At 44.3% G+C, this 288,358-nt stretch overlaps 3 protein-coding genes and 1 long non-coding RNA gene across 4 annotated transcripts; 2 read left to right on the top strand and 2 right to left on the bottom strand.

Annotated features, from left to right (window-relative positions):
• The first annotated feature begins 15,412 nt into the window (after window positions 1–15,412).
• On the top strand, window positions 15,413–18,535 carry LOC145358392 (uncharacterized). Its single transcript, XR_013889469.1, has 3 exons — window positions 15,413–15,511; window positions 17,353–17,500; window positions 18,433–18,535. It is a non-coding gene; the product is annotated as an uncharacterized LOC145358392 (long non-coding RNA).
• Window positions 18,536–27,895: 9,360 nt separating this feature from the next.
• Window positions 27,896–72,260, bottom strand: LOC145358416 (kelch-like protein 20). Its single transcript, XM_080212468.1, has 11 exons — window positions 72,028–72,260; window positions 65,228–65,799; window positions 61,135–61,293; window positions 57,739–57,833; window positions 44,714–44,829; window positions 41,182–41,365; window positions 37,142–37,285; window positions 34,422–34,555; window positions 32,967–33,175; window positions 31,016–31,122; window positions 27,896–29,346 (listed from the first exon to the last, which is right to left on the bottom strand). The coding sequence occupies exons 2-11, from the start codon at window positions 65,789–65,791 to the stop codon at window positions 29,262–29,264; spliced, it is 1,797 nt and encodes a 598-aa protein (XP_080068594.1). The 5' UTR covers window positions 65,792–65,799; window positions 72,028–72,260; the 3' UTR covers window positions 27,896–29,261.
• A 63,067-nt stretch (window positions 72,261–135,327) lies between these two features.
• On the bottom strand, window positions 135,328–164,514 carry psmd5 (proteasome 26S subunit, non-ATPase 5). The gene is made up of 10 exons (XM_080212298.1): window positions 164,311–164,514; window positions 160,485–160,629; window positions 157,824–157,937; window positions 155,531–155,659; window positions 150,371–150,480; window positions 148,834–148,976; window positions 147,248–147,439; window positions 143,490–143,599; window positions 138,644–138,784; window positions 135,328–136,032 (listed from the first exon to the last, which is right to left on the bottom strand). Exons 1-10 carry the CDS (start codon window positions 164,481–164,483, stop codon window positions 135,778–135,780), a joined length of 1,512 nt encoding a protein of 503 aa, XP_080068424.1. The 5' UTR covers window positions 164,484–164,514; the 3' UTR covers window positions 135,328–135,777.
• A 693-nt stretch (window positions 164,515–165,207) lies between these two features.
• ccdc180 (coiled-coil domain containing 180) lies at window positions 165,208–287,463 on the top strand. The gene is made up of 40 exons (XM_080211780.1): window positions 165,208–165,294; window positions 171,663–171,787; window positions 176,514–176,704; window positions 181,728–181,816; window positions 184,977–185,086; window positions 196,661–196,789; window positions 204,610–204,720; window positions 208,799–208,894; window positions 210,169–210,332; window positions 212,048–212,158; window positions 216,023–216,102; window positions 219,000–219,088; window positions 221,187–221,309; window positions 225,721–225,894; window positions 228,432–228,547; window positions 230,657–230,783; window positions 233,594–233,636; window positions 234,540–234,640; window positions 235,855–235,903; window positions 237,500–237,654; window positions 239,232–239,431; window positions 240,515–240,690; window positions 241,661–241,841; window positions 244,138–244,284; window positions 247,275–247,419; window positions 250,175–250,291; window positions 252,442–252,540; window positions 256,972–257,058; window positions 257,945–258,111; window positions 261,124–261,191; window positions 263,763–263,850; window positions 267,523–267,597; window positions 268,411–268,477; window positions 272,450–272,594; window positions 275,650–275,810; window positions 276,581–276,718; window positions 279,415–279,526; window positions 281,541–281,631; window positions 284,202–284,370; window positions 287,278–287,463. Exons 2-40 carry the CDS (start codon window positions 171,728–171,730, stop codon window positions 287,461–287,463), a joined length of 4,737 nt encoding a protein of 1,578 aa, XP_080067906.1. The 5' UTR covers window positions 165,208–165,294; window positions 171,663–171,727.
• Window positions 287,464–288,358: the final 895 nt, after the last annotated feature.

Genomic DNA, 288,358 nt, shown 5'->3' with positions numbered 1-288,358 from the left:
TGGCAGGTCTGTCGTATGAGGAGAGACTACGCCGGTTAGGATTATATTCACTGGAGTTCAGATGATTGAGGAACTTATAAAATTCTAACAGGGTTAGACAGGGTAGATTCAGAAAGAATGTTCCCAATGGTGAGGGAGGCCAGAACTAGGGGTCAGAGTTTGAGGATAAGGGGTAAACCTTTTAGAACTGAGGTGAGGAGAAATTTCTTCACCCAGAGGGTGGTGAGTGTGTGGAATTCAGGATGGAGCTGAGGCCAAAACATTGTGTGATTTTGAGAAGAAATTAGATATAGCTCTAGGGGCTAAAGGGATTGAGGGATATGGGGGGGGAAGGGAGGGGATCAGGATATTGAGTTTGATGATCAGCCTTGAACAAAATGAATGGCGGGGCAGGCTCGGAGAGCCAAATGGCCTACTTCTGCTTCTAGTTTCTATTTTTATAAGACATAGGAGCAGAATTAGGCCACTCGGCCCATCAAGTCTGCTCTGCCATTCAATCATGGCTGCTATTTTTCTCAGCCCCATTCTCCTGCCTTTTCCCCATAACCCCCGATCCCCTCATTAAACAAGAACCTATCTATCTCTGTCTTAAAGACACTCAGTGACCTGCCCTCCACAGCCTTCTGTGGCAAAGAGTTCCACAGCTTCACCACTCTCTGGCTGACGTGTGGATTCTATCCTGATTGACTTGTTGTTAATCATTGTGACATGAAATGCGGAACTTTATGAGAAGGTTTTATTTTAAAATGTTCTCATTCCTTTAGTGAAGTAGAATGTTCTGAGAAGAGGGGAGAAGAGCAAATCCCTGATGAAACGCCTCAGTTCGGAGAAAAGCCCATGGGATCTGGTTGGCATGGGGAGAGATCCCCGATTTGGAAACGGTCGGTTTTAGCACCTCCCAAAATATTTCACAGAAGAAGGAGGAGGCTGCTGTTTGAGACACAGAACCAAAGGAGACACTGCCGTGGGAGCAGGGGGAACAGGATGCTCTCGGGAGCTCAGCGTCTGTTCAAAAGAGAGGGATCAGAACATGTGGTGGGTCTGGAAAATTTAAGGAACAGGGTGTTGCTGCGGTGTGCCCAGCTGGCGATACTCGCATTTGGGAACATAACAACCAGGAGCAGGAGTTGGCCGTCTGACCCCTCGGGGCTGTACCGCCATTCAATAAGATCATGGCTGATCCTTTTGTGGACTCGGTTCCATTTACCCACACGCTCACCGTAACCCTTAACCCCTTAAGGAAAACGCCAGTGGAGTGGAATGATTGTTGTAGGACCCTGGAAATTATGATCTGGCACGGTGGGGAGAAGTGAACCTCTGCCAGGGAGTGACTACGGAGCTTTTCTTATAATGTTACATATCTGCCGGAAACATGGTGCACTGTGAAAGGGTTTTGTATGGTTGATTTTGATGGGTTAGTTAGTTAGTTAATGAGAGAGTTCCTTTCCTTTACTTTGATGTATTAGTTACCTGTCAGTGACTGTTTGATCTACGTTGATCTTAGATAGTTTGTTACAGTAAAATTGAAATCTTGTCCTTTGGTTGTGTTGTTCATTGGGAAATTCATAAAAAAAGAACATGTTTTTGCTCCTGGGCAGTACGATGGCACAGTGGTTAGCACTGCTGTCTCACAGCACCAGGGACCAGCGTTCGATTCCCAGCTTGGATATCTGTCTGTGTGGAGTCTGCATATTCTCCCCATGTCTGTGTATGTTTCCTCTGGGTGCTCTGGTTTCCTCCCATGGTCGAATAGTGTGCTGGTTAAGTCCATTGGCCATGCTAAATTCTCCCTCAGTGTAACTGATTAGGCACAACGGAGTGAAGTGATGAGGAGATTTTCACAGTAACTTCATTGTAGTGTCAACTGCAGGGTTCGATTCCCAGCTTGGGTCATTGGCTGTGAGGAGTCTGCACATTCTCCCCATGTCTGCATGGGTTTCCTTCAGGTGCTCCGGTTTCCTCCTAAACTCCAAAAATGTGCAGGTTAGGTACATTGGCCATGCTAAATTGCCCCGAGTGTCCTGGAATGCATAGGTTAGCCAGATTCACAGAGTGAATATGAGAGGTTAAGGGGATAGGGCCTAGATGGGATTGTTGTTGGTGCAAACCCGATGGGCCGAATGGCCTCCTTCTGCACTGTAGGGATTCTGATATGATTTCTAATGTAAGCCCTACTTGTGACACGAATAAATAAATAAACTTTAACGAAGGGGATTGTGAAAATTGGCATTCTGATCAGAATATCGCTGATCAGGGTGGCATTGTGTACTGATATCCTGATGGGAGTGGTCGTTAATCAAAATGACAGTGTGTATCGCTGTCCTGATTGGAGTGGTGTCTACTCTGAGAGACATTGTGTACAGATAACCCGACTAGAGTTACAGTAAAAGAGATTGCAACATCCAATCTCAACAGGGAGTTTTCGTATCAGTCAACCAGTCCAAATATTGATTGCTATCTCATTGTGATCCATACTGAGTTTGACCAAGCGTACGCACTTCCACATGGTAGGACACCACTTCATCACAAGCTGAAGTCATTACTTGCACTCATTATCAAGTCTGCTTAGAGCACTGACTAACTGCACAGTGTATCTCGCAAAGAGCCATCAACAAAAGACAATCCGTTTTAAGCTGAGATTTCACTTGCAGGGTGGATATCTCGGGCGTTGGTTGACAGTGACGACTCTGATACAATTTTCTCCTGCAGCAGGGAGTCTCAGCTCATTTGCTGTGATGAATAACTAGTTACATTAGGGGCAGGCCATTCAGCCCCTTGGGCCTGCTCCCCCTGTTCAATGAGATCATGGTTAATCTGATTGTAATTTCAATCAACATGTAGTTTCCTGCTTTCTGTTTCTGTCCCTTTATGAACAAAGGAGTCACATTTTCTATCTTTCAATCTTATGCAACCACCCTAGGGAATTTCAGAAAATGAAAACTAATGCATCACCCGTCTTGTTAGTTCTTTCTTTCAAGACAGGGAACCGAGTGTATGGTGTCGAAATTTGCTGATGACACCAAGATTGGTGGAACGGCAAATTGTGCGGAGGGTGTGGAGAGTCTACAGAAGGATCTAGATAGGCTGGGCGAATGGGCCAGGAACTGGCAAATGGAATTTAATGTTGGTAAGTGCGAGGTGGTCCACTTTGGTAGGAATAATGGTAGGAAGGACTATTACTTACATGGCGAAAAACTGCAGCAGGCGACGGTGCAGAGGGACCTCGGGGTCCTTGTGCATGAGTCGCAAAAACCCAGCCTGCAGGTGCAGCAGGTGGTCAGGAAGGCGAATGGGATGCTGGCCTTCATAGCGAGGGGGATTGAATATAAAAGTAGGGAGGTCTTGCTGCAGCTGTATAGGGCATTGGTGAGGCCGCAGCTGGAGTACTGTGTGCAGTTTTGGGCGCCGTACTTACGCAAGGATATTTTGGCCTTGGAGGGAGTGCAGAGGAGGTTTACTAGGCTGATGCCGGAGTTGAGGGGGTTGAGCTATGAGGAGAGGCTGAATAAACTAGGCTTGTACTCGTTAGAGTTTAGAAGAATGAGGGGAGATCTCATTGAGACGTATAAGATGATGAATGGGATGGATAGGATAGAGGTGGAGAGACTCTTCCCGCTCAGAAAGGACAGTAGGACTAGGGGGCACAGCCTCAAGATAAAGGGGGGGCAGTTTAGAATGGAGTTGAGGAGGAACTTCTTCACTCAAAGGGTGGTGAATCTCTGGAATTCTCTGCCCGTTGAAAAGGTGGGGGCTGCCTCGCTAAATATTTTTAAGATGTGGGTTGATGGGTTTTTGATAAGAGAGGGGATTAAGGGTTATGGGGAGAGGGCGGGAATGTGGAACTGAGCCACGACAGATCAGCCATGATCTTACTGAATGGCGGGGCAGTCTCGAGGGGCCAGATGGCCTACTCCTGCTCCTATTTCTTATGTTCTTATGTTATGTTCTAAGATCTTAGGGTGGAGTCCATCCGAGCCCGAGGATTTGTCAGCTTCCAACCCAATAATTTGTTCAGCATCACTTACTTCCCTGGTGATATTCCCAAGTTCCTCCCTCCCTTCCATTTCCTGTGTTCCAGCTATTTCTGGGATGTTACTTGTATCCTCTATAGTGAAGACTGATGCAAGTCCATCATAGCCCTGCTTTCCATCAATGCCACAGACACACTTTCTACAGGACCAATGCTCGCTTTATAAACTCTATTCTTCTTTAAGTATCTATAGAGAGTCTTGCCATCCATCTTTATATTACGACTACCTTTCTCTCATACTCTAGTTTTTCCCTCCCGATCAATCTTTCTATCATTCTTTGATGTTCTTCTCACTTTTTCCAATCTCCTGACTTGTCATTCATCTTTGTCCAAATAAATGCTGTTTCCTTCAGTTAGATACTTTTGTTAACTTTATTAGTGAACCATGGATGATGGGCTCTCCTCTTGCAAAATTATCTTTCACACTGGAATGAATCTATTCTGTGCATTTTGAGATATTCCTTTCAATGTTTGCGACTAAACCTCTGCTTGATCGATCCCTAAGCACATTTTCCAGTTCACTTCACCTAAATCCCCTTTTATGCCCTCATAATCGCTCTTATTTAAGTTTAAGATACTAGTCTTAAACCCACTCTTCTCTCCCTCAAACTAAATGTAAAATTCAATAATATAATGATCACTGCTACCCAGTTGCGCCTTCATTATGAAGTTACTAATTAATCCTATATCATTGCACAAAACCTGGTCTAGTAAAGCCTGCCCTTTGGCTAGCTTCAGAACACATTGTTCTGAGAAACTATCCCTAAAACATTCTATGATCTCCTCATCTACGCAACCATTGCCCACCTGATTTTTCCAATCTATATGTAGTTTAAAATCCCCCATCCCCAGAATTATTGCAGTACCTTTCTGACAAGCTCCCATTATCTCCTCTTTTATACTCTGCCCTACAATACTATTTCACAATGACTTCCTACCTTTACCATTTCATATCTCAACTCAAACTGCCTCTTCACCCTGGTTTCCTGAATTTAGGTCATCCCTCTCTAATGTGCTAATATCATCACTAATTAACAGTCATCACTCCGCCTTTTCTCAACTAAAGTCACATATCCTTTACTATTCAGGTCTTAATCTATGTCAATCCTGCAGCTACATATCTGTATGGCTATCAGATACTATCTATTCATTTCTATTTTTTATCTGTTTTGTTTTGAATGCTACATATGCTTATAGTTTTAACGTTGTCATTTCGTTATTTTTGTAGCTTCTAGCCTTACCTGCTGATTTATTCTCAGATTTGTACTCTTTCCCTTCCTGCCATGGTCTGTTTATCATTTCCCACACTAGTACCTTTCTCTTTTGCCTTGTCTCTATTCTTTAGTGTACCACACCTCCCAGATTTAGTCCCTTCCACTCACTCTTCAGTTTAAATCTCTCTACCTCTCTGGTTATGCAGCTCACATGGTTCACATGTAGACTAAAACTACAGATCCCATTTTCCCAGCACTGATGCCAGTGCCCACTAACCAGAATGCACTTTTCCCACATTCATTTATCTAATCTTATTTATCCTGTTCTAATTTGCACACGGATCAGGTAATAATCTAGATATTAGCACCTTTGAAGTTCTGCTTCTTAATTTGGTGCCCAGCTCCTCATACCAATTTATACAGAACCTTCTTCCTCATCATACCTATGTCATTGGTACCTACATGGATAAAGAACAAAGAAGAGTACAGCACAGGAAGAGGCCCTTCGGCCCTCCAAGCCTGCACCGATCATGATGCCTGCCTAAACTAAAGCCATATGCAGTTAGAGAGTCCGTATCTTTTCATTCCCATCCTATTCACGTAGTCATCTAGTTGTCCCTTAAATGCCACTATTGTATCTGCTCCCACCACCTCCCCGGGCAGTGTTCATCACCCTCTGTGTAAAACTTGCCTCGCACATCTCCTCTACATTCTTCCCCACGCACCTTCAACCTCTGTCCCCTAGTACTTGACTTTTCTACCCTAGGAAAGAGCGTCTGACTATCCACTCTGTCCATGCCACTCATAATATTGTTAATCTCTATCAGGTCACCCCCTCAATCTCTGACATTCCAGTGAGAACAGAGTTTATCCAATCTCATACCCTCCGGACCAGGGAGCATCCTGGTAAATTTCTTCTGTACCCCCTCCAAAGCATCCACATCCTTCTGGTAGTGTGGCGACCAGAATTGGACACAGTGTTCCAAATGAGGCTAACTAAGGTTCTGTACAGCTGCAGCATGACCTGCCAATTTCAATGCCCCAACCGATGAGGATAAGCATGCCACATGCCTTCTCCACCTGTGTTGCCACTTTCAATGATCGGTGGACGTGTACGCCCAGATCCCTCTCCCTCTCAATACTACATCCACTGGATCCTCCCCCTCCCACTGCAAGTTTCTCTCCAGCTCTGAGCAGATAGCCCAAACCCTGGCACTGGACTCTCGTGCTTTGCTACAGGAAACAGTGTCGATACTCTCATACTACCACTACATTCTTATGTGCTCCTTCCATTGAATAGCTTCCTGTACCACAGAGCCATAGTCAGTCAGCTCATCCACCCTACAGCTGTCTCACCCAAACAAGCTGAAAGAACCTCAAACCTGTTGGACAATTGCAGAGGCCGGCATTCCTGCCCTCTGGATCCCTTGAACTACCTCACTCACACTCTCCTGCCCCTGACAAAATCAGGAGACTCTACCCTAACAGGCATGACTGCCTCCTGGTACTAAGTACCCAGGTAACTTCCCCCCCTGCCCCCCACAACCCCCCACCGATGTGTGGCAGTGTCTGCAGCTCAGCCTCCTGGTCGATGACTCTGAGCCAAAGTTCCTCGAGCCACAAACACAAACGTTTACAATGTGCCCCGGAATAAACCCTTTCCGGTTAATTCCACAGTTGAGATATTCCTTTCAATGTTTGCGACTGAACCTCTGCTTGATCGATCCCTAAGCACATTTTCCAGTTCACTTCACCTAAATCCCCTTTTATGCCCTCATAATCACTCTTATTTAAGTTTAAGATACTAGTCTTAAACCCACTCTTCTCTCCCTCAAACTAAATGTAAAATTCAATAATATAATGATCACTGCTACCCAGTTGCGCCTTCATTATGAAGTTACTAATTAATCCTATATCATTGCACAAAACCTGGTCTAGTAAAGTGAAAATCAAGTGGATTTCTTTCTGGGTGCAACTCAAAAATGTTCCGATGACATTCAGCGCAACAGGACACAGACTCGAGTAAAATCTCCCCTGAGATCTGACAGGAGGTACACAGACAGACAGTCGGACAACACCAGCAATAATGACAATCGATGCCAAGTCAAAGAAAGAGACATAGGGACAGGTGACTGACTGGCTGAGGGGTGGCTTTCATAGAACGGGAGAGGGATGTGGAGAGTTTTAGGGAGTGGATTGCTGAGATTGGGCAGCTGAAGCCATGGTCACCAAGGGTGAACTGAAGCAAGTGGGCGACAAACAAGAGGGCAGATTTGGAGAAATGCAGAGTTCTCGGGAGAATTGTACAGCCGCAAGGTGCCAGGAGCCAACCAGCAAGCACAGGAGCGATTATGGAGATGGCGGTATTGGACTGGGGTGGGCACTGTAAGAAGTCTCACAACACCAGGTTAAAGTCCAACAGGTTTATTTGGAATCACGAGCTTTCGGAGCGTTGCTCCTTCATCAGGTGAGTGGAGATTTGGGTTCACAAACACGGCATAGATAGACACAGACACAACTGCAAGATAATGTGTGAAACGCGAGTCTTTTCAGGTAATCAAGTCTTTTCAGGTACAGGACAATGCAAGTGGAGAGAGGGATAATCACAGGTTGAAGAGGTGTGAATTGTCTCAAGCCAGCATCATTAGTAGGATTTTGTGTAAAGTTGATTTATTAGTGTCACAAGTAGGCTTACATTAACACTGCAATGAAGTTACTGTGAAAATCCCCTAGTTCCACACTCGGGTGCCTGTTCAGGTACACTGAGGGTGAATGTAGCACGGCTAATCAACCTAACCAGCGCACCTTTCAGACTGTGGGAGGAGACCGGAGCATCCGAGTTACTGTCTGTGTGAAATTTGCAGTTCAGAGTTGACATGTTCTCCCCATGTCTGCGTGGGTTTCCTCTGGGTGCTCTGGTTTCCTCCCACAGTTCAAAGATGTGCAGATTAGGTTGATTGGCTGTGCTAAATTGACCCTAGTGTCGGGGGATTAGCTAGAGTAAATGCGTGGGGTTATGGGAATAAGGCCTGGGTGAGATTGTGGTTAGTACAGACTCAATGGGCCAAATGGCCTCCTTCTGTACTGTCAGAATTCTATGAAATTCACGCAGACATGGGGAGAATGCGCAAACTCCACACAGACGGTGACCTAAGCCAGGAATCGAACCCGGGTCCCTGGCACTATGGGGCAGCAGTGCTAACCACTGGGCCACTGTGCCACCCCGTGTAAGCCCAAGCCAAATGGTGGGGGTTACAGACAGTGTGACATGAGTGCAAGATCCCAGTTGAGGCCGTCCTCATGCATGCGGAACTTGGCTACGAGTTTCTGCTCGGCGATTCTGCGTTGTCGTGTGTCTTGAAGGCCTCCTTGGAGAACGCTTACCCATTAACAAACATAATGATAGTCAATCACACGCGAGGGTCGAAGGTCAAAGGTCAACAGTGTGTTTACCCCGGAGTATTAGGCACTGTTTGACCTTCCCCGTGTGGAGAGAAGGTTTGGGTTTTACAGACCCTTAACATCCTGCAGGATCTGGTGTTCTTTATGGGAGAGTTGAGATCATGAGAAAGTATGCAATACAATCCTTTTATGGGATTAATGTCAAATGAAAACAACATTTTGTTTACTTGTTCATCTTGTCCATGAAGCTGTTCTGTAACCAATTCTGAGCCTTTGTTATTTTATCTATAGGCTTCTTTAACCATAGTAAAAGCATTGTAACCATAAATCATTCCCATGTGTCCATTATTCCATAGTTATACACCCTTCAAATCTTCCAGTTAGATTTGTACCGCACTCCCAGCACTCAGTTACTCAATGTACAGTTCACCCTCGAGTGGGTAAGGCAGCTGCCTCTCTGTGGACTGGGAGTTCATTGGTCTGATTGGGGTTTGATTTCCTGTTGAGACAAATTCCAAAACTCGCACTGACATTTTCCTCTACAGCACGGACTACTTTCACAGACTCACTCTGACACACACATTTGCATACTCTGATACACATGCACGCACATACAAGGCTTGGAAACTCTGACACACACACGCACATGTGCACACTCCTATGCACAACACACAAACATCCTCTGACACAAATATACACATGCACACTCAGACATACGCACACTCATCCTCTGACACACATACACTTTCAAATACGCACACACAAACACACACATGCACACTCCGATGCACGCACACTCTGACACACAGTTAGACACACATGCACACAGACACATGCACACACATCTTTTGACACTCACACACTCAGATACACACTCACATACACACACACACACTCAGATACACGCGCGCACACACACACTCAGATACACACACACACACACTCAGATACACACACACACTCAAATACACACACACTCAGATACACACACACACACACTCAGATACACACACACACTCAAATACACACACACTCAGATACACACACACACACACTCAGATACACACACACACACACTCAGATACACACACACACTCAAATACACACACACTCAGATACACGCGCACACACACACACTCAGATACACGCATGCACACACACACTCAGATACACACACACACACACACACACACTCAGATACACACACACACACACTCAGATACACACACACACACACACACTCAAATACACACACACTCTGACGCACATTTAGACACAATACATGCTCTGACAAACACAGGTTCTATTGCAGGAGGCTGGTGCCACCTGGTGGAATTGTGAGGAACTTCCTCAATCAGGAATTGAATCACCATTGCTGCAGACCCCTCCCCGAGGCAGCTCTGCCAAGTGTGGCAGCGCTCTTCAAACTTCATCAGCTTGGACACATTCGCAGGATGGAAAGATTGGGGCAGCACGGTGGCACAGTGATTAGCGTTGTTGCCTCACAGCACCAGGGACCCAGATTCGATTCTTGGCTCGGGTCACTGTCTGTGCAGAATCTGCACGTTCTCCCCGTGTCTGTGTGGGTTTCCTCCGGGTGCTCCGGTTTCCTCCCACAGTCCAAAGATGTGCAGATTCGGTGGATTGGCCATGCTAAATGTTTGGGGTTACAGGGATAGGGCCTGGGTAAGATACTCTGCCAGAGGGTCAGTGCAAACTTGATGGGCTGAATGGCCTCCTTCTGCATAGTAGGGATTCGATGATTCTAAGTCCAAAATAGCTCCAATCCGAGGGCAGTGTTTTCTCTTCCACACATGACTGCGCTACTGGAGATTAATAAATTTTATATGAAACAAGAGATCTAATCAGTTTCTCACAGAATCTGTTTAGTTTCATAGAATAGAATTCCAGGACAGTTCTGGTTCTTGGAATCATAGAATCCTACACTGAAGAAGGAGGCCATTCAGCCCATCAAGTTTGCACTGACTCTCTGGCAGAGTATCTTACCCAGGCCCTATCCCTGTAACTCCAAACATTTAGCATGGCCAATCTACCTAACCTGCACATCTCTGGACTGTGGGAGGAAACCCACGCAGACATGAGGAGAACATGCCGATTCTGCACAGACCCAAGCCAAGAATCGAATCTGGGTCCCTGATGCTGTGAGGCAACAATGCTAAGCACTGTGCCACCGTGAGTCTGCATTGACAGCAGTCCCATTCAATCCCTATCCCATAACTCTATGTATTAACTCTCCTAACCCCCTGACACTAGGGTCAACTTAGCATGGCCAATGCACCTAACCCGCACATCTCCGGGCTGTGGGAGGAAAGCGGGGCACCTGGAGGAAACCCATGCAGACACGGGGAGAATGTGCAAACTCCGCACAGACAGTGACCCAAGGTTGTGAATTGAACCCGGGTCCCTGGTGCTGTGAGGCATCAGTGCTAACCCACTGTGCCATCCATTCATTCCACACAAAGCAATCCTCTGATCGGTTAAAACATTCACTGTCCTTGACTTCAGAATCCTCCAAAACATTTTGAATTTTCAGAAGTGTGAAGTGGATATTCCTGATGTATGTTATGCCTACATCAAGCTTTGAACTGATCCAAGAATAAATACAAGTTGTTGCTCTCGATAGCTTCCAATCTGGGTGGGTCTCTACAATAGCAAAGCTGCAATAGAAAGGGATTGTTTGCAGGTGGGGTGGCTCTGTAATGATCAATTTACTAAGCCGGAACTGATGAGGCTGGTTAATGGCTTTTTTTTTGAGTTGGAAATAACAAGGAGGCTCTTCAACCTGTCCAGGTGAAGAGAATCAGAGATTGGAGGTAATCCTGGGAGTGGGTTTGTCCTTGTGTTGTTAAAACTCAAAGGATATGCTGGCTGAATCTCTCTATTTTTGACAAAGAGGAACAGTGATAGGAGTTTGGATGATGGTGCGCCCGAGGACCAGAAGCTGCAACGTCCTTTCTAACCGGGTTGAATATGAGACAATCACTCCTCGGACTGCCAAGGGAATCTTCTCAGCCCAGGCCCTGGGTTTTGAGGATTCTGAGGAGCAATCTACAGACAATGCTGAGGATTCTGCCTATAGTTGGTACGTGAGTTGAGCTGTTACTCTGTTTGTTGGATTATTATCTCTTTTAAGTTGTAATGTGAGTTACTTTTTACGAGAAATTTATGACTTTGTTGTTATGGGTGTAGAAGTATCAGCTTCATTTCTGAAATAGTAGCTATATTTTAAACGTTGCAGGAGGCTGATGTAATATAATAAATTTCAGATGATTAACAGCTAGAAGCAACTCTCCCCTCCTCAAGCCTTATCCCTTTCTTTGCCTTCTCTGTTTGTTTTGAGGGTTGGCAGTGAGTTGTATGCTATTAAAGTTAAAAATTCAAATGTGATGTATTACAAGATCACAAAGGAGTCTCCAGAAGGGTGTTTTTGAGTTGGTGAAGAGTTTTGTGGTTATGGCACAATGTTTAGCACTGATGTCTCATAGCATGAGGGGTCTGGGTTCAATTCCCAGCTTGGGTCACTGTCTGTGCGGAGTCTGCACGTTCTCCCTGTGTCTGTGTGGTTTTCCTCTGGCTTCCTCCCACAGTCTGAAAGAGGTGCTGGTTTTAGTGCATTGGCTGTGCTAGATTCTCTCTGTGTACCCAAACAGATGCCGGAGTGTGCTGACTAGGGGATTTTTTTTTTCACAGTAACTTTGTTAATGTAAGCCTGCTTGTGATACTAAAACTTATCTTGGAAATAGTGTGGTGATGTGATTTATCTTTCTATTGCAAACATGGAACCTAGGTACAGCAGTGGTGTTATCCAAATGCCTTGTGTTTAAAAGTTATTATCTGTACTGGCTAATCTATCTAACCATGTGGGCCAAACCTGGAAAATAACTTCTTGTGGTTAGCTGTGTGTGTGTGTGTGTGTCTGCTAAAGTGCAGCAAGCATTTCAGTGGATATTAGATACAAATAATTATCTAGCTTTAATTAGAATGATACTTAGCAGTATCTGTGGAGAGGACAATTGATAAGTTTAGATAGTTGACATCTTTTACCAAAGGTAGGGGAGCCCAAAAGTAGAAGGTGTAGGTTTAAGGGGAGAGAGACAAAAGGGTCCAGAGGGGCATTTTTACCTCAGAGGATAGTAAATGTCTGGAACAAGCTGCCAGAGGCAGGTGCAACTTTTGTCTATTAAAAAAATGTTAGATAGTTACATGGGTATAAAGGAATGTGGGCAATTGGGTTTAGCTTAATGGTTTAAAAATTTGGCCAAAGGGTCTATTTCCATACTGTAAACCTCTCTAAAGTCAATGACTTTGGAACTTGCTTCTCTTCAAGTTGCTTCAGCATTTCAAGTAACCTGTTTGTTCTAGTGCAAGGTTTATTTGCATTAGGTTCAGTTCACACCAGCATGTTACACTTCGTTTGCCTGGCGTAAAACAACTCTTTAAAACTTCAAACTACTTCTGGGTGAAAGCTACCTCTTAGCTTCTTGTTTGGACTCTGTGGGGGTGTTTTATCAACCTACGTGGTGAGGGAGGTCCAATTTCAATGTTTAGTTCATTTAGCATGTTGATTCCTGTCTTGTTAAACCTGTGGTATGCTTTAAACAATACACTGGCCTTGTATTCCTCTTGCAAAATATTTCTTGGCATAAATTGTTATAGTAGAAACTATCTGCTCATGAATTTTTCTCATGGTGTTAATGCTGAAATGTAGCAACCTTTGTATGCACATTTGAGATTGGCTTGTCTATAGTACAAGTATATTTTGTGGGGGGCCCAAACGTGCTGTGAAAAGGGGGGTGGTGGGACTGGTTGAAGGCTTTCCATCTGTGTCTTAAAACCGAGGTCAGTGTAAGGTGGTGACACTTGCCAATTCTGCCTTTTAGAAACCTCAGTGCATGTTTTCTTCCTCTTGGGGGTTTTCAATGTCTCTGTCTATCTGCACACTTTCTTCCCATAATTCATCTGCTGGAATGTAGGCTATTGGCTGAAAACTGTAATCTGATAAAAGGACACCAGACTCGGGGCGTTACCTGTGGAAATTCTTCCCTGGCTCCTGGTTTGGATAATCTCAAATAGGGGATCCCATTAATCACCTTTAGCAATTGGGATCTAGTGAAGGTATATGGCTGTGGTTGCAATGGCCTAGTGATAACATCAATCCAGAAACTCAGCTAATGTTCTGGGGACCTGGGTTCAAATCCTGTCACGGCAGATGATGGCATTTGAATTCAATTTTTAAAAATATCTGGAATTTAAGAATGGTTTTATGGTCATCAGTACATTCTCAATTCAGGGAAAAACCCATCTGGTTCACTAATCTTCTTTAGAGAAGGAAATCTGCTGTCCTTACCTGTCTGGCCTACATGTGACTTCAGAGCCACAGCAATGTGGTTCACTCTCAACTGCCCTCGGGTAACTAGGGATGGGCAATAAATGCCAGCCAGTGAAACCCATGTTCCACAAATGCCTTAAAAAAAAAGGCGTCTATATCTTATACCTTTTTTTGGGATAAAGGCTAATCTAACCTCACCCTTGAACCAACTGTTTTAAGTGCTTGGGGGCAACTCTTAGGAAGCTTTATCAAGTTAACCAACATATCCAACTTTGTAATACAGTCATAAACCAATTGGAAAGCAAAGTGATTCATTACCCAGTTGACTGTCAGCCTGTCCTTCACTTCATTTCGATATTATTATCCGGTAAAGAAACATTCACATTTTTCTTCAGGATTGCATTGAGCTTTATTTGACCTTCAATTGTGGGAGACTCCAGGCCAATCCTGGAGGGTTGGCAACTATTTCCATTTTGGGTGAAGTGTGGTGATGACACCGGATCTGAAGAAACAGAGTATTTCTTCTTTCATTCATGGGATATGGGCATCGTAGGCTGGCCAGCATTTACTGCCCATCCTTAATTGTCCTTGAACTGAGTGGCTCATTAGATAATTTGAGAGTCAACCACATTGCTGTGGCTCTGGAGTCACCTGTAGGCCAGACCAGGTAAGGATGTCAGATTTCCTTCCCTAAAGGGCACTAGTGAACCAGATGGGATTTCCTGACAATGGTTTCATGGCCATTAGTAGATTCATGATTCCAGATTTTTTTCTAACTGAATTTCTGCCGTGGGCAGGATTCGAACCTGGGGCTTCAGAACTTTAGCCGAGTTCCTGGATTAATAGCCCAGCGATAACACCACTAGGCCGTCACATCTCCCCTCTGGTGTCACATCAATGCTAATGTATTGGTGCCCAAATTGTGGGGAGTGTTTCCTAGCTAAAAGGAAGCGTAGTGAAAACATTACATGCTGCCAATCCTTCCTTCGCCTTCCCTACCCTGATTGTCCACCTTCAAGTCTCACCCTCTTGTGCTGTGTTCCTAATCCTCCCCTCTGACTCTGCTCTGCCTAAAGGCCTCTGCTCCATCCCCTTGTGTCCCATCTCCATGAATTTCAAACCGGCTGCCTCTCATTCCTGCCCACTTCCCAGGAAAGGTATTAAAAATATTTTCTTCATCCTGTCTTGTGCTTGCAATTCCAGAATACTTCTAAAGCTTTTGGTTCCAGTGTTTTATTTATTTTTGGTGCTTGCTTTTGTAGTTTGTATGATTCCATTGTCTGATTTGAGTTGCTGAGATTCCAGCAACTCCTTCAGAGTTGCTTTGTTTCAAAAAGCTTCTCTGTTCACTCGGCCCAGCAGTGATTCTGGGGAGGAGGACGAGGAGGAGCGGGGACAATACGAGGACACGCTTGATCACTTTCAGAAGCAAATGTTAAAGGAGCATCAAGAAGCATTGGCCAGAACTGAAGCCCATGTTGAAAAGATAAATGTGATCAAAGAGCGAGATAGGAGGTAAAAATGTCAATCTATTATTGTATGTGTCTTCCCCAATTTCTATTATAAATGGGGATTGTCCTTTTCAGTTGCTTGAAGATTATATTTCTTGGTGTTTGCAATACCTTGAAGATTATGCCGTTTGTACGTGTGCTGCACATTTTCTGGGTGTCACGCCTCCTAGGTTTTAGGATTTTGGGATAGTACAATGGTTAGCACAGCTGCCTTACAGCGCCAGGGACCCAGGTTCGATTCTGTCCTTGGGTGACTGTGGCGTTTGCACATTCTCCTCGTGTCTGCGTGGGTTTCCTCTGGGTGCTCTGGTTTCCTCCATAATCCAAACGTGCAGTTTGCACGGATTGGCCATGCTAAATTGCCCTTTGGTGTCCCAAGATGTACATGGTGGGTTTAGTGGATAAGTGTCAGTGCAGACTTAATGGGCCAAACAGCCTCCATCTGTGTACAGGGATTTTAAGGATACTTGTAGCTGTACATGTATCTCATTAGGATAATCACAGAATTTTGAAATCCCATGGACAAAATTCTTATTAAATATTTTATCCAAAACTACATCCTGATCTTTCTGACCTGTCAATGACCATCACTGACAAGGTTCAGGTTTTCTACATGTTGCACTCTTGAGCTGCTTCAGTTCGCAAAGAAATATTGCAGATGTTTCAAAATGGCACTTGGTGGTCTGCATTCACTGTGTACATCCAGTAAAGAGACAAATCACTTCAAAGGCATTTGTGCACAAGACCCACCTTGATGCACTCCTCTGAACTAGTAATGTATGGCCATTTAATCAGTATGCCAAATGACATGCTGGTTAGATGCATTGGCCATTCTAAATTCTCCCTCAGTGTATCCAAACAGGCACCTAGGATGAAAGGTATAGAAAGTGGACTTTTAACCTCCCTTTTATTTGTCTCTTTTTCACCCCCCCCCCCCCCCCCCCCACTCCCTCCTGCCCACATCTTCATCTGTTTACCCTCTGATTTCAGCTTCCCTGCCATTTGGCCACTCACACCTTCTATTCTTTGGGCTGCCATTAGCAGCCTTTCTCCTGGTTTTTGTGGCTATGACTCGCCTTTCATTCCCTCACCCTGCAGTATAAATATCTCCCACTTTCCATGTCTTTTAGCTTTGACAAAGGTCATCTAGACTAGGAACGTCAGCTCTTATCTCTCCTTCCAGATGCTGCCAGACTTGCTGAGATTTTCAGCATTTTCCCTTTTTTGATTTTGGATTCCAGAATCAGCAGTAATTTACTTTCCCTTCAGGATAAGGGGTGGGCCATTTAAGAATTGAGATGAGGATTTTTTTTCAGTCAGAGCTGGTGAATCTAAGGAGCTCCCAACCATAAGAGTTGCGGAAGCTTGATCGTGGAGCATCGTTTTAGAACACAGGAGATCATAAAGTCCAGGGATATAGTGACATAGAGGCAAAGAGCAGAGCAAGTTTGATGGGCTGAGTTTCCACCCTCTGGCTGAACAACCAAGACAGGCAGCCCACCACCCCAAACAACTTCCTGTTCCACAAATGTGGGACAAGAAATTGGATTGGGGAGTAAGTTTGTCATGAAATTTAGATTCTAATTGATGCCGGGGGAAAGAAGTTAACCAGGAAAATCTCAGCAGGTCTGACAGTATCTGTGGAGAGAGAATAGAGCCAATATTTTGAGTCTGGATGAGCTTTCAGAGTCAGATCTGTTGGCTCCACTTTCTCCCCACAGATGCTGTCAGACCTGCTGAGATTTTCCAGTATCCACAGTATTTTGTGTTTAACCAGCTAATCAGCAACGTCTGCCTTGGGATCTCCGCTTTAGTGAAAATGGTCACTTTGTTTAAATCTGGCAGGAAACGGATTAAGAGCAGCTGCGACCAGCTTCGGGACCTGCTGCCAAAGTTTGAAGGGCGAAGGAACGACATGGCTTCAGTGTTGGAGATGACGGTGAAGTACCTGGAACTCGTTCAAACCCTTATCCCACCTCAGGAGCGGTCCAGAGTGAGTGGAGCTTTCAGTAATTTTTACACTCCACTTTGTTTGAGAGTTTTCTCTCTTTTTGGGAGATTTCCAAACAAGATTTGTCTTTAACTGACTAGAATTAAATTATGTTCCTGGGATGTGGGCATTGCTAGCTAGGCCAGCATCTATTGTCCATCCCTAAACTGCCCTTGAGGTGGTAGTGTGGTGTGGGTACATCCACAGTGCTGTTAGGGAAGTAGTTCAAGAACTTTGACACAGTGAAGGAATGGCAATTGTGGTTCCCAAGTCAGGATGGTGAGTGGCCTGGAGGACACCTTGCAGGTGGTGTTCCTATGCCTCTACTACCCTGTGGAGGTCACGGGCCTGTTGTGATGCCACATTTGCTGTCCTACTGCAGTCATGTACTGACTCCAATCCAGCAGCCGCACCAAGAGCGGTAAGAAATGGACTTGAAACTCCAACGTGTTTATTTCTCGTGGGAATCAGAATGTGTCTCTGAACTTGTTAATGTACATAGAGGCTGTGCCTTTTAAGAAATGTAGTTAATGCATTTTTAGTTTTTGGTTTTTCTCTTGGGGTTTCAGCAGGATTTTTGGGTTGACAGCTTCTCTTGAGCACATGACTAAGCTTGCAGGGAAAAGCAGGCAGCTCCTGTGCAGTCCAAGTACAAGCACGCAAGCCTGTGTGTCATTAACTATTTTGAAGAGGTGCTCAAGTCTATAAGAGGAATGTTGCTTGAATTGGAATGAGGGGATAGGTTAGCAGTGACCTTTTCATAAGTATTTCAATTCATTATAGTTCAACTGTATTGTTAAAGCTGCTTTAGTGTTAACAGTCACACCTGGTGTGAAACACCTTATCCTCATGTTTCCAAAATAGGGTATCAAACAGTTTTTCTAACAAAATCTAATACAAAGTGACTATCTTGTCCTGCAATTGTTTTTATTCAGGCTTTATCGGTTCCTGAGGGACTATATAAAAAGTGGCAGAAACCCACCTCCAAGACTTCTCCTGGACAGGAAGGTGACAAGAGAACCAAAGCAAGAAGAAAAACATACTCGTAAGTTTGCTGACAAACGATGTTCAGTTTTTACTGGGAAAGCCAATTCTTGGGTACTAGGTAGCCTACACTCTAACACTGGATAGTCTAATTTTGGGGGTGTGTGTGTGTGTATGGGAGTCCTGTAAATTAGTTACAACCACAACCCTGAGTATCTGAGCTATGGGCAGCAAATATTCTCTCCAGGACACGGATGTTTAATAAATGAGGCAAAGCACTGGAAGTGGTACAATTAATTTAACTGTTTAGTTATCATTGGAAAAATCCCAGCTGGTAAGAAATTGGAAGCTTCCATTATCCAGTGCATGTATCATTTATTTCACAATCTTTCCACTTGTTTTGGCAAGTCACAGCACTCTGCCATGAAGCATGCTCTACGTGGGTAGAAATTTGGATACCTTATTCCTTCCTGCCACTTAATAATCATTTTGCTTGTGTGGGACTGTAGCTTGGCATCACTGTGCCCAAGGGCTACACATTATTGATCTTATTCCAGTATTCCTAGAAGGATTGCTGCGCCAATGTTGGAACCTGGCTTCAGATGTTCACTACCATTCCCCAGGAGTGGAGGAACAGGGGGGGGATAGGAAGGCCCAAACAAACCTGAAGCTTCATTTAAGACAATTTAGAGATCGGAATCTTGGTCAATCACGTTTTCAGTGTCCTAAAATGTTTTATCCTTCTTCATTCAACAGCAAAAATGGACCAACGAAAACTCATGGTATAAGTCAAACTGCAAAGGTGAAAAAGCAGGCCATGGCTGGAAGTGCTAACATCACCCAACAATCAGCACAACAGAGCATCCCCTTCGTGTCTGGTTAGCTCTCGATTTTGTTAATAAGTGGTCCGTTCTAACTCTCTTGCTGTCTCCGTCTCCCTCTCCCTCACTGGGTATTGAGAAGCCCCAAACATTGTTCCTAGCACCAAACCAAATTGAACCTAGTATCTGATTAGGGAGCAATACCAGTTCTTTATAGCCAGCCACCACCTGGAGGCTGTCAGCCGATCTGTATTCTGAGTAGAAAGTATATTTTTTGGGTTTGTTCAGTAGTTTGAATAGACGAGGGGACAGCACTGATACAAGTTTCAAAAATTGGTTTTATTTTTAATTGAACAAATGTTTAAAATTAGTAACGTGACAGAAGCCAAAAGAAAAGCTAACCTGGAGACTGGATTTTACTGTCCCCCCCACCCTTTATATTGAGCTTGAAACAAACTAAACACACACACTAAAATCCAAACTATATTTCAACCATTTTCTTGTTATTGGAACCATTTTGCAGTTGGTCTCCATCTTGGGAAAAACTTGTTTGCCTACATTGTGTATCCTTCAGGAATGCAGTCAATTTTCACCTAATCTTTAGCTTTCTGATTTCAACATGTAGTCACATTAGCAGGGTTAGTTACATAGGCAGAAATATCTTAAAATGAAGTTTTTTTTGCATAGACAGAAGCAAATAGGGTCAAGCATACGTAGGCACTCAATATCTACACTGCAATTGCCCCCCAGTTTATTTAAAAGTTAACTAGGTTAGCCATTCCCAGGCTTAGACTAATCTCTGGAGACACAGGTTCAAATCCAACCATTGCAGCAGCTGGGGGATTTGTGTTAATATCAGCTCATCATTGAAAATCCATCTGGTTCAGTAATGTATTCTAGGAAAGGAAATCTTCCGTGCTGGATGTGACACCAGATCCACAGCAATGTGGCTGACTCCTGACTATTCTCCGAACCCAGCAAGCCACTCCAGTTGTGTTGAGCCCTACCCTGCACGTGGACCAGCAGTGGTTCAAAGGGACTTAGTGCCACTGTCTTGAACAGTTAGGAGTGGACAATAAATGTTGGCCCTTCCAGTAATGCTTTGTTTTAGAAGGATGACGAGGGATCTTATAGAAATGTATAAGATAATGAAGGGGATGGATAAGGTAGAGAGATTCTTCCTGCTTAGAAAGGATAGCAGGACTAGAGGGCACAGCCTCAAGTTAAGGGTGGGGGGGGGAACAGTTTAGATCAGAGTTGAGGAGGAACTTCTTCACTCAAAGGGTGGTGAATCTCTGGAATTCTCTGCCCATTGAAGTGGTGGAGGCTACCTCGCTAAATATATTTAAGTCACGGGTAGATAGGTTTTTGATAGTCAGGGGAATTAAGGGTTATGGGGGGAAAGTGGAACTGATCCTCTTCAGATCAGCCATGATCTTATTGAATGGTGGGGCAGGCTAGATGGCCTACTCCTGCTCCTATTTCTGTTCTTTAGGTGCCCAGATCACCATGGGTGCCCCCAAGCTAGCACTATAGTTGAGAAAGCCCACCAATGCCTCTACTTTCCCAGACCTCATGAAATTTGGCATGTCAGCTATGATTCTAACTTTTACAGATGCACCATAGAAAGCATTCTTTCTGGTTGTATCACAGCTTGATATGGCTCCTGCTCTGTCCAAGACTGCAAGCAACTACAAAAGGTCATGAATGTAGCCCAATCCATCACACAAACCAGTCTCCTATTCATTGACTCTGTCTACACTTCCTGCTGCCTCAGCAAAGCAGCCAGCATAATTAAGGACCCAACGCATTCTGTTATTGTCTCTTCCACCTTCTTCCTTCGGAAAAAAGATACAAAAGTCTGAGGCCATGTACCAACTGACTCGGACAGCTTCTTCCCTGCTGCCATCAGACTTTTGAATGGACCTACCTTGCTTTAAGTTGATCTTTTTCAACACCCTAGCTATGACTGTGACACTATGTTCTGTGCCTTCTCCTTCCCTTCTCTGAAGGGTATATTTTGTCTGTATAGTGTGCAAGAAACAATACTTTTCACTGTTAATACATGTGGCAATAAATCAAATCATCTCACGAATGCTTTCAATAAATGGAGTGCAAAACTCTTAAAAGAAGGCATGAAGAAAAAGTCTGATTATAGAAAAAAGATTCTTTTCACCAACACTTACAGATTCTAGTTTTCACCCCCAAGAGCAAAATAAAAGCTTTAAGCATTGATTTAATTATCACAATTATATTGTGAAATTGTTGGAAGCCAATAAATTGAATTGTAATAGTAATTTCCTGCCTGTTGTAACGTGACTGGGATATTTTTAAATACTTTTATAGAACAAGCTTGTTTCTCTTTGTATAATTTCTTTTGTAGAACAGCTAGCTGTGATGCCTGTCACTGGCTCCCCTGAGCAGAGCTCACCACATCCAACCAGCCATCCATTGACCAATTTGTTTCCAGCTCACCCCAGTGCAGACCAACACCAAGAAAATCTTCTGATGAGCTCTGAAATTTTTGCTCCAGTTCAACTGGATGGGTTTGTGTCTCAATCTCCACTTTTGAGGGGGCATGAGGGCAAGTATTGGATTTTCAAGGTTTAATTCCTGTTGTGCACAGTTTTCCAGGGGGAAGAGCAACTCAGTCTGATAATCTCAGCATCCAAGAACAATGGAATGTCATGCAAGGTAAGGTTGTGTTTATGCAGTATAATAACTTCTCTTTAATTGTCAATTTTTTATTTCTGAATTCATGCACAGGTTTGCTTATTTGGGGGGGGGGGGGGGAGGGTTTACCTGCAGCCTCTGGTGTGACTGGGGTTAACTTGATGACTTCACCTACTGCTCTCGTGTGTCATGCTGGTCAAATATCTTCAGTTCAGCTGCGTGGATAAGGAAATAGGATCCCCTCAGTGAAGAAAGAGGCCATTTGGCCCATTTGAGGCTGTACTGACAATATTCCTCTTGTGGGACATTCCATGGCAAGAGGTCACAGCCCTAGGATAAGGGGTCACAAATTTAAAACAGTTGAGGAGAAACTGCTTCTCTCACAAGATTGTGAACTGTGGAATTCGCTATCACAGTGTGGTGGATATTGCGACAGTGAATAAATTTGAGGAGTTAAACAGCTTTTTAATTTGGTAATGGGTTGAAGGGTTATGGGAATGAGAAGCATATCAGCCATGATTGAACGGTGGAGCTGACTTGATGGGCTGAATGGCTTTATTCTACTCTGATATCTTGTGAACAATCTCATCTTGGGCCTTATTCCTGTAACACCACATACTTGCCCTGCTGGTTCCCCAGCACTAGGGGGCAATTTAGCAAGGCCAATCCACCTAACCTGCACATCTTTTGGGCAGGGAAACCCACGCAGATATGGGGGAATCATAAAGTCTCTTCATGGACAGTGATCCAAGGCTGGAATTGAACCCAGGTCCCTGACGCTGTGAAGCAGCAGTGCTAACCACTGTGCCACCCACAATTTGCAGCACTGGCCATGTGACGACAAGGATGCTTTGCCTGAGATGAAGATTGAGGGTTATCTGTTTGAGTAGTGGATTGGATTTTGTCTTCCTGTGGTTGGGACCTGTTGATCCAGAGCTATTGAGCAATGAATTTGGCATTTGTGTATTTTTTTTTTTAGATGCATCCAAGATGTGAACCACTTGAGGCTGACAAGCGGGTTATTCAAGGTTGTGTGTGAATTTTGAACTTGATTACTTAGCCGAAGTGACTTAATTTATTATTGTCACATGTATTAGCATACAGTGAAAAGTATTTTCTTGTGCAGTACACAGACAAAGCATACTCTTCTTAGAGAAGGAACGGAGAGAGTGCAGAATGTAGTGTTAGTCATAGCTAGGGTATAGAGAAAGATCAAGTTAACGGAGGTAGGTACAATTAAAAATCTGACAGCAGCAGGGAAGAAGCTCACTTTATTGGGAACTGCCTGCTTACAGGGCACACTGGTATAATGTAACAGGGCCATATTCTTTCCCTGTTGTTGCTGGGTCAAAATTCTGGAACTCTCCCTAGCAACACTAGATGTACCTGCCCAAATATGTGCCAGTTAGGTTGGCTCTTTAGTGTCAGGGAGATCAGCGTAAGTATGTGGGGTTACAGGAATAGGGTCTGGGTGGGATTGTTCATTTTAAATATAGGAGCAGAATTAGGCCACTCGGCCCATCGAGTCTACACTGCCATTTAATTATGGCTGATATGCTCTCATCCCCACTTTTCTGCCTTCTCTGCATTAATCCCTCGACCTGTTATCAATTAACAAACTCCACACAGTCAAGGCCAAAATCAAACACAGGTCCTTGGTGCTGAAAGACAGCGGTGCTAATTATTATGCCATTCTGAGGTGAGTTCATACCTGGCACAAAAGAAAATGGTGGTTGGAAGGTCAGTCATCTCTGCTTTAGGAGTTCTTAGGGGAGTGTCCTAGGCCCAACCATCTTCAGCTGCTTCATCAATGACTTTCCTTCCAACATAAAAGGTCAGAAGTGGGGATGTTTGCTGATGGATGTTTAACACCATTCACAACACCTCCAATACTGAAGTGGCCCCATGTCCAAATGCAGCAAGACCTGGACAATATCCAGGATTGGGTTGATAGTAAGTAATGTTCGCATCAGACCTAGCATCTTCTGATTTTGTTTCAGATTCCAGTATCTCTCTCTTTTTAATTCTGTGTACTAATGGCTATACAATAACTTAAGCATTTTGTATTCTATTTTGGTGGGGGGGAAAAAACACAACTCCAATCTCTTTGCTTTGATCTTGGTTTACTTTTTTTGTAACTATAGGACAAATATCACTTGTATCAAAAATTACCAATAACTCATACATCTGATCCCTTTGCACGAATAGCCCTAGTTCTTGTCTTTCCCAAATTTATTCACTCCCATTATTGTCTCCCTTTTTGAATGTCCTTTTCCTGTCTAGAATGGAATCCTCTTTGGCTTGTGTTATCCATATCAAAATACATAGAATGCCATCTTTTCATTCTTTGTCCACCCATCTTGGCTTGACTTTTGGAAATTCAATGCAATTTTTCCTCCTGTTTTTAGCAGCTTTTGACTATTGCACCTCTTGTATATTCAAATCCAGATCTCTGATCATGCAACACCATTGACATGCCTCTAGTTCATGAATCACTGTCCTTTTTGCCATCTTACTGTCTATGTTGCTACCTTCCCTTGGCCCTGGGTAATGTAAAGATCATGCCAATTTGAAATCTGTGTGCTGCAATTGTTGCCAGTATGAGCTGCTGGTATCAATGTCACAAGGTGCAGCTTTGGATGGCAGTGGAGGGTGCTGCTCTTCTGGCTTTTCTAGCTGGTTTTATTTTCACCCTTAGGAATTGGCTGTTAGGGATTCTATGGATAAGCCATCACCATGGTGCAGAAGGCCATTCAGCCCATCAAGTCTGCACCAATATGTCAAAGCATCTTATCCAGGCCCTATCCCAGTAACACTATGCATTTACCAAGGCCAACTCCACCGCTGCTGCACCCCCCCTGCCAAATTGGACACTAAGTGGCAATTTAGTATGGCCAATCCCCGTAACCTGCATATTTTGTGTGGAAGGAAATCAGAGCATCTAGAGAGATGTTTGTTCATACAGGCACAGGGACAATGTACAAACCCCAGTGATTGGAATTGAATCTGGGTTCCTGGCACTGAGACAGCAGTGCTAACCACTGTGCCACTCTGCTACTTTAAATTTGTCCTGCAGTTTGAGAGCTTAAATATCTTTAATTACTTTATTATTCGTGACACATCTGTCCTACCATACTCAATGTTGCAGCAGGTGTTAGCTCATGTAGTATTATTGAGGACGAACAGCTTGAAAGGTTTTGATTTGGCCATTGAACTGGAGTCTGAGCCACAGTCACTGACCCATCAGGGAGGGAGTTCTGTTTCAGGAGACGGTCACAACCTTGGGATAGAATCTTTTGGGTTGGAAAGTGGTCAGGGAAGGTGTGACTGCAATGGAGGCAGGTCGGGGGCTCAGCAGGGAGGAGTATTGGCCTCTGCAATTGCCCAACCAGGCTGAGGTTCTTTTGGCTTGTTTGAATGATTGGGGGCTGCAGGGTGGATGAGCTGACTGACTGGTACAGGAGCCATTCAAGTTGGGGAAGGATTTAAGGAGGTGGTGGTAGGGGAAATGTAGTAAGGAGCTTCTTTGTGGCAAGGAGTCTAGGTGGTTTGAGTTGTCTATTTGATACCAGGGTTTGGGACATCTGCTCCAGGTTGGAGAACTTGCAGTGGGAGGGGTGGATCCAGTTGTGGTCCATGTAGGTATCAATGACATTGAAAGAACAAGGAAAAGGGTTTTGTGTAGAGTTTGAGGAGCTAGGCAGTAAAACAGAACCTCCCCAGGTTTACTGAAGTAAAATCAGATGATTCATTTGTGGCTTCAAGAATTTATGCAAATTTGTGGCTTCAAGAATTTCTGGGTCTAACAGAACTACAATCCATGTCTCCTTTCTGGCTCCTGCTTGGCACCTCCATGGAGTCCAGTCTAATCACATGGCCTTCAAAGGATTGCCCCCTTTTCAAGGGGCCACATTATCAGTTATAATCCAGCATGCAAGTTAGCACGGGGTACACTTCCTGGCTCAAAGACTAGTGGAGAAGTAGGTTTTGGTTCATGAGGTACTGGAGAATGGTCTACATCTGAACCATGCTGAGACTGGTGTTCTTAAACTGTATAATTAGGGAAATACAAAGGACTTAAACTAAATGGGGAGGTGGAAGAGAAAGATGCTCTGCAGAGTGATAGCTAGGCTTGCAAAGCAAAAGAACATGGCAGCATTATAAGGCAGATTTTTAGATAATGATACCCAGAATGTACTAAAATAGAGGAAAAATGGCAATAAGCAAAATTCAATGCATGTAGTAATTCTCTTGATCTCAATGTGCTGTTAATTCATTTAATGGATATGATGGTGTAGCAATTAGAGATGTGCTTATAAGGGGATCCAAACCAGGAATTAAAAATTCAGGGCTCTGGAAAGATATACTGGCATTGGAGGTAACCCAAGGAAAGTTCACTAGATTGATCCTGGATGTGGATTTTCTTGAGGGTTTGAGTAAGTTGGGCCTATACTCATTGGAGTTTGAGAGGCAATCTTTGAGACAAAGGATTCTCAGGGTTTGATAGGGTAGATGCTGAGAGGTTTTCTCCCTTGTGGGAGAGTCTAGGACCAAAGGACATAATCTGAGTAAAGGGTTGCCCATTTAAGATGAGAAATATCTTGGTCAATGAATCTGTGGAATTCTCTCTTGAGGGCTGACATGAAGTATGTTCAAGGCATAGATATAAAGTTCTGTAATCAGTAAAGAGGGTTATAAAGTGGAGTTGAGGATTATACCAGATCTATAATAGAGTCTGTGCCAAACGGCCTGTTTCTGCTCCTATGTCTTATGAATTTCAAAACGGGTGTTTATATCTTGCACTTGTACATTATTTTACCAATTGTTGTTGGAGTTTAGTGTCTGGGAATGTTTGGCTTTTAACTATAACCATTGGCTATACCCAGGCCTGTCCCACTATCAGTAGTCTGGTTCTAGCAGTATTCTGCTCAAAGCCATGCCATTTTGTACCATTTACAGATGACAAAAGTTTGGGAATTTCAGCATCCACTCTGGCTGCCGAGGACTCAACAAACTCACATCTGGCTTTAGCTTCAAAAGTGAAGCCTGAATTGAAGAAATCAGTTCAAGCCTTGGACTTTGATGCATTAATGACTGAAAATGCACTGGGCAACTGGACAGAAGTGACATTGCATGAAACATCTTCTGAAGATGACACAGCTATGGTAGACTTAATCTTCCTAAGTTTATAATTGAAACCTTGGCCATTTTCTGTTCCCTACTTTATATTTGCACCCTCACTTGGGCGCTATTCTGGAATTTCTCCCAGTGATCTAGCCAACATTTAGCAATGATCTGAATTAGTGAAACTTTCTATAGCTGCACTAGCTGTTAATGACTACCTCATGTCATCTTGCTGAAATCCCAAATTTGTTCACCCTTGGGATTTTTTTTTTACATGGCTGCATGATGCTACTGAAACAATCCCATCATTTGGGATGGGTAAGAAATATCCTCATTGACTGATTTTTAACCTGGTCAATGAGCACCTGGCAGACCTCATCAATTTCAAACTTCCAGCAATGCTCATTCCAGAGAGAGAGACACCATTCACAGAAGCACCATCTAACCATGGTTCAAATAATGTCACTGTCTCAATAGATTGTGTTAACATATTAAATTCTGGAGCATGCAAGTTCTTGATCAGAGTTTGCTTGCAGGGAACCATGTTTTGTGACAGCTTTGTACAAAAATGTTGCTGTTCAGAATTCTAGCATTGAACTATCTGAAAATTGTCACTTGTGATACTGAAGTTGTTATACTTTTTGTCAGTCACTCTTGCTCTAGAGAGCAGCAAGAACTGTGCCTGTACAGAAGGGAATGAACATTTTATTGCAGTGCAAATCCATTTGATAGTTTAATATTGAACTTGGTGATCTTGGAGAGAATCACTTGAAACAAAGGCAGTATCTTCAGAAACTAAGCATTTTTGAAATTAACTTTATTTAAATATACTGTACAAGCTTTAAAAAAACAGCAAGAACTTTTTTACAATGACATTAATCAGGCAAGTCTGAGTCAGTACAGTAAGAACCCACTAATGCAACATGTACAGTGAACTTGATTGCAGAATCCTTCTAAGGTGAAGAACTAAGATTTATTCACAATAGAAGTTTCTAGCTTAGTTTTACCTTTAACATTGCCCTCCCAGCCACAGAATTGCAGGAAATAAGTACAATAACAGGCTGCTGACTCAGTTTCCAGTTAAGTGAAAATTAATCTTATCAACCAGGTTAGAAAAGGCAGCAATTCATATTTTTAACTAAGACATTTTCAATTGTCTTAGTGCTATGATGTAAATGCTGGGCTGCACAGCAATTAAAAGAAATCTACAGCTGTTATTGACTTCTCTCTTCAGTTATTACAATGATGCCAGAGCATCTAAGCTAAAAATGCATCCTAAACTGTCTGCAGCTCTATTGTATGTACATACAATCTTTGATTTTTAAACAAAATCACAATGGACTTGAGTCTATACAATACTTCAAATAAAAACATTTGAAAAGCATTTTACAAAGTAGTTTCAGTCAACCTTGACTGAATAAAGAACAAATCTGATCTGTCCTTTTTAAGTAAAATGTTTGCATATAATTGACATTATCTGATCTTGTAGGGGAAGGAACTCCTTTTAAAATCAGAACTTTGCAGAGCATTTAAAGGCAAATTTTGTAGATCCACCAACCATTTAATATTTCTCTCTCAGCAAATTTGCTAAGCACACTATGTATTCTATTTCTACTTGGCAGAAACAAGACCACTAAGCAGTATTCATTGGCTCTGGTTAGTATGTATTAAAAAAACACCATTCTCCTTGCTGTGGCTTTGACCCAAGTCAAATTACCCCATTATAATTAAGGTGGGGAGGATGAGAAGGCAATAGGAGTGAGACCATGCTCTCTTGCTTGAACTGATGAGGTTTTATGTTTCACCTCCAAGTTGAAAATGTGTGAAAAATTGCATAATGGTATTGGCACAGATTCAGTATAGCTGTAGCAGTGCCAGAATAAATTTACTTTAAATAAAACTCACCCATCTGGATTTATTTAATCAGCACTGGGTATTCATAAGGCAGCAAGGTTTTATTTCAATAGAATATTGTCCCAATTTTGCAAAAATGCAACTGCTGTAAATATTTGCAATTTAATGCATAAAAGTTGCTAGATACATAATGCACTTATTATAGGTGCGCTGTTCAGCACTCAGCAATTTGGTATAATTAAAGTAGCAATTCAATTGTCATTTAATTGGGTTAAATCATACAGGATAACTCTGCACCATTGAAGAATTCACCAAATGTGTGACTCACATTGTGTCATCTTCACCACACCAACACCACCTCCAAGACGCCTGTAATTCATGCTTCCAAAGAGCCTGTGGGAATAAATTGGTTTTAAGATTAAATCAGCCTTGTTCACTCTACAATATTTTTACAAGTCCAATGTAGTCACTTTCCATTTTCTACTCCTTTAAGCAAAAAGTGGATACTGAACAAATATCAGTAACATAACTTGCATGAAAAGTGGAACTCAGTAACAGTTTCATGTCTAATTTAGTAAAAATTTCAACAGCAATTAAGGGTAATTACTGGATTCTAGCATACAAAGCATTAGATGAATGCGGTTTTGTATCTCAGGAAGGGTTTTGTGATGTACAATGCAAGTCAAGATATACAATTTTTAAAAAAAGCTGAATTTGAAGTTTTGTTATCTTGGTGTTTTCAACTGGTCAGCCAACATGTAGAATCTAGACAATCTACTTAGTTTTAGCTGGTACATCACTCTGATCAGGATCACAAACCTCTGTTTGTTCTTGGTCCAGGGCACCAGAGAGAAGCACCTTTCCTGATCAAATCACACATGGGTATATAGTCCAATGCTGAAAACATCAGTAATGTTGACACCACCCCACTATTAATTACAAGGAAGGCTTACATTAATACTGCAATGAAGTTACTGTGAAATTCCCCTAGTCACCACACTCCAGCACCAGTTCAGCTCAATGTACCTAATAAGCAAGTCTTTCAGACTGGGAGGAAACCCATAGGGAAAACATGCAGACTCCATACAGACAGTGACCCAAGCCAGGAAACAAACCCAGGTTCCTTGGCACTGTGATGCAGCAGTGCTAATGCCTGTGCCACCCTGTCAGGCACAAACCCATCAATTTCACCAATACAAACTTAGTCATCCTTTCAAACTGTGGGAGTGATTTTGAAGACCAGTTTAGTTTCCGCATTGTCATCGTGCAAACACATTCATCTGTCGGATTACAGCAGGTTTGTAGACAGCATCCACTTACCACACCGGAATAGATTTACCACAAGAGGTGTTCACCAACCCTTTGGTTGGATCTCAATGCCATCGGTGTGAAAAACTAGAATGTGGGATTCTACCCTTGGCAAACATGCACTCATTCCCTGAGGAGCAAGATTGGTTACAGCTTAATTTACTTGATGACAATTGCAACTGGGTTAAAAATCTATACGGTCAAGTTCAACTGAAAGCCAAGATTGCAGAACTGACTGACAATCTCAAGGAGTATACATTGCTGGAGGCACCATCCTTTGGGTTGTAGAACTCCATGGCCTATGCTGCCAAAATAAAATAGTGTTGGTGTTCTAAAATGATCGTCTTCAGCTAGAGCACAAGATCCTTTGTGAAACACAGCAGCGAAAGGTGACTGAAGAGCTCTGGTAGATAACAATCTAAAGATCAATTAAAATCTTGATGCAAATGAACTAAAAGATTATGACAATGCAGAGCAGATGTTTTTACACGAGTTTGAAACTTTTGGGTATCTCAACATGTTGGGGCCGTAGCAAGGGAATTTCTTGGAAAGCATTCTTACAAACTGTACATTGCTCTAAGTGAACATAATACTATTATAAAATGTCAAAACGTGTACAGTTTTTCTTGTTCCACTCTGCAATTTTGCATCATGAAATTCCAATTTAGTTATCTCAGAGACTAGCACACGGAATGGAATCAATTACTTTGTTGTAAATTTAACCCGAGCTGGAAGCATTTTGAGATGTTTGTACCTCCAAGTATTTGCATCAGGATCAAACACTTCAACAGTTTTCAAGTAGGTTGTACCATCAAAACCTCCGACTGCCATCAAAAGTCCATTTACAACAGCCAGACCAACCTGGTTGTGGTGAAATAAACATGAATTACATTTACTTGCAAGGAACTATGGTATTTACATTAGGTTAAGGAATAAATGCTAATACAAGTACCAGCTAGTTCAACACACAATCCCTACAGCACAAGAGGCAGCCGTTCAGCCCACTGAGTCTGCACCAACTCTCCAAAAGAACATCTAAGCCAGTTCCCCCACCCCCATTCCATCCTATCCCTATAACCCCACACATTTAGCACGGTTAATCCACCTAACCTACACATCTTTGGATTGTGGGTGGAAACTGCAGTGCCCAAAGGAAACCCACGCAGACACAGGGGCAATGTACAAATTCCACACAGACAGTCACCCAAGGCTGGAATCAAACCCAGGTCCCCTGGCACTGTGAGACAGCAGTGCTAACCGCTGTGTCACCGTGCCATCCTGATCAGATAGTGTCAGATCATGCTACAAAGACACAGGGTTGTCCATTCAGTTGTTACCAACTTCCTTTGGGCCAGTGAGTGGCACTTAGAGTTTAAAAATTAGCAAGTCATGTTGCAGCTTTATAGAACCTTAGTTAGGCCACACTTGGAATATTGTGTTCAATTCTGATCGCCACACTACCAAAAGGATGTAGAGGCTTTGGAGTACAGAAAAGATTTATCAGGATATTGCTTGGTGTGAAGGGCATTAGCTGTGAGGACAGGATGGAGAAACTTGGTTTATTCTCACTGGAATGGCAGAGGTTGAGGGGCGACCTGATAGAAGTCTACAAGATTATGAGGGGCATGGGCAGAGTAGATAATCAGAAGCTTTTTCCCTGGGTGGAAGAGTCAGTTACCAGGGGTCATAGGTTTAAAGGAGATGTCTGAGGCAAGTTTTTTTTCCAAACACAGAAGGTGGGAGTGGGTGCCTGAAACTCACTGCCAGGGCAAGTAGTGGAAGTGGATACAATACTGATTTTTAAGGGGTATTTTGACAAATCAAAGAATAGGATGGGAATAGAGAGATATGGTCCCCAGAGGGTAGGGGTTTTAGTTCAGTCGGGTAGCATGGTCAGTGCAGGCTTGAAGGGCCGAAGAGTCTATTTCGGTGCTGTAGATGCACAGAAAAAATGTATTATTCAACCAGATACAGTACGTACGATGCTCCACATTATAAACCTTCACAGTCCCATCTGTTGATTGTTAGATTGAAAGTTAATAGCACTCAATGCACGTTATTTTCAACAGAAGATTTTACTTTGATGCCAAGAGGAAATGCCTTTATCAATTTGAAGGATCTGTGAAACATCAGGAATCCAAGTGATAAAGTTCAATATGCTACAGATCCAAAAGTTACAACACATGCACAGAAGTTCAATCAGCATTTGGAAGAGGAAACCTTCATTAAAACGGTCAGTTGTGTTGGAGTTATACCCCATCCTTCCCCAAAAATGTATAATTCAACTTGTTAGCATTCACGTGTGATCAGATTCCATCTTGTTCAGGTTAAAACTACAGTCCAGAGATTGTACTTTTAGAATCACAGAATCTCTACAGTGAAGAGGCCATTCGGTCCATCGAGCATGCACCAACCACAAGCCCACCCACAACCCCTCACATTTACCCTGCAAATCCCCTGACACCAGGGCCAATTTAGCATAGCCAATCAACCTAACCTGCATATCTTTGGACTGTGGGAGGAAACCCACCCAGGCACAGGGAGAATGTGCAAACTCCATATAGACAGTGACCCAAGACAGGATTTGAATCCAGATCCTTGCAGCTGTGAGACAGCAGTGTTAACCACTGTGCCGCCCCTGTATTTTCAGAATACATTATTAATAACACGCATACACAACACATCTAAGCTCAGTGTACACTTACACCACTCCGTCTAGAAGTCATAGCAACCACTGGAGACCACTGATTGGCTCTGAGGTTGTACCGCTCGGCACTGCTGAGCTCAGTTGTGTCATCTCGTCCTCCGACTGCATAGATCATATCCTGGAACACAGCGCAGCCAAGGTGCTTTCTCCTCGTCCCCATGGGTGAACAAGGAGACCAGCGATTCTCCTGAGGAATGAAGCGTTCAACTGAAAAGAACAAAATAATTCCATGAACCCAACCGGCTAAACCTTGTTTCAGTGTTTAAGCACAGCAGGTTACTGTGCACATTGTAATGCTGACATCTTCCAAGTGAGAAATTTGAAAAGCAAGGTTCTTTCCAGGAGAGATTCTAGGTTGTTAGCAGAGGAATCTTACTGCAATGCAAACAAAATCATCTTGCATTAATAAAACACTGGGAATACTCAGCAGCATAGGCAACATCTCTGGAGGAACAACAATTCAGGTCAACAACCCGTCACCACAACAGTTCTCATGAAAGATTCCACTGTCTCTCTCCACAGAGGCTGCTTAACCTACTGAATATTTCCAGCATCACCTGTTTTCATTTCAGATTCCCAGCAAATGCAGTATAAAATAATTTTGTGGTTCCCCTTCATTCTCATAAACATTGCTGTAGTTGCAATGTACAATGTTCTATGAATATGGAACGGGGAAGAAAATGGTCAGTTTATTTGCAACGATAGCTTCAACTTAATGTACATTAAAAAAATGACAATTACTGAGAGTCTTACTATCAAGTTGCCTTCAGGAGCATGCTCCAAACTAAACCAATCTTCCCACCGTGAGAACGGCTTGACAAGAGAATGAATTTGGAAAGCAATTACCCAAATACCGCTGGGTCCAAAACCTTGGCACAAAAGTTTATTTATTAGTGTCACAAGTGGGCTTACATTAACACTGTAACGAAGTTACTGTGAAAATCCTCTAGTCGCTACACTCTGGCACCTGTTTGGGCATACTGAGGGAGAATCTACCACGGCCAATGCACCCTAACCAGCATGTCTTTCAGACTGTGGGAGGAAACCAGAGCACCCGGAAGAAACCCACACAGACACGGAGAACATGCAAACTCCACACAGACAGTGATCCAAACCGAGAATCGAACCCAGGTCCCCAGCGCTGTGAGGCAGCAGTGCAAACCACTGTGCCGCCTACAATTTGACATTAATTACAATTAAATTGATAATTTCTTTTTAAGCGTGTATGGCACAGGGGTGATTAAAAAGCCACACAAACACAGCTGGTGACGTTTTAAGATTACAGACACAGGAAGATTTACACTCCATCTGATCTGAAAAGGCAACAATCATATTGAGAAAACGTTAATTGTCTAGCCCACACCATCGCGTATTATGACTAGGGAAAGGTTAAAATTAGGATCAGTCTGAAGCACAGCTGTTGTTGTAATTATTCTGGTTGCACATACATTACCTGTATTTAGCGGAGATGTTCCATCAGAGCCCCCAGTGGCATAGAGATGTCCACCAAGAACTGCCACAGCTACCCCAAGGCGCCGAGTGCTCATGGGGGCTACTCTCATCCACTTATTTTCCTTGGGATCAAACCTGGCAAAGTAATAAATGCGTTAAAGTTTGATTCTCTCTAATCCTCAAAACATATCACGTAAAGGGTTGATGGGAGGCAAGTTCCACATTATATACCATATACGCTCACATAAAAGTCAAACTCTTGGGATTAATTTTTCTTAGGCCAAGACAAAACCATGAGTCGACTTTTATTGCGGTAATGTTTGAGGCGTTAACGTGTGCTTGAATTGGGCCCAAATTAAATCAAAAAAGGTTACTGCAATGGAATAAATACCAACACTGCTAAAGAAATCAAATCAAATTATGAACAATATACCCTTTTTATTCACTCGTGGGACATGGGCATTGCTGACTGATCAGCATTTACTGCCCATCTCCAGTTGCCCTTGTTCAAGAGTCAACTGCGTGGCTGTGACTCTGGAGTCACACATCAGCCCAACCAGGTAAGGACGGCAGATTTCCTTCCCTGAATGACATTAGTGAACCAGATGGGGTTTTCCCCACTATCATCAATAGTCATCAGCAGATTCTTAATTGAATTCAAGTTCCATCATCTGCCATGACGGGATTCGAACCCCGGTCCCCAGAACATTAGCTGAGCTTCTGGATTAATAGTCTAGCGATAATACCACCAGGCCATTACCTTATTTTCAGATGAAATTGAATCATTAACATCTCCAGAATTTTGATTCTGAATTTTAATCCCTGTAAAACTAGTGCAGATTTTTAATTACGTGAAATATGAAAATTATAGGATTTTTTTAAGACCAAAAATCATGAGATCGATTTTTACAAGGTTGACTTTTAAATATGTACATATGGTAATCCCTCACTTTCTTTGTATTTTCAGTTTGATGTTCTCCCCCACATTAAACAGAATTTATTTTTCAAGTTTCTGACAACTTCCTGGTACCTTTTCCAAGTGTTTACTTTCACATACAAACCTGAACAGCAAGTATTGGCCATGTTGCTCATAGCCACGTACTCAGCGGTCACACACAAGTAATCAGCTATGGATTACTGGGTAATAAAGGATCAGAAGACAGACCCTATCTCTGATTTCCTTTTTCCTAGCTTGGGACTCAAGAGGCCAATTGTAACAATAATGCCACCCTGCTGAGATAAACTAGCCAAAGACAGGCCCAATTATTGAACTTGTTTGTACAGCTCAGCTATTAATAAGCCTGAACTTCTAGGTGTTGTTTTCAAAATAAATTAAATTATGTTCATGTTTGTTTGGTTTGAACAGCATACGCTTCTGTTCGGCTGCAACTAATGCATATTTTGCCTTCTGTGCAGAGGGCTTGGGTACAGGCTGGCAAGAGTCTCTTGAGGATTTCCAAGTTGCACAGAGGATTCTGCTGGAAATCAGTGGGACACAACTACTTGTTCAGTTAGGTTCACCGGATTAAACTCCGTGGGAAGAACCCAAGCACATACCGATAGTTTTTACCTCACCAGAGTTTATGAATGAAACAAGCTGCTGCTCTGTAGCATTGTCGATTTCGATGGCTCAGGTATTGGTTTACTAAAATATCACAAGAAGGGGGATCCATCATCAACGCATCACTTCAGACTTAAGCTCTAAGCAATAAAATAATCAAATGTACCTTCCTTCTGCCCTCTAACCACTAAGGAGAATAGATTAATGCTCAATTATTGACAAAAGGCAAGGTGCAGGTTTCAACCCTTACAAGGAGACCAGGAAGCCATGTGGTGAGCATCATAGCTCATCAAGTCCACAGGTCTCCTGATTGCACCATAACCCATTAAATAGCAGCTCCATTTGGAGATGCAGAGGTTCAACAGCCTATTTACACTATTACAGTAGGTATTGTATGAACATACATATTAGGAGTAGGACACAAGCCCCTTGAGCCTGCTCCGCCATTCAATAAGACCGTGGCTGATCTGATTGTGATCTCAACTCCACGTTCTGCTCCTCTGATGACCTTTGATTATCAAACATCCACCTAGCTCTGCCTTAAACATGTTCAAAGAGCCTACTTCCACTGTTGTTTGAGGAAAAAAAGAGTTCCAGAGACTCAGGACCCTCTGAAATAAATTCTCCTCATCTCTGTCCTAAATGGGTGATCCCTGGTGCTGGATTCTCCCATAAGAGGAAACATCCTTTCCACATCCAACCTGTCAAGAATCATCAGGATTTTATAGGTTTCAATCAAATAATTAAACATTGGATATATTTGTGTTCTCGTATCCCACCTTCAGGCAGCAAATCATAGTAGGATCTCATCAAGGCACAGTGTTCTCATCAACTGCCCAGCATAGTCTGAAATATCTGTGACCTTGCTAATGTCAGTGTCCCATGCTGTATGGCAGGCTTACTCTCATCAATTACTTAAGACACGAAAGGCTCTGGCCAATGCAGCTGTTGACTCTCTTTCCCTGTAAGCCAGAGCTCAGCCTGTGATCATTTCCCTTCAGTTAATTCCCTTCAACTGTGAACGGAGCACATGATACTCTTCCACTGCATGCTAGCATGGGGAAGAGAACTAAATAGACACAGATCTCACATGCCTCAAGAATAACCTCAACAAAATCATTTCTGTCAGAGACTAAAGTAATCCTTCATCACTTCCTTACCTTTCAACAATATTAAGGCAGGACACTCCATCTTGTCCTCCAACAGCATACAGGTACCCCCCCAGCACTGCTACCCCCACACTGGTTCTGCACGTGCTGGTTGGGGCTACATCACTACTCCACTGGTTTGTCTTCGGGTCATACCTTAGCAAAATAAATAATTTACAAGTTAAAAGTCAAGTGCACGTGAGAGAACCATTGTTCCGAAGGCATATATAACCAGGACAACAAGGCAGTTTCCCCTGAAACGTCAAACAGAAAATGCTGGAAAATCTCAGCAGGTCTGTGGGCATCTATGGAGAGAGGAAACAGGGCCAACATTTCTCTATGACTCTTCTCTTGATCTCACCTCAGGCTGTTGCATTGAAGTGTTGGTCACTAGAAAATGGAGCTTGTGGCAGCAACCAAAAACAATGGCCGGAATGTTATAGCCATTCACTGAAATTGGATTTCCCTATCCCACTGCTGTGAACAGAGATTTGGCTGGGTCCCAATTTTCCCGACCTCGAGAGCATGGCGCAAACGATTGCACCCAATGGTTCTGGCCTTCCCAATACTTGGTTGGAGGAAATTTCTATTCATCCAATCTGGTCGTCAGGCAACAGTGTGACCACTTGAGACAGTGGAGGAATTGAGCTGGTGGAAGTAAAGTTGGGCACGTCCAGTGCGTGTGTGTGATTTCCACAATGTGCACAAGATTTAAAAAAAGGGGAGGAGAGAAAAATAACTAAATTTGTAAACCGTAAACTCAAAACAGCATTCAGTTTCTTTTCTCTATCTGTGGTGAAATGACAATTGTTGGTATGACGAGAACAACTTCCAACATCAAGTCAAAACAGCCCAAGGGCCTAAGCGACTAGTTTAGAATCAAATCAGATCATGGTGCAGCAAGAATACATGTTTTCCCTCCAAGTATTGCGAATCCTTTCATTTACTTTAAATGGTCACACGCATACACAACTGAATGATAATTTCGGGTACATACAAGTCCGAAGACTGACAAATCTTAAAGACTATCATATCTTAATAGAAGAGAATTATCACAAAGTGAACTAAGGGAATAGGAGGTTTGGTAAAAATGGCGTTTTCATTCCTCCTCATCGGCCTGAAGAGCATCTAAGAAGTCTCACAACACCAGGCTAAAGACCGACTGGTTGATTTGGAATCACGAGCTTTCGGAGCACTGCTCCTTCCTCAGGAGACTGAAGGAGCAGTGCTCCGAAAGCTCGTGATTCCAAATCAACCTGTTGGTCTTTAACCTGGTGTTGTGAGACTTGTTACTGCGCTGACCCCAGTCCAATGCCGGTATCTCCACACCATGAAGAACATCTGGCAGCAAGTATATTTATTACCTGTCAGAAAGCATTGCCCCTGCATTAAAATTCACAAATACACCAAACTGGTTCTACATTCTTCTTCAGTTGCTATCAGGCTTTACAACAGCAACTTTTATTTGTCCGTAGGTTCCAATTAGCTAAATAGGAACTAGCAGTATAAACTAATTAGGGAGCCAAAATGCAGTGACCAGAGTTGAGAAAACACTACTGATCCAAGTAAACAGCAGTAAAAAGTAGGTTTTGTTTTAAAACAAGCTTTATATTCAGAATCAAATTTCCATTTTCAAAAACTGCATCAGAAACTAAAGCTGATTTTGAAATACAGGGGTTTACTTCTCAAATGACAAACTAAGCCTATCTGTCAAAGTGGGTGACAGCTAAAATAAACAGCTGAACAGTTGTACATAGTCTGCTATACATTTCAAACAGGCTTCTACTTTTATGAATAGATGTAATCTACCAGCCCTCTGCCAATTCACTCTCAGTACAAGTTACATTTTCCACAACCTATCACTGGTATCATAATTATACAACAGGTGTAATATTAGTCTAGGTGAGACACTGTGCTGCATTAAATCCAAAGATGCTGGAATTAACCCAAAGATGAATTGCGGTAGCACTCCTTTTCACACAATACCAGCAGGTCAAGAGCGTGTGGCTGCATAATTTACACCATTTTGAAACAGTTCCTGTTCTAACTGCAACTAAATTAACATTTTTAAATTAATTCATGGGACATGGCCGCCATTTATTGCCCATGTCTCACTTGTGTTATTATCTGGACAGCCCACTTCTGAAGGATAGTACTAAAGTCAATCTTTATTTGGTCTTACATATATTTACAGAGTTAAATATTATAAACATGTGCCTCCTAATCCAACCACATGGGAGTGTTTTTCCTTTACTAATGCTCAACTGTAACCCCAGTTAATACTCACCACCTGCAAACAGTCAAACACAAATTAATATACAATTAAAAACTGGCTTTTGATGCAAGACCATTTCTTGTCCTGCTTCAAGCTTTGCACTGTTTACAGCATGACTGCATGTTCAACCTTCTTTTGCCCGACACTCTTACATTTCAAAAAGTTGGGAACAGAAGTAGGCCAATCAGCCCCTCGAGATTGGATACTATTCAGTTAGACCACAGCTGGGTGTATAAACAAAATAAACTTACGTCTGATCAATTCTTTTGTAACATCAGATATGTCACCAGCTGCTAATACTTCATAGACTTACTTTCAGCGACTGGTGCACAAGGACACCCAGGTCCCACTGCATGCCCACCTCTCCCAATTTACAGCCATTCAGGTAGTAATCTGCCTTCTGTTTTTGTTTCCAAAGTACTAGACCAAATTAGCAAGAAGGTTGTAGGTTGAGAGCTGAATAAGCCCCTCAATACCCTTTTCACCTAGTACACTGATTTCAGAACCTGTCCTCCAGTCAGGTGGGATTCCATTCGCCAAATTCACCTAAACTGCAAAGCTGTTTCTTCCTATGTATCTGCTTCTGAACCTATAAAATACTGGACCATGTATATAAAACTGAAATGTATGGGAGATTCTTTGGATAGTTGCGATCAACTTATCTAAGTGTTAAAATGATAAGGGGTGTCCTTGTGCACCAGTCGCTGAAGGTAAGCATGCAGGTACAGCATGGGTGAAGAAGGCAAATGGTATGTTGGCCTTTATTGCGAAAGGTTGAGTACAGGAGTAGGGATGTGTTGTTATGACTATACAGGGCCTTGGTGAGGCTGTACCTAGAATATTGTGTGCAGTTCTGGTCTCTTTTTCTAAGGAAGGACGTTCTTGCTCTCGAGGGAGTGCAGCAAAGGTTTACCCGGGCTGATTCCAGGGATGGCGGGACTGATTTTTGAGGAGAGATTGACTATACGGTTTTTGTTTTTTGGGGGGGGGGGGGGGGGGGGAGTGGCGATCTCAGAGATTTATAAAATTCTAACAGGTCTAGACAGAGTGCGTGTTCTGATGGGTGGGTGTGTCCAGAAGAGGGGTCACAGTCTGAGGGTACAGGGTAGATCATTTAGGATGGAGACGAGGAGGCATTTCTTCACCCAAAGAGTGGCGAGCCTGTGGAATTCGTTACTACAGGAAGTAGTTGATGCCAAAACATTGAATGTGTTCAAAAGGCAGCTGGATATAGCAAATGGGATCAAAGATTATGGGGAGAAAGCAGGATTAGGCTATTGAGTTGGATGATCAGCCATGATTGTGATGAATGGCGGAGCAGGCTTGAAGAGCCGAATGGCCTTCTCCTACTCCTATCTTCTATGTAATGCCTTGGATCAAAAGAATTTCCACTCTTCTCATCCCCAAAAGGCATTTCATTATTAATATAGTAGCCCTTCCTTTTTTATATTATGTATTACTTATTCATCACTGGTGACTGCCAAATAGACTCCAGGTTACTCAAACCAAACTTTCTAGCACAGATCAGTCATGAGAAGAAACAGGAACTCTAGTTAATATTTCCTCTACATAGTCCAGACTACAGTAGCAAACTAACATCCCTGTTGTTGTCAGATTGAAATCAACTAACTGGTAGCACTAGAGTCCGAGCTAATAGGGGTCAGTCCCACAAAGAGGATGCTGCACTGCTCCATTGTTGTAACTCAAGAGACAATCACCAATCTTTTGATCCTTCCACAAACAAACACAGTTCATTTAGCAAAACTTTTGACTTTACCTTTCAACACTGTTCAGGTAGGAAGACCCATCATGACCTCCAACTGCATACAAAAGGTCATCAAGAACTGCTACACCAACACCACATCTTCGTTTGGACATTGATGCCATCATCCGCCATTCATGTGCCTGAGGGTCATAGCGCTCTACGCTAGAGATTGCATCGCCACTGCACCAACCACCAACTATAACAGGGGCAAAAATAAAAGTTAACAAGTATGATATTAAAAAAAAATCTATATTGAACAATGTCTCATCTGCCATGATCTAACTGAATGGTGGAACAAACTGAATCGCTGAAATCTGTTCCAATTTGTCACTCCACACATCTGTTTACACTAGAGTTGGCCTTGCTGGAAATGTACAGGAGAGGCAAACTATTACGCTAACCATGCAATTTCTTTCAACTCAATAAAGGGTCAGCACGGCATAACTTTTAGGGCTATGAGCCAAGTGCTGGTAGATGGGATTAGGTGGAAGTTCAGGCGTTCCTCACTTGTTGGTGCAGACGAGAAGGACCAAAGGGCCTCTTCTGCACTGTATTCCTTTTATTTGTTCATGCGACATGGGCGTTGCTGGCTGGCCAGCATTTATTGCCCATCCCTAAATGCCCTTGTTCAGAGGACAGTTGAGTCAACTTGTGGGCCGAAGGGCCTGTTTGTGCTGTAGTGTTCTAACCACATTGTTGTGGCTCTGGATTCATGTGTAGGCCAGACCGGATAAGAAGGGCAGATTTCCTTCCCTAAAGGACATTAGTGAACCAGATGGGTTTTTCCTAATAATTGATAATTGTTTCATGGTCATCAGTAGATCCTTAATTTCGTTATTTTTAATTGAATTCAAATTCCACCATCTGCTGTGGCAGGATTTGAACCTAGATCCTCAGAATATTAGCTAAGTTTCTGGATTAATAGTGTAGTGCCACTAGGCCATTGCCTTCCCTATGAGTTAAAATCCTATTAGTTAATTAACCGACCAGATACGGCTACATCAATACAGGAAACTCTAGTACTCGGAATAACAAGTCATAAATGAAATGATTTATAGTATCAAGTTGCCATTTTAATTTTCTCCATTACGCTATTTGTGACACAGATATTTATATGCATTATGACAACAGTTAAAGGACCACACACACAAGAGCAATTATATGAAATCTAGATCATGGTTCACAAAGATACTTTAGATTGCAAATTTAGGGCCATTATCACTGAGAAATCTGTTAGAGTTCACCTTCACTTCTGTGTAAAACCGGCAACTTTTGGTATCTGCACACAGGCAATTAAATGCAGAAATCCTGAAGTTGTGATCAATGATTCACTGCTTCTCCAGAAGTGCAATCAGTACAGAACGTGCGATTTGATATGAATTCCAACTTACCCATTTTGTTGATATAAAAACAATTTTAAAAGCTTTGCTGGAGATGCAACTAAGTTTTTAAGCAGTGTATGAAATCATTATCAGAGTTTAATAACTTCTGTGACCCAGAAAAACTCATTTTACAAGTCTGGAGTGTCACTGCATACTAATTTAATTGAAAAAAGTGTGGAGTTTATTCAAGTTTGTTTATTAGTATCACAGATAGGCTTACATTAACACTGCAACGAAGTTACTGTGAAAATCCCTTAGTCGCCACACTCCAGCGTCTGTTTGGGTACACTGAGGGAGAACGTAGCATGGCCACTGCACCTAACCAGCACATCTTTGGACTGTGGGAAGAAACCCATGCAGACACCAAGAAGACACACAAACTCTGCACAGACAGTCATCCAAGCCAAGCATCGAACCTGGGACCCTGGCTTTGCAAGGCAGCAGTGCTAACCACTGTGCCACCCTACTGGAGTTAAGTTTGATATTGGGCAGCATGGTGGCATAGTGGCACTGCTGCCTCACAGCTCTAGGGACCTGGGTTCGATCCCTGGCTTAGGTCATTGTCTGTGTGCAGTCTGCATGTTCGCCCCATGTCTGCGTGGGTTTCCTCCAGTCTCCTCCCACAGTTGAAAGATGTGCAGGCTGGGTTGATTGGCCACGTTAACTTGCATCCTGGGATGTGTACATTAGAGGGATTCGCAGCGTAAATAATTGGGTTTCGGGGATAGTACCTAGGTGGGATTGTTGTCAGTGCAGGCTCGATGGGCCAAATGGCCTCCTTCTGCACTGACTGATCCTATATGCATATCCCAATATTTATTCTGCTGTCTGTAAAATGATTTGAAAAAGTATGTGTTAATCAATGCTTTTACTTCCTGGTTTGCTAGTGGGGTGCCCCAGGGGTCGGTGCTGGGGCCTCAGCTATTTACCATTTATATAGATGATCTGGAGGAGGGAACCGAGTGCAGGGTGTCGAAATTTGCTGATGACACCAAGATTGGGGGAAAGGCAAATTGTGCGGAGGGTGTGGAGAGTCTGCAGAAGGATCTAGATAGGCTGGGCGAATGGGCCAGGAAATGGCAAATGGAATTTAACGTTGGCAAGTGTGAGGTGGTCCACTTTGGTAGGAAGAATGGTAGGAAGGACTATTACTTACGTGGCGAAAAACTGCAGCAGGCAACGGTGCAGAGGGACCTCGGGGTCCTTGTGCATGAGTCGCAAAAACCCAGCTTGCAGGTGCAGCAGGTGGTCAGGAAGGCGAATGGGATGCTGGCCTTCATAGCGAGGGGGATTGAATATAAAAGTAGGGAGGTCTTGCTGCAGCTGTATAGGGCATTGGTGAGGCCGCAGCTGGAGTACTGTGTGCAGTTTTGGGCACCACACCTGCGCAAGGATATTTTGGCCCTGGAGGGAGTGCAGAGGAGGTTTACTAGGCTGATACCGGAGTTGAGGGGATTGAGCTATGAGGAGAGGCTGAATAAACTAGGCTTGTACTCATTAGAGTTTAGAAGAATGAGGGGAGATCTCATTGAGACGTATAAGATGATGAATGGGATGGATAGGATAGAGGTGGAGAGACTCTTCCCGCTCAAAAAAGACAGTAGGACTAGGGGGCACAGCCTCAAGATAAAGGGGAGGCGGTTTAGAACGGAGTTGAGGAGGAACTTCTTCACTCAAAGGGTGGTGAATCTCTGGAATTCTCTGCCCGTTGAAGTGGTGGAGGCTGCCTCGCTAAATATTTTTAAGAAGCGGGTTGATGGGTTCTTGATAAGAGAGGGGATTAAGGGTTATGGGGAGAGGGCGGGAAAGTGGAACTGAGCCACAACAGATCAGCCATGATCTTATTGAATGGCGGGGCAGGCTCGAAGGGCTAGATGGCCTACTCCTGCTCCTATTTCTTATGTTCTTATGTGCCTGTGATAATTCTGCAATCTAATTGGCTGCTCAGCCTGCTTGATGACTTCACTCCTCCTGAATGCTAAAGATTCCTTGTGGCTGGTGTCAGAATGAGACTGATGTCATGGAGCTCAGTAATTCATTACAGGTAGCTTTCTTTGAGGTCAGCAGCATGTACTGTCCTTTCACCGCTGACTGCAAAACTCAGGCTGTCAAATCTTCAGCAACAGGTTAGGGATTCAGAAGAAATCATTGCACTGACTCACCTGCGAAAAGCACCTCCCCACATCGGATAGGTTTGCGAGGACGTGTACGGGGACCTTGCATTAGAGGTCTCTCCTGTGGCAAAAGGAGATAATTCTTTGCCTCATCCAGGAGATCTCTGAAAAACATTGGGGAGGAAGAAAAAAGTCATTAAAAGGTTATAACTGAAAACACAAACACAGGATTAATGATTGCAGAGCAGGTCATAGAATTTCCACAGTGCATTTGGCCCATCGAGTCTGCAGCAACCACAATCCCACGCAAGCTCTATCCCCATGCATTTACCCTAGCTAGTCCCCCTTACATTAAGGGGCAATTTAACATGGCCAATTCACCTAACCCACACATCTTTGGACCGTGGGAGGAAACCGGAGCACCCGGAGAAAACCCACACAGACTCGGGGAGAATGTGCAAACTCCAAGCAGACAGTGACCCAAGCCCAGAATCAAACCTGGGGTCCCTGGTGCTGTGAGGCAGCAGTGCTAACCACTGTGCCACCAGGTCCAAATACGCCATGTGCAAGCTGCATCTGTATTTCGAATAGCTGTTTGGCCATGTGAAGTATCACAGTGAAGTTACCTCTTCATTTAATCCCAGGGAACAAACACTAACTGGCACACCACTAACATAGGGCATAGGTTTAAGGTGCAAGAGGCAAGGTTTAAATGAGATGTACAAGGCAAGTTTTTTTTTACAGAGGGTGATGGGTGTCTGGACCTCACTACCAGGGGAGGTAGTGGAAGCAGATACATTAGTGAGTTTTAATGGGGGGTCTGGACAAATACATGAACAGAATGGGAATACAGGGGATACGGTCCCTGGAAGGGTGGGGGGTTTTAGTTCAGTCGGGCAGCATGGGTCTGTACAGGGTTGGAGGGCCGAACTGGAGTGCTGTAATTTTCTTTGTTCTTATAAACCATGCAAGAAAATGTGCAATACCTGGAATGCAGGCAATAAACTACATGACTAAAGGTATTTGGTGAAGTAGAGTGAAGTTCCAGTTTTGTGAAAATTACATCTGAATTCTCAACCATCTTTGGGAGTGAAACAGGTAATCCAACTGATTCAGAGCAATGCTGGCCATTACCGAACAGATGGGAGTGACCTGACAGAATTGTTTTGTATTTGAGATCCTCTGCATTTCTACCAAATCCCTTCATATCAGAAGCATTAGAATCCCTGTAGTTAGCAAATAACAATTAAAATACAGATGTATATGGGTGGACTGCAAGGATCCATTCGAGAAGTCTTCAGCCTGCAATTTCTTTATGGGGAGGCAATGGCTTTGTGGTATTATCACTAGACTATTAATCCAGAAACTCAGCTAATGTTCTGGGGATCCGGGTTCGAATCCCACCACAACAGATTGTGGAATATGAATTCAATAAAAAAAGTCTGGAATTAAGAATCTACTGATGACCATGAAACCATTGTCGATTGTCAGGAAAAGCCATCTGTTTCACGAATGTCTTTTAGGGAAGGATATCTGCCATCTTTACCTGGTCTGGCCTACATGTGACTCCAGAACTGCAGCAATGTGATTGACTCTCAACTACCCTCCAAGGACAACTGGGGATACACACTAAATGCTGGCCAGCCAGCAATGCCCACGTCCCACAAATGAATTTTAAAAAGCCGAGCTTATTTCCTGGCAAACAGAAGTAAAAGCAAAATTTTGGGACTGAGGTAAAGAAAAATTACTTCCCTCAAAGGGTTGTGAATCTTGCAATTCTCTACCCCAGAGGATTGTGGACGCTTCATAACTGGATGTACCTCAAGTCACAGAGACACAGAGATTTATAATACGGAAACAGGCCCTTCGGCCCAACTTGTCGTCTCTTTTTTAAAAAACCCTAAACTAATCCCAATTGCCTGCATTTGGCCCATATCCCTCTTTACTCATCGTACCCATGTACCTGCCTAAATGCTTTTTAAAAGACAGAATTGTACCTGCCTCTATTACTACCTCTGGCAGCTTGTTCCAGAATCTCCCCACCCTCTGTGAAAAAATTGCCCCTCCGGACACTTCTGTGTATCTCCCCACTCATCTTAAATCTATGCTTTCTAATTTTAAACTTCCCTGCCTTTGGGAAAAGATATTGACTATCTAGCTGATCTATGCCCCTCATTATTTTACAGACCCTTGATAAGGTCACCCCTCAGCCTTCTAAGTCCCAGTCTCTCCTCAACTCAAACAATCAAGACCTGGTGGCAACCTAGTAAATCTTTTCTGCACTCTTTCTAGTTTAATAACATCCTTTCTATAATAGGGTGGCCAGAACTGTACACAGTATTGCAAGTGTGGCCTTAACAATGTCTTGTACAACTTCAACAAGATGTCCCTACTCCTCTATTCAATGTTCTGACCGATGAAACTAAGCATGCTGAATGCCCTCTTCATCACTCTGTCCACCTGTGACTCCACTTTCAAGGAGCTTTGAACATGTACCCCTAGATCTCTTTGTTCTGTAACTCTCCCCAGTGCCCTATCATTAACTGATTAAGTCCTGCTCTGGTTCAATCTACCAAAATGCATCACTTCACATTTATCTAAATTAAACTCCATCTGCCATTCATCAGCCCACTGGCGCAACTGATCAAGATCAAGCTGGGGTCAACAAATTTTTAATGTCTCTGGGAATCAAAGGTGGGGAGCAGGCAGCATAATGGAGTTGAAGCCACGATGACACTGAATAGGGGAGCAGGCTCAACGGGCCATATCATAGAATAGAATCCTTACAATACTGAAGGAGGTTATTCAGGCTCATCAAGTCTGTATCAAGTATACGATAGAGTATCTTACTCAAGCCTACCACAACCCCATAACCCCACCCCACACATTTAGCCTGCTAATCCCTCCAATGTACAAACCTTGGCACACAAAAGGGGCAATTTATCATGGCCAATCCACCTAACATGCATATCTTTGGAGTGAGAGGGGAAACCAGAGCACCCAGAGGAAACCCACACAGACACGGGGAGAACGTACAAACTTCACACAGACAGCCAACCAAGACTGGAAACAAACCCAGGTCCCTGGCGCTGTGAGGCAGCAATGCTAATCACGATCTACACTCATTCCTTTTTCTTGTGTATTGCAGATACTGGAAATACTCAGCAGGCTGGGCAAACGAGTATGGAGAGAGAAGCAGAGTTAACGCTTCAGGTCAAGGAACTTCAGAACTGAAGGAAGATAGAAATGGCATTGGTTTAATGCAAGTGAAAAGGGGAGGTTGGAAGCGGGGGATGGGATTAAATGACAAACGATTTCATAGCAAACCAGGCAGAGGGAGTAGTAACGGCTGCAGTAAAGAAAAAGATATGTCCAGAGTCTGTGAGTGACAGAACAACAAACAGGTATGTCTGAAAACAAAATCAAGATCAAGACCAGCAGATGTAAAAAATAAACCAATAAAAATAAATGGGAGACAGAGCTCAGGGTTTGAGCCAGGCACCAACTAAATAACAGCATTTTCAAAAGAAGTGCCAAAACTAAAACTGGACGATCTTCCACAATACAGATTATAATAATGTTACATTTATATTGAGAACCTTTGGCACGGAGCTGGTTCTCTGAAGCAGTCATTAGCTGGAATTCTCTGGCCGTTCACATTCTACCGCCACTGCCAGTGAGAAAGGAGAACTTGGCATTCAGGTCAAATCTCCACTTACTGCGGCGGGATCGGTGAATCCTAGCCGTGGGTGAGGGCAGAGAATTCGGCCCGTTATTTTGTAACCGAGCACCAATAATGTGGCCAAAAGAAGGGGAAGTGCGCCTTTAAATCAAGGGTAGCACAACTGTTGTCTTAAATAACGAAAGAGAAAACTGTGGGGAAATGGTTTAGGATACAAGCAATATTTATTCATGGAACTGAACAAGACTACATCAAAACTGACAGCTTCACACTTTTTTAAGGAAGGCTTATTTTCCCCCCATGGTGAGTTACAGTTAAATGGTGGCTCCTCACAAAAGAAAATTGAGCAGCATCAGGATTCAAACACAAAAATCAATAAAATATATGCAAACATACCAATGCTGAGATATGGTTTATTTAAAAGGCAAAAATGAACGTTTTGCAGATGCTAGACAATACTTGTTCTAAGCAAACTTTAAAGAACTCGCTATACTAAACACTTCAAGCATATAATACAGCTGAGGAAAAGTATTTTCACCCATCTCACAACACCACAATCGCAACTAATTTGAAAAAAAACACAATGTGGTTGACTATCCAAAATTACAGAAGTACGAGTTTCCCCAAACGTCATGCACAAATATTTTGTCCTTTGGCTACCTTTCAGTGACATCCGCATTCACCTGCCTGCCCCACTGCTGAGGAGTAAGCCTGGGCAGCCAAGGCTCTAAAATAAAGTTAAATTCCAATGCCCGTTATCATCAAACAGAATTTGTAAGAATAATCAAAAACTATTTGTACAATAGCGCTTAAATTAAGTGCGTCTAGAGTAAGCAATGCTTTTTGTCGAGAAAGTGTTTAGTTAAAGGAATAATTTAAGAAACAAATCGTAAATAATGGGGAGTTTTAGATACTCACAGACTTGCACAATTCTTTTCGCTAACTAAAGCCATGTCTTTCATCATAAAAGAGCCATTGTGCATTAAGTTTTTTTCCCCCCCAATCAAAACTGAATAGTATATTTACTCTAATTAGTTTGTCAGTGATGAAATGCTGGTGCTCCACACAACCTTCTTATATAGTTGACTGAACAGAGCGAATGGAATATTTATGCCTTGCCTATAAAAATTACGACATGGATACAGTGACCATGAAAACTGCACCAAAGGTCACATGCCTAAAAAAACGCTGCAGGTAATTAATACCACATGGTTTTGAAACTATATTTGAAGCCAAGAAAAAGGCATTTACAAATTAAGATTTGGAAAACAGGGCAGTATAAAAAAGTGGTCTCTAGCCGGTGTGCCGAACCCATGTCAATTACATTAAATGCTGCCCGGTGATCTCAATTTGAAAGATTACTTACACGCACAATTGTACATGCCCTCCGGCAATCAAATCTTTTATCAGGGGTATCCACACAACATAATTTGAAGTAGCAAAGTCTCAGTGCCAACAACAAGGAGTACAGCGATTCGGAGGAACTTTTGTTCCTCCTCAACAATTGAGGAGAAACTTTTTCACCCAAAAGGGTTGTGAATCTGTGGAATTCCCTGCTTAGTGAAGCAGTTGAGGCTACCACTTTGAATGTTTTTAAGACAAGCTTTGATAAATTTTTGAACAGTAAAGGAATTAAGGATTATGGTGAGCGGGTGGGTAAGTGGAGCTGAGTCCACAAAAAGACCAGCCATGATCTTACTGAATGGCAGAGCAGGCTCGAGAGGCCAGATCATCTATTCCTAGTTCTTATGTTCTTAGTAATTCAATGAAGGAGCTCACATTATTGCTCCTGTTCTTAGTAACAAGAATGTAGGGACAGGAGGGGAAATATCTTAAATTGCTAGAGGAGTCTCTGTACCATTGCCCAGGGGGAAAAATAAACATCAGGTTTAAAAGTATTTGGCTTGTTTAAAAAAAAAGTACAGTTGAGGGATCATAGAAGAGACAGTAGGGAAGTGAGAAGTTCTAAACATACAGAGAGTTTAACCCATGTAACATCATCGATTCCTTTTAACCACCAGCACTGGAAAAATACCACAGTAAATGCACTATCCCCTGATGAAAAAGTTACCTAGAGAGGAATTACTCATTTTGTCCAGCTACACAAAACAAAAACGATAAAAAGATAACAAGTTGTATCTTCAAATGCAAAATCTTAACTCTAAAGGTCTGGAACAATGAACTTCTTGTACGTGCGTACTTGATATTATTGACAAATGCAAACGTGAATACATTAAGCAGAGGTGATGACAGTAAATACTCTTGACATGGAGTACAAAAGCCAAGACGACAACTGAAAAGCTTCCTGGAGGATCACAGTAGCCTAATTTTTTCTTCAAGCAAATTTCTTGGGCGTCTGTTCTCAAGAGCACTGAGCCATTGGTAAACACATGAATAAAATAAATATGGAATGGAACATTTAGAACACCAGGCTGGGCTTAATTCTATCTCTGACCACAGACTTCTACTAATCAGTACAGGACTGCGTGGATCATGTATCTCAAGCATGTCTATAAAAGCAAATAGAAACCCAATGTCAAAGCAGTCATAAAAAAATGGAAACTGCAGTAGTAAACAGATTTTTAAACACATGAATATAATTAAACCAAACCATTATTATTATTTTTTTCAAACAAATGCATCAGTTATTCAGTGCTGACAGTGATTCCAAATTAGACATCACATTTGACTCAGAATCACTGCATGATAAGTAATTAATGCATTACTATAAATATTTAAAGACTTGTGCGCAACGTGCTAGTGTGCACATAACTGTCTCTGTATAGAGGGGAAGAATAGGAATGTTTACATTGGCAGGTTACTTCCCCCTTCCTACAAGCTTAAGTTGGAGATTTAAAAGTACTTGGCAAGAGGTAAATGTTATTAAATGCACTGCTTCAGACAACTGACGTTTCATGAAGGGAAAACCTTAGATCATCAGTGCATTGACTTCCTCGAGAACGTCAGTCAGAAATTCCATGTACTTAAAAGCAAAAATGAAAAATCCTTTCAAATCCTCGATGCAGAAATCCTATGCTGCTTGGCGATTTTCCACCAATGGCGTACAGCACAGGGTTTTGAGTGAAACATCAGTATTCAACGATAAATACCAAACACATTACTAGACTACAGAACATCCAGAGTCATATTTCAGCTGAGCAGTTACTTTTCTCATACGCAAACATGGTGTTGAGTGCAGGTATGGCAATGTGCACTCGAGCTGATGATAGCTCTATTACATACAGCCTCTGTAAGGCATGAACTTTGATTTCGCTTTTCACTAATAGTATTCTGGCCAAATTAGAATTTAAAAAGTCAAGAAAAAAGTATAAAATTTATATCTTTGAGGTGTGAACAGTGCATAATTGTACCTGTTTAGCAGTTTTCAAATTCCTGCCACATTATTTTTGTACATTATTTTTAAGATGCTCAGAAAGTTTATACTCAGTGTGCAGCACACTGCAAAAATGACAGGCACGAAAACTGTAATGTCCTGCACCTTCCTTAGAGTGACAATCATCTAAGCCTTACCTTCGCTGGAATGCCTGTCACGCTTAACCTCCTCACTCAGGCTGGGTGAGACTTGTAAGTTCACCCCCAGCTCCAGCTGTGAGATGTAAAAGGAGCGCAAAGAAGGACATGTGCCGCTTTACAGCACTGGTTTAAAAGGAGGGGGTTCAGGCATCGTGGGGTCACGGGGGTGGGGGTGTGGCGGGGGGGGGGGGGGGGGGGGAGCGGGGCAGAGAAGAGGAGGTTTGTCCCATCTGGGCTTTGGGCTGGGTCTTTAAAATACTTCCTCTGAAGTTAGAAGTGCTTTTTTTACCCTTCCAACACATTCAAAGTAACTATTAGTGTGAAACTCATAAAACCATCCCAAGTTAGCGATTTAAAATCACTTTGTCAGATGGTTCCTAACCCCACACAATTGCTCAGGAGAGGTCAGCCCTTCTGGACAATAGCTGGGTAAACCCTTATGTGGGAACTTCTGAGAGGGGGATATCCCAGCACATCTTTGGGGTACTTCCCAAATGCAATGCTGAGGAGCCAGGATATTGTGCCCATTAAATCAGTTCAGAAACACCTATTGAAATAATGATTTTCTACAAGTCTCTAGAGTTGGTTGACGACGATCATTGGAAATACAAGACCATACAAGACTGGTATAGAACTATTTGAAGAAAAAGTTAATAAAATAGGTTAAATTCAAGGTCGAGCTTACAAAAAATGTTGAAACTCAACAATGGCTCTGTTGTAATATTGTGTTTAAAAGTACTAAGGAAAGTTATCATACTAAGCCGATAAATAACTGCAAAATCAGGACTATTGAGTTTAAAGTTTATTTATTAGTGCCACAAGTAGGCTTACATTAACACTGCAATGAAGTTACTGTGAAAATCCCCTAGTCACCACACTCCGGCACCCGTTCGGGTACACGGAGGGAGAATTTGGCACGGCCAATGCACCTAGCCAGCACATCTTTCAAACTGTGGGAGGAAACCGGAGTACCTGGAAGCAACCTTCGCAGATATGAGGAAAACGTGCAAACTCTATACAGACAGTGACCCATGCCGGGAATCAAATCCAGGTCCCTGGTGCTGAGAGGCAGCGGTGCTAACCACTGTGCCACTGGGCGGCATGGTGTTTAGCACTGCTGCTTCAATGCCAGGGACCCAGGTTCAATTCTAGCCTTGGGTCACTGTCTGTGTAGAGTTTGCATGTTCTCCCCGTGTCTGTGTGGATTTACTCCAGGTGCTCCAGTTTGCATCCTCAGTCCAAAGGTGTGCAGGTTAGATTGATTGGCCATGCTAAATTAACCCTAACTTCAGGGGGAATAGCAGGATTAATATGTGGGGTTATGGGAATAGGATCTGGATGGAATGTGGTTGGTACTGACTCAATGGGCTGAATGGCCTCCTTCTGTACTGTAGGGATTCTATGAAAAGCTGCAAGAGTGCATATTAAGCAATGCCTAAGTAAACACAATTGTAGGCAGGTGAAAATCAAGTCATGGCACATCTTTAAATTGTTACCTAGATACAGGTAATAATTATGGGTTGTTGGAGGTCACTGATAAATTCATCTTTGGAATTATAAGACTAGTTCCCTTGAATGGGATTTTCACAACTTTGTCAGTTTCTGCTGCAATCCATGATGGGAGAAGCCAAAATAGATTGATCCTGCTCTCGAACCATCGTCACATTTCAGCAATTGATCAAATTACAGTGACAGGGCTATCATTTTATTTTCTTACAACTGACTGAACAGCAAGAGTTTGTCTGCTGATAATTTGTGAATTATTCACTTGTAGTACAGAACTTGGGGGAAGGGGGCAAAAAGGAGACATGCTGTCAAAGCTTTTTGTTTCACACTCATCAGGACAGATTTGCAAGAATGCCAAATGTCAAAGGAAACATCAATTTATACTGCACAAGAAGAGACTGATTTCCTTAACAGGCTTCAACACGCGCTCAAATTCATCTTTGAAATGGAGCAGGAAGCTGAACTCCCAAAAGGGTTCTCTACGACTGTCTACTACCTTCATTGGTCAATATACGCACTGTGATTCCTACAATTCCACACATTACCAGACTGGCCTTATTGACAACCTTGACAATAGGGCCCTGAGCCATGTGCTTACAGTATAAGCTTACTGCCAAAAAAAAGATGCGTTATAAAAAGGGGCAGCATGGTAGCTTAGTGGTTAGCACTACTGCCTCACAGCACCAGGGACCCCGGTTTGATTTCCAGCTCGGGTCACTGTGTGTGGAGTTTGCACATTCTCCACGTGTCTGTGTGGGTTTCCTCCCACTGTCCAAAGATGCACAGGGCAGGTTAATTGGCCGTGCTAACTTGCCACTTATAGTCTCAGGGAGATTAGCAGGGTAAATACATGGGACAACAGGGCTGGGTGGGGTTGTGGTCAGTATACTTGAACTGCTATGGCCTCCTTCTGCACTGTAGTGATCCTATTCTATTCAAAAGGAATCCTGCAAATCTATAAAATAATGAGGCGCATAGATCAGCCAGATAGTCAACACCTTTTTCCAAAGGTAAGGGAGACTAAAACTAGGTTTAAGGTGAGAGGGGAAATACACAAAAGGGTCTAGAGGACAATTTGTTTTCCACTTAGAGGGTGGTGAGTGAGCGTCTGGAACGAGCTGCCAGAGGTAGTAGTAGAGGCGGGTACAATTTTGTCTTATTAAAAAGCATTTGAATAGTTACATGGGTAGGATGAGTGTACAGGGATATGGGCTAAACGCGGGCAATTGAGACTAGCTTAGTGGTTAAAAAATGGGTGGCATGGACAAGTTGGGCTGAAGTGCTTGTTTCCATGCTGTAAATCTCAATGACCGTATGATGAGGGTTACTCTGATCAGTTCATTGCATAGCTCTGACTCACAAAACCAAGGTTTCTGCTTTCAGTCCTGAAAAGGGGCCACTCCACCTCACATTGTCCTGGAAGAGCAAGGTGTCTCAAAAATTTGAGCAACAGGTGAAGCCAGCCATTTCAGCCTGTTGCTGTGCAGTTGTGTCATGAGCGGTATTTGTCAGCACGGTAGCATACTAGTTAGCACTGCTGCTTCACAGTTCCAGGGACCTGAATTCAATTCCTGGCTCAGGACACTGTATGTATGGAGTTTGCACATTCTCCTCATGTCTGCGTGGGTTTCCTCCGGATACTCTGGTTCCCCCCACAGTTCAAAGATGTGCGGGTTAGGTTGATTGGCCATGCTAAAAAATTGCCCCTTAATGTCCTGAGGTGCGTGGGTTAGAGGGATTAGTGGGTAAAATATATAGGGATATGGGGGTAGGGCCTGGATGGGATTGTGTCCAGTGCAGACTCGATGGGCCGAAGGATCTCTTTCTGCATTGTAGGGTTCTATGAGGATGCTGCCACCTAGCCAAAAACACATTCTGTCTACCACACAAATGAATAAAGTAGTAAATGAATTCCAGTGCCGGTGCAATGTCAGGTATGTATATCTCAACAACTGGGGGATTGTATCAAACAGCACATCCTTTAGGCTGTTCGCAACAGGCAAAGTACTGACTGTACCTAACCAGCCAGTTTCAAAACTCAGAACGGAGTGTCCAATGCTAGATGCGGTTCCACAATTGGACAACACCTACTGAACAATCCTGACTATGCTAAAAAAATTATGCTAGAAATTAACTTATCAGGCAGGCTCACATCGTGGCTTGCTTATAAACATGTCTATTTTTCAGCAATAATTTCTGAATTCATAAAATCCTTACAGTGCAGGAAGCCATTTGTCCCATTGAATCTGCACTGATTCTCTGACAAGAGTGTCTATCCATACCCTCTCCCCAACCGTAACCCCATAATCCCACACATTCACCATGGCTAACCTACACATATTGGGGCATCAAGGGGAAATTTAGCATGGCTCCACCACCTAATCTGCACATCTTTGGACTTTGGGAGGAAACCCATGCCGACACAGAGAGATGTGCAAACTCCACACAGACAGTTGCCCGAGGCTGGAACTGAACCCAGATCCCTGGCACTGTGAGGCAGCAGTGCCACCATGCCGCACTATTGTTTTATTACTGTGTGGCTGAAATGTCACAGCTTTGCAAATAGAACTGTTACTCTGTATATTTTCTTTCCCTTTTAGGTGTCTTCATTCAGGTATTAAACTGCCCTAACACAAACCTACAAAAGAGAACCACTTCCCCCTAGAAACACTATGGTTAAAGCTACCAGAGAATTGGAGAAAACGTCAGACCAGCTGGTGTCAACCAAAAGAAACCAGGGGTTTAATTTGCTATGCCAAACCACTCTATAGGGAATGAAACAAAAATAAGTGCTGAAAGATCATCTAATTGACACAAATGTGGCAAGAGGCTTATCACATAACAGGTTCAAAAATACTTTATTGCGAACTGCAAGGTGATGTTGGTGCTAAAATGAGTAAGAGGAGCTTAGCAATAAACACTATGATCCTATCGATGCCAGACTTATCCCTCCTCATGTGGACAGCCAGATTATGCAGAATATTAACCCCTGACATTCTGGAAACGATTCCATAGTACCAAAATTTGCCATCAACATAGCACTGCTATCTCACAGGGCCAGGGGCCTGGGTTCGATTCCCAGCTTGGATCACTGTCTGTACAGAGTCTGCATGGCCTTCCTGTTGTCTGCGTGGGTATCCTCTGAATAGAACTTAAGAAAATTAACATGACAGAAGCGAAAAGCAAAAGCAAACTTGGGGACTGGCTGCTAGGCCAGTCCCTTAACAGGATGTTGAAACTGAAAGTGTACACTAAAATCCATAATATATCTCAACCCTTATCTTGTTATTGTAAGTGCTCTTCGCAGGCTCTCTCTAGAAAAACAAGCCTTACAGCTGCTGATATGAAAAATGTTTTGCCTGCATTGTGTACTCTTTGGGAATGCAGTCAATTTTTAGCTAACCCAGCATGCCATAAGACAAAGGAGCAGAATTAGGCCACTCGGCCCATCAAGTCTGCTCTGCCATTCAATCATGGCTGATATTTTTCTCATCCTCATAACCCCTAATCCTCTTATTGATCAAGAGCCTATCTATCTCTGTCTTAAAGACACTCAATGACCTAGTCTCCACAGCCTTCTGCGGCAATGACTCCTGAGTTTTAAAAAGTAATCAAGTTAGCAATGTTAGTTAACCCCTACAGTCTAGCATTTAAATGTAATTGCATAGGCAGAAATATCTTAAAATGAAGTTTTTGTGTAGATGGAAGTCTTTACATAGATTGAAGCAAACAGGGCTAAGCATACACAGGATCTCAGTGATCAATCAGGTGCAGTGTAAATGGTAGATTCTAACCAGCAAGATAGAGAATTCCTTCATCAACTATTTGTTCCACTCAAAAATAGAAGATGGAAATTGAAACAGAAAAGACTATTATTGTAAAGTTTTACCTCGAACATTCAAATCAGGACACATGATGCGCAAGTCATCAAATTCAAAGCGTACTGAATATTAAGATCAGCTCCTTATACAATTAAGTTTGATCCCTGGTCTTTGCACTGTCAGTAATTCTCAACTGGAATGGCTGAAGGAGCTGCTTTGCTTTCAGCATGTGGGAAAGGGTAAAGAGAATAATTGGCAGGGACTATTATCCTGATGCTAATTGCATCTGCTGCAAGTGCCTGTGGACATCAGACGAGGACAAAATCAGGTTCCACGCTACCCATGGTTGGAGAGGCTACTGGTATCCGCTTTGGAAGATTCCAAAGGACTGTACCTCAAAACAAATGCCCAACTCTTCAGCAGAGAAGGGAAGGACTGTAAAACAAAACATGTTTGTAAGATGCTCTTGCGTACAGCACTGCCCCACAGTCCATTCCATGATGGACATATGCATATTATAAGCACGCTACCTGCACATTTCATCACTTTTGATCAAAGAATCAGTTCCAACTGTGCCAACCAGGAATTTAGGGCTCAACAATGGCAACCGGACATGTTGCAAGACCTGGGGAAAAATCATCAAAAAGAAGTGTAATGAGAAAGCATAAATGGCTTGTAGATTGGTTACAAGTATAAACTAGAAGACTCCAAAACGCAGTTCTGAAGGAGTTACTCTTAGCACAGTCACTTTGCTGCATTCAAATTGAAAGGTTTTCTGTGTTGATGAATGGAGAATTGCTTCATTTTCCTTCTACTCCCTCTAAATTGTTCCAGCTTAAATCAGAGTGTAAAAACGTGCTCCAAGAACAGGTTTTGCCCCAACCTTCAAACAGCATCCTCTCCATTTCCCCACAGTCATTTTATTTTTATAACCATACTCAAGAGGTCAATTAGCTACACAATTCTGAACAATGAAAAGCTTTGTGGCGTGGACTTTGCCCTGTCAGGTTATCAAGCATTTGGATTTCAGTATTTCAGGCAGATGGATAGCTGTAAACATCCATCAAAAAAAGAGTTTCAGGCCACGTGGCACAAACAATGCTGCCATAGAAACTGCTAGGGGTCACTTACTGACCTGTAATAATTACAGATTGAGAAACTGAACTGTCAACAGAGCTCTGAACTCAAATAGAATTTGTTCATCTGTTGAAAAATAACATTTCTTTAGGGGATAAATAATAAACTTTTATGGAATAAACTGAGCTCTCAATCTCTTGTATTCAGTGCCATTCGTGCCAACTCATAATATCCCTAATCTTTTTGACACATCTCAAATTGTTTTGGTCAGAAGTAATTAAGTAGCCAGGGGGCTCAGACAACCAGTCTTTCCAATCATTTATTATTGATTAGCCTTTGACACTAAATGTGGTCACTATATGAACAGTGACTGTAAGCACAAGTTAAGTTTTGGTTACTTTAAAATTTGATTAAAAATATTGGTTTAATATGTGACAATTATAGTTTCCACTGTTTATGATCTTTAATCCAAGACTTTGATAGGTACTTGCAACTATCTGACAGATGAATTTATCCAGTTAGATGCTCCACTATGTTTTTACCGGTAACCCAAAGTTCCAGCTGCTAGTTGCAGGATGATTTTCAGTTCTAAACATTTTTTCGGATTTTTTTTTAAATGCTCGTCAAGGTTAAGTGGGCCTTAGTTTGAAAAAAATAATTCAGACCACGTTCCCATGTTGGACACCCATTGTGAATGGTAACCACTTCCATTCAATGGGAGGATGTATGATAAAGCATCTATTATCGTAGAGCATGACATCTACTTCCCATCACTGGCTGGGCCAACATTTAATCCCCAACTGTGGCTTGCCAGGCCATTTCAGAGGGCATGCCTGTCGATTGGGAGTCACACATAGGCCAGATCAGCTGACAAATTTACTGGAGTTCTATGAGGATGTGTCTAGGGCAGTGGATAGAGGAGAGCCGGTGGATGTGGTCTTTCTGGATTTTCAGAAGGCATTTGACAAGGTACCTCACAAGAGGTTATTGCAGAAGGTCAGGGGACATGGAGTTGGGGGTAGGGTGTTAGCGTGGATAGAGGATTGGTTGTCAAATAGGAGGCAGAGAGTGGGGTCAATGGGTGCTATTCGGATTGGCGGTTGGTGACTAGTGGGGTGCCCCAGGGGTCGGTGCTGGGGCCTCAGCTATTTACCATTTATATAGATGATCTGGAGGAGGGAACCGAGTGCAGGGTGTCGAAATTTGCTGATGACACCAAGATTGGGGGAAAGGCAAATTGTGCGGAGGGTGTGGAGAGTCTGCAGAAGGATCTAGATAGGCTGGGCGAATGGGCCAGGAAATGGCAAATGGAATTTAATGTTGGCAAGTGTGAGGTGGTCCACTTTGGTAGGAAGAATGGTAGGAAGGACTATTACTTACGTGGCGAAAAACTGCAGCAGGCGACGGTGCAGAGGGACCTCGGGGTCCTTGTGCATGAGTCGCAAAAACCCAGCTTGCAGGTGCAGCAGGTGGTCAGGAAGGCGAATAGGATGCTGGCCTTCATAGCGAGGGGGATTGAATATAAAAGTAGGGAGGTCTTGCTGCAGCTGTATAGGGCATTGGTGAGGCCGCAGCTGGAGTACTGTGTGCAGTTTTGGGCGCCGCACCTGCGCAAGGATATTTTGGCCCTGGAGGGAGTGCAGAGGAGGTTTACTAGGCTGATACCGGAGTTGAGGGGGTTGAGCTATGAGGAGAGGCTGAATAAACTAGGCTTGTACTCGCTAGAGTTTAGAAGAATGAGGGGAGATCTCATTGAGACGTATAAGATGATGAATGGGATGGATAGGATAGAGGTGGAGAGACTCTTCCCGCTCAAAAAAGACAGTAGGACTAGGGGGCACAGCCTCAAGATAAAGGGGAGGCGGTTTAGAACGGAGTTGAGGAGGAACTTCTTCACTCAAAGGGTGGTGAATCTCTGGAATTCTCTGCCCGTTGAAGTGGTGTAGGCTGCCTCGCTAAATATTTTTAAGAAGCGGGTTGATGGGTTTTTGATAAGAGAGGGGATTAAGGGTTGTGGGGAGAGGGCGGGAAAGTGGAACTGAGCCACAACAGATCAGCCATGATCTTATTGAATGGCGGGGCAGGCTCGAAGGGCTAGATGGCCTACTCCTGCTCCTATTTCTTATGTTCTTATGTCAGATTTCCTTCCCTAAACAAAACTCAGACAGATTTTTATGACAATGGGCAATGGTTCCATGGTCCTTTTGATTCCAGATATTTATTGAATTCAAATTTCACCATCTGCAGTGGTGGAATTCGAACCTGAGCATTATTATGATGGGTTACTAGTCCAATGACAATACCACTATGCCACTGCCTCCCCCATTTGAGCACAAGGATGTTGAGAGGTAGACTAAGGCAACTTTTTTTTATTATTTGTTCATGGGATGTGGGCATTGCTGGATGGGCCAACATTTACTGTCCATCCCTGAGGGCATTTAAGAGTCAACCACATTGCTGTAGCTCTGGAATCACATGAAGGCCAGACCAGGTAAAGATGGCAGATTTCCTTCCCTGAAGGGAGATTAGTGAACCAGATGGATCTTTAATTACAATTGACAATGGTTTTGTGGTCATCTTTTAATTCCAGATTTTTTTTATTGAATTAAAATTTGCCATGGTGGGATTCGAACCCAGGTCCCCAGAACATTACCTTGGATCTCTGGATTATTAGTCCAGTGACAATACTGCTACACCATTGCCTCCCCAGTTTCAACTGGTCCTGAAAATCAAGTAAGCATTCGTCCCTTTAATCAGAGCTCGATTCAAACTCGCATCTCAGAGGTGAAAGGACAGCAAGTGAATCCACTTTTCGATTTAGTCCCTGACTTTCACCATTCTCTGGTTACCTGTGCAAGTTGTCCCCTCCTCTCTGGAATGTTGTACTTGACCCACGATACGACAGCACTATACACCTGCTCCTCACTTCGTACATTCAACTCATCGCTGGAAATGATATCAATCATTTGGTTTGCTGGCAGCAGCATGAACTCCTCACTCTCCATCACCTAGGCAGAAGGATTGAGAAATCCAATTTCACTCTGAAGTTCAACAATCAAAAACAGCATCTCCCACAGCAGTCAAACTTCAACAAGAAATATGGCAACAGATCCATTATGCCAGTGCAATAGGATATCCTTGGAGTTGAGTACCACAGCTGCCCTTGTATACTCACATATAACTGCTTATAGAGACAGTGATTAACTTGGACCGCTCACTGTTTATGATCTTTAATCCAAGGCTTTGATAGATATTTGCAACTATCTGACAGATGAATTTATCCAGTTAGATGCTTCACTACATTTATTTACCAGGACTACAACTGGTGTCAATAACACAGGGATCTATTCGTGATTTCATAGCCTCTCTTATAGGCAGGAGAGTGGCCTGCTTCAAAGCAAGAGCTGCACTTCACTAGTGTACTGCCTGTGGGAAAGTTCTCTAAGTCGGCACACCCTGAAATTAATCACAGGCTAACTTTTTATTGAAAGTAATTTGCCAGCCATTGACAAATCCTTAGTTCCTCATCTTGGTGAGATGCCAGGTACAGCTCAGCAATTAATCCACATAAAAGTATTTACTTTTCTTAAAAGCTCACAACCAAGAAACAGAAGAAATTAGGCCATTTGGCCCCTCGTATCTGATACACCATTCAATATGAACATGGCTGATAGTCTATCTCATTGCCATAATCCCACACTCTCCCCATTCCCCCCTTGATGCCTTTAGATCCTAGGGTGGGAATTTTCCCATCTTGCCCACCACAGGAATCGTAGCAGGCGGGACACGAACCATGTAAGGATCCATTGATCTTGGGCAGGATTTTCGGGTCTTGGGCCAGTGCAGCTGGAAAATCCCAAGCTAGAAATCTATTACCTTCTTAAATACATTCAGTGCTTCCACAGCCTTCTTGTGGTAGAATATTCCACAGGTTCACCGCCTTCCGAAAGAAGAGGTCTCCCCTCATCTCAGCCCTAAATGGCCTATCCCATATCCTGAAACTGTGAACCCCCCCTTGGTCCAAACTGTCCAGCCAGATTTTTATTCATTCATGGGACATGGGCTTTGTTGGTTGGCCAGCATTTATTGCCCATCTCTAGCTGCCCTTGCTGTGGGTCTGGAGTCACACATGAGCCAGGTAAGGACAACAGATTTCCTTCCCCAAAGGACACTAGTGAACCAGATGGATTTTTAACGACAATGGTTTCATGATCATCAGTAGATTCTTAATTCCAGATATTTTTTATTGAATTCAAATTCCACCATCTGCTGTGGCAGGATTCAAACCTGGGTCCCCAGAACCAAACCTGGGTCCCCTGAGTTTCTGGATTAATAGCCTAATGCTAATACCCCTAGGCCATTGGAGCTCTAGGTCTCAAAGGAAACAACATCCCTGCATCCAGTCTGTCTAGCCCTGTCAGAATTTTAAACATTGAGGAGATTCCTTCTCATTCTTTGGAACTCCAGTAAATACAGGCCCAGGTGCCCCAAGCTCTCCTCATATGACAGTCCTGCCTTTGCAAGAATCAGTCTGGTAAACCTTCAGCTGTGGTTTGCTCATGTTTTTATGAAAACAACCGAGTCTGCACTGTCAAAGTTTGTCATGTGATGGATGCATGTCACGCAACACAACTACCGTCATGGCAATCGTCACAGAAGTCAGAAGAGACAAGAATAGTACCTGTGCAATGCACAATATATTACTCTGCGACTAAGGGACTTTGCCAAACCCGACAAGGTCCAATTGTTCTGACTTCCTGAAGTCAATTACAGGACGAAAGTTTGCTTTTTGGACCAAAGTCCAAGAAGATAGTACATTAAACTGCTGAAGTGACAAATTTGGGTGGCTGTATGACAGGCAAAGCGTGATGAACATGGATTGCAGATAAAGTTATAATTACTGACACTCTTAGAAAGTATAAATCTCTTGCTGCGTTTGACAAAGAAGTAATTAGGTGCTGCTAACTCATCTATGTTTCAATATAATTTTAATCATTTGAAAAATGTATAAATACACCATATACTGTAGCATGTGCTGCAGAATATACAGTGGCATCAAGCTCACTTCCTAACTTTGTGTTAGGTTAGCCAATTTCAGGCAACACAATGCTATAGCTGACATCAACATGTTCATGACAGGAAGGAGGAAAGATCAATGTCCATCATTCCTAATCTCTGGATAAATCTGTCCTCCCAAGCTGCAGCTCATAAAACAGCCTTTAATGGACTTTCAAATATCTAGAAACTTTAAAAAATATCAATGGCAGAAGAGTACTGGGGGCGATTCTCCCATCCCGATGTGCTAATTTGTTGTGTATCGAAGCCAATTCATGGGATTCACCCATGTGTTCCCGACGTGTGCGCATCGCCCAGAGCCAGATATCCGACACAGTCGGGACTGCACTGGAAACCAGTGGGACCAGCAGTTAATTAATTTAAATCTTATTTTAAATATTAATTAAATATCGCTATTGGGCCCAGGACTGAAGTCTCTGGGCCCGATAGCATCTCTAACCCGTCAGTACAATTTCACTCCGGTGAGGTTCAGACTAACTCCCCACTTTATGGGGAACTAGCAGGAGACACCACTGGAGGACGGGGGAAAAACAATTGGAACCCCCCCAGGAATGGGGGGGTGGAGGGGTGGGGTGAGGAAGAGGAGGTCGAACAACATTGGGGTGGGGCATCCTGGGCAAGGGCACCTTTGGCAGTGCCAGTCTGTGTCCCTGGCACTGCCCAAGGAACAAAATGCCCATGACCAGGGGTACCTTGGCACTGCCCACAGGGCATGGGGCAGTGCCAAGGGGGCAGGGTATCCCATTGCCACTGGGATCATTCGGGGCTGGAGGGAGGCCAGCAATTGGGGCGAGAAGCACTGGCCAGCAAACTGCAGGCTGACAGATCAGAGCTACTGCGCATGCGCAGAAGCTCAGAACAGACAGGCTCTGGTGTGAATAGGCCCCACCCCTCGAGCTTTTAATGATAATCATGATGGTGACCTCTGCATTGCACAGAATATGGGATATTTGAGTCTGAACTCCCCCTGAAAAACAGTTGAAAAAAATGTGTGTATACCTGCCGTCTACATTCTCAGGACCATGCAGAAGGTGAAGGAAATTAGAGGAGAAATAATTATTTCCAGTTTTCTATAAAAAAGTATTAACTGATGAGTCACACAAAAGTGGCAGAGATGTGGCTTTCGCTATGGTTTACCCTCTGCAATCAGCTGAAAGTATAAAATACAACAGCAAGAGACAGAGATGTCTTAATATTTCTGTTGTTTTGAAAACAATCAGTTCAGTAACAAACCTCAGAATTATAGAATCCCTACAGTGCAGAAGGAGGCCATTCGGCCCATCGAGTATGCACTGACCACAATTCCGCCCACACCCTATCCCCACAACCCCGTGCATTTACTCGAGTTAGTCCCCTGAACACTAAGGGGCAATTTAGCATGGCCAATCCGCCTAACCCGCACAATTTTGGACTCTGGGAGGAAACCAGAGCACCCAGAGGAAACCGACACAGACATGGGGAGAATGTGGAAACTCCACACAGACAGTGACCCATGCCGGGAATCAAACCTGGGTCCCTGATGCTATGAGGCAGCAGCTCTAACCACTGTGCCACCCCTCTAAAGGAAAAAGGAAACTGTTAATTATACTCTGCAATTTGGAATTTCACAAGTGTTGCTATTAACTCTTCAATTTGGCTACATTTATATACAAGATCCTATATCACGATGAGTAATGCACGAGAACAAAACAAGAACATAGTACTATCATCAGGAGGCTGCAGGACAGAGAAAGGATGGGACATTTGTTTCAAATGTTCAAATTCCTCTAAAACTGTAAGCTCAGCCATTGAGTTTTATAAATTACAAATTTGAGTTTTCAAAAAGCCTATGATCCAGAATCAAAACAGAAAAGCATAATTTCTCACCTCTTGGAAGTTGTGTTGTGTGAATTTATCTGCTACCCGTAGCAACTCCCGGCAAGCATGGGTGTCGGCAAATGCCCGAATTCCCAAACAATTGGAAGGGTCAAGCTGTCGTTTTAAAAATTCACAGCAGGTTTCTTGGATCTCGATCAGCTGCAACAAGCAAGCAGCCGGCAGCAGAGTCTGGACATTGTTCTCCTCCACAATAATCTGGGACGTGTAGGCAAACTCAATGAGCAACTCCATGGCATGCTCGTCAATGTCCCTAATCAGAACTTCTGTCTGTCTACTCTCAGCAAGTTCACTGGTGAACATTGCATGGAAATACGGACTGCAGGCTGCAAGCACCACTCGATGGGCATAGATTTTCTTCAGCCCAACAACAAGCACAACGTCGCACAGACCCTGGTTTCTCCTCAGCTGGTTGATGGCATCCAGAGTAAGTCGGGGGTGTTTGTCCGAAACATAATGCATGCGTGCAGGTTGAGGCAGGCCTTCAGGAAGCCGGTTTGGATCGCCAGCTGTACATCGGCTGGTCACATCCATCCCCGTCACAACTGGAGACATGAAAATATCTGAAGAGGATGAAAATAATGCATCAATATGAGCATTGTGCTGTACAACACTCATTAACTTCTGTCCATTGACAGCTCTGTATAGCACACAACCACCTGGCTTTAATCAGGAGGGCAAGCATTTTGTCTGAATACCTATCCCTAAGACAGAGAGTTAAGAGAATGACCTGTTATCCCAGGACAGTTCTGGTTCTTAGAATGATAGAATTCCTACAGTGCGGAAGGAGGCCATTTGGCCCATTGAGCCTGCACTGACAACCATCCCATCCAGGCTTTATCCCCATAACCCCAAGTATTTATCCCACTAATCCCCAATCTAAGGGGCAATTTATCATGACCAATCCACCTAATTTGCACATCTTTGGATTGTGGGAGAAAATCGCAGCTCCTGGAGGAAACCCACACAGACACAGGGAGAATGTGCAAACTCCACACAGACAGTGACCCAAGGCCGGAATTGAACCTGGGTCCTGGGCGCTGTGAAGCAGCAGTGTTAGCCACAGTGTCACCATGCCACCCTGATAACCAGAATTATCCAAAAGCAGAACTTAATTCCTAGTAAGAGATGAAATGTGAAAGCTAAATACGTGTGTGAGCGCTAAACACAGAAGCAGATTAAACCATTTTCCTTATTTTAAAAAGTTTAATGAAATATTATGGTATTATGGGTAATGTATTAGCATGGATAGAGGATTGGTTAACTAACAGAAAACAAAGAGTGAAGGTAAATGGGTGTTTTTCTGGTTGGCAATCAGTGACTAGCGGTGTGCCTCAGGGATCAGTATTGGGGCCGCCATTGTTTACGATTTACATAAATGATTTGGAGTTGGGGACCAAGCATAGTGTGTCAAAATTTGCAGATGACACCAAGATGAGTGCAGAGCAAAGTGTGCAGAGGATGCTGAAAGTCTGCAAAGGGATATAGATAGTCTAAGTGAGTCTGGCAGATAGAGTACAATGTTGGTAAATGTGAGGTCATCCATTATGGCAGGAACAACAGCAAAATGGACTATTATTTAAATGGTTAAAAAGTTGCAGCATGCTGTTGTGCAGAGGGACCTGGGTGTTCTTGTGTAAGAATCACAAGGAGTTGGTTTGCAGGTGCAGCAGGTAATTAAGAAGGCAAATAGAATTTTGTCCTTCATTGCCAGAGGTTTGGAGTTTAAAAACAGGGAGGTTATGTTGCAGCTGTATCAGGTGCTGGTGAGGCTACACCTGGAGTACTGTGTACAGTTTTGGTCTCCTTACTTGAGAAAGGATATAATGGCACTGGAGGGGGTGCAGAGAAGATTCACTAGGTTGATTCCAGAGTTGAGAGGGTTGGCTTATGAGGAGACTGAGTAGATTGGGCCTAAACTCATTGGAATTCAGAAGAATGAGGAGAAACCAAGGGAATCAATAAGATAGAAGCAGGGAAGTTGTTTCCACTGGCAGGTGAAACTAGAACTAGGGAGCGTGGCCTCAAAATAAGGGGAAACAGATTTAGGACTGAGTTGAAGAGGAAGGTCTTCACACAAAGGGTCGCAAATCTGTGGAATTCCCTGCCCAGTAAAGCAGTTGAGGCTACCTCATTGAATGTTTCTAAGGCTAGGTCAGATAAATTTTTGAACAATAAAGGGATTAAGGATTATGGTGAGTGGGTGGGTAAGTGGTGCTGAGTCCACAAAAAGATCAGCAATGATATTGAATGGCAGAGCAGGCTCAAGGGGCCAGATGGCCTACTCTTGAGTGGGAGTTCCAAGCATGTGCATTCCAAACACGTTCACATTCCAACTATTATATTGTAAATTGAGTTTGTTTCTATATATGCCCTGTTGGTGAACAGAACTCCCACTCACTTAATGAAGGAGCAGTGTTTCGAAAGCTTGTGGCTTGTGCTACCAAATAAACCTGTTGGACTTTAACTCGGTATTGTGAGATTTCTTAATGTGCTTACTCCAGTCCAATGCCAGCATTCCACAACATATTTTGAAGGATCACATACAAACAAATCTGTGTTCAGCTAAAGTGGCATAGATTTAGCAAAATGTTTTCTAATATCTAGTCCCACATGATTACTGACCAAGCTCGACAGAACATCCAAAGATGCAACCCTTTGTGTGAAGACGTTCCTCTTCAACTCAGTCCTAAATCTGTTTCCCCTTACTTTGAGGCCACGCTCCCTAGTTCTAGTTTCACCTGCCAGTGGAAACAACTTCCCTGCTTCTATCTTATTGATTCCCTTGGTTTCCCCTCATTCTTCTGAATTCCAATGAGTTTAGGCCCAATCTACTCAGTCTCCTCGTAAGCCAACCCTCTCAACTCCGGAATCAACCTAGTGAATCTTCTCTGCACCCCCTCCAGTGCCATTATATCCTTTCTCAAGTAAGGAGACCAAAACTGTACACAGTACTCCAGGTGTAGCCTCACCAGCACCTTATACAGCTGCAACATAACCTCCCTGTTTTTAAACTCCATCCCTCTAGCAATGAAGGACAAAATTTTATTTACCTTCTTAATTACCTGCTGCACCTGCAAACCAACTCTTTGTGATTCTTAGACAGATTGGCCATGTTAAATTGCTCCTTAGTGTCCCAAGATGTGTAAGTTAGGGGAGATTAGTCATTGTAAATACGTGGGGTTACAGGGATAGGGTGGGGGAGAGGCCTGGATGGGATGTTCTGTTGGAGTGTCAGTACAGATTCAATGGGCCAAATGACTTCCTTCCGCATTCTATGGTTCTAGGAATGCCAGATTGCTCATTTTTATTAGTTCGTTATAAAGGAGATTTCGTGGGCAAAGCGCCTCACCAAGGCGGAAAGAATCAAGTTTCGCTTGACCTGAAGCTGTCGACATTCACTTGCTGATCCCACTCTGATTGTTCTTTACATTTAAAGTTTATTTATTAGTCACAAGTAAGGCTTACATTAACACTGCAGTGAAGTTACTGTGAAAGTCTCCTAGTTGCCACACTCTGGAGCCTGTTCGGGTCATTGCACCCTAACCAGTTCAGTCCAAAAGACGCGAGAGGTAACGAAAGCACCTGGAGGAAGCCCACACAAACACGGGGAGAACGTGCAGACTCCATACAGACAGTGACCCATGCCGAGAATCAAACCTGGGTCCCTGGTGCTGTGAGGCTGTAGAGCAAACCACTGTGCCATCCCATATAAGCTCAAGCAGCGTTGGCAGGCTATTTAAACACACTGGACACAAAACATAATCAGTTGCTCACACTATTCCCGTCAATGGTCAAAGAACAGCGGAACCCAGGGAATCTATTATCAATAGTATCAACGTTTCTATTTTACAATCCTGCTCCTATATCACATTCACTTCCCCCTTTGGAGGGAACCAACCTGTTCCGATCCGAACAAGTGGCCAAATAAAGGCAACAACAGGGTGCTCAACTACCAGGATAGAGGCTCAATAGCTTTCACATCCCATCTGCAGTTTCTCAATGGCAATGCTGCGTTCAACAGGAAACTCCATTGATAACAGCAGGACTGTAAGATCCTGGGGTGGCATGGTCGTTAGCACTGCTGCCTCAACGCCAGGGACCCAGGTTTGATTCTGTGTGGAGTTTGCACTTTCTCCCCGTGTCTGCGTGTGTTTCCTCCGGGTGCTCCGGTTTCTTCCCACAGTCCAAAGGTATGTAAGTTACGTGGATTGGCCATGCTGAATTGTCCCTCAGTGTCCAATGATGTGCAGATTAAGTGCATAGGCCTAGGTAAATGTGTGGGGTTATGGGGTAGGCCTGGTTAAGTTGCTCTTTCAGAGAGTTGGTGCAGACTTGATGGGCCAAATGGACTCCTTCTGCACTGCAGGAATCCTATGTTAAGAGTTACATGATACATTTGTGTGCAAAACATGAAGGCACCAAAAGGTTTGGACACAAGCTCCATTAAACCAAATTATATTACTGCTTTTCAGAAGGCAATGTATTTTACTTTCCTTTCTGGAACTATACACATACCCAAGCGTGACTGCCATCACACTGGGGAGTAAGTAGGAGAGCAGAAACACTCACTGACACGGAGCAGCTTGTCTGGAAAGTTCCCTGTCTGAGGAGTAAGATAAAGAGAGAAAATGCTGCCAAAACTCAGCGGGTCAGACGGCATTTCTGCAGTGTGTGAAAAAAGGAGAGTTGACATTCCTGGTCAGTGCCCTTACAGCCATGTGTATAGGGAGAAGAGAATAGTTAATTTTATTTATTAGTGTTATGAGTAGGCTTGCATTAACACTGCAATGAAGTTTCTGTGAAAATCCCCTAGTCACCACATTCTGGCACCTGTTCGGGTACACTGAGGGAGAATTCAGCACGGCCAATGCACCTAACCAGTACGTCTTTCAGACTGAGGGGGGGGAATCCAGAGCACTAGGAGGAAACCCATGCAGACACAGGGAGAACATGCAAACTCCACACAGACAGTGACCCAAGCCAGAAATTGAATCTGGGTCCCTGGTGCTGTGAGGCAGCAGTGCTAACAACTATGCCAGCGTGAATAAAAGATGAGAGAAATTTTAAAAGCAAATTTCCACTTACACAGAAATCTGAGACAGAAGCAGAAAATGTTGGAAATCACACTTCCACACATCTCAAGACTGTTCATATAATCCAAGGAGGGAATTTTCCCATCCTGCCCGTCACAGAAATTATAGAGTGCGTGGGATCATAGAATCATCATAGAACCCTACAGTGCAGAAAGAGCCCATCGAGTCTGCATTGACCACAATCCAACCCAGGCCCTACCCCTACATCCCTACATATTTTACCCACGAATCCCTCTAACCTATGCATCTCAGGACATTAAGGGGTAATTTTAGCATGGCCAATCAACTTAATCTGCACATCTTTGGACTGTGGGAGGAAACTGGAGCATCCAGAGGAAACACACGCAGATACGAGGAGAATATGCAAACTCCACACAATCAATGACCTGAGCCAGGAATCGAACCCAGGTCCCTGGAGCTGTGAAGCAGCGGTACTAACCGCTGTGCTACTGTGCCGCCCACAGTGGACCATGCAAAGATCCACTGACCTCAGGCAGGATTTTCCAGTTTTGAGGCGAGTGTGGCCAGAAACCCCCATCCACAGAATTCTTACAGTGCAGAAGGAGGCCATTCAGCCCATTGAGTATGCAACAACTCTCTGACAGAGTATCTTACCCAGACCCAGTTCCCTGCCCTAATCCCATAACTCCACACATTTACTATGGCTAATGCACCTAATCAGCACGTCTTTTGGACTGTGGGAGGAAACCGGGGCACCGGAATGAAATTCTTGCAGACAAAGGCAGAACGTGCAGGCTCCATACAGATGGTAACCCAAACTGGGAATCGAACCCTGGCACTATGAGGGTGCAGTGCTAACCACTGTGAATAAAATCAGAGGGAGAGAGAAATTATGAAAGCAAATAACCAGAGATGCTGGAATCTGAAACAGAAGCAGAAAATGCTGGAAAATCACAGCAGGTTTGACAGCATCTGTGGACAGAGAAAGAGTTAACGCTGAGTCTTTGTTCAAGCTGGCCAGCTTTGACAAAGGGTCATCCCGACTCAAAACGTTAGTTCCCTCTTCACAGATGCTGTCAGGTCTGCTGCTTTGACTAAGATTATCATGGAATCACTACAGTACAGGAGAAGCCCTGTACTCAAAATTGACAAGCCTTTTCACAGTATGTTTTTAGTGTGGAAGCGAGAAATCGTTAACCCACATCCAGACTGAAAATAAAAATTGTTCAGAAGTTATTTATTACATCAGTACAGTGGCACAGCGGTTAGCACTGCTGCCTCACAGCACCAGGGACATGGGTTCAATTCCCAGCTTGGGTCACTGTCTGTGTGGAGTCTGCACGTTCTCCCCGTGTCTGTGTGGGTTTCCTCCAGATGCTCCAGTTTTCACCCAGAGACGTTCTGGTTAGGGTGCACTGGTTATGCTAAATTCTCCCTCAGTGTACCCAAACAGTCACCAGAGTGTGGCTTCTAGGGGAGTTTCTCAGTAATTTCATTGCACTGTTAATGTAAGCCAAATTGCGACACTAATAAACATAATTTAAAAAAAATCCTCAATAGAGGATTGAAAACAGGGGTCCATTCGGCCCACCGCGCCTGTTCTAGCCCTTTCATCGGAACTGATCAGCGCATTCTCCTCAACTCTTCCTCCCCTACAAGTATTTACTCCATTATTTTTCTCCACCTCAAACGATACAGATACAAGTTAGCCATCCTGAGGCCAATGGAACTCACCAGAAGGTGGCCTGAGGCCGGACACAGACCCTCCTCAACAGCTCAGCATCAGCACCCGGCCCCGAGGCAGCGGCCCGGGGACATCCCGCTCCTCCATCGCCGCCTCACAAAAAAAACCAAATCGCCTCACTAACTCCTCAGGCCCAAAGCCATGGGGATCTCTCGCTCACTGCCTGCGCTGTTCCTCCAGTCGGACAGTCCCATTACGGTCACTCCCGCTCCAGCTCCGGCCACTCCCGTCCACCCCTAAAGCCCGCCCCCCGACCGTCCCCATTGGCTGCAGTCCATCCCCCCCCCCACCGTACCGCCTCCTGATGGGACGTCCCTCTGCCAATCACCCCAACCAAGTCCCGCCCTATTGCCTCATTTTCATTGGCTTTACTCCGTCGACATGCTGCATTCTGATAGGACAGTTATCTGTCAATCATACTAAGTCCCACTCCTATCGCATCCCCATTGGCTGCAATTAGGCCCAGTGACGCGCTCTGACAGGATGCGCGTCTGCCAATCACCCCGACTGAATCCCGCCCTATTATCTCATTTTCATTGGCTCGACTCTGTGGGCATGCAACATCCTGATAGGACAATCAGTAGCCAATCACTCTAAGTCCCGCCTCCATCTCATCCCCATTGGCCGCAATAAATCAAAGAACCGTATTCTTATTGGATGCATTCCTGCCAATCATTCTGAATATGTCCCGCCTTCCAGCCTTATTCCCATTGGCTCTAATCCATCCCAGTACCGCTTCATCATCATAGAATCCCGACAGAGCCGGAAGAGGCCATTCAGCCCATCGAGCCAGCGCCAACCACAATCCCACCCGTTCCCTACCCCCATATCCCTACATATTTACCTGCTAACCCCTCTAACCTACACCTCTCACGACACTAAGGAGCAATTTAGCATGGCCAGCAACCAAACCCGCACATCTTTGGACTGTGGGAGGAAACCGGAGCACCTGGAGGGAACTCATGCAGACACAAGGAGAATGTCTAAACTCCACACAGACAGTGACCCAAGCCGGGATTCGAACCCAGGTCCCTGGAGCTGTGAAGCGGCGGTGCTGACCACTATGCCACCATGCTGTGATAGGATACTCCTCTGTCAATCCCAAAGTTGCGTTTTGATAAGATGTTGGCTCTGTCAATCATCCAGATCAGGCTCCACCTCCTCACCACAGCCCCTGGACAACAGAGCTAATCATTCCCACTGACAGCCCATTCCCCATTCTGACAGAGTCAGAGAATCTCTACAGTGTGGGAAGAGGCCATTCAGCCCATCGAGCCTGCAATGGCAACAATCCCACCCAGGCCCTACTCCCGTTACCGCCCCCCCGCCCCCCTCCCCCCCCCGCCGCTGGATTTACCCTAGCTAGTCCCCCGACACTCGGGGTAATTTACCATGGCCAACCCACCTAACCCACACATTTTCAGACAATGGGAGGAAACCACAGCGCCTGGAGAAAACCCACACAGACATGGGGAGAATGTGCAAACTCCACACAGATAGTGATCCGAGGCTGGACCCGGATCCCTGTCGCTATGAGACAGCAGTGCTAACCACTGTGCCACCTGTAAGAACTGTAGACAAATACTTCAGCTGAGTTCTAATTAATTAGTGTCTTGTATAAGTTCAGCATTACCTCCTTGCTTTTGTACTCTATAAGAACATAAGAAATAGGAGCAGGAGTAGGCCATCTAGCCCTTCGAGCCTGCCCCACCATTCAATAAGATCATGGCTGATCTGTCATGGCTCAGTTCCACTTTCCCGCCTTCTCCCCTTAACCCTTAATCCCCTTGCCTAACAAAAACCTATCTACTCTATGCCCCTATTAATAAAGCCCAGAATACTATATGCTTTATTAACTGCTCTCTCCACCTGCCCTGAAAATTTTAATGACCCATGCATGTCCACACCCAGGTCCCTCTGTTCCTGCACTCCTCTTTAAGAATTTTATCCATTATTTTGTATTGTCTCTCTGTCTTCTTCCTGCCAAAATGCATCAACTGACACTTCATCTGCCATCTATCTGCCCACTCCACCAACTTGTTTAAGTCCTGTCAAAGTTTTATACTATCCTCTTCTCAGTTTGAAATACTTCCAAGTTTTGTGCCATCCGCAAACTTTGAAACTGCCCCCTGCACACCAAGATCTAGATCATTAATACATATCAGGAAGAGCAAGTGTGGTGATTGTCCCTTTCAGAGTAAACAGCAGAGTAAGCGTCACGTAGCCTGGGTGATCAATCAGAAGTCTCACAACACCAGGTTAAAGTCCAACAGGTTTATTTGGTAGTAAACGCCACTAGCTTTCAGAACGCTGTTCCTTTGTCAGGTGAGTGGAGAGTTCTGATCACAAACAGGGCATATAAAGGCACACACAGTTTACAGAATACTGATTAGAATGCGAGTCTTTACAGGTAATCAGCTAATCAAGTCTTAAAAGTACAGACAATATGAGTGGAGATAGCATTGAGCATAGGTTACAGAGATGTGTATTGTCTCCAGGCAGGACAGTAAGTGAGATGTTGCAAGTTCAGGCAAGTCATGGGGGTTACAGATGGTGTGACATGAACCCAAAATCCCGGTTGAGGTCATCCTCATGGGTGTGGAACTTGGCTATCAGTTTCTGCTCAGTGACTCTGCACTGTCGTATGTCATGAAGGCCGCCTTGGAGAACGTTTACCCGAAGATCAGAGGCCGAATGTCTGTGACCGCTGAAGTGTTCGCCAACGCCAGCATCTCCACATCATGATCAATCAGGACTCAGAGTGGGGAATTATCCTAGGGGGAGAAGTCTCCCCTGGGCAGAGATATTTTAGAATTATGCATGCCAAACGACAACAATAATCTCTCCCTCAATGTCAGCAAAACGAAGGAGATGGTCATCAACTTCAGGAAGTGTAAAAGAGAACATTCCCCTGTCTACATCAATGGAGACGATGTAGAAATAATCAAGAGCTTCAGGTTTTTAGGTATTCAAATCATCAACAACCTGACCTGGTCCGTCCACACTGACGCTATAGTTAAGAAAGCCCACCAATGCCTCTGTTTTCTCAGGAGACTGAGGAAATTTGGCGTGCCAACTACAACTCTCACCAACCTTTACAGATGCACCATAGAAAGCATTCTTTCTGGTTTTATCATAGCTTGGTATGGCTCCTGCTCTGTCCAAGACCGCAAGAAACTACAAAAGGTCACGAATGAAGCCCAATCCATCACTCAAACCAGCCTCCCATCCATTGACACTATCTATACTTCCCACTGCCTTGGCAAAGCAGCCAACATAATCAAGGTCCCCACCCACTCTGGGCATACTCTCTTCCATCTTCTTCCATCAGGAAAAAGATACAAAAGTCTGAGATCAATGTACCAACTGACTCAAGAACAGTTTCTTCCCTGCTGCTACCATTAGACTTTTGAATGAGCCTACCATACATTACGTTGATCTTTCTCGATACCCTAGCTATGACTGTAACACTACATTCTGTATAAATAAATTTTATATAAATTTGATTTGATTGAATTTATTATTGTCACACGTATTGGGATACAGGAAAAGGTATTGTTTCTTGCACCTTGCACCCTATACGTACAAAGCATACCGTTCATAGAGAAAGAAAGGAGAGGGTGCAGAATATAGTGTTACAATCATAGAAAAATCAACTTAAGATAAGTGTAGGTCCACTCAAAAATTTGATGGCAGCAGGGAAAAAGCTGTTCTTGAGTCATTTGGAACAGGATCTCAACTTTTATATCTTTTTCCTAACAGAAGAAGGTAGAAGAAAGATTGTCCAGGGTTCGTTGGGTCCTTGATTATGCTGCCTGTTTTTCTGAGGCAGCAGGAAGTGCAGATGGAGTCAATGGGTGGGATACTGGTTTGCGTGATGGAATAGGCTACATTCATAGCCCTTTGCAGTTTCTTGCGATCTTGGTCAGAGCCGGAATCATACCAAGCTATGATACATCCAAAAAGAATGCTTTTTGTGGTGCATCTGTAAAAATTGATGAGAGTCATAGTGGACATGCCAAATTTCCCTAGCCTCCTGAGAAAGTTTAGGCATTGGTGGGCTTTCTTAACTATAGCATCAGCATGAAGGGTCCAGGAGAGGTTGTTAGTGATCTGGACACCTAAAAACTTGAAGCTCTTGACTATCCCCCTTTGATGTAGATAGTGACATGTGCTCCACTATGCTTCCTGAATTCAATGACTATCTCCTTCATTTTACTGACATTGAGGGACAGATTATTGTCATCGCACCTGTTTATCAGTTTCTCTATCTCTTTCCTGTACTCTGTCTCGTCATTGTTTGAGATCTGACCCACTACAGTGGTGTCATCCCACTGTAGTGGGTCAGACAGATCTGACCCACCACAGTGGTGTCATCAGCAGATTTGGCCACACAGTCATAAGTGTATAAGGAATATAGTAAGGGGCTGGAGGGCACAGCCTTGTGGGACACCGGTGGTGTGGATAATTGTGGAGAAGGTGTTGCTTACTGCTTGTGGTTTGTGGGTTAGGAAGCCGAGAATGGACTCAGAAGGCCATAATTTCAGTATCATCAAACCACACCATACAGGCTAAGCTATCTATTCGTATTTATTTATTAATGAAAAGTATACAGAAGAGAAATAACACAGTGAGATAATGAATTGGTGCTTTCCTGTAGATCTCTTTCATAAATCTTCAACATGAGATGCTGCACATTATTATGTGAGTTTGGTTCACTCACACAACCCTAATTCAAACCAGGACTATAATCAACAGAAGAACATTGTATTGTGTGGATAAGGAGCTTTTGGTGATGGTACAATCTATCATTGGGAATGAAAGGGACGATACATTGTTGAACAATTAGTCACATCAAACTGGGTCTTGAGTTTTTGCTGGGGACCCAATACTATAGAATTCAATACTCCTGCAGGGAAAGATCAATTTTTCAATTGCTGAGGCAGCAGGAAGTGCAGATGGAGTTAATGGGTGGGAGACTGGTTTGCTTGATGAAATGGGCCACATTCACGGCCCTTTGTAGACCTAAAGCTTTTTTCAGTTGTTAGTTTTATGTCAGCTTCATGTCAGAAAATATCTTTCATTTTATAAAATAATGAAACAGGAACTTTTGCAATACAATGAAAGAGGCGGCAGCATGGCACAGTGGTTGGCATTGCTGCCTCACAGCACCAGGGATCCGGCTTCAACTCTGGTTTCGGGTCAATGCCTGCGTAGAGTTTGCACGTTCCCCTCACGACTACATGGGCTTCCTCCCCCAGCCCAAAGATGTACGGGCTGGGTGGATTGGCCATGCCAAGTTGATCCTAGTATCAGGGGAATTAGCAGGATAAATATGTGAGGTTACGGGAATAGGGCCTGGGTGGGATTGTGGTTGGTGCAGGCTCAATGGGCTGAATGGCCTCCTTCTGCATTGTTGGGAATTCTATGATCTCCATTAAGGTTATTACTTTTATTCAAAATTAAACCAGTTCAAACAAAGACAGATGTTTCCTATTTCCCTCAGACACTGGAAATGAAGACTTAACAAGCGTTGAAGCTACGATTTATATTTAACACTCATTGATATATACCTTATATATTCTATAATGCTGTAAACATGGTCATTTCAAATCCAGTTGTGTACACATTATTTATTTTGCTTAGGGAGTCCTGAAGCACTATCGATTTCTGTCTAATTAACTTGTCTCTGTTGCGCTGCTATTTGATATTCAACGTTATCCACAGTCTCTTTGGTACTAAATAATTCACCTAGTGCAAGTTTACTTTCAGAAATACACAACCGGTGTAGGGAAGGGACAAGTCAGCGGATAAGTGTGCGTTGTAATTTATTTAACGTTACACAAATTCAGGCAAGCCAGCAAAACGGTAAAAAAGAGAAGTCTGCAAGGGGACAAATTCTAACGTGAGTGAAATGTTGTCCATTGGTGTTTACCTGCTTTGTGTTCACTTTCCCAGGTATTTGATCTATGAGAAGCGATTGGATTACTGTCTGTGAGCGTCTCCTCCTGACAAGGGAATTAAATTAATCAAACAGTGTCTTCCTCCATTTTGAAATTTCAGAGTGGAGTTTGTCACAGTCTGGGAGCAATAAGACCAGGTAACCTGTACATTGTTGAGGATTTATCCACCTAGAACCTGCTTCAGCTAACCATGCAGGTAAGCGTGTTACGACATTTTACCAACAAGTACAAAAAGTAGTAAGTAACTTCTAAGTTACACCGTGCTAATGAGACAGGTCAAAATGGGTCAGTTAACAAAAACATTACCTTGTCAGCTTTGCAACACTTAAACATAAACTGTTGAGTCTTACTAACTGAATACATTTTAAGTTTTGGTGTATTTATTAGTGTTGCAAGTAGACTTACATTGACATTGCAGTGAAGTTGCTGTGAAAATCCCCTAGTCGCCACACTCTGGTGCCTACTACGGTACACTGAAGGAGAACTGAGTGTGGCCGATCCACCTAACCAGCACATCTTTGGATTGTGGGAGGAAACCGGAGCATCCAGAGAAAACCCATGCAGACGCAGGGAGAACGTGCAAACTCCTCACAGCCATCCAAGCCAGGGAACGAAACTGGGTCCTTGGCACTGTGAGGCACCAGTGCTAACCACTGTGCCACCCTATTTTTGCATAATAAAGGTTCAGATCGTCTATTGGAGAATTTGAACCAGAGAGAGACTTACAGCATCATTAGGAAGTGCATTGCATCTGCCCCAGATTGCTGTTAGGGCCCAGCACCTCATGAATATATTGCTCACTGCAACAAGAAAAGTATATTCATGAAACTGGCTGAAAGCCTGACTATGTGATGATGGAAAATAATGAATTACTTAGTTTTCTCCTTCAATCCCCAAATATACAAAGGTTTTGAAACATGTTTTGAGAAGGTGGTGCCTACTCTTTCAAAAAGAAATTGTTAATTTTAGCAGAGGAAGTTTGGACTCTGCATGTGGCGCAACTCTCTACTTCTTGATATGTGTCTTCATTAGCATGTCGGGTTGTAGAATGGCACCACTTTTGGTAATGTTAATATATGTTGGGCAGCACGGTGGCATAGTGGTTAGCACTGCTGCCTCACTGCGCCAGGGACCCGGGTTCGATTCCCAGCTTGGGTCGCTGTCTGTGCGGAGTCTGCACCTGCCCCCCACCGTGTCTGCGTGGGTTTCCTCCGGGCGCTCTGGTTTCTTCCCACACTCCGAAAGACGTGCTGGTTAGGTGCAGTGGCCATGCTAAATTCTCCCTCAATGTACCCGAACAGGTGCCAAAGTTGCGGCGACTTGAGGATTTTCACAGTAACTTCATTGCAGCGTTAATGTGAGCCTACTTACAATGCTAATAAATTAAATTTAAACTTAATCAATGAACAGTTTGATGAAAGGACTGCGGTTGGCATTGAAAAATGGTATTTCCCAGTGTCACAATTATGCCTCGTGCAGGAACACATTTTGGGGTGAATTTTCCCATTCCACTTGCCACAGGAATCATCGTGGGCGAGAGGTGAACGATGGAAAGATTCATTGACCTTGGGCAGGATTTTTCCAGTTTGGGGGTCAGCATGGCTGGAAAATCCTGCCCTTTGAGGGCAAATGTTTGCCAAATAATTTTCCCCAGGAAGACTTTTTAGCCTTCCACTTTCTCTTAAATTATGAATTGAGAAGACTGATAAAGGGAGGTGGCCCATGGTGGCTGCCTCCGAGAGAGAGGGGAAGAGGGGTGGCAATGATGGGAAGCTCGAATAAAAAAGGGCATTAAATCTCCGGTGGCATTGAAATAGAATTGAAACGTTAAAACCACCAAGTCAGTTTTGCAGGATGACAAGAGGCCCTTCAGCCCACCATATTTTCTTTGAAGGGTTACCCGCGTTCCTGAGATGGTGAAATTAAAAGAGCAAAGGTGAGAGAAATCATGGGTAACATAGAAATGTAGAAATATAGAAACTAGGAGCAGGTGTAGGCCGTTTGGCCCTTCAAGCCAGTTCCGCCATACATTTTGATCATGGGTTATCATCAAAATCAACATTCCGCATTCTCCCCAAACTCCCTCAATCCCTTTAGCCCCCAATTTAAGTAAATTAGAACATTCTCCTTTCAAAGAGAAGAGTTTTGGCGGTTTGCAAAGCAATGTGGGTTATCGGCAGGGTCGATCCAGATATATTACCATAATATACATCCAGATATATTACCGTAAATACATGTGAAAAAGTCAAAATTTTCAGACCAATTTTTTCAGGCTGCGGTTCATGAGTCAACTTTTACATGAGTGATATTTTTGGGATGTTATTTATTTATTCATTCGTGGGACATGGGCATCGCTGGCTGGGCCAGCAATTATCGCCCATCCCTAGTTGCCTTTGAGAAGGTGGTGGTGAGCTGCCTTCTTGAATCGCTGCAGTCCTCGTGCTGTGGGTTGACCCACAATGCCGTTAGGGAGGGAATTCTGGGATTTTGACCCAGCGACTGCGAAGGAATGGCCGATATATTTGCAAGTCGGAATGGTGAGTGGGTTGGAGAGGAGCTTGCAGGTGGTGGTGTTCCCATGTATCTGCTGCCCTTGTCCTTCGAGACGGAAGTGGTCATGAGTTTGGTTGGTGATTACCATGTTGGTTAATTTGGGCACAAACGAGATCCAAGACAGACCATCGCGAATGGAATAAAGTAAAAAACACCAACACAAAATAATTAATTTTAATTATCACTCATAATCTGATCAATTTAATAACGTAAGTAAATAAAAACCATATTTAAACATACAAATGTTTTAAGCATTCATTTACTGGTACTCATTTTCATCAGTATTAATACATTTGCAATGAAACTGAATCATACATTGGGATTCTCCCATCTCATTCACCCTGCCCTCCCCCACTGCCATGAGAATGGAGAATTTAGCGCTCAGTCAAAACTGCAGCAGCATCGGAGAATCTCATCTGGGGTGAGGTCGGGGGTTTCTGATGTTTGCTTCTGAATTTTTTGGGCTTGCAATCCATGAAGTCTCTGATTTTTACATGAAGTATATAAAAAAAATCAGTTTTAGCTTTTTTAAATTCATTTGTGGGACAGGGGCATTGCTGGCTGGCCAGCATTTATTGCCCATCCCAAATTTGCCCTTGAACCGAGTGACTTGCTAGGCCATTTCAGAGGGCAGTTGAAAATCAGCCATGTTGCTGTGGCGCTAAAGTCACATGTAGGCCAGACCAGGTAAGGTTGGCAGATTTCCTTCCCTAACAGGCATTAGTGAACCAGATGGGCTTTTCCAACAATCGACAATGATTTCATAGTCATCAACAGATTCTTAATTCCAGGTATTTTTTATTGAATTCAAATGCCATCATCTGCCGTGGCAGGATTCGAACCCACGTCCCCAGACTATTAGCTAAATTTAAGCGATAATCCCACTAGTTCATCACTTCCCCTGTTAGGGAAGTGGTCATGATATTGGCTTGTACATGAGATTGACTTTTACATGGGGTGTGGGGTAGTTTGGGTTTCAAAAGGAGTTAAGACAAAGGGAAGTTAGATTTAATTGTTTCCATTTCCCAGGCATAACTTTAACAGGGATGGGCACTGAGGTCAGCAGAATAAACAGGCATCAGATTCTTTGTTGGTTAGGAATGTGATTGGGCGACGTGGTAGCAGCACTTGTTTAAACAACAGAATGGTCGATCGAATGTCTTTTCCCGTTTCCCCAATAAAACCTTTGTATTTTTCTTTGTCCAGCTGTTATTCTGCAGGCTCCGCACCAATCAGTGGTGCTTCCTCCTCTTCAATGTGATCCTCTTCCACGCCTTGCTCTTTGGGGCTGACATCGTGGAGGAATATCTGCTCCAGTCCTCTCCGACCACCTACGCAGACGCCCAGACGCTGGACGTCCGCGAGAGGGCCAGGAAACTGGACATGGGTCCGGTCAGAAGAAACACCTCCGAGTATTTTCGCATCAGCCCCGCAGAGGCCTGCTCTGGGGGCGGTGACCTCTTTCTCCTGGCCGTCATCTCCAGCCAGGCTGAGAACCTAACACGGCGGGAGCTTATCAGGAAGACCTGGGCTAACGTCAGCCAGGTGCAAGGTTATGGTCTGTTGACGCTATTTGCCATCGGGATCCCTCAGGCCCAGGCAACCCAAGAGGAGATCAACAGAGAGTACGAAAACCACAGGGACATCATTCAGGGCACCTTCCTGGACTCGGCCAACAACGTGGTCCTGAAGACCATCACGATCATGCGCTGGGCCGTGACGTTTTGCTCGAAAGTTTTATTCATTCTGAAATCCGATGAAGAGACCTTTGTCAATTACAGAAGCTTGATGGAGTACCTGCTTAGTCTGAAGAGGCACGCGGAAGATCTTTACATCGGGAGGGTCCACCACCAGGTTAGGCCCATCCGAGACCCACTGAGCAAACGCTACGTGCCAGTCAGTGTGTATTCGAGGAAGTACTACCCCGATTTCTGCAGCGCATCCGCCTACGTCATCTCGCAGGACGTTGCCCGCAAAGTTTTTGTCGTTTCCGCGACGATGGAGACCTCGCTGCCTGAGGACGTCTTTGTCGGGATCTGTGCCCAGAAAGCTGGCGTGGTGCCCATCCACAGCTCCAGGTTCTCCGGGGAGAAGCACATCCGGTTCAACAGCTGCTGCTACAAGTTCATCTTCAGTTCTTTCGGAATGACGAGGGATGAGCTGGACAAGGCCTGGGAAGAGATTAATGACGGCAGGCCCTGCACTATGTTAGAAATGTACTATGGACTGATCAAGTGCAAGGCATTAACCTACCTGGACAAGCTCACATCTCAGCAAGGCACAGAGTCTGAGGAGATTGTAATTCCATCAGAATAAAATGTCGAATAAAATGATAATCCTCACAAACTGTGATTCAAGGTACAGCATTCTCATCTCTGAGTCAGAAGGTTATGGGTTCAAGACCCACCCCAGAGGCTTAAGCACATAATCTAGGCTGGCACTCCCAGCGCAGTTCTTACAGAATCCCTACAGTGCAGAAGGAGGCCATTCATCCCATCAGTTCTGCACTGACCACTCAGGCCCTCTTCATGCAACCCCACATTTTTACCCTAGTTAGTTCCCCTGACACTAGGATCAATTTAGTATGGCCAATCAACCTAACCCGCACATTTTTGGACTGGGGGAGGAAACCAGAGCCCCCAGAGGAAACCCACTCAGACACGGGGTGGGGGAATGTGCACACACAGACTGAAGGAGTGCTGCACTGCCAGAGGTGTCACCTTTCAGATAAGCTGTCAAACCATCTCCACTCCATTTCAATTTATTTTATCTTATTTCATTTCTTTTTATCTTATTAATCCATGTTTATTTCTTTATCTACCTGTTATCTATTTTAAAACTTAATTTCTTCCATTGTTTCATTTGTCCACTTCTAAATCTCACTTTCCATCTTGTTTCACCCCCCGACCCCCAAGCCCACCTCACTCAGGTCAGCTGTCACACCTTTGACACTTTGTACCTTTGCTCTGCCATTTAAACAGTCTGATCTGCTAAGGGACGCTAATAGCACCATTCCCAGCCTTACACAACCAATAACATTCTCTTTCTCTTTTTGGCTATGACATCTTGGTCAATTGCATCACCACTCCCCACCGTACAGTATAAATCCCTTCTGATTTTCTTTGTCATCAGCTCTGACAAAGGGTCATCCGGATTCGAAATATTGGCTCTATTCCCTCTCAGACCTGCTGAGATTTTCCAGCATTTTCTGTTCTTGTTTCAGATTCCAGCAGCCGCAGTGTTTTGCTTTTATGTTAAGCCCCTGGTCCTCTCAGATGGAAGGAAAAAGTTTCATGACAATACTTCAAAAAAGAGAGAAGTCTCTCCTGATATCCTGGCCAGTGTTTATTCTTCAACCAACATCAGGAGAAATAGATTATCCACTCTTTATTGCGTTGCTGCTTATGGGATCTTCCTTTGCACAAGTTGGTTGCCACAGTTCATACTTTAGAAACATAGAAACTAGAAGCAGGAGTGGGCCATTTGGCCCTTCGAGCCAACTCTGCCATTCATTATGATCATGGCTGATCATCGAATTCAATAGCCTGATTCCCCCCCCATATCCCTCAATCCCTTTAGCCCCAAGAGCTATATCTAATTTCTTCTTAAAATCAGACAACATTTTGGCCTCAACTACTTTCTGTGATAGTGAATTCCACACATTCACCACCCTCTGGGTGAAGAAATTTCTTGTCATCTCAGTTTAAAAGGTTTACCCCCTTATCCTCAAGCTATGATCCCCAGTTCTGATCGAGAAGGGGATTAAGGGTTATGGGGAGAGGGCGGGTAAGTGGAACTGATCCACTTCAGATCAGTCATGATCTTATTGAATGGCGGGGCAGGCTCGAAGGGCTAGATGGCCTACTCCTGCTCCTATTTCTTATGTTCTTATGTTCATAGTTCTGGACTCCCCCATCATTGGGAACATTCTTTCTGAATCTGTCCTGTCTAAAGGTCTTAGAATGTTATAAGTTTCTATGAGATCACCTTTCACTCTTCTAAACTGCAGTGAACATAATCCGATTTAATCTCTTCTCATATGACACAACTGCCATACAAAACTGAACACAATGTTCCAGGTGTGGCCATACCAATGCCCTATACAGTTGCAGTAAAACATCCCTGTACTAAAATCCTCTCTCTGTCTAAAGGCCAACATACCATTCGCCTTCTTTACTGCCTGCTGTATCTGCACACTTACTTTCAGTGATTGATGAATGGAATCATCAAGGTCTCGCTGAGTATCCGCCTCTCTCAATTTATACCCATTCAAGTAATGACATGCTTGAAATTGAAAATGGTCAAACATGTGATTATGGTGCTTTTTCAAAGCTGTATTGTAGAATTCTCAATAGCTACATTTTTAGAACATGTTGTCACTAATAATAGAATCCCTACTGTGCTGAAGGAGGTCATTCAGCCCATTGAGTCTGTACCACCTACAATCCCACCCTTAACCCCACATATTCACACAGCGGCACGGTGGCACATCTACCTCACAGCCCTAGGGACCCAGTTCAATCCCCGGCTTGACTCGCTGTCTGTGTGGAGTCTGCACATTCTCCCCGTGTCTGTGTGGGTTTCCTCTGGGTGTTCCAGTTTCTTCCCACAGTCCAAAAGACGTGCTGGTTAGGTGAAATGGCCATGTTAAATTCTCCCTCAATGTACCCGAACAGTGTGGCAACTAGGGGACTTTCACTGTAACTTCATTGCAGTGTTAATGTAAGCCTACTTGTGACACTAATAAGTAAACTTTAAAAAAAACTAAGGCTCAATTTAGCATGGCTAATCATCTAACCCACATATCTTTCGGACTGTGGGAGGAGACTGGAGCACCCGGAGAAAACCCACGTGGACACGGGGGAACGTGCAAACTCCACAGAGACAGTGACCTGAGGCTGGAATTGAACTCGGTTCCCTGGCGCTGTGAGGCAGCAGTGCTAACCAGTTAAATAAATGGTCAATAAAAATAACATGAAGCTTTGTTATTGGTGACTAGCAGCATCATGTATGCAGTGGTGTTACAAAGTCCCTCTTATTTTTAATTTAAGGACTATCCATCACTGGTGCTTCTGTTTCACAAGAATGCAGAGAATAATGTAAAGGGACCATTTGCAATTGTTACGATTTACAAAAGCACGCAAAGATGCTGCGACAATGATTTCTCCGGACTGCACCCATATCCTCAGGCCTTTAGTTTAAACAACAGGTCAGGTGTTGCAACTCAAGAAGGGTGAAAAAAATTAACACCGTTCCCATCTCTGGTCACCGTGCCATGGATCTGCTCAAACGTATTTGTTTGTGTGTGTGGTTTTTGGAAAAGGGTGGAATCAGACACAGCTAGGCATTCTCCTTTCTCCCCCCAACCCCCATCTTCAACCCCTCCCCCCTCCAGCTCGCCTACCCCCAAGGTCAAGTTGCTCACTGATCCCCATCTTCTAAACTTGACCCACATGTGAAGAATGGTCATTTTAGCAAAATACCAGAGAGCTATCTGTGCCAGGGTGGCATGGTGGTTAGCACTGCTGCCTCACAGCACCAAGGACCTGGGTTTGATTCCTGGTTCGGGTCACTGTCTGCATGTTCTCCCCGTGTCTGCATGGGTTTCCTCCAGATGCTCCTGTTTCCTCCCACAGCCCGAAAGACATGCTGGTTAGGTGCATTGGCCATGCTAAATTCTCCCTCAGTGAACCCGAACAAGCACCAGAGTGTGATGACTAGGGGATTTCCACAATAACTTCATTGCAGTGTTAATGTAAGCTTACTTGTGACGCTAAACTTACAACTAAAGCCGTGCCTCATCAAATCTGGTAAAGAGACAGAGAGGAGAGAAAAAAATCATTATGAATGAAGGGGAAACACTTCCCTAAACAATGTTACAGTCACAGTATTTTGAGTGTTCTGGGATCCTGAAATGACTTTCTTGGTCTGAAAACAGACCACAAAACAGCCTTTATTTGTTTTTTGTTTGTTACGTTTTATTGTGTATAAGTACAACATTTTCATTTGCTTGGCATATCTTTGCCTTGGCTTGAAGTTTCTGGATGTGTTTTAAAATGTATTTATGTTTCCAGACAAATAACAGAGGCACGCGATGCAAGAACATTAGAGTGTGACAGCTGAAGATAAATTAATAAACGTGTTAACTGTGAACCCTGAATTTGAAATATAATAAAGCACGTTTGTGTTATTTTACCTAAACCGTCTTCATCAAAACATTCATTGAAACATTTCTCAGGTGTGGAGTAGTCGTCAAAAGGTGCCCCGGTACAGAGAGGGTACAGAGCCGTCCAGTCTCACCGAGTGGTGTAAGGGTACTCGGTCTAGTCAGTAACATCGGAACAAAAGAACAAAAAGAAAATAGACATTGGATGGAATAAAGTGTGACAAATCTGACCAAGCAGCATAAACGTGGGATTTATTAAATTGAAACTTTTCAGGATTCTTCCAAAAAATTCAAATTTCCTAATGTGCGGGAAAATGGGAGTAAATCCTGCTTTTTTTTGGTATGATTTCCAGAATGAATCTTCGATATTCTATGCCAAGCAGAGAGCCTCAGTGTGGTTCACACTGGAAATCCAAGGGCAGAGCCTATTCCCAGCCGAGAAGCCGGCAGCATACTGCTGAGTGAGCCACTGCGCATGCGCTGATCTTTCAGAGTGGAGATCGGCATATGTGTGGTGGTCCCCCATCGCTGCCCCTCTGACCTCCCCCCCCAACCAACTGCGTGTCTCCCAGTCCTCCCTGGGCCAGCTCCGGTGTTCCTACCCCCTCCACCAGTGGCCAGCCCCAATTTCCCCAACCCATTACCCTGACAGTCCTGAACCCCCCACCGGCAGCCCCGACCACCTCACCATGCTCCCCCATGGCCATCCCCAACACTCCCAAAAGCTCCAACTGCCCCCTTCCTCCCGGATGGTCAGTCCCAATCTCCTGATCCTCCGACACTCCTAATGCCTCCCAACAGCCTCCACCTCCCCCCCGCCAACCAAATCCTCCCCGACACCCCCCACCTGCCAGACCCTCCCTCCTCCCCTTATCCGGATGGCCAGCCCTGATCTCCCAATCCCCCTGACAGTCCCAATCCCCCTTGACGGTCCCACCACCCCCCGACAGTGTCGATGTTCCCAACCAGCCCCGGGCCCTCCCCCACCGGGATGGCCAGCCCCAATCACCTCCTCCCTATCTCCCTCACCGATCCTCTTGCAGAGTGGCATTGGGTCCCCACACCCACTGATTGCACCCCCCCCCCCCCAATTAGGCCCTCCCTTCTGGCCTCATCTCCTTGGCACTGCCCATGCACAATGGGCAGTGCCAAGGTTCTCCTTGGGCAGCACCAGTTTGTCCCTTGGGTAGTGCCAGGGTGCCAGCCTGGCACTACCAGGCTAGCACTGCCCAAGGTGCACTCCGCCCCTTACGTCTGACTTCCTGGGGGTTCCTCAATATCGTCTCTTCTCTCCAGCAGGGTCTGACCGCCTGTTCCCCGTTAAACCCTGCTGGAGTAACCCACTCCTGGCAGCGTGAAGTGCAAATAGCAATTTTCATCTTGAAATCAGTTCTGGATCAATTTTCGTGAAACTGCCTCCACTGATGCCTCCCAGCCCACTGTGCTACTCGAGCAGCGCAGTGGGCTGGGAGAATTGCTTCGTGTTTCTAAGCACACCCCAAGACCAGAAGATCCTACCCGAGGTCAACAGACCTTTGTATGGTACTGTCCCGCCTGCTACCATTCCCTTGGCAGGCGGAATAGGAAAGTTCTGCCCCATGTCTACAACACGCTGGTTAATATATTTGTGTACATTCCTAATTAGTATATACATCAAACAGCACATTTATCAATGGTTAGCACTGCTGCCTCACAGTGCTGGGTTTGATTCAGGCCTCGGTTGACTGCCTGTGTGGAGTTTGCATCTTCTCCTTGTGTTAGAATTTTATAAGTCTCTATGAGGTCCCTCCCTCATTCATCTGAACTCCAGTGAAAACAATCCTAACCTGGTCAATCTTTGTTCATACATCAGTCCCGTCGTTCCCAGAATCATCCTGGTAAACCTTCGCTGCATTCCCTCGAGAGCAAGAACATCCTTCCTCAGAAAAGGAGACCAAAACTGCACACAGTACTCCAGCCTCACCAAGACCCTGTATAATTGCAACAACACATCCCTGCTCCTGTACTCAAAACCTCTCGCAATGAAGGCCAACACGCCATTTGCCTTCTTTACCACCTGCTGCACCTGCAAGCTTACCTTCAGCGACTGGTGCTCAAGGACACCCAGGTCCTGCTGTACACTCTCCTCTCCCAATTTACAAACATTCAGGTACTAATCTGCCTTCTTGTTTTTGCTTCCAAAGTGAATAACCTCACATTTATCCAAATTATGCTGCATTTGCCATTGATTAGCCCACTCACCCAATCTGTCCAGATCATTCTGAAGGATCTCTGCATCCTTGTCATAGTTTACCCTCCAGTTCAACTTGGTATTATCTGCAAACTTTAAAATGTTACATTTTGTTCCTTCATTCAAATCATTAGTATATATTGTGAATAGCTGGGGTCCCAGCACCGATCCCTGTGGCACTCCACAAGTTACTGCCTGCCAATTGGAAAAGCACCCATTAATTCCTGCTCTTTGTTTCCTCTTTGCCAATCAGTTTTCTATCCGTCTCAATACACATTCCCTCATTGACTAACTCCCCCTTGTCAACTGTAATAGTTACATCTTCAAAGAATTATATGTAACACATAAGTATATGTTCATCTCAAAGTGTCTTTGTCCAATCTGAGGTCCATTGGGTTAGCAATGTCTCCCTTGGTCTGCTTTATAAATTGTACAGCTTTGATTCATTGTAGGATTTTAAGAATTCATCTATGGGGTGTGGGCAGTGCTAGCTAGGCCAGCATTTGTTAACCATCCCTAGTTATCCTTCAGTCAGTGGGGGTGAGCCGCACTCTTGAACTGCTGCAGTCTCTGAAGGTATACCCGTCGTGCTGTTAGGGAAGGAATTCTAGGATTTTGACTCAGTGATAGTGAAGGAACGCCGATATATTTCCAGGTCAGAATGGTGTATGACTTGGAGGTGAACCTCCAGCTGGTGGTGTTCCCAGGGATCTGCTGCTCTTTTTAAAACGTCTTTACTCAATTCTGAAAGTTACAAAGCCAACACTCAGAGGGGGTGGGCCGAGCCCGAACCCATAAACCAAAAACCAAAATCCAATTGATTCCAGTTCATGGTCCTCACAAGAGAGACAGGCAAGACTCGAGCTGACAAGAAAATCCATTGCACCCCATCCTGGGCTTGATCTGATGTGTGATCTTAGCCAAAAGGTGTTTGTCCTTCTTGATGGTAGTGGTTGTGGATTTGGAAAGTGCTGCCTAAGGAACCTAAAGTTTATTTATTAGTGTCGCAAGTGGGCTTATATTAACACTGCAATGAAGTTACTGCGAAAATCCCCTAGCCTCCACATTCTGCACCCCTGTTCGGGTACACTGAGGGAGAATTTAGCATGGCCAATGCACCTAACCCGCACGTCTTTCAGACTGTGGGAAGAAACCGGAGCACCCAGAGGAAACCCACGCAGACACAGGGAGGACATGCAAACTCCACACAGACAGTGGCCCAAGCCAGGAACCTGGGTCCCTGGCGCTGTAAGGCAGCAGTGCTAACCACTGTGCCACCATGCTGAACCTTGCTGAGTTCCTGCAGTTACTTATCATGCTCCAGCCAGCTCAGACGCTAATCATTGCTGCCCCGCCAGCTCCTATTGCTCGATGTTTGATTTGAATTGGTTTGCTTTATTATTGTCAAGTGTTTTAGTATACAGTGAAAAGTATTGTTTCTTGCATGCTATACAGACAAAGCCCACCGTTCATACAGTACCTCGGGGAGAAGGAAAGGAGAGATTGTAGTCGTAGCTAGGGTGTAGAGAAAGATCAGCTTAACATGAGGTCGGTTCATTCAATAATCTGATGGCAGCAGGGAAGGAGCTGTTCTTGAGTCAGGAATACCTCACTAAAGAGTAACCACAAGTCCATTGCAGCCTATGTTTCTCTGGTTAGCCCTTTGCTAGGATCTAAGTAACAACCTCAGACTCGAATGCTTCGTATCACTTAACAAGCTCTGTGTTCAGAGGGGGAGGTACCAATAAGGGAGGAGACTTGCTGCTGTCTCTCAGTACCAGCTCTGTACGGACCCTGCTGGACTCCTGCTTCGATCTGTTAGTATTGAGCTGGCTGAAATGGCACAGAGAATCAGCATGAAATATCGCAGGTATGACATTGGCAAAAACTAAAGGAACCGATACAGTTAGACCACGATATTACTTAAATGCATATATATGGAATTCAAATTTAAATTTCTACGGTGTAAGTGAGATGATTCTTTTATGCTGTTTTTATTGAGTTAGTCTCAAAATGGACATATCGAGTGTTAATTTTTAGCCTATCGCTTTCCAATGTACTAATGCTTCAATGATTCAGGACTATTTCTATGCAGGGACTAAGGTGGCACAGTGGTTAGCACTGCTGTCTCATAGCGCCAGGGACCCGAGCTCAATTCCTGGCTTGGGTTGCTGCCTGTGTGGAGTCTGTACATTCTCCCCAGGTCTGCATGGGTTTCCTCCGGGTGCTCCAGTTTCATCCCATAGTCCAAAGACGTGCTGGTTAGGTGCAATGGCCGTGCTAAATTCTCTCTCAGTGTACCCAAACAGGGTGGGAGTGTGGCGACTAGGGGATTTTCACAGTAACTTCATTGCAGTGCTACTGTAAGCCTACTTGTGACTAATAAATAAACTTTAGGGTGGCATAGCGGTTAGAATGCTGCCTCACAGGGACTTGGCTTCGATTCCCGGCTTGGGTCAACTGTCTGTGTGGAGTCTGCACGTTCTTCCCTGTGTCTGTGTGGGTTTCCTCTGGATGCTCTGGTTTCTTCCCACACTCCAAAGACATGCTGGTGAGATGGACTGGCTGTGCTAAATTCTCTCTCAGTGTACCCAAACAGGCGCCAGAGTGTGGCGACTAGGGGATTTTCACAGGAACTTCAATGCAGTGTTAATGTAAGCCGACTTGTGACATTAATAAATAAACTTTAAACTTAAAAAACAGTATCAGATTGTGGTAAGAATGTGATTAGTCTCTTGAAATGCTGGGAATTTATTTAACTGAATGGATTTTTTCAATGCGAGTTAAATATGCTTCGTTTAGGTTTGCTGGATATTTTATTCCCAATGGATTTGTTGCTGTGTAAGTGTTCTGTCTATTTAGATTGTGCAGTGAGGCTGATTTGCAATAGCATCCAGCCACCTTTCAGTTCCTCTCCCTAAGGATGTGTCTCTATCCTTCCAGTAGTTTTCACAGCTGCCCCTCTCCCTCCCGCACCCCGTCCAACCCCGAGCTCCCCAATCCCCTACCCATTCCCCCACTGTCCCCCCCACCCCTTATCCCCAGTCACAAACTTTCCCCCCTAACCCTGTGTCCATGCCAGTAATGACTTACCCTCTATTTTACCCTCCATCTTTTGGGGCTTTTGCTGGCAGCCTGATCAAGATTGGAAGCTCGCCACAGTGAGGGGTACAATCCTACATCCCACCCATCATGGCACCATGTGGTGCTCACCCACATTTCACACTTACACTCCACCCGAGCATATCCCTGCTTACAGATTCTTTGAGATGAACCTTTTCCTGGCAATTGACTTGTCTGTCTTATCCTGACTCTAGAATCGGTCTGTGCTGTCATAGAATCATAGAATCCTACAGAGCAGAAGGGGGCCATTTGGCCCATCGAGTCTGCATCGACCACAATCCCACCCAGGCCCTATCCCCATAACCCAGTGCATTTACACTAGCTCGTCCCCCTGACACTGAGGGGCAATTTAGCATGGCCAATCCATGTAACCTGCACATTTTTGGAGTATGGGAGGAAACCGGAGCACCTGGAGGAAACCCACGCAGACACGGAGAGAATGTGCAAACTTCACACCAAGCCGGGAATCGAACCCGGGTCCCTGCTGCGAGGCAAAGTGTCCAGAGGGGCAACTTTTTCACACAGAAGGTGGTGAGTGTCTGGAACAAGCTGCCAGAGGTAGTAGTGGAGGGGGGTACAATTTTGTCTTTTGAAAAGCATTTAGGCAGGTACATGGTTAAGATGGGTATGGAGGGATATGGGCCAAATGTGGGCAGTTGGGACTAGCTAAATGGTTAAAACCTGGGCAGCCTGTTTCCATGCTATTCTATGACTCTATGAAATCCATGTTTCCATCCAAGTCACACATCTGAACTTGGACATACATCATCATTCCTTCATCGTCACTGGGTCAGAATCCCTAACAAAGTACGTGACCACCAGGACTGCAGTGGCTCAGTAAGGCAGCTCACCACTTGTTGCTGCATACTGCTGTCCCTTGACACAAGGGTGACATATATTCAAGCTCGATGAGTTTCTGCCAAGAGTCTTCACGCGACTGAATAGGCCGATTTTTGGACACGTGGGGCAAGATGTCCCATGAGGTAGTGAGATCCGGAGTGCAGGATTCACTTCCTTTTCTCTCCTGCTCTGCTACCTCCCTGCCTTAGCACTGAGGTATTGGGACTCAGAGCGTGACGCAGTTTGATGGACAAGTGGTCGTCATTCTGAGCAATTGGCAGCAATCTCCTCCCTGTCACCGTTAAGGTCAATGCCTTTGCACTTCAAGGAGGGTATCAGAGAGACTTTAAAGCATTTTCTTTGTCCTCCTCTGGAACATTGACCATTTGAGAGTTGAGAAAACTTTATTGCGAGAGGACCCACCGTCACTTTCATAAAAGAATCTCAATTGGACTGAAGGAGACCTTTCAGCCCATCAAGCTTGCACTGACAACAATCTCACCCATGCCCTATGCTATAATCCCATAGGGATTTACCCTGCTAATCCCCTCAACACAAAGGGGCAATTTAGCATGGCCAATCCACCCAACATGCATATCTTCGGACTGTGAGAGGAAACAAGAGCACCCAGAGGGAACCCAGGCAGAAACGGGGAGAACATGCAGACTCCACGCAGACAGTGATCCAAGCTGGCAATCGAACCCAGGTTCCTGGTGCCATAAGGCCGCAGTGCTAACCACTGTGTCTCCGTGCCATCCACAAATTTCTCAAGGGAAAACAAGGACAGGCAATAAATTGTGATCCAACGAAGTCCATATCCCAAGAATGAATATTAAAATTGTACACATTATCACTGACTGGAAAGTGATCAGGAATTCCCAAGCCTGGATGATGAAGTAAAAACAGAAAACGCTGGAAAAACTCAGCAGGTCTGGCAGCATCTGTGGAGAGAGAAACATTTAGAGTTAGTACGGCTCATATTCGGAGCTGGATGACTATGACGCCATTTACAAAATTCCCTGTGGTCCCATGACTGAGGTGAGTTAATGGAGCACAGGCTAGGGGCGCATCTTTCCCTGCACGTTTTAATTGGGGTTTTGCTGGGGTTTGGAAAAGTCTTTAAAAAAAAATAAACCGCCAGCTACAATACGAGGTCCAGTCATTCATTACAACAGGGCCCTGCCGCATTTATTAACACAAATTTAATGTTACGAATGACAGCAGCGTGTCTTTGGGGAGCTCTCGCTTTGTTTGGCGGAGCATGTTTGCATTTATTATTCAAAGGGATAAATTAGTCCGTCTAAAAATACAATGGCATCTTCCTGGATTCCTGCCATTTGCTCGGAGTTTGGTGTTTCAGGTTTCCCTGACTTGTGAAGCAGCCAGAAGGGTAACACCTTCAGCTGTCAGCCAGGGTATCAGACTGCACAATTTCCAATTCCCATCAAACATGCATGGATGCACACTATTATACCAGCATTTCAATAGGTTATTCCATTATTTATTGTTAGTGCTGGCTAGTGTTTTATTTTTGATCAGACGAGGACCCGACGCTCCCCGATATCATGCCTAACAGCTTCCAAACCAAGCGACTGAGAAAGACATTTTAAATGGGAACTTGACTCCTCCTGTGCACCCTATGACAGGCAATGTGAAATCTTGCTTGCGTGGCCGTGAGTTTGCATTCAGGTTAAATTAAAGTTTATTTATTAGTGTCACAAGTAGGCATACTCTAACACCACAATGAAGTTACTGTGAAAATTCCCGAGTCGCCACACTCCAGCCCCTGTTCGGGTACACTGAGAGAGAATTTAGCACAGCCAATGCTCCTAACCAGCGCGTCTTTCGGAAACTGGAGCGCTCAGAGGAAACCCACGCAGACACGGGGAGAATGTGCAGATTCTGCACAGATAGTGACCCACGCTGGGAAATGAACCCAAGTCCCTGGCGCTGTGAGGCAGCAGTGCCAACCACTGTGCCAAACACCCCGATGAGCAAGTAAACACACTTGGCATTGAACTTCCAGCTTGAATTCTTTTCTGAGTCTTCAATCTTCCTGTCTCCTGTCTGTCCGATTGTCCTTATATCCATTCATTTGGCCGAGTCTGTATGATTCTTCGTCAGGGTTGAGGGGCAGTAGGTTTTGAGGGGATTTGAGGAAAAGTTTTTTTACCCAGAGAGTGGTGGGAGCCTGGAATGTGCTGCCTGGGAGGGTGGTAGACGCAGGAAATCTCACAACTGTTAAAAGGTTTGTGGACCAATACTTGAAAGGTCAAAACATTCAAGGCTCGGGGTCAACTGCTGGAAAGTGGGATTTGCAGACTCGATGGGCCAAATGGCCTCTTTTGCACTGCGTTTGGGCAGCACGATGACAGAGTGGTGAAATGTGAATTCAATAAAAAAATATGGAATTAAGAATGAACTGATGTCCATGAAACTATTGTCATAAAAATCCATCTGGTTCACTAATGTCCTTTAGGGAAGGAAATCTAGGGGCAGCACAGTGGTTAGCACTGCTGCTTCGCAGCTCCAGGGACCTGGGTTCGATTCCTGGCTCGGGTCACTGTCTGTATGGCGTGTGCACATTCTCCCTGTGTCTGCGTGGGTTTCTTCCAGTGCTCTGGTTTCCTCCCACAGTCCAAAGATGTGTGAGTTAGGTTGATTGGCCATGCTAAAATTGCCTCTTAGTGTCCTGAGCTGCTTAGGTTGGAGGGATTAGTGGGTAAAATATATGGGGGTAGGGCCTGGGTGGGATTGTGGTTGGTGCAGACTCGATGGGCTGAAGGGCCTCTTTCTGCACTGTAGGGATTCTGTGGCTAAATCTGCCACCCTTACCCTGTTTGGCCTACATGTGACTCCAGAGCCACAGCAATGTGGTTGAACCTTAACTGCCCTCCAAGGGGCAACAAAGGATGGGCAATAAACACTGGCCAACCAGCAACACCATATCCCAGGAGTGAATAATTTTATTAATTGATATATAATTAAGTAGAGATGTCGGTGTTGGACGGGGGTGGGCACTGTAAGAAGTTATGTCTGGTGTTGTGACGTTCATGAGCAGTGGGGTTGTGGACGCACTGTTTTCCAGTTTTCACTTGTTGAATATTTACTATATTTACTGTACTCTGCAGTCCACTGGAGTCATATTACAGCTTGCGAGACAAACACCTCGATTATTTTGCTGAACCGAATAAGGGAAAACAAACCCAAAGAAGAGATAAGGTGAGCATTATCCAGAGTGGAACTGACAGTAGATTCATGTGAAAAAGCATTGAGGATTGGAAATCTGAAATATGAACAGGATGCTTTCAAAATGCACAGCTGGTCAGTCAGCCTCTGAGAGAGGAAGGGAAGTTAACATTTCATGCGCTACTCTTCACTGCTCAAACAAGGTGCCCCAGCTGAAACCCTTTCACTAATCTTCCTCTTGTTGACCAGGGTGGCATGTAGGCAAGATGGTTAGTACTGCTGCCTCACAGCGCCAGGGACCTGGGTTCGATTCCCAGCTTGAGTCCTGTCTGTGTGAAATTTGCACATTCTCCCCGTGTCTGCATGGGTTTCCTAGGGACCTCCAGTTTCCTCCCACAGTCCAAAGACACGTGTGTTAGGTGGATTGGCCATGCTAAATAGCGCTTTAGTGTCAGGGGGATTAGGAGGGTAAATATATGGGGTTACAGGGATAGGACCTGGGTGGGAATGCTGTCAGTGTAGACTTGATGGGCCTTCTTCTGCACTGTAGATTCTATGACCTATGTGTTATAGATTTTGAGCATCTTCTGATTTTTTTTTATTCATTCCAAGGACATGGGTGTAGCTGGCTGGCCAGCATTTATTGCCCATCCCTAGTTGCCCTTGGGGAGCAGTTGATCAAGAGTAGTGAGCATTATGCATCTTTGGTGGATATGAGCGAGTCCCTGTCTTGTTGCTCGCTGTGAGGTGGAAGATTCCAGTAGCAGGGCCACATGGAAATATATGAGGTTGTGGGGATGGATGGGATCATTGTCGGTGCAGGCTCGATGGGCAGAATGGCCTCCTTCTGCACTGTTGGGATTCTGTGATTCAGTGGCGAGAGGGTTACATCTGAGAACAGTAACCTCTGAGAACTGATGCGTTTCCATGATGGGTGCAAAGGAAAGTCACTGGCCAACTCTTTAGTTCCAGCAGACGCAGTGGCTGGGGCTGAATGCCAAATTCTCAGTTCTCGCTGGCAGCAGCAGTGGGGGTCAGCGATATCAGAGAATTTTGGCCCAGTAAATGCTCAAAGCACCTCAGTTATAAATATATTATTGAATATAATGTGAACTTGTTCTTATTTATGGGCTCGATCAATTATATCAAACTACAATAAAGACTTTGACTATTTAAGCTTTATGATCTGTACATTGGGAATGAGCGCTTGGAATTAACTTGGAGCAAAATTTTAGCTTGTGACTTGTTTGGATATTCAGGGAGAAAGAGTGAAAAAGAAAGACAGATTTGCAGTCTCACGATTCCCCTCAGCTTCAATGTTAACTGAGAGCTACACACCAACCGGGCTTGAGAATAATGCAACCTTAGTCAGGGCGGGAGAACAAAAATGGCAGCGTGGTTCTCAATCCTCCAACGCCAGTGGTTGCCCCTTCCATGTGATTTAGGAAAGTAGACCAAATAATGGCCCCAGCTCATCGCTGTCAGGACGAAGGAGGTGGGAGGGTGGGGGTTGCGGGAGTGGGAGGGGTGGGGATGGAGTATTGGTCTGAGGTTAAGATATTTGAGACTCATCCGGATAGGCACATGAACAGGTGGGGTAGAGAGGGACACAAGTTGTTGGTCTAGATAGGACAACGTGATCAGCACAAGCTTGGTGGGCCGAAGGGCCTGTTCCTGTGCTGTACTGCTCTTTGTTCTTTAGTTATCAACTGTGGTTGGAGGTATTCCAGGTAATTTCATGAACTACCCCACCCCCCACGTTCCTGCTATTGGAGAGATGATGGCCTAGTGGTATTATTGCAAGACTATTCATCCAGAAACTCAGCTCATGTTCTGGGGACTGGGGAATATCTGGAATTAAGGACCTATGGATGACCATGAAACCATTGTCGATTGTCGGAAAAACCCATCTGGTTCATTAATGCCCTTTAGGGGAGGAAATCTGCCCTCTTTACCTGGTCTGACCGACTTGTGACTCCAGAGGCACAGCAATGGTGTTGACTTTCAAATGCCCACTGAACCAGTGGGATGGGCAATAAATGCTATCCAGCCAGTGATCAGGTGGGGTAGCGAGCCCATGTCCCACAAATGAAAGTCAAAACTTGACACATGTATCCTTGTGTTGCATTCTCACATCCATTGGGAAGCACGCTGACTTTGTGCTGGATGATTGGAAGGTTCTTGACTATGGCTGGAATTTTACCGGCACGCCCACCCTGATTCCAGGGTTGGGCGAGGCTCGGAGAACGGAATTCTCCATTGGCTTTGGGTGGGAACGTACAAACCTTGGGTGGAACTGCCGGTAAAATTCCACCCAATGAGTCAAACAAGTCTTTACTCCTGCTCCGAAAGATTTGTAGGTTGAAAAAGGTTTTGAAAGTAAATGAACGAGAAATGCCCTTTTCCGCCTGTTGCTCAGGAGAATTTCCAAGAAATGAATCTTGAGTTCCGAGGAGACTGAAGGAAAGTACTGGAGCATTGGGAACAGTAGGATCATGGGTGATAAACACTCTAGAATTGCACACTGGTCAAATCAGAGAATGCCATTTGATTAGGTCACTAATTATGGAGAACGGGGACAGGTATTCACGCACTTTAATTCCCTCCTCAAAACTCACCAAAGGAAAAATCTAGAAGTTTTCATAGCGTTAAAAAAAACCCCACCCAATAAAGACCCTGAGAATAACTGCTGTCTGATATATTAGTGAGGTTGTGTGGGCGTTGCGACTTCGATCTGCTGACATTTTCACCGAGTCTCTTGTGGTTCAGGCCTCAAAGGACGGTCAATGTTCCCTCAAAGGTGCATCTGTACGTCTGGAAGGTTATTGTCCTTTGACATGAATAGGCCAAGAAATAAAAAAAGGAGGCAACATTGGTGATGATTAACAGTTGTATGTTTTAGCTGGCTTCGGTCTGTCAGTACGTACACCCCGTACTGGCTGAGATTATCCATTAAAGTTCCGCCATCTTAACCTCGCCCCTTGCCTGAGGTATGGTGATCCTCAGATTAAATCATCACCAATCAGCTCTGCCCCTTCAAAGGGGTCACCTGGGGCTATGAGATTACCTTTCACTTGCCTAGAGACCATTTACTCTCAGTTTTTTCACCAACTCACCCGCGACAGAGCAGTAAGATGTCAGACGTCAATAGATTTATTTACATTTTAAGCCGGAAAGTCTAGCATTACCTCACATAATTCCAGGAGTCATAACTCATGATCCCTATCCTTAGCCAGCCTGTCAACAGCCTGCTCCTGGTGGGAATATGAGACCGGTTCGCCTCCGAGCTCTCACCTCGAATACGGACGGCGGAGGTGGATTTTTCTTATTAGAAGACTTAGATGTCTCGGACCTCTATCAGGTAACTTCTCCAATATATTCTTCATATCTTTAAGGTGTCTGTTACCCAGCAGGAGGTCTGGTGGCACAGCTAGTGGTAGCATCCAAACTTCTGGGTTCAGGACCTGATGGCCAAGGAAGCCCCGTGTCCAAGCAGGTTGATTACCAATCCGTAAATCCTTCCAACGTGCCTGTGGGCAGGGGATAAGAGCGGGAGAGTTTCCTGGTCAGCTACACTGCAGAAGTCAGCACAAAACCACCACAGTGCTCTGCCAAGCCCAGTCATGGACCAATCCAATGGAAGTCTGTGGTCGCCAATGCCCTTGTAGAACACAGAGCCTGAAGGAGGAGGAGGCCTCATTATCCAAAGGTGCCATTTAGCAGCAACTGAAACATCCAAACCCAGAAAGCTGCCAGGTTATGCCTATTACGGAGTAGACGGAGGTTGTAGCAAGTAGCACGCCAAAGACATGAGTCTTAGGACTTCTTACATAGAAACTAGAAGCAGGAGTAGGCCATTCAGCCCTTCGAGCCTGCTCTTGAGCCATTCATCTTGATCATGGCTGATCATCATAGAATCCCTACAATGCAGAAAGAGGCCATCCGGCCCATCGAATCTGCATCGACCACAATCCCACCGCACATATTTACCCTGCAAATTTCCTGACACTAAGGGGCAATTTAGCTTGGCCAATCAACCTAACCTACAGATCTTTGGAGTGTGGGAGGAAACTGGAGCACCCGGAGGAAACCCACTCAGGCATGGGGGCAACGTGCAGGCTCCACACAGACAGTGACCCGAGGCTGGAATCAAACCTGGGTCCCTGGCGCTGTGAGGCAGCAGTGTGAATCATTGCACCGAACTCAATATCCTGATCCCTCTTTCCTCCCACATCCCTTTAACCCTAAGCTATAGTTCTTTTAGGTTCAAAGAGAAAGTGGAATGTTAAGAACTTGTGTTTATATATCAGATATCTTCAGGTAGAGGAATAAAGAGAATGAATCCTGCATTGAACTGGTGCAGTGTGGCAACAGGCCATTAATCCCATTGGTCTATGTCAGTGTTTTATGCCCCCAGCTTGCTTCATCTAAACCTACCAACATATCCTTCTAGCCCTTTCTCCTCGAATGTTTACCTATTATCTGCTAAAGTAGAAGTGATCATGGAAGGTCAGATTAAAAAGCTGGGCATTAAGGATGTTTGAGAGGGTATGGAAGGACACAAGGAAGAGATTTGAGGTCCTGTAGGCAGGGTTGAGGCACTGAAAAGCTACAGCTCCACTGGACAAGGGGAGGGGGAGAGTCTGAGGACAAGAGTTATTTATTCCAAGCTGCTTCTCCTAGAATTTCCAGCTTTTTATTATATCTGTTCCTATTTTCCTCATGCTCAGCTCCCCCATCCAACTGCTCCCTTTATACCCTGGGGAGGTGATGGCCTAGTGGTATTACACTAGACCATTAATCCAGAAATTCAGTTAATGTTCTGGGTTCAAATCCCATCATGGCAGGTTTGTGAAATTTGAATTCAATTAAAAAATACCTGGAATTAAGGATCTACTGATGACCATGAAACCATTGGGTCGATTGTCAGAAAAACCCATCTGGTTCACTAATGCCCTTTAGGGAAGGAAATCTGCCGTCTTTACCTGGCCTGGTGTACGTGTGACTCCAGAGCCACAGCAACTGCCCTCCAAGGGTAACTAGGGATGGGCAATAAATGTTGGCCCAGCCAGCGACACCATGTACCACAAATGAAAAAAAATCCTCATATCTCCTCCCTCTATTATACCCTCTCATTCCCTGACTCTATTCATATCCTCTTATTCCCTTCTTTGTATACCCTCTTATTCACCTCTATTTATCCCCACTTCTCCTCCCTTCTATCTATATCGTCATATTCCTCCAATCTTTATACGCTCTTATTTCCCCTCTATTTATATGCTCTTATTCTCCCTCTGATTATTTCCTCTTATACCCTTCTATTTATGCCCTCTTATTCGCTTCTATATATACCCTCTTATTCCCCTCTATTTATACCCTCTTCTCCTCCCTTCTATCTGTATCGTCATATTCCTCCTATCTTTATACCCTCTTATTCCCCCTCTTTTTATACCCTCTTATGTTACACATGTTTAACCATTGCCATGTCTATGTAACAATGCCAATCTCACGCACAGTGCTGTTGTCATTGCAGCTGGAGAATGAGACGCTTCGCAAGTGGAAGTCATGTAGTGAACAGGACAGTGAAAGGTACCTCCCTGTCATTCAGAGCAAGAGGGTGTCTGTCCATCCACCGAAGAACCTCAGCCTCCGGCACCCTTCTGTACATCTTACTGGAATGACCCATAACTGCCCTTCATCCAGTCGCTTACACAGGACATTAGGATTTTCAAGCAAGGCACCTGATTTAAAAATGGAGAGGACGGGAAAGTTGTCTTCAATGGAACAAAACAACTTCCAAAACAAAAAGGTAGCAGCCATGAGAATCATGATGAAGTCTTTTGTATAAATAACTGTCCTTGGGGAGCTGACACTGTGGTCTGTGAGAAGTGGGAGGTGGATTTGACACCAGGGAGAGATCAGCCATGATCTGACTGAATGGCGGTGTAGGCTCGAAGGGCTGAATTTGTCTACTCTTGCTCTTAATTCCTATATTCCTTTATTCCTAAGTGACTAAAAACAACTTGTAGTTAAGCATCTTTAAAATATGGTGGCCCAGTGGTCAGCACTGCTGCCTCATAGTGCCAGGGACCCAGGTTCAACTCCTGGCTTCGGTCACTGTCTGCGTAGAGTCTGCATGTTCTCCCCATGTCTGCGTGGGTTTCCTTCCGCACTCTGAAAGGCGTGCTGGTTAGGTACACTGGCCATGCTAAATTCTCCCTCGGTGTACCCGAACAGGCGCCGGAGTGTGGCAACTAGGGGAATTTGACAATAACTTCATTGCAGTGTTAATGTAAGCTTACTCGTGACGCTAATAAATAAACTTTAAAAACTAAAATGACCCGAGGAGTTTCACAGAAGTGATTATCAGACAAAAGTTGACACTGAGCCTCTTAGTTAGACATTAGGACAGGCGAACAAACACTTGGTTGAAGAAATAGGTTTGAAGGAGAAAGGGTGGGTGGAAAACTTTAGGAGACAATTCCAGAACTTAGGACTTCAGCAGCTGAAGGTATAACCATCAATGATAGAGTGAATAAGTTTAGGGATAAAGAATTATTCATTTCTGCATCAAATTTTTAAAAGTTCATTAGTGTCACAAGTAGGTTTACATTAACACTGCAATGAAGTTACTGTGAAAATCCTCTAGTGCCACACTCCGGCGCCTGTTCAGGTACACTGAGGGAGAACTTAGCACGGCCAATGCATCTAACCAGCACGTCTATCAGAATGTGGGAGGAAACCCATGCAGACATGGGGAGAATGTGCAGACTCCGTACAGGCAACGACCCAAGCTGGGAATCAAACCCCGGTCTCTGGCGCTGTGAGACAGCAGTGCTAACCACTGTGCCACTGTGCTGCCGAATTCATGATTTTCTCGCTGTACGTCTTCAGTCAATGTGATTGAATAGCAGATACTTTTATAGATCCTAGAATCATCGAATCCCTACAGTGCAGAAGGAGGCCATATGGTCCATCAAGTCTGTACCAATCACAATCCCACCCAGGCTCTATCCCCGTAACCCCACACATTTACCCTGTAATCTCCTGACACCAAAGGGCAATTTAGCATGGCCAATCAACCTAACCCGCACGTCTTTGGGCTGTGGGAGGAAACCGGAGCACCCAGAGGAAACCGATGCAGACACGGGGAGAATGTGCAAATCCACACAGACAGTGACCTGAGGCCAGGAATCGAACCCAGTTCCCTGGTGTTGTGAGGCAGCAGTGCTAACCATTGTGCCACCGTCCCGTCCAAACTTTTTATCAAGTGTCAACATCTACAGAAAGATCTACAGAGAACTATCCATGAGAACGTCCGTAATGTTGTCCTCCTACAACTAGGTGACTTTTCCTCATTCTCAGAGCAGAATTAAGCTATAGTTGATGTCCAATGTTCTTATGTGACTTTTGGAAGGATATAGACTTTAGACTTTACTGTTCCTTTGCCATTTATTTAACCAACTGAACAAATAGAAGTATTGCACTGAAGTAATAATCCTATGTTTATAACACACAGCAACACAGTCAAAGATATACAGCAAATATCAGGGCTCCAAACTTCAGCTGATGAAATCATTTAATAAGGGACCTGGGTTTGATTCCTGGCTTGGGTCATTGTCTGTGAGGAGTTTGCACATTCTCCTAATGTCTGTGTGGGTTTCCTCAGTGTGCACCGGTTTCCTCCTGCAAATTAGATGGATTCACCATGCTAAATTGTCCCTTAGTTTTCCAAATGTGTAAGCTAGGGGGTTTAATGGGGTAAGTATGGGGTGTTACTTGGATAGAGCCTGGGTAACGATGCTCTGCTGGAGAGTTGGTGCATGCTTGATGGGCTAAATGGCCTCCTTCTGCACTGTAGCCATTCTATGAGCCAGTACTGTCTCCTGTGTCAATCTTTCCCTTTCATAAGAAAATAAGAACATAAGAACATAAGAAATAGGAGCAGGAGTAGGCCATCTAGCCCCTCGAGCCTGCCCCGCCATTCAATAAGATCATGGCTGATCTGTCGCTGCTCAGTTCCACTTTCCCGCTTTCTCCCCATAACCCTTAATCCCCTCTCTTATCAAAAACCCATCAACCCGTGTCTTAAAAATATTTAGCGAGGTAGCCTCCACCACTTCAACGGGCAGAGAATTCCAGAGATTCACCACCCTTTGAGTGAAGAAGTTCCTCCTCAACTCTGTTCTAAACCGCCCCCCTTTTATCTTGAGGCATTCCCTGAAGGTGTTGACTCTTGTTGTGGCATAATCCCATGGCAATTCTCAGCCCTCCTGTGTTTCTCCTAAGTAGTTATTCCCAGTACATGAGCCTGACTCAGGCATTGGGGCCAATTTTCCCGTTCCGCCCACCCCATGGATCGTAACGTACAAGGGGTGGACTATGGAAAGGTTCCGGCGAGCGCAGCTGGAAAATCCCACTGAATGCTGAAATTCACAATGCATCAGGACAGTAGCTTCAATATCCTTAGATTTTAATAAACTGGATAAAATACCACACAGGAAATAGCTTTAGTGTTTGGATTAAGTAGTCCAATACAGTGCTTTAACTATAAAAATGTATATGTCCATTCACTTGATGGAGAGATTGACTAGGTTAGAATTGTTTTCATTGGAGTTCAGATGAATGAAGGGGGGAGATCTCACTGAGACTTATAAAATTCTAACAAGACTAGACAGGGTAGATGCAGGATGTTCCCGATGGTGGGGGAATCCAGATGTAGAGATGCCGGCGTTGGACTGGGGTAAACACGATAAGAAGTCTCACAAGACCAGGTTAGAGCCCAACCAGTTTATTTGATAGTAAACCCACGAGCTTTCGGAAACGGTGTTCCTTCGTCAGGTGTTGTGAGACCTCTTATGGGGAATCCAGAACTGGGGTCACAGTCTGAGGATTTGGGGTAGACCATTTAGGACGGAGCTGAGGAGACATTTCTTCACCCAAAGAGTGTTGAGCCTGTGGAATTCATTAGCACAGGAAGTAGTTGATGCTAAAACATTGAATGTATTCAAGAGGCAGCTGGATATAGCACTTGGGGGCGAATGGGATCAAAGATTCTGGGGAAAAAGCAGAATTAGGCTATTGAGTTGGATGATCAGCCATGATCGTGGTGAATGGCAGAGCAAGCATGAAGGGCCAAATGGCCTCATCCCGCTCCTTTCTTCTATGTTTCTATATGAGAAAGAGGATGGACACTATCTGAATTCTCCCTTCCTTGGCCCAGAATGATGAGAACAGTTGTGAGATCTTTGCTAATGCCATGGTCTGATTGGCCCAGCTTGGCATTAGATAGTCCATTGATTCACTGAAAAACTGCTACTGAACTACTGTCATCCTGTTTAAATGTCAAAACCGAATAACTCTAAAGATGCTTTCTTTAGATACAGGTATCCTGTCCTCCACAAGATTGCCGGAAGTTTCTACGGTCAGCCAAGCATTCCAATGCCCATATCACAATGCTGTACCTTGGGAAGGGGTTGAAGATTCCTGCTCGGAATACCGAACCTCGAGATGAACTGAAGGTGTACCAGCAAATCTGCGGCGCAGAAACTATTTGTGTATACAAGGGGCATCTTACTCGGAGAGGTAGGGTTACAGGGGGTACGCTGTGTCTTCATCATTTTATACAGGGGAAATGCTGAGGGGATGTTTCACCCTGCTGAGAGAGTCTGGAACCAGAGGGTATCGTCTCAGATTAAAGGGGAAACCACTTTAAAACTGAGATGAGGAGGAAATTCTTCTCTCAGAAGGCTGTGAGTCTTTGGACCTCCTTGATGCAGAAAGCTGCAGGGCCAGAGTCTGTTGACGGGATTTTCCGGCCTTGTTTACCCCAAAACCGGAAAATCCCACCCGGATCTTTCCATGGTCTGCCCCTCGCCCGTTCCAATTCCCGTGGCGGATAGGATGGTAAAATTCATCCCCTTGTGTATATTTACAGCTGAGACAGATAGATTTTTGATCGGTAAGGGGAATCAAGGATTCTGGGGAAAGGGCAGGAAAGTGGGCACAAGGCATGATCCTATCAAAAATGTAGAAATGTAGAAACTAGCAGGCCATTCAGCCCTTCAAGCTGGCTCCGCCATTCATATCGATCATGACTGATCATCAAATGGAATAATCTGATGCCCTCTTCCCCCCAATATCCCTCGATCCCTTTAGCCCCAAGAGCTATATCTATTTTCTTCTTGAAATCGCACAATGTTTTGGCCTCAACTACTTTCTGTGGTGGCGACTTCCACACATTCACTGCCTTCTGGATGAAGAAATTTCTCTTGCCTCAGTTCTAAATGGCTTATCCCTTATCCACAAACAATAACCCCTGGTTCTGGACTCCCCACACCATTGGGAACATTCTTTTTGAATCTACTCTGTCTAACCCTGTTAGAACTGTTAGGTTTCCATGAGATTACCTCTCGCTCTTCTAAACTTCAGTGAATATGATCTTAACCGATTTAATCGCCTCATATGACAGACCTGGCATCCCAGAATCAGCCTTCGCTGTACTCCCTCTATAGCAAGGACACCCTTCCTCAGATAAGGAGACCATGTAAAACTATGTAAAACTGCACACAATACTCCAGGTGTGGTCTCACTAATGCCCTATACAATTGCAGCAAAACATCCCCATACTCAAATCCTCTTGCTATGAGGACCAACATACCATTTACCTTTACTGCCTGCTGTACCTGCACTCTTACATTCAATGACAGATGCTCGAGGACTCCAAGGTCTTGTCGAGCATCCACCTCTGTCAATTTATACCCATCCAAGTAATAATCTGCTTGCTTATTATTACTGGCAGAACAGACTCGAGAGACCGAGTGGCCTACTCCTGTTCCTATTTCTTATGGTCTTATGATCTGGCTGTAGTCAGAACCTTGTCTTAGTTTGGAAAGTTGAAGTCTATTAATTAGCAATTCTGTCAAAGTGGTTGTGTGTAAACCTTGGCAAGAAAGGTGGCATAGACACAGAAGGGCTACTTGGGAAGGATGTGGGGGGGCTGGATGCATTCAGTTGTATCCTCACCAACCAGCTACACAAATGCATTTGGTAGCAGATACCACTGAACCCCCCTCCCCCATTCCAACCCCCCACTCCCTCAAATTTGATTAAACAGAGTCAGTTGGAGTTACCAGCGATGGATTGACACATATCTGCTCTCCTGTGTCCCAGAACAATTCCAGTTTGCCTCAAGGCGCCATTTTGGATTTCCATTCAGTGCTACAATCTACGTCAATGGAATGGTGGCTGCCCGCATCAGCTGGTGCTGTGAACACAAGTACCCATCTGGCTTTCAACAGGGAAAGTTAAGCTGCTTCCGTGTCATCCATGTTAAAGGAGGAACCCCCTGTTACAGGTAGGACCGTCCAGACATTCGGCAGAGAGTGAGGCCATTCAACCCATTGCTCCTGGTTTGTTGAAGGATTTTAGCCCAACCCAAAGCCTTGCCAAGTTAGAACTTATTGCATCACATTGAAATATCACCATAGCCCTGGATGACTATAGGCTGCTCTCTCTCTCTCCCCTGTGACTGGTGGTGATTTAACCCGAGGGTCACCACACCTCAGGCAAGAGGCAAGGTTGAGGAGGCAGGGCCTCCATGTATAACCTTAGCTGGTACGGGAATTGAACCCATGCTGTTGGCATTTCTCTGCATCTTGAACCAAGTGTCTTGCCAATTGAGCTAATCAGCATCATATTACATAAGATATACAGACAGAAACAGGCCATTCAGCCCAGCCAGACTGTGCTGGCAGTTATATTCCAATCAAGCCTCCTACACTTTTTCCTCTTCTCATTCTAGTGGCATAATCTAATCTTCACTTCCCTCCTCTGTCATTTTCATATCTCGCAAGCCCCGTGCCCCCTTAATTTGACCTATACTGTTGACTTCAACCACATTTAGTCTAATTGGAGTGGCACAGTGGTTAGCGTTGCTGCCTCACAGCTCCAGGGACCCCAGTTCAATTCCAGCCTCAGATCACTGTCTGTGTGGAGTTTGCAAATTCTCCCCGTGTCTGCATGGGTTTCCTCCCACAGTCCAAAGATGTGCAGGTTAGGTTGATTGGCCATGCTAAATTGACCCTAGTCTTAGGGAGGCTATTGGAGTAAATATGTGGAGTTACGGGAATAGAGCCTGAGTGGGATAGTGGTCGGTACAGACTCAATGGGCTGAATGGCCTCCTTCTGCACTGTAGGGATTCTATGATTCTAATTTCCTTTTGAAAATTGTGATTATATCTGCTTCCAGCACCCTTTCAGACAGCGCATCCCAAATTGTTAGAATTCTACCGAGTTGTGTTATAATAGGGTGTTATAGTGGGGGCTACAGTGTTGCTGAAATTCCTGTTGTGGCTTCAAATACAAATTGAATCCTCACAGTTTTTCAAGGATTATTCACCCTTGCTCTTAACTGTACGACTAAAGCACGAATGTGGATTCTCTGATCTCCGCTCCCTTCAAGACAGGCTCCCTGCTGGCATTGAGAGATCGATGCATAAAAGCTACAAATCTGTCTTTGGTTTGATTTGATTTATTATTGTCACGTGTAATGGGGTAGAGTGAAAAGTATCGTTTCTTGCGCGCTATACCGACAAAGCACACTGTTCTTAGAGAAGGAAAGGAGAGAGTGCAGAAGGTAGTATTACAGTCATAGCTAGGGTGTAGAGAAAGATCAACTTAATATAAGTGAGGTCCATTCAAAAGTTCTGATGGCAGCAGGGAAGAAGCTGTTTTTCAGCTGTTGTGTGTCCTCAGACTTCTGTATCTTTTGCCCAACGGAAGAAGGTGGAAGAGAGTATGCCTGGGGTGTGTGGGGTCTTTAATTATGCTGGCTGTTTTTCTGAGGTAGCGGGAAGTGTAGACAGAGTCAATGGGTGGGAGGCTGGTTTGTGAGATGGACTGGGTTTCATTCACGACCTTTGTAGTTTCTTGCGGTCTTGGACAGAGCAGGAGTTGTACATTTGTCTTCATTTGGTCAACAAAAGATTGCAAAATGCTCCTTTTTCTCTCTCAGTACCTCTGGAGTCAGGATTCTCCTAAACAGAATGCATAGTGTCACCGTAACTTTTTTTAAGATCCTGTTTACATTTTTACTGGGCAAAGATCTCCCTAAAATGAATTTACATCATAGTTCCGTGTCACCATAGCGACGAAAGAAAATGTCACCTCTGTGTGTTAAGCAGGTGTTTGATGGCTCCTCACTGCCAACAGTACACGAGGAACCAAACGCCAGAGGAAACATGCCCTGGAATAAAAGGAGATTTAACCTTAGAAGATGATGGATCAGAAAATGGTAAGGTGCTCATTATTTCTTAACCTCACCATTGGCTGGGGTCAAACCAGGTTCAAATGGGAATGGTTGAGGTCCGTCATCTCCGCCCCAGGACATCTCTGCAGGAGTCCCTCAGGTTTAGTGTCTGAGGCCCAACCATCTTCAGCTGCTTCGTCAATGACCTTCCATCCATTATAAGGTAAAAAATGGGGATGTTCGTTGATGACTGCACAATGTTCAGCACCATTCATGACTCCTCAGATACTGAAACAGTCCATGTCCAAATGCAACAAAACCTGGACAATACCCAGGCTGTGACTGATAAATGGCAAGCAACATTCACGCCACACAAGTGCCAGCCAATGACCATCTCCAACAAGAGAGAAACATTCAACCACATGGGCAGTAAAGTTCAACTCAGGGCCAGGGGTGGGGGGTTCCGGAATCGCTATTTCAGGGAGAAGGATTGGGAGGGGTCACTTACCCTTACCCTCCCTTCATGTCGGGCACCAAGGGGTTGTGAAAGCTGGTATGCGGGCAGCGCTTTCCTCCTTCTTGGGTTCTTGTCCACATCGCAACTGCCGTGCCCCAGTGGGGGCTGGAGGGAGGGTGGGAGGGGCAGAGCGCTGCCATTCTCACACTCCATCAGGGATGAGACTAGTGGTTTCCCCCAGGGTTGGTGACATGAACAGACAGGGTAGAGGCTCTGTGGGTGAACAAACTACTGCCAAACGCTTAGTGACCTATCTGCAATAGTGCCTACATTCACCTATGCCCACTGAGTGCCTAAGGTTTCTTTGTCCTCCTCACCCTCCCACTGTGGCTAGGTGTCTCCCCAGGATGCACAGGTATTGAGGCAGCCTGCTGAGTTCTACGCCCTTTAGCCTGAGATGACTTGCCCTGCAGTCGTTGTGGAATAAGTGCTAATAGGGAGCTCCCCAGTGTTTGCAACAATTAAGTTGTTGGGGGGAAAGGGGCCACAGAGGGAATGCGCCACTGGAGTGGCGTGATACTCGAGGGAAATAGAGATCAATGCTAAGATTCACCCCGAAACACACCTTGTTTCTTGCCGGACCCGACACTCAGCCACTTTCTGGTAAGATTGTGCCTGATGAGCAATAAACACTTTGGGCGGAATTTTCCCATCCCACCCACCACGGGAATGGTCATGGGCAGGGGCACACCATGCAAAGGTTGACCTCGGGTGGGATTTTGTGGTCTTGGGACAAACGCGTCCGGAAAATCCCGCCCTTTGTTCGAAAGAAAATTGTCCACTTTTTCTCTGCAGGGGTCACACCAAGGTCGGGGCTGGCCATGTCAGAGTACAGTTCATTCAGGAGCGATGGAGAGCGTGAGCGAGGTGGCAAGATAACCGCGAGTGATGGAACTCCTAGACACTCTGATCCCGAAATGCTTAAATCAAAGCAAATTTCGGCCTGTTCAGGAAAGGACGGGAGCGACGAGAAGTCACTGTATCACGGGATGCAGCAGAAGATAAAACTGAACGGTGGGTGGATGTGGAGTGGAACTTCAAAGGTGAACAACATGATGCCAAGTCGAGGTTCTGATGGTGGTGATCGGATGGGTGAGGAGGAGAAGTCGGTGAGAAAAATGTTGAAGAAAAAGTTGCGTCCAAGATTCGAGAGGGTCGGTAGCGCTGAGGGCAGTAGCCAAACATCCACTGGGAATGAAGAAAATACTACAAGGGGAGTACTGGAAGCTCGGCATTGGAAGAGAGATTCTTCCCCAGCGGACAGGAGTAACTTTGATCAGGGAAGTGAGGACAGCGATGACTCTGGGAGAGGCAGGAGTGTGAGGAAGAAACAAAGAAAGAAGAGGATAAGGAGAAGGGCAGCAAGAAAGGATGCTGAGGGGAAGGATCGAAAGCTTGTTGTTCGTGTGATTGAAGATGTTGGAAAGGCCACACGGGAGAAAGAGCAAAGGCAGAAGAAAGCAAATGACCTGGAAGATGGAGATGTGGTCTCTGTAACACGGAACAAAGCAACGGGAGATGGTGAGTAATGCAAGTGTTACTTAATTTCACAGTAACTTCATTGCGGTGTTAATGAAAGCCAACTTGTGACACTAATAAATAAACTTTAAAAAACTTAAAAATTTATCAATTGTGCATGTGTCCACTGATATCAGAGTGAAGAGCCGTTGACTGGGTGATAGTGTACAGAAGGTGGTAGCTGGAGGTGATAATTGGAAACCCGTTTTGCTTCTCTCCCGATTTTTGTTCTCACCGAGGTCCATGTTTACAGCACTCAGGTTACACTTTATGATCACATTATTGCCGTCAATTATTTAACAGCTGATACCAGGCAAATATCATTGCATCTTAGAATCCCTATAGTGCAGAAAGAGGCCATTCAGCCCATCGAGCCTGCATCAACAACAATCCCACCCAGGCCCTATCTCCGTAACCCCATGTCTTTACCCTAGCTAGTCCCCCTGACTCTAAGACACAATTCAGCATGGCCAATTCCACTTAACCCACTGTCCCTCGTTCAAGATTACTGAGGGAATTCCTGGCATTCCAAACACCCCCTTAACTGAGAGGTGCCAATTAAATGTTGGGTGGCATGGTGGCAACTGGTTAACATTGCTGCCTCACAATGCCAGGGGCCTGAATTCAATTCCAGGCTTGGGTCACTGTCTATGCAGAGACTGTAGATTTTCCCCATGTCTGCATGGGTGTGCTCCAGTTTCCTCCCACAGTCTGAAAGACATGCTGGTTAGGTGCATTGGCCATGCTAAATTCTCCCTCAGTGTACCTGAACAGGCACTGGAGTGTGGCGATTAGGGGATTTGTAACTTTATTGCAGTGTTAATGTAAGCTGACTTGTGACACTCATAAATAAATTTATTTTTAAAACTTTAAACCCTGTGATAACTAAGGCTAGGTGTTCCACCTGGCAGTGCATTTGCCCAGTATTGCTGTCACTGGGAGAAAGCTTTATCATTTTCATTTAAATTCTGGAGATACAAGGAAAGAGGTACTATTTCTGCACCAGCCCCCACTGTACCGCTTACTCTAACTCACACTTGTGTCCGCTGTAAAAGCTCCAGCGTAATCATTACAAAGTTGGTGATTTTTGAATTATTTTTGGGAAACAAATTGTCGACATTATTGTCAGGTTGCCTGGGGAATGGAGCTGGAACTCTCGACAACCATCCCAACAGCATTGAAGGAGCAATCAGGATTGTAGAAGATGCAGAGAAGGTGTTCGGGAATGACATTCAGCTGCAGAATTCAACAATAAATAACAAAGAAACACCAAGCAAAGATAGAATTGATATTATGCAGCAAATATCAATGGACAAAGAGTCTGCAGACCAGAGACAGGAAGATGGTTCGAGTGGAGAACTCAAGAAAGAACGCAGGGAGGAGAACATTCAACACAGCGACAGTGAAAATGCAGAGAGACTGGGCGAAAAGATTAACCAGCAACCAGAAACCCAACTGGACAAAGACAAACAGCTCAGTAAAGACGGTGAGTAGGAATGTGATGGAGGTTTGACTGTTATTGTAAGGAATAAAATCTTTCAGCGCATAATGACACAGTGGTGAGCACTGCTGCCCTACAGCGCCAGGGACCTGGGTTCAATTCCAGCTTTGGGTCAATGTTTGTGTGGATTCTGCATGTTGTCCCCGTGTCTGCGTGGGTTTCCTCCCACAATCCAAAGATGTGTGGGTTAGGTGGATTGGCCATGCTAAATTGCCCCTTGCGCCAGGGGATTATATAACTGAGTTAAGAATGCTTGTGAGGAATCTAACTGGAATATTACTTTTTTGGACACGTGTCATCACTTTGCGCCTCCTCTCCACCTCTGGCCCCTGATTTAAATATCTTTTTGTATGTTGATAATGATATATTTATTTGTCTCTGAAGCAGAGCTGGCAGTGAGGGTCCGAGAGAGGCTGGTTTCAGCTCTTCAGGGTTCTGAGTGCGTCCGCTCAGAAGCCGAGCTCAGTGACAGCAGTGAGGCCAGCAAAAGCGAAGAGCGACAGGACAGTGAGGAAGAAACAAAGAACCCAACACACGGGCAAACAGGAATCGGTGAGGAAAATAACTCTTACAAGCTCGGAGGTTGTTTCACATTTGTACAACATTGGCTGGCTGGAGAAAACCAGTTGTTGACCCAACAAGCCTGCTCCACACACCATGTTGACTTGACTTGACTGGGCGGCATGGTGGCACAATGGCTAGCACTGCGGTCTCACAGTGCCAGGGACCCGGGTTCAATTCCAGCCTCGGGTGACCGTGTGGAATCTGCACATTCTCCCCATGTCTGCGTGGTTTTCCTCCGGATGCTCTGGTTTTCTCCCACACTCCAAAGATGTGAGGGTTAGGTGGATTGGCCATGCTAAATAGTGTCGGGGGACTAGCTAGGGTAAATACATGGGGATAGAGCCGGGTGGAATTGTGGTCGGTGCAGAATCGATGGGCCGAATGGCCTCCTTCTACTCTGTAGGGATTCTGTGATCCTATGAATGATAATTGATCAACTAATAGCCACTTCCTGTTCTGCTGGCAATTACAGGCCCTTGCCAATGGGGACTAGTTGGCATATTGAGGTTGCCTCCCAGACAGATCCAGGAATGGAAGCACCATCCTTTATGGGTGCGACATGATCCACGGATATTTCCCCTGGTGACAATGACCACCCTCACAGCTCCAACACTGGGGCTGGAGGGTTCATCTCCCCCACCCCAGTATCTGAAATACAATATCCTGAGCTGGTCTTCCAGGATATCGCATTCAGATTGGGCTAAGATTCTCACTAGCTGGTGTTTCTTAAACTCACCAAACGGATTTTGGCTTTGGGCATTAGGGGAGGCGATGGCCTAGTGATCCTATCGCTGGATTATTAATCCAGAAACTCAGCTAATGCTCTGGGGTTCCAGCAAGGCAGATGATGGAATTTGCATTCAGTTAAAAATATCTGGAATTAAGAATCTTCTGATGACCATGAAACCATTGTCGATCACTGGAAAAACCCATCTGGTTCACTAATGTCCTTCAGGGAAGGAAATCTGCCGTCCTTACCTGGTCTGGCCTACATGTGACTCCAGAGACACAGCAATGTGGTTGACTTTCAGCTGCCCTCTGAAATGGTCTAGCAAGCCACTCAGTTCAAGGGCAAATGGGATGGACAATAAATGCTGGCCCGCCAGCGAATAAATAATTTTGGCCCCTGATGGAGAGATTTGCTACCTGTTTAAAATTAATTGGCTCATAATTGGGGTTCTCGCAAGATTTTTAATTATATTTACCAATCCCCAACTTCCAGGCTGATTCCTCATTTTTTTTAATCCTGGGATTGAAAAGGTGTCACAGTAGAAAGTATAAACAATTGTCACAAAAAATCCATCGTGTTCATTAATGCTGTTTAGGGAAAGATTTCAGCCTTCCTTATCTGGTCTGGGCCCACATGTGTCTCCAAACCCACAGCAATATGGTTAATTCTTAACTGCCCCTCTGAAATGGCGTAGCAAACCATTCAGTTCAAGGGGTAATTAGGAATGAGCAACAAATGCAGTCCCAGCCAACGATGCCCACATCCCATCAACGAATTAAAAAATATGTTGCAACTTTCCTGTTGCTTGCCATTTTTACTCAGCATCTCGCTCACATGCTCACATGTCCATCCTTGGCCTGTTGCAATGTTCCAGTGAAGCCCAACGCAAACTGGAGGAACAACACCTCATTTTCCGATTAGACGTGTTACTGCCCTTGGACTCAACATTGAATTCAACAACTTTAGACTGTGACCTTTCTCCTCCATCTGAACCCCTTTCTTCATATCTCATACATTTTGGTCTCAATGCAAAATCACTCCTTCTCCCTCCCCTGGACATCTATCTCTTGTTCTCAAGTTAAGTTTATTTATTATTTATCAGTGTCACAGGTAGGCTTACATTAACACAGCAATGAAGCTACTATGAAATTTACTCTGGCACCTGTTTGGGTACACTGAGGGTGAATTTTGCATGGACAATGTACCTAATTAGCAGTCTTTCGGACTGTGGGAGGAAACTGAAGCACCCAGAAGAAACCCACGCAGACACGGGGAGAATGTGCAGACTCCACACAGACAGTGACCCAAGGCCAGGATTGAACCCGGGTCCCTGGCACTGTGAAGCAGCAGTGCTAACCGCTGTGCCACCGTGCTGCCCTCAAGCTGGCTACACTTTTGCTATCTCTTCCATCTCCGGTACAGTCTGTTACAGATTTTCTCTCCCCCTTAGTTCTGATGAAGAACCATTGGACTTGGAATTTTATCTCTGTTCTCTCTCCCCTCAGATGCGCCCAGACCTGCTGAGTTTTTCCATCATTTTCGATTTGTTATAAAAAAAGAATCACAGTTATCAAGCTATCCTGACAAGCCATGTTTAAAGCTCAGGTTTGATTGAATAAGTGGACACTTTTTTCTGTGTTATTATTGATTTCTGAGTGATAAGGTGAAAATAATTGGTCGGTTCCTGTGAGACTGACACCACCCATTTTCAAATTTCTTTTGGGTTTTCTGGTAACGATCCTGGGAAAGGCTGGACAGGAAGGAAGCTGGAAATGAAAAACGGATTTCCCCTCTGACTGGAGCTGAACAGTTCCTATTTATCGGTGGTACAGAACCGAGAGTCAGAGAGTCATAGAGCAAAACAGCACAGAAACAGGCCCTTCGGCCCGACCAGCCCATGCCACGCTCCCAGCTAGTCCCAATTGCCCACGTTTGGCCCAGATCCCTCTAATCCTTTCCCATCCATGTACTTATCCAACTGCTTTTTAAATGTTGCTATCGAACCTGCCTCAACCACTTTCTCTGGCAGTCAATTCCATACATGTGCCACCCTCTGCGTGAAGAAATTGTCTCTCAGGTGCCTTTTAAGTCTTTCCCCTCTCACTTTAACCCTGTCCCTTCTAGTTTTGGACCCCCCTTCCCTGCAAAAAATGAATCATAGAATCCTACAGTGAAGAAGGAGGCCATTTGGCCCATCAAGTCTACACTGACCACAATCCCACCCAGGCCCTAACCTCACAACCCCACGCAATTACCCTAACTAATGCCCCTAACACTAAGGGACAATTTAGTACGGCCAATCCACCTAACCTGCGCGTCTTTTGATTGTGGGAGGAAACCGGAGTACCCGGAGGAAACCCACGCAGATATGGGGAGAGTGTGCAAACTCCACACAGGCAGTCACCCGAGCCAGGAATCGAACCTGGGTCCCTGATGCTGTGAGGTAGCAGTGCTAACCACTGGGCCGCCCATGGTGAAAATGTCAGCATCAAACTGAATGTGTTAGGTTCTTTTTTCTCTAGACAAGAAAAGTGATTGGGTCTGTCTAATTGAGGTCTTTAAAATTATGGAAGGGTTTGTTCAGGAGAAAACAGGGATAATTTAGACAGGAAATCAGGTATGATCGTTGTTAATAAGTCCAGTAGGCAATTGAGGATTTACTTCTTCATCCAGAGATTGATGAGAATATGGAACCAGCTCCTTAAAGGAGTAATAGTGTTCGGCCCAAGGGCAATTGCTCTGTACATTTCCCCACGCCTCACTGTCGCACTTTTCCTCTTCAATCTTGCGGGAGCCTCCCATTTCCAATTTCAGTAAGGAATGAGCAATGTGATTGTGGGAAAGAATACATGAGCTGGTTTTCCATCACCTTTCTCCTGAGCACTTAAAGGAAATACAAGTCCTATTCCTGAAGCACCCTTTGTCCTCGATCCTCGAGGTTGTTCCCCCATCACCACCGGTTTCACCATGACTCGCATCCCTGAGCACGGGACCCTTACCTGGGCCTGCGGGGGGGGGAGTCTCACAAAAGGGTGGGGACAACCATCCCTGAGATCACATATGATCGTACTACCCTTCCACAATGGACAGTCGAGGATGGATCTAACTAAGGGGAAGCTGACTACTAGCTTGAGAGAGGAGGAAATAGAAAGATGTTTTGATAAGATCTGACGAAGAGCAACAGGATAAGGTTCATGTGGAGACTGGACCAGTTGGGTCCAATGATCTGTTTCTGTGCTGGACCTTCATTCTATACAGTTCTACTTGATATTATTGTTTCTCTTCCTGTACCTCGTGCCACACAAGGCAGAGTTTCATCTGCTCCCCATGGTGAGGTTTTACCTGGAACAGGTCACTCACTAGTCTGTCTCCAGTAGGCTTGCAGCTTGAAGGGTGTCAAGCATGGCTGACAAGGGGTCTCTCCCGCCAATCATTGGCGTGTTTGGAAGGATGTTTCAGGTCGATACTCGACCTGTTTGGCTGTGTTATAAATGCACCTTCCTTGACCATCAAATCCTGGAGTGGGTCTCGAACCTGGAGCTTCTGGCTCAGAGACTGGGAAGCTAACTCACTGCACCACAAGATATGTCCATTAGTTCTATTTGTAGAGCTCCTTTATATAGCTCCTTAATTAGCATCTCATAAAAAGAAATTAAATATATGTACTAATGATTCAATCCTTGAATAATTGATACACATCAAGAAACAAAATACCACTGAACTCGATTTCCATCCTCTCTGTCACCAGTGCACAATGCCAGACATATGTACCATCTACAAGGTCCATTATAGCTTACACCAACAAGCTCATACCCACACACTGCCTGGTTCTGTGTTCTCTCACTAAGAAAGACAAGTTCTCCACTGATGCCCAAAGTCTGTGAACAGTTCCCTAGTTGCAACACTGCGATGCCTATTCGGGTACACAGAGGGGGAATTTAGCATAGCCAATGCACCTAACCAGCACACTTTTCAGATACTTGGAGGAAACCCACGCAGACACGGGGAGAATGTGTAGACTCCGCACAGACAGTGACCCAAGCCAGGAATTGAACCCGGGTCCCTGGCGCTGTGAGGCAGCAGTGCAAACCGGGTCAACTAGTAATGAGCAGTAAATGCTGGTCTCACCAGCAAAACCCACATTCTGTGAATATATAAAATAAAAACTGTGGGATTAGAGAAAAACTGACCAAATATCAGTCAGACAAATGAATCCAATCAGAAAATATTGTTTAAATTCCACATTGAAAGCTGGAACCAAAGTAAGTTAGAAAATTTCTATCAATTTAGGGGAGATAGTGGTGTAGTGGTATTGTCACAGGACTGCTAATCCAGGGGACAAGAGTTCAAATCCCACCAAGTCAGCTGTGAAATTTCAATACAATGAATAAAAATCTGGATTGAAAAACTAGTCTCAGTAATGGTGATAAAAACAAAATACTGCGGATGCTGGAATCTGAAGCAGAAAATGCTGGAAAATACTCCCAGCAGGTTTGAAAAATTACTGCTAGCTGAAATCTTGGCCCAAGCTTAGTAATTACTTTTCTTTCATGTGAGATGAGATGAACATCGCTGGCAAGGTCAGCGTTTGTTGCCCGTCCCTAAGTTGTATCCCGCATCATTTCAGAGGGGCAGTTAGGAGTCGACCACATTGGTGTGGGTCTGGAGTCACATGTAAGACTCCACGGCAACTAGGGATGGACAATAAATGCTGGCCAGCCAGTGACACCATGTCCCATGAATGAATTAAAGAAACAGACTGGGTAAGGTCTGGGTCATCCATATTCTCTCTCCGTAGAAGCTGCCAGACTCGCAGAGATTTTCTGTTTCAGATTCCAGCATCCGCAGTATTTTGTTTTTATCGCCATTACTGAGACTAGTTTTTAATTCAAATTTTTATTCATTGTATTGAAATTTCACAACTGACTTGGTGGGATTTGAACTCTTCGTCCCCTGGATTATCAGTCCAGTGACAATACCACTACACCACTATCTCCCCTAAATTGATATAAATGTTCTACATTACTTTGGGTCCGGCTTTCAGTGAGGAATTTAAACTAATATTTTCTGATTGGATTCATTTGTCTGACTGATACTTGGTCAGTTTTTCTCTGATCACACAATTTTTATTTTATATATTCACAGGATGTAGGCTTTGCTGGCGAGACCAGCATTTACTGCCTATTCCTAGTTGATCCAATTAGCACTGCTGCCTCACAGCGCCAGGGACCTGGGTTCAATTCCTGGCTTGGGTCACTCTCTGTGCAGAGTCTGCATGTTCGCCTCATGTCTGCATGGGTTTCTTCTGGGTGCTCCGATTTCCCCCAAATATCCTGAAGCTATGATAGTTAGGTGCATTGGCTGTGCTAAATTCTCCCTCTGTGTACCCGAACAGGCGCTGCAGTGTGGTGACTAGGGGAATGTTCACAGTAACTTCATTGCAGTGTTAATGTAAGCCTACTGGTGACACTAATAGATAAACTAACATTAAAAACTTCAGAAGGTGGTGGTGAGCTGTCTTCTTGAACCGCAGCAGTTCCTGTGATGTAGGTACATCCACAGAGCTGTTAGGGAAGGAGTTCCTGGAATTTGACCCAGCGATGGTGAAGAAACGGTGATATATTTCCAAGACAGAGTGGTGTCTGTGGCTGTTTGCATCAGTGGAACAGCTTCATCATTGTCTTTAATCGAATGGGGGCGGGGGCTACGTGAATATTATAGGCAGGGGAGGGTGGGGACTTTATGAAGGAAATGGCCATTAGCCCCTAGGAAAATCTGCTTTGTAAATTCAGGTAGCCATATTCTTCCAAGAATTGGAATTGTGGTTAATCTCCCTTTTGAAGAATTGGTAATACCATCAACAGTGAACCTTTAAACGTACCAGGAACACTAATTCCTTATCATAACCATTGCAGATGAGGGAGTAACTGAGATTGGACAACTCTCACCCAATGGACTGATGAGAAACAAGGATTCAGTTTACACTGGACAACAGGACGATGGGGTAACAGCGAGCAATGGATCTACACGGTCAACTCAAACAGAGGCTTGTAATCCAACATATCCACAACCCGCACAGACTAGAGAGAGTCTATCACAAACTAACTCACAGGAACCGTGTGATGTTGTCACCTCAGCTTTTGCCAACCGTTTGAAAGGAGCCTGTGGGCCTTGTCACATTCCAGCCAACAGGTCTGCGATGACGGGGAATGAGGGAATCCGAGGGGAAGCTTTTCCCGCACAGGAAGTTAAAGGCCGCGGGGAAATTGATGAGTGCCACACTTTACAGGTGCCACTGCCAACATTGGCAAATCCCTCCGGTGCAATCACGCACGTGGGGAGTGAAGACAAACAGACACCACCCAGCGACAGGTCCAACCTCCAGCCACCCGACCATGTAACTCCCACTAAAGACCCAGCCAGGGAGCCCACACAAAGCAACATGGAAAGCAGGGATGGCCACACAGGTTCTACACCGGAAACATGTACAGTTGGCGTTAAAAACAGAGGCACGGAGCAGCTCCTGGCAAAACCAACACCGGAAAATGAGGAGGAGGATGAGACCACGTTAATCGTTAGCCCATGGGGTCAGCATGCAGCAGGCTTGCTGAGAAAACAAGTAACGTATATTTTTCCCCATAAACATGTCTTTTATTGTAGAGGTACACCCGTACATGTTTCTTCATTTGTTTATGGGATGTAGGCATTGCTGGTTGGACCAGCATTTTTTGCCCAATTCTGATGATAATTAAGAGGCAGCCACATTGCTGTGGGCTCTGGGGTCACACGTAGGCCAGACCAGGTAAGAACAGCAGATTTCCTTCCCTAAAGGGCATGAGTGAACCGGATGGACTTTTACAACATTTAACTCACATTGTAGAAATATTGGAACCCTACGGATTAGACCATTTGGCCCATTGAGTCTGCACCGACAGCAATCCCACCCAGACCCTATCCCTATAAACCCACATATTTACCCTGCTAATCCCCCAACACTAAGGGCCAATTTAGCACAGCCAGTCTGCCTAACCTTCACATCTTTGGACTGTGGGAGGAAACCGGAGGAAACCCACACAGACACAAGGAGAATGTGCAAATTCGGCACAGATAATCACCCGAGGCCAGAATCGAACATGGGTCCCTGGCGCTGTGAGGCAGCAGTGCCACCGTGCCACCCTTGAACATTCCTTTGAATACTAATGTAAAATTGAATTAAACCTCAACAGGGTGCCCTCAAATGTTCATAGAATCCTTACAGTACAAAAGGAGGCCGTTCGGCCCATCAAGTCTGTGCTGACCACATTCCACCCAGGCCCTATTCCCTTAACCCCTCACATTTACCCTGCTATACCTCCTGACACTAGGGTTAGGTTAGCATGGCCAATCAACCTAACCGGCACATCTTTGGACTGTGGGAGGAAATCCACGCAAACACGGGGAGAATGTGCAAACTCCACACAGACAATAACCCAAGGCTGGAAATGAACCTGGGTTCATGGCGCTGTGAGGCAGCAGTGCACTGTGGCACCGTGCTGCACCCAACATATTTGATATTAAATTATTAGCTCAATGCGTAATGTCATACATTCATCGAATGTTATGGGTTTAGATTTTGCTTGGTCAAATGTCATGAGATCAGATCCCCAGGATTAGGTCCTACCAGAGGTGGTATGTATCTTCTAGTTGTTTCAAAGCAGCATTTGAAGAAACCTGGGAGAGAGACTAAAGACAATCTCAATTACAGATGGTGTATCTGCTGAAAGGAATAAGGAATTTGGATCAAATCCAAATCTTTGCATATAAAAATAGTCATCATCCAGTCGCTTGGTAGTACAGCATTTGAATATTGCTGTAAAGAGAGACACGTTGACAAAGCTTTTCATCCTTGCACTCATCATTTCAAATGCAAAAATGTCACATTTCAAACTGGAAACTACCTATACTACGGGAAGCATGGTGGCACAGTGGTTAGCACTGCTGCCTCACAGTGCCAGAGACCCAGGTTCGATTCCTGACCTTGGGTCACTGTGTGTGTGGGTTTCCTCCAGGTGCTCCAATTTCCTCCCCCAGGTCCAAGACGTGCAGGTTAGACCGATTGGTCATGTTAAATTGCCCCTTGGTGTTCCGAGATGGGTAGCTTAGGGGAAATCAGTGGGGTAAATATGTAGGATATTTAAACTACTAATCCCCCTGAAACTAAGGTTCAATTTAGTATGGCCAATCAATGTAACCTGCACATCTTTGGACTATGGGAGGAAACCGGAGCACCCGGAGGAAACCCATGCAGACACGGGGACAATGTACAGATTTGCACAGACAGTGACCCGAGGCTGGAATCGAACCCGGGTCCCTGGCGCTGTGAGGCAGCAGTGCTAACCACTGCACCGCCCAATTTTTGTAGTAAGCAGTGAAGCCTGTCCAGCCCCATTTTCCTAACTTTCACCGAGGGTTTTTCCAGGAATTGACACAAGTTTAAATAAACCATCTTGTTGGTGACTAAGGAATCCATTTAATTAACGCCAATCTTTGTCCCTGCCTCTACCCCCAAAACCACTGGATGTAATTACTGGTGTAGATTGTGGAAGGGCTTGAATGACAAAGCATGCTGAAAGGGGGTGAGTTGGCTATTCTTTTTCCTACGTTCTCATCTGTACATGGGCTGCAACAAGCAACTAATTCATCCAAGAGACCACAGCTCCACAACTCTCCTATTGTACATGAACTCCACACAGTGACAGTTCCAGTTTGGAACCTCATCCCACCGGCAGCACAGAATCCACACACATCCCAATCAGTTGATGCCCAAGTTAATGGGCGATTTGCTGTGCGCAATTCCCAATCCCCCCCACCCCCCCTCTCCCTGCCCTATCCCATACACAAACTTTCATGGAAGTACTGAAACACACTACTGCAGCTGCTAGGAGTCAGAAATTAAAACAGAAAGTGCTTGAAATATTCAGATGAGGCAGTAAGAAACTACAGAGGGTTGTGAATGTAGCCCAGTCCATCACTTAAACCAGCCTCTCATCCATTGACTCTGTCTACACTTCCCGTTGCCTTGGCAAAGCAGCCAGCATAATTAAGGACCCCACACACCCCGGACATTCTCCCTTCCACTTTCTTCCATTGGGAAAAAGGTACAAAAGTCTGAGGTCACGCACCAACTGACTCAAGAACAGCTTCTTCCCTGTTGCCATCAGATTTTTGAATGAACCTACCTCGCACTAAGTTGATCTTTCTCTACACCCGATCTGTAAATGCAACACTATATTCTGCACCCTCTGCTTTCCTTCTCCTCATGCACTTTGTCTGTATACAACACAAGAAACAATATTCTTCACTATATCCCAATACATGCGACAGCAAACCAAATCAGAGAGAAACAGAGCTAACATTGAAGGGTTGTTGATTGGAAATGTTAACTCTGTCTCTCTATCTCTCGCCACAGATGCTCCATAGAAGAACCTTTTCAATCTGATCTGATATTTTATTTACAATTTTCTCATTAAAAGTTAATCTTCTCTTACAATTATTGGCATGGCCCTTCCAGCCCATTCTAACTTAACACAGCTACCCAAAGAGAAATGTCACAGAAAACCTTCATTAACCTGCAGTAACAGGAAGCCAAATGTACCAGAAGGTCACAAGTTTAAAAAAACACATCTGATGTCAAACATCCTACTGCTTAGCAGGGTGACAATCTTTGGCATGGGGCACATCTCAGTGTGATCCACAAGACATTTTGTTGACCGTTGCCTACGCGCAGAGTGGCCACATTCCGCTGATTTTCATCTGTGTAGTTTTCTTCCCTATCAGTGTGACTGAAATGATTTGCACGTAAAGCAAGGGCGAGTGAGATGTGTGCTGATTGCTCACAACATTGACTGCGAGGGGGCGCTCCCTCTGCGTCCAAAGTGTCAATATTTCTTTCATTTTTACCAATTTAAGTTGATGAGAGTTCTATTAATCTATAAATGAAAAGCATTTTCTATAACTCACTATAAAATATTCAACGTGCATTAAATGTATTTAATTTTATTCATGGGGTCATAGTGAGTGAACAAGCCCGATTTCAATCTTGCGGCCTAGAGATGGAGAAGGGCCATTCCTGCAGCCCACTCACTAGCCAAGATTGTCCATCACTGCTGTAGAACCACCTGGTAGGACTACTAGATTCCTGGAACTCCAGTTTGTAAACCAATGATCCAGAATTACAGCACAGGAGGCCATTCAGCCCTTCATATGTGTGCCAGCTCTTTGAAAGAGCTAGCCAATTAGGCCCACTCCCTGTTCTTCCCTCATAGTTGTGCATTTTATTTCCTTATGTACACGGTGGCACAGTGATTAGCACTGCTGATTCGCAGCACCAGGGATCTGAGTTCGATTACCAGCTTGGGACACTGTCTGTGTGGAGTCTGCACATTCTTCCCGTGTCTGCGTTGGTTTCCTCCAGTCTCCTCCCACAGTCCAAAGATGTATGGGTTAGTTGGATTGCCCGTGCTAATTTGCCCCTTAGTGTCAGGAGCAAACTACTGTGAAAATCCCCTAGTTCCACACTCTGGAGCCTGTTCAGGTACACCGAGGGAGACGTTAGCATGGCCAATGCGCCTAACCAGCACGTCTTTCGGAAAGCGGGAGGAAACCGGAGCACCCGGAGAAAACCCACGGCGAGAATGTGCAGAGTCTGTACAGTCACCCAAGTTGGGAATTGTCCCTGGATACCTGGCGCTGTGTGCCAACCACTGTGCCGCCCGTGACTTATCCTCACTGAGTATTTGTGAAGCTGGGAGAGGGATAGAATCGCATTCGGATTGGAAATTGAAGAGTGGGATTCAATCAGCCAGGTAAAAACTGGAATCCCCCTCTGCCACAGCGATGGGTTCATTGTTCAATTCTTTCCTTTCCCCTCGAAGGTTAGGGACACGGTCACCGTACTCCAGGCCTGTCAGTCAGTGGGGCAGCTGATCCTGAGGAACACTGGGCTGACTGATGACCTGCTGGAAACGCTCGTCAGCGCACTGATAAACAGCCAATCAGAGGTGGAAATGATCAATCTCAATTTAAATAACCTTGGGCCACACAGCGCTCAACTTCTGGTGCAGCTTCTCAAAGCCAAGCCTTCAGTCAAGTGTCTGTTGTAAGTATCGCCTTGGCAACACTGTGACATTTGATTTGTCTTATTCCTGAGCGTGGGGTGTATTGATTTTTGTAAGTTCTCACAGTAACTTCATTGCAGTGTTAATGCAGGCCTTACCTGTGAGTAATAAATAAACTTTAACTTTTTTTAGCTTTAAAAAGTTACAACTTTTTAATTCAGTCGCAATACAGAGAATCGGACGAGGAGAATTTCTCACTGGAAATGCAAACTCAGTGCTGCAGATACTGAAAATCTGAAATAAACCATAGACAGTGCAGATGTGATGGGCCAAATGGCCTCTTTTTACAGCGTAAGGTTCTAGGTCCCTGACTTTATACAAGTCTAACCTGATTCTTTATGTATATAAATTGTTCTGCCTTCTCAATCATATTAAATTCTTATTGATTAGATAAAATTGAAATGACAGGACAGGTTGGCAAAGCAGTTAATCAAATATATGGGATCCTGCACCTTTGAAAGCAGGAGGCAGAGTGCAGAAGCCAATTAGTTATGCTACCCCATAGTGTTGCCCTCATCTGGAATATTCTGTCTAATTTTGAACAACACACTTTAAGGAAGAACGCGATGCTTTGGAAGAGGAATGAAGAATGATTCAGAGGGTGAGGGATTACAATGGTCTGGAGGAACTGGGTTGTTCTCCTTGGATCAGTGAAGACAAAGACCCATTTTGAAGAAGGAGGTTGGCACTGCTGCATCACAGCGCCAGGGACCTGGGTCACTGTCCGAGTGGAGTTTATACTTTCTCCTCACGCCTGAGTGGGTTTCCTCTGAGTGCGCCGGCTTCCTCCCACAGTCCAAAGATCACAGAATCCCTACAGTGTAGGAGAGGCCATGTGGCCCATCGAGCTTGCACTGACAGCAATCCCACCCAAACCCTATCCCCCGTAACACTGCTAATCCCCCTGACACTAAGGGACAATTTAGTATGGCCAATCCACCTAACCTGCACATCTCTGGGCTGTGGGAGGAAACGGGAGTACCTGGAGAAAACCCACGCTGACACGGGGAGAACGTGCACACTCCGCCCAGACAGTAATCCGAAGCCGGAATTGAACCCGGGTCCCTGGCGCTGTGAGCAGTGCTAACCACTGTGCCACCCCAAGTGTGCAGGTTAGGTGGATTGGATATGCTAAATTGTCCCTTAGTGTCAGGGAGATTAGCAGTGTTATGGGGAATAGGGTCTGGGTGAAATTGTTGTTGGTGCAGGCTCGATGGGCCGAATGGCCTCCTTCTGCACTGTAGGGATTCTGTGATTCTCAGAACCGAATTGGACTTGAATGTTGCTGTCTCCACAGATGCTGCCAGATCTGCTGGGTTTTCCAGCACTTGCTGTTTTTCTTATTTAAGGCTGAGAGGAGGTTTGATAGACGTTTTAATATCTTGAAGAGTTTACCTGGAGTAAAGAGAGAGAAACAGCTTCTTACGGCTGAAGGGTCGTTGAACAGCAGACACAAATTTAAGGTGATTGGCAAAATGTTCCAGTGAAGATAAGGAGAAACCTTTTCATGCAAAAATGTTAATTAGCATTTGGAGAGCTCTGTCTGCTGCTACAGTAGTAAGATTCAATAGTAATATTCAAAAAGAAATTAAATAAATACTTGAGAGAGACTAATAAAAAACGTAAGGAAATAATGGGGGTGTGTACGATGGTTAGCACTGCCATCTCACAGCACCAGGGAACTGGGTCTTGAATGACTGTCTGTGTGGAGTTAGCACGTTCTCCCCGTGTCTGCGTACATTTCCTCTGGGTGCTCCGGTTTCCCCTCACTGTCCAAAAGATGCGTGGGTTAGATCGATTGGCTATGCTAAATTGCCCCTAGCATCGGAGGATTAGCAGCGTGAATGTGTAGGGTTACGGGAATAGGGTCTGGGTGGGATTGTGTTTGGTGCGGACTCAATGGGCTGAATGGCCTCCTTCTACACTAGGAATTCTAGGATTCCACGTAACTAACTGGATTGCTCTTCACTGTAGACTCAATGGGCCAAATGACTTGCTTTTGTATTGTACCATTCTATGATTATAACTGTAACAGCAAGATTTTTGTTTAGAAACAGTGCCCAGTTTCCTGGCAAGGAAACAGAATTTGGGTGCCGGAAGGAACAGTTGGCTCGGAACGTGCCACATACAATTAGCTTCAGAAGCTAAACTGCATTGTCAGTGAATTGCATAGAATCCACAATAGAACAAACACGTCCGAGCAAATGTTTATGCTCCATGAGCCTCCCCTTGTTCTTGTGCACGTTACCCCATCAACTTATTCCTTTCTCCAATTGCCTCCTAAAAGTATCTGTGCTATTCAGCACTATGTCTTGTGGCATAGATTTTGATCTGATTTATGATTATCACATGTATTAGTATCCAGTGAGAAACATTGTTCAGTGCATAAGAAAACATACCATACATAGGGAAGGAAATGAGAGAGTGCAGAATGTAGTGTTACAGTTATAGCTAAGATGTGAGGTAGGTCCACTCAAAAGTCTGATAGCAGCAGGGAAGAAGCTGTTTTTGAGTTGGTTGGTACGTGACCTCAGACTTCTGTATCTTTTTCCCAGTGGAAGAAGGCGGAAGAGAGAATGTCAACGTTGCATAGGGTCCTTGATTATGCTGGCTGCTTTGCTGAGGCAGTAGGAAGTGCAGTGTCAAAAGATGGGAGACTGCTTTGCCTGATGGATCGGGCTACATTCATGACCTTTGGTAGTTTCTTGTGGTCTTGGATAGAGCAGGAGCCATACCAAGCTGTGATACAACTGGAAACAATGCTTCCTATAATGCAGCTGTAGAAGTTGGCGAGAGTTGTAGCGGACAGGCCAAATTTCCTTAGTCTCCTGTGAAAGTAGAGGCAGTGGTGGGCTTTTTTAATTATTGTGCGACTGTCCCTACCTCTGAACCAGAAGCTCCAGATTACAGGCCCACTCCAGGGCTTGATGACCTATGAAAATCAGTTCATAAAATGGCCAAGAGGTTGATGTAACAGTCTGTACCTCTTTTGCCATTCACACATTCTGATCACTTAATGGATACCTTTCTCAGTCATTATTATTTACATTCCCTTTATTCTATTATAGACCCAACACCCATCCTCATAGTATAAATCTCTTTTTTTTTTGCTTTAAGCTCCTACAAAGGGTCATCCTAACTTGAAACGTTGGCTCTACTCTTTCTCCACAGGTGCTGTCTGGGCAGCATAGCGGCACAGGGGCTAGCACTGCTGCCTCACAGCGCCAAACACTTGGGTTTGATTCTCAGCTTGGGTCACTGTTTATGTGGAGCTTGCATGTCCCCGTCTGTGTAGGTTTCCTCCCATAGTCTGAAAGTCATGCTGGTTAGGTGCACTGACCTTAACAGGCAATTAGAGGAATTTCACGTAACTCCATTACAATGTTAATGTAAGCCTTACTTGTGACTTAGAAAAAAAACAAATTTTACTTTTTACTTTACTGTCAGACCTAAGGTTTTCAGTATTTTCTGTTCTTGCTTCAGATTCCAGCATCTGCAGTATTTGCTTTTATGTTGTGCAAGGGAGATTATCAACTTGCAAATCCTTCTGCTGTACCTCTGGCAGGCAATAAAAAAGTGTTAGAGTCTCCTGGTTAGCCACACTTGATGTGGAGAGGCACACCTCAAGCTATAGCAAGTGGCAACTGGCTAGCAATCTGGAAAAACTAGCAATAGAAATTGATCTAAGTAAGAGTGTGCCTGCTTTGTGCTTGAAAACATGACAATTCATCTCAACTACTCCATGAGGTAGCAAGTTCCACATTCTAACTACTCTCTGGGTAACACAGGAAGAACAAAAATTTTGCAGGAGTTACAAAAGATGAAATAGACCAAGAAGTTGTGATAAGGTGACATGAGATTTGGCTTTAAAATGGAAGAACGAAGCTTAAATAATTTTACTAATCACAATCCCATTGGGCACCTGCTGATTTGTTTGTGGTTAAATGTTTTTAAGCGTAATTGTTGATATAATCTTCAGTGTATGGCAAGCGTTACTCTACATTTCAAGTTTTTGACACTTGTAGAGGCTGTAATGCAGATTTTAACTGGCTAAGTGTTTCACGTTATTTGAAGTTTGATTAATATCATATCTAATGACTTTAATACATACAGATATGATTCATAGAATCATCGAATCCAACAGTGCAGAAGGAGTCCATTCAGCCCATCGAGTCTGCACCGACCACAATTCCCATAACTCCACATATTTACCCTGCTAATCTCTCTGACAGTAGGCTCAATTTTTAGTATAGCCAATCAACTTAACCCATACACCTGTAGGTTAGGTTGCCTGAGCTTCCTGTGGGTGGAAACCCATGCAGACATGGGGAGAATGTGCAAACGGCACACAGACAGTGACCCAAGCTAGAAATTGAACCCGGCTCCCTGGCGCTGTGAGGCCGCAGTGCTGACCACTGTACTACCGTGCCACCCACATTGGGATACACAATCTTCAAGTGTCAATTGCATCTAATTACAAACACAATTGTCTTTTTTTTAGATTATATGGAAATAAATTGGGTGACAACGGCATTGGCACCTTGACGAATGGATTAATTGACCTCTTCATGGCCAAGAAGGCAGAGGAAACCAGAGCTGGTGTTTTGGTAGAACAGCCTTTACCGCACAAGAAGAGACTACAACTAGCTGAACTCGACATTGGCTCAAACCAACTGACTAATGAGGGGTTGAAAAGTGTGGCCAAGTTCCTCAGGCTGAGCCCTCCTCTTGAATATTTGGGATTATCCCAGAACATTGCTGTGGACTTGACTGGCTGGGGCAAACTCTTCGATATTTTAAAAGACAACGGGGATGTCTCTCATTTGCTCCTTGATGAGAACGTTCTGGGAAACGAGGGGGCAAAATACTTGGCAGAAGTTCTCCGTGTTAACGGGAGCCTCTGTAAATTGGACCTAGACTGGAATGAAATAGGAGACGAAGGTGGCCTGGCTCTGGCTGAAGCCATGTCTTTTAATCCTCGTTGCTCGCTCATACATTTGAGCCTAGATGGAAATGAGCTCAGCACTGGAGTGAAGAAAGAACTGAAAACCTTACTTTCAGCAAATAAGCAGGGTCGTCTGCACCTACACACTGGCTGGAATCACACACCAGCATGCACCAACACCTTTGGGAGAGGAAGTAAACAGCTGAGCAGTCACCATGGAAACTGATTCTAAGTACTACTTGTAATCATTTAAAACAGAAAATCAAACAGCTTGCAACTCAAACACTGATATAGCCACAGGACCAAGATAAATCAAGTGCACTTCCTGTTGTTAAGAATCGTGCTCACACGCGATGCCCCAGGAAATAATATTAAAGTGATAACACTTTCTGCACCACCTCTGAAACGTCAGCAACATTTAATCCATCAGGAAGTAACTTCCTCAGCCAACTCAAAAGTGCTCAAATTTACTGATAATTTAAGTATGTGACATTTTTTTTTATTGACTCTTGAGACATGGGCTTCACTGCCTGGCCAGCATTTACTGACCACTTCTAGCTGCTCTTGAACTGAGTGGCTTGCTAAGTTATTTCAGAGGGCAGCTGAGAATTAACCACATTGCTGTGGCTCTGGAGTCGCACGTAGGCCAGACCAGGGAAGGATGGCAGATTTTCTTCCCTAAGAGGACATTAGTAAATACGAGTTAAGACATTATCCAGTCCACAATTCAGTGTGTGCACAATGAGTTCACTCCACGTGAAATCAACCTGGGGCAGAAGACACTGGATAACGTGAAGGCCATGAGCCCTGACAATATTCCAGCAATATTGTGCACCAGAGCTTGTCACACTGCTATCCAAGCTGTTCCAACTGAGCAGCACTCTCAGCGCCAGGGACCCAGGTTCGATTCCTGACTTGGGTCACTATCTGTGAGAAGTCTGAACATTGTGTCTGCGTGGGTTTCCTCTGGGCGCTCTGGTTTCCTCCCACAGTCCTTCTTAGGTGCATTGGCCATGACAAGTTCTGCCTCAGTGTACTTGAACAGGCACCGGAATGTGGCGATTGGGGGACTTTCACATAAACTTACATTAACGCTGCAATGAAGTTAATTTGTGACAATAATAAATAAACTTTACAACACCGGCAGCTACCTGGAAAACTGCCCAATGCCTTGCTGCACAAGTTTAACCCTGGCCAAATACTGTCCCATCAGTATACTCTTGATCATCAATAAAAAGTGAAGGAAGGAATCATCAACAGGTGTATCAAGCAGCTCAGTTTGGGTTTTGCCAGGATTACACAGCTCATGGCCTCATTACAGCTTTGGTTTGAACAAGGTCAAAAGATCTGAATTAAGGAGATGTGATGAGAGCGATTGCCCTTGAGATCGAGGCAGCATTAGACAGAGGATGGTATCAAGAAGCCTTAGCAAAATTGAAGTCAATGGGAATGGGGGGGGTGCTGGTGCGGGCACAAAAGGAAATGGTTGCTGCGGTTGGAGATCAATGTCATTAAGGGGAGATAATGGTGCAGTGGTATTGTAATGGGACTAACGATCTAGAGACCCAGAGTAATGCTCTGGGGACCCAACTTCAAATCCCACTACAGCAGACGGTGAAATTCAAATTGACTAAAAATCCAGGACATCACTGCAAGAGTCCTTCAGGGTAGTGCCCTAGGCCCAACCCTCTTTGGCTGTTTTCATCAATAACTTTCCTTCCATCATGTCAGAAATGGGGATGTTCACTGATAGCTGCACAATGTTCAGCACCTTTTACAACTCCTCAGATATTGAAGCAGTCCATGTCCAAATGCAGCAAGATCTGGACAAGTGGCAAGTAATATTTATGCCAAACAAGTGCCAGGCAATGCGATGAGTAGTTCATCTCCTGACTCCTCACAGCCTGTCCATCGTCTACAAGGTACAAGTCAGAAGCATGATGGAATGTTTACCACTTGCCCAAATGAGTGCAACAAAACTCGAAGCAACCCGTTGCTTGGTACTCCTCCTACAAACATTCACTCCCTCCACCACTGATGAACAGTGGCACCAAGGTTCTTTAGACAGCATCTTCCAAATCAAGGAGCACTATCATCTGGAAGGACAAGAACAGCAGATACCTGGGAACACCACCACCACCACTAACAGTACTGTGGGTGTACCTACACTTCAGGGTCAGCGGTTCAAAAAGGTATCTCATCACTACCTTCTGGAGGGCTATTACAGATGGGCAATGAATTCTGGCTTAGACTGTGGTGGGCACATCCCATAAATTAAAAAAAAGGATCACAATTAAAATTGATTTATGTCACAGAGTCTTACCAGGTGCAATGTCCTGTTTAAATTATCATCTGCAAGCAGCAATGTATTCTCACTTAACACCCAAATGCAACATCAACTGTTCAATGTGACTCATTATTAAATTATTTATCTAATTAATCAATTAAGGACCCCACACACCCTGGACATTTTCTCTTGAACTGGGAAAAAGATACAAAAAAATCTGAGGTCGTGTACCAACTGCCTCAAGAATAGCTTCTTCCCTGCTGCCATCAGACTTTTGAATGGACTTACCTCGTATTAAGTTGATCTTTCTCTACACCCTAGCTATAACTGTAACACTACATTCTGTACTCTCTCGTTTCCCTATGAACGGTAGGCTTTGTCTGTACAGAAACAACACTTTTCACTATGTTAGTACATGTGAGTAATAATAAATCAAATCAAAAATCAAATTATCTCATTGTTATTGGCCTGGTTGGAGGGGGGCAATTGGTATAATTTTAAAAATGATTTATTGAATATAACTTGAAATTTAAAGCATTACAGAAAGTGGGAGAGAGAGGGAGAGATATCCCAGGCAATTGGGCCTGATTAGTGAGCTGAATTCAAAACTTTGTGGTACTTGACTGAACACACCACTGAACTGATTAACAATATCTGAGTTCAGTTATTTGTGTTATTAAAGAGCTGGGTACAAACTGGGTCTAGCAATATAAACAATTGGCAGCTGTGACCATGAAACACTGTTGTTTACCTCATGAGAAAGCCTGTTTATGGAGAAGAACCATGTCTGCTTAACATCGCACCTTCAAACACAGCCAATTTCAAAGCTAAATCCAGAATTCCAAGCTGAGTTTTAAAATACGGCCAAATTAGCTTCAAAGCAAAGCATAATTAGTTACATTAGGCAGAACATAAGAACTAGGAGTAGTAGAAGGCCATCTGGCCCCTCAAGCCCGCTCCGCCATTCAATAAGATTATGGCTGATCCTTTTGTGGACTCAGCTCTCCCTACCTACCCACTCACCATAGCCTTTAAATCCTTTACTGTTCAAAAATTTATCTATCCTTGCCTTAAAAACACTCAATGGAGGTAGCCTCAACTGCTTCATTGGGCAGAGAATTCCACAGATTCACAACCCTTTGTGTGGAGAAGTTCTTCCTTCACTCAGTCCTAAATTCGCTCCCCCCTTATTTTGAGGTCATGCTCCCTAGTTCTAGTTTCACCTGCCAGTGGAAACAACTTCCCTGCTTCTACCTTATCTATTCCCTTCATAGTCTTATATGTTTCTATCACATCTCCCCTCACTCTTCTAAATTCCAATGAGTATAGCCCCAATCTACTCAGTCTCGCTTCATAAGCCAACCCTCAATTCTGGAATCAACCTAGTGAATCTCTTCTGCACCCCCTCCAGTGCCAGTGTATCCTTTCTCAAGTAAGGAGACCAAAACCGTATACAGTAACTCCAGGTGCGGCCTCACCGGCACCTTATACAGCTGCAACATAACCTCGCTGTTTTTAAAACTCCATCCCTCCATCAATGAAGGACAAAATTCTATTTGCCTTCTTAATTACCTGCTGCACCTGCAAACCAACCCCTTGAGTTTCCAGCACAAGGACACCCAGGAGACCAAAACTGTACACAGTACTCCAGGTGTCGCCTCACCAGCACCTAAGAAACATCTTAGAATAAAGCCTTTTAACTAATGCAAACCATACAGAGGATCCCACAGGGGCAATCCGGTTTGTAAATGTCCATAAATTACAAATATCCTGGAACTTCATCAGAACTAAGTGTGGAATCCAGCAGACTCGACACTGTGGCCTGGAGAAATCTGCAGCAGAATTTTCCCCATGTTTCAGCGTTAGGCTCAGATGAGGATCAGAAACCAAGTGTGGGAGAAACAGTCACTCACCTTAGATCCTTCACCCCCACCCCTTCACACAAAAAAACCAAATTGGCCATTTAGAGGCAAAGAGGGTGGTAGATTGCAGCCCAATTAAGGATGATGGCAGGTTCTGCCTGCTGGGGAACTTGGGAGGCCTTCTGGCTCAAAAACAGCAGCAGGATGCCCTGGCATCGCTGTTTCTTCACCGTCACTAGGTTAAAATCCTGGAGGTCCCTCCCTAATAGCGCTGTGGGTGTACCTACACTACATGGACTGCAGTATTTCAAGAAGGCAGCTCACCGCCACCTTCTCAAGGGCAATTATGGATGTGCAATAAGTGCTGACACCCACATTGTATGAACGTGTGAACAAAAAAAAGAGAAGTGAGGGGAAGGGCACTTTTAAAAAAAGGCAGACTCTGTTCAACCTTTGCAAATATAAAATTAAATTTCAACTAGACAAGCAATGCTAGGGAATGAACTAGATTGCTCCCCTGCTGCCATAGGGCCTGTAGGACAACTGGATCTGCACATTATCCCTGTGTCTGCGTAGATTTCCTCCTGGTGCTCCAGTTTCCTCAAACAGTCCAAAAGACATGCTGGTTAGGTGCACTGGCCATGCTGAATTCTCCCTCAGTGTAACCCGAACAAGCACTTGTGTGGCGAATGGGGGATTTTCATAGCAACTTCACTGCAGTGTTAATGTAAGCCTACTTGTGACACTAATAAATAAGCTTTAAATCCCTACTCTGTTGGCACTTCCTTAACTTTGAAATTACAGCTTTTGTGGCCATGAGAAATCACACTATCAAGATAAGACACCACAAACTTGAGCCGTGCTTTCCATTCCCCTTTGAACAAAAGACAAAAAAGGTTCCAGGTTGCAAAAATCACATTTTAATTGAAACTTACTGCAGAAGTAGCAGCAACTGTGAAAGGTTTCTTGTAACTCACTTATTAAATTGAGATTTTGCAATGGCAGCAACCTCAGAAAACTGTAAACTTCACTTTACAAACTTTAAAAGCTGCTTTTACCAAATAACTAAATTTATGACTGGAGAAGATATATCGTTCTGGTGTGATCTCTCAAAACGACAGGCATTTATACTGTTCCGAGTTGCATATCTTACCACTGAATATGCCTTGCTGGATAGCCTGGAAGGGAAGGGGAAAGGGTAAGGTGATCAAACAGCCTGAAAATTCCACTGGGTTGAAACTTGTGTTTGAATCCAAGCTGCTGGTGGCAGGTCTTTACAAAAGTTAACAATTAACTTAAGGACGTGATATTTTTCGGTCGTCATTTCTAATGATCAGGTTTGGTCGATTACTCTCCGTCTACGGCAACTGTTGCGACTGCTTTCACAAAGTAAGGACCTTCCTGCAGGTAGGCTCGCAGCTGTAGGTAATATTGGTTCCCAAAGATTTCAGCTATCGTCTTTGAATTGACAAGAGTTTTTACCAGTTCAAATTTAGCATCCTTCGAGGGTTTGTCAGATTCGGCTGACCTATCGACAATGTACTCCACGAATCCTGGCGTGCTGATCATCAGTCTCTGACCCCAAGGCTGGCTAGCAATTGCCTATAATTCAAGGTAATTAAAGGAAAAAAAAAACACCATGAAAAAAAAAGTTGCAGTAACAAACACAACCTTTTCAACTCAATATGGATGTAGGATTAAGAACTGATAAGATCCAACCTTTATTGCAATTAATCGAAATGCACTCATGAAGCAAGTGCAGTAACAAGGTCTAAAGCTGGAGTAGTGTTACCATCAACAAAATGACTGATTTGAATTCATAACTAAATCAACGCAAGAGGCTCAAGGTCATTGGCTAGCAGGTTTCCATAGAATCCCTGCAGGGCAGGAGACCATCAAATCTGCACTGACTCTCCGAAAGACCATCCTGCCTATCTCCATAACCCCAAGCATTTACTCTGCTAATCCCCCAACCTACTCATCGTTGGACACCAAGAGACAATTTACCATGGCCAATCAACCTAAGCTGCATATCTTTGGACTGTGGGAGGGAACTGGAGCACTGGAGAAACCCACGCAGACGGAACATGCAAACTCCACAGTCACCTGGGAATTGAACCCAGGTCCCTGGTGCTGTGAAGCAGCAATGTTAACCACTGTGCCACCATGCCATCCCAGTTAAGATATAATTTTGTAACTTACTTAAAACAAAAGATAATGCAGACACTCAGAAATAGGACAAGACATACAATACTCAGGTCAGGCAGCATCTATGAGATTCCACGTTTCAGGCTGATGACTTTTTCATAGAATCATGGAATCCCTCCAGTGCAGGAGGCCATTCAGCCCATTGAGTCTGCACTGGCTCTCCCTATAATCCCACATATTTACTCTAATCTCCCTAACCTACACATCTTTGGACATGAAGGAGCAATTTAGCATGACCAATCCACCTAACTTGCACATTGTTGGACTATGAGAGGAAATCAGAGCATTCGGAGGAAACCCATACCGACATGGTGAGAACATGCAAACTCCACACAGACAGTGACTTAAGACCGGAATTGAACCCGGGTCCTTGGCGCTGTGAGGAATGCTCTCCCTGTGCACACTGTCCAACCCAAGTGCTTCCAGTAATTGCTGTTTTTATTACAAATGAGATTTCAGTGAAATACAAAAAAAATTGAAACCATATATACTTCAACCTATTTGATCCAATGCTTGAATCCTATCTTAAATCTGAATACAGGAGGAAGTCATTCATAAGAAGTTTATTTCAGAAGGAAATTTGGAAGAGTGTGTCCTGTTACGACAGCAATAGGGATAAGTTGGGCAGCACGATGGCACAGTGGTTGGCACTGGTGCCTCACAGCACCAAGGACCCATGTTCGATTCCCAGCCTTGGGTCACTGTCTGTGTGAATTTCCTCCAGGTGCTCTGGTTTCCTTCCACAGTTTGAAAGATGCGCTAGTTAGGAACATTGACCTGAACAGGTACCAGAGTTTGGTGATTAGGGGAATTTCACAGTAACTTTATGGCAGTGTTAATGTAAGCCTTAGTTGTGACTAATAAATAAACATTTACTTTACTTTTTAAGCCTAACAATTTTCCTTAAACACACTGCTATAACTTTGTATTAAAAAATCTTCAAGCCAGGAATGGCAGCCATAAAATGCATTTCATTACACTTCAAAATAATAAAATTTACATGATTTAGGACATTTCTTCAGGCACTAAGTATTCACTTGCGTGTGATTTTTGTTTCCAATACATCCACTCTTTTTTCTTTCATGGGACGTGGGCAATTTTTACTAACTATCCCAATTGAGGTGGCGCTGATGAGCCACCTTCGTGAACCGCTGCAGTCTGTCTAGTGCAGGTACCCCCATAGCGCTGTTAGGAAGGAAATTCAAACATTCAGATGCCATGACAGCGAAGGAAAGGCGACATGGTTTCAAGTTAGGGTGGTATGTGGCCTGGAGAGGAATTTGCAAGTTCCCATACATCTGTTATCCTTGTCCTTCTAGACGGTGGAAGTAATGGAATTTAAGGTGCTGTCTAAGAAGTCTTGATGAGTTGCTGAAGTGCATCTTGTAGATGGTACACACTGCTGCCAATGTGGATCAGTAATGGAAGGAGTGAATATTTTAATTGGTGGATGGAATGCCAATCTAGTGGATTACTTTACCCCAGATGGTATCAGGTTTTGAGTGTTGTCGGAGCTGTATTTATGTAGGAGACTGGACAGCATTCCATCACACCCAACTTGTGCTTTTTAGATAATGGATCAACTTTAAAGAAGTGAGTAGGCGAGTTACTTTCTGCAGAATTCCCAGTCTTTGACCTGCCTTAGTATTGATATGGCTGATCCAATTGTGAAAAAGCAACACAATTCGCAGGAAATGCTTGCAAACAAACTTTTCTATATTTAATTTATTGGATCGCTCAGTGTTGCTGCCCAACCCCTAAGCACGCCACGCACCCTAGCTACGACTAACACTAGATTCTGCACTCTCTCGTTCCCTTCTCTATGAACAATATGCTTTGTCTACATAGTGCACAAGAAACAATACTTTTCATTGTATGCTAATACATGTGACAATAATAAATCAAATCAAATTCACACCATTGACATCCGGAGTTTTAAATTAGGTCAGGGCATCTGAACATTTTCATGAGAAATTGGATGTTGTGTTAATGATAAAAGACTCACAGTGAAGACCTTGATGGCACCAATATGAATCTCTGGGAATGGCTGGGAGCTCATATTGCAGAATGTTTCCATTGGGTGACTGTGCAGAGTTTGGAACCAGGACTCGGTCAATCCCAGAAGGTCCTCGGTTTGTTGGTCAATCTGTGAAATGGACGAGGAAGTAAAAGAGTTAAAGGCATGAAAGAAATTTCAAACAACTAAGTGAAACTTCTGATATAACTAGTAAAGATCCTCAGCAGGAGTGTATTTTGAAGAGGTGCAACAGGCCACAGACAGTACAACACCAATAACAATTTTATTACAGATAGAATCATAGAATCCTACTGTATAGGAGGGCATTCAGCTCATCGAGTCTGCACTGACCACAATCCCACCCAGGTCCGATCCCCACAAGCCCATACATTTTAACAGACAATACTCAAAAGGGAAAGACTTTTTGCAAATTTACCAGGTTTTACATATTCCAGTGTGCAAATACAATACTGCAACACCTTATAAATCCTGACTGCTTCTTAAAAAGCACCACACGTTACTTGCTTGCCATAATCTATAAAAAGGGGAATCCAGTGAGCTGCTACTAGTTAGGAACGGTTCTAAGTGAAAAGCGCACCTTGGGTCAATCGCCATTGGCAAGCAATTTGGTGGTGTAGATAAACATTTAGTCCGGGAATAGAGATGCAATATGATATACACCAAACATATGCTACCTGACATTGGACAATTTCAAAATTGCTTGTTGGACCTAGTGAATAAAATTCACAGAAGTATTCAGATAAAAAAAAAGTGACTGCCAGCGCAAGTCAAACATAAACCCAACAGTACAATATTTGACAGCTCCCTCAAGAGAAGCATGTTGACTTCACTGTATTGTAGGAAAGACATTTTGTATTACTCATGCTTATAGAATTCATTGGTTACAAACCCTCCCACATTTAGCTATGTCTGCTGCAGACACATGATCCAACAGACCACAGATGTCCTGGTCACAGCTCCGCAACACTGTACAGGATGCTCTGTCTAGCTTGGAGCAGGCCAGCTTGAACCAGCCCCAACAGTGACTCAGTGATTAGCATTGCTGCCTCAGTGCCAGGGACATCGGTTTAATACTGGCCTCGGGTCGGTGTCCATATGGAGTTTGCACGTTCTCCCTCTGTCTGAGAGTGTTTCCTCCAGGTGCTCTGGTTTCCTCCCACAGTCCAAAGATGTGAGAGTTAGATTGATTAGCCCCTAGCGTCAGGGAGATTAGCAGGGTAAATATGTGGGGTTGCTGGGATAGGGATGGGTGGGATTGTTGTTGGTCCAGGCCTGATGGACCGAATGGCCTCTTTCTGCACTATGGGGATTCTATGATTATAATCTGATCTTGAGTACAAGAACCAGAGATAGATTCTTCACAGCACACCAACCAAGACTACACTTGCCAGGCTTTGCAGAATGCCCACTCTTTGTTAATAGTGACTGAACTATTCTTCCCAGCCACTATCAGCTCAACTAAAATGATTTAAGCCAAGGAGCTGGATCTTAATCCAATATAGTTTGCTACAAGTATTTAACATGAAATGCAACCTGAGGTTGTTATCGCAATTCTATACATTGCTATCGGCTGCTGGAGACGTCTGTCACCTGTTACGTTTTAATTAACAGACAGGAGGTTAAAATGTAGCACTGTTCATTAGAAGTTATGTCACTTTTTTAAAACATTCAAAGAATCACAAAATTTAGCAAGAAAACATCTCGCTCCATGGCTTTGTTTGCAGTTTACACAATAAACCTCCCCTCCCAGTGCAACATTAATGATACTACTTTTGCTGTCAAAACCCTAATCTAATTATTTTTCCCCAAGTTTAAAATCCACATCACTTTTCCTCACCACCATTTCATGAGGCGCCAGTGACTTTTACAAGACCCACAGCTTGACTGGCTGAAAACAGGACATTTGCATTAAGTTGACTTTTCTCTACACCCTAGCTATGACTATAGCACTACATTCTGCACTCTTTCATAAGAACATAAGAAATAGGGCTAGATGGCCTACTCCTGCTCCTTCGAGCCTGCCCCGCCATTCAATAAGATCATGGCTGATCTGTTGTGGCTCAGTTCCACATTCCCGCCCTCTCCCCATAACCCTTAATCCCCTCTCTTATCAAAAACCCATTAACCCGTGTCTTAAAAATATTTAGCGAGGTAGCCTCCACCACTTCAACGGGCAGAGAATTCCAGAGATTCACCACCCTTTGAGTGAAGAAGTTCCTCCTCAACTCCGTTCTAAACCGCCCCGCCCCCCCCCCCTTTATCTTGAGGCTGTGCCCCCTAGTCCTATTGTCCTTTGAGTGGGAAGAGTCTCTCCACCTCTATCCTATCCATCCCATTCATCATCTGACACGTCTCAATGAGATCTCCCCTCATTCTTCTAAACTCTAACGAGTACAAGCCTAGTTTATTCAGCCTCTCCTCATAGCTCAACCCCCTCAACTCCGGCATCAGCCTAGTAAACCTCCTCTGCACTCCCTCCAAGGCCAAAATATCCTTGCGTAAGTATGGTGCCCAAAACTGCACACAGTACTCCAGCTGCAGCCTCACCAATGCCCTATACAGCCGCAGCAAGACCTCCCTACTTTTATATTCAATCCCCCTCGCTATGAAGGCCAGCATCCCATTCGCCTTCCTGATCACCTGCTGCACCTGCAAGCTAGGTTTTTGCGACTCATGCACAAGGACCCCAAGGTCCCTCTGCACCATCGCCTGCTGCAGTTTTTCACCACGTAAGTGATAATCCTTCCTACCAAAGTGGACCACCTCGCACTTGCCAACATTAAATTCCATTTGCCAGTTCCTGGCCCATTCGCCCAGCCTATCTAGATCCTTCTGTAGACTCTCCACACCCTCCGCACAATTTGCCTTTCCTCCAATCTTGGTGTCATCAGCAAATTTCGACACCCTACACCTGGTTCCCTCCACCAGATCATCTATATAAATGGTAAATAGCTGAGGCCCCAGCACTGACCCCTGAGGCACTCCACTAGTCACCATCCGCCAATCCGAATAGCACCCATTGACCCCCACTCTCTGCCTCCTATTTGACAACCAATCCTCTATCCGCGCTAACACCCTACCCCCAACCTTCTGCAATAACCTCCTGTGAAGTACCTTGTCAAATGCCTTCTGAAAATCCAGAAAGACCACATCCACCGGCTCTCCTCTATCCACCACCCTAGACACATCCTCATAGAACTCCAGTAAATTTGTCAGACACGACTTCCCTTTAACGAAACCGTGCTGCGTCTGCTCTATCAAGCAATTCCTCTCAAGATGCCTCGCTATTTCCTCCTTGATGACGGATTCTAACATTTTACCCACAACAGACGTTAAACTAACCGGCCTATAATTCCCTGCCTTTTGCCTGGCACCCTTCTTAAACAACGGCGTAACATTAGCCGCTTTCCAATCTTCTGGCACTTCCCCGGAATCCAGCGACATCTGGAAAATAACCACCAAGGCATCCACTATCACCTCCGCCATTTCTTTCAGAACCCTCGGATGCATTCCATCCGGTCCTGGCGACTTGTCCACAATCAGTCCCTCCAGTCTGTCGAGCACCACCTCTCTAGTAACAGTAATGTCATTAAGACCCTCCAGTCCTACCACCTTTCCATCTCTAACACCCAGCAAATTATTCACGTCCTCCTCCGTGAAGACAGAAACAAAAAAGTTATTCAGGACCTCAGCCATATCCCCATCCCCTACCACTAAGTCCCCCTTCTCATCCTCTAAGGGACCAACGTTCACCCTAGCCAGCCTCTTCCTTTTTATATATAAAAACTCTTGCTATCCTTTTTTATATTAAGCGCAAGCCCAGCTTCATAGTTTCTCCTACCCTTCTTTATCATCTTCTTTGTCAATCTTTGTTCCTTTCCTTCTCAATGAATGGTATGTTTTGTCTGCATAGCACGCAAGAAACAATACTTTTCACTGTATACCGATGCAATGGGCTGATGGTCAAGTTGACCACATAAGCAACGCTGCCCTTTCACATCACTCAGAAGCAGAGTTGCCAAAGTAAAAACATTACTTCTGGGCTGCTTTAAAGCAAAGAATGCACTAACAAGGTTTTGACTAAGCCGTCAAACATATAGCCAGATAAATCTTTCTGCAGAAGGTGAATTCAGTACACTTTTTATTTAGCACAGAATCCCTACAGTCAAGAAGGAGGTCATTTAGCCCATCGCGTCTGCACCAACTTTTTGACAGAGTGTCTTACCTAAGCCCTCTCCCCCGCTGTAACCCCTCACATTTTTCCCATGGCTAATCCACCTAACCTGCACACCTTTGAATACTAAGGGGCAATTTAGCATGGCCAATCCACCTAATGTGCACATCTTTGGACTGTGGGATGAAACCCATGCAGACACAGGGAGAATGTGCAAACTCTCCACAATTACTCAAGGCTGGAATCAAACCCAGGTCCCTGGTGTTGAGAGGCTGCAGTGCTGACCACTGCCATCACTAAAGGAGGGGTGACTCTGGAGACCGTTATTAGTGCATCTTTTTCCAAAGAAAGGAAACCAGATAATATTATGGAGCAAATGTGGTTTATTCATGCTACTGCTTGCTTTGGCAAAAACAGCAATATACTAAAATATATTCACGGAAATTCATTTTGCAAAAAGGATGATAAATTAAGTAGCGAACGGTTGAGAAATTTGTTGGTGGGCTATTTTTGTTTGCTTTTCCCACACCACCTGGGTCAATTCAAATTTTGTTCCTGTAGCAAGCACATAAAACTCAAGCCAATCAAATTCAGAAGACTCTCAGCTATCTTGCACTTACATGTTTACTGGGATCTTACCGGTAGGGAGAGGAGAGAAGCAACGGTGTCAAGGCAGCGAACCCGTAGGTCTGTGGCAGCATTGCACGAGAGGGAACCCAGCCTTCTCAAAACCTCCTGGAATTTATTGCCTGTAAGTATATTTGGGAAGATAGAGATAACTTTAAATTCGGCTTCTATGTTTTAGTATGAGATCAGAAAAAAAAGAAAGATGACAAGTAATGCAATACTGATGTTACAATTTGAGTACGCAAGTGCAACAAATCTCTGCCAAAGGCAAGTCCTGATGAAAAACGTTTGCTTGGCTTTCGGGATACAAATTCCAAATTAGAGGCATGTCTGTCCCACGTTACAACCACAATGTGGGAATCAGGCCCCTCCAGACTTCATTGACACGCTTACCCTTCAGAAAGGGCACAGAAACACCCAAGTGTAATCAATGACACCACAAGCTGCATAGAAATCTGTCTGTGGGGAATCAGCATGGATTTGAAGGGCTGAATGGCCTCATTATACACCATAAGTGATGCTATGACTAACACTGAAAATCCTTTCTGCTCCATTAGTACTCGCTCCAATCTGGAACTAAGAGGATCTTCAGCATAGCTCTGTTCCAAACCTGGAACAAGAAAGCTGTCACCAATTCAAGTAAACCTTTTTTTAAATGCACGTTCTTTCATGGGATATGGGCGCCACTGGCAGGGCCAAGATTTATTGCCCATCCCTAATTATTCTCGAATTTGGAATCACATGGAAGCCAAACCAGGATATTGCTGTTTTTGCCAAAGCAAGCAGATTTCCTTCTCTAAAGGGCATTAGTAAACCAGATTTTTTTTTGAAAAAACAATTGGCAATAGTTTCTTGATCATCATTAGACTTTTAATTGCAGACTTTCATTGATTTTAAATTCCACCAGGTGCCACGGTGGGATTTGAACCTGGGGGTCCGCAGAATATTAACTTGTAACTAGTCTAGTGACAGTACCACTACGCCATCACCTCCACTAAACCTGACTGGAGCTCCCAAAACTATAACTTCCACTTGCCTTTGTATTCTATTTGTTTTGAGATCCAAAGACAAGAGGAAATACCTAAAGACAGCATGAGTCTCATTTCCTGGAGTGTCAATGGAGAAAAGCATTGAGCTCATCAGCCACAACTCTTAACCGCAAGGCCAATGTGAGATTATACACCAAGTGTACCATATCCTACACGTTTCACAAATGTTGGCCCTGGTTTCTGTGGCTATGACTCATCTTTCATGCCTTCACCCTGCAGTATAAATATGTCCTACTTTCTATGTCTTTTAGCTTTGACAAAGGGTCGTCTGGACTCGAAATGTCAGCTCTTTTCTCTCCCTACAAATGTTACCAAATCTGCTGAGATTTTCCAGCATTTCCTCTTTGGGTATATGTTTCACAAACCCCAGTCACCTATTGGAGGTGAGGGGTGACTAAACAGAGGATCCAGCCCATAGGGTATATTACCAGACAAGTACTTTCAGGTCCCTTTCTCACAGTAATCAGGGAGCCAACTCAGCAACCTAGATTTTTTTTTAAAAATTCATTTGTGGGAAAGGGGTGTTGCTGGCTAGGCCAGCATTTATTGCCTGTCCATTGTTGCTCTAGGAGGGCAGTTGAGAGTCAACCACATTGCTGTGCTCTGGAGTCACATGTAGGCCACACTAGGTAAGGATGGCAGATTTCCTTCCCTAAACGACATTAGTGAACCAGATGGGTTTTTCCTGATAATCAACAATAATTTCAAGGTCATCATTAGATTCATAATTCCACTTTTTTTAATTGAATTCAAATTCCATCATCTGCTGTGGCAGGACTCGAACCCAGGTCCCCAGAACATTAGCAGAGTTTCTGGATTAATTGTCTAGCAATACCACCACTGGGCCATCACTTCCTCTGCTCACCTTACCCAATGAGGAATGAACCACTCCTGCAACGTGCAGACTAGCTTAACTGTTGCTACTAGCTACAAGATGGCAAAGTGAGATCTTTCTTTCAGTAAATATGGATGAACAGCGATGAGAATTGACAATTGGAACAGTGTTAGCATCTCCCCCACTGCAGCTGAACCACAGAATAATAGCCAAGCTACGACACCAAAAACAATGTGCTGTTCTTAAATCGATCCCTGCCAACCCATCCTCTGCCAAACATACACACAGTATGTTGTTGCTATCCGGTTAAAAGATGCATTAACAATCCCAATATGTTGTCTAAAAGCAAATTACTGCAGATGCTGGAATCTAAAACAAAAAACACTGGAAACTCTCAGCAAGTCCGGCAACACCTGTAAGGAGAAAAGAGCTGACATTGAGTCCAGATGCTTTGACAAAGGACCGTCTCGAAACGTTAAGGAGAGAAAAGGGCTGACGTTTTGAGACAGTCTTTTGTCAAAGCTTTGACAAAGGGTCATCTGGACTCGAAACGTCAGCTCTTCTCTCCTTACAATTGCTGCCAGACCTGCTGAGATTTTCCAGTGTTTTCTCTTTTGGCTTCCAATACGCTATCTTGTTAGTATCAAACAACAACGTAATTACTTCACAAAGTACATGCACTAGTTATTAACATTGAAATTAAATTATCTAAAGAGGATCTTTCTATTAAACCAAGGTTTAAAAACGCATCAATAAGTTTGATTCCTTGGCTCTTGCTGAGTTAGCCAGGTTAGCTGGGCTATTTGCCCAGCTTTAAAGAGGTGGAGAAAGCACAGATGACTTTTTTTGAAATAATGACAAAAAATGCTGGAAATACTCAGCAGGTCAGGCAGCATCAGTGGAGGGAAACAGAGTTAATGTTTCAAGTCAAAGCCCTCTCATCAGGACCTTTTGCTTTTGTGTCAGATTACATGTCTGCTCACTATCCTATAAGCCCTCACTGGAACGTGTAGGTGCAAAGATTCAACACCGATTTCCTCTACAACTGCACAGCTTGCAAGCGCTCACTGCGAAGGCACACATGAAAGGCTGTTGGGATTGGGGAACAGAAGGCTGCCAGCATCCATTAAGTCACATTCCTGTCCCAAGTCAGCAGCTTCTGGAAAAGAAACGATGTGAGGAGAGGAGGGGAGAGCAAGGGGACAGAACTGGAAGAAAATAAACAAGGCAAATTAATTAGGGGAATTATAAGAGCAGCATCGAAAAATAAATTATTTTCTCATCTAATAACTGATTAATAAAGTTTATTTGTTAGCATCACAAGCGAGGTTTACAACACTGCAGTGAAGTTATTGTGAAATTCCCCTAGTTGCCACAGTCCGGAGCTTGCTCAGGTCAACGCAACTAAATCAGCACGTCTTTCAGCATGTGGGAGGAAACCGGAGCACCCAGAGAAAACCCACACAGACATGGGAGAATGCGCAAACTCCACACAGACAGTAACCCAAGTTGGGAATCGAACCCAGGTCCCTGGCGCTGTAAAGCAGCAACGCTAACCACTGTGCCACCAGTGGTGTAGGAGAGGAGACATACAACGGAATTGGTGGTAAGCAATGCTAAATGCAAGTGTGAGGAAAAATAATCTAAATTAATCTTTGGACAACATGGGATGTGGAAAACTTGTTTTGTAAATAAGTTCATCAATAGGATGCCAGATTTTCAATTCCTCATCAGAATGTTGGAATAAATTAGTTATGCATCACCCTGCACATCAGAGCTATAAATTGTGAATGGAATTTTTGTAAGAAAACATTTTTATGTAGTACCTTTAGCACCCAACACTTTGCTTCTGAACTATTAATAACTGAAGTTTTAATATGGCTCACCTGTTTTATGTAGCACTTGCTTTCCTTCAATACATGATCCAAGAATTCCAATGGTATCCAGACCAACTCCAGTCATTGTTGGCTCCTGCCCTTCAATCACCTCAAACACCTTTTCAATAAAAGCAGGATAACGCTCACAGATCTGTTGAGGACTATCAACCATTGCCAAATTTCCAAAGAACTTCACTAAATCTACAAAGAAAGCAGTGAATGCGAGTTCAGACTGAAGCATCTCCACGGACATCAGTAGAAGGCAATGGAAAAGAAAGTGCTCAAATACATAGACGACTGGATTATAACACCCATTATTTTCATCACTAATCTCCACATTTTATTTGTTGAGTGATGCCAGGCAGAACTTCATTACAATCCATAAAGAGTGCCTGCCCCCAGCCTATTTTTTCACTGTTCTCCTGGGTGCTGATTCACATTGTGGATAACCAGCTCTGAATGTTAACGCAAATGATCGTTTATGTGCAATCCTAAACAATTCATAATTGGCAAAAGGCCAATTCTACATAAGAAAAAGGAGCGGGAGACCATTTGGCCTCAAGCCTGCTTTGCCATTCAACAAGGACATGGCCAATCTGATTGTGACCTCCTCCTCCTACCCGCACCACCAAAGCCTTTAAACTCCCGTGTTGATCAGAATCTCTCTGGCTCAGCCTTGCATATACTCAATGACCCAACCTCCAATGGTGTTGAAAATTCTAAAGACTCTCTGCCGTTGCAAAAAAATTTCTCCTTATCTGCACTTTCAATGGGAGGCTCTTTTTTGAAACCAAGGTGCCCCCTGGTTCTAGAAAACCGCATGTGGGACAACAGCCTCTCAACAATGACAGCTCATTTTGGAAAGGAGATAAAGTACATTGTGTGAAATGGAATGTGATGTTAAAAACATATTCATTTAAGGAAAAGGAATCTTTAGGATGAACATTTGGAACAATGCAATGGGGATTAAAAAAAAGTAAAAAGTCTGACAACACCAGGTTTTAGTCCAAGCGATTTATTTGATAGTAAACTCACAAGCTTTCGGGTTAATAAATCGATTGGACTAAAACCTGGTGTTGTCAGACTTTTTACTGTGTTTACCCCAGTCCAACGCCAGCATATCCACGTCATGATTAAAAAAAACAGGGGAGTAGAGGACTGAAGTGAATGTTAGCTGGATGAAGTAGGTCACCAGAAGAATAAGCTTTCTTGCCCATGATTCTTATTAATCAGTTCATAGAATCCTTACAGTGCAGAAGGCTATTTGGCCCATCGAGTTTGCACCGACAACAATCCCACCCCAGGCCTTATCCCCACAAATTTACCCTGCTAATCCCTCTAACCTATATATTCCCTGACACTAACGGGTAATTTAGCATGGCCAATCAACCTAACCCGCACACCTCTGGACTCTGGGAAGAAACTGGAGCACCCAGAGGAAATCCACTCAGGTACGGGGAGAAGGTGCAAACTCCACACAGACAGTGATGCAAGCTGGGAATCGAACCCAGGTCCCTGGAGCAATGAGGCAGTAGTGTTAACGACTGTGCTGCTCCAAAGTACACAAAGAAAAATAAAATATTCCTTTTACTTACTTGGTAGATAAAACCCAGAGAAGGGATCTGAACCTGCACCAATAATCATGTTTGAGATTCTATCAATGGTGCCTTGCTGAGCAAGATACTGCCGTCCATGTTGACTCTGAGCAAGTCCAGTAACCATCTCAATAGCTGTAACTCTGCAATTGAACCAAAAGACCGATGAACTTTAATTTATATAGTTATATAGTAAATCATCTCAAAATCCTTCACAGAAGCTGTGCCAGAGATTTGATACCAAGTCACATAAGGAAGACAGCAGGAAGGTGACCCAAGGTTTTTGCCAAGGAAGTAGGTTTTAAGGAGCAACAGAAATTCAGGGAGTCAATTCCAGGGCTAGGGGCCCTAGTCAACTAAAGGCAGTCACCAGTGGTGCAATGATGAAAATGGAGGATGCACAAGAGTCCACATTTGCAGGAGTGCAGAGAATTTAGTGGATCGCAGTGCTGGAGGTCACAGAGATGGGGACAGTGGGAACATGGAGCAATTTGAAAATAAGGACGAGAATTTCAAAACTGAGGCAGTGGTGGACTAGGAGCCAATGTTGGTCCAACAAACATAGCAGGGATGGGTCAACACAACTGCAACTGTTCTTAAATACAGAAGGGAAGGTGAAGAGGAGGGAGGGTAATCTTAGAGAGGCTACAAGGTTCTCAATACGGGGGAAGCATTTTTTCCTATTTTGGGTACAAGGTGACAGCAAACACTCCCATATCAGACACAGGATGAAGGCAACTCAACACTAGCCCAACGATGCACGTCAACACCCAGGACCAAGCTTAATCCCGACTGCACCAATGTGACTGTGCCATTTCTCAACCCAGGTGATTGCAGTGAGATTGGCAACTTAAAAGTTACAAGTTTATTTATTAGTCAGAAGTAAGGCTTACATTAACACTGCAACTAAGTTACTGTGAAACTCCCCTAGTTGCCACAGTCTGGCACCTGTTTGGGTCAATGCACCCTAACCAGCACTTCTTTCAGAATGTTGGAGGAAATCAGAGCACCTGAAGGAAACCTACACAGACATGGGGAGAACGTGCACACTCCACACAGACGGTGACCCAAGCTGGTAATCAAACCGGGGTCTCTAGTGCTGTGAAGCAGCAGTGCTAATCACCATGCTACCATGCCATTCCACTGAGCAGCCAAACACTGACAGTTCTGTGTGGCGAGTTAGTGCGGTGCCAGAAAAACCATTATACACTTCCATTTGCCCCTTCCCGCAATTAATCTGATGATCCTTTTCAGTTTTCAATCAATGTCTCTCTGTAAGCAGAGGGCACAAAATGTGGCAGAGCAAGTCAAAGCTGGATGTGCTGTTGCCTCTCCAACTTGTGGCCCAGGGCACTGCTTTTACCCTCTTTCCGGTGAACAAGTGCCAAAATGAGAAAATGATCCATTATAACCAGCAAGGTTGGCAGAATCGCATGGCTGCATTCAGGTAACAGACACCAACATTTGCTGTTTAAGGTTAAGAACTGAAAGTTCCTTCCCAAAGCAACTAATTTTTAGCAAGCAGTCCCTTTCTCACCTGATGAGAACATCATCTCCTGCAAGCTCAGCAAGCAGCTGAGTGATGAAACCACTGTTGGCGCAATAACCCAGCGAGACGGGTGACACAGAGGAAATTTCCACCACTAACTGCAATGCAATGACACAGAGGTGCACTCAGAATAGGGTTCATAATGGTCATGTCACTCTAAATTGATAGATCGGGACTAATAATTGTACTTGCAGGCAGCAATTCAATGAACAAACACAATAATAAAGCACTTTCCTCCAGGTCCCCACACAATGGTGAATAGGCTTACTATGTAAAGGTCGCACTGCCAATTCTGAAGCTTTAAATTACGCAAAGCATAACACAATTGAAGAACCCCAGGGATGCTTCACAGTAATGTAGATTTGACTTGGCTATTCTCCCACATTTATTGATGACAGCTGCACTGAGATTCTAATGCAGCCCATCCAAAGATGTGCAGGTTAGGTGGACTGGCCATACTAAATTGCCCCTCAGTAGCCCAAGATGTGTAGGTTAGAGGGATGAGATACAGTGTAGGGTGACAGGGATAGGGTGAAGGAAGAGGGCTCAAGTAAGATAATCTGAGAGTTGGTGCAGATTCGATGGCCGAATGGCCCCTTCTGCACTGAGAGGATTCTATGATTCAGGGAATAAAGGGAAGGCAGAGAAAAGGGGGAAATTCATATAGTTCCTTGCTGTGGTACAAACTGATGACCAAGAGTAGGTTCACCTCAACTGCAAGGGTTGTGTTGGTTGGGTAGACCAAAACAGGAACATAAAGTTCCTGTCACAACCAAAAAGAACAACCAGTTGCAAAAGTACAACCGGTGGTTTCCTATAAAGGATGGAACACAAAACCTTTGTCAATCAAAAGGCTCATACACCCTCTAGTGTAATTTTGGATGTAACACTTCTAAAAGATAAAATTAGGTAATCAAGAATTATATTGGTCTCCACCAGTCCATGCATAACTCCAAAGTATTGCAAGAGCAATCTCCTAAAATCAATCTTGCTGGAGTTGATACCCTGAATCAATTGCCACAAATCAGTTGCTGTAATGCTTCAAATTTATTTTTCTGACACTGCTCACTATCTTGCATTCAGTACAAGTGAGCAAAGACTGTCTACATTTGTCCTGACCATTACAACAACTTGCTTTTACATTAAGTGGAGAAAATGTGCAAAGCTCTTCATGGAAACATAAGAAAAAAATCTACATCCAACTTAAGGCGGAAATACTGCAGGATGGTCAAAAGGTTGGGTGAAGAGATCATTTTAAGTTCGGTCTTATGAAATGGAGCTGTTTAGAGAGGGAATTCCCAAAGTCCACAGATGAGACAGCTAAAGACAGTGGCTAGCACTGCTGCCTCACAGCACCAGGGTCCCAGGTTCAATTCTGGCCTTGGGTCACTGTCTGTGTGGAATTTGCACTTTCTGCCTGTCTGTGTGGGTTTCTTCTGTGGGTTAGGTGATTGGCTATGCTAAACTGACCTTACTGTCAGGGGGATTAGCTAGGTAAATGTGCTGGGTTGTGGCCTGAGTGGAATTGCTTTCAGGACAGACTCGATGGGCCGAATGGCCTCTTTCTGTACTATAGGGATTCTATGAAACAAAGAAAATGGGTCACAACAGTCAGAAAAATAGAGACTTTGAATGCTTTAGGACTGGAGGTTACAGACTAGAGAAGGGCTACGCCACAGAAGCATTTGAACACAGGTTGAGAGATACAGAAACATGCAGTTACATTGAGCTGGATATCATACTTTATTACTCACTTTTCAATTGATCTTGACTGCCACTATTTTAATTTATCGCCTCCTTAAAACCTGTAATCCTCCATTTCCATTCCAACCATTCCACATTCACCATCTTAATATAAAAGCAAAATACTGCAGATGCTGAAATCTGAAACAAAAAATGCTGGAATCCAGACTCAAAGTGTTGGGTCTATTCTCTCCACAGATGCTGAGATTTTCCAGCAATTTCTGTTTTTGTTTCACATTCACCATCCTCCGCATTGGGTTTTCTTTTCGCTATATTTACCTTTTTCTGACTAAGTTTGAACACATATTCCCTTGCTCAACACCTTTACTGACCATCTTGCTAGGTACCTTGATGAACTCCCCTCTCATCACAATCTTGAACAGCCCTTTTTTTTTAAATCCTCTCTCTCTCTAACTTAATCCTCTGATATTAAGCTCAATAAGACCTAACGGAAAATAAGGCTGGATCAACAATCTCTTTAGTGTCCAAGTAGCCATCTATCAATATCAATACGACTCCACAACAGTAGAAGACTCAGTAATGTCTCAAAATTGTTCCCAGGTAATTTGGAATGGCATCACAAGACAACACATGCAAAATTTCAAGAAAATTTCCCTTGAATTGCATCTTTCGGACAAAGAAAGTTGTGGAGTTAAAAGATAAGACAATGAGGTTAAAGCAAGGCTTCATCTGATGCAACATTTTAAAGCCATCTCGGCCTTTTGGCCAAGATGATGCGTTAGATCAAGCCCAGGAGGGGGGGGAATTTTCTCATTTTGTCATCTTGGATTTTGTTCGATCAAGCCCAAGACAGAATGTGATGTCTCATCTTGGATCTTGTTTGTCCCTCATGTGGGGACTGTGTATTGGATTCAGTTTGAATTGATCTTTCTGGTTGGAATAGAAGTGCCAAAAGGTACACACAAAAAAAAGTTGGGGAGTTAAGGGAATGTTGCAAACTCAACAGTCACTTGTTTCAAAATCTGTGGTTAAAGGCAAGGCTAGCATTAGCCATCTGCAGACATAGCAGGGATGGGTCAAACCATTCACCCATGGCAAAGTTATCTAGGAGGCCACAATGGTTGCTGCTGACACCTTGCTCAAAGATTTGAAAAACAAAGATGAAATTAAGACAGCCATCAAGAGCATGCTGCTTCATGCTTCAATAGTAGCCAGAAAGATGGAATTGTCTGAGGATGTCTCTCAAAAAAATATTGACTAATCAGGCTGTGAATGTTTCTCACTGCAGTTTGATGAGTCAGTAGACTTGACAGATACGGCCCAGCTGATTGCCATGTGAATGAAAACATTCAAAAATGCAACAACAAAAGGAAGACTTTCTCACTCTTTTGCCACGCAGAGGACAAGAAACAAAGATGTCTACAATGAATTTTAAAAAGGTATGTGACTGAGGAAAACACTCTGATCAAGAAACTGGTTTCAATCACAACTGATGTTGCACTGTCAATGCAGGCTTTGTTGACCTGGAATTCTCCTCCTTTGTCAATTGCCACTGTGTTATCCATCAACAAGCATTAACAAGCAAGGTTATTGACTCTTTTCATGTAATGACAGTTGTTGTCAAGACATCATCTTGATTCGTGCCACAGCTCTGCACTATCGCTTGATGCCATCTAGTGGATTAATCCTTCATGCAGATGTGTTGTTGGATAAGTCAAGGAAATGTCCTCCAGAGATTTTTTACACCTGTTCCTTGAAATTGTCACCTTTCTTAAATCAAGAAATGAGGTCACACAAACTAGTCACCCATTCACTGACTCTGTCTACACTTCCCGTTGCCTCGGAAAAGCAGCCAGCATAATTAAGGACGCTACACACCCTGGACATTCTCTCTTTCATTTTCTGCCATCAGGAAAAAGATATGAGTCTGACGTCACGTACCAACTGACTCAAGAACAGCTTCTTCCCTGCTACCATCAGACTTTTGAATGGACCTACCTTGCATTAAGTTGATCTTTCTCTACATCCTAGCTACGACTGTAACACTACATTCTGCACTCTCTGCTTTCCTTCTCTATAAACGGTATGCTTTATCTGTATAGTGAATAAGAAACAATACTTTTCACTATGTTAATATGTGTCAATAATAAATCAAAAAAGGTGTACAGCAAGCTGTCAGATAATGCACAGTTGCTAGACTTGGCATTTGGATGAAGAGCAAGATCGAATGAGCTGAACTGTGATCTGCAGGCAAGTGACAGAGATGTGCCACACATGATCAGAACAGTAAATGTGTTCAAGCTGAAACTGGGCCTCTGGTCCTCCCAGTTAAAGGACAAAATTACTGAGCACTGCTCAAATCCGCAGAAAATCCAATAGTAAGTCAAACAGTGTTAGATCCAAACAAGTTCTTGGCCAGCCTGAACAAATTGAAAAAGGAATTCAGATGACCTCAGGACTTACAGACACGATGGAACAAATCATTACGTTTGTCTCGAATCTTTTTCTTCAAGTGCAGATTGGAGAACTGAAGGCAAAATTTCAGCAGATGTTTGAAAGAAAAATCAATGGGCTTGACATGGAAATAATCACTATGCAAAATGACAGAGCTGAAAGCTAGGTCAAGGGACAACGACTCTTAGGGACCTGTAAACGGAAAGAAGCATCCACTCTGACATTGTGTGCTCTCAAAATGAAGGGTTTGTTCCAAACACTTGAGAGATGGCATTTTCCCCAGATGAAAGCCATCAAGTCTAAGTATCGCATGCATCTCACAGATATCCATCTAATGGACTGAAAGAGAATGGCCATCTCAACTACAACTTCATAATACTCACCAGTATGCAAGCACAGGTATCATAAGAACATGTGGAGATGCTAGCATTGGACTGGAGTGGGTACAGTAAAAAGTCTCACAACACCAGGTTAAAGTCCAACAGGTTTATTTTAAATCACGAGCTTTTGGAGCACTGCTCACCCGATGAAGGAACAGCACTCCAAAAGCTTGTGATTCCAATTAAACCTGTTGGACTTAAACCTGGTGTTGAGAGACTTCTTACCGTGCACACTGAGAACAGGTGAATGTTACACACAAGTATATTTTGGGGGGTTTCAGTAAAGTTAAATTTTTTAAAAGTAGATCTCGTGCTGCATTTTGATGATTAACGTGATCTTGTGCTTAAAAGGGTTGGAAATCACTGCTTAAAGTGAACTATCAATCTTAAATGATGAATGCACTTTGGAAAAAAAACGTGAACAATGCGTGTTTTTAATATATTGTGTTAAACACAACCACTGGCACAAACAGTGAATTGGTGTACTAAAAAGGTACAAAATGAATTGGGATACATTGAAAATAGCAGAGACTTTCAAAAGTGATAAAGGATACACCATTATTGAAAGGAAAAAATTTTAGGAGATCAAATCCAGCAGATGGCACTATACCTCATAGATTCTGTAGCGTACCACATCATTCGTACCCATGACATCTTTCAAATCTTGGAGCATACTCGTCATAAACAGTGCATCCAGTCCAGCTTTAGTCTGGGCAACTTTGGAAAGGGATTTGATTGCCTGATCAAAAAGAAGCAGCAATAAATTTCCTACCATTGTCATTTGGTCCCTTAATTATCAAGGGAAAAACTACGCAAGACAAACAAAACAATGCATAAAGCTCTAAACACATTTGTACATTAAACATATTATACAGTGCACTTGTAGAAACGTCCAACTCAAGGTGCTTCACAGGAGCATCAGGAATCAAAATAAGACACAGCTACAAAGGAATATCAGGTCAAATGGTCAGAAGCTTGGCCAGGAGGAGGTTTTATGAGTGTCTTACAGAAAAGAAAGAAAGGTAGACTGGTAGAGATTTAGGGATGGAATTCTGCAGCATAGGATCCAGGTAGCTAAAAATACAACTATCAATCATGAAGCAGCCATGATCAGAATTAGATATGTGTAGATTTCTCAAAGACTGTGGGCTACAGAAATTACAGATAGGGAAGGGCAAAGACATTTGAATAGAGGAGTTGGAATACAGGCTATTAAATTCAGGTGTCTTGTTGAAATTGGGCAAGACATTGGTAAGGCCACACTTGGAATACGGTGTACAGTTCTGGTCACATTATAGAAAGGATACTAAATTAGAAACAGTGCAGAAAACATTTACTAGAACGCTACCGGAACTTGACAGATTGAGTTATAGGAGAGGCTGGATAGACTGGACTTTTTTCTCTGGAGCATAGGAGGCCAAGGGATGATCTTATAGAAGTCTATAAAATGATGAGGAGCATAGATCAGCTAGATAGTTAACATCTTTTCTTAAAGATAGGGGTGTCTAAAACTAAACAGCATAGGTTTAAGGCGAGAGGGGAGAGATACAAAAGAATCCAGAAGGGCAATTTTTTTCCACACAGAGGGTGGTGAGTATCTGGAACAAGCTGCCAGAGGTAATAGTAGAGATGGTACAATCTTGTCTTTTAAGAAGTACTTAGACAATTACATGAGCGGGATGGGTATAGCAGGATATGGGCCAAATGTGAGCAATTGGGACTAGCTTAGGGGTTAAGAAAAAAGGGTGGCACGGACTAGTTGGGCCAAAGGGCCTGTTTCCATGCTGTAAATCTCCGACTCTATGAGATGAAGGTACTTTAAAGCAAAGAGGAGAATTTTAAGACCTTGAACATGGGATTCGACCTAGAGCTAATGTAGATCAGTGAGCATATTGGGTAATGTGTGAATACGACTCAGCACGCATAGACAGGAGCAGCACAGTTTTGGATGACCTCAAGTTTATATGCATAGTTGCCATATGGCTCAAGCAGAATTAATATGCCTGGGAACATTGGTACTGTATATATAAAAACATTAAACAATGATTTGCATTCACTGGTCAAAATGGGAATACTCTACTACAGTAACCCTGAATTTGTACTGCAAGTTGTATTTTTGATACATTTTACTGCCAATTTTTGTTTCTGTTGCCTGTTCTTGGTAGGTAGATAGCTTCTGAACTTGGAACACTAACAACATGCTTTTTTCATTCATGGGATGTGGATGTAAAAGTTGGGCCAGCGTTTACTGTCCATGCCTAAATAACCTTGAACTGAGTGGCTTAATGATCATGTCAGGGGTCATTTAAGTTTAGGTTTACTTATTAGTGTCACAAGTAGGCTTACATTAACACTGCAACGAAGTTACCGTGAAAATCCCCTAATTGCCACACTCAGGTACTTGTTTGGTTACACTGAGGGAGAATTCAGTGTGGCCAATGCACCAAACCAGCACATCTTTTGGACTGTGGGAGGAAACTGGAGCACTTGGAGGAAACCCACACAGACATGGGGAGAATGTGCAAACTTTGCACAGACAGTGACCCAAGCCAGGAATTGAACCTGGGTCCTTAGCGCTGAGAGGCTAACCATTGTGTCACCATGATGCCCAATAAGAGTTGGTGGTGGCACAGTGATATTTTCACTCGACTAGTATGCCACTCGGATTTAGAGTTTCTTTTGCACAAAAAGCCAATGGCCAAATGGCTCCTTCCTGTGTTGTAGATTTCACTAAAACTTTGCACCAAGCAAGTTAGTTACCCTGACAGCATTTCCCACCTATGACAAGAATACATTTTTTCAAACCATGTCAAGAGGCAAAACTGCCCCTGTGGTGGAAACATTAAACCTCAGCTTTCAGAGGACATCCGTAACCATTTGACTTACACTGCGATTGACCTCACCTCTTTTGCAACAGATATTTTCTTGCCACCAATGCTGTGAATCATCTCCCGGAGCAGCTCGGATGAGCCAATAATTAATGGGACAGCATCTGCATTTTCCACAATTCGTCCAATCTGGAAAAGTTAATATGAGTGTAAAGACACTGATATGAACAACATTCTCCCAACAGGGGGAAATTAGAGATTTTATTTACACAGTTGTCTCAGCATTAAAAAGATTTAGCTTGTACAATGTGTACTGTTCAGCACAGTAAGAAGCCTCACAACACATGGTTGAAGTCCAACAGGTTTGTTGGTAGCACAAGCTTTCGGTGCATTGCTTCTTCTTCAGATGAGTTGCTTCTTCTTCACACACCTGAAGGAGGAGCAATGCTCCGAAACCTCGTACTACCAAATAAACCTGTTGGACTTTAACCTGGTGTTCAGAGACTGCTTACTGTGCTTACCCCTGTCCAATGCCAGCATCTCCACATCATTATCCTGTTCAGCACCAGTACGTACATATTTAAAAATACATTTCAATCACAAATTTCCATAACATTCTCAATGCATTATTGTTGAATTGCCAGGAACAACACCCAAAACAAAGGTACGTTTACATATTCGTTACTAATTACAGAGCACAATGTCCATGCTAATTCTGATGTGTAAATCGATTGGTTCTCCAATATGCAGGACCTTAGTCAGGCTGCATTTAAGCACCATGAACAGTTTTTGTCTCAATACAACATTGTCACACTGCAAAAAGTGCAAAAAAGACAAGAATGGTCCCAGAACTGAGATTAAAGCTATAGGGAAAGACAGAATAGGTTAGGGCTTAAAAGACTCAGGAAAGACAGAATAAGTTATTTTCGAAAAGACTCAGGAAGTGATCTGATAGTACCATGTAATGTTATGAGTGAGTCAGACAAGGAAGATAATGACTAATATTCCACCTCAGAGAATCCAAAACTAAGGACATAAATACAAGACAGTTACTAAGAAAGCCAAAAGGGAAATAAGGAAAGAGTGGTTAGAGTGTGAACTCTGCACCACATGAAGTGGTTGAGAATTTTAATATTTAAAAAAAATTCATTCATGGGACATAGGCATCGCTGTCCACTTTGGTAGGAATAATGGTAGGAAGGACTATTACTTACGTGGCGAAAAGCTGCAGCAGGCGACAGTGCAGAGGGACCTTGGGGTCCTTGTGCACGAGTCGCAAAAATCCAGCCTGCAGGTACAGCAGGTGGTCAGGAAGGCTAATGGGATGCTGGCCTTCATAGCAAGGGGGATTGAATATAAAAGTAGGGAGGTCTTGCTGCAGCTGTATAGGGCACTGGTGAGGCCGCAGCTGGAGTACTGTGTGCAGTTTTGGTCGCCGCACTTATGCAAGGATATTTTGGCCTGGAGGGAGTGCAGAGGAGGTTTACTAGGCTGATACCGGAGTTGAGGGGCTTGAGCTATGAGGAGAGGCTGAATAAACTAGGCTTGTACTCGTTAGAGTTTAGAAGAATGAGGGGAGATCTCATTGAGACATGTAAGATGATGAATGGGATGGATAGGATAGAGGTGGAGAGACTCTTCCCGCTCAGAAAGGATAGTAGGACTAGGGGGCACAGCCTCAAGATAAAGGGGGGGTGGTTTAGAACAGAGTTGAGGAGGAACTTCTTCACTCAAAGGGTGGTGAATCTCTGGAATTCTCTGCCCGTTGAAGTGGTGGAGGCTGCCTCGCTAAATATTTTTAAGATGCGGGTTGATGGGTTTTTGATAAGCAAGGGGATTAAGGGTTATGGGGAGAGGGCGGGAATATGGAACTGAGCCACGACAGATCAGCCATGATCTTATTGAATGGCGGGGCAGGCTCGAAGGGCTAGATGGCCTACTCCTGCTCCATGTTCTTATGACTGCCCAGCATTTATTACCCATTCTAAGTTGCCCCTGGAGTGCAGTTAAGAGTCAACCACATTGCTGTGGGTCTGAAGTCACACATAGGCCACACCAGGTAAGGACTACAGGCTTCCTTCCTTGAAGGACATTAGTGAATCAGATGGGTTTTTCTGACAATCAACAATGTTTTTATGGTCATCAGTAGATTCTTAATTCCAGATCTTTTTAGTGAATACAAATTCCACCATCTGCCGTGGTGGGAATTGAACCTGGATCCCTGGAATGGAGTTGAATAGCTTAGATGCTTCCTGAAGGAAGGTAGACAAACATGAAAAGAAAGGAGGACGCAATAAGGTAGAGGGAATGTAAGCAACTCATGTAGAGAATGAGCATCAGCACAAATCTAATATTTGACTGAATGCCTCATCATTAGACTTTTAATGAAAACCTCCTCCTGCTGTGGTGGGAATTCAGGTGTCGAGAGCATTATCCCAGGATCTCTGAATTACTAATCTAGTGACAATACCACTACCACTCCTTATGGTTTTAGATTACACTTTTAGACGATTATTTCAAACCTTCTGTCATTACACAAGTTGTGTGCACACAGATTGACTTTCCCTTCTCTCCAAGCATTTTGTTAAACTGCAAAATCAAAGTATAGGCACAGTCCCAAAATGCAAATTACTACCATGGCTGAAAATCCAGATGTTAATCTAACGTGAGTTTTAAAGCAGGTGAAATCAGTAGGAAAGGTAGATAAATTTGAAGAAAAATGCACTTCCACCTTACCTGGGACATTGCCAGGATTTTAACAGTGTCATCAGAATGCTGAAGTCCCTTCTGCAGTTCCGCCTTGAAATTTTGAGCCAGGTAGACCGGATCCAAAGCTTGCAGAAGTCGATCAAGAATTGCTACACACGTATCGATTTGTTCCCTGAACAAAAAAAAAGGACAATTGGATTTAGGTAAACAGAATAAAATGTGAACTGGTAGACAGCTTACTAGGTTGTCAAGCAAGTGGAAATACCGATAAACACTGCATGTCAGTAGAGACATTTTGAGCTTTCTGCACTTGGAGCACAGGCAACAGTCACAAGGCAGTATTTACCGTCCATGCCCGATTGGCTTGAGGTCACTGAGAATGAACTGTTAGGTTGATTGGCCATGCTAAATTCACCCTTCATGTCCCAAAGTATGCAGGACAGGGGGATTTGCAGGGTAAATAAGTGGGGTTGTAGGGTAAGCCAGGGAAAGAACCATTGTAGACTTGATGGGTCGAATGGCCTCCTTTGGCACTTAAGCTGATAGGAAAATAAGGAAACATTTTACAGAGTGGTTAGAATGTGGACTCTGTACCACAGCAAGTGGTTGAGATGAATAGCTTAGGGATTCTATATACTCAAAACTTAAAAATCAAAAAGACTCCAAATGGCTCAAGAGGGAGGAACAAAAAAAAACTTACATTCAGACAGTGCCATAGTATTATGCCCTAAAAGATTTCACAATCAATTAATGAGTATAATTGCAGTTGTGGGTAAACTTTGCTGCCAATTGTATACAGCAAGGTCCCACAAACAGCCTTGAGATATGCAGAGCAATCATTTTGGATGAATGCAGTAAATCAGAATGGATAGTATTAATTTAAGAGCTTGCTAATATAACACAGACAATGCTTTGTATTATAAGTCAGAAGGAGGGAAAGTTCAGCTTGGTGATAGAGAAACAGGATAAAGTATAATGTTCCAAAGTAGCTAATTAATAGCTGGCATTTGCGAAGCTCACCAAAACTGAAGAATTTTCAGAAAGGGAAAAGATATCCTAGGTAAAAGGTTGTCAATGTTCGATGGTGCTGGAAGAGTTGACCATAGACCATGAAGTATAGGAGCAGAAGTAGGCCATTCAAGCTATTGAGTCTGTTCCACCATTCAACAAGATCATGACTGGATAGACAGGCTGAGAGGATTGTTCATTCGCTCCAAAACCTCAACTCTGCCTCTTCGTGCTTCTGATAAAGTGCTTCAATGAGCTCAAAGCCCTCGTGAACTCACCTTCTACACTTTGGACGATCACAAGCCTGGAGATGGCGGGTTGCTTGCCTCTTCAGGGATGCTTTGAGGACATCCTTAAAGCACTTCCACTGTCATGGGAGTCTGCAGCCACCAGTTTCTAAATAAAGCAACTGCTTTGGGCATGTGGTGTCAGACATAGAAACTACATGTTTGACACTCTAGCAGAGTTGGTCAGGAGTGATTATTGCCTCAATGCTGGAAAGTTGGCCTGAGAGAAGACACTGCTGTAGAACTACCTTGCTTGCTACCATATTTGGAGGATTGCTGGTGATACTTCTCCAGTGTTTTGAGGTGCCTGCTGTAGATTGTCCAACTCTTCGCAACATATAGGAGTGCAGACATCACTGCTGCCCAGTAAACCATGATCTTAGACTCAGATTTGAGATCCTGATCCTTGAATACTGTTTTCCTCAGGAGCTGAAGGCTGAGCTGACTCATGAGGGAATGACAAATTTCATCATCTGTCTCTCTTCATCGAGACGAGACTCCCAGGGTTCGGCAAATAGTCTACATTTTCCAGGAACTCAACATTTCAAAGGAGAGAGGTGTTTTGCTGTTGGGGATAGTTGGAAGAGTACTGTGGTTTCCTTCTTAACATATCTCATTAACCAGCTTTAACATAAGACACATCACAAGAATATTAAAAACATGATACCACCACACAAGATGACATTATGTCACATGTCCAAATGCCTAATCAAAGAGATTAGGCAACTGGAAGCACAGTCACCATAGTGAAGCAATTAAAATCAGGAGGCCAGAATTAGAGTAATGAGTTGTGAGGTTGGAGGAGATTCCAGAAATGGGGAGTAGTAACAGGGTAACCAGCCATCCTGGAATTTACAGAATCGCCTCATAATGGAAATGACTTTCATATGTCTGATGCTGTATGTTGCTAGGAAACTTTATCCCATATTTCAGACCTTTAAGCATTATACATGTGCAGTGCACATTTGCACTGCTCCTGACCCAACAGTCTTGCCAGGGCTCTCTCTCCTGCTCTCCCACCCAACAGTACGGACCACCATACGAGTCATTTAATTTCCACACACAGAAGGAAAAACAATAGAGGGATTTGAAAACAAGGATGCAAATTAAAAAAATCAGGACGTTGCCTATAAGTCAATAAGCACAGAGGACAGGCAAAATCATAGATTCCCTACAGTGCATTCAGGCCATTGAGTCTGCATCAACTCACCAAAAGAACATCTTACCCAGGCTCACCCCCTGCATTTAGCATGGCTAATCCACCTAACCTGCACATTCCCATAGAGTGTGGGAGGAAACGCACACTGAGAATATGCAGTTACCACACGGACAGTGTCCCAAGGCTGGAATTGAACTGGGTCCCAGGCAGTGGAAGGAGAATGGCACTAAGTCATGATGGTTGTATCCAAAGATGCGGAAGTTAAGTTCATTTATTAGTCACAAGTAGGCTTACATTAACACAGCAATGAAGTTACTGTGAAAATTCCCTTGTTGCCACACTCCAGCACCTGTTTTGGTACACTGAGGGACAGTATGGAAGGAAGCCATTCAGCCCATCAAGTCTGTACCAACCACAATCCCATCCAAGCCATATTTGTATAACCTCACATTTACCCTGCTAATTCTCCTGACACTAGTGTCAATTTAGCAAGGCCAATCAACCTAATTTTGGACTGTTGGAAGAAACCCACACAGGGCAGCACGGTAGCAGAGTGATCAGCACTGCGGCTTCACAGCTCCAGGGACCTGTTCTGAGGAACTGAGTCACCCCCTCAGCAATCAACTCACCTGTCATCACCATTCAGCAGATTGAGATTCCCAGTTTGGGTCACTGTCTGTGTGAAGTTTGCACATTCTCCTTGTGTCTGCATGGGTTTCCTCCATGCTTAAATTGCTCCTTAGTGTCCTGAGATGTGTAGGTTAGAGGGATTATTGGGTAACATATGTAAGGATATGGGGCAGGGTCTGGGTGGAATTGTGGTCAGTGCAGACTCAATGGACCCAACGGCCTCTTTCTGCACTGTAGGGTTTCTATGATTCTATGACACAGGGGAGAAGGTAAAAAGTCTGACAACACCAGGTTTTAGTCCAACCTAAAACCTGGTGTTGTCAGACTTTTTACTGTGTTTACGCCAGTCCAACGCCGGCATCTCCACATCATGACAGGGGAGAAGGTGCAGACAGTGACCCGAGACCAGAACTGAACCCAGATCCCTGGCATTGTGAGGCAGCAGTCCTAACTACTCTACCACCATGTCAACCCACTAGGTGGATTAGCAAGGTAAATATGTGGAGTTGCAGGGGTAGGGTTGGATAGGATAGTCCAGCAAGAGACTCATAGGCTTGATAGGCCAATCGGTCTCTCTACACCAACGAATTCTGTGATTCAGAGTTGAACAATCACATTAGGCAGAGTGTGTAAAGGAGCACAGAGAGGGCAGGGTACAGCAAAACCCTCGGGTGGGGTAAGACAGGGCAGCTGCGCCACAGGCAAGGCGACACAGGCTGCAGGGTGGGAGTGAGGAGGATCTGAGTCACCCCCTCAGCAATCAACTCACCTGGAGTCGCCATTCAGCAGATCGAAGAGGAGGCCGAACCGTAGGCCGGTTTCCAGTTCCCGCAGCGTGCTGAGCGGCAGCGAGTAGACGACGGTCTTGAGGCTCCTCAGCTCCTCGAGCGGCTCCTCCAGCTCGGCGATCTCCCGCAGCAGCTCACCTATAGCAGCCGCCATCTTGGGACCGCGCTTCCTCTCGCGAGATCTCAGCTTAGCTCCTGGCCCCGCCCATTACCACGCCCACAACAGTGACATCGCGCCAGATGTTGAATAAAGGCCCCACCCCCTAGACAGCCCACCTATTCGGTCCCGCCCACAATGGGGATATCTTGCCGGGGTTGAATAAAAGCCCTATCTCCGGCCACGCCCACATACGTGGCCCCGCCCACAACGGGACAGCTTAGTTGAATAAAGACCTGCCCTTTAACACGCCACATACTTGGCCCCGCCCACAACGGGGACATCTCTCCGGGGTTGAATAAAAGCCCCATCCCATGGCCACGCCTACATACACAGCCCCACCCACAACGGAGACATCTCGCGAGAGGTTGAATAAAGGCCTCGCCCCGTCCACTGCTCTGGCCCACCCACACAGGAGACATCTCGCGAGATTTTGATTAATGTTTGCATAAAAGCAAATCACTGCGGATGCTGGAATCTGAAACTAAAAAGGAAAATGCTGGAAAATCTGCCAGACCAGGCTAAGATGTTTCCAGCATTTTGTCTTTTGGTTTTGAATAACGGTTACCGTCTGTGGCCCCGCCTACATCCCTGGCCCCGCTCCCGCCGGAAGCTATGGCCCCGCCCACCTTGGAGACATCTCGCGAGAATTTAACAGCAGCCCCGCCCCGCCCCTCCTCGCTCCCTGGGACTTTGTTGTCTCCCCGTTGCCAGGGGCAACCTGGTCTTTCAGGCTGGCTGTATTCTCAATCCCTTTAGACCAGTTCCACACAGCAGGGATGCCTGAGTGATTAATGTCTGCTTTAAGGTGAGTAAATGTATAAAATAATGAGGGGCATAGGCAAGATAGATAGTCAATATCTTTTTTCAAAGGTAGGGGAGTCTAAAACTAGAGGGCATAGGTTTAAAGTGAGAGGGGAGAGATACAAAAGTGTCCAGAGGGGCACTTTTTTCACAGAGGGTGGTGAGTGTCTGAAACAAGCTGTCAGAGGTAGTAATAGAAGTGCGTACAATTTTATCTTTTAAAAAGCATTCAGAAAATTACATGGGTACGCTAGATATAGAGGGATATGGGCCAATTGGGATTATCTTAGGGGTTTTAAAAAAAGGGCAGTATGAACAAGTTGGGCTGAAGGGCCTGTTTCCATACTGTAAACCTCTATGACGTTGACAAGGTATGTTCGATATTTGTGGAACTAATAAGGGGCTTTAATTTTACAAAGAGTTTGCTGTAGGCAAGAGGTAGAGAAATGTATCCCAGCAGTTGTGGTGGAGGCTAAAACTGAGGATCATAACGACAAAAGCAAAATACTGCAGATGCTGGAATCTTAAACACAGAAGATGTCGGAAAATCTCATCAGCGGCTGACTGCGTCTGTGGAGAGAGAACAGTAAGAAGTCTCATAACACCAGGTTAAATAAAGTCCAACAGGTTTATTTGGTATCACAAGCTTTCGGAATGTCACTCCTTTAGGTGAGTCATCTGATGAAGGAGCAGTGCTCTGAAAGCTCGTGATACCAAATAAAGCTGTTGGATTTTAACCTGGTGTTGTGAGACTTCTTACTGTGCCCACTTCAGTCCAACACCGGCACCTCCCTATCATGGCTACCACCGAGAGAGAACAGAGTCAACGTTTCAAGTCTGGATGACCCTTTGTTAGAGGTAAAGACAAAGAAACTTGGACCACCATAGAGTTGGATGGGATGCTCTATCAAAGAGACAGTGTAGGCTTGATGGGCTGATCGGTCTGTCTGCACCATAACAATTCTGTGATTCTGATTTGAACAATCACATTAGGCAGTGTGTGTAAGGAAGTGCAGGGTAAGCAAAAAACTCGGGTGGGATAAGACAGGGAAGTTGCTGTATATATACTGTGAGGGTGAGAGGTTGGAGGCTTCGGGAGCTGTACTTGATAGGAATAGAATGGACAACGGGAATGCGAATGGTGATGATAAAGGCTGAGAAACAAACTAAGAGCATCCAGTAAGAGATCAAAATATGCTTGAAACATTTGCTCTATTCTCTTTTCACAGATGCTGCCAGACCTGCTGAGACTTTCCAGCAATTTCTGGAAATATTGTGGATGCTGGAGATATGAAATGAACAGTAAGTGCTGGAAAATCTCAGCAGGTCTGGCAGCATCTGTGAAGAGCAGAAACAGAGTTAAAGTTTCGAGTCCAATAGGACTTTTTCCAAAGTGAAGAGTCAGATGGGACCTTGAAATGTTAACCCCTTTTTTTGCTTCAATATAATATGGTCACCAATAAATGTAAGAGTGAATTTAGGAGAAACTTCATTACCTAGTGAATTGTTTAGAATGTTTTAAAAAAGGTTTATTTATTAGTGTCACAAGTAGGCTTACATTAACACTGCAATGAAGTTACTATGAAAATCTCCTAGCCGCCACACTCTGGTGCCTGTTCGGGCACACTGAGCGAGAATTTAGCATGGCCAATATACCTAACTAGTACATCTTTCAGACTGTGAGAGGAAACCAGGACACCCGGAGGAAGCCCACGCCGACATGGAGAGAACATGCAAACTCTGCACAGACAGTGACCCAAGCCAGGAATCGAATCCAGGTCTCTGGTGCCTTGAGGCACAGTGCTAACCACTGTGCGGGATAGTTGTGGGAATTAGCATAGATGCATTTAAGGGGAAACTAGTACACCAGCGAGCAAGAGGAGACTATGAAGATGGGATTTCATGAAGAGGGTGGGAGGAAGCTGATGGACAGCATAAAGTTCCAGCAAGGATTAGCTGAGTCAAATGGCCTGCTTCTAGGAGGAATAATTATGTTTTCTATGTGATCTCCTGCAGCATCATCTTTACTGAGTCAGAAGAAATGCAGTTTTTAAAGTAAATATGTTCTTAAAATTGCTGAGATTCCTTGTCCCAACCCATCATACATAACAGCAGCCAAATGCCAATAAACACAGAGTGCAGCCAAATTGATGTTGTTTATTTACGGGTTCCTCTGTTGCCCCCTCTCCCTCGGGTCTCACCCCATGTATTTTGAGTTGCCTCCAAAACTCAATGCATTCTGCCTGAAAAGATGGTGGAAACAGATTAAGTAATTCCTTCAAAAGGAAACTGAATAGATGCTTGAAAGAGTCATACAGTCCCTATAGAGTAGAAGGAGGCCATTTGGCCCATTGAGCCTATACCGACAGTCACAGCCTGGCCCGAACACTGCAGCCCCACTTACTTACCAAGCTAATCCCCCTTACACTAAAGGGCAATTTAGCATGGCACCTAATCCATCAGTCCACTTAACCTGAACATCTGTGGACTGTGGGAGGAAACCGGAGCACCTGGAGGAAACCCATGCCGACATGGGGAGGACGTTCAAACTCTACACAGACAGTCACCCGAGGCTGGAATTGAACATAGATCACTGGCGCTGTAAGACAGTAGTGATAACCACTGTGCCACTATGCTGCCCTGAAAAGGAAGGGTTTGCAGGGCCATAGGGAGTGGGCAAGGAAGTGGAAATAATCAGGTAGCTCCTTCAAAGAGTCCATGCCTGCACAACAAGCTGAATGGCCTCATTCTTTGCTATATCATTCTGTGATTCTTATCCTTTACATAACTAAAATTTTCCTCAGGAAGCGAGCATCTGTCCAGAGGTCATTGCTTTGTGAACAAATTTATGAAAAAAAGCCCCTGTAAACAACACAATGTTGATTTTTTTTTGTTGATTTGCATTTATGTTTGGAGCACAAACATTTTTATGAGCTGACCTGAGTTTTTCCTTTGACGTTACTGCTTTCAGATTCCTTCAGGGAAGGAATCTAAATAGGCACACCAACGCAGGATTGTTGGAAATTTCTCTTCATCAAAAGTTGCTTGACTCCTCCTTAAGGCTAGGCAAAGATCTCCATATATTGAGTAGATCCTCACCTAGTATCACACAGAATTCCTGAACCAATTATTAGGGAAGAGTAGCTGATATTAATATCTGATTCTTAAGAACATAAGAACATAAGAAATAGGAGCAGGAGTAGGCCATCTGGCCCTTCGAGCCTGCCCCGCCATTCAATAAGATCATGGCTGATCTGTCATGGCTCAGTTCCACTTTCCCGCCCTCTCCCCATAACCCTTAATCCCCTCTCTTATCAAAAACCCATCAACCCGCTTCTTAAAAATATTTAGCGAGGCAGCCTCCACCACTTCAACGGGCAGAGAATTCCAGAGATTCACCACCCTTTGAGTGAAGAAGTTCCTCCTCAACTCCGTTCTGAACCGCCCCCCCTTTATCTTGAGGCTGTGCCCCCTAGTCCTACTGTCTTTTTTGAGCGGGAAGAGTCTTTCCACCTCTATCCTATCCATCCCATTCATCATCTTATACGTCTCAATGAGATCTCCCCTCATTCTTCTAAACTCTAACGAGTACAAGCCTAGTTTATTCAGCCTCTCCTCATAGCTCAACCCCCTCAACTCCGGTATCAGCCTAGTAAACCTCCTCTGCACTCCCTCCAAGGCCAAAATATCCTTGCGCAGGTGCGGCGCCCAAAACTGCACACAGTACTCCAGCTGCGGCCTCACCAATGCCCTATACAGCTGCAGCAAGACCTCCCTACTTTTATATTCAATCCCCCTCGCTATGAAGGCCAGCATCCCATTCGCCTTCCTGACCACCTGCTGCACCTGCAAGCTGGGTTTTTGCGACTCATGCACAAGGACCCCGAGGTCCCTCTGCACCGTCGCCTCAGAAATTTTATTTTTACTGTACAGTGCTCTCAAATGGGCTAAAATGAACCACCTATCCTTTAAAGTCATCAGTTACGAGTATTACTGCCAGACCTTAATCTAGTATTCAGAGTCAGAACTCTGGCCTTGACTTGTTGGGACAGTTTAATGTGGAGTCTGAAGCTACCCCTTCTAACGCAAAAGCAAGAATAATATGTACCTGTGAATCACTGGTAACTCCATCTAATCTAATGTGAATATCAGCCCAAAGATCATGGGTAGAATTTTCTGCCTGTTCATGCCAGTGGGATTTTCTGGTGCCACTGCAGTAAGTAGAGATTTGGCTGACTGGAAATTCTTCGTCTTTGCTTCAGGCGGTGATGGGTCAGGAATGGCCAGAAAATTCCAGCCCATATTCTGTTTTCTAAGCACTATATCAAAAAGATTTTTTCTTTATTTTTTCATGGGATATGGGTGTCAATAGCAAGGCCAGTATTTATTGCCCATCATTAATTGTTCCTGAACTGAGTAGCTTGCTAGGCAATTTCAGAGATCATTTCAGAGTCAACCATATTGCTGTGGCTCTGGAGTCACATGTAGTCCAGGCCAGGTAAGGATGGCAGATTTCCTTTCGTAAACAGCATTTATGAACCAGATGAGTTTTTTTACAACTGATGATAGTTGTCATGGTCATGATTACTGAGAGTAACTTTATAGCACAGATTTAACAATTGATTTTCAGTATTACTGAAAAAAGGGACACGCTGTCTCATTTTTCTGTCTTGCCCTCATCAGGACAGATTCACAAGAATGCCAACTGCAAAGGGAACAACAATTTGTACTGCATGAGAGGACAGTGCTGATTGGTTGACAAGTGGACTCTGATTGGCAGAGGTGTTGCCATGGAGAATGCACCATCAATGATGATCTTAAATTGGTTGCTCATGTAATTCTGAGCATGTCTTTTTTAAAAATGCTTTGTTGCATTCAGCTGAAAGTCCTTGGTAGGCAATATTGGTGACGAGGATTGGACTGTTAAAATATATACAGAGGTTAGCAACAGGAACAACGCCCTAGATGAAGTTGGGATCCAGGTGGTGGCTGCGTTGCCTGCGCCTGCCGCACAGTCTGATTTAATCCTTATATGGCGGACAAAGAATTATGAGCTGTCTTCTCGTTAGTACAGTAATAGTTATTCACACACACAATCAATACTATGTTATCGTACAGAATACTGAAGTTCAAGTCCAAAACTAGACCTTGACTTAACTTTTGCATGTTTGGCAAGTATCCAGGCAGATATTGACCTTTATCTGTGTGCGGAGACCAGCACTTAAAAGCAACTGCGTAGTCTGGTCCTTCGGTCTAGTCTGATACTCTGGCTCTTTCCTCCTTTGGTGTGGTGGTTGTCCTCATGGTCACTTGTTTTATTTCAAAAATATACTTTATTCATAAATACTTCAAAATTAACCATTACAGAAACAACATTTCCAATAATTACAAACAGTGCAAAAAGTAGTCATTGTTATAATTTCCTTAACTTCAATATTTTGCGGTGCTCAGTTCCAAGACCTTACATTCATTACAGTTCAGTTCTTCAACAAACTTTATACATTTGTCACATTTCACTATGTGCTGTTTTTACAGAGAAGCACATAGTTACGCAGTCTGATCCCTCAGTCTGCCTTGGTTGCAAAATTTTATTACCGTTGTTGTGGTTCATTAGTTGGGGAGAGAGAAAGAGATTCTTCCGCTGTGCAGCACTTTTATATCTAATTGGTTTTGCTCCCTTTTTGGTTATTGCCAATCAATCGATCAGGGCTTGATCACCCTGATTGATAAGGTTCAATTAGGTGCTGCCACACCAATCTCTGGGTGTGTACCCAACGGCCATGCCTTTTGGTGCTGGAGGCAAATAGATCACATATCTCCCTCCCAAATAAGGGGTTTAGGCGTCCTTGTGTCTGGTAAACAGCCTGGTTTGACTAGAAAGTGTCCCTTGTCCTTGGGATGGCCTATATCTGTGTATGTCTGTCCAGTTGCTTTGAAGTGCTGCAGCCTGTATGTTTTTATACTTGTCCAATTACCCTGCCATGTCTTGTAAATTGCCATCTTAGATGGCCCATTTGGTGCACTTGGAAGGCAATAGCTGGCCAAGGGTCAGGATTGGGTAACTGGATTGTGAATAAGACCAAGTTGAACCACAGAAATTGAAATCTTCATGCTGATAAACGCATTGACTCACTTGAAAACTTGTCGGAGAATGACAGTATTATAATTGGCTTATATGAAGAAGTGAAAAGTTATTGAAGAATTGTTAATACTTTACTTATTTTTCTGGAGATGAAGCATTGTGGGGAAAGGTTGCAGATATAAAATTGTTGTTCCGTATTCATCTTTGTTTGGACCAGCAGAATAGTTTCTTCCTATACTTTCCTCTGGAATTGTATTCTCCTCTAATAATGTTCTTTCCATCCCTTTTAGAAGCAGAATTCTTCCTCACTCAGTGCTAATTAATTTTGAATGAGTGAAGCGCACTCCATTCCATCATGGGTGAAGTTCGTGTTGTACCGAGTGGAAAAGTCTACAGGCAAATCTTTGACGCTGAGGTAAAGACAAAATAACCAATCACACAGTGCTCCTTATTTAAGGGCTACTTTTGCAATGACTAACCTATCTCTTAACTTGAGGTGTGAATGCACAGGGAAGTGGAATTGGCAGGATGCGCTCAAGATGAAGGTAGAAAACATATAAAAGAAGTATGGAGTTCTGATGCAGCAGAAATTCCTAATTTTGAATTTGAGATTGATGGATTTCTGTTAACCAAGGTTTGAAGGGGCATTGAGTGAAGGCAGATCCAAAGAGTTGGGTTGCAGATCAGCCATGATCGCAATGAATAGCAGAATAGGCAGAAGGAACTGAATAGCCTTATCCTGTTCTTCCATTCTCAGTCTCCAGTGAGAAACTGGAGACTGTTCGCACTGTTGTGAGCCTGGATCACATTAATTCAAGGATGTCCAAGTATCTGCTTTTGTACCAGACAATTTATATTTCAAGGATCTGGCCCCATTCTGGTACCAAATAGTGGCATTGGGCAGCACAGTGGTTAGCACTGCTGCCTCACGGCACCAGAGACCCAGGTTCAATTCCAGCTTTGGGTGACTGTTCGTGTGGAGTTTGCAAATTCTCCCTGTATCTGCATGGGTTTCCTTTGGCTACTCCGATTTCTTCCCATGGTACAGAACAATGTAGTAAGAAGTCTCACAACACCAGGTTTAAGTCCAACCAGTTTATTTGATAGTAATACATGTGATTTCCTATTTCTGATTTCCGTGACATGTAATACATGGGATTACTATCAAATAAACTGGTTGGACTTAAACTTGGTGTTGTGAGACTTCTTACTGTGTTTACCCCAGTCCAACGCCGGCATCTGTACATCATGACAGAACAATGCCGTTTTGCCAAGGCAGCAGGAAGTGTAGACAGAGTCGATGGATGGGAGGCTGGTTTGTGTGATGGATTGGGCTACATTCACGACCCTTTGTAGTTTGTTGCGGTCTTGGGCAGAGCGTGAGCCATACCAAGTTGTGATACATTCAGAAAGAATGCTTTCTATGGTGCATCTATAAAAGTTAGTGAGAGTTGTAGCTGACATTTCCTTAGTCTTCTGAGAAAGTAGAGACATTGATGGGCTTCCTTAACTATAGTGTCAGCATGGGGGGACCAGGACAGGTTGCTGGTGATCTGGAGACTTGAAGCTCGACCATTTCTACTTTGTTCCCGGTGGTGATTTAAGCTGAGAATCGCCACACTTCAGTTGAGAGGCAAGGTTGAGAAGGCGGGGCTTTCATGAATAATCTCAGCCAGTACAGGAATTCAACCACTCTGTTGATGTCACTCTGCATCATTAACCAGCTGTCCAGCCAAAGAGTTAAATTGACCCTCATCTTTAGTTATGATGTCAGCAATGACACCAACTGCGTGAAGAACAACCTGTCCTGTATCCTTATTAGATCCTCATTGAACAGAATGTTATGCTCCCTCCCAATGGGTTCTGAGGTGGCTGGGGGGAGGAAATAGCATGAACCAGATTTCCTCTGGGATTCTGCCTGCCGCAGCTTGACATTTCACAGTGGGAAGTCTCACAACACCAGGTTAAAGTCCAACAGGTTTATTTGATTGCATAAGCTTTTGGAGTGTCGCTCCTTCAGGTGAGAAGAAGTGATGCTCTGAAAGCTTGTGCTACCAAATAAACCTGTTGGACTTTAACCTGGTGATGTGAGGCTTCTTACTATGCCCACCCCAGTCCAATGCCAGCATCTCCACTTCATTTTACAGTAGGGCAGACCGTGGACTTTTGACAGAATCATGGCTCAGTTAAGGACTATAAATGGCCAGTCAATGGCCCCCTAAGGGCCTTTCCCCACCCAGTCTCTATTTTTGATGGTGGGAAATAGGAAAAGTTCTCACGCTTGGGCTGGAAGGCGGAGGGGGGGCTTAACTGGCAGGCCCCTTCCAACTGGGGGCTCCTTCTGGGACTGAAGAACTGGAATCTGGAACTCCCTTCCTAAAGGCACAGTGGTGCATCTACACCACATGGAGTGTAATGGTTCAAGGAGGTGGCTCATCACCACTTTCTCAAGAGCAATTGGAGATGGGCAACAAACATTGGCCTTGCCAGCGCTGCACATATCCTATCAAAGAAAAGCTTGTCTGATATACTGCTGACTGGCAGGGTTATAATCTCCCTTGATGTGTCAGTTGAGCTTTCGTCACCAGCCTCCTTATGTTTTGAAAGCTTTAAAATAACAATCTGAGTTATATGCGCAGATATTGCTTTCTTTGATTAAGGTATGGGCAGCAGTTATTGATAGGTTTAGTGTACAAGAATGGAAGTCACTCTTAGTGACAATCAGTCAAAATACACTCGTGTTCTTGACAGAGCAGTTCTATGGAACAATCAGCACTGTGATTTATGGAAAGACCATGGGTGGAGAAATCATCAATATTTTTGACAGAATGGATGGGATAGGCAGCTTTAAATTGTGATTGAATGAGTAAAGCTAAATTCATTCAAATGGAGCAGTTACAATGCAATTTAAAAAAGCTCTAGGCAAAAAGTTCTCAAATAGCACCAAGTGATTTATGTGACGTGTGAAATATTGAAAGAATGGTCATTGTATTGAGCAGTTTAAAACTATTAACAATAAAAAAATACATAGGGGATAAGGCCTAAGGTCATTTCATTCAGTTATTAGACTCATCCAAGTTCCAGTATAAAAGTAAGTGATGTAATATTACAGGACAGCTTTTGTTATTTTCACCAGGATTTATAGAATTAGAAGCAGGAGCAGGCCATTCGGCCTTTCAAGCCTGCTCTGCCATTCACCTCTATCATGGCTGATCATCGAATTCAATATTCTTACGCCCCGCCCCCCTCACCCTGGATTTTCCTCCCACAGATTGAGAGGAATTTGCTCTGCCTTGCCCTTGATCTTATCAGGAGAGTGGGGAGGTGACCAAGATGAATGGAGGAAAAGCTTCCACTACATGTGCTTTCTCACTGGAGACAACAGAGACTAACACCAGAAGGGCAGGGAGTGTATTCTAAATTGGGGCACCTCAATGCCAATTTATCACATATAGCAGATGTTGTTCTGGGCATCAAGGTGGCATCATGGAGTCGATCAGCTTTGCCTTTGGGGGCCACAGTCTCTAACTACTGAAAGTAGTGATGAAGGTTAAATAAGATCGTTAAAAAGCGCAACTGTTTGGGATCAAGTTGAAAAGTGTTTGCTCGTGCAGATCCTTGATTAGACCACATTGCTGTGAATAGTGGATAAAAACAAATTACTGCAGATGCTGGAATCTGAAACCAAAAGAGAAAATGCTGGAAAATCTCAGCAGGCCTGGCAGTATCTGTAAGGAGGGAAAAGAGCTGACGTTTCGAGTCCAGACCACCCTTTGTCAAAGCTGTAAATAGTTCTGCTCTCCAGATTACTAAAATAATATTGAAGAAGATATAACAATGACTTATCAGGAAGATACTGAAACTGAAAGTTTATATCCATCAGGGCAGAATGAATGGACTGGGATTCTTTAGAATAAAGGAAACTGTAGAGCGACCTCATAAGAGTCTTTATGATTGTAATGGGTTTGCTAGGATCAACACGTAATGAAGTTGTTTCTACTAGAACCAGTACCAGAAACCAGAAACTCCTTGTCCAAAGAGATTATCTCTCTCTCTCTATGACATAGTCATTGTTTTACAACTGCAAAATGCCTTGGGACATTTTGTTATGATAACGGTACAATATAAATGTAAATCATTATTGTTGCTGTTAGAATGTGGGACTTGTGACCATAGGAGTGGTTCAGTTGAATAGCATTTAAGAGAATTCAAATAGACACATGCAGGAGAAAGGAATGGAAAGGTATGGTGATGGTGGGTATTTCAGATGAAGAAGGGTGAGAAGTGCTTCAGGTGAATCAGAAACACCAGGATCACCAGTTGGGCTGAATGGCCTGTTTCCATGCTGCAAAGACTATGAGTGGCATTTAATAAAAGCATCAGAGATTTCACCTCCCTGCTCTCGGGAATCCTGCCGAGTCACCTCCTTTTGGGAAGGCCAGCAGAACTTAGTGCCAGTCAGGCACTCAATGGGGCAATGGCAAGCCTTTGCTGGGTCAAGGATCCCAGGGTGGAACTGATGCTCTCCCAAGAGCCACCAGCCAATCAGAGGCCTGCAATTGTACAATGCTCAGCAATGCTGCCAGTGGAACAAAGGTAGCTGCCACTTACACACACCTGAGGCCCATGGTTGCAGAGGGACTCAGGCCACAGCTTTGAGATGACAGGATGGAATGTCATGGGGAAGGGTTTGCGGGAGAGGTGTGTCAACAGGAAGGGCAGGCCCCCGCCACTCCAACCCTGCATTTCCCTTCCCATTGCTGGGTCCTTCAATCAGGTACTGAGTGTCTTTGAATGAGGAACATTCCCTGGAAGTTTCCAAGCAATCCTGCCAAGGTTTGATTCCTGGGCTTCCCACCCCCACCACTGGGTGAACACTGCAGAAGAGCGGGATCGGACCCTTATATAGGTATTAATTGCATACTTCTGGGCTTCATTAGTTTGTAAAACAGAAAGCTGATTCATGTGAGCTATTAGAGTAGAACATGTTGCAGTGCAATTGCTTTCATCTCAATTCTGGCAAAGCTTAAAAATATCACCAGCCTGAATAATATGATGAGAAATATTATTTTTGACTTTCTATCAGTAATTTCATTTAAAGAGATAAATTTCATTTTTTAAAAAATTGCTCATTTGTACAGGTTCAACTTGTCCGTACATTGGGCGAAACAAGAAAAAAATCCCAGCACCATGGAGTTCCCTTTGACGGTAAGGGCATTCCCATTGTTCGGAATTTGGATATGCCGAAAGGACAAGTTATCTCACATCGCCAGCGTCTGTGGATGGAAGGGTTATTAAATGATGGCTTCACTGGAAATCCAGTACTACGCAGGTAACTGCATAGAATCAATCTCAGTTTGATACTTGGACTAATAGATTAATTTTGACGGACACCATCTGCATTTAATGACACCCATGATGTGGAGATGCCGGCGTTAGACTGAGGTGTGCACAGTAAGAAGTGTCACAATAGCAGGTTAAAGTCCAACAGGTTTATTTGGAATCACGAGCTTTCTGAGCGCTGCTCCTTCATCAGGTGAGTGGAGAGCTACATTTCACAAACACAGCACGTGTAGACAAAGGCACAATTGCAAGATGATGTTGGAATATGTGTCTTTTCAGGTAACCAAGTCTTTACAGATATAGACCATGCATGAGGGATAATCACAGGTTAAAGAGATGTGAATTGTCTCAAGTCAAGACAGTTAGTAGGATTTTGCAAGCCCAGGCCAAATATTGGGGGTTACATGTAGTGTAGCATGACCCAAGATCCCGGTTGAGGCCGTCCTCATGCATGCGGAACTCTGATCCTCGGGTAAGTGTTCTCCAAAGTGGCCTTCAAGACCCAATACAACATAGAATCACTGAACAGAAACTGATAGCCAAGTTCCACATGCATGAGGACAGCCTGAAATGGGATCTTGGGCTCATGTCACACTACGTGTAACCCCCACCATTTGGCCTGGGCTTGCAAAATCCTACTAACTGTCCTGGCTTGAGACAAATCACACCTCTTTAACCTGTGTTTATCCCTCTCTCCACTCGCATTGTCTGTACCTGTAAAGACTTGATTACTTGAAAAGACTCGCATCCCAGCCATTATCTTGGCAATTGTGTCTTTGCCTATGTATGCCATGTTTGTGAAATGTAGCTCTCCACTCACCTGATGAAGGAGCAGTGCTCCGAAAGCCCGTGATTCCAAATAAATCTGTTGGACTTTAACCTGGTGTTGTGAGACTTTTTAATGACATGAATAGCAACTGATAATAAGGCAGCAATCTAATCAGTGGGTTTCAAATGGCCTCTCATTTTCATTTCAAGCAGTAAATAACAGTGATGATTCCATGAGAAACAACTGCCTTTGAAAATCACGAAATTTGGATGTTAGTCTATTGCACTTATTAATTTCATAGTTTTCAATTTTCTTCCTTCTTGTCCCCCTCTTTCCCTTGGAATTACAAAATCAGGCTGAAATTCGGTTTTACAGCAGCATTCCAATACTTGGTCCAAGCCACCAGTCATTCCCTGTGAACCTTAACAGTAAGTATCAGCAGGCCACTGAATTGTGGGAGCACCGCAGCTTGAACCTGATGCGGTCCTCCCGAGGTGTCCACGCTTAACCACTTTCAAAAAGGATCAGAAACAAGGAATTATAAAAGAAAATGCTGGAAATACTCAGCGGGCCAGGCAGCATCTGTGGAATAAGGAACAGAGTTAGCAATGCTTCAGGTCAGAAAAACCGACCCTGATTACATCCACTCTCCCTAATCAGAGTGCTGAGTCTAATTGGATCATAGAATCCCTACAGTGCAGGAAGAGGCCATTCAGCCCATTGAGCTTGCACCGACAACAATCCTATTCAGGCCCTATCCCTGTAGCCCCAAATATACCCTTCATAATCCCCTGACACTAAGGGACAATTTGGTATGGCCAATCAATCTACGCCTTTGGACTGTGGGAGGAAACTAGAGCACTCAGAGGAAACCCATGCAGATACGGGGACAAACAGTCACCCAAGGCTGCAATTGAACCTGGGTACCTGTCGCTGTAAGGAAGCAGTGCTAACCACTATGCTATTGTGCCTCATTCTTGCTCCTACAGATTGCTGAGCCCCAAGTAAAGTTCATAGTAGAGAGCATGGAAGCGATCTGCAAACTATTCAGACACGGGGCAGCATGGTGGCACAGTGGTTAGCACTGCTGCCTCACAGCGCCACGGACTCAGGTTCGATTCTCGGCTTGGGTTACTGTCTGTGTGGAGTCTGCATGTTCCCTCCGTGTTTGTGTGAGGTGATTGAGATGGATATTTCAATTGGCAACAGGTCTCAGGTGGGGATGGGACAAATATGAGTTCCCTCATCCTCGGCCTCCCGTTTCCTTCACCCTTGTGTTTCCTCCGGGTGCTCCGCTTTCTTCCTTCAGTCTGAAAGATGTGCTGGTTAGGTGCATTGAGCATGGTGAATTCTCCCTCAGTGTACCCAAACAGGCGCTGGAGTGTGGCGACTAGGGGATTTTTACAGTAACTTAATTGCAGTGTTAATGTAAGCCTACTCATGACTAATAAATAAACTTTAACTATTAACTTTAACTTCAAAGTAAGAAGTCTCACAACACCAGGTTAAAGTCCAAACTTTAACCTGGGGTTGTGAAACTTCTTACTGCGCCCACCTCAGTCCAGCGCCGGCATCTCCACATCATGGCATATTCAGACAGAGGAAGACAAGCAGTGTTAAGGCTTCAAGAGGCACAGTGGGGAAACAAATCATTTTATAACTCGGCATGATTTTTAGAAGAGATGAATGTTTGCAGATTTTTGTTGTCATCATCATTCATTGCAAGGTCTATAAAAATGCTATGAGCTCTAATGGAACCTATTTGGTTGTGCTACAGTGAATAATAGGGTTTAAACTTTTACAATGTTTTTAATTCATTCATGGATGTGGTCATCACAGAAGTATATCCAGAAGTTATCACCCATTCTTAAGTGCCCCTGAAAAGGTGGTGGTGAGCTACCATTTGGCTTGGTATTTGCAATGTGTAGAAATTTAGTGCATGAATATTAAGGGCAGAATTCTCCAGCTCTTCCCGCTGCCGGGATCTTCCAGTCCCACCGGGTTTGACTCCTGCTCCAGGGTCCCTGACAGCAAGAAATGTACATCACCATTGATATCAGCAGAATTGGGAATTCCTGCCAGTTGCTGATGTCGAACTGCCTCTGCCACGGGCAAACCTTCATGGGAGGAAGCACTGAAGAATTCCACCTTAAGATTGGGGATTGAGGTGGATATTTCAATTGGCAACATGTCTCAGGTGGGGATGGGACAAATATGAGTTCCCTCATCCTCGGCCTTCTGTTTCCTTCACCCTTTCTTTCTCATTCCCCCACCCACCACCCCGACATTATCAATTTGAAGCCCATACTATGTTACTTCCTGGGCATAATGCACCTTTCAGTGGTCAACTGCCCAGCTGAAACAGGCAGGAAGTAGCAACTGGTCAGCTGCTAGCTGTCGACATTGATAAGTTGCAGCAGGTGTTTTCGGCAGGATTTCCTAGGTAGGTGGTGCAGAGACAGCAGTAGCAGAGGATCAGGCTTTCCCTCTTGATCCTCTTTACCTCATAAAGGAAAATCTGTAACACTTACATTACAGGACCACTGTTTTTTGCTGATCAGGTTTCAGTTAGCCAGTAAAGTTATGAACACCCCTGTCGATGCAGTGGTTAAAATGCCATACAATCTGAAAAGCAAATTGGACCACAGTTTTGAAGTGTTAAGAAGTTCTAAAAATACATTTTAATTGAAGTGGTGGTGGGCAGGAATTGAACTAGAATGAGGAGGTTAGTTTTCAGAAATTATTTTAAATCTTGACTGCCTGTTCCCACCAGTTTTCGGTTAAAGTTGCCTCCTAAGTGTGATGATACTGTGCATTTAAGAAATGTATCTATATAATGGTTCGTGTCAAGGGAATGTTTTAAATTTCAGCTCTGTTTATGGTGCCAATTTGTCTGCTCCAGATAGCCCACATGCTGGGAATGCAGAAGAATAATTGATCCTGGTTATTGGAGTGTTTGAGTCTGAGCTAATACAGCTTTGTTTATTTTTTTGGGTTGTCCCCTGGGGTTTCAGAGTAGAGTTAACTTAGGTTGATTGATAAGAGGGTCACGTGAATGGGTGGAACTCATCATATTGAGAGACAAGCAGGCAGTTGCCTGCTTAGGTCTGCCAGAAGCAAAAAGCATTATTCTCTCCTTGCCTGTAAAGATTGTAGTTGCGACTTGCTAAAAAATAGGTATCTCTCTCCAGAGATGCTTTGGAGATTGAAGGGCTAGCAGCTCATGTACCGCATATAAGCCTGCTGTTTGCTAACTGATTTTGAAGAGGAATTTAGGTCTACAAGAAATATTGCTTTAATAGAGCTGATAGAGATAGATCAGCAATTAAGAATTATGTCTTGTCATGTTTAAGTATTTCAATTAGAACAAGTTATGCTAATTTATTTGGTTATAGTTAAACTGTATTGTTAAATAAAGTTGGTTTTGATAAAAATTGCTTCCTAGTGGTTCAGTAGAATCACACTTGGAGTGAAACATTGAATACTCACAGTAATACCAAAATCAAAAATATTTGGGGTCCAGGCTAATATATCTCGGAGTTTCTGAACTGCTCCCTAATGTAAGTCTTAGTCTTGACTCAGTGGTTGTACTCATGCCTCTGCCAGAGAGTTTGGGCTCAATCCACACCCCAGAGAATAAAGCAGACCATCTGGTCTGACACATGACTGCAGTATTGGGAGGATACTGTGCTGTCAGAGGCGCAGTCTTTTGTTTGAGATGTTGAATTGAAACCTCACCTATCCTCTCTGATGGATCCCATTTGAAGAGCAGAGGATTTCTCCTGGTGTCCCCACCAATATTTACTCCCTTACTGACACCAGTAACATTGATTATTTGGTCATTTTTCTCACTGCTGTTTCTGTGACTTTGCTTGAACAGATGCTTTGTTTCTTCACATTATAAGACTGACTATGGCCAGAATTCTGCAGCTATTCATGACATGCCCTCGCTGGCAGCAAGGGTGGAGAATTTGGTGCTCAGCCAAGTCTCCATCCACTGCATCGGGACTGGAGAATCTCGTTGGTGTGAATGGCTGGAGAATCCTGCCCTACACTTCAAAAATAGTTAACTGGTTGTAAATGACTCCTGAAGTTGTGGAAAGCATTACATAAGTGCAAGTTCTTCCATTATTTGTCCATGCTTACACAAAAGAGATATTTGAGTAATTGATTATATAAGAGGTAGGTAAGTGTAAATGCCTAAAACACAATCCAAGCATTGTTCCTGCTGTTGCCATTGTAGAAATGCAGTCCTGTCAGCCATCAAACCTAAAGAGGTTGTCGAGCTGAGCAATGCAGTGATGGAGGTGAAAGGTCTTCCTGATGTGATAGGTAAGTATATTTTCATCTTGCGTATTCTGGACAGAGTCATCTTAATGAGTATTTTCCCCCACTTGTCTCTCTCCTTTAGCTGTCGCTTCCATATGGGTGGTATTTCACATACACTGGGAGCACTTTGGTATTTCAAGCATGTGGCTTTTATGTGTGAGTCCAGACAATGGTAGTCAGCAGGCTATTGTCATGAGAAGGCTTAACAGGCAATCCTAGTCTCTGTCAGCTGATGTCCACATGCTGACTTGTTAGTAACGGCCAACAGGAGCAGGATCACTGGCTTATTCTCCACTGCCTTAGCTTAGCAACACTGAAGCAAAGTTGAAATGGCCCAACAGTCTGAGAGCAGTAATTGCACTGACCAACACTGAATGTCGGTCAGGCTTTCAGGTCAGATTTACAGCTGACCCTGTCCTCATTTGACATTCACACAGAAGTGCATCTCAGCTGTCATCTCTGGATTGTGAGACAATTCATGCCTGATTTTTTAATTCCTTTGTACCATCTCCGAGATGCTGAGGCAAATTCCAGTACCCCACCACTGCCATCCATTTTTATTCCTTGCAGGGGAGAGTTTGTTGTCTCCTCTCTAATGGAACAAGGATGATGATGCCCTGAAAATGGCAGGTTAAACAAGATCCTACTGCTTGGGACTGGAATCACCCACCTCATCTATTTATTAGACCCTTTTAATATATAAAGTTGCACTTGTTTGCTACCCCATGACTATTTTAATGCTTTTTAACAGGTTTCTTGACCTGACAAATTAAATTTCCCTCCTATTTTAGCTGCCTACTCTATGGAGTGCCTGTGCAGTAAAAGCTGGCAGTAAGGCTCCTAAGATTTAGCTTTGAGTGTTCCTCCTGGCTCCACTGATCAATGTGGTTCCCTCACCCCCATCCCACAACCCCCGGGACTGGCGATCTCGGCTCTCCAATCTTCAGAGACCTAAAGTAGGAAAGTTGTCTCTGCTCACCGTTTTCCATTGGGCAGCCGGCTGGCAGAATGTTCGATAAGGCCCGGCCATTAAAATGGATCAAGCTTCACATTGCAGCTTCTAAGCAGGCAGCTCACGAGCTTCTCACCTGGGATTTCAAACTCCCCCTGCTGAAGAACTGATTATGAATTTATTAGGTAGTAATTGAAAAGATATAATCCAATCTTAAGGTCGGTTACAGTGTTCAAAATTGCAGATCTCTCATTCAGCAGATGTATTTGAATCAAAATGATAAATCACATGGATACATTTAGCGCGATAGCAATTACAACGTTATTGTGCAATGAAATTAAAAGAAAATTTGTGAAGATAACATTGATAGAAAAAGGCCCACACGTCTCATCTTTCATTAATAAGCTAACTCATTTTGTCATCATATCCTTCAATCCCCGGCCCTCGAGAATTTTATCCAATTTTGCCTGAAACCATTTATTTTACAATGTTAAATTGCTTCAAAACTCTATTATTCTTGACTTTTCTACTGCCATCCTTTATTCCTAAATTTTAGCTTGGCTTAGTTGTTTGCCTTTTTGCCCACATGTCAGAAGGATGTAGTTTGGAGATCCATGCAGGAACCCAGGTTCGATTCCTGGGTTGGGTCACTATCTGTGTGGAGTTTGCATATTCTCCCTGTGTCTGTGTAGGTTTCTTCTAGGTGATCCAGTTTCCTTCCACAGTCTGAAAAACGTGCTAGTTAAGTGCATTGGTCATGCTAAATTCTCCCTAAGTGTACCCGAACAGGCACTGGAGTGTGGCGACTAGGGGATTTTCACAGTACCTTCATTGCAGCATGAATGTAAGTGTACTTGTAACTAATAATTAAACTTTATTTTCCAACGGTGTTTAAATGCATCATATAGTTTAGAAGCACCACTGTAGCCCTGAAGGAATGCTGCATTTTTAGAGGTGCTGTGCATAGTTGAGGCTTTTGGTTGACCCGTCTATCTGTTCCAGTGTTTCAAGTGGACATTAAACATCTCATTGCACAAGCCATAAAAGAGCAGTTTTCCCACAGTCCTGTACAATTTCTCTCCCTCTGTCCAAACCAAGGAAAAATAAATTAGCTAGTCATTCATTTAATGGCTTGTTGTGGGACACTCATGCCACAGAAATGACTGTCTTGTTTGTTAATGTGGCAACAACATTACTCTGGGTCTGTACTTGCTAGAGTTTAGAAGGATGAGGGGGGATCTTATTGAAACTTACAGGATACTGTGAGGCCTGGATAGAGTGGATGTGGAGAGGATATTTCCACTAGTAGGAAAAACTAAAACCAGAGGGCACAACCTCACACTAAAGGGATGCTCTTTTAAAACAGAGATGAGGAGGAATTTCTTCAGCCAGAGGGTGGTAAATCTGTGGAACTCTTTGCCGCAGAAGGTTGTGGAGGCCAGGTCATTGAGTGTCTTTAAAATAGAGATAGATAAATCCCTGATTAATAAGGAGATCAAGGGTTATGGGAAAAAGGCAGGAGAAATGGGGGCGCAGGCATGGTGGTTGACACTGCTGCTTCATAGCTCCAGGGACCTGGGTTCGATTCCTAGCTTGTGTGGAGTTTGCACGTTCTCCCCATGTCTGCGTGGATTTCCTCCGGGTGGTCCGGTTTCGTCCCATAGTCCAAAGACGTGCAGGTTAGGTTGATGGGTCATGCTAAAATTGCCCCTTAGTGTCCTGAGATGCATAGATTAGAAGGCTTAGCAGGTAAATATTTAGGGATATGGGGATAGGGCCTGGGTGAGACTGTGGTTGGTGCAGACTCAATGGGCCGAATGGCCTCTTCCTGTACTGTAGGATTTCTATGCTTCTATGATTCTATGAATGGGGATGAAAAATATATCGGCCATGATTGAATGGCAGAGCAGACTTGATGGGCTGAGTGACCAAATTCTGCTCCTATGTCTTATGCTCATGTGGTCTTAACAATCACTGCATTTTAATTCGTTGGATGAAACATAATGGGATGCTTTATTATGAAAGATTCAGTGTTAATTGTTATTTAACTTTCTCACTTTTACCTGAACTCTTTAACAATTCCCCTCATTTTAACATGGAAATGTCAAAACTTGAAGTCATCCTTTTTCTGTAAGAGAACAAGCTGTAATATTGCACAAGGCGCTATGTTTAAAAGGTGTTGCTAAACATGGTCTTTTCCTTTAACTGCAGTTCCTGCAAAGATAGGTTCCAGCGTCATTCAGCAACTGACTGCAGTTAAACAGCAAAATCATGAGGATGCAGTAATGAAATTGGAAGAAGAACTGGCCGCTATCAGTAAGGTATGAAACACTTCTTCCATCAGGAACGCAGGTGACTTGTCTTCTGTAATAATGCTCTGAGGTGTAATGTACGGCGCAGCCTTCACCTGTTGAGGAGATGTATGTTTCTTTCATTATTTTATTCACACACCATGACTGTATGCTTGGGTTTTTAACCTAAAGAGAAAGGGCACGATCTTACTGACTTGACCAATGAAGCAGTTGAGGCTATCTCGTCGAATGTTTTTAAGGCAAGGATAGATAAATTTTTGAACAGTAACGGAATTAAGGATTATGAATAAGTGGAGCTGAATCCACAAAAAGATCAGCGGAGCAGGCTTGAGGGGCCGGATGGTCTACTCCTGCACCTAGTTCTAATGTTCTTATTGACATGCTTGTCAATTGGTGTGGCGAGCCAATAAGATAGGGTGAGAGGTGAAAAATTGGGTTCACGCCTGGTTTCTCACCTCTTGTGATCTTACCAGCACTATTTTGCTGGTGAAATCAGCACCATGAGGCTGATTTAAAGTTTATTTATTTAATAGTCACAAGTAAGGCTTACATTAACACTAATGAAATTACTGTGAAAATTCCCTAGTCACCACACTCAGGCGCCTATTTGGGTCAATGCATCTAACAAGCACATCTTTCAGGTTGTGGGGGGAAACCGAGAGGAAACCCATGCAGACACAGGGAGAACATGCAAACTCCACACAGATAGCGACCCAAGCCGGGAATCAAACCTGGGTCCTTGGCGCTATGAGGCAGCAGTGCTAACCACTGTGCCACAAAGAACAGTACAGCACAGGAACAGGCCCTTTGGCTCTCCAAGCCTGCACTATTCATGATGCCTGCCTAAACTAAAACCATATACACTTATCGAGTCCATATCCTTCCATCCCCATCTTATTCATGTATTTGTCTAGTTGCCTCTTAAATGCTGCTATTGTACCTGCTCCCACCATCTCCCTGGGCAGCGCGTTCCAGACATTCAACACCTTCTGTGTAAAAACTTGCCTCGCACATCTTGAAACATTTCCCCACACACGTTAAACCTATGTTCCCTAATACTTGACCCTAGGAAAGAGCATCTGATTATCCACTCTGTCCATACCACTTATAAGCCTGCAGCTGCAGCAGGTGGTCAGGAAGGCTAATGCGACGCTGGCCTTCATAGCGAGGGGGATTGAATATAAAAGTAGGGAGGTCTTGCTGCTGCTGTATAGGGCATTGGTGAGGCCGCAGCTGGAGTACTGTGTGCAGTTTTGCTCGCCGTACTTACGCAAGGATATTTTGGCCTTGGAGGGAGTGCAGAGGAGCTTTACTAGGCTGATACTGGAGTTGAGCTGTGAGGACAGGCTGAATAAACTAGGCTTGTACTCGTTAGAGTTTAGAAGAATGAGGGGAGATCTCATTGAGACATATAAGATGATGAATGGGATGGATAGGATAGAGGTGGAGAGACTCTTCCTGCTCAGAAAGGACAGTAGGACTAGGGGGCACAGCCTCAAGATAAAGGGGGGGTGGTTTAGAACGGAGTTGAGGAGGAACTTCTTCACTCAAAGGGTGGTGAATCTCTGGAATTCTCTGCCCGTTGAAGTGGTGGAGGCTGCCTCGCTAAATATTTTTAAGACGCGGGTTGATGGGTTTTTGATAAGCGAGGGGATTAAGGGTTATGGGGAGAGAGCGGGAATGTGGAACTGAGCCACGACAGATCAGCCATGATCTTATTGAATGGCGGGGCAGGCTCGAAGGGCTAGGTGGCCTACTCCTGCTTCTATTTCTTATGTTCTTATTATAATCTTGTAACCCTCAATCAGGTCGCCCCTCAACCTTTGTCATTCCAATGAGAACAAACCCAGTTTATCCAACCTCTCCTCAGAGCTAATACCCTCCAGACCAGGCAACATTCTGGTAAACCTTTTCTGTACCCTCTCCAAAACATTTACATCCTTCTGGTAGTGTGGTGACCAGAATTGTACATAATATTCCAAATGAGGCCTAACTAAGCGCAGCTGCAGCATGACCTGCCAATTTTTATACTCAGTGCCCCAACTGATGAAGGCAAGCATGCCGTATGCCTTCTTGACTACTTTATCCACTTGCATTGCCACTTTCAGTGATTGGTGGACATGTATGCCCAGATCTCTCTGCCCGTCAATAGTCCTAAAGGTTCTACCATTTACTGTATAGTGCATTGGACCTTCCAAAATGCATTACCTTCAATTTCAATATTAATGACATGATTAGCATGTCATTAGTATGTCCCAGACTCTATCGCCTGGGCTCATTTAACTTAACCTTCTTGCTGGTCGATGTCCTCATGAGCAAGGATCACAGTTGGCCCCCACCAATGGGGACAGACATGATGGCTTCGCTGGTGGGATTGGAGGCCATTGAAGCCCCTGGATGGTTGGGGGCAGGGCTGGCAATACCCATGGAGTGACAGGTGATGTCGCAGTATACAGTGTACACTATGTGTACTGTATATTGGGAGACTGGGGCTCCTGCAGAATGGTGCACTAGGAGCTCAGCATCTGGCTTTACAGGCGAGCTGAGGATCCACATGCTCCCCTTACTGGTAAGAATTACACTATGGCTTCTATTATGTAGAGTGCTATAAATTCATGTTACTTACCTCGCTGAAAGAAAAGTGAGAAATCCTACCGTTTTCTCGCCCATTCAACACTTAGAATTTTTTGGAGAAAATTCCACCCAAAATCTGACACTTTTTATTCTGCTGAATTCAAAGCTGAGTTGGTAATAAGGAGACTCTTGATATTGATTTGAAGCATCATATTGTTGCAAAGCATTGATTTAAAATCTGTTTTTTGGTTATCTTTAGTTATTTTGCTGAAATAGTTTTGTTGCACAGTGAATCACGGCAGCGCAGTGAATTGGGGCAGCGCAGTGCAGCAGTGCAGCGGGGCAGCGCAGTGAATCGGGGCAGCGCAGTGCAGCGGGGCAGCGCAGTGAATCGGGGCAATACAGTGCAGCGGGGCAGCGCAGTGTATCAGGGCAGGATTTCGCATTTTGCATCAAGATTTTGACATCAAGGTCAAATGGAGATCCTGACCCCGCATTGGGGTGTCTCCCAACAGTGATTTGCCTGATGAGGAAGGAATGTCTGAAGTTGCAGCGAGACATTGATAGGATGCAAGACTGGGTGGAGAAGTGGCAGATGGACTTCAACGCGGATAAATGTGTAGTGGTCCATTTTGGCAGGTCCAATGGTATGAAGGAGTACAATATCAAGGGTAGGACTCTTAGCAGTGTTGAGGAGCAGAAGGACCTTGGGGTCTGGGTCTATAGGACTCTTAAATCGGCCTCGCAGGTGGAGGATGTGGTCAAGAAGGCATATGGTGTACTGGCCTTCATTAATCGAGGGACAGAGTTTAGGAGTCGGGAAGTAATGCTGCAACTTTATAAGACCCTTGTCAGGCCCCGCTTGGAGTACTGTGCGCAGTTCTGGTCGCCTCACTACAAGAAGGATGTGGAAGCTATTGAGAGGGTGCAGAGGAGATTTACAAGGATGTTGCCTGGATTGGGAGGCATGCTTTATGAAGATAGGTTGAGGGAGCCAGGTCTCTTCTCCCTGGAGAGATGAAGATTGAGAGGCGACCTGATAGAGGTTTATAAAATGTTGAGAGGTATAGATAGGGTGGATTCTCAGAGGCTATTTCCCAGGGCTGAAATGGTTGCTACGAGAAGACACAGGTTTAAGGTGCTGGGGAGCAGGTACAGAGGAGATGTTAGGGGTAAGTTTTTCACTCAGAGGGTGGTGAGTGAGTGGAATCGGCTGCCGTTGGTCGTGGTAGAGGCGAACTCACTGGGGTCTTTTAAGAGACTTCTAGATGAGTATATGGGATTTAATGGGATTGAGAGTTATAGATAGGCCTGGTAGGTGTGGATATGATCGGCGCAACTTGTGGGCCAAAGGGCCTGTTTGTGCTGTAGTGGTCTATGTTCTAAATGTCATCAATCTGAAAGGTAGCCCTGGTTCTCTCTCCACGTGTACTACCTCATCTGCTGAGGCTTTCCAATATTTTCTGTTTTTATTTTATGTTAGTGTTACCAACACCGAATCCCTCACTGTCGACATTCTTGGGGTTACCATTGACCAGAAATGGACTCGCTACTTAAATGCATTGGCTACAAGAGCAGGTCAGAGGCTAAGAATACTGCGGGGAGTAACTCAATCCTGATTCCCTAAAGCCTGTCCTCCATCTACAAGGCACAAGAGTGTGATGGAATACTCCCCACTTGCCTGATGGGTGCAGTTCCAACACAGCTCCATCAAGAAGCTTGACACCATTCAGGACAAAACAGCCCGCTTGACTGGCACCACATCCACAAACATTCAGTCCCTCCACCACCGACGGTCAGCCGCAGCAGTGTGTACTATCTACAAGAAGCACTGCAGAAATTCACCAAGGCTCAATAGACAGCACCTTCCAAACCCACGATCACTTCCATCTAGAAGGACAAGGGCAGCAGATACATGGGAACACCACCACCTGCAAGTTTCCCTCTGAGAACTCACCATCCTGATTTGGAAATATATCACCGTTCCTTCACAGTTGCTGGGTCAAAATCCAGTATTGTGGGTCAACCCACAGCACATGGACTGCAGCAATTCAAGAAGACAGCTCACCAGCACCTTCTCAAGGAGAAGGGATGGGCAATAAATGCTGCCGCAGTCAGTGACACCCATGTCCCATGAATGAATGAAATAAAATTTTGCCTGAATTGGTAGGTGGGTTTGTAATTCAATTTAGGATGGTGTACAGCTCCTCGAAACTCAAGTCTATTAGGAGGCCTTCCCGCATGGAAGGAGCTGCAGCCTGCTTTAGCAAGACCCATAGGGGTGGCACAGTAGTGAGCAGTGCTACCTCACAGCGCCACAGGTTCAAATCCAGCTTAGGCTCACTGTCTGTGTGGAGTCTGCACATTCTCCCTGTATCTGCGTGGGTTACTTCCTGGTGCTCCAGTTTCCTCCCACAGTCCAAAGATGTGTGAGTTGGTAAATTGTCCCTTAGTGTCAGGGGGACTAGTTAGGATAAATGCATAGGATTGCGGGGATATGACCTGGGTTGAATTGTGGTCCATGCAGACTCGATGGACCAAATGGCCTCTTTCTGCACTGTAGGGATTCTTTGTTCTAAGTAAGGGATAGATTGGGTTACCCCATCTTGAGCTGCCCTCTCTGCAACTTTAACCTTGAACTAAAATACCAACTGCTGGACAACAATTGTGGAGGAGAGGGAACTCCTTTACTGGCCACTTCCAGGCAGCTTTATTCCCGAACAAACACCTCTGATAATTGACCTTATGAAGCAGTTAAATTATCTGTACAAATTCCTCCCCTGAACTGACCTCCAGCAAGATTGCCTTGAGAACAGAAAGGTGCAGGCAAAGATTCTGCGCACACGGTGAGAAAGCAGGCAGGGTAAGAGAAATCCCGTTGCCAATGTAACATTATTAGTTATTACTGTCATCCATACTCAAACTAACCTCCTGATCCACCCTTACCTATGATTTGCTTGAATTTTATTGAGGTAGAGCCTTGTGTTAGATATTAGAATTATTGCGTCAAAAGAGAAAATGCTGGAAAATCTCAGCAGGCCTAGCAGCATCTGTAAGGAGAAAAAAGAGCTGACGTTTTAAGTCAAGACAATCCTATGTCAAAACTAAAAGGCATAGAAAGTCAGAGATATTTATACTGCAGGGTGAGGGAATGAAAGATGGGGAATAGCCAGAGAAACCAGGGATAAAGCTAACAGTGGTCCACAGAGAGAATAAAGGGTGTGAATGGCCAAACAACAGAGAAGCTGTAAACTGTGACAGATGGAGATGTTGGGGGAGTGGGGGGGGGAATGCGACAGAGGTAAAATGTAGAAAAGGGGATGCAGGGGGGAGAAAAAGGGATGCGGGGGGGAGAAAAGGAAAGGGAAGGGGGATTAAGTAGGGGAAAGAGTTGGGGGGGGGGAAGAAAAATGAAGGAAGACAGTAAAGGAAAAAAAGGTACAGAACAGTAAAAAATTAAATAGAATGAAAACAAAGGGAGCCGAGGCAGGGTAAAGCAAATCACCTGAAGTTGCTGAATTCGATGTTGAAACGGGAAGGCTGTAAAGTGCCTGGCTGTAAGATGAGATGCTGTTCCTCCAGTTTGCGTTGAGCTTCACCGGAACATTGCAGCAAACCAAGGACAGACATGTAGGCATGAGAGCAGGATCGTGTTGCACAATTATTACACAACCCACTTGATGCCAGGTACATCTTAATAAACTTTTAAAATTCATTGGTTGTTACTTGTACTGTGTCTTAATTTCCATCAGGTTTTAGTCCAACCGATTTATTTGATAATACTCTCAAGCTTTCGAGGGGACTGCCTCTTCGTCAGGTGAATGGAGAGTTCTGGCCTCAGACAGAGCATATAAAGCACAGACAGTTTAGAGATTACTGATTAGAATGCGGATCCTTACACCTAACCTGCTGTTCAAGACCTGAAGTGGCTGACAATGTGAGTGGAAGGAGCACTGATCACAGGTTACAGAGATGTGTATTGTCTCCAGACAGTACAGTAAGTGAGGTTTTGCAAACCCAGGCAAGTCACGGGGGTTACAGATAGTGCGACATGAACCCAAGATCCCTGTTGAGACCGTCCTCATGTGTGCGGAACTTGGCTATCAGTCTCTGTTCAGCGACTCTGTGCAGTCGCCGGCATTCCCACATCATGACTACTATCGACACCGCAAACTGCCGGATCCAAGTGGAGAGGATCTCCAAGAAGATTGCGCATATTGACACAGACATCAAGTTTTTACAGAAATGCAAGAAAGCAGACAAGATACCAAAAGGACTACAGATCACGAACCCACTCAGGGCAACCTATAACACAGACTACGCTGAGAGACTTTGCCGTCGCACCTCTCTCACACTTCTCAACCACCTCATACACCAGCTTTACAGCAAACGCCGCACCCTGGAAACTAAAATGGAATACATTTTCTCAACTTGTGCTCAGGGTGCAGACCAACTGCGAAACTCTGCCAAGCAGATGAGACAAAGAAACTACACCATCTACGTGCACACCAAGAACAGGAAACTTGAAAAACTCGGCATCGCCGCCAGCAACAACCAAGCCTCCCCTGGCACCACAGTAGAAAACAGCACTACCGCAGGGAGGTCTATTGTCAACTTGTCGGACTACACACTTCAACCAGTTGAAATCGAAGTTCTCAGCCGAGGGCTCAATTTCTGCCCCAACACCAAAATGGATCCCATCAGTCTTGCAGCGGACACAGAGGAATTCATCAGGCGAATGAGGCTGCGGGAGTTTTTCCACAAACCCCAAGAGGCCAACAGCGAACACAATGAGACAGCCGATGAACCAGAACAACCGACAGAGAGATCCGCAGTGCAACAACCTAAGAGGAAGGAATCCAATTGGACTCCTCCGGAAGGCCGCTGCCCTCGACTGGACTTGTATGCCCAAACCATCAGGAGGTGCGTTAACACCAGATTCATCAACCGCACACACAAGACAGCCCCGAACATCACCCAAGCACAACGCAATGCCATCCACGCTCTCAAGACAAACCGCAACATTGTCATCAAACCAGCAGACAAAGGAGGGGCCATCGTCATACTGAACAGAAAGGATTACTGTAAAGAAGTGTACCGACAACTAAACAATGAGGAACACTACAGACAGTTACCCACAGATCCGACCAAAGAACACACTCGTCAACTCAACAATCTGATCAAGACCTTTGATCCAGACCTTCAGAGCACCCTCCGTGCTCTCATTCCACGTACTCCCTGCATTGGAGATCTCTACTGCCTCCCAAAGATACACAGGGCAAACACACCTGGCCGTCCAATCGTATCAGGCAATGGGACTCTGTGTGAGAACCTCTCCGGCTACGTCGAGGGCATCCTGAAACCCATTGTACAAAGAACCCCCAGCTTTTGTCGCGACACTACGGACTTCCTACTGAAACTCAGCACACATGGAGCAGTTGAACCAGGGACACTCCTTGTCACAATGGATGTCTCGGCGCTCCACACCAACATCCCCCACAATGATGGCATTGCTGCGACTGCCTCAGTACTCAATGCTGACAACTGCCAGTTTCCAGATGCAATTTTACAACTCATCTGCTTTATCCTGGACCACAATGTCTTCACCTTCAACAACCAGTTTTTCATCCAGACACATGGAACAGCCATGGGGACCAAATTTGCACCTCAATATGCCAACATCTTCATGCACAGGTTCGAACAAGACTTCTTCACTGCACAGAATCTTCAACCAATGCTATACACTAGATACATCGATGACATTTTCTTCCTTTGGCCTCATGGTGAAGAATCACTGAAACAACTATATGATGATATCAACAAATTCCACCCCACCATCAGACTCACCATGGACTATTCCCCAGAATCAGTTGCGTTCTTGGACACACGCATCTCCATTAAGGACAGTCACCTCAGCACCTCACTGTACCGCAAGCCTACAGACAATCTCACAATGCTCCACTTTTCCAGTTTCCACCCTAAACATGTTAAAGAAGCCATTCCCTATGGACAAGCCCTCCATATACACAGGATTTGCTCAGATGAGGAGGATCATGACAGACACCTCCAGACCCTGAAAGATGCCCTCAAAAGAACAGGATATGGTGCTCGACTCATAGATCGACAGTTCCGATGCGCCACAGCGAAAAACTGCACCGATCTCCTCAGAAGGCAAACACGGGACACAGTGGACAGAGTACCCTTTGTCGTCCAGTACTTCCCCGGAGCGGAGAAGCTACGACATCTTCTCCGGAGTCTTCAACATATCATTGACGAAGACGAACATCTCGCCAGGGCTATCCCCACACCCCCACTTCTTGCCTTCAGACAACCACACAACCTCAAACAGACCATTGTTTGCAGCAAACTACCCAGTCTTCAGGAGAACGGTGACCACAATTCCACACAACCCTGCCACAGCAACCTCTGCAAGACATGCCGGATCATTGACATGGATACCATCATCACACGTGAGAATACCATCCACCAGGTACGTGGTAAATACTCTTGCAACTCGGCCAACATTGTCTACCTGATACGTTGCAAGAAAGGATGTCCCGAAGCATGGTACATTGGGGAGACCATGCAGACGCTACGACAACAGATGAATGAACATCGCTCGACAATCACCAGGCAAGACTGTTCCCTTCCTGTTGGCGAACACTTCAGTGGTCACGGGCATTCAGCCTCTGACCTTCGGGTAAGCATTCTCCAAGGCGGCCTTCACGACACACGACAGCGCAGAGTCGCTGAACAGAGACTGATAGCCAAGTTCCGCACACATGAGGACGGTCTCAACAGGGATCTTGGGTTCATGTCGCACTATCTGTAACCCCTGTGACTTGCCTGGGTTTGCAAAACCTCACTTACTGTACTGTCTGGAGACAATACACATCTCTGTAACCTGTGATCAGTGCTCCTTCCACTCACATTGTCAGCCACTTCAGGTCTTGAACAGCAGGTTAGGTGTAAGGATTCGCATTTTAATCAGTAATCTCTAAACTGTCTGTGCTTTATATGCTCTGTCTGAGGCCAGAACTCTCCATTCACCTGACGAAGAGGCAGTCCCCTCGAAAGCTTTGTGAGTATTATCAAATAAATCGGTTGGACTAAAACCTGGTGTTGTCAGACTTTTTACTGTGTTTACGCCAGTCCAACGCTGGCATTCCCACATCTTAATTTCCATGTCAGGGCACTGTAAAGACCACATTTTACAGTATTGCTTTTCCTCAAGTTTCCACTATCAACTGACAATATTGTCATGTCCATAGGACATGAAAGGGGTCATAAATTGCATAAATCAAACCTTGCTTTCTGCTAATTTAAAATTTGTTAGACCAAAAACATGACTGCTACAGGTCAAATGATTTGCAAGTTGGCTATAGTTCTGGAAGCCTACAGTAGTAATAACAGGATAAAGCTCGACCTGCATCATTATGGGATTTCACACCTAGCATTGTGTGAACCTATTATAATCAATGAAAAGCAGGAGCAACAAACAGTCTGTCTCACCAGCCTAGAACAACGAGTGAGCCATCAAAACTTGTTATACCTGCAGAGATGCTAATAGCCAGCAGCTGTCTCCTAAGGTGTACAATAAAATTTGACAAGAAAAGGAAGCTGATTGTTAACCTGAAACTGACTCATCAATGGGCAACACATATCCCAATCACCTGTAGCGGTTGGAAAAGTTACATCGTGGACTCCAGGACAAACTGCTATTAATATCTTATCTGTCAACGCCAAAACAAGACTCGAGGCTGACAACAAAGCCTGTCTCGTGTCCAAACATCCCTGAAGCCTGGTTCTCAGGAAGATTCCTGCTATTGCCTGTAGAGCGGACCAGGTCTCTGTATAGCAATCTCATCTTGTTGCATCATCACCGCTTTAAAGGAACTCTGTAAGTCGTGCTTTCAGCTAGCTGAATCCACCTGAACTTTAACTCCTACGTGAAGGAACCCACTAGACTTGGACATTCATGTGAACTAATAGATCTTTATTTTAAATTATTCCTAGTTTTAAAACTCTTTTCCCTCCTATCTCCTTCTAGAGTGTGTGTGTGTGCATGCATGTGTGTGTGCGTGTGTATGTATGAGTGTGTGTGTGTGTAGTAAGAAGTCTCACAACACCAGGTTAAAGTCCAACAGGTTTATGTGGAATTACGAGCTTTTGGAGTGCTGCCTCTTCCTCATTCACCTGATGAAGGAGCAGCACTCCGAAAGCTCATGATTCCAAATAAACCTGTTGAGCTTTAAGCTGGTGTTGTGAGATTTCTTACTGTGCCCTCCCGAGTCCAACGATGGCATCTCCACATCATGCATGCTTTAAGTTTTTAAGTTTATTAATTAGTGTCACAAGTAGGCTTCCATTAACAGTGCAGTGAAGTTACTGTGAAAATCCCCTAGTCGCCATACTCCAGCTCCTGTTTGGGTACACTGAGAAAGAATTTAGCATGGCCAGTTCACCTGACCAGCGGACTGTAGGAGGAAACCGGAGCACTGGAGGAAACCCACGCAGACATGGGGAGAACATGCAGAATCCGCACAGACAGTGACCCAAGCTGGGAATTGAACCAGGTCCCTGACGAGGCAGCAGTGCTAACACCGTGTCACCATGTGTTTTGACCATCCCCTATCTGAATGTTTAAATAAACAATATTTCTGATTTAACTCTCAAGAAAGCTTGCTGTGAGTCAATTTAAAATGGACTTCACAAACAGTGAAAGTGAATTGGAAGACAATGTAGCAAACAGCTTTTGTCATTTTATGTGAATAAATAAATGCATTAAAAATGAACTATAATTTCATTTCTAAGTAATCCTATTCCTACCAGTGAGTTGTCAGATCGGCTACAGATGCTGCAAAATCCTTTTGACAGGTTGACCCATTTACCAGGTACTGAAACAGAGCATTGGCACAGGCCCAATGTCCGACCTTTAGCCTTAAGCGCAGTCTTTTCTTTATTTCTATTTCACGGGCAGTAATAAGCTTTGCCGTTTGAATCTTCCAGGATTTGGAGGAGCGTTTTGTTGAAAGTGCAGAACGTCTGCTGCACGAAGTGGAGGTGTCTTACCAAATCAATCAGAAACAGTGGCTAGAGACAGAGAATGTCAGCGGGAGTTCTCCATTAACACTTGAGGTACGGTACTGAGCTCTTCTCATTTCTAATACCATTTTTACAGTCCACAGCAGGAATCTCACAGCAGTTTGAATGATGTGTAAAGTGTTTGATCTTCAAATGCAGAATTAATGATTGCTTGCTGAATTGCACTCCACCCATTAGCTTGCAGTTGTGTCTGTGCCTATAGATGCCGAGTTTGTGAGCTCACCTCTCCACTCACCTGATGAAGGAGCAGCGCTCCGAAAGCTCATGATTCCAAACAAAACTGTTGGACTTGTTACTGTGCTGGATCAAAAGTTGCTGGAACCATCTTTTGGAGGAACATCTTTTCTTAGTAAATGAGAAAGAGACATTGCGCTGCCCTGTTGTCAGCAAACAAAAAAGTAAAATTTAACAAGTGTGTTTTCTATTTAAAGGGCACAATTGATAGAAGACTAAATCAGAAAAAAGCAAGGAAATTTATCAAATTAAATAACTATATAATCTATACTCGATATGCCCTCTCGTCCTTGTTATGCCCTCAAGTGTACTTGGGACACAAGGTACTTTTTTTCTTTGGGTCTATGGAAATTATGTGACTTACCTACTGATTTCCCAGTTACATTCTCTTTGGCTAGAATTTTCCTATCTTGACATGGCGAACGGAAATTTGGCTGCCGCCAAATTCTCCGACCTTGCTGCAGCCAGAGCATGGTGTGAGCGTGTAGTAATATTGCACCCTATGTCTCCATTCCACCTATGATTCCATCCCTGTCTGTGGCAAGTCTGGGATTAAACCAGTCTGTTTGCAACCTTTGCTGTCACATTGTATTCATACTGCCACTAAGATCATCTTTTCTACATATATAAATTGACTGACTGCCCCAATCCAGCTCAACAGCTGTTGAGACCCTCAGCTTTGTTAACTCTAAACTTAATTATTCCATATCCCAGACTGGTCTCCAACATTCTATTCTTCATAGTGCTGGCAAAGGGTCATCCCATCTCAAAACGTTGGCTCTATTCTCTCACTCCAAAGATGCTGTCAGACCTGCTGAAATTTTCTAGCAGTTTCTGTCTTAGTTTCTATTCTTCATATACTGAATGTCATCCAAAACTCTGCTATCTGTAGCTTAACTCCCACCAAATCCCATTCACCACCTACTGCATTTGCTGACCTACATTGGCTCTTGGTTAAGCAACATCTTGATTTCAAATTCTCATTTTTGTTTTCATTTCCCTCTTAGGCCTCACCTTTCCAATCTCTACAATTTTCTCCAGCCTCACAATCAGTGGGCGGCATGGTGGCACAGTGGTTAGCACTACTGCCTCACATCGCCAGGGACTTGGGGTCAATTTGGCCTCGGGTGACTGTGTGGAGTTTGCACATTCTCCCTGTGTCTGTATGGGTTTCCTCCCACACTCCAAAGATGTGCAGGTTAGGTTGATTGGCCATGATAAGTTGCGCCTTAGTGTCAGGGGATTAAGACTGTAAATATGTGGGGTTATGGGGATGGAACCTGGGTGGGATTGTTGTCTGTGCAGGTTTGATAGGCTAAATGGCCTCCTTTTGCACTGTAGATTATATGAATCCTCACAGATGTTTATCTTCCAATTCTAGCCTCTTATGCATCCTTGATTTTACTCTCTCTACCATTTCTTCAGTTGCCTAGGCCCCAAGCTGTATGGCCTCTACCTTTTTGCCTTGTTTTTCTCCTTTAAAACACCCCTTACAACCTACCTCTCTCACCAAATTATTAACCAATGGCTGTAATTTTATCTAAATATAAGTTGTCGTTCTTTCAGTCCCACCAGCAACCAAGAATATCGAGTTTTCCTGCTATGATGTTGATTAGTATTAGAAAACACAGTTGTTATGACAGACTTCACCTCCCTGAGGATTTCTCTTTGTAATTAATTAGTTTTGCAAAACGTTATCAAGTGAATAATGATCTGCTCTGTTGAACTGCTGTAAAACTATTCATAAATGATCTGAAAAAAAAAATCAATTCCTAAGATATTAGAGCTACGGTGGTCAATGCTTTTAATGTCAGTGCAAAATATTTTGAATGCATATTTTGTTGCGTGGAAAATTATTTTGATAAGCTTTCATTATAATTCTAATTCCGGAGTTGAGGGGGTTGAACTATGAGGAGAGGCTGAATAAACTAGGCTTGTACTCGTTAGAGTTTAGAAGAATGAGGGGAGATCTCGTTGAGACGTATAAGACGTTGAATGGGATGGATAGGATAGAGGTGGAGAGGCTTTTCCCGCTCAGAAGGGACAGTAGAACTAGAGGGCACAGCCTCAGGATAAAGGGTTAGAACAGAGTTGAGGAGGAACTTCTTCACTCAAAGGGTGGTGAATCTCTGGAATTCTCTGCCCGTTGAAGTGGTGGAGGCTGCCTCGCTAAATATTTTTAAGATGCGGGTTGATGGGTTTTTGATAAGAGAGGGCGGGAATGTGGAACTGAGCCATGACAGATCAGCCATGATCTTATTGAATGGCGGGGCAGGCTCGAGGGGCTAGATGGCCTACTCCTGCTCCTATTTCTTATGTTATGTTCTTATGTTCTAGTGGTAAAGTTAGAGTACAAAGTGTAACATACAAAAATATTTTAATGAAATGACTGATAGATTGGATTGAATTTTCATCTAGTTGGGGTAACTTGGGAGTCCTTTAAAAATGGTAGACAGGTCCTGATTCTGGAATTCCCAACCCCATTCCCGGGCTGTGTGATTTTTCAGGAGTGTCTTTAATGGGCAAAAGCTCGTTTTGTCTAAAGCTTGCAATTGGCTCTCCTGACCTGGCTGGCTCCATTGTAGAGATAGGCACATTTCACTGCTCCACAATTAGCCATTCATGGAGATCTGGGCATCACTGGCTAGGCCAGCGCTTATTACACATGCTTAATTGCCTTTGAGAAGGTGGGGCGAGCTGCCTTTTTGAACTGCTGCAGTCGACATGTGTTGTAGAAACACCCACTGTGCTGTTAGGAAGGAAGTTCCAGGATTACCCAGCAACAATGAAGGAATAGGGATATAGTTCCAAGTCAGGCCAGTGTGTAACTTGGAGAAGAAGATGCAGGTGTTGGTGTCCCCATGCCTCTGCCCATGTCCTTTTAGTGCTAGAGCCAGTGGGTTTGGAACGTACTATCAAAGGAGCCTTGATGAGTTGCTGCTGTGCGTCTGGTAGATAGTACACACTGTTACTACTGTATTAGTGATTGAGGAAATGAGTGTTGAAGGTGGTGGATGGGGTGCCAGTCAAGTGGGCTGCTTTGTCCTGGATGGTGCCGAGCTTCTTGGATGTTAATGGAGCTGCATTCATCCACGTAAGTGGAAGGCATTCCATCACACTTCTAACTTTGTCTTGTAGATGGTAGACAGCTTTTGGGTGTAAGCAGGTGAGTTACTCTCTGCAGATTTTCCAAATTCTGACTGGTTCTCATATCCACAGGATTTACATGGCTGGTCCAATTCAGTTTCTGGTCAGTGGTAACCCGCAGATAGTGGGGGATTTAGCAATGGTGAGGCCATTGAATGTCAAGATGAGATGGTTAGATTCTCTCTTGAAGATGGTCATTGCCTACTGCTTGTGTGATGTGAACGTTACTTGCCACTATCAGACCAAGGACTGCTTCAATATCTGAGGAGTTTCAAATCGTGCTTAACATTGTGCAATTGTCCTTAAACATCCCCATTTCTCACTTTCTAATGGAAGGAAAATCATTTATGAAACAACTGAAGATGGTTGGGTGTAGGACACTGCCCTGAGGAACTACAGTAATGTCTCAAAGCTGAGATGATTAACCGTCAAAACCACAACTATCTTCCTTTGTGCTAGGTTTGGCCTCAGCCAGTGGAGAGATTTCTCCCTGATTCTCTTTGACTTCAGCTTTGCTAGTGCTCCTTATGCTACACTCAATCTAATGTTGTCTTGATGTCAAAGGCAGTTATTTTCACCTCAGCTCTTGAATTCAGTTCTTTTTTTCCCTGTTTGGACCAAGGCTGTAATGAGGTCATTAAGTTAGCCTGTTGCATTGCACAGCCCCAGGTCTAGTATAGCTCCTCTCTGGTTGCTATTGAAACGTTATGCATTAAGAAACTATCCAGAGAACGTTCTACGAATTTCTCATCTAGGCTACCTTTGCCTATCTGTTTTTACCAGTCTATATGTAGATTAAAATGCCCCATGATTATCGCTGTGCCTTTCTGACAAGTTCCCATTATCTCGTTTATACTCTGTCCTACCCTATAGTTACTGTTTCGGGTCTGTATACCATGTTAATGGTGGAATTTTGCAGCCCCTCCTGCCAGTAGGATTTCCTGGTCCTGCCGAAGTTAGTGGACTTTTAAACGGCTTGCTCCAGCTAGCATGTTCTGACTCCACCTTGACGGGCCATAAAATTCCACCCAATGTCTTATTAATTGCATTGTTAAAGTCCAATAGCAACCACTTTATTAAATGCCAATTACCTTGCCAAGGTTTAATGGCCATTGCATTGTTAAACGAGTAGTAGGTATTGGGAACAGTGGTTGATGGATGTGCTCAGAAGAGTATAAATGGAGACAGCTGGAACACTGAGGGAAGGAGGAATTGGGAAAGTCTGTGCGACTTTGCTGTCTTGAAAATAAACCAATTTCAGGCCCTGGTTAACTTTGGACTCATTCCTCCTCGACATATAATTGTTGAAATTGACACACCACTCCTACCAGTGACTTTTTGCCTTCATCATTTCTCATTTCAACCCAAACTGTTTCTACATCCTGGTTTCCTAAACTTAGGTAAACCTTCTCTATTGTGCTAATACCATCATTATGGAGCAACTCTTCCAACTTTCCCTAGCTGCCTCTCCTTCCTAAATGCCATGCATCTTTTAATATTCAGGCCCCAATCTATGCAATCCTGTACACTTGTCTGTTGTGACTATCATGTCACATTTACATATTTCTGTTTGCGTTATCAGTTCATTTGTTTATTTTGAATGTTGCATGCATTTAGATATAGACCTTTTAGTTTTGTCCTTTTGTTATTTTTGTAACATCTGGCCTTATTGATTTACATATGGATTTGTATTCTATATACACTCTGCTCCTTCCTGTCATGGCCTGTTTATGTCCCACATTAATACCTTTTCTTCTCGTCTTGCCTCTATTTGTTCATCTACCATATTTTCCCATATTTTGCCCTCCCTCCCCCTTTAGTTCAAGACCCTCTCTACTTGCATAATTATGCAGCTTGCTGGAACACCATCCCCAGCATGATTCAACTGTTAGTCATCCCAGTAGCACAGATCCCACTTTCCCTTGCACTGGTCCCAATGCCCAAGGAACTGGAACCCACTTCTGCTACAGCAGTCTTTGACGTGGCTCAGGTAACAATCTAGAGATAGTTACCTTTCAGGTTCTGCTTTTTAATTTAGATTCTCATATGGTCTATACAGAATCTCTTTTCTAGTTCTACCTATGTCATGATACCTACATGGACCATGACAACTGGATCCTCCTCCTTCTCCTGCAAGTTCTTCTTCAGCCCTCAGCAGATGTCCTGAATTATGGCAACGGGCAGGCTACATAGCCATCTGGACTCTCTTTGTTTTCCGTAGAGCACAGTGTCAATTTCTCTTAATATATTGTCCCTATCACTACTACATTCCTTTGTGCTCCCTACCCTTGAATGGTTTCCTGTATCACAGTACCGTGGTCAGATCTCACCCACCCTACAGACCACACTCTCATCCAAACCGACCGAAAGAGCCTCAGATCTTTCGGATAACTGCTCTCCTGCCTTCTGGGTCCCCATACCCTCTTGCCCATGACCACTGACCAAATCAGAAGACCCTGTCCTTAGAAGTGTGTGGCTCCCTCCAAGAACAAGGCTGAGCCGCAGACACCGTGACACATCAGGGAGGGGGAGGTTAACCAAGATGCTTTGTAGAATCTATGTTTGTATGATTCTACAAAGCACCCAGGTAATTTTCCGCCCTCTGATGTGTCATGGTGTCCACAGCTCAGCCTCCAGCTCACTGAACTGAAGTTCCTTGCTCCACAAACATTAACATGTTTGTCCTGGATCACTCGAGCATTCAAAATCTGCCCACGCTGCAGCCTTGACACATCACCTGATCTGCCACCCTAAGATGCTTCAATTAAAAGCTTAATTATATTATTCACTTACTTATTTTCCTTTATTATATATTTTATTAACTTTATCACAGGTTCATATACAATGTTGAACCTTAGGATTGGAGTAGACGTTAACCACTTACCAGATACTTACCACACTGAGGCCAGAATTCTACCACCCTGCCTGCCATGGGAATCAGAGCAGGCTAGGGGGGGATAATTTGATTTGATTTGATTTATTATTGTCACATATATTAACATACGGTGAAAAGTATTGTTTCTTGTGCGCTATGCAGACAAAACATACCATTCGTGGAGAAGGAGACAAGAGAGTGCAGAATGTAGTGTTACAGTCATAGCCAGGGTGTAGAGAAAGATCAACTTAATGCAAGGGAAGTCCATTCAAAAGTTTGACAGCAGCAGGGAAGAAGCTGTTCTTGAGTCGGTTGGTACGTGACCTCAGATTTTTGTATCATTTTCCTGAAGGAAGAAGATGGAAGAGAGAATTTCTGGGGTGCGTGGAGTCCTTAATTATGTTGGCTGCTTTGCTGAGGCAGCAGGAAGTATGGACAGAGTCAGTGGATGAGAGGCTGTTTTGTGTGATGGATTGGGCTACATTCACAACGTTTTGTAGTTCCTTGGGTTCTTGGCAGAGCAGGAGCCGTACCAAGTTGTCATACAACCAGAAAGAATGCTTTCTATGGTGCATCTGTAAAAGTTGGTGAGAGTCATAGCTGACATGCCAAATTTCCTTAGTCTTCTGAGAAAGTAGAGGCATTGGTGGGCTTTCTTAACTATAGTGTCGGCATGGGGGGATCAGGACAGATTGTTGGTGATCTGAACACCTAAAAAATTGAAGCTCTCGACCCTTCCTACTTCGTTGCCATTTATGTAGACAGGGGCATGTCCTCCTTTACGCTTCCTGAAGTTGATGATCTCCTTTGTTTTGTTGACATTGAGGGAGAGATTATTGTTGCCGCACCAGTTCATCAGATTCTATATCTCATTCCTGTACTCTGTCTCGTCAATGTTTGAGATCCAACTCACAATGGTGGTGTTGTCAGCAAACTTGAAAATCAAATTGGAGGGGAAGTCTGTTGACCTTGGCTGAGTTTTTTCAGTCTCAGGTTGAGCGAGGCTGTAAAATCCCGCCCCTCGTTTCTTTCCCTTTGGTAGAGTAAGAACAATTTGCTGCAGGGTGTAAAAGCTAGGAATGACAAACAGAAAGGAACACCTCCTTCCCCTCCTCACCAAACTCCCTGGTGTGCATTCAGTCTTTAATCAACTATATTTCTTTGCAGACATAAAAAAAGCGCATCCACATTGTGTCTATTTAAGCTAAATAAAATAAGCAAAAGCCATTCTCTTCTTTCCCAGGGCAGTACTTTGATCAGAGTTGACCTGCCCAGTTTGAATTTAAACAAAGTTTGGCAGTTAGCCGTTGGTCAAGAGTTAACTGGTGTACTCTCCATGGCAATGCTTCTATCAATCAGAATTCCATTGTTAGCCCATCAACAGTCTCTCCTCATGAAGCATAAGTTGCTGTTCCTTTTGAATTTGGGATTCTCGCGAATTGTCCTGATGAATGCAAGATGAAAAACTTCAACAATGTGTCTTTTTTTAGCAATACTGAGCTACGTCTTCAAAGACCTGCACCTCTTTTTAGTGTTGTGTCTTCTCCCTGTCTCTCTTAATATATCAGTTCTTTCAAAACCTTACTTCTGTTTGTAGAAACTGCAGAAAATATGGGAAGCGATTGCGAACCAGTCACTGCAAAGGAGAAAATTGATCAAGGAACTCGATCAAACTTACAAGGAATTTGAAAACGAAAGAGTGAAGCGGGTAAATAGTTTTTGAGTTATTATCAGAATTCTATTTTCTGCGTGCCTCACGTTTAGCCTGGCCCTGTGCAAAACCCCTCACCTCTGAGTTTCATGTAGTTTGAGCTTTTGGGGTATCTACAAATTCTAAGAAATCCATGGGTTTTCAAACAGAAATTCCAGACAATCGCACAAAATTATCCCCGACATTGCACAAGATGGCTTTCCATCCGACTGTTACACAGAACATAGAACACTACAGCACAAACAGGCCCTTTGGCCCACGAGTTGCGCCGATCACATCTATACCTACCAAGCCATAGAACTATCTGTAACTTCCAATGCCATTAGATCCCATATACTCATCCAGAAGTCTTTTAAAAGACCCCAGTGAGTTCGCCTCTACCACCACCGACAGCAGCCGATTCCACTCACTCACCACCCTCTGAGTGAAAAACTTACCCCGATATCTCCTCTGTACTTGCTTCCCAGCACCTTAAACCTGTGTCTTCTCGTAGCGACCATTTCAGCCCTGGGAAATAGCCTCCGAGAATCCACCCTAACTATTCCTCTCAACATTTAAAAACCTCTATCAGGTCGCCTCTCAACCTTCGTCTCTCCAGGGAGAAGAGACCTAGCTCCCTCAACCTATCTTCATAAAGCATGCCTCCCAATCCAGGCAACATCCTTGTAAATCTCCTCTGCACCCTCTCAATAGCTTCCACATCCTTCCTGTAGTGAGGTGACCAGAACTGCACACAGTACTCCAGGTGGGGTCTGACAAGGGTCCTATAAAGTTGCAGCATTACCTCCTGACTCCTAAACTCAATCCCTCGACTGTTGATCATTCAGATTTTTAATTTTCTGTCATTTTTGATTTATTACCACGTTCTTCAGGTTAATTGTGGTAACAAAAATCATTCCGTGCAATGATATAATTACTTCCATTTGGATAGCTGACAAAATGGTTCAATATTATCTTGCTGGAAATCTGAAATAAAGACAGAAAACCCTAGAAATACTCAGCAGATTGGGGTGGCACGGTGGCACAGGAGTTAGCACTGCTGGTGCCAGGGATCTGGGTTTGATTACAGCCTTGGGTGACTGTGGAATTTGTACATTCTCCCCATGTTTGTGTGGGTTTCCTCCGGGTGCTCTGGTTTCCTCCCACAGTCCAAAGATGTAAGGTTTAGGTGGATTGGTTATGCTAAATTGCGCCTTAGTGTCAGGAGGACTAGCAGGATATATACATGTCCTGGATATATAGGGCCTCTGTGGGATTATTGTCGATGCAGGCTCAAGGGCCAAGTGGACTCCTTCTGCTCTGTAGGGGTTGTATGAGTCTGTGATTAGACTGCATCTCAGGTGAAAGAAACAGAGTTATTGCCCTGAATCATATGGAGGGACTGGTTAAAGAACTGGTGGAAGCCCTACATTGCCTCTTTCAGGCATAGGGCCTTTGAATCATATAGCACTGAGGCATCCGACAGGCCTTTCCCGGGGTCAGTGATCTCAGGGGCAGAAGTCCCACCCACTGAAAGCTGCAAGCCAATCAGAGGATCTATTGAGCAGCAGCGTCACCAGGGAGTGCTGGCTGCCACTGGTATGATACCCACCTGAGGCCTCGGATTGTTGCTGGATACAGTTGATGGGATGGAGGTTGTGAGACAAGGGTTGCAGAGGGTGGGGATTGGTAGCCACAGCAGACAGTAACTCTTAGTGGACTCCCTTCCTGAGGCAATGCCCGTCAATTTGGCACTGAATGCTTTTGAATGAGGGACAGCCACTCCCTCCCAGTCCCATGAGCTTGCAAACAACTCTGTTTACTTGCTTGCTCCCACATGATGAACCCCTCACCCCTGTCTGTCACACGAAGGGCCTCAATTAATTGGAATATAGTGTTCAGTTCTGGTCGCCACACTGCCAGAAAGATGTGGAGGTTTTGGAGAGGGTATGGAGAAGATTTACCAGAATGTTGCCTGGTATGGAGGGTATCAGCTATAAGGAGAGATTGAATAAACTGGGATTGTTCTCCCTGGAATGATGAAGGTTGAGGGGCGACCTGATAGAATTCTACAAGACCATGAGGGACAGGGACAGAGTGGCTAGCCAGAAGCTTTTTCCCAGGATGGAAGAGCAAATTACTAGAGGGCGTAGGTTTAAGATTGGCGGGGGTGGGGTGGGGTGCAATGATTAAAGGAGATGTACGAGGTACGTTTTTTACACAGAAGGTGGTGGGTGCCTGGAACTTGCTGCCGGGGGAGGTAGTTGAATTAGATACGCTAGTAACTTTTAAGAGGTGACTGGACAAATACATGGATAGGATGGGAATACAGGGATATGGTCCCCAGAAGGGTTGGGGGGTTTAGTTCAGATGGTTGGTGCAGGCTTGGAGGATTGAAGGGTCCGTTCCTGTGTGTAATTTTCTTTGTTCTTTGCAACCTTAATTGGGGTGGAGTCAGGAAGACGGTGGGGTTCCCACCCCCCGGTCTGATGAAATGACTCCATCAACACCAAACTCAAATTAAAATCCAGCAAACGTTTCAGGTTAATGACCTTTTCTGATTTCATCATTACTGTTCCAATTTCATCACTCGGAAACATTGAGCAGGGTTTTTCCTGAATAGATTCTAAATCCTCCATCCCATCAACTGTATCCAGCGACAATCCAAGGCCTCAGGTGGGTATCATATCAGCGGCAGCCAGCACCTCCCTGATGATGCTACTGCTCAATGGATCCTCTGATTGGCTTGCAGCTTTCAGTGGGAGGGACTTCTGCCCCAAGACCACTGACCCTGGAAAAGGCTCATCACTGATCTGTCAGATGCCTGAGTGCTATATGATTCAATGGCCCTATGCCTGAAAGAGGCAGTGTAAGGCTTCCACTAGTTCTTTAACCAGTCCCTCCATATGATTCAAGGCAATAACAATGTTTTTTTCTCCTGAGATGCAGTCTAATCATAGATTCAGATTCAATGTCAGTTGAAGCCTGCAGTATGTTGGAAGCAGTTGCTCATTGTGATTTTTCCCAGGGTGGGCAATTAGTGGCTAGAGGATAGGTTCGCTGTCCAATTAAGGATGGTGGACACACTTCCAAAACTAGAGGGCCATCTGGAGACCTTCAAGCTTGACAGGAGCAGGAGGAGGGTGTATTAGAAGGTAAGCAAAGGATAGTATGCTTCACAATGGTCGGGTCCATTCTCCAACCTGCTCTTGCAGCCAGTTCATTACTTTATAGGATATGCATGATGAACAGGGCTATCTGTGGCTGCAGTACAGAGGCAAGCAGGGATGACCTCCAGACCTGTTGAGCACTGCTGCCCACACCCCACCCCAATCTTGTCTCCCATTAGGAGGCCACTTCTGGTTAAGAAAACTGGCTCAGGCGCTTGTGAAACCTGGAGGCTGATGGGAAAATCATGTTGATTCTTTCTGATTTGATTTATTATTTATTATTGTCACATATATTAACATACAGTGAGAAGTATTGTTTCTTGCACGCTATACAAAGTATACCGTTTATAGAGAAGGAAACGAGAGAGTGCAGAATGTAGTGTTACATCCTAATTCTGATGATTAGAAGTCTGTTGAAATGCAATAGTACTTTGCTTCCAATGTCAGTGCAGTGGATTGATACCAATCCGTCTTGCCTCTTCATGATGTGCCTCTGGGATCTGAAACCGAGAGAGAAAATGCTAGAAAATCTCAGCAGGTCTGGCAGTATCTGTAAGGAGAGAAAAGAGCTGATGTTTCAAGTCCAGATGACCCTTTGTCAAAGCTGAAGGCTGTAGAAAGGTTCTGTGTAGCCACGCATCTGATGAAGGAGCAACGCTCCGAAACCTGTTAGTCTTTAACCTGGTGTCGTGAGACTTCTTACTATGCCCACCTCAGTCCAACGCCAGCATCTCCATATCGTTGCTTGCAGATGTTGCCAGACCTGCTGAGATTTTCTAGCATTTTTTGTTCTCAGATTCCAGCATCCGCAGTAATTTGTTTTTGTCTCTGGGATCTTATTGACTGGTTAAGGATCAGTTGTGTTCTAATTAGCCAAAATGATACTCGGAAAATTTCAGTAATGTCAATGTATATCTGTGGTTCAGATAACAACTGTGTTTAAGGACTGCTTGGTGTCTTTAGAGAAGATCGCTTCCATACCGACAGGCGATATTTATCGATTTATTGATAAAGAAGCCATGGTAAGAACAAAATAATTCCATCTGTTTCATTTCAGAATGAACTGTAATTGTGAGGGAGGGTCAGAGGGAGCCAATGAAAGTGATGTGAGAGTGGACAGTAATGGACGGGCCAGACAATGTTTCTTGCAAAGCTTTGTTGTGCGTGGCCAGTTTTGCTCTGTACATGGCATCTTTTATCTTTCTGTGCAGTCTGTGCACTAGTAATATGGAACTTTGTATTCCGGCTGCAGTTTAGCAGGAATGTTGTTCAGGGAAGACCTTGGAGGTGGATGGAGTCTGTTTACAGATAAGCTTACTGGACCTGGAGGAAGCACTCTTGCTCCTCCTGGCCCACAAGCAATGTTGTATTTGTATTCAGCAGATGGATCCAGCCTCAAGATGAGAGTAGATGAACATATTAGAGCTTTGTGGCCATCTTCACAACCAATGCAATGGGCTCGGCCTTTAGTCATGTTTATATTCTCAAATGAATGGACTCCTCATGCTTAACTGTGACTGAGGATTTGTTTAGTGTTGACAGCTCTGATGACAGCATTAATATTATGAATGGAGTGCACTCAGATAACTGTTCCCATTCTGAACACTACTGAAGGAAAATGGCATGCCATCATGTAGATGTAAGAGGTAAGTTTTTTACGCAGAGGATGGTGGGTGCCTGGAACTCACTGCCAGAGGAGGTAGTGGAAGCAGATACAATAGTGACTTTTAACGGGTGTCTGAACAAATACATGAATAGGATGGGAATAGAGGGATATGGTCCCCAGAAGAGTAGGGAGTTTTAGTTCAGTTGGGCAGCATGGTCGGTGCAAGCTTGGAGAGCTGAAGGCCCTGTTCCTATGCTGTAATTTTCTTTGTGCTTTGTTCAAGTAAGCTGAGTTTTGTAAAAGACAGCCTCTAACCAAGAGCACCACAGCTTATGAGCACTGTAAAAATGGATAGTTGATTACTGAATTAGCACACATCCTGCTCAGCTGATGTATTGTGACATTAACAACATTTGTTAACGGTCCTATTGTTTGCCGTTCCAGTGTATTCATCAGATTTCAGTAATTGTCGGTGTGTCATAGCAGTTATAGGCTTCATTCAAAGTTGTAGAGCATTTAAGCAAAATATCACCAGAGTGGAAGTACATATGATTGCTGGTCATGTCAACAAGTTGAGGCAATGAAGTAGGAATGCAGGCTCAAACTTAGGGCAAAATATAATTTAAGTGTAATATAAAAAACATACTTGCTCTGAATAACAATTGTTAATTCTGTCCTGATTTGGCACAGCTGGTAAACCAGGCCTTGCTGGCAAATCAGAGAGCAATGAATAAACTGTATGTGAATCTGGTGGAAGCCGATCTGATGCAAGAGATGGCAGAGCGTCAGAAACGTAATGCTAAAGTGCAAGAGCTGAATGCTCTCAAGAAGAATGACATCCTTCAGAAATTCAAGTAAGTCTCTGTATTACCAGATTTACAATTGTAGAAAGAAACAACTTTTTAATGTTTCTGCTGAGCTCGTTAATTTACTTTTTTTTTAAAGTTTACATTTAACTTTATTAGTGTCACAAGTAGGCTTACATTAACATTGCAATGAAATTACTGTGAAATTCCCCCAGTCACCACACTCCGGTGCCCGTTCGGGTACATTGAGGGAGAATTTAGCACAACCAATGCATTTAATCAGCATGTCTTTCAGACTGTGGGAGGAAACCCATGCAGACATGGGGAGAACATGCAAACTCCACACAGACAGTGACCCAAACTGGGAATCGAACCTGGGTCCCTGGCAGCTGTGCTAACCACGATGCCACCCTGCAAGGTGGCACAATTTATTTTATTCATTCATTGGATTTGAGTGTCACATTAGGCCAGGCCAATATTTATTGCACACCCCTAATTGCCCTTGAGAAGTTCAAACAATAAAAACAGTCATCATCTTTATCAATTTTGTTTTGGTCATTACATCTTGGAATTTTGCTATCAGTCAAATGCCATTGTGCGTATATGTATTTCCTCTCCCTACAAACTTGCTGAGTTGAAATCAAATTCATTTACTTCAACTTATGCTTTCCCAGGAAGTCAAAACCATAAGGCTCTTTAGTTCATTCAGTCTTTCCTTCCTCCACAGTTTCCAAGCTTTTAAAATCAAAACACATTATCTTGACATCTTAATTTACCTAATCTTTTCTCTTACTGCTTTCAACTTGGACATAAGCTGCCCTTCCCGCAGAGGATGTTCCTGCTCATCAACACTGGACCCAAAACCTGAGCGTCACGCTTGAATTGCCAGCTGCTGTCTTTCTGGTGCTCATATGGCCTCCCAGCTGTGGTTGGCTGTCTCCCCTCTCACCAACCCCCCGTCCCCCGCATCCCCTCATTTCCTCTAATGCCTCTGTACCATCAGCAGAATGCCCAACTGCTCTTCAACTACTCACTCGGTGGCATGATGGTTAGCATTGCAGCCTCACAGTGCCAAGGATCTGGGTTTGATTCCCGGCATGGGTCACTGTCTGTGCAGAGTCTGCACGTTCTCCCCGTGTCTGCATGGGTTTCCTCTGGGTGCTCCAGTTTCCTCCCACAGTCCGAAAGATGTGCTGGTTAGGTGCATTGACCATGCTAAATTCTCCCTCAGTGTACCTGAACAGGCACCGGAGAGTGGTCACTTGGGGATTTTCACAGTAACTTCAATGCAGTATTAATGTAACAGTATTAAACTGTACTTTGCACCCTGCTCTGTCATGGTAGCCTCTGTGTGCCGAAGACTGAATTTCCCTCACTGCCAGTCTATGTTTCCTGGAGCCTGGTCTCTGGTCAGGTCATGGCTGTCTCACTGCCTTGTATCTGACTTCACCTAGCCTGTTTCAAACCCAGCATGCAGCCTATTGTCCCCACCAGAATCTGAACATGACCCTCTATAAGTTCTCAGTGTGTTTTTTAATGAGCTTGATCAGTGTAAATGCTGGACATGGTAACAGAAAATCAGGATTTTCATTCTCTGCCTGTTCCTGTTTTCACTCCCTGATAATGACTCCCTGATTATGGCAAGAATCCGTACAGCTTCATATAGTATCAAGCAGTTTTCAGCATTGAAATGACCACATTGCTATCAGATTTGTTTGGCTGTATTGAATAAATTGAATTTGTTCTACTTGTTCCATTCACAGGGAATTTTTAGCCAAGGATTCGAATGCTGAATTGGCAAAGGAGAAGGAGAAATTAATGAAAGAACAACAAAAACTAAATGCCAAACGCATCCAGCGTCTTGAGAATATTGTGTAAGATTAAAAAACATGTTTCTGCTGAAGGGATACACTTAGAATATTAGCCTATCTCTTTCAGATGCTGACAGACACATTTCTGACATCGCATTGTGATTTCAGAATTCCAAGATATGCTATTTTCCTTTTCATTCTAGTCTGGGAAAAGGATTTTCCTGTGAGTGCATTGAGGGAAGGAGTGGTGGCATTGATTTAGATATGAGCCGCAATTCTCCCATCCCTCTGTGCAAGAAAATTAGTGCAGCAGGCCAGGACATTCTCACATCAGCCGATCTGCAGGATTCACGCGAGTGTTTGTGCTCCGCTTGGGTCTCCCAGCACCAGATTTCTGGTAGTGTCAGCTCCATGCCAGAGATTGGAGGGAAGGTGCAAAAACAATTTATATGGCCGTTGTAATATAATTTAAGTACGATTATCGGGCCTAGGACTGAAGTTTCTGGGCTCGCTAGCATCTCCCACCTTGTCAGAGTATTTCACTCCAGCGGGGAATACAATAGCTCTCCATTTTCAGGGAGCTGGCAGTTCAACTCTGTTAAAGTGAAGGTTGGGGGAGCAATTGGGGCCCCCGAGAAGGTTGGGCAGTGGCTAGGTTCCCTCTGGGCATGGGCACCCTGGCACTGCCAGCCTGTTCCCATTGGCCCTGCCCAAGGGGCAAAGTGCCAATACCCAGGAGGCACCATGGCACTGCTCATCGGACATGGGGCAGTGCCAAGGGGCTGAGGCATATGGGGGCAGGGCTGGATGGGGCAAGGCCTGGGGGGGGGTGGCGGGGGTGTGGAGAGTGAACGATGGGCCTGGAGGAGTCCTGTTGGCACTCTGCATAGGGATCGATGGGAGGGAAGGAAGACAGCGGTCTTAGGGTGGGCTGCAGTGGAGCGGGTCAGCCTGGGGTGCAGTCAGCCTATTGGGGGAGTCAGCACTGGGGGTATTGGGGGTGGTGGTGGGACCATGCAAAAATCTAATGACCTTGGGCGGGATTTCCGGTTTTGGGGCAAGCGCGGCTGGAAAATCCCACCAATATCCTGGGGGGGCAGATTTGCTAGTGCTACAAGAGAGGGCTTGAACTAAATTGGCAAGGGGGTGGAACCCTCAGCAGCAGGGAAGCAAATGAGGGGCTGAAAGGAGATGCAGTATCCAGCAATGCAAGCTGAATAAACGTGATAGGCAGGAGCACGAAAGGGAGTGGGGAAAACCTTTTGGATTAAGATGCATTTTTTTCAATGCAAGAGGGTATCAGATGTTAAGGGCTATACAGGGTGGTATTACATGTGTTCAGGCAGCGTGCAGAGGAGCCTACTCGGGAAAGAGCAAAACTTGACCTAATCTTGGGAAATAGGGCAGGACAAGTGACTGAGATGACAGTGGGGGACCACTTTGGGACTAGTGACCATAGTTCTATTAATTTTAATATATTTATGGAAAGGGACAAAATTGGTCCACAGATGCAAATTATAAATTGGGGCAAGGTGAATTTTGATGGAAGTAGACAGGAACTTGCAAGGGTTTATTGGAGTAGCTTCACTGAGGGCAAAGGGACCTCTGGCAAGTGGAGGCCATTAAAAGTGAAATAGCTGGAGTTCAGGGTCTAGATGTTTCCTGTTGGGGTGAAGGGCAAGGCTGGCAGGAGTAGGGAACCCTGAATGGCAAAACATATTGAGATTTTGGCCAGGAAAAGGAAGGCATGGCTCAGGTACGTGCAGTTGCAATCAAGGGATTCCTGGAAATGGACAGGGGATGTAAGAGTATACTTATGAAGGAAATTAGGAGGGCAAAAAGGGGGCATGAGGTAGCTTTGGCTGAGAGGGTTGAGGTGAATCCAAAGGGATTCTTTAAGTATATTAAAAGAAAAAGAATAACTGGAGAGAGAATAGGACCCCTCAAGGACCAAAATGGACATATATGTGTGGAGCTGGAGGAGATGAGTGAGTTCTCAGTGAATAATATTTCTCTTGTGTGATATCTGGGGAGAAAGACTTGAAGACTTGGGAACCTGGGAAAGTTAATGGCGATATACTGGGGACGGTTCACAATACAGTAGAGAAGGTAATGGGCGCATTAAAATGTATGAAGGTGGATAATTCTCCTGGCCCTGACCAGGTATATACAAGAACATACCGTGAGACTAGAGAAGAAATTGCGGGAGCCCTGGCTGAGGTATTTGCATTATCATTAGCCACAGGTGAGGTACCAGAAAACCGGAGGGTAGTAAATGTTGTGCCCTTATTTAAGAAAGGCTGCAAAGAAAAGCCTAGAAATTATAGACCGGTAAGCCTATTATCTGTGATGGATAATTTACTAGCGAATTTTGAGGGATAGGATATACAGACATCTGGAAAGACAGGGCTTGATTAGGAGTAGTCTGCACAGCTTTGTGCATGGGAGATCATGCCGTACAAAATTGGTAGAGTTCTTCGATGAAGTGACCTGGAAGGGTGATGAGGGCAGGGCAGTAGACATAGTGTACATGGACTTCAGTAAGGCCTTTGATAAAGTTCCACATGGTAGGCTGCTCTGGCAGGTTAGGTCACATGGAATCCAGGGAGAACTAGCTAATTGGATGTACAATTGGCTTGATGGTAGGAAGCAGAGAATAATGGTGGAAGGATGCTTGTTGGATTAGAGGCCTATGACTAGCGATGTGCATCAGCGGTTAGTGCTGGGCCTAACCTATTTGTTATCTATATCAACGATTTGGATGAGAATGTACAAGGCATGATCAGTAAGTTTGCAGATGACAGTAAAATAAACAGCGAGAAGGTTAACAAAAATTGCAGCAGGATCTTGATCACCTGGAGAAGTGGGCTGAGAAATGGCAAATGGAGTTCAGTACAGATAAGTGTGAGGTGTTACATTATGACATCAAATCAAGGTTGGATTTTCACAGTGAATGGTAAAACCTTTGGGAGTATCATGGAACAAACGGACCTTGGAGTTCAGGTGCACGGTTCTCTAAAGGTGAAGTCATAGGTAGATAGAGCAGAGAAGAAGGCTTTTGGCATGCTGGCCTTCATCAGTCAGGGCATTGAGTATAGAAGTTGGGAAGTTATGTTGCAGTTGCACAGGATGTTGGTGAGGCCGCATCTGGAGTATTGTGTTCGGTTTTGGTTACCTAGCTTTGGGAAAAATGTTATTAAACTGGAGAGAGCACAGAGGAGATTTACAAGGATGTTACCAGGACTCAAGGGACTGAACTAAAGGGAGAGAATGGACAGGCTGGGACGTTTTTCTTTGGAGCATAGGAGACTGAAGGATGATCTTAGAGGTGTAAAAGATCATGGATAGGATGAATACACTTAATCATTTTCCCAGGTTTGGGGAATCAAGAACTAGAGGGCAGAGGTTTAAGTTAAAAGGGGAAGGAATTAATGGGAACCTGAGGAGCAACTTTTTTACATAGAGGGTGATACATATGTGGAATGAGCTGCTGGAGGAAGTGGTTGAGGCAGGGACATTGACAACATTTAAAAGGCATTTGGACACATGGCTAGGAATGGTTTTGAGTGATATGGGCCAAATGCAGGCAACTGGGATTTTCTTAGATGGACATTTTGGTCAGCATTGTCCAGTTTGGGCCGAAGGGCCTGTCTCCATGCCGTAGACTCTATGATTCCATGATTATCTATCCTAAATTTGCTTATTGGTCCCTTGAGTGACATAAATGTGCCCCCCCTCCCCCCACTCCCACACACATACTGACAAATAGGTTGGGCAAACCTGGTCAAGATATTTTTATCTCTTTTTGATTGGATTGCATTTCCAATGGTGGTAAGATATATTCTCTCGCTGACTATATCTTATTTAATGTAAGTTTGGAATGTAAACTGTTCTGTTTGTCATTGGTTTTATTTGTGGTTTATGCAGAAGCGTGAAGGCTTTTGACTTCAACAAAACCATGGTGGCTGAGTGGTATAATTCTGTACGAGCTTTAAATCAAGAGATAGGTAAGCATATATGACTGAAGTGGACAGAAGTCATCAGGAGCTTTGATTTCCTTTTGATAGGACGCAAGTTAACACAATCACATAACATTTCTTAGTGATTTTTAAATCAGTTGTGAACTTGTAAGATAATTACAAACGAGTGCATTATTTCCACAGTCACTGGAACCAGTACCGGACTAGATGTTTCAGAATACACATTGAGGCATGGCTGTGAGCCCAGAAATCCATTAACCTATTGAATAACCTGAGCCCTAGGGCAAACATTACTTGATTGACAGCTCTGGTTCTCTGATCAATGTTGTCAATTTTGCAATGTTTATTTATGCTAGACAACAAGGTTTCAAGTACCTGCAGTTTCAGCTATTGATACTCTAAAGGGCCTGGGTGATTGGCACTTTTAATGGCCTGTAACAAAATAAAGGGTGTTTTTTAAGGAAGTGGAAATTTATCAAGAATTACTTTTTTAAAACCCTTTTTACTCACCCCACCGTCACTATGGGTTCATTGGTTCTATTATGTTATGGGTGAATGTGCAAGGAAATGCTGTTGTTTTCATGGGGGTTCGTTATGGGCCATACCTTGGCATTGGGTCATGAGGGGCTACAGGAGGTGCTTGGAGAAAATACCTTTTCATTGGGGCATGAGTGGCCACAGAGGGTGTGTGAGTGGCTGTCTTGGCATGTGAACATGAGGAAGAACTTTTGAATTACCTTTCAAAAGATTCTTTCATGCGGGATGCAGGTTTACAAAATGACATAACATTTCTTAGTGATTTTTAAATCAGTTGTAAACTTGTAAGGTAAGTGTACTAATGAGTGCATTATTCCCACGGACACTGTCACCAGTACTGGATCAGGGACTGGTGTTTCAAGATACATAATGAAGCATGGCTGTGAGCCCAGGAATCCATTAGCCTCTTGAACTTCCTGAACCCAACTGGCCCAATTCCATAAAGGACCATGACACACCTTCTCCACAATGGAGTGGACAGGTTGGGAATACAGGGTGCGGGCTTGTGACTTGAACCAGCCTGCACCCTTAAAAGACACAGCTGAAAATCAGAAACACGGGATCTGAGTCGAGAATCCTGGAACTGGGATCTGCCTGCCATTTCTAAAGGGCTCTCAAGTCATGCTGACTGGGTGAAAATCCAATCTGGTGCTTCCACTGGGGCTGGGGGGGATTGCAAAACTGGACCATAACTCTAAAATAGTCACTAGCAAGTTCTATAATAAACTCAGGGTAAACTTCTTTAACTGAAGAACGGTTAGCATGTGGCATTTGATATGACATACAGTTTTTAAGGCGAATAGCATCAATGCAACTAAGGAGAAGAGGCTAGGTAAGTATACCTTAAAGAGAAAGGAACAGGAAGGTATGCAAATAAAGTTAGATGAAGGAGGGTGAAAATTATCTCATGTGGAACAGAAACACAGGACAGAATTCTCCAACCTGGGACTAAATCCAGTGATGGGGGCAGGGGGTCAGGGAAGAGGGACTGTTTCCCACTGTGGAGGATGTCGGAAAACCACGATATTCCTTCCATCCCCAGCATAATTAATTATGTATCTGGGGATTTTGCATCATATTACATGGTGGGGTGGGCTTGATAGCGTGCCTCCTGCCATCATATGCAGGTGCCATATTAAGAAGATTCTTGACATCATTGACTGACCAATGAAGAAAGCAGGCAGGCCCCCTTAATAACACTGAAACTGTAAAACCCACCAAGTAGTTTCACCATGCACCCACTACTGTAGCAGTCCAGAGTCCAAGCCTCCTTCCCGAACTCCAAAGGCAGCCCCAAGCTTTAGAGTCATAGAGGTTTAGAGCATGGAAACAGCCCCTTCGGTCAATGCTGCCCTTTTTTAACCCCTAAGCTAGTCCCAATTGCCTGTGTTTGGCCCATATCCCTCTATACCCATTTTACCCATGTAACTGTCTAAATGCTTTTTAAAGACAAAATTGTACCTGCCTCTACTACTACCTCTGGCAGCTTGTTCCAGACACTCACCACCTTCTGAGTGAAAAAATTTCCCCTTTGGATCCTTTTGTATCTATTCCCTCTCACCTTAAACTAATGATCTCTAGTTTCAGACTCCCCTACCTTTGGGAAAAGATATTGACTATCTAACTGATCAACGCCCCTCATTATTTTATAGACCTCTATAAGATCATCCCTAAGTCTCCTATGCTCCAGGGTAAAAACTCCCAGTCTATCCAGCCTCTCCTTAAACCTCAAACCGTCAAGTCCCAGTAGCATCCTAGTAAATCTTTTCTGCGCTCTTTCTATTTTAATAATATCCTTCCTTTGGGTAAATCCTGCCTTTTGTGCACCACATTGGTCCAGAGTGTTCCGGACTGGTGCGTTTTCCTGCCAGCCTCGTGGAAATTCGGGCTTTGGGAGAAGATTCCAGTCATGCCTTCATTTGTATGCATTCGTGGGATGCAGATTGGTTTCATGCCAGCCTCCGGTGGCTTTCCTGATCCTACATGGATCGGGTGGGTAGATCCCACTGTAAAATTCACTCCGGCCTGGCCTCCCGCTGAATTTCCACTGTGCCCACCATTGATCCTGCCACCAGGGTCATGGGAAAACTCTGCCCACAGTTTCAGCTGGGTCAAAGGATCTGTTTCTGTGCTGTAAATTATTGGAAAAAAAAGGAGAGCTTTACTAAACTTCTTTTTAATGAAAAAATATAAATGAATGCCATGTGGCCATCACTACCCCACCTAATAGTTTGGCACAATTAGATATCTCCATAGTTGTGCTTCAGATATATAGCTCAGGATTGAAAATAAAAGCATGCCGCATTTTGGGAAGCACCTTACTCCTGTATGAAGTGATACAATACAGAAGCTTTAATAATAACACATTTGATATCTTTTCTTTCTAGATACACTACATATTCAATACACAAATAAATTACAGACATATTATGAAAGACTCTATCGTGATTGGATGACGGAAGTTGAAAATATCGAGGTGGGTACATGTGTTAAATCTGTTTATTTGTGTCGTAAGTAGGCTGACGTTAACACTGCAGTGAAGTTACTGTGAAAATCCCCTCGCTCCGTCACACTCCGGCGCCTGTTCAGGTAAAATGAGGGAGAATTTAGCACGGCCAATACATTTCTTTTGGACTGTGGGAGGAAACCTGAGTATCCAGAGAAGAGCCATGCAGGACATGGAAGAACATGTTTTGAAGGCGGTTCAAATGTTGGAGAGATTTACAGCACTCTGAGGGCAAAGTGTCACCTTGGGCATGAAAAGTAGAGAGTAGGTGCCAGCTTTTCCTGCCATATTTTTAGATACTATCAATAAAAATCCAAGTGCCAGCTCCCACGATGTCACTCACACTAGTGGATATACCCACCCTGCCAGCAAATCCAGGTTTTGAAAGATTGGGGCATTGTTTTTAAACAGCGCCACAACGTAAATAAAAATGCCTCATCGCAGAATTCTCCCCTCTGTCTCACCGTGAAATCTCCCTTCACCTTCCCCATGGAACCAACCCTCTGCCTCCACTGCACTTCTGCCACAGAACCCCTTCCCTGCCGCACTTCCTCCACAGAACCTCCCCAGCACCTCCCCCACAGAACCCCCAACACCTCCCCCCACAGAACCCCTAAGCATCTCCCCCACAGAAACCCCCAGCACCTCCCCCACAGAACCCCACCAGCTCTTCCCCATCAGAACACCTCACCCCCCCCTACTCCAGTATCACCTCCATGGAACCCCCTCGCCCCAGCAGCCCCCCCCGCTGTGACCCCTGGCAAGTGCCAGGAGAGCACTGTCAGGCTACTGCCCAGGCACGACCACCATCCTTCCCTGCCCAGGGGCTCTACTCCGGCAGGTTCTGATCACTAGGTGCATGTTGTGGAAGGAACCTGTCAGCACGCCGATGTGAATTGACAGTTTATTGTGAGGAGGGCTGCTATCAGGTGTAAAATCCTGACATGCATAGTTAAATAGATGCAAATATGGATCCCGACTTATTCCCTTTATGTCACTGGCATGTAGGCAGAGGGTATCAGTCGGGAGGGAAAGTCCTGCCTTTTTGGGACTACTGCTCGATTGTCCTCCACCTGTGCTGTTCCTGCTCCCCCGAAAATGGGAGTGTAAAATCCCCCAGCACCATCCCACATCAATTATAACAGTGCTGCTGAGGCTGGGTGAGTGATGATGATGGCAATACCATTGTGGTAAGGCAATTATTCAATCCTATTCCAAGTTCCAGCATTACTGGGAAATGAAGTAGAAGAGTCTTATTGCCGGTGCATTTGATAGCCTCTTGTCACTCTTTGTCCAGATCTGGGTGGTTCTGATGATGACAAGAACATTTTTCATTTAGCCCCGTCAATCAATTTTATACAGATTTAGTCCCTTGCTAATTATCCTGGGGTGGCACAGTGGTTAGTGCTGCTGCCTCACAGCGTCAGGGACCCGGGTTCAACTCCCAGCTTGGTTCACTGGTGTTTGTGTGGAGTTTGCACATTCTCCCCGTGTCTGTGTGGGTTTCCTCTGGATGCTCTGTTTTCCTCCCACAGTCCAAAGATGTGCAGGTTAGGTGGAATGGCCATGCTAAATTGCCCCTTAGTGTCAGGGGGACTAGCTAGGGTAAATGCATGGTATTATGGGGATAGGGTCTGGATGTTATAGGGATAAGGTCTGGGTGGGATTGTGGTCGGTGCAGACTTGATGAGCTGAATGGTCTCCTTCTGCCCTGTAGGGATACTATGATTCTAAAGAAGCCATTAAACTATTTTCTTTTTTAATTCTATCGGCCCACTATTAGGAATATGACCAGGGACGCATTAGTTGTGACCTTTTCAGTGTTGCAGTTATGTTGAGAACAAGCATTAAAAGAAGTGACTGTTTACAGTGCCACTTTCCCCAGTAGTCCGCTGCAAGAAGATCAGTGAAAATTCCTGGCTTGTTCCCTTCTGTCTTTACAAGCTGGCCAAAGTACATTCTGCAATTTGAATCATTTTCTGGTACAGGTGTTTGAAGTTCTGTACTGTGTCAGGTTAGTTATTGCATTATTCACACTAATATATGTTCTGTGTACAACATGATTCAGGAGATGCTAGTGCGCTTAGGGGTGTGTACAAAGGAGGAGGCCAAACAGCTGATAATTTCCGACTTTCTTCCAATTGTTGGCAATTTGCAACGCGAATGTGAAAATGAGCAGTCCACTGTGGAAGTAAGTATGTTTGTTTGTATTTGAACAACCAGGAGCACCAAAGGGTCCTTGGTAATTGAATAAACTGGGTGATTCCAGTGGGAAGCCATTGCACGCGGTAGGAACTAAAGTAAAATCATGCTCAGACTGAAGGGATGAAACCCTTCTTTTCCTGGCAGCTGTGAGACAGCTGCGGAGTAGTTTTGTGGTGAATTGTTCTTGCCATAGGAAGAGGCAGGAATTTTATTACACCAACGGTCAGAATGGCAAACGGCATCCTCCTTGAGAGATGCCCTCAGGAACACTGGAGTATGGAGTAATGGAACTCAGGTCGCCACCTAGGTTTCCTCACATAATGGGCTGCTGGTTTCAGTGATACTGCTGTAAGCACTTCCCCACTAGAAGGTTGAAGAATGGAGGCAGTGGATATGTTCAGAGCTTCTAGGTTTCAATAAGGGATAAACCTTTTAAAACTTTTAGACAGGACTCTGACTTAGAGGTGTACAGTCATAATCCCACAGACGGCAGCTTCGCACCATTGGCTCCTCAGCCGAACACACACACCAAATATCTGAACTCGCGGTTCTTTTCATAGAACATAGAACATAGAACACTACAGCACAAACAGGCCCTTCGGCCCACGAGTTGCGCCGATCACCTCAACACCTACCAACCTACAGACCTATCTATAACCCTCAATCTCATTAAACCCCATATACTCATCCAGAAGTCTTTTAAAAGACCCCAGCGAGTTCGCCTCTACCACCACTGACGGCAGCCGATTCCATTCACTCACCACCCTCTGAGTGAAAAACTTACCCCTAACATCACTTCTGAACTTCCCTCCCTGTACCTTAAATCTGTGTCCTCTCGTAGCAACCATTTCAACCCGGGGAAATAGCCTCTGAGAGTCCACCCTATCTATTCCTCTCAACATTTTGTAAACTTCTATCAGGTCGCCTCTCAACCTTCGTCTCTCCAGGGAAAAGAGTCCCAGCTTCCTCAACCTAACTTCATAAGGCATGCCTCCCAGTCCAGGCAACATCCTTGTAAATCTCCTCTGTACCCTCTCAATAGCTTCTACATCTTTCCTATAGTGAGGCGACCAGAACTGCGCACAATACTCTAAATGAGGCCTGACAAGGGTCTTATAAAGTTGCAGCATTACCTCCCGACTCCTAAACTCAATCCCTCGATTAATGAAGGCCAGTACACCATACGCCTTCTTGACCACCTCCTCCACCTGCGAGGCCGATTTAAGAGTCCTGTGGACCCGGACCCCTAGATCCTTCTGCTCTTCAACACTACTCAGACTTCTGCCCTTGATAGTGTACTCGTTCATCCCGTTGGTTCTGCCAAAATGGACGACTACGCATTTATCCGCGTTGAAGTCCATCTGCCACTTCTCTGCCCAGTCCTGCATCCTATCTATGTCCTGCTGCAACTTTTGCCATCCTTCCAGACCATCCACAACACCACCGACCTTAGTGTCATCAGCGAACTTACTTACCCATCCCTCCACTTCCTCATCCAGGTCATTTATGAAAATGACAAACAACAAGGGTCCCAGAACAGATCCTTGAGGCACTCCGCTGGTGACTGACCTCCATTCAGAAAAAGCCCCATCCACAACCACTCTCTGCCTTCTGCAGGCAAGCCAGTTCTGGATCCACAAGGCCAAAGGCCCTTGGATCCCATGCCCTCTCACCTTCTCAAGAAGTCTTGCATGGGGGACCTTATCAAACGCCTTGCTGAAGTCCATGTACACTACGTCCACGGCACTTCCTTCGTCAATGTGTTCAGTCACATTATCGAAGAACTCAACTAGGCTTGTAAGGCACGACCTGCCCTTGACAAATCCATGCTGACTATTCCTGATCATGTCAAACCTCTCCAAATGTTCGTAAATCTTGTCCCTCAGAAGCCTCTCCATCAGCTTACCAACCACTGAGGTCAGACTCACCGGTCGGTAATTTCCCGGGCTATCTCTGTTCCCTTTCTTGAAAATAGGAACTACATCCGCAATCCTCCAATCCTCCGGAACCTCTCCCGTCTCCATTGACGACGCAAAGATCATCGCCAGGGGCTCCGCAATCTCTTCCCTCGCCTCCCACAGTATCCTGGGGTACATCCCATCTGGTCCAGGCGACTTATCTACCTTGATAGAATTCAAAATTTTCGTACTGAATTATTGCAACATCACTTTGCAATCATCAGTCGGGTAAGACTAACCTGACTTACGACGTTCTAATGCCTAGCTCACATTCCCTATTAAGTGGGTGAACATTCCAATGCTTGTACATTCTGCTTTACAATGATAGGAAGAACTGAACTGAGGTAAGGAGAAATTTCTTCACCCAGAAGCTGGCAAATGTGTAGAATTCACCATCATGGAACATACTTGAGGCGAAAACTTTGTGTGATTTCAAGAAGAAATTGGAAAGAACTCTTGGGGCTAAAAGGATTAAGGGATATGGTGGGGGGTGGAGGGGGAGGGGGTTCAGGATATTGAATTCAATGATCAGCCTGGATGTTATAAGTCAGGTCGGATATTTAAAGGTGTTCTACGAAGTTCGCCTGACCTATAACGTTTTATGTTGAATTTGGCTAAGATGAGCATGAGAGGTTTTACTTCAGGTGTGATTCAACCGACCCACGAAGAGCTTTTATCAAGAACAAAATTTAATTAAAAATATTGTTGACACGTATAGTAAGACAATGAGCAAGAACTTTTAACAACTACAAACAAGAAACACCACAACCATAATAATGTATAACTCTTAAGGAAATATCTCTAATATGTTCCAATCAAAGCCAACATCCAATACACAAATCCTCCAGATAAACACAATACAGCATAAGTTAACGCTCACTTGTTACAGGAATCCCATCTCCAGGGTCGAATGCTGAAAATCGCTTGTGAAGAAACTCAGAAGAGGTTGTAGTCAAATCTATTTCCCAAAACACAGCTTCTTTAAGGCAGAACCAAACAAAGAGAAAAAAGAACAGGGAGAAAAAGAGACCGCTTCTTAGCTTGTTGCTAAACTGCTTCTATACACTTCCCAAAACAAAACTAAAAGCCCAAAGAAAAGAACCTGACTGCCACAGCTTAGCTTGACCGTCCCCCCCATGACATCACTGAAGCTATAAGCTGCATGATTTTTTTAAAAGACCTTTCTTAAAAGTATACTCACACGACAATGATTAAAATGAATGATGGAGTAGATGCGAAGGGCCGAATGGCCTACTCCTGCTTCTGGTTCGTATTTATCAGTTTATTTTGTTTAGCCTTTTCAGATGTTGCATGGAATCTGAGCTAACCTAACATCTTTGGTTTCCTTTTTACTAAAGATAAAGAGCGGGACATATAAAATCTATACTCTGGTAGCATCTTGCAGCCAGTCTGGGTATGAATGGAAGTATAAGTATAGGCAAGTAATAATTGTACCTGGGGCTTATTGTTTTGTACCATTGGGCCACTGCACATGTTCCTCGCTCCTAAAAGCATTTATTCCTGATTGAATATGTTTCTGTGGGTACTCGTTATACTTTGCTGCAGTAGACATTCCTCACTTGTAAACCTAGTCATGGAGTCATAGAGGTTTACAGCATGGAAAGGCATGGCCCAACTTGTCCATGCCTTTTTTTAACCCCTAAGCTAGTCCAATTGCCTGCGTTTGGCCCATATTTCTCTCTACCCATCTTACCCATGTAACTGTCTAAATGCTTTTTAAAAGACAAAATTGTACCCACCTCTACTACTACCCCTGGCAGCTTGTTCCAGACACTCACCACCGTCTGTGCGAAACAATTGCCCTTCTGGAGCCTTTTTATTTCTCTCCTTTCACCTTAAACCTTTGCTCTCTAGTTTTAGACTCCCCTATCTTTGGGAAAAGATGTTGACTATCTAGCTGATCTATGCCCCTCATTATTTTACAGTCTTCTATAAGATCACCCCGTAAGCTCCAGAGAGAAAAGTCCCAATCTATCCAGCATTTCCATATAATTCAAACCATCAAGTCCGAGCAACATCCTAGCAAATCTTTTCTGCACTCTTTCTAGTTTAATAGTATCCTTTCTATAATGGGGTGACCAGAACTGTACACAGTATTCCAAGTGTAGTAGCGGGCTGTAAGGGATAGAGTGAACCATTAAAGCTAGTCCTGTCCTTCCCTGGCACTCACACACGCCAGAATTTTTAAAATAGTGATTGGAACAGATATCTGGGCTGTCCCTGGTTGAAGGCAATGTGCTGAGACCCCTAAATAAGATCAGCTAACTCAACATTGCCAAGTCATTGGGGAGCCACCGTACTAATTTTTAGGAGGAAATTTTTAAATGGTAAAATGCCAGGAAAATGCTCTGAATGTTTCTATGCAACGATTGCAACTTCCCTGATGTAGCTTGTCTTCTATTTAACCCACCTCGATAGAAACACTTGGAGAACTTAGCCCATGAGATGGACTTGCAGTGCAATGCTTTATACAACATTTGCAAGAAAGCCACTCAACTTTGGGAGGAGCACCAATTAAACCTGGCCAACCAGGAAAACCAACTGAAAGAGCAGCTGGATGACTGTCGGAAGAAGCACGATGAAGTAAATCAGGTAGGTGAAGGGTGGGTGCTCGGTGTGGAATCACACTGTGGAGAATTTGCAACTCACCATTGAGACACAAAACTAACATTATGGAAATTGAATCAATTCCCTTTCCATTGAAACAAATGGAAATTAAGGGCTGGGTTGTCCTTATGGGGGTAGGAAAGATATTATAACTACTTCCTGTTCTCAAACCCAACTCGGGAGGGATACAAAGACTGGTTGGAGTGGCGTTCTAGTAATTGGCATATAGACAAGTCCCTTTAATGAAGGATCTCACTGCATGAGTGCCAGCTGGAGACCTTCAAGCTTGAGAGAAGCAGCAGGCTGTGATGGCAGGGGATAGAGGGATATAAGCAGTTGGTTTAGAGAGGTAAACTTGATTGGCACTGGCTTGAAGGGCCAAAGGCCCTGTTCCTGTGCTGTACTGTTCTTTGTTCTTTGTAAGTAATAGAGAGGGTGTTCCAACATGGCAGCTTTCTTGCATCAACTTCAAAAACTAATTAAAAACTAGTAGAAATAGTTCTTGCAGTCAGGCCACCATTGGGAATCCCTCCGCAGGGCAGCATGTAGTAGCTGCTTCACCCAGGCAGGCAATAAGGGCACCTAATCTGTTCCCCACCAGTGCAGAAAATTGCTAGTCACCTTCATTCAATTGAAATTAACAAGGTTCTTAACAAGACTAATTGGCTATCTGTAACTTGCCAATGGGTAGCCCTGCCAGTCCTGTACTGCCTACCCTAAATAGCCAATGTGGATGATAACTGTAAACCACCATATCTGCCAACGCTGACATGTTCTGGCTCTGTCCAACTCTGTTCCTGCCCCCAGGAGGATCTGACAGTGCAACTCTAAATTTCTATAAGAGACTGTTCCTGACTCATAATGATGATTTATCTCCACAGTAGATTGGAAATTACCACCATTGTCTTTTTATTTTGCTAAGTAACCGCACAATCTCACAAAATAGGTAAGTAGGTATTGACAATAATGTTCCATTCCTGCCGTCAACTGTAGATGATTACTCTAAAATTGTAGGGTGCCCAAGTAGATCTTTATCATGCAAAACATAATATGGAATAAATGATCAGCAAAGCTATATAAATGGGCAGAATTCTACCCCGGAACTAAGTCGCATGGCAGGGATGGGATTGTGGAATATTTTCCACTGCAAACGCCGGTGGGAAACCACACCATCTTCAAGCCCCAACCTCATTGATTATGTGCCCAGGGATTTAATGCCATACTCGATGGCAGGACGGGCATGATGGCACAAGTCTTGCCATCATATCTGGGTGCCATATTAAAATGGTACCCAACATTACTGACCCAACATTGAAGAAAGAAGATGGATCTCCAGGAACACTCTACAACTGGAAGATGGACCATAAGACCATATGACATAGGAGCAGAATGAGACCACTCAGCCCATTGAGTCTGCTCTGCCATTCAATCATCACTGATGCTTTTCTCATCCCCATTCTCCTGCCTTTTCCCCATTATTCCCTGATCTTTTTATTAATCAAGAATCTGTCTGTCTCTGCCTTAAAGACACTCAATGACTTGACCTCCACGGCCTTCTGCGGCAAAGAGTTTCATTGATCCACCACTCTCTGGCTGAAGAAATTCCTCCTCATCTGTTTTAGCCTGAGTTTGTGTCCTCTAGTTCTAATTCTTCCTACTAGTGGAAATATCCTCCCTATGTCCTCTATCCAGGCCTTGCAGTGTCCTGTAAGTTTCAGTAAGATCCCATCTCATCCTTTTAAACTCCAACAAGTACAGACCCAGAGTCCTCAACCGTTTTTCAAACTTCAAGCCCTTCATTCCAGGGATCGTTCTTGTGAACCTCCTCTGGACCCTTTCCAAGGCCAGCACACCCTCCTTTAGATACAGGACCCAAAACAGCTCACAATACTCATTTGACCTCCTTGATGACACTGAATCTGTAAGATTCACTTGTAGCTGCTCTGCACACCCACTGCTGTTGTGTTCCGGGGTCGAAGGTCGTACTAGTATTGCAAAATGCAAGTAGAAGGCTGTACAGAGAGGCATGTGGAAAAGTGACAAGTCAAACTAGATCTAATAATGTGTTTCACAAGGTTGAAGAGAAACTTCAGTAGAGCTTTCTCTAAGTGAGGTCATATCTAAGATCCTATCTGGCCTTATGTACTGGAAGTTTGCCACCTCGCCCGCGCAAGACTTGTAAGATCCTGTCCGATGCTGACAAGAATGCCATTCTGCGAGCCTCATGCGCCCCAATTCCGGGTAAAATTCCAGTCAGGGTATTTGCATCGGCAAATGCATAATTAAAGTGACTGGTGGTTTCCTTAATGTCTTGAAATGGTAGAAATTGGCAATATTCCCAGATTTATTGACACAGACAGAATCATGTTAAAAATAAGGGTTGTGTGTACCATCTATTGACCGTACTTATTCCGCATGCTTCTTCCATACGAAAATAGAGCTTTTAAATTTTAAGTCTTCAAACATTTCATACCAAAATTCATGTATTTGTGTTTCTGTTAAAAGTATAAATCTTTTATCAGGCGAGGGAAGCAAATCTGGATCAGCTTATTGACCAGCTAAGACAGAGAAACACAGAAGCAGAGCTGAAGTCAGACCATAAGAAGGCCACTTGCCTGCTGGATGGGATCAGAAAGGGGCAAGTATTTCGACTCTGCAAGGCTTTATTTAAAAAATAAGTTTCTCTGCTGTTCTTTTTGTTAGCCCTCTCAATGAATATAATGGCCTTCAGTTGAAAAGCCTGTGCTAAGTTCTGCCAGTTAGACAATTGTTCCAATACACAGAGAAAGATGCTGACCAGTATTTCAGTAGGAATAATCATTCACGTTGACTCTCAAATATGAAGATTTCTTTCCAGTTAGTTGCTACTTCTGACCAGTTGTTCTGATCACTGGCTGTCAGTTTCAACTAAATCACTGTATTTTCAATAAATGCAAAATTTGAGCATGAAGAATTATTTGGCCTGTGAAAATTGCAAGCCAACCACCCCTTCCATCTCCTACTTCAGCGTCCACAAGTGGGTGGCACAGCAGCATGGTGGTTAGCACTGCTGCCTCACAGCGCCAGGAACCCAAGTTCGATTCTCGCCTCGGGTCACTATCTGTGCGGAGTCCACACGTTCTCCCCGTGTCTGCATGGGTTCCCTCCAGGTGCTCCGGTCTCCTCCCATAGTCTGAAAGACGTGATGGTTAGTGCATTGGCCATGCTAGATTCTCCCTCAGTGTACCCTCAGAACAGGCGCCGGACTGTAGCGACTGGGGGATTTTCACTTTTTAAGATGCACTTTAAGATCAATTATTTTGACCACGTCTTTGATCATTTGTTCTGATATCTACATGTGTAGTTGGGTGCTAAATATTGTCTGATTATATCTTTGGGAAATGCATTTGGATGTTTAAAGCTTATTTATTAGTGTCACAAGTCAGCTTATGTTAACATTGCAGTGTTAATGTGAGCCTACTTGTGACACTAATAAATAAACTGTAAAATCCCTCTTCCCTCACCCCAGCCACATACCCCATAACATATTTGTACCATATTTTTCTGTTGAATTTTTGTGAAGGTTGTAGGTTCCTTTATAAATTTACGGCATCATTATTAAGAATATATCACCATGGCTGAAACATAGGCAGAATTTAACTAAGCCCCACCAGAGCAGACATGATCACGGGGGGCTGCATGAATTGAGCAGGAATACCTGCATTAGATTCCCAAAGTTGGGAATTTTGGACAGGGAGGATTCAATGCGGGAATCCTGCCCACCTTTGGCAGAATATCAATCAGGCTCATTGATGTGCCAACTGACACCAGTTATCCTGGAGCCTGTAGCTATTTAGTGGCGACTCAGGGATTGAATGGGAGCTACATTACTTTTTTACACCTTCTGAAGCCCTATGGATTTTCCACCAACCCCTCGGGGACACCGATTCTGTACCTGATTCAGGGACCCAGATCAGAAAGGGGCAGATTGCTGAAAATATGCCCTGACCTTGCTTCTGACCACCCTGCCTCCCTGTCTCCTGTTACCGCCCCCCTCCCTGTGACTCCCATCCCAACCTCGCTCAACTTTGACATTGTATCCCTCCATGACTCTGGACCTCTGGTGGATGCACTACCAGCAGTGACCAGTGCTCCCATTGGCACCAATTGCAGTGAGGAGGTGATGGTCTCTGATAGATTGGCAACTCTCAGCAAGCAGGATTTCCATCCTTGGGATCCTCGGTCCCAGGGAAGACCATGTGATGGTTAGTTATATTCCTGATGGACACTTGATTCTGTTGGACCTCCTGCATAGTGTTGATAGGCATTCCCCACTGGCTCTCCAGTCAGTGGATGACACCCACAGCAATCCCACTAAATCCTGCCCACAATCATTTGTATTTGGGGAAATGATCTCCAATTTGAAAAGGCTGGTTCTGTGAATCTATCACAGTTTTTGTGTCAACCCTGACTGCTATTCTTACCCTTTTTCAATAACTTGTCTTGCATTTTTTTTATTCGTGAAGTCTACTTTTGACACCCAATTCTATCCTTATCCTTATCACATTCATTTTAACATGGTCAGTGTAACAATACAATGCTGCTTCAACAAAAGATCAACCTGAAGGGCTAACCCTGATTCTCTCTCCACAGATGCTGCCCAACTGGCTGAGTATTTCTGTTTTTAACTCACCTTTCTGGTATCCTGATTATTTCAGTCTCGTGTAAACTGTAACATGTTTTAACTTGCGTTTTATTCTATACACAGATACGTTAGCTTTTTTCAAAAGCAGCTGAAGATAGTTCAAAATTACCCTGCCGTGTCAGGAAAGGAGCTGCAAAGATTCAGTGCTGCGATCAGTAAATGCTTCGATGTAATAGAAATCTATAAATTGGTATGTGAACTCTTCAGCCTTGTACCAAACTGGCAGAAATAATAAAATACTGTACTTGGGAAAATATTTATATATTTCATTTTCTCTTTGCTCAGTACGGGGCACGGGGTGACACTGTGGCACAGCGGTTAGCACTGCTGTCTCACAGTTCAGTTCCCAGCTTGGGTCACTGCCTGTGCAGAATCTGCACGTTCTCCCTGTGTCTGCATGGGTTTTCTCTGGGTGCTCCGGTTTCCTCCCACTCTCCAAAGATGAGCTGGTTAGGTGCATTGGCCATGCTAAATTCTCCTTAAGGGTACCCAAACAGGTGCCAAAGTGTGGCGACTAGGGGATTTTCATTGCAGTGTTAATGTAAACCTACCTACTGGTGACGCTAATAAAACTAATTGTTGCAACAGGACCCCAAGGCTATATTACTTACACCCTTCGTGACAGATCTGACCCAAAATTCAAACAGCAAATGCTAGAAATGTACTGTAAATCTGTCTGCAATAGAATGCTGATGCACAGAACCCCGACAGTGCAGAAGAGGCCATTTAGCCTATCAAGTCTGCACCATCTTTCTAGCGGAGCATCTTACCCAGGCCCTCTTCCCCACGCTATCCCTGTAACTCCACACATTTCCCATGGCTAATCAATCTAACCTACACATCTTGGAACACTAAGGGGCAACTTAGTATGGCCAATCCACCTAATCTGTACATTTTTGGAGTGTGGGAAGAAATGGGAGCACCCAGAGGAAACCCACGCAGATGTGGGGCGAATGTTGCGACGCCCCACAGACAGTTATCTGAGGCTGGAATTGAACCTGGGCCCCTAAAGCTATGAGGCAGCAGTGTGCCACCGTGCTGCTCACTTGTTGAAACAAGTCTGTATTTCAGACAAAGATCTTTTATCAAAAAGCTGATATCTTTATCCAGAACCAATGCTCTTACTTTATTCAGAAATTGGGAGATCTACTTTGCATCAACAAAGATTTTAGATTCCTTTGCCACAGAGCTCCGACTTCAGCTGCAGTTGGGATTCTCCGGGGCCGCGGCAATGAATGGAGTTTTGGCTGAGTGCCAAATTCTCCTGTCTCACTGGCAGTGGGAACAGGGTGTACGAGACTAGAGTTGCCCACCCCAGTGTTAGCTTTTTACTGATAAAACTAACCTGCAGGTGGCATTCCATGACAATTGGGCTGCTGTCTTTAGCTGTGTCCAAAGGCAAAATAGGAATTGGGAAGTGAGTGAATGAGACCATGGCTTGAATCATCATGCAATATCACCTAAAAGCACATCAGTTTCAGAATGTATGTCAGCAACATACAGTTCTGTCTCACCACCACTTCCTTGCACTCCTCAATTGCCTCCAATTTGTCTCACTGGTTATTTGACATCCGGTATCAAATGCCAAATTTTCTACAAATAAAATTTGGAAAGATTGAACTCATTGCCAGAATTTTTCCACTCGGCCCACCATGGGAATCGTAGTGAGTGAGGGGCAGACAATGGAAAGGCCCGTTGTTCTGGGATGGGATTTTATGGTTTTGGGATGAGCAAGGCAGTAAAATCCCGCCCAGTGTCTTTGGTTCCATTCTGCAAGCTCTCTTCCATGTTCACCAGCTCTGTCTCTGGTAATTGTCTTAATCTCCACACAGACAAGTGTGCCCATTTTAAAAAGTGCCCCAGTCTGTGGAAATAATGGACTCTGCCCCCCTCCACCTCCACAAGCTTTGAGGCATCCCCTCTTGCCCCCAGAGAAATATCAGGGTGCACTCTCCCTCTTCTCCCCCGTACCTGCACTGTCCTCAGTGCACACCCCTCTCCCTAACCCTCTCCCCACCACACATAAGGGGAACCCGCACATCCCCCATCCCACCCCCCCACCCCATTGCCCAATGATGGCAATCCAGCGACGGTAATTCAGCACCCCCTGTCCCCCACCAGCAGTACACAACTCAGTGCCCTACCCAGTGCCTACTTCAGTGCCTCTGGCAAAGCTCCTGGCTTTGCTGGGGTAAACACAGTAAGAAGTCTCACAACACCAAGTTAAAGTCCGGCAGGTTTATTTGGTAGCAAAGCTTTTGGAGCGCTGTGTCTTTTGCTACCAAATAAACCTGTTGGACTTTAACCTGGTGTTGTGAGACTTCTTACTGTGTTTGCCCGAGTCCAACACCAGCATCTCCACATCATGACTGCTGGGGTTCCATGGGCCAGCCTTGGCCCTCAGTCCCTGGGCCTGTAGGTTCCTCTGTACCTTTCGCGTGGTCCTCCCTGCTGGTTTTCGCTTTCAAAAACCAGCGTGATTTCAAAATGCTGGGTAGGGGGGAGCTTTCCGTGGGGCTAGGTGATACAGCATTGAGCCTTTTAATAATATTTAAATTGATTTAAATTCAAGCCATTTCTTGGCATGAGCTTGATTAAGTTGCCAGTGGGGAAGATCTCAAACCAAGATCTCGCCAGCCCAAATCTCATTATGGCTCTCTCGTGAGATTTAGAATCCCTACAGTGCAGAGGGAGTTCATTCAGACCATCAAGTCTGCACTGACTCTGTGACAAAGTATCTTGCTCAGGTCCACCACCCACCCTATCCCTGTAACCCCATGGCCATAATGGGATTCGCATTGTGGTGAATGGGTCCGCTAAATCTCATGCTTGATGTGTGGCTCGTATTTAGCGATATTCAGACATTGCATTCCAATACTGAATTGTTCAAAAATGTTAGCCAAACCAGACAGTGATTAATTTCAAGCTCCATTGCTGTTTTGTGTTATGGGATTTGCATTGTAAAACCACACTACTAACGTCCATTGTTTTGTTTTGTAGAATAAACTAAAGATACAAGTAGACAGCCCTTCTCCAATTGAAGGTATGCTTGTTTATTGATTCTAATTTAGAAAATTATTATGTTCCTATAAATACATATATTAGTAATGAATATGATTTCACAGTGAAATGCCAAGCACTGTTTAAACAATATTATTAACCTGTGTCAGCTTAATACCTGCGTGAAGGAAGTTGACAAGAAGGCATACTAATATATTATTGCATTCATGTAAAGTGCATAATTTCAAGGTGCAAGCTTTACAAGAAACAAAGGAGCTTTCAGGAGTTAGTGGGCCAAAGGGCCTCTTCTGCACTGTAGTATTCCGTGATTCTGTGACCAGCATGAGCTACAATTTAATTTATAAACTTGTTCTGCAAAAGTGAGCCAGGTACTTTCAAAATGCCTTTGCTACATTTGGGCGTACAGAGGATTTCAATACACTGATTGGAATGTATGAATGCGTAAGAACATACTGAAGAATGTTCGGCCAAATATGAGCAGCAACATCAAAAGTTTCTTAACAATTGCAGCTGATTTTTAAAATAATGCTCCAAGCGAGAGGGAAGACTTTGTGCAGAGAATTACTTCATAAGCAGGGAGACTGGGAGCGAATCAGTGTCTTGCCAGCTCAGCCTGGATATAATGCATGCTGCTGTCCAAATCTGGCCGTAGTGGTTTTTGACATTTAGGATTTGCAAACAGATTTACTGAACACAAAACTGTCATATGTTTGATTTTTGGGAATAAGGTTTAACGAGTTATTAAAAAGGCAGGCATTTTCACACAATTCATTATTAAAAATAAAAATTTAAGATTAGACTTTTGGATTGTGCCTTAAAAGACTGCCTTATAAGGAGCATTTAATTCACACTGAAATTCCAATGACCAGTCACAATGCTATTATTTATGTGTGCATTATTTGCCTTTTTATGGCTCTGATTGCAGTGAACATTTCCTTCACTGAAGCCAGTGAAATCCCAGATGGAAGCGAAGGAAGTCAAAGTAAAAACGAAGAGGTTACAGATCAGTCAGCCATCATTGAAATTGTAAGATCATGTGATGGGGCCAAGAATTTATGTTAAACTGGGCAGTCCTTGCCATTTCACCTGGTGTGACTCGTGGGACTAGATTTTAAACTGGGGGCTTCCCACTTCTGAGAGTTGTCAGTCATTTAAATCTCTCTGGTTCCCAGCAGCACCACCAGGAATAGTGGCCATCACTGGGACTGCATCCAGTCCGCAGTGGCATTCACTAATGGGGCTGAATGTGAAGATAAATGTCAGGGTGGATGGTCTCACTTGGCAAGGGATCTTCTCATTTCTTGCCATATGCTTATGTACTTTAAAGTTGCAGTTCCCATGCAAGGAACTGTGACACACTGATACTTACCGGAAACCTTTGAACTTGAAACAACTCCTCAGAGGCCGGTGTCCCTTCACCAGATTTATTTACCTTTATTTACGAGCTTAATTTTCACTCCTAAGAGTGCTTCAGAGACGAAGTCAGAATCCAGAGTGTTGATACTCCTCAATATATATATAGGTGAGACTCCCTGATTGGGCAAGCGTTACTTCAGTCAGGGAGCTCATACTCAAAGAGGCCAACCTCAGACCTCACCCGTGGCTGGGATTCTCCAGTGCAGTTGCAGTGAATGGAGTCTTAGCTGAGCACCAACTTCTCCGTTCTGGGGATGTGGCGATTAGGATTGGAGAATTCCGTTCCGAATCTTTGCCACATTCAGTAAATATACTACAACGCTGAAAGTCAAAGTGAATGAATTGTGGTGTTCCGTACACATGTTTAAAATTGATAGTTTTAAACAGCTGCCATTTTCATACAAGGACGTTTGGTAAACATCTATTATTTTATTTAAACCCTGCCCGTGTTAAAAAATGTCTTCGTATTACCTTCATCATGGCGCAAATAGAACGTGACTTTTTGCCTCCCCAAACAAAAATGTTTACCAAATCTTAACAGTACCTCTTTAAGACTACTGAAAAATTAGACTTTATTGTTGAATCTTTTCATCTTGCACTCATCAGGACATTCGCATGTAAGGGAGATCAACAAGTTTATATGTATGAGAGGAGAATGCTGATTGGTTGGCAAATGGAATCTGATTGGTAGAGGTGTTGCCATGGAGAAAACCTTTTTAAGCTATCATGGAGAACACCTTTTTAAGAGTGCCTCTTCAAATGGGGGTATGTTAACGTAAATTTCATCATGAATAATCACAGTGACCTCCATTAAAATGCTCTAGGGAGAAGAAACAGTGCCTCTCCAGCAGGAACTAGGCTCTCATATTCAAGGTATGTATTTTCAGACTAAGCAACTCTAATGTGAAGGCTCTGTAAAGTTCAGTCTATGGACTGGTATTCATTATTCTATGCATCAAATCATGTTAAAGAACAACAACTGTTTTCAGACTGTGTAAACTTAAATCAAACCCTGGTTCACGTTGTAAAAATGAGAATGCACTTCCAATGGGAATCTTACCGTAAACTCAAAACGAATTCTGTTGAACATATGTCTACATTCTTCCATCCCTTTTGGGCTTTTTTTTGGATTGAATATTTTTGTATAAGCACGAATTGCACGTTATTTGGGAGCTGGCATACGCTATCAAGGGAATTGAATTAATCCACTAATTTTAACAAACTGAAGCAGCCAGACTTAATGACTTTTTATGAATGCTTACTCAACCCTTGGGTCTTGCAAACCTTCCTGGACTGTTCTCTGCTTTGCCACCCTCAATTTCATTCGCTCGTAGGTCAGTGGAAGCATGGTGGCGCAGTGGTTAGCACTGCTGCCTCACAGCGCCAGGGACCTGGGTTCAATTCCCAGCTTAGGTTGCTGTCTTTGTGGAGTTTGCACATTCTCCCTGTGTCTGTGTGGGTTTCCTCCAGATGCTCTGGGTTTCCTCCCATAGTCCAAGATGTGCAGGTTAGGTGCATCGGCCATGCTAAATTCTCTCTCAGTGTACCCAAACAGGCACTGGAGTGTGGCGACTAGACAATTTTCACAGTAACTTCATTGCAGTGCGAATGTAAGCCTACTTGTAACGAATAAATAAACTTTGACTATTAAAACTTAATGCTGTTGCTGCCTTTTTAACATTAAACAAAGAAAGTACTGTACACAATTTGATTTTTATATTAACTAGAGTCCAGCCCTTTCCTTGGTTGCTTATCTGAAAGTTTAAGGTTTATTTATTAGTGTCACAAATCAACTTATATTAACACTGCAATGAAGTTACTGTAAAAATCCCTGAGTCATCACACTCCGGCACCTGTTCAGTTACACTGAGGGAGAATTTAGCATGGCCAGTGCACCTAACCAGCACATCTTTCAGACTGTGAGAGCAAACTGGAGCACTGGGGAAAACCCACGCAGACTGGGGAGAATGTGCAGACTCTGCACAGACAGTGACCCAGGCCGAGAATTGAACCCGGGTCCCTGAAGCTGTGAGGCAGCAGTGCTAACCACTGTGCCATCATGCTGCCCATACTGTTGCTTGAGTTTTTCTCCTTCTGGTACTCATCCAAGCAGCCTAGATGGCACACACATTGAGCTAAGCTGTTGTCCCTATGGCAATCTCTTTGACTGTGCAAAAATCCACCATCAATCACACCCAAGGGCTGCATAGATGCTGCTTCTCTATAAAAGCAGCTTGTGTCCTTTGCCAATGCCAACACAGCAGCTGATGTAAGCCAGTGTCTTTATTGGTAATGTGTTCTTTTCAGAAGAAATACATATGTATGTCCAGCTGTTGACAATTTAAATAAACATTTTATATAATCTATTTTCATAACAGTATGATAAATAATAGAGTGAAAAGTGATAGATTCAATCACATATATGTGCTACCATTATCTCTTTGTATTTTTATCTCTGCTTTGCTTTAGGCCTCAGCATCGAAACTATCCACGAACAGCAGAAAGCTGGAGGAAGTATACACACTAGTAGTTTACCAGAGGGGGGGTCATCACCTTTTTCTACCCAACACCTGTCTGATGAAGGGTCTGAGAAGTTGGATACTGCATTAACCAGCAACCAAAGTGTAAGATTATAAGGAGGGAAATGGTGCCATTCACTTCTAGGATTGCTCGTTGTGTTTAATGTTACTGAGAGCCATCGTATGAGCTCATCTTACCTGCACTGGCAGAGCAGCTTTGGTGCACAGTAAGCCTTCAGAGGCACATCAATGAATGGGAGATTATAATCCTAATATAAGACCACAAGACATAGCAACAGAATTAGGCCACTCAGTCCATCGAGTCTGCTCCACCATTCAATCATGGCTGATATTTTTCTCATCCCCATTCTCCTGCCTTTTCCCCATAATCTCTGATCCCCTCATTAATCCAGAACCTATCTATCCCTATCTTACTCAATGACCTGACCTCCGCAGCTTTTTGCGGCAAAGAGTTCCACAGATTCACCACTCTTTGGCTGAAGAAATTCTTCCTCATCTCCATTTTAAAGGATTGTCCCTTTAGTCTGATGTTGTGCCCTGTGGTCCTAGTTTTTCCTACTAGTGGAAACATCCTCTCCACATCCACTCTATCCAGGTCTTGTAGTATTCTGTAAGTTTAAATAAGATCTCCCCTATACTATTTAGGTATGCACTAATGTCAGTATGTGTGGTGGAACCTGCCTGCAGACTCTGGGCAGAATTCTCAATTTGCGAGATGCAAAAAGTCAGAGACCTGCCAGCTTAAATTCATGTTGCAATTTTCCCAGTAGCAGGTTAATGCTGGTTTGCCTTCCGTGCTGGCGGGTAGCACAAACACGACTTGTATTCATTTGCATCACATAGATCCTCATTAAGACAGCTGCCCTCTGACATCCCGTCAGATCTTCCATTCTTGCGTCACGCCATTGGGAATTTACATCAGCATCAAACTGGATTGCTGATGAGCGACACGCACAAGGCAGTCCTCAGTTCTTCAGAGACTTTGGGGGAAGTACAACAACTTTCTGCCATAGTGCCACACTGCTCCTGATGAGTTGTTCACCTCTCTACTGGGGCAGACTGGTTCCTGCCTCCATCTCCATGCCGAGCTGGTCGTCATGGGCAGCACCTTGCTGCTGGACACATGGACCCTCCTGTGTCAGCAAGTTGGATCAGTACTGTGCCTGGGGTTAGGGAGTACAGGAATCTCTCCTTTCCTCTCAACCACAAACCAGTGTCTATTTGTGCTGTGGAACTCACAGAACCACTGCAACACAGCTACAAAGTTTGACCTGCCTTGGATCACTGACTGTGTGGAGTTGCACATTCTCCCTGCGTCTGCATGAGTATTCCTCTGGGTCCTATGGTTTTCTCTCTCAGTCTGAAAGATGTGTTGGTTAGGTGCATTGGCCATGCTAAGTTCTCCCTCAGTGTAGCCGGGCAGGAGCCGGAGTGTTGTGACTAGGGGATTTTCACAGTAACTTCATTGCAGTGTTAATGTAAGCCTACTTGTGACACTAATAAGTAAACTTAAAACTAAGCATATGACCATTAGGGGAACTGATGTTACCAAGTGTTTTACCTCAAATGTAGATTTGAGCTGCTGTTTTGATGACGGTCAGGAATGACATTTTACACCCTGTAGCACAGTGCAATAAGAATCTCTCTCTTTGTTTCTCTAGGGTATTATGGAAGATACAGAAAGTGCTTCTAAATCTGAGTATTTCAGAACCTTCAAAGGGAACACCTACACGGTGATTTCTGATACAACAGAAAACACCAGCAAAGGTCAGATCACCACTCTGCAAATTGAGCAGCACCTTCCGGACTATGTGAAACATGCCTTCCTTCCTGAAACAACATTTCTAGATTTAAAGAAAAGGTTAGAGGGGAGAGTTGCTTTCTATATCTTCATTGTATTGTATTGTCTTGTTATAAGAACAAGTTAGAAGAGAGAAAGGAAACAGTTTGTATTTTTATAGCACTGTTCAAATCATCATGATGTCCCAAAGGACTTCACATGCATCAGTGTGTGATGCTTAAAGTATAATAGGCACAATGCACACAAACATAATCAGAGAATCCCTGCAGTGCAGAAGGAAGTCATTCGACTCATCAAGCCTGTACAGACAATGATTCCATTCAGGCCCTATCTTCATAACCCCACGTATTTACCCTGCTAGTACCTCGGAAACTAAGGTGCAATTTCGTATGGCCAATCAACCTAACCTGCACATCTTTGGACTGTAGGAGGAAACCAGAGCAGCCAGAGGAAACCCACGCAGACACAGGGAGAATGTGCCAACTCCACACAGACAGTGATCTGTGGCTGGAATTAAACCTGGGTCCCTGGCACTGTGAGGCAGCAGTACTAACCATTGTGTGACTCACAGATGCTCACAGATAGATTCAGGATGTGTATCTGTAAACTGGAGACAGTAACCTTGAAGATCCGGGAAATGGTTCTAAACAACTTGAGATTTACTGGAAAGATTAGATTCCTCAAATGGATTAGTAGCTGATAACTTGCCCTCAGTATTCATGTAGTGTCTATGATTACAATCAAAAGACAGTCAATATATTTCTACAGAAGGTGCTTTCAGTTGAAAGTTTATTTATTAGTGTCACAAGTAGGCTTACATTAACGCTGCAATGAAGTTACTGTGAAAATCCCCTCGTTGCCACACTCCAGTGCCTGATCAGTACATCGAGAGAGAATTTAGCATGGCCAATTCACCTATCCTACACATCTTTAGACTGTGGGGGTGAACTGGAGTACCCGGAGAAAACCCACGCCGACACAGGGAGAATGTGCAAACTCCACGCAGGCAGGGAATCGAACCCAGATCCCTGACACTGTGAGGCAGCTATGCTAACCACTGTGCCACCGTGCCACTCAATTTAATAACATTGGACTTTAGAGTTGTATTGTTACTACCAAACATATAACTCTTCGTCTATACAGGATGCGTGTGAATTTCTTTGACCTCTTAGAGAACTGGTATGATGAAGCCATAGAAAACGCCAAGAATATTGCCATGATCAAGAAGAAAGAATTCAAAGCAGAGTTGGACCTGCGAATGCACCTGCATATACCTAGAGGAAAACGCATTAAGATGGACATACTTCATGTCAGAGCTGGTAAGTTACAGTACTATTGCAAAAGTGAATGTAAACTGAATGGGTTCAGCTAGTCCTTCCCACCCACTCCCCACGCACCCCATGTTTCAGCTGGTGAATGCACAGTCTAGCATTACATATTGTGTCATGCATAGCTGGAAGATCCTAGTTTTGCTCACAACCAGAGTTACAATAAGGAAGCTATAATCAAGTTTAAGTTATTTATTAGTGTCACAAGTAGGCTTACATTAACACTGCAATGAAGTTACTGTGAAAATCCCCTCATCGCCACATTCCAGCGTCTGTTTGGGTACACTTAGAGAGAATTTAGCATGGCCAATGCACCTAACCAGCACGCCTTTCGCACTGCCAGAAGAAACCGGAGCACCCGGAGGAAACCCATGGGGAGAACGTGCAGACTCCACACAGACAGTGACCCAATCCGGGAATCAAACCTGGGTCCCTGGCACTGTGAAGCAGCAGTGCTAACCACTGTGCGACTGTGCCACTCACAGTGCCTGGAGGAGAGAGTGGAAATAACTGGCAATGGATTTGTTCCTTATTATTTTTCAATGCCGTCTCGCTGGAACACAGTTATGGATGTCTGGTGAGGATTGGCTGTATCTGTAATGCCACTTGCAGTCAAAAAGCCTGCCAATATATACTGTCTGAAGGTTATCATAAGTTAAAAAGAAAGGCTGCCAGTGTTTGTGAAACTATGTACAAACAAATTTCATAACTCCTTGGCCCTTGCCAAACAGCCACCAACATTTCTTCTTTCATTTTTAGTGGTGCATGACACAGTTATCCATCTGTCCACACAGCCTGTTCCCTTTTGGCTAATGTGCAAGAACCACTGTCCCCATTTACTCTGTTTTCTGGGTGTTTGTCTGCTCCTCTGCCAAAGCAGACAGATGAGTGATGCCCTGTGTAATTTCTCCCACTTCCTCTTTCTTACTCTGTGAAAGTGACCATTGATCTTGCCTCACAGCGGAACTGCGCCTGCACAGGGAGAAAGTGGAGCGTCACTGTAAAGGGGTGGACGAAGCTTTGAAAGTACTGCAAAAAGACTTTAAGGAACTCCAGTCAGAGCACTGCAAAGCCATCTTGAAGTTCCGTGACAGCATATACAACATGGAGGAAATCTTCAAAACTGCAAATAAATCTGACAGGTAAATCAGGCTCAGAAGGTGAATAAAAAGAACTTTCCTTTTGGCTTCACGGATATATGCATTGCCCAATGTAAATGTTCAGACCTGGGTCAAGACTTTGCCCATTGGCTTGGGGTCCCAACACCAGGATCAAATGGAGGTCAGAAGCTCACTCAATGGGCTGCATTTTGAAGGGGAGAGGTCGGGGGGGGAGGGGACTGCTTGCCCCTGCCACCCACAATAGAAAAGCTCATCTGCAGTTGACATTCCATAAGGATGTCCACCCCACAGCCATAATATGCTAGGGCAGGCCGGAATAGCTGAGAGTGGGACTTATGCCCCTCAGTGGGTGGCTGCTCCGCCCTTGACAGCTGCTGGCCAATCAATGATGCTAAAGTGTAGTTGGCACTAAGCTTGGATTTTAAAAGTTGAAGGTTTCAGAAGGAAGATTGTACAATGGCAATCAATCTGCCAACTGCAGAGTCTCCAAAATGGCGCATGAGGTAAACAGATAATCTCATAGAGTCATAGAGGTTTACAGCATGGAAACAGACCCTTCGGCCCAACTTGTCCATGCTGCTCCATTTTTTAACGACTAAGCTGATCCCAATTGCCCACATTTGGCCCATATCCTTTGTACCCATCTTATCCATGTAACTGTCGAAAATTGTACCCGCTTCTACTACTACCTCTGGCAGCTTGTTCCAGGCACTCACCACCCTCTGAGTGAAGGAATTGCCTCTCTGGATCCTTTTGTATCTCTCTCCTCTCACCATAAACCTAGGCCCTCTAGTTTTAGACTCCCCTACCTTTGAGAAAAGATGTTGACTATCTAGCTGATCTTTGCCCCTCATTATTTTATAGACCTCTATAAGATCACTCCTCAGCCTTCTATGCTCCAGGGAAAAAAATCCTAGTCTATCCAGCCTCTCTTTATAACTCAAACCATCAAGTCTAGGTAGCATCCTAGTAAATCTTTTCTGCACTCTTTCTAGTTTAATAATATCATTTCTATAAAAGGGAAACCAGAATTATACACAGATTCCAAGTCTGCCGTAATCTGTTTTTGGTGGTTGAGCAATGGATGTTGGTCCAGACAAGAGGAGGGACAAATGACACAGCACAACTTGCCTGCTCCTCTTTTGCATGATGCTTTTGGGATATTGCCTCTCACTTATTTGAGACGGCCAGTGGCACCACTAGCAGTGCATTACTTCTTTAGTGCTGCATTGAACTGGCAACCCAGTTCGTGGGTTCACACCTTTGGATATCAGAACCTTTTGACTTAGGGACATGATTGCTACTATGAGCCAACTGACCTTGGCCTTAGAGAAATACCCCGCCTCCGCTCAGAGAGCACATCTGAAATCAGTAGGCAGTGGTGGCTAGGTTGTGGGTGGATATCGTGGGCAGGGTGTTGGCGGAGGTGGGCTGGGGAGGGGAATCATTCAGGCACTACAAAGAGAAGACCATGAGCCACGATTCATTCTCCATGAGGCACAATGTTGGGACATTTGTAAGAGAATTATCCTTTTGATTTGATTTGAATTATTATTGTCACATATATATTAGCATAGTGAAAAGTATTGTTTCTCGTGTGCTGTACTTACAAAACATACCATTCACAGAGAAGGAAAGGAAAGAGTGCAGAATGTAGTGTTACAGTCATACCTAGGGTGTAGAGAAAGGACAACTTAATGTGAAGTAGGTCCATTCAAAAGTCTGATGGCAGCAGGGAAGAAGCTGTTCTTGAGTCGATTGGTACGTGACCTCAAACTTTTGTATTTTTTTTCGATGGAAGGAGGTGGAAGAGAGAATGTCAGGCGTGCGTGGGGTCCTTGATTATGGTGGCTGCTTTGCCGAGGCAGCAGAAAGTGTAGACAGAGTGTATCTTTGAACGTGTATGCTTTTTGACTCATCCATGACAAACTGTTAGCTAAACACCGGAGTTGTTCCACCCTTTAACAGAATGTGTTACGTAATAATACAGATATTATTGTCTATCAAGAGATTAGAGCCAATGTTTTGAGTCAGTATGACCCTTCATCAGAGCTGACTTGAAATGTTGGCTCTATTCTCTCTCCACAGATGTTGTCAGACCCACTGAGTTTTTCCGGCATTTTCTGTTTTCATTTGGGACCTTAGCTCAGCAACAGTTTAGGAACAGTAATTCATGCTCAGGTCAGAGTGGTGTGTGAGTTGAAGTCTGACGCTGTCCCTGTGGTGTTCAGGCTCTTGTCCTTCCTGTCGTTAAGATCAGAGTGTTGTTCTCTATTTATTTGTTACATTATCAGTTTTTTTATTTGCTTTATCCCAGGCTGGTTTCTTTGCTAAACTCCCTACACAGCAGGCAAGATAAATACATTGATTCTGTCAACAAATTACTTCGCAACTTTCAGAATATGATGGACAAATCTCAAACAAAATTGCGAGAAGACAATACACGTTTCGTCAAATCATTCAGGTACAGATGGAAAAAGTACCGATGGAACTTCACCAATCACGAACTCTAAGCTTTGGGCACATCAAATGGGATATGTAAAATTCTTATTAATGAAGGATTACAGTTTTGAGACTTTTGGGCTACAGATGGGTTTCTGCATTCAAGTCTTTCCTAGATTGCAGGGAGAAAAGTTAGCTTTGTCTGGTAGCTATAAGAGTTTTACACAAAATGCATTTGTGCAATCAAGTTTGAAGTGTATGCACAATTAGAATGTATTTTATGTTGTAAATATCTAGTTTGTGGCTCATGGTAATATTGTAGAGCTAACCTTTAGCTCTAGGAAAATTAAAGCTTAACTGTAGAAAATGAGATAAATGCAATCAAAGCTTGGAGACTGTTACTCTTAAAAGGTTGGGACTATGTTGACTTAAAGGTTTAACAGCTAGAAGGATAAGATCATAAAACAGCAAGTGAGCTTGCTTAGTGGAGAATTGGAGCTGAGCTGTCTACACTGCTTGCAAAGAAACCATGCAGACATGGGGAGAAGATGCAAACTCCACACAGACAGTGGACCCGAGGCTGGAATTGAATCCAGGTTCCTGCAGCTATGAGACAGCAGTGCTAACCACTGTGTCACTATGTCATCCATGCTGGTTCATGCATGTTTTGGGTGATGGAGCTCCTATCAGTGTTAAAGCATTCAGTGAGCCCTGGAAGGCTACTCTGCCTTGGAGATGGATGAAACTAAAGAAGGTTAGAGGTTTCAATTTACTTGTGTGTTTGCTTGGGAGTGTGAGTGTTCTGAAATAAGGGAAAAGGTCATACTGGAAAGATGATGCTGTTAGCAGGCTCCATGCAGTAAAGATATTGCTGTTAGCTGGCTCTGTGTAGTTGGGGCTCAGGAGAAGTCTTGGGAGCCATTTGATAACTCTATGAATTAGGGCTCAGGAGAAGTCCTGGGGAACTGAAAAAGTGGCAGAAGGTCACAGGCTCTACGCTGGAAAGGGTTAGGACACAGAAGAAGTCCTGGGAACCATTCATATTTTGGTGAAACTGGGGAGATTTCAGCTTGATGAAATTGGCAGCAGTGCCAGCCCAGTGAAGCTAGATGGCCACTGATACCCCTCAGTGCAGGCGTACTGGTCCACACATGCGTAGACCAGCATGGGTGACACGGTGGCACAGTGGTTAGCACTGCTGCCTCATAGCTCCAGGAACTCGGGTTCAATTCCAGCCTTGCGTAACTGTCTGTCTGGAGTTTGCACATTCTCCCCGTGTCTTTGTAGGTTTCCTCCGGGTGTTCCGGTTTCCTCCCACCCTCCAAAGATGTGTAGGTTAGGATGATTAGCCACGATAAATTGCCCTTTAGTGTCCCAAGATATGTAGATTAGATAGATTAGTCATGGTACATATGCAGGATTACCGGGATAGGGCAGGGGAGAGGCTCTGCTTAAAATACTCTGTCAAAGAGTTGTTGCAGGCCTCTTCTGCACTGTAGGGATTGTATTCTAGGAGCAATGCAATGGCATCACTGCTGGAGTCTGCAGCCTGCAGCCTGGAACTCAAGCAGTGGAAGAATAGGGAGAGGGAATATAGCCTAAAATTCACAGGAACCTATAATCCACTTACGTTACTGAGATGATGAGACAGAGGTCAAAAACTCTGCGCAACGTGAACGCAGTAAAAATATCCCACAAGAAAATTATTTTACTTTCTCATCTGAAAATCCTTCCCTTCAAACCCCGCGGAAAAGGAGGTTCCAAAATCCATCATTGTCAGTCCAGGATAGAAATTTACTACATTTCCCTCGCCTGCTGTCAGCGAGAGTGTTGACCATGAGTGAGCTCTTCTGCACATTGCCCCCTGTAAAGATGGCAGCTGCTAATCTGGGTCTGCCATCAGTATACAACTGTGCTTACACGGCGTTAACAGCAAACACAGCCATGATTCACATGTACCTCATGTTAGACCATAAGATACATATTGTAGGTTGTTTCTTTTTGACCTTGTGAAGTTTCTTTATATTTGATTAAAGTCTGTAGAATCTTGAGGCATTAGCCATTGAGCATGTGTCTTGAACCTCAACCACTTGAAATAAAATGTTTTTTTTTGGGCGGCACAGTAGCACAGTGGTTAGCATTGCTGCTTCACAGCTCCAGGGACCTAGATTCAATTCCCGACTTGGGTCACTGTCTGTGTGGAGTTTGCACATTCTCCTCGTGTCTGCGTGGGTTTCCTCTGAGTGATGTGGTTTCCTCCCACAGTGCAAAGATGTGCGGATTAGGCTGATTGGCCATGCTAAAATTGCCCTTAGTGTCCTGAGATTCGTAGGTTAGAGGGATTAATGGTAAATATGTAGGGATTTGGGAATAGGGCCGAGGTGGGGTTGTGGTCAGTGCAGACTTGATGAGCCGAATGGCCTCTTTCTGTGCTGTAGGGATTCTATTCTATTTTTTATCCGAACGGATCTAACCAAAACTTAAGGATCTGGTCTTGGATCATTAATAAGTGCAAAGTCATAAGATTGCAAAGGAACCACAGAATCACAAGATCATTAGAGCACAGAAGGAGGCCATTTGGACCATCATTCTGGGCCGGCTTTCCAAAAGAGTTATTTACGCAGTGCCACTTGGTGGTCTTCTCCCCATAGCCTTGCACATTCTTCCTTCTCAGATACCGATCCAATTCCGTTCTAAAAACCATGATTGAATCTGTCTTCCTCACAGTCTCAGGTAGTGCAATCTAGATCCTAACTACTAATTGCGTGACAAAGCTTATCCTCATATCTCCATTGCTCCTATGGCAATATAAACTATTGCTATCCTCTAAGACACGACATTGAAACATAGAATTTACTTGGGGGGGGGGGTAGTATACAGGCAATTAATGAATTATTAGGTGATCCCATTCGAAGTTGAGAAAATAGGATTGATCCAGCATAAGAGATTCAGACGCTCAGCCTTTTTCCAGTTTCTAACAAATAGTGTGCTGTGTGATGCTCTGACTTTTAGGTTATTTGCAGAAGGTGGTAACTATACACCACAAGAAATTTCAGAATACAACGAGAAAGTGGAGCAGAAAGTCACCAACATTGCCAAGACAGAAGGGACAATTATGGTTGATTTAGAAGTAATGGAGGCCCTATCCTTAGAACAGGTACATATTGAATATTGAATAAGAAGTCATTATTTTTAATGTTTTAGAACAAAATTGGCCTGAAATAAGGCTTACTTAAGCTTAGTCCAATCAGTTACCATGTCTCAATGTGGATGCATATGTGAAATAGGCTGCGGGTGTGATCTTCCCACCAACTTTCAGTGAGGTGAGGTGGTAAGATCAGGTGACAGGCGGACGATGAGAAACGTTTCCGGCTTCTCGCCTCCCCCCATCTTACCGGTCCTGTTTTGCCGGCGAAATCGGCTTTTGGCGCAAAGCCGATTTAAATATTAATGACATCATTTAAGTGTCATTACTGAGTCCCAGATGTTAATGTCTGGGATCACTTACCTTAACCCCTTCATGATGGCCTTGCCGGGGGGATTGGAGGTCGTTGAAGTCCCCAAGGTGGTCAGTGGCAGGGCTGGGCATTGCCCATGTGGCAGTGCCATCCTGGCATTGCCTGCCTGGCACCTGGCACTGTCTGCCCAGCACCCTAACAGTGGCCAACAGGCACCTTGGCACTGTCCACTAGACATCTTAACTATGCCAGGGGGTGGGGCCATAGTGGGGTTGGAGCTATGACGTGGAGACAGGAATGGGATTTCAGCTAGGGTGGCGATCGGAGAGGGAGGGAGGAAGGAACTCTGCCCAGGTGCGATTGGGATGGATGGGGACTCCGCAGGGGTGGCGATAGATGAGGGGAAAGGGAGGATCTCTGCAGATAGGGCCAATCAGCAGAGGAAGAAGGAACTCTGCAGATTGGGGGGAAGTGCAATAAGTGGTTCAGGGAGTGGAGTCCAATGTCTCCAGGGGGAAGGTGGCAGGAGAGCGCTGGGTGATTGGGGCACCTGCTCAATGGCATCCCAAGAGCCCTGCAGTTGGCTTTCTCAGCGAGCTCTGGTTCTGTCCCCTGAAGATAACTTGTCATCTCAGTTATGACTGCTCCATTTCCCTCTCATATTGCAACCTAAGGGGAACTGGAACTGGAACTGGAACTATGATCCTTATGATTGGGAGAAGGAGAAGGTGGTGTGTTCGGAAGCCTCTCAAAAGCCTGAAAATGCTTCCAAGCATTTAGCACCAGTCCTTGCTGACTTAATCAACTTCAAACACCCAAAAACTTCCATTAACTCAGGAATAGCAAGTAGATAGTAAAAAGCAACTCACCTACAAGTTGGAAGATGACGCCCTTGAATAGCATTGGTGGAAGAGTCGCTCATGCTCAGCTTGGCTTGGCTAAGAGTGCATTAACTGAAACAGTGGGGATCAAAATAGATCTAGTCTCAAATCGGTAGTATATGCTAATCTGCCCTTAATCTGTCCAATCTGCATATTTCCGGTATATAATGAAGCCGCCTGGGTTATTGCCCTCCACAACATAGCGTGTGTGTGGCCATGTACTGAGCCAGATGCCATTCAAGCGGCAGAGATAAAAAGGAAAATTGCAAAGGCTGGCAATGCACAGCAGCCCTGTCAGCATTTGAAAGAAAAACGTGAATTTGACTGCAAATATCCTACTGACACTATGGTGCGATTTTCCAACCCTTTCCACTAGCGAGATCTTCCACTCCCACTGAAGGCGATGTATTTAAATCAGTTGATTACAGGTCATTGTGATCATGACGTCTCCCAGTTTCCTGGCCTCAGAGAAGCTTTTCAGATGTCTCGTTTGCCAGATTCCACTCCGAATGAGAATCAGTGCTTGCACAATTGACAACCATAGGACCCATTGATTGGTACTCTCACCAGTCACCCAGAAATGTTCGGAGGGACCTGGTGTCCTTGTGCAAGAATCACAGTGGGTTGGTTTGCAGTGTAGCAGGTAATTAAGAAGGCAAATGGAATTTTGTCCTTCATTGCCAGAGGAATTGAGTTTAAAAACAGCGAGGCTATGTTGCAGCTATATAAGGGTTCTGGTGAGGCCACACCTGGAGCAGTGTATACAGTTTTGGTCTCCTTACTTGAGAGAGGATATACAGGCACTGGAAGGGGTGCAGAGGAGATTCACTAGGTTGATTCCGGAGTTGAGAGGGTTGGATTATGAGGAGAGACTGAGTAGACTGGGGCTATACTCATTGGAAGTCAGAAGAATGAGGGGAGATCTTATAAAAATATATAAGATTATAAAGGGAATAGATAAGATAGAAGCAGAGAAGTTGTTTCCACTGGTAGGTGAAACTAGATTACCTCAAAATAAGGGAAAGCAGATTTAGGACTGAATTGAGGAGGAACTTCTTCACACAAAGGGTTGTGAATCTGTGGAATTCCCTTCCCAGTGAAGCAGTTGAAGCTGCCTCATTGAATGCTTTTAAGGCAAGGATAGATAAATTTTTGAACAGTGAAGCGGGCGGATAAGCAAAGCTGAGTCCATGAAAAGATCAGCCATGATCTTACTGAATGGCAGAGCAGGCTCAAGGGGCCAGATGGCCTACTCCTGCTCCTCCTTCTAATGTTCTTATGTTCCTGGTGATACTGGTGGCAGACTGCCGGGCAGCAGGGTGGGCAAACAACACAGATCGTCATAGATATCAGCATGACTGGAAGACCCCATCTCTGGCCAATGGCGAGCTGCCTCCGCTGCCAGAAAATACGCCACAGAAAGCGTGGAAAATTGTGCCCTGTAGCTGAGAACAGGTCTATTTCATCCCTATATCCCCTTCAGATCATCAACCCTTCATGGCAAGCAAGTCTAATGAATTGTGAATCACAGTGTGATGTTGAATATGTTACTTTCATTTATTCTTTCAAAAAGTCCACTCTAGTGATCAAAGAGGTTGAAGACAAATTTGTGCGTTACACAGCAGATCTGGTCTTCATTGAGAAAATTAAACGATTTCTGACAAACACTCAAACAAGAATTAAAACTGAGGTAAGAGATGCTTTCTGAGTCAATGGGCTATTAAAGTGGACATGTTCTGAAAACCAAATTTAAGTTGTTGGTGAATCATAAGAACATAAGAAATAGGAGCAGGAGTAGGCCATCCGGCCCCTCGAGCCTGCCCCACCATTCAATAAGATCATGGCTGATCTGTTGTGGCTCAGTTCCACATTCCCGCCCTCTCCCCATAACCCTTAATTCCCTCTCTTATCAAAAACCCATCAACCCGTGTCTTAAAAATATTTAGCGAGGCAGCCTCCACCACTTCAACGGGCAGAGAATTCCAGAGATTCACCACCCTTTGAGTGAAGAAGTTCTTCCTCAACTCCATTCTAAACTGCCCCCCCTTTATCTTGAGTCTGTGCCCCCTAGTCCTACTTCTTGGCCTTTTGGCTAAGATCAAGTGTAGAATCATAAAATCCCTACAGTGCAGAAGGAGGCCATTCAGCCCATTGAGTCTGCATCAACAATAATCTCACTTAGGCCCCACATATTTACCTTGCCATTCCCTCTAAACTACGCATTCTGGGACATTAAGGGGCAATTTAGCATGGCTAATGCACCTAACCCGCACATCTTTGAAATGTGGGATGAAACCAGAGCACCCGGAGGGAACCCATGCAAACATGGGGAGAACATGCAAATTCCACACAGACAGTGACCCAAGCCGGGGATCAAACCCAGGTCTCTGGCACTGTGAGGCAGCAGTGCTAACCACTGTGTCACCGTGCCCCCAAAGAATGACTTAAGTTCCTTCAACTCTCAGGTCTGTTCCGATCATCAAATGGCTTTCATTTTACACAGGTGGGGAACAAATATCTAGGCTCACCAAGCAACTGCCCCACTGCATAAAGAAAATCACACATTCCTCTACATTTACTTCAGCCCATCCCAGCTGACTACAAACAAATCGCAATATTAATGGATTACATACATATCCAGTCAAGTTAACAATTTGGCATCATGTGGTTAGCTTGTGGACAGCTCTGGATCGTCCCATACTGTGTACCAGACATCGTGGGTGGGATTTTCCGGTGGCACTCGCCCTGAAACCGGAAAATTCTGCCTGAGGTCAATGGATTTTTCCATGATCTGCCTCTCACGAGTTCCGATTCCCATGGCAGGCGAGACAGTAAAATTTACCCCCTTACATTAATTGTCCTTGGGGTTTCACAATGAATCACTATACTCTGGACTTTGTTATCTCAATCACATTCTGGCCTCTTCCTTTAGTGGCGAGAGGCAGTGATGTAGTGGTATTGTCACTAGACTAGTAATCCAGAGATCCAGAGTAACGGTCCGGGGACCCAGCACAGTAGATGGTGAAATTTGAATTCAATAAAAATCTGGAATTAAGAATCTGCTGATGACCATGAAACCATTGTTGGAAAAACCCATCTGTTCACGAATGTCCTCTTGGGAAGGAAATCTGCCGTCCTTGCCTGGTCTGGCCTACATGTGACTAGAGACCCACAGCAATGTAGTTCACTCTGAACTAAATACTCTCCAAGGGCAACTAGGATTGGGCAATAAATGCTGGCCAGCCAGTGATGCCCATGTCCCACAAATGAATTTTGGGTAAGCGCAATGGCCTAGTGGTATTATCACTAGATTATTAATCCAGAAACTCAGCCGAAGTTCTGGGGACCCGGGTTCGAACCCCATCATGGCAGTTGATGGAATTTGAATTCAATAAAAAATATCCGGAATTAAGAATCTACTGATGACCATGAAACCATTGTCAGAAAAACCCATCTGGCACACTAATGTCCCTTAGGGAAGAAATCTGCCGTCCTTGCTTGGTCTGGCCGGCATAGTCAAGTTGGTCAAGTCCCATAAGGCCTCAAGTTGGTCAAGCCCCATAATGTTCGATCTGTGGTGCTTCAGTTATATGTGGCTATAGATAGGTAGCTGCCTTGGCCATGGTCAACCCCAGCAAAGTCTCTTCCTATACCAACTAATTTTACTTGGGGAATGCAGAAATGAAAGGAATACTTATAATTTCCCTTCTTGCTTGGGGTGCAGTACACTCTGGGATACACCCGGTTTGATGCCCAGTCTGATGCCAGGCTAGCTTAGGTGCTGCAAAAGTGCTGTCCTCGGGAGATGTTTCATATTAAGTTAACATGGCTACATTGCAGGCCGCCCTCAGCAACAAACAAGCCCTGGATATATCTTCCCATCTGGAGCAATTGGAAAGGAAGATAGATGCATGTGCCCACCCCAATCTGGACAAAGAGGTGAGTGAAATTTCTACTGGAATTACCTCTTCTTTTGGGAAACATTACTCCATGTTTGAGTGATTTTTTTTTTCCCTCTCTGTTTTATGCTGTTGACTTTTCCCCTCTTCTACCACCAGGACCTTCCTGGATCACCATCAAAATATGACACTCTCAATTCTGATAGACTGCTAACTCCTCAAAATGGTGGAAAGAATCATAGAAACCCTTCAGTATAGAAGAAGGCCATTCAGCCCATCAAGTCTGCACTAACAACTATCCCTATCCCCGTGACCCCACATATTTACTCTGCTAATCCCTTTAACATTCACACGCCAGGACATTAAGGGGCAAATTAACATGGCCAATTCACCTAACCCACACATCTTTGGACTGGGGGAGGAAACTGGAGCACCTGGAGGAAACCCACAGGTGCACAGGGAGAATGTGCAAACTTCACACAGACAGTGGCCCAAGCCGGGAACTGAACTCAGGTCCCTGGAGCTGTGAGGCAGCAGTGCTAACCACTGTGCCACTGTGCCGCTCCATTCCAGCTTTACGCTTTAGTGTATTGTGATGTGGTCGTAGGAGGTTTACCTTCTGTGGTCTATCTTCTATATCGTTTCATATTCAGTCCAGGGAACTGGTCCTTGACCTCACCATGCAAAATGGAGACACTGGATGCAAATCCACAGAACCAAATCCCTTCACTTGGTTTGTTGAAACCTTCTGGCTTTAATCCAGCAGCACACTCACAAACCCACATGGATCACAAAAGTTGACTGTCTCCTGTGTCATTGAGATGATAAAGTATCAGCTAACAGAGGCAGGTATCCTGTTAGCAGGTATCTTTTGTTGATTGCACTCTTGTAGTGTAAAAGCACTTGTACCATTCACAGGGGCCGATTTGGCACCCATGTCTGCTGCGTGTGTAAACTGCGATGAAGGCTCAAAATCCCAGAAGACTGTGAAACAAGATTGCCACCGGGGAGATCTCATTTCCCAATTTTCCCCGTACCTTTCAATGAGGTCCCTACCTATAATAGGCATGGGCACCATTTAAATACATTTAGCAGTGCTGCATCACAGCGCCAAGGACTTGGGTTCAACTCCCGGCTTGGGTCACCGTCTCTGCAGAGTCTGCATATTCCCTCCCGTGTCAGTATGGGTTTCCTCCCACAGTCCAAAAGATGTGCTTGTTAGGTGCATTGGCCATGCTAAATTCTCCCTTAGTGTACCTGAATAGGCGCTGGAGTGTGGCGACTAGGGGATTTTCACAGTAACTTCGTTGCAGTGTTAATGTAAGCCAACTTGTAACATTGACAAATATATAAATTTGATTACATTTCAATCGTATTAATGGGCCCCTCGTCACATGATGTCACCCCCCCTCACTAAATGTTCAAACCGTCAGCAAGGCTTACAACAGGGATTTAGAAATGGGATTCGCTCAGGGAAATCCCACCGGAGACAGAAAGATAAATATAAAACTGGGGGGAGAAGGACAATCCCAGGGCACTGTCCCCTGGTACAGATTGGCATTCTCTCATGACACAGGTTGGTACTACCCCCTCCTCAGATTTGAACTGCCCATGATGCAGGGGGCACTGCCAACTCTGCCAGGGACAGTGCCAGAGACAAGCCTTCTAGAAAGCCACAAGGGTGGGATATCCCTTATGTGTGTGTGGGGGAGGGTGGGGGGCGGCCAGTGGGGGTGGCAAGGACATATGCCAGTGAAAGGGGAATTTGCCTGGTGGGAGTGCGAGGGGGAACATGGCTGTTAAAAAGGGTGAAGGGGGAGGAATTGCCTGTGAAGTAGGGGGTGGTTGTGGTCACCCTGATGCTTGCGGGGTGGTCCCCCATGTCCGTGGGGGTTGGGGGGGGGTGTATCTTGAGCTCTGATCGGGGTTTAAAGATGGCTCCCGATCTCTATGGAGCAGACCTTGACGGCTCTATCAGTCCCACCCACCCCACCAGAGTTTTGGCGTAAACCACATACTCGAGATTTCTTTTGCTCTGAATGACTGAAAAATCTGGCCTGAGAAATCGGCCCTGCAGCTGGAGAGATAGGTTGGAATTTTCCAGCCACTGCAAGGGAGGATGGAGAATTTGGCGCTCAGCCAAACCTCCATTCTGTGTCGTAGGAACAGAGAGTCCTGCTGGCATGAAAAGCCGGAAAATTCTGGCCATGAATATTGACTTTCAGTCAGAGTCTGACCCTGTGAGAAATTATTGGAAAGCTTTTCCTTGGGTCTTTGCTATTGGGTCGGCAGGGTCTATGTCCTTTAACCACTTTCTCACCTCCCCTGAGCACCAGACTTTTATAACCAAGGTTTGGTGACATAGTCACTGTGCAACTGTTCTTATGCGCATTTTGGTGTATTTAAGTGCTCTCTGTTGCTGATCTTGATCTGTTACTGAGGTCTCGCAGTTGAAAAATAAATATCAGGTAAGTACATCTCAAGCTGGTGTTTGAAAATCACACCAGGAAGAGACATTGCTAGCTTTCTGGGGAAGCTTTTGCAGCCTCTCTTGCACTCTCATGAAGGAGAAAAATAGTTTGCTGTCTGATGGACATTTCTTTTCTCATGTCCGTATTCGCTAATCATAGAATCCTAGAATCCCGACAGTGCAGAAGGAGGCCATTCGGCCCATTGGGTCTGTACTGACTCTCCGACAGAGCATCCCACCCAGGTGCTATCCCATAACCTCACTAATCCCGCTAACCTACACAGCTTATTTATTTATTTATTAGTCACAAGTAGGCTTAAATTCACACTGCAACGAAGTTACTGTGAAAATCTCCTAGTCGCCACACTCCGGTGTCTGTTTGGGTACATTGAGGGAGAATTTAGCATGGCCAATTCACCTATCCTGCACATTTTTGGACTGTGGGAGGAAATCAGAACACCTGGAAGAATCCCACACAGACACAGGGAGAACATGCAAACTCCACAGTCACCCGAGCCAGAAATCGAACCCAGGTCCCTGGAGCTGTGAGACAGCAGTGCTAATCACTGTGCCACCATGATTAAGGGGCAATTTAGCATGGCCACTCCATCTAAACTGCACATCTTTGGATTGTGGGAGGAAACTGGAGCACCTGGAGGATACCCATGCAGACACTATGTCCCCTCGTGTTATGGCTAACACGAGGGGACATAGCTTTAAATTAAGGGGTGGTAATTATAGGATGGATGTCAGAGGTAGGTTCTTTACTCAGAGGTTAGTAAGGGTGTGGAATGTCCTGCCTGCAGCAGTTGTGGACTCGCCAACTTTAAGGGCGTTCAAATGGTCAGTGGCTAGGCATATGGATAACATTGGAATAGTTTAGGTTAGAGGGTCATTAGATTGGTTCCACTGGTCGGCGCAACATCGAGGGCCGGAGGCCTGTACTGCGCTGTAATGTTCTATGTTCTATGACATGGGGAAAATGTGCAAACTCCATGCAGACAGTCACTCAAGGCTGGTATTGAATCCGGGTCCCTGGTGCTGTGAGGCAGCAGTGCTAACCACTGTGTCACCATTCTGTGTCTCTTCATTGCCATTGCTGTCTTTCCACTTTAATCGCGTCTTATCCTCATTGTATAATGATTGCTGCTCTCACCTTCACTCTCCTTGTGAACTGCGAGCCTCTGACAATTAACATTCCCCACACTGTCTCCTCTTGCAGCTTTCTTATCCCTGGGTACCTTACCTCTCCAAAATGATGCCCTACCCCTCCAAATAATTCTGACAGCTTTAGATTTTCTCCTATCTGATCTAAAGTGCACACTTGGGGCAAACTTTTGCCAGCATGTCCGCCTGAGGTTCTTATGATTCCGCCCGAGGCTAACGGAGAATGCTGTTTTCCGAGCCTCACCCACCCCCGGAATCGGGACTGGTGTGCCGGTAGAATTCCATCCTTTGTGTTTTGGACATCTCATCCATGAAAGTCAGGTCAACCTGAGGCAGTTGCGCTTTAACATGTGAAGCTGCATCTGTGAACCAAGGAATTGCAATTTGGAACCCCCCATATTCCCCTCCCTGTCTAAATGGTGGCTGCCATGCTTGCGGGCAGGATTTCCAGTTTCAGACCTCTGCCACCATCTTCATAACAGTGACTCTCCATTATGGAACTTCTGTACTAAGAGCAGGGATTTTCTGGCCCTGCCCGCCACTGGGATCATCCAGCCCCACCGAAAGGCAATGGACTTTTGGCTCAGCTGCTGAGTCTCCCGCAGCAGATCCTGCCACGATGGAAAACCTGGCCTATCGCCAGAATTCTACTGCTCCACCTGCCATGGAAATTGGATTGGGTGAGGGGAGGATAATAGGAAGGTCCATTGATCTTGGGGGTTTTTCCGGTCTCGGGTCGAGCCTGTCATTCTTTAACAGAGACAGTGAAAATAGGGTCAGTCAGTGTGAGTTCTGTTACTGTAAGTAATATAAATGTGATATTATCTCTCCCAGTTTGTGCTGCCTGAGGAACTGTATCATTTTGCCAAAATTATTGGGGACATGATGGAGAAGAGGGCTATCTATCTGAAATGTTTGGTGGTAAGTTAAAACAATGCATTTGTGTGTGTTTGTGCATAACTAAACTAACTAAAATAAATCTCAAAATTACACTGCCTGAAACTCATTGATGTGGAGAGGATGTTTCCTTTTGGGTGAAAATTTAGAACTAGGGGTCACTGTTTAAAAATAAGGGGAATTGGGGCAGGCGTACCAGTAAAATTCCAGCCTTAATGTCAGGGGGATTAGCAAGGTAAATACATAGGGTTACAGGGATAGGGCTTGGGTGGAATTGTCAGTACAGGCTCGATGGGCTGAATGGACTTCTTCTGCACGTTAGGGATTCTATGATCCCCATCCCTCACATCATCTTGGTCTCTTGGCACTACCCAGTGTCCACAGGGAAACAAGAGAGTTTATTAAAGTAAACGGACCAAGGCATTTCCAGTGAAGACAGCTTTTTGTTAAGCAGATGCATGGTGCATACATTTCAACAAATGTGTGGGACCCAAGTTTTTCCTCTTCTATTGACCCTTCCAGGAAAGGCGTAGTGGCTGATGTGCACATGTGTCTTCAGTATATAGATCTCCTTTTGTTCCCCATTTCTGCTGCTTCCAGAGCCAAGATTCTCTTCAGGAGTGTATTCCCCTGCTGCCATCCTGGGACAAAGGCAAATGGCCACTTGTGGTGGCACCATTTTGTGCCGGCTTTGTCATTTGGATTCTCATCCTGCAGTAAAAATGTTGCAAGTTCAGCATCGATGGCAAGTTGTTCATCGTGATAGTCCCATATATGATATAAGCATGGCTTTATTATTTTTAGCTTTAATGGGCGCACCATTCATCAACATTAATCAACCAGAATGCCCCAAATTGCCCAGTGTCCATCATAAATTGTATAAACATTTTATCATTTTCCTTTTTCCCAGGAACCAGTCTTAACAGAAGTCCCCTTCCAAGGACCAATTGTCACAGCCACTCGTGTCGAATTTCAAACCAGCAAGAATAAAGTAAACGAGGCTCTGCTGCATCCCACCAAAAAGGGAAAGCCTGCCATTGATGATGTGGCTGTTAGTGTTGTCAAAGAAATACTAATGTAAGTGAGGATAGCTTCATGGTTTTACTCACACTGGCCAGAAACTAACAGCAGCATGGAATCATTGAATCCTTACAGTGCAGGAGGAGGCCATTCTTCCTATTGAGTCTGCACTGACTCTCTAACAGAGCTTCTTATCCAGGCCCACTCCCTGTCCTATCCCCATAACCCCACTCCTAACCTACACATCTTGAGACACTTTGGGCCCTATTTTACCATTTTGATTCTAAGTGCTGGATGGACTTGAAACTGGGAGTGTTTCTGATCTGACTTTTAGACCCGTTCTCAGGTGCCCCCCTATGCACTCTGCCTGAAAAAATATCAGCGACTCTGAATTGCACTGCAGAAGCCTATGGGCGGGGCTTAATGCGCCCGAAATCCTGCAGCTCCGATCGGTGCCTCCAACTGCACGTGTGCAGTGAAAAAAATGAGAGAAAAATGGTCCCCTGCCACATTGCTCCTGGGCCGTGTAATGCCTCCCACAGCCCCCATCCCCACAACATTATCCTTATCCTAACATACCCTTACTCCCCCGCCCCAACCCCCACTACTCCGACTGATCGTGAGCCCCGCCCCAACACCGCCACTGGTCACATGCAGAATGGCAATGGCCCCGTCCCCCTTCCCCCTCACTGGGCAGAGGCAGAGTGGCAGCGGAACCCCCGTTTCCCCCCCCCACCCACTCCCCACCAATCTGAGTGGAGCCATCTGACCCACCTCCCTCTACCCCGCCTGCCCCCCCCACATCTCCCCAAAACCCCACCAACCTGAGTCAGAGAGCCGCCGGAAGCTCTGAACGTACCTCCTCAGAAGCTGGATCACCCGAATCGGGCCTTTGCGGACCATGTCTGTTTCGTGCCGAATCTGGACAGGCAAAACGCGGTGGTAAAGGGGGAAGTGCCGGTAATTTTCGTCATGCAAACCATTAAGTCATTTGAAATGCATGCAGATGCAATTCAAGGGCTGTCGTGGCCGTTTCAGGGGCGATCGCAGCCATTTTCGGGCCTTGGTAAAGGGGGAACCGGCAGGAAGGCAGGCGCGAATTGCGCTACTTGCCTCACGCCCTACTTTACCAAGTTTTCGCGCCTGAAATCGAGCACAACTCGATGGTAAAATTGGGCCCTTAGGGGCGATATAGCATGGCCAATCCACCTAAGCTGCACATCTTTGTTCAGCAGAGGGGGCTAGGGGCATGAGCTTATCTCCCAGCATATTGGGAGATTGGTTGGCAAGCACCTCACCCCCCACCCCTCCCATTGACAGCTTCCTGATTGCTGGCCTCTCAATCACTGGTCCTGACCCTCACTGCGCCCCCCCCCCAACCCCAAATCACGGGCCCTGACACCCTGCCACCCGATTGCTGACCCCACCCCCAAATCGACGCCCTGCCCCAATGGCCAGGCTCTGATCCTCGACCCTACCACCTACAGGCCCTATGCAGAGTTCCCGCCATTCCCTCAACTCCTAATCCTCGGTCTGGCTCTGCCACCATCTGGTCCCCACCCGCTCAGGCTGCATGCCCACTGGACACTGCCCAGTGCCTAATGAACAGTGCCTGGGTGCCCAAGGGGCAGTGTCAGGGTGCCAGGCTGGTGTGGAGCTCCACTGATGTGGGCAGAAGCTTGGGCGAGCCTGGACAGTTGAGTCCCAGGCTCACTAACTAGATGCAGAGTACCTTCTGCATATTGCAATCAGCCTTATGACGTTTCCCAGTGTGAGGCTAATTACATCCAAAAAATGCATGAGAAGATCACTACTAACCAGAGACATCTCGCAAAACCCTTTTTTTACCTTGCGCTGACATTTCCTGGCGCATAAGCCTGGAAAAATCATGCCCCATATCTGACATTAATCAAGTTCTTCAAGAAAATAGCTAAATGTGTTGATAATGGACAAGCTATAGATCTTTTAAAAATTGGGGCTGGAATTATTCTCCCCATGTCTGCATGGGTTTCCTCTGTGTGCCCCGGTTTCCTTCCACACTCCAAAGATATGCAGATTAGGTGGATTGGCCATGCTAAATTGACCAGCCTAAGGTAAATGTATCGGGTTAAGGGAATAGGGCCTGGGTGGGATTGTGGTCGGTGCAGACCTGATGGGCCAAATGGTCTTCTTCTGCACTGTAGGATTCCATGATTTTCTGACTATTAATGCAGGCGGGAACCACCACCGGCAAACCTCCACTGCAGGCTTACCAGCTGTAGAGGGTCCATACAACAGAAAATCCTCCTTGAAAAGAATATTTGTAAAGACAGCATGCAAGAAGCACTACTTTCCACTTTATCTCAATACATGTGACAATCATAAATCAATCAATTAACAGCAGAGCCAAAAGATCCCACCACTTGAGTCACATGTAGCCTAGACCAGGTTAGGATGGCAGATAACCAGGTAGGTCTTTAACACAGTCATGGTCACCATTACTGAGAGTAGCTTTATATTGAATTTAAATTTCATCAGCTGCAATGGGGGATTGAACCCAACTCCCCTGAGACTGGGGCTTTGTCAGTGCAATGACATTATCACACCACCTTCCTTCCTTTTGAAGGGAAGTGGATGCATACTTTGAAATACTTAGAAAAAGGATAAGTGTCACAAGTTGGCTTATGTTAATACTGCAATGAAATTACTGCAAGTCCCCTCGTTGCTACACTTTGGCTCATGTTTGGGTACACTGAAAGAGAATTTAGCACGGCGAATGCATCTAACCAACACATCTTCTGGACTGTGAGAGGAAACCAGATGGCTGGGGGAAACCCACACAGACATGCGGAGAGTGTCCAAACTCTGCAAAGACAGTGACCCAAGCCGGGAATTGAACCCGGGTCCCTGGCGCTGAGAGTCAGCAGTGCTAACCACTGTGCTACCGTGCCACCCATAATAGGGAATGGGGAATGGCAACTTGCTTTTTCAGATAGTTGGCACAGGTCTATTGCATCAAACATTAAACTTCTGTAATCCAATGCTACAATTCTTGTTCAATATTAAATATATAATAATCCTATATTGTAGGAGCCGTAAATCTGAAACATTGGTTGATGTCAATGTTGAGGCAACAGACGACCAATCTACAGTTAGAGGTAAGACAAAACCACTCACATAGTGAACAAAGAAGTAATAGCTGGGCAGCAAGTTTGATTAGTTCAATGAAAATTGCAGAGCAAAGAATTACCACCATCTCTGTAAATTAAAGAAGCGGTGATAATGTACCATGAAATTTGGCTGCTGTACACCTGGGTTAGGGTAGGGAGCTAAAATAAATCAACTTTCCAGTGCCTCCATCTAGACAAGTGTATATGTGTACATATCAGGTAGGAGGCTTAACTTAACATCACTCACATTCAAATATGCTTCTGAAACTGTTGAAACTAACACACAGTAAAAAGTCTGACAACACCAGGTTTTAGTCCAACCTATTTATTTGATAATATACTCACAAGCTTTCGAGGGGACTGCCTCTTCGTCAGGTGAATGGAGAGTTCTGGCCTCAGACAGAGCATATAAAGCACAGACAGTTTAGAGATTACTGATTAAAATGCGAATTTAATCGCATTTTAATCAGTAATCTCTAAACTGTCTGTGCTTTATATGCTCTGTCTGAGGCCAGAACTCTCCATTCACCTGACGAAGAGGCAGTCCCCTCGAAAGCTTGTGAGTATATTATCAAATAAATAGGTTGGACTAAAACCTGGTGTTGTCAGACTTTTTACTGTGTTTACGCCAGTCCAACGCCGGCATACCCACATCGAAACTAACACATGCAGATTACTTGAGTGTTGGCAACTCCCCAGAGGAACCATTAAACCAACTTAATTTTCATAACAAATTTGTTTCATACCATCTTTTTGTTATAGTATTTGACTGTACATCCTCCCCTGAAATGAATAGATTTTGGATGTGTCAGGGAAACATGTCACATTTGTTTGTCAATTGCCAAGGAATTCTCAAATTATGTTTTTTCTCTTTCCCAATTTTGATTCCTTATCTCCCCTCATTACCCAAAGATATGCATTGGAGACCAACCCTACCCTAGCATCGCCCAAGCACCGCCTGGCAGAAGTCTCTAAATCCCAATCCCAATCAGAAATGGGAAGTCTACTTGATTTTTCTCCAGGGACATCCAGGTGGAATCTTCACCAAATCAGGATGACTTGGGAGCCCTTAAAAATGGCAGACAGGTCCTGATTTCAAGATTCCTCCTACTCCATCCCAGGCTGTCTGATTTTCAGGAGAGGCTCTAAAGCAGGGGTTCCCAAACTGGGGTCCGCAAAATCATAGTGTTTCATGAGAGTCCTCCTGAGAATCCGTGGAAGCTTCAGCAGCCAAATGACTAAAAGGCAGTATTGTTTTTTAAACCTTAAAAAAAGTGCATGAACCAAAATGTCAATCAAGTCAGCTGAAGAAGCAAAGATTCAAGAAAGGCAAAGGTCACAAATCAAAGGACAAAAGATTAAATTGACCAATCAAAGCCTGCTCTTTCTGCATACAGCCAATTAACCCTATAATAACAAAGCAATAAAAGTGTTAATCATCCAAGCCCTTTAAAGTACTAATATCTGAAGCCACAAACCCTTGACACCATTTAACCTTGGGTAAGTAAGCATTGTGAAATTGACCAGAGTTCAGAGTAAGAGCTGTCAATCAAACAATGTTTTGCCTGGGGTACTGCTGTTTCAACAAGAGTAATGGATGTCGTGGCTCTCAGCAAACTATACATAATGAGGCTTGGCTGAGAGCCCTGACACAGCTGCACCCCCTGTAAAATATTGCTTAATTGACAGCTCTGGATCTCCATGAAATTGATTGCAGGGGTAAAGGCTTATTAAGATCAATGAGCATGGACATGTCATAGCTTGGCACAGGGACCATAGGTGAGGGCATAGCTTGGCATGAGGGCCATATGAGACCATAGGTGGTGGGTGGGAGCACAACTTGGCACGGTGGCTATGAGGGGTCCATTGTGGGTTGGCAAAGTTGGAGAGTTTGCCATGAAAGGTATGAAGCGCGATGGGGATGGGTAGAGGTTTTTGAATTGGCATGAAAGTGGTATGGGGACTGTGTGTGAAAGTGTGAGGGCTAAAAGGGCCTAATATTCAATAAAATAATGGAACAAAGTCCCAGAGCACCAAAGTGGGCAGTGTAACCAGTTTACCTTGGCACAGAACAGCCCCTGTGCCTACCTCCGAATTGTTTTGGGAGGCATGACTGAATCCAGTTAGCTGCTGCCCTCTCAAATGAAACCCTTCCTTTGTAAACACTTTCTCCCAACTCCACTAACCACCTCTAAGGTGAAAATCTAGTCCAAAGAGACTAATTACAACTTGCTTGTCACCATCGCTGTTCAGATCAGTAAACATAGCACAGAGTGAAAATATAACTTCATAGAATCCCTGCAGTGCCAAAGGAGACCATTCGGCCCATCAAATCTGCGCATTGGGCTACTGAAGTGGAGTGACCCTTCCTGACTTGAAACATTGGCTCTATTCTTTCTCCACAGATGCTGTCAGACCTACTAAGTTTTTCCAGCATGTTTCAGATTCCAGCATCCGCAGTATTTAGCTTTTATAGTTACCAAAAATATCAGTAGGTATGTGGAATGTTAGCAGCAGCTTCATTAAAAAATCATTTTGCCTCTTCCCTCACTTCAACAGGTTCTGGATTGTCATCTGTTTCTGGTTCCCCAAATTTACGCTCTCTCGGGATGTCTTCCAGAGCGCAAAAGGTAGCTTCAGCAGCTAGGTCAGTAAAAGTAAATTAGTGCTCAAACCTTGTATTTTGGTCACAGTTAAATCTTTAAGGTTTTAATTTACCTTGTCTAATTTTTAAATGTCCATTCATTCCTACTATTTGGACTACATCTTTAAAGTTAGCTCAGCGGGTGATGGAGGAGGAAAGGGATGGCTCTTCACTACCTCACTACCTTAACATTGAAGAAGTGGCTGTTCTCAGCCTTTAGCAGGAACAGTTACTCTCTTTATTCGCTCCAAGGGCCTTAGCCATTTGAACCTGGTACAATTCTCCCCATTTGCATGTTCTCCCCATGTCTGTGTGTGTTTCCTCCGGGTGCTGCAGTTTCCTCCCATTGTCCAAAGATGTGCAGGTTAGGTGGATTAGCTGAGCTAAATTGATCTGGTTTGGTTTGATTTATTGTTGTCACATGTATTAGTATACAGTGAAAAATATTCTTTCTTGCGCACTGTGCAAAGCACACCGTTCATAGAGCACACAGGGGAGAAGGAATGAGAGAGTGTAGTATGTAGTGCTACAGTCGTAGCTGGAGGGTAGAGAAAGATCAACTTAATATGAGGTAGGTCTATTCTAACATCTGATGGCAGCAATGTGTGGGGTTACAGGGACAGGGCAGGAAAGAGAAACTGGACAAGGTACTGGGTCAGAAAGTCAGTACGGCCTTGATGGGTCGAATGGCCTCTTCTGCCCTGTAGGGATTCTGTGATTCCCTTTGGAGGTTCCAAGGCTTTGCCAGAACAAGGTAATTAATCTCAGAGGGTACCAATTACCTTCTTAAGAGGCATGATCATTCCATCAGAAACCAAAGACATCCCAAAAAGGGGTCATTGGTCAGGAGTCAGTGCTGGGGCCACAACTTTTCACAATATACGTTAACAATTTGGAAGAAGGAACTGCAGGCACTGTTGTTAAGTTTGCAGATGATACAAAGATATGTAGAGGGACAGATAGTATTGAGGAAACAGGGGTCTGCAGAAGGACTTGGATAGGTTAGGAGAGTGGGCAAAGAAGTGGCAGATGGAATACAATGTGAAAAAGTGTGAGGTTTTGCACTTTGGAAGGAGAAATGGAGGCACAGATTATTTTCTAAATGGGAAAATGCTTAGGAAATCAGAAACACAAAGAGACTTCCAGATTCTCTTCAGGTTACCTTGCAGGTTCAGTCGGCAGTTATGAAGACAAATGCAATGTTAGCATTCATGTTGAGAGGACTAGAATACAAGAGCAGGGATGTACTTCTGAGGGTGTATAAGGCTCTGGTCAGACCCCATTTGGAGTATTGTGAGCAGTTTTGGGCCCCATCTCTAAGGAACGATGTGTTGGCCTTGGAAAAGATCCACAGGAGGTTCACAAGAATGATCCCTGAATGAAGACCTTGTCATATGAGGAACGGTTGAAGACTCTGGGTTTGTACTCATTAGAGTTTAGAAGGATAAGGGGATGGATCTTATTAAGACTTATATGATACTATGAGGTCTGGATAGAGTGGATGTGGAGAGGATGTTTCCACTAGTAGGAAAGACTAGAACCAGAGGGCACAACATCAGGCGAAAGATACAATCCTTTAAAACAGAAATGAGGAGGAATTTCTTCAGTCATAGAGTGGTGAATCTGTGGAACTCTTTGGCGCAGAAGGCTGTGGAGACCAGGCATTGAATGTCTTTAAGACAGAGGTAAATAGGTTCTTGATTAATATGGGGATCAGGGCTTATGGGGAAAAGGCAGGAGAATGGGGATGAGAAAAATATCAGCCATGATTGAATGACAGAGCAGACTCAATGGGCCAAGTGGCCTAATTCTGCTCCTATGTCTTATGGTCTTATGGTCTCATTAAAAAAGAATTATTTTAGACTGGGACAGTGACAAAGCCTGTTTCAACAAGAGGATTGGAAGTCTTGGCTCTCAGCAAAGCATACATAATAAGGCTTGGCTGAGAGCCCAGACATCCAAAACTCTTGCTGATACAGCTGCACCCCGTGGAAAATATTGGTCAATTGACAGCTCTGGCTCTCCATGAAATTGATTGCAGAGTTAAATGTTTATTAAGGTCAGTGGCCAAGGACATGCCATAGATTGACATATGGACTATGGAGGTAACTGAGGGCATAGCTTGGCATAAGGGTTTATGGGGCTACAGGTGGTAGATGAGGGCATAACTTGACATGGTGGGCAAGAACTGCCAGCTCAGTTTTGGTGTGTACCTGGCGGTTTCACCATGCGACCTCCAGCCACCAACTGCCCCATGCAGTGCAACTAGAGGGATATGGGCCAAATGCGGGCAATTGGGACTAGCTTAGGGGTTTAAAAAAAGCGGCATGGACACGTTGGGCCGAAGGACCTGTTTCCATGCTGTAAAGCTCTATGACTCTATGAGCCTGCTCTGTAATTCAACGAGATCATGGCTCATCTGATGTGATAATCCTCAACTCCACTTTCCTGCCTTATCCCCTTGATTCCCTTATTGATTAAAAACCTGTCTATTTCAATCTTGAACATCCTAAACAACTCAGCCTCTACAGCCTTCTGTGGTAAATAGTTCCATAGATTCATGAACTTCTAAGAGAAGAAATTTTTCATCATCTCCTCAATGGGTGACCCCTTACTCTGAGACTATGCCCTCTGGTCCAAGACTCTCCCACAAGGGGAAACAACCTCTCAGTATCTACTCTGTCTGGCCCCCTGAGAATCCGATATGTCTCAATAAGGTTGCCTCTCATCACCAGGATTAAAAATATTTCAGGTCAACTTGCTGTCTTTGTCCACTGAGATGTGAGTACAAAATAGATATGGTGCCAGCAGATAATTATTTCCTGACCTTTGCCACTAGTCTTGATCCTCTTGCTTCCCTGTCATAGAATCATAGACTCCCTAAAGTGAAGAAGGCCATTCAGCCCATTGAGTCTGCATCGACCACAATCTCACCCAGGCCTACCACCTTGACCCCACGTCCTGCTAATCCCCCTGACACTAAGGGGCAACTTAGCATGGCCAATCAACCTAACCTGCACATCTTTGGACTGTGGGAAGAAACTGGAGCATCCGGACGAAACCCACGCAGACACGGGGAGAACGTGCAACTCCACACAAACAGTGACCTGAGGCTGGAATTGAACCCGGATCCCTGGTGCTGTGAGGCATCAGTGCTAACGACCATTCCACCGTGCAGTCTCCGCGGGATAACATTAGAATCCCGATAATAAGACAGTTCACTCTGAAAACAATTGATTGCATGAAATGCGTCAAGACGTGTCAACATGATGTTGCATTGTATAAATTTAAATCTTATCATTTAGGATTTCATTAGATGCTGTGTTTGTGACTATTAGCAGAGAAAATGTTTCATTTCCCGACCTATTACTTTAACAAGCATGTTCTTCTAAACTGAAGTGTACCTTTAGCATCAGCTGCACGGAGGGCTGACATTTACCAGAGTCTCCTAAAGTCATGGAAAATATTATTAATTGGTGAATTCATACAATTTCCATTTATTATACAGCCTCTGTGCAGTGCTAGCAATGAATTGTAATTTAATGTCAAATTCCTTTCTTAGGATTTGTTTGCAAGATCTTCCATTTGTTGTCTCTGAAATCTGTAGGCAGGGTCATATCCAGAGCGGAATAAGGGTGAGATTAGAATCACAATTTAGCATTTTTGTCTTTCTAGTACAACCAAGTATTCCAAGGTAAACCGTTTTGATGCAAAGTATCAAGTCTTTGAAGAAACAGCAGAAGAATCTGAGTATGTTCAAACTAATTATTTTAGTTGCCAGCAATGTATCTTTAATTTTTGTGATTATAAAATTGCTTTCAGTTATCGGTACACGTTCAATGAGTAACTTGAAAAGTTTCACCCCAGAATGCTATTCAGTAGCATTTCACCAGCCACAGAATATTACACAAGAAGACTTGAAGTCGAAGCAGGAGTCGGCCACCTGGTCCTCCAAGCCCGCCCCATCATCCAGTACAATCATGGCTGATGTATGCCGGACACAGCATAGCACTCTCAGCCAACTCCCCATAGCCCTCCATTCCTCAATCTATCAAATACTTATCCACCTCCTCTTTAAACACTTCTAATGATCTAGCTTCCATCACCCTTTGGGGCAGAGAATTCCAGAGGTACACCACCCTCCATGAGAAGAAATTTCTACTCACCTCAATTTTAAATGACTGGCCCTTTATCTTGTAGCTCTGTGACTCCCTATAGTTTATTGCTGTTCTGGCCTAGAACAACTTTGTGAGAACTATTTTTACCACTGCACTCATCCAGATGTTGCTATCGCAGCTTTGTTAAGGCGTTGCAGGACAGAAGAGGTGGGAACAGTGGTAAATTCCACAATCACCACCTCCTTTGTGACATCTTTGTTCCTATCAGGCCTTCAATGGGGAAGCTGGAACTTCTGCTTACATCTAATAGGTATTCCCAGTGAATGCCCCTGAGACACTGTCACCATTCCAAATCCTGCCTGGCCCAACCCCCAAACTACTGAAACTTACACCTCAGAGCCAACATGTGTAAAACTTTAACGTGAGCCATTTTTGTCTTTTTCAGCCATTTTAAAGGAATCGTAAAATTTATTTTGTGGGAGAACACTAATGCATTGCTGGTGGCTGCTGAGGTGAGCACTTATCCTGTTCTGTATAAGAGATGAACATTTTGCCATGAATCCTCATTTCCAGTAATCTTGTTATGATCCCGGCTGATGTTAATACTGGACAGATCAGATCCTGGACAGATCAGAAACCTGACTTTGATTGATCCTAACTTTGTTTGTGAAACCTTGGTGGAAAGTTACCCAAAACATTTGTAGGAATCTGCCGATGAACTTTTAACACAAAGAATAAAATGTTTATTGAACAAGGAGATATGAACTATAGTATATCAGATATAAAGGTTAAAAAACTCTCAATAAGTTTATATATTAGTATCATAAGTAGGCTTACATCAATGTTGCAATGAAGTTACAATGAAAATCCCCTTGTCGCTACTCTCTGGTGCTGGTTCGGGTACACTGAGGGAGAATTTAGCATGGCCAATGCACCTAACCAGCACGTCTTTCGGACTGTAGGAGGAAACCGGAGCACCCGGAGGAAACCCACGCAGACACAGAGAGAACATGCAGACTCTGCATAGACAGTGACCCAAGCTGAGAGTTGAACCGGGTCCCTGGTGCTATGAGGAAACAATGCTAAACACTGTGCCACCCACCGTTCCATCATCCCTATATCAAAGAAAAGCCAGGCACTGTGCCTTAATGACTATTGTCTCTATGGCTCTGACATCCATCATTATGAAATGCTTTGAAAGTCATGGCATGAATCAATTCCTGCCTCTTAGATTGCTTAGATCCACTACAGTTCGCCTATCACGGCAACAGATCCACAGCAGATGCCATCTCCCTGACCTTAAATCCAACCCTGGAACGTTTGGATAACAAAGACACCTATGTCAGACTCCTATTTATTGACTACAACTCAGTCTTCAACACTATTATGACTACAAAACTTATCTCCAAACTCTATGGCCCAGGCCTTGGCTCCTCACTCTGTGACTGGATCCTAGACTTCTTCAAGCCACAGACCGCAATCAGGAAGGATAGGCAATAACTCCCCGTCCATGATCATCCTCAACACCAGTGCCTCACAAAACTGCATCCTTACTCTACTCCTTATACACCTATAACCGCGTGGCCAAATTCCCCTCCAACTCAAGTTTCAAATTTGCTAGTGACACCACCATAGTGGGTCGAATTTCAAACAATGATGAGACAGAGTACAGGAAAGAGATAAAGAATCTGGTGAACTGGTGTGGCAACAATAATCTCTCCCTCAATGTCAACAAAACAAAGAAAATGGTCATCGACTTCAGGAAGTGTAGTGAAGGACATGCCCTGTCTACATCAACGGGACGAAGAGCTTCAAGTTTCTAGTTGTCCAGTTCACTAACAACCTGTCCTGATCCCTCCAGGCCGACACTATAGTTAAAAAAGCCCACCAATGGCTCTACTTTCTCAGGAATATAAGGAAATTTGGCATGTTCACTTCAATTCTCACCAACTTTTGCAGATGCCCCTTGGAACCATTCTTTCTGATTGTATCACAGCTTGATATGGCTCCTGTTCTGTCCAAGTTTTCAAGAAACTACAAAGGTTATGAACAAAGTCCAGTCCATCACACAAACCAGCCTCCTAACCACTGACTCTATCTACACTTTCCGCAGCCTTGGAAATGCAGGCAGCATAATCAAAGACCCCACACACACCAGACATTCTCTCTTCCACCTTCTTTCATCAGGGAAAAGATACAAAAGTCTGAGATCACATACCAACCGCCTCAAGAACAGTTTCTTCCCTGATGCTGTCAGACTTCTAAATGGACCTACCTTGCATTAAGTTTATCTTTCTCCACACCCTAGCTATGACTAACACTACATTTTGCACTCGTTTCCTTTTTCTATGAATGGTAAGCTTTGTCTGTGTAGTGTGCAAGGAATAATACTTTTCACTATGTACTAATACATGTGACAATAATAAATCAAATCAAAAACCCTGTGTCTGCCGCCCTTGTCCTTCTTGATGGAAGTGGTTGTGGGTTTGGAAGGTGCTTTCGAAGGATTTTTGGTGAATTGCTGCAGTGCATCTTCTAGATAGTTCACACTGCTGCTACTGAGCGTTGGTGGTGGAGGGAGTGGATGTTTGTAGATGTGGTGCCAATCAAGTGGGTTGCTTTGTTCTGGATGGTGTCAGGATTCTTCAGTGTTGTTGGAGCTAAATGGGCATTTCAGTTTCTAGCATGGCACGCAGGAAGCTTGTGTTCATTAAAGTCATTGGTGTATGCTGCCCGCAATATTAGAACAGCCAAAGCATATCAGGCAATGTGCATATGCATAATCATAGAATCCTTAGAGTGCAGAGGGAGGTCGTTCGGCCCATTGAGCCTGCAACAACAATCCCACCCAGGCCCTATCCCTGTAACCCCATGCATTTACCCTGCCAATCCCCCTGATGTTAAGAGGCAACTTAAGATGGCCAAACCACCTATGCCACACATCTTTGGATTGTTGGAGCAAACCAGAGCACCCGGAGGAAACCCATACAGACACGGGAACAACGTGCAGACTCCATGCAGAAAGCGACCCAAGACCGGAGTTGAACCCGGGTCCCTGGCACTGTGAAGCAGCAGTGTTAACCACCGTGCTGGCCTTGGTGTCTGTCGCCGGTTAGCATGGATTCAGGAAAATCTTGTCCATATGCAACCTAACTAGTTTTCTAATGGAAATATAGGTGCAGTAGTGCTGTCCCAGGTTCAATGTTAAAACCACAGGCTATTGCCAGGGACCATGGGTGTCCTTTAGAGTGCAATATACATGCAGAATAGATGAAGGAGATGGGACATGGTCTTCAGTAAGCACCCCACGCACCCCGGACATTCTCTCCTCCACCTTCTTCTGTCGTGAAAAAGATACAAAAGTCTGAGGTCACATACCAACCGACTCAAGAACAGTTTCTTCCCTACTGCTGTCTGACATTTGACTGGACTTACCTTACATTAAGTTGATCCTTCTCTACACCTTAGCTATGACTGTAACACTACATTCTGCAGTCTCTTGTTTCCTTCTCTATGAATGGTATGCTTTGCAAGAAACAATACTTTTCACTGTATGTTAATACATGTGATAATAATAAATCAAATCAAAATCAAATCAAACCAGGAGGGTAGATCATATATGCTTTGTTGAAGAGGCAGGCTTGATCTTTGAAATACCTTTTCAGCCCTCGTTTTGTAATTACGGTGACTTTATTCGGGTTGCCAAGTGTAATTAAAGGTTTCATCACAGGAGTTGCCCCCACATTCCAGCCATTATTCAACCATTCATCCTTGTGATTCACTGTCTCTCTGCGCCAAATTAGAAAACAAACAACTTATGACCCAGTTGAATGATAATTGACTGTCAACCAACCAGCCTTTTTGTTAACCTATTTTCAATATTTTTATATCTGGTAGAACCAAAGAAAATGACAATAAAAAAGCATTTTTTAAAATCTCCCCATGATTTTATTCATAGAATCCCTACAGGGCAGAGGAGGCCATTCGGCCCATTGAGGCTGCACCAACAACAATCTCACTCAGGCCCTATTTCCCATAACCCCACATATTTACCCCTGACACTAAGGGGCTGACGTATCACCTTACCTGCAGTGTTGGAGGAAACCGAAGCATCTGGAGGAAATCCTCGCAGACACAGGGAGAATGTGTAGACTCCGTACAGACAGTGACCCGAGGTCGGAATCAAACCCAGATCCCTGGCCTAGGTCTGTGGCACTGTGAGGCAGCAGTGCTAACCACTGTGCCACCGTGCCACAGCAGCGTCCTGGAGATTGATATTCAATTCTTTGAGGCTCCAGGCCAATCCTAGAGGGTTGGCAAGCTTCTGGATAAAGGATTTATTTTTACGTATATGTCCTGTGACTGTTCCGCTTTCACCATGATAGCTGTGTAACACTCAACAGTTTTGTATGTATCATTCCTCCTGTTTCTGTGGACTGAAAAAACAGTCTAAAGACAGTGTGCCATTTCTTAACCTGCCTTAGGAATATTACAAAAAGAAAGAACGACACCCAATCTACAGACCTGAATACCTGAAGGACAATTTTGAACAGTGTGCAGATGAGTTGATTCAGAAGATGCTGATGTATCGAGCTCAGTGTAATGTATATTCCAATAACTGTCTGCAAGGTAATGGAAATTTCATATTAAAACTTCATCAACATCATTCAACAAAGTATGCAAGTAATTACTTAGCCAGTGGTGCTGTACACTATGGGCATTATTTTTGAAGCACATTTTGATTTCTATACACCTGTGCGTGATTTTAGTTTTCATAGCTTGTGTTGGTTCATTTTCAGAGAGAAAAGCAGCGAGGTAAAGAAAACCCTTTGTATACTTCACAGAAATGGTGGAAAATCTGAGTCGGTCTGACAGCCTCTGTAGAAAGAGGATTCTGGGGAGAGTTACAGAATAAAGAGATCTAGGGATACATGTTTATAGCTCCTTGAAAGTGGAATCACAGGTAGATAGACTGGTGAAGAAGGCATTCAGCATTTGGTCAGAACATTGAATATAGGAGTTGGGACGTCTTGTTGAAGTTGTACAAGACATTGGTAAGGCCATACTTGGAATACTGCGCAGTTCTTCACCCTATTACATAAAGGATATTATTAAACTAGAAGAAGTGCAGAAAAGATTTACTAGGATGCTACTGGGACTTGATGGTTTGAGCTATAAAGGAGAGGCTGGATAGACTGGGACTTTTTCCTCTGGAATGTAGAAGGCTGAGAGGTGATCTTATAGTGATCTATAAAATAATGAGGGGCACAGATCAGCTAGATAGTCAATCTCTTTTCCTAAAAGTAGGGGAGTCTAAAACTAGAGGGCCTAGGTTTAAGGTGAGAGGGGAGAGATACAAAAGTGTCCAGGAGGGGCAATTTTTTTCACACAGGGTATGGTGAGTGTCTGGAACAAGCTGTCAGAGATAGTAGTAGAGGCAGGTACAATTTTGTCTTTCAAAAAGCGGTTAGACAGTTACATGGATAAGATGGGTATAGGGGGATATGGGTCAAATGCGGGCAATGGTGATTAGCTTAGGTGTTTAAAAAAAAGGGCGGCATGGACAAGTTGGGCTGAAAGGCCTTGTTTCCATGCTGCAAACCTCTATGACTCTATGAGAACAGCATGCTGACAAAGGGTCATCCAGACTCAGAACATTGGCTCTCTTCTCTCCACGGATGCCATCAGACCTGCTGAGATTTTCCAGCATTTTCTGTCTTTGTTTCAGATCCTAGCATCCGCAGTATTTTGACTTCATCCCTTGGTTTTCTTTTTTTCTCCCCCTCCTTCATGTCCTGAGGGCATTCTTTCTTGTTGGGTTACAGTTTGATGGGCATCGACTCCACTGTGGGCACTTCTCAGTTCGGAGCCTAAGACAGTGTGTGTCAAGGAGCTATTTGATACTGGAGGTTGATCAGAGAAGAATATTAGTCTGCTCTCAATCAATGCTGACAACTATGTGCTGAAAACCTCAGACCTCGCCCCCATCTAGAATTCTCCAGTGCCGCTGCAGTGAACAGAGTTTTGGCTGAGCGCCAAATTCCTCATTCTCGCTGCCAGCGGAGCGGGAATGGATGAAATTGAAATTGAACGTAAGAACTAAGAGCAAGAGTAGGCCATCTGATCCCTCAAGCCTGCTCCGCCATTCAGTAAGGTCATGGCTGATCTTTACGTGGACTCAGCTCCACTTACCTGCCTGCTCAGCATAATTCTTAATTCCTTTACTGTTCAAAAATGTATCTATCCTTGTCTTAAAAACATTTAATTCAACTGCTTCACTGAGCAGGGAATTCCATAGATTCATAGTCCTTTGGGTGGAGAAGATCCTCCTCAACTCAGACCTAGCTCTGCTTCCCCTTATTTTAAGGCCATGTCCCTTAGTTTCACCTGCTTCTATCCTAACTATTCCTTTCATAATTTTATGTTTCTATAAGATTTCCCCTCATTCTTCTGAATTCCAGTGAGTATAGCCCCAGTCTACTCAGTCTCTCCTCAGAAGCCAACCCTCTCAACTCTGGAATCAACCTTGTGAATCTCCTTTGCACCCCCTCCAGTTCCAGTATATCCTTTCTCAAGCAAGGAGACCCAGACTTACTTGTTCCTTACTCCTGCCCATTCTCCAGCAGGTGGAAGGAACAAGAATTCTAACTGATTGTTACTTGCCCTACCCCAGGAATAGCAAGGCCCTCAGCCTCACCTTGGCTGAGGTCAGTAACTCAGCATAGACTGTCAGTGGTACTGAAATGTCAGGAAAAGCTTTATGATGAAATTTCAGAAATATTATGTAATATTGCAAAACTATAAAGAAAATGACCTCTGTTAAGCTTCCCTGTTTTCCCATCCTCTCCTGGATCTCTATCACCCTCACATTAATTTTACTTTCTAAATATCAAACTTAACATGCTCATTCAATGATTTTTCTTTAAAGGTTTGGAAATATATTCCCTTCTCAGTTTGTTGCCCCGCCGTTCATCTCGAAGGGCAGAGCAAATTTCAAGACAGTTTTCCTGATTCCCAAAGACAATTTTATCAAAGTTTTAAATGCAACAAGGTTGAAACCTAGGAATCTGAAATTTTAAAAAATGCCTGTAAAAAAAAAATTCAAAAAATCTGAATCCTTCTAGACTTGAATCTGCGGCCCAGGGTGTATAATTTGTGATAAGTTTAAGTCACAGGTAGATAGATTTCTGATCAATAAGGGAATTAAGGGTTATGGGGAGCAGGCGGGTAAGTGGAACTGAACCACTATCAGATCAGCCATGATCTTATTGAATGGCGGGGCAGGCTTGAGGGGCTAGATGGCCTACTCCTGCTCCTATTTCTTATGTTCTTATTAATCTGACAGTTTTTTTGGATTCAATTCCATCCTTTCAAATTTTGATAACCACAATAAGGTTTCCTCTTTCACTACAACAGGCCATAGGAACATAGCAAATAGGAGCAGGGGTAGGCCATTCAGCCCTTCAAACCTGCTCCAACATTCATTATGACCATGGCTGATCATCCAACTCAATAGCCTGATCCCACCTCCCTCCCACATGCTTTGATCCCCTTCGCTCCAAGAGCTATATCTAATTCCTTCTTGCAAACCTTCACTGTTTTGGCCTCAGCTGCTCTGTGTAATAGTGAATTTCACCACGACAACCTTTCCTCTAGTCTCTATAAAGAATTACTATTCTTTCAGAGTTCAGAGAACAGTTGAAGGCGTTCGAGAAGTTGGCCTCCTTTATACCTCCTTTCCTAATCAACAATGTTCTCAAGAAGCAAATGGAGTTTATCACAAAGACCTTGGCAGAAAAATGTTCCACGTATTGGGAGAAACTAAAGCAATTGGAGAAAACTAAGGTAAAAGAACAAAACAAAAAAGAATTTGAATTTGTAAAAAAAAAATATAGCAATGCTTTTTGCTTCTTTCTTGTTGCTGATGCTTGAAGGTGTTTTTCTCCCATAGTCCTCAGTCTGGGTGTTTCTGGAGGACTGTTGTCACCCCAATCCTAGCCTCCAAATCATTCACACCCTCTTATGATAGAGTGGCATTCCAGTGCAGTTCCTGAGGGAGAGCTGCACTGTCAGAGATGCTGTCTTTTGTATGAGACATTAAAGCAAGGCTGCCTTCTTGGGTGAACATAAAAAGAAATCTCCTGGCACAATTTTGAAGAAGGCTGTTGTTTGCACAATCAAGAAAGGTTGATCCTTAACCCTCAACTCTCCAAGGTGCCCAATGTAGGACGCTCCCAAGAGGCTGAATCAGTGTGGTGATGATGAGATGCGATTTGGATCTTTTGTCATGGCCTTTGGACTTTGGTAAATTGGTCTTTCATGGATACTGTAATTAAAACCATCGCTGAAACTTTTCAGCCTTGCCACAGTGGGTTTTACCACAGTGGATGTGATGATCCATTCAAATCCCCAATGACTTGGTGGGACCAGAAGATTCTGTCAGTGGGAGGAAACAGAAAGTCCCACTCCTTTAGTGTCTCATTTCACTTATCTTGCTGAGCTCACAAAACAGTCATATTGAATAAACTAGAATGTATTACAGGTGGGATAAGAAACATTGACCTATGTGCATTAAAGAGTACTTATTTTCCTCTTGTTCTACTTCTTTTCATTAGACTGAAAACAAACGCAAGTTGCGCTCAGCTTTGGGTCATCCTGATAACTTAAAGGCACTGGAAAGTCTTTGCAGGGAGGAGGAAGAAAGGCAGGATACAGAGATTGCAGAGATTTATAGGAATGCAGAGGACCAGAAGGCAAGAAAACAATGAAAACTTTCCTAACATCTAGTAACTCATTTTTACCAATTTTAGCCAATATCCACTAATAAGCTACACACATTAGTATTCGGCTGTCGGATTCAATGTGGGCATAAATTTAAGGCTAATTTTATGGTGAAAAATTTTGGACTTTTACATTGGAATGCTAGAATTCCTACAGTACAGAAGGAGGCCCATCGAGCCGGCACCATCAATGATTCCATCCAGGCACTACCTCTGTAACCCAATATATTGACCCTGGCACTAATGGACAATTTAGCATGGCCAATCCATCTAACCCACACATCTTTCGAGTGTGGGAGGAAACCGGAGCATCTGCAGAAATCCCACGTGCAAAGTCCACACAGACAGTGACCCAAGCCGGGAATCGAACCCAGGTCATTGGCCCTGTGAGGCAGCAGCGCTAACCACTGTGTCATTGTGCCACCGTGCTGCCTTAATTTCAATTTGGCTGTTTGGACCCACTTGTGCGTGTTGAGGTTGCTGGTCCTTTCAAGGGGCTGCCTACTTTCTGTTGCAAGGCTGTGGCAAGGTCCATCTTGGTTGTCATCTGCCTTTGGTGATCACACTCATTCTCGGCGACTCCCATCCACCTCCTAGTAAGACTCGACACCAATAACGCCAATAATTAGGCAATAAGCTTATTGATAGCTTAATTGGGGCAAGTACATTTGAAGGTTGCATGGGGTCAATTATCTGAACATTGGGTTCCTGAATACAGATCAACCATAAAGCCCTGGGTGTCAGCTGTAGGGGCAGTTGTGATGTTATGATTGGCCTTAGTTCAAGGCGAAGCAGGAGGGATAAAGATCAGCCAAACTTCTCACTCCTGACCACTGACTGTGCTGGATGTTATGCGAATGTGGACATCAATTGTGGATAAATTTGATTTGCTGTTCACTGATGTAGTTGCCACAAGGTGACTGTGGGTAAGTTCACAGAGGGCCACTGACACTCAAGAAACCTTTTCTCTTTAAGAACCAGAAGGTTAAGGTGAAAACTTGGTTATAAAGAGATGTTTTCCAATATATTCAATAGAATGAAAGGGAGGTAGCAAGATGTTGGGATTATGGGAAGTGAGTTCCTAAAAGCAGGTACACAATGGTTGAAAAAGCAGTGATAATTAATTGATAATATGAAAATTCTAGAGAAATGAGTGGAGGATAAACACACCAAGCCATTTGACATGTATCCAAAACAGCTAGTTAATCAGTGAGGAGATTGATCCCCACTCCAGAAATCATCAGTGGCTATTTTGATCTGATTGAAACTGGCCTCATAGAATCCTATAGTTTGTAAGGAGCCATTCGACCCATCGAGTCTGCACCAACCCACAATCCCACCCATGCCCTATCTCCATAACCCCATGCATTTGGCCTAACTAGACCCTCTGACAATAAGGGACAGTTTAGCATGGCCTATCCATCTAACAGGCACATCTTTGGAGAGGAGAAGGAAACTGGAGCACCCAGAGGAAACCCATGCAGTCACCCGAGCCGGTAATCGAACCTGGGTCCCTGGCGCTGAGAGGCAGCAGTGATAACCACAATGCCACTGAGCCGCCCAAAAACACATTAACAGAAACTGGCATGCAAACATCACAGCGAAGCTTAAACACAGACCCTGACCAAATCCCACTGCCTGAGACAAAACCAGTGTACAGATAGATAAAAGCAAAATACTGCGGATGCTGGAATCTGAAGCAAGAACAGAAAATGCTGGAAAATCTCAGAGCTCAAAGGGTCATCCAGACTTGAGACGTTGGCTCTATTCTCTCCCCACAGATGCTGTCAGATCAGCTGAGATTTTCCAGTGTACAGGTAGGCCCAAGGGGAAAAGGAAGCTGAGCAGAAGGAGGACGTGGACAAAAGGGAAGGAGTACAGAGAAAAAGGGAAGCAAAACAAAGGAGAATAACAAAGAAGAGGGAGGATGGAGGAGAGTGAAGCAGAGGCGGGGAACCCATCCGCAATATTTCTTTCAAGTCAGGAATCGCACTGTGATAGAGGATGAGTCGATGATGAGCGAAATTCAGTCCTGGAAACACACTTTGGGATCCAATGTGTGTGTGTCAGAACCCAGGCTCAGGACGGAAGAATATAAGGACGTACAGATCTGCACTTAGGCTGGAAAGCTGAAGCCACAATCAGGTCAGCTAATGATATTATTAAATGGCAGGACTTATGGAGCCAAACAATCACATTTATATGTTTGTATCTTTACCCCAGTGATGCTGAAGCTAATTGCAACAGCACATCACCCCTCACTCCCACATAAATTTGAGGCTTTTGCTACATGTTACCGAAGGAATGAGCATCTCTGCACGATCTCAATAGAAACACAAGGTCATTCCATGCCAACCCCATAAACACGTTCAAGTGGGAGCTCCTCTTTGCTTTGGTGAATCAGCAGCCTGTTCGCATTAACCCAGGACAAGTTTATTCCCCATTATATCCACAGTGTCACAGATTGTACAGTATTTTCAAAGTAGTAAAAATCTACTCTGCTCAGAGAACAACTTACCTTATTGCCTCATGAGTGAGCTGCTCAAGTTCTGGGTTCTATTCCCACTTTGTTGAGTATTTCACTATCCAGTGTCTTGTGTCTCTGTTAAAATTTGCGTTTTGGTCTCAACTGTAAATGCTTTTAACATGATTGTTTGATATCTTCACAGAAGTGTATGTTCGAATATGCTGAGGACTTTGTGGTTGCACTCTCTTCCCTCTCTGAACAGCTCCTCTTGGAATTTGACAACTTCCTCACTGCTGACGATGTCCAAACCCCCTGTAAGTTGATGATATATCTGTGCATCCATTTTTATTTAACCTAAGTAGTTTCAAGAGTCACAGAGAAAGGATATCCTTTTAGCTGGGATATATTGAGAATGCTCCACAAGCACCTCACTATTGACACTTAAATGACAAGTGCTGAATGTCTAAGTTGTTTTATTTGATTTAAATAAGTTTATTTATTTATTAGTCACAAGGTCTATGAAATAATGAGGGACACAGATCAGCTAAATAGTCAATATCTTTTCCCAAAGATAGGGGAATCTAAAACTAGGGGCCATAGGTTTAAGGTGAGAGGAGAGATACAAAAGGATCCAGAGGGGCAATTTTTTCACACATGAGGGTGATGACTGTCTGGAACAAGCTGCCGGAGGTAGTAGTAGTGGCAGGTACAATTCTGTCTTTTAAGAAGCATTTAGATAGTTACTTGGGTAAGATGGGTATAGAGGATGTGGGCCAAATGCGGGCAATTGGGACTAGCTTAGGGATTTAAAAAAAAAGAGCAGCATGGACAAGGTGGGCCGAAAGAGCTTTTCCATGCTGTAAACCTCTATGACTCTAAGTAAGGCAATGAAGTTACCATGAAATTCCCCTAGTTGCCACCTGATGAACGAGCGATGCTCCGAAAGCTTGTGCTACCAAATAAACTTGTTGGACTTTAACCTGTGTTGTGAGACTACTTATTGTGCCTTGAATATGTGTTTAAGTTCTGAAGTGAGGTTTAAACCCACAGCTCACTGATTTGAAAGCAAGAGCACTATTATCAGCTGAGCCAATCCGATAGTAAGCATTTAACCCACTCTCAATTTTCTCACTTGCTGCAAAATCAAAATTGCACTGGATCACTCAGGTAAAAATTCATGTTGGGCACTAGATCTGGGCATGTGCCTTTGTATTAACTGCCCGTTAACCCCTTGCCCCACCACTTGGTACTCAATTCCTATAATAACTTGAGGAGTCAGCTGTAAAGGAACAGTACTTCATTGCACAAAACAAACTAAAGCAAAACCACAAGCCTGTGGTGAACACAAACAGGTCCCAACCAGGACAATACAATAATGGACCCACTCAGGGTCCTGCTTTATATAAAGCTCGGTACACGAGCTCTACCAAGTTTGCTAATTACTAATCCCAAGGGAGCTCGTATTCAACAGACAGAAATTTTCCAACCCACCCGCCATGGGGATCATAATTGTCAGGATGCAGACCATGCAAAGGTTCATTGATCTCGAGCAGGATTTTCCAGCCTAGGGTTGAGTGCGACTGGAAAATCCCATCCCAGTGAGTCCTATAGGGAAGTTACTCAGTGTTTCCCATGCAAGCCCTGGGATTATCATAATCCCATTGAAATAAGTCAAGTTGAATATTGAGCCTGGGAGTATAAGAGGCAGCAAGTACATTACCATCCATTTTATGGGAGAATCCAGTATGAATTAATATTTCCCATTGTTCTACTGCAGGATTACAAGAATTTGAATCCAGCCAACAAATGTATGCAGAGATTTCACTCTCTTTTGGTAATTAAAATTGCAATTGTGTTGCTTGCAACTGCAATGAATCCAGCTCCTAACACACATGACCCAGAGTGGCATGGTGGCACAGTGGTTGGCACTGCTGCCTCACAGCACCAGGGACTTGGGTTTGATTTCCCAGCCTGGGTCACTCTGTGTGGAGTTTGCATATTCTCCCCGTGTCTGCGTGGGTTTCCTCTGGGTGCTCCAGTTTCCTCCCATAGTCCAAGGAGTGCAGGTTAGTTGGATTGATCTTGCTAAATTGCCCCTTGGTGTCAGGGGGACTAGCAGGGTAAATATGAGGGGTTATGGGCATAGGGCCTGGGTGGATTGTGGTTGGTGCAGACTCAATGGGCCGAATGGTCTCCTTCTGCACTGTAGGGATTCTGTGATAGAACCATTGAATAGTACCAGAAATATGGCTAAACAAAATGGCACAAGAAATCACAAGGTCTGCCTTTCGGTCTGAATATGGTCTCTGTCACCTTTGTATTTTATAGCAGTAGAAGCAGCAACCGAAACAACTCGACAGAAGCGAGCTGGAGCCCAAGTGCAAGAGACGGAGAGTAATTTCACAGTCGGTGGAATCAGGTAATCGCTTTGGGAAGGGTGAAATATAGCCAAATTGCTGTATGGTGGCCAGGTAGGACAGTCTGGAGTTTCCATGTACCGTCGTGGTTCCAAATGCCCAAAAATGTGGGCCGGAATGCTCTGACTTCGCTGTGGCTGGGATTCTGCAGACCCGCTGTTGTGAGTGGAGATTTGGCTGAGTGCCAAATTCTCTCTGGCAGTGATAGCGGGGAGTTGGGGGTGATGGGTTGGGTGGGGGGGGGGGGGGTGGGCATTGGTGTTAGGTGGTGTGTGAAGAGTGGCGAATGAGATCGGAGAATTCCAGCCATAGTCCCAAGTGTCTTAGGCAGGCTGAGGACGAGGACACCACAATGGTCTTATCATGGACAGGTACTTCCAGCAGGGATTGTGGTGTAGTGATCAGGTCAATTCCAGTCGTCACACTACCAGAAGGATGTGCAGGCTACGGAGAAGATACAGAAAAGATTTACCAGGATGTTGCCTGGTATGGAGGGCATTAGCTGTGAGGGAAGGTTGGAGAAACTTGGCTTGTTCTCACTGGAACGACAAAGGTTGAGGGGTGACTTGATAGAAGTCTACAAGATTATGAAGGGCATGGACAGAGTGATAGTCAGAAGCTTTTCCCCAGGTTGGAAGAGTCAATTATAGGGGGCATAGGTTTAAGGTGTAAGGGGCAAGATTTAAAGGAGATGTACCAGGCAGGTTTTTCACACCAAGCGTGGTGGGTGCTTGGAAATCGCTGCCGGAGGAGGTAGTGGAAGCAGATGTGATAGTGAGTCTTAAGGGATGTCTGGACAAGTACATTAATAGGGATGGGAATAGAGGGATATGATCCCCGGAAGGGTAGGGGGTTTTAGTTCAGTCAGGCAGCATGGTCTGTGCAGGCTTGGAGGGCCAAAGGGCCTGTTCCTGTGCTGTAATTTTCTTTGTTCCTTAATCCAGGAAACCGTAACTGTATCTGTCCTCATGTCTCATTTTTTGCAATGTTTTAGTATTAAAAGGCACTACATAAAGTTCAGTTGTTGTTGTAGATTGACTAACGGGGGCTGCCTGCCCCGTCCCTGCAACTGCTGGAACTACCTTCCCCGGCTTCAACACCTTTTTGCAATTTTTTTGCTTCTTTCGGAAATCAACACTTCTGTACCCCACATATCCCAGAGTACAACCTCACCAGCCTCACCATAAGCTTTGGCACAAGCCCCGACCATGTACATAGCCTCCAGCAGCCATGGTGTACACTGATCGAACTCAACCCCATCCTACTGAGCTCTGGGGCAGCACCCCAGAGTGAGGGCCTGGGGCTGGGGCTGGTGGGCACAGCGATAGCCATGACTTTCAGTGGAACACACTGCTATTTGACAGATTTCACTGGGCGGAATTTTCCCATAAGCTGTCGGAGTGTCAGGCTCTGACTGAAAACCAGTGTCCATCTCTCCAGATGCCTCACTGCCCAGATCTTCAGCTACTCTGACAGAAAAAAATCTGGGAGCGTGGTTCGTGCCATCTGTCTGGTGGGGCAGAGCCTGATAGAGCAGGCAAGTGCTCCCCCCTTCACTAGTGAATCTCCCTCACCTCCCCCCTTCATTCACTGGCAAGTCCCCCCCTTTCACTTGCATATCCACCCTTACCCTGTCACAGGCCCTTTCCTGTGCACAACATCTCACATAACAGGAACCCGACCTATGGGACGCTCCAGAGGGCCTTCCCTGGCACCGTACCTGGCAGTACCAATCTGTGCTGGGGGCAATGCCAACTTGTGCCCCAGTACTGGCCAGGCATGCCCCTCACCCCCTGGCGCCCTGTGGGAGGATTCCCTTGACCGAGTCCCATTCCTATGAAGCTGCTGTAAACCTCGCCAACATGATGTAAGGTTGGCGAGCTTGAATATTCAGTGAGGGGGGAATCATGTGACAGCGAAATGGGTTAATAATGTTAAAATGTATTCAAAAGAAAGGACAGGGACTTCATTACATCACTGGCAAGAAACAAAGACCAAAGAAAATTACTGCACAGGAACATGCCTTTCAGCCCACTAAGCCTGCACTGACCACGCTGCCTTGTCTGAATTAAAACCCCCCTTAACTTCCCGGGACCATACTCTCTATTCCCATCCTATTCATGTATTTGTCCAGGGTTCCTTTAAAAGAGATGGGGAAAATCGGGAAACAAGATCTCACCAGTGAGATAAGGACACCAAAACTGCACACAATACTCCAGGTGTGGCTTTGCCAGCACCCTGTACAGTTGCAGATTTGAGAGGCAACAACATGTTGAAGGACTTTGGAGAGGAAAGGGGAGGTTGGAGAGGCAGTGAGGAGGTGTGTGAGGACAAGGTGGTAACTTTACCCTGCAGGTCATCATGGAAGGTTGATGAGGAATTCTGGGTCATTGCATGGACTGTATTTTCCCGCTAACGGTGATGTAGAAGTGAGTATCACCAAGACCCTCACTCGCGTCCAGTATCCATTCTGCATTGGGTGAATTTTCATCCTGAGCTGTGCCAGAGTGAGATTGTTGTGCTGCTGATAAACAGTATCATCTGATTTTATTTTCATTATTTCCCTTTGAAGGGTTTGGCCAGGAATTCCAGCCAATGAATTTTCACGAATGCGTATGGAGAACATCGCCAAGGTAACTGCATCTACGTCAACCTTGCCTCGAGAGACTGCGACTGTGACAACTGCTAAGGCAGTGCTGGCTGACCTGGCTACAGTGGGAGCGAGAGACTCTGCTTACACGGTTAGTTTGTGCCTGAAACATTTGCTTAATTTGTAATGATCCACCCTCATATTTCCCTATAATTTGTGTCTTTAAAAAGGGGCAAGTGATTTTAACCCCCACTGACAGGGGAGTTGGCAGCTTCTCCCCGCTTGCTGCCTGGGCTGAATCTGTTGAGACCAGCGCAGGCAGCAGTTGCACCACTGCAGTTGGTGTCAGCCGTAGCTCACTGAGTAACGTGGTCACATCAGATATCTGGTTACAGGTCCACACCAGATACACATGCAGTAGTTGACACTCCAGCCTGGCACTGAGGGAGTGCTGCACTGTTAGAGGCGCTGCTTTTCGGGTGTGACATTAACCAAGACCCCACCTGCCATATCGGGAGCTGTGAAGATCCCAGGGCACCTTTCTGAAGGAGGACAATCTTTATCCCTCAACCAATGAGACTTACAAGATTATCTGTGTGTTAGCAGATCGCTGTTTCGTCATAGAATCCCTACAGTGCAGAATGAGGCCATTCGGCCCATGAAGTCTGCATCAACTCTCAAAGAGTATCTTACCCAGGCCTATCCCCACAACCCCACCTACTTACATTCTAATCTCCCCTAACCTACACATCTTTGGACGCTAAGGGGCAATTTAGCTTGGCCAGCCCACCTAACGTGCACATCTTGGGACACCAAGGGGCAATTTAGCATGGCCAATCCCCCTAACCTACACACTAGGGAGTGTGGGAGGAAATTGGAGTGCCTGGAAGAATTCTATACAAACATGGGGAGAATATACAAACTCCACACAGACAGTGACCCAAGGCCGGAATTGAACCTGGGTCTCTGGCGCTGTGAGGCAGCAGTGCTAACCACTGTGCCACCATGATGCCCCTACTTGCTGTGCACAAATTGCTTGGCACATTTCACATCTTAAAACAGTGACTGCACTCCAACAGCAGTTCACTAACTGCAAAGTGCTTTGAAGTGAGCTGGGATCCAACATAAACGCAAGTTCGTTCTTTCTTTCAATTGGATAGAAGGATAGAGAAATGAGGATAAAAAGATAGCTCAGACTTCTTCCCCTGATCTGGTGACTACTGAATCACTTGGATTGAGAAGACTAGGCTCAGCCACAGATCTCTCCACCCTCGAAAGTGCTGCTAACACTCTGTCTATCAGTGCAGACATGAAGAATGGACATTTGTGCAAGTAATCAGGAGGGTTACAAGTACTCACGGCCACAATCAGCACAGATTGGAGGTTTAATCTAAGACCTCCTTGGTCTGTAGGGTTCCTTGTTCTGATTCCTTTTCAGCACTTCTGAGCTGATCTGCTTGTTGATTTCTTTGGCACAAAATTCTGTGAGGACTACTGTGGATTTCTCCTTTATCTTCAAGATAGACAATTTTCCAGCTTGTGCTTCTTCACAAATTTCAAACTGACATGTGTCTTCTCACCCGCTTTCCATGCAGTCAATGATGATACTAATTCTTTACTCTGCTAAAAGCACAGGTCTGTTTAACTGTAATTTTTAACTGCAATTCCAGCAATCGCCCATATAAATTGAAGCCAGAGAACCTTCTTAAGCTCTATCCACCTTTATGACGCCTTATTACCGGAAGGACGTGGAGTCTCTGGAAAGGGTGCAGAGGAGGTTTACCAGGATGTTGCCTGGCATGGGGGGACTGGGTTACGAGGAGAGATTGAAGAGACTGGGGCTATTCTCCTTGGAAAGACGGAGATTGAGAGGGGACATGATAGAGGTATATAAGATACTGAAGGGAATAGATAGAGTTAATAGTGAGAGACTGCTCCCTAGACTGGGTACGAACACGAGAGGTCATCACTTAAGGGTGGGGGGGGGAGGTATAATTTGGAGGTAAGAGGAAGGTTCTTTACGCAGAGAGTTGTGGGGGTCTGGAATGCGCTACCGAGTAGGGTGGTGGAGGCAGGAACGTTGGACTCGTTTAAGATGCAGTTAGATAGGCACATGAGTGAAACAAGAATGGAGGGATATGGTAGGGGCTATTAAATAGGGTTAAACCTCGGGAGACACCGGAAGGGCAGGCTGTATGATTAATATTTTTTGTCTTTATTCCACAGGTGGAGGTCCACCTCGTGTCAAGCGAGGGGCATGCACACGGCGGGTCGTGCGTGGGCTGCTCTTGGAAGTCCAGGAGTGGCCTAGTACTTCATGTCGGTGTGTGTGCTTGATCCTGGACCGATAGACGGGCGCCACAACAGCTCAGTGACTAGCACTGCTAGCTGTGCAGATACATGGATTTGGGCCTGTGTCTGTGGGAGTTTGCGCATTCTCCCTGTGGTTGCGTGGGTTTCCTCCGGGCGCTCCGGTTTCCTCCCACACCCCAAAGATGTGCTCTTAGGCTAATCGGTTTCCACCAAATTGACACTATTTCTTCCCTGAATCTGACTGAGTAGGGTCCCATTCGTAGACATGCAGGGTAAAATAGGTGTAGGGTGATGCGGCGGCGCGGGCTCGTTGGGCCGAAGGGCCTGTTTCCCGTGCTGGGTTGTTCTTTGTTCTTTGTATAACTTGTTCTGGGCTGTCCTCAAACTGACCTTAAATTAATTATCCCTCATGTACAATTTCCTCATAATCTGATGAAGTAAATGGATTTTACAACCTTTCAGGGTCCACTAAATGCTTTTAAAATAATTTAGATTCAACTCCCAAACAAAAGTATCCCTCTGGGCTGCCATTGCCTGAAGAATTGCAGCTATCACATCTGCAGCTTTTATTTTCGTTCAGTAAGCCCCCCGCTGTTTTATAACTCTGTCTCTTCTATCCTGAGTCGATTGAATGAACATGGGCCACCTTTCGGATGTGCCATTTTGTAAATGTTCTGACAATCTGTAAAGCCCAACATTTTAATGACCTTATTTGATGGAATTATTGGATTTCTGCTTTCCACAGACATACAAGGAGTATTTTCTGAAAGAGATGTCACGGATAGAACGTGAGACAAACGGAGGACTAATTAATGCCCAGCACTGGCAACAAAGCTGGGGAGATTCTGTAGCAAATATAAAGAAGCTGTATGCCCCAGTCCAACCTTTTTGTATTATACCGGGTCTTGTGCTTGATGCTGATAACTATTAGTTGTAATTTTTGTTAAATTAATAAATAAATCTATATGTGTATTCATTTTTCTCTTTGATGTATTAACATTATCAATTATCCTTGGCATTACAATGTTGGTGCTGCACAATTCATCCAGTTTGTAGATGCAGGAATTATTGTTTACCTTATGAACTTTGGGCTCTGATTGTGGGGTTCTACCCCAGGTACACCGTATACACACATCTGACACACAAAGCCCATACAGTGGATCGCATTACATGATGCTAAGTAATGTTGGTAGTTTATAGCAGTCGGTAGCACTCAAAGAGCCCCTCCATGTGTCTTGTCCCTCCTCGCCGCGCTATAGTTAGGAAAGCCCATCGACATTTCTACTTTCTCAGAAGGCTAAGGAAATTCGGCATGTCCACTACGACTCTCACCAGCTTCTACAGATGCACCGTAGAAAACATCCTTCCCAGTAGCGTCACAGCTTGATACGGCTCCTGCTCTGTCCAAGGCCACAAGAAACTACAAAGGGTTGTGAATGCAGCGCAGTCCATCATGCAAATCACAGCCTCCCATTTATTGACTCCATCTGCACTTCCTGCTGCCTCAGGTAAGCAGCCAGCATAATCAAGGACCCCATGCATTCCGGGCATACTCTCTTCCATCTTTTTCCATTATGTAAAAGATACAACTGAACAGCTTCTTCCCTGTTGCCATCAGACTTTTGAATGGTCCTATCATATATTAAGCTGGTCTTTCTCTTCACCCTATTGGTAACTGCAACACCATATTCTGCCCCCTCCTTTCCTGCTCTCCTATGTTCTCTATGAACGGTATGTTTTGTCTGTACATGCACGCAAGAAACAGTACTTTTCATTGTACCCAGCACATGTGACAATAACAAATTGATTCAATGTGTGGATTTAAG

The sequence above is a fragment of the Carcharhinus amblyrhynchos genome, chromosome 25 (genome assembly GCF_965287045.1).
Source record: "Carcharhinus amblyrhynchos chromosome 25, sCarAmb.v2.hapA, whole genome shotgun sequence".
Taxonomy (NCBI): domain Eukaryota; kingdom Metazoa; phylum Chordata; class Chondrichthyes; order Carcharhiniformes; family Carcharhinidae; genus Carcharhinus; species Carcharhinus amblyrhynchos.
This window is presented reverse-complemented; position numbering and strand designations above follow the sequence as displayed.

What these genes read in the sequence shown, in the direction of transcription:
- LOC145358416 (XM_080212468.1), bottom strand. Translation starts at nt 65,791, where the DNA reads ATGTCTCCAGTTGTGACGGGGATGGATGTGACCAGCCGATGTACAGCT. An exon ending in CACAACACAACTTCCAAGAG is followed by an intron (nt 61,294 to 65,227) that starts GTGAGAAATTAT and finishes CCTTCTGCCTAG; the next exon opens with GTGATGGAGAGTGAGGAGTT. An exon ending in TGGGGAGGTGCTTTTCGCAG is followed by an intron (nt 41,366 to 44,713) that starts GTGAGTCAGTGC and finishes CCCCTGTTATAG; the next exon opens with TTGGTGGTTGGTGCAGTGGC.
- psmd5 (XM_080212298.1), bottom strand. Translation starts at nt 164,483, where the DNA reads ATGGCGGCTGCTATAGGTGAGCTGCTGCGGGAGATCGCCGAGCTGGAG. An exon ending in TACGCTACAGAATCTATGAG is followed by an intron (nt 150,481 to 155,530) that starts GTATAGTGCCAT and finishes ATTGCATTGCAG; the next exon opens with TTAGTGGTGGAAATTTCCTC. An exon ending in GTGCCATCAAGGTCTTCACT is followed by an intron (nt 136,033 to 138,643) that starts GTGAGTCTTTTA and finishes CTTGAATTATAG; the next exon opens with GCAATTGCTAGCCAGCCTTG.
- ccdc180 (XM_080211780.1), top strand. Translation starts at nt 171,728, where the DNA reads ATGGGTGAAGTTCGTGTTGTACCGAGTGGAAAAGTCTACAGGCAAATC. An exon ending in ACTAGGCTCTCATATTCAAG is followed by an intron (nt 235,904 to 237,499) that starts GTATGTATTTTC and finishes GCTTTGCTTTAG; the next exon opens with GCCTCAGCATCGAAACTATC. An exon ending in AGGCCCTATCCTTAGAACAG is followed by an intron (nt 247,420 to 250,174) that starts GTACATATTGAA and finishes TCTTTCAAAAAG; the next exon opens with TCCACTCTAGTGATCAAAGA.